At 40.7% G+C, this 239,128-nt stretch overlaps 4 protein-coding genes and 1 long non-coding RNA gene across 13 annotated transcripts; 3 read left to right on the plus strand and 2 right to left on the minus strand.

Moving 5' to 3' along the window:
- The first annotated feature begins 26,687 nt into the window (after positions 1-26,687).
- LOC140627800 (uncharacterized) lies at positions 26,688-32,841 on the plus strand. Of its 2 annotated transcripts, XR_012026388.1 has the most exons (6): positions 26,688-26,812; positions 28,007-28,180; positions 28,480-28,558; positions 30,266-30,546; positions 31,472-31,535; positions 32,619-32,841. It is a non-coding gene; the product is annotated as an uncharacterized lncRNA (long non-coding RNA). The 2 variants fall into 2 exon arrangements; XR_012026387.1 differs by lacking the exon at positions 30,266-30,546.
- Positions 32,842-44,960: 12,119 nt separating this feature from the next.
- MORC4 (MORC family CW-type zinc finger 4) lies at positions 44,961-98,114 on the plus strand. Of its 3 annotated transcripts, none has more exons than XM_072817866.1 (17): positions 44,961-45,342; positions 45,461-45,533; positions 51,667-51,799; positions 57,188-57,405; positions 58,046-58,193; positions 60,638-60,770; positions 61,075-61,203; positions 65,279-65,398; positions 67,017-67,117; positions 78,458-78,556; positions 81,762-81,890; positions 83,397-83,465; positions 83,907-83,958; positions 85,329-85,504; positions 95,586-96,273; positions 96,578-96,823; positions 97,179-98,114. In XM_072817866.1, exons 1-17 carry the CDS (start codon positions 45,241-45,243, stop codon positions 97,257-97,259), a joined length of 2,697 nt encoding a protein of 898 aa, XP_072673967.1. In that variant the 5' UTR covers positions 44,961-45,240; the 3' UTR covers positions 97,260-98,114. The 3 variants fall into 3 exon arrangements, with proteins under 3 accessions (XP_072673967.1, XP_072673968.1, XP_072673966.1); XM_072817865.1 differs by having other exon boundaries at positions 44,962-45,342; positions 96,578-96,861; XM_072817867.1 differs by lacking the exons at positions 57,188-57,405; positions 58,046-58,193 and having other exon boundaries at positions 96,578-96,861.
- Positions 98,115-109,095: 10,981 nt separating this feature from the next.
- On the minus strand, positions 109,096-138,652 carry CLDN2 (claudin 2). Of its 2 annotated transcripts, none has more exons than XM_072818297.1 (2): positions 138,634-138,652; positions 109,096-111,805 (listed from the first exon to the last, which is right to left on the minus strand). In XM_072818297.1, exon 2 carries the CDS (start codon positions 111,620-111,622, stop codon positions 110,930-110,932), a length of 693 nt encoding a protein of 230 aa, XP_072674398.1. In that variant the 5' UTR covers positions 111,623-111,805; positions 138,634-138,652; the 3' UTR covers positions 109,096-110,929. The 2 variants fall into 2 exon arrangements, with proteins under 2 accessions (XP_072674398.1, XP_072674397.1); XM_072818296.1 differs by lacking the exon at positions 138,634-138,652 and adding an exon at positions 118,886-119,036.
- Positions 130,236-138,061, plus strand: RIPPLY1 (ripply transcriptional repressor 1). Of its 3 annotated transcripts, none has more exons than XM_072818299.1 (4): positions 130,236-130,426; positions 135,873-135,951; positions 136,586-136,650; positions 137,219-138,061. In XM_072818299.1, exons 1-4 carry the CDS (start codon positions 130,251-130,253, stop codon positions 137,484-137,486), a joined length of 588 nt encoding a protein of 195 aa, XP_072674400.1. In that variant the 5' UTR covers positions 130,236-130,250; the 3' UTR covers positions 137,487-138,061. The 3 variants fall into 3 exon arrangements, with proteins under 3 accessions (XP_072674400.1, XP_072674399.1, XP_072674401.1); XM_072818298.1 differs by lacking the exon at positions 130,236-130,426 and adding an exon at positions 134,074-134,959 and having other exon boundaries at positions 135,875-135,951; positions 136,528-136,650; XM_072818300.1 differs by lacking the exon at positions 130,236-130,426 and adding an exon at positions 134,222-134,976.
- Positions 138,653-167,850: 29,198 nt separating the features above from the next.
- On the minus strand, positions 167,851-234,606 carry TBC1D8B (TBC1 domain family member 8B). Of its 3 annotated transcripts, none has more exons than XM_072818055.1 (21): positions 234,299-234,606; positions 213,756-213,866; positions 211,775-211,893; positions 211,043-211,268; positions 210,131-210,371; positions 206,837-207,044; positions 205,838-206,005; positions 199,739-199,888; positions 199,011-199,161; positions 198,328-198,542; positions 182,659-182,776; positions 181,427-181,712; positions 180,371-180,500; positions 178,977-179,075; positions 176,035-176,103; positions 175,618-175,858; positions 174,595-174,660; positions 173,024-173,107; positions 171,737-171,793; positions 170,287-170,384; positions 167,851-168,384 (listed from the first exon to the last, which is right to left on the minus strand). In XM_072818055.1, the coding sequence occupies exons 1-21, from the start codon at positions 234,426-234,428 to the stop codon at positions 167,989-167,991; spliced, it is 3,363 nt and encodes a 1,120-aa protein (XP_072674156.1). In that variant the 5' UTR covers positions 234,429-234,606; the 3' UTR covers positions 167,851-167,988. The 3 variants fall into 3 exon arrangements, with proteins under 3 accessions (XP_072674156.1, XP_072674155.1, XP_072674154.1); XM_072818054.1 differs by having other exon boundaries at positions 199,844-199,888; positions 234,299-234,562; XM_072818053.1 differs by lacking the exon at positions 173,024-173,107 and having other exon boundaries at positions 234,299-234,579.
- Positions 234,607-239,128: the final 4,522 nt, after the last annotated feature.

Below are 239,128 nucleotides of genomic sequence, written 5' to 3' on the forward strand. Positions count from 1 at the left end.
ATTTTATGAAGGGATCAATTAAATCAAGAGACTACAAAGATTTTACTATTGTGAAATACTAATGGGAAATTTATGTTGTCTGCAGATAGTGTAATGAGGTCCCTGTTCACTCTCCACCTTCTACATACCAGTATCCATTTGCTTCTAGTCATAAACTAGGAGAGGTTTTTGTTTTTATTCCGAAGAGAGGGACTTAAAAAGATGAAAATAGAGAATAAAGATGATGATACAGGATGTGTCCCCAGGCCCGTGGACTGAGTAATCTTTTGTGGTTAGAGAAAGGTGAGAGATAGGGCATTCAAGAAAGCCTCTGGAATTCTGGGCACAAGCAAGTTGGCTTTAGAACCGAGGCAAAACAGTATAACAAAGAGAGGCCCTTTCCTTTGCCTTCTCATGGGACCCAGTACAGGTATGAGATCCCAAGGATGGGCATTTTAGAATAATCTAAAGACAGTTTACTTGGGGCTATACCTGGCATCAGTGGTGATGCTTTTCTGAGTAGCTTTATGGTAGTAGGTATAGACAAATGGGATCCAGAGAAGTAGAAAAGAGCAGAATAGTTGCTGAGTGGAAACCACAGCTGATAAATTAGTTTGTAGTCACACATGAGGCAATTTTTTTTGCTACACTCTCCCAGCAGACATTTGTATTACATACACACACACATACATATTCTTAAAAACTGTATCGATTGCATGAATGTGTATGTAGAAACACAAAATAATCTACAGACAAATGCTATAATTAATAGTATTAATTTTAGTATTTTGAAAATTCTCTGGGTAAAAAGTCAATATGGAAATATCGATTTTATTTCAATATACTATCAACAAGCAATTGTAAATGAAGTTTTAAAAGATACATTTACAACAACACGAAATACCTAGGAATTAATCCAACAAGACCTCTACTCAGGAAACTGCAAAATATTACTGAAAAAAGTTGAAGCAGATGTAAACAAATGGAGGAATTTGTTAAGTTCATGGACAGGAATGCTCAATGTTGTAAAGATGTCAGTTCTCTGTGCACTGAATTATAGATGTAATTCAACCAATCCAAATCTCTGCATATTCTTTTTTTAGTGAAAATTGACAGGCTGACTCTAAAATTTATAAAGCAGAACAAAAAGCCAAGAACAGCCAAGACAATTCTAAAGAACAAAGTTGAAGAATTCACAATATCAGATAGCAAGACTCATAAAACTACATTAATAAAGATAGTTTGGTCTTTTCAAAAGGGTAGACAAATAGAGCAATATAACAGAGTAGAGTCTGAAAACAAACCCATAATCCCACATATGAATGGGCATTTGATTTATGACAAAGGTGACACTGCAGGACATTGAGAAAAGGAATTCTCTTATGTTAATCATCTGAGTCAATGGAATAGCCATAAAGGAAGAAGGGAATCTAGACCTCAACCACACACTTATATTAAAATAATTTCAAGGTGGATCTAAATGTGAAAGTTAAAAGAATAAAGCATTTGGAACATAATATAGCAAAATATATTCACGACTTTGAAATATCAAAGGTTTCTTAAATGGAACACAAAAATTACACTAACCATTAAGTCAAAAGATTGATAAATTGGAATATGTTAAAATTTAGAACATCTGACTATCAAATTATACCATGAATAGAGTGAAAAAGCAAGTCAAAGAATAAGAGATGTTTGCACAATATAAGACTGACAAAGGACTCATATACAAAATACATAAAGAACTACTAAAAATTAGTAAGAAAGAGAGAAAAACCCTATAGAAAAATGCACAAAAGACTTAAATAGGCACTTAATAAAAGAAGATAAATGATTAATACATGTATTTAAAAGTATGCAACATTATTAGTCATCAGAAGTTTAAATAAAATCCACAATGCTATATGATTACACACCCACCAGAATGTCAGATATTAAAGAGTGACAACAGCAAATAATATGGATATGGGGCAACAGACCTCTCATATATTGCTGGTAAAAATGTAAATTGGTACAACTTTTGAAAAACATTTGGCATTCTGTACTAAATCTGAACATGGGAATATTGCAAGTGTATATAAAAGGACTAGCACTACAGTAACATTTCAATAAAATGAATTATAAGGTAAATGGGAGTAGTTTTTCCTGGATAAAGTACTTTGAATTAGAGAAAGATTCTTATGGGGCATGGCTTCTAAGTGTATATTGTTGCTTTTTGACTGACTGCCAGGCTTTTTTTTTAGCTAACTGGGGTGCCAATATGAAGATAAGAGTTGGGTATCTATGGAAAATTGGTGTAGTTTTGAGAAATAATTTATGTGAAGGAAAAGGAAGGATTGGTAACAGATGACAAAATTCTTCACTGAAAGAGTGTTCCACAACTATCTTTATGAAGCTTTATAAAGCTGCATGATATAAACTATTCCCCTGGTTTCCCCCAATATCCTTGGTAAAGAATCTATTGCCCCTTTTTATGAAACAACATTTGGGAAGGTGCAAGGAAGGCCATTACTAGAAATCAGATTTTACTGCTAGCTGATCACTCATGCTTAGAGTGGGATGAAATCAATCTTGCTTTGTTTTTCCCTATCAAATCATTAGCCAATCCAAAATTTTCCTCTAATGGGCATTTGGGAATCCCACCTTTTCCCTCCATCTCCTCTACTTCCAAGAGATCTCATTAAGTCTTGCTTTTACCGCCTACCTTCCCTCTCTTGTGTTTTTCAATTGTGATGAATTTATGCAGGTACTTTAGATCCTTAGAGGTCTGTGAAGTAAACAGACCTTCAGTTGCTATTACTGATAGTTTGCTGATATGTTTACATGCTACCTGTCCCATGCTCCCAAGAAGAGGAAGAAGAAGAGAGAGAAGGAAAACTCTTTCCTACCAGAAATACAATTTTATTAATGCTGTATGGACTTGCATTTATTTAGGATTTACATTGGTAGACCATGAGGAGAGCAAGGGCTGCCCATGGGGATCCTGTCACACACTGCTGGTTTTGTTATTATTTCCACCATGTTTAACAAGTATTATAACCCTGTTATTATTGAAAAAAGTGAACCTACAGCTTGGAAGTGGCCCTTTCCCCTTGAAGGCCCTAGTCTTGAAGTTTTCCTGGAAGATATCATAGTATCTCTCCTTCTAACTCCCAGCTGGTAGAGCTGAAAACCATTTTTGAGGATCAAAAAAATTCAGGAATGATATAAGACTCATAGATCAGGAGAATCATTTTCAAAGGATCAGAAAGAATGTGCTGCTCAGGGAAGTACAGAGGTTATAAATTCAATTAAGGAGGATTTTAATTACAAGATTAATGATACAAACCAACTGACATTAAACACATAGCAGAGAAGGTAGAAAAAAGAAACCAAGACCATTTTATGATAGTGTTTCACTGTGTGCTTGGAAAGTAACCAAGAGGAATTCAAGGGGAATCAATTCTTGGTCCAAAGTTGTTTTAAAGTGGTACTATTACATAGTGCAACGTAGAAATATTAGGGGAATTTTACAGAGTAATATAGTGAAGTAGAGAAAAGGAGAGTACAAAGTCAGAAAACAGCAATGTCCATTGGGGAAAGAAATAGATACTTTATAAATAGCATGTATTATTGGGCTCCATTCTCCTCTCTATAGGAAAAAGCAAAAACAGCTCTCTGAAAATTGCTGATAAAGTACACGCTAACAACTATGACTGATTGTGTGTGAAATTATATGCCCTCTAAAGTGTGGTATAGAAGAAATGTAAGTGCTGACTTATTCCCAAGGAGAATAAGGCTCGTTAAAGCAAACAACTTTTCAAGACACAAATATATCTGTGTCAATTATCTATTTGGCTGTGCTTTCCATTTTAAATAATCATTGTGCATGGATGACAAGGTAAATGCTGAATTAATACTATAAGTTGCATTTCTTATAATTCAGAAAAGAGAATATTTCATTTTCATGTTCTAGAATTCTCTGGTGGTTAGAAAAATGACTTTAGGGGAGGGGCAAGATGGCGGAAAAGTAGGGTCCCCAAGTCACCTGCCCCCACCAAATTACCTAGATAACCATCAAATCATCCTGAAAATCTACGAATTCGGCCTGAGATTTAAAGAGAGAACAGCTGGAATGCTACAGTGAGAAGAGTTCGGGCTTCTATCAAGGTAGGAAGACGGGGGAAAAAAGAAATAAAGAAACAAAAGGCCTCCAAGGGGGAGGGGCCCCGCGAGGAGCCGGGCTAAGGCCGGGGCGAGTGTCCCCAGGACAGGAGAGCCCCGTCCCGGAGAAGCAGGAGCTGCACCAACCTTCCCGGGCGGAAAGGGGCTCCCAGGGAGTTAGAGCAGGAGCCCAGGAGGGCGGGGATGCCCTCAGGCTCCCTGGGACACTAATAGACACCTGCACGCCCAGGAGAGTACCCCATATTCCGCGGGCGAGCTCCCTAAAAGACTGCAGCGCGCACCGCTGGACCCAGAGCAGCTCGGAGGGGCTCGGGCGGCGGCTCCGCGGAGGGGGCTGCGCGGCCGGGAGCGCGATTCCAACAGCGCAGGCGCCGGAGCACAGGGCGCCGGGACACAGCCCAGGATCTGGCCTCCCCCCGGGACAGGCAGAGGCCGGGAGGGCCCAGGACAGCAAGGACGCTCCTGCCGCGAGCTGAGCAGATCAGTGGCCCCGCCCCCGGAGCATCCAGGCCCTGCAGACGGAGAGCTCTGTAGATACTGTGGGAGCTGAATCCAGGGCTCCAGAGCTGGCCGCCGCCACTGTGGTTGTTCCTCCTGGGGCCTCACGGGGTAAACAACCCCACTGAGCCCTGCACCAGGCAGGGGGCAGAGCAGCTCCTCCAAGTGCTAACACCTGAAAATCAGCACAACAGGCCCGTCCCCCAGAAGACCAACTAGACGGACAAGTTCCAGGGGAAGTCAAGGGACTTAAAGTATACAGAATCAGAAGATACTCCCCCGTGTTTTTTTGTTGTTGTTGTTGGGTTTTTTGTTTTGTTTTGTTTTGTTTTGTTTTTTTGCTTTTTGATTTGTTTGCTTCCCCCACCCCTTTTTTCCTTTCTCTTTTTCTTCCCTTTTTTCTTCCTTTTTTTCTTTTTTCTTTTTCTCTTTTCTTTCCTTCTTTCTCTCCTCTCTTTTTCTCCTTTTACCAATACTTGTTTTTGACCACTCTGCACTGAGCAAAATGACTAGAAGGAAAACCTCACCTCAAAAGAAAGAATCAGAAACAGTCCTCTCCCCCACAGAGTTACAAAATTTGGATTACAATTCAATGTCAGAAAGCCAATTCAGAAGCACTATTATACAGCTACTGGTGGCTCTAGAAAAAAGCATAAAGGACTCAAGAGACTTCATGACTGCAGAATTTAGAGCTAATCAGGTAGAAATTAAAAATCAATTGAATGAGGGCAGCCCCAGTGGCACAGCGGTTTAGCGCCGCCTGCAGCCCAGGGCGTGATCCTGGAGACCCTGGATCGAGTCCCACCTCGGGCTCTCTGCATGGAGCATGCTTCTCCCTCTGCCTGTGTCTCTGCCTCTCTCTCTCTCTCTCTCTCTCTCTCTCTGTATCTCAATGAATAAATAAATAAAATCTTAAAAAATCAATTGAATGAGATGCAATCCACACTAGAAGTCCTAAGAACAAGGGTTAATGAGGTGGAAGAAAAAGTGAGCGACATAGAAGACAAGTTGATGGCAAAGAGGGAAACTGACGAAAAAAGAGACAAACAAAAGACCATGAGGATAGATTAAGGGAAATAAACGACAGCCTGAGGAAGAAAAACGTATGTTTAATTGGGGTTCCTGAGGGCGCCAAAAGGGCCAGAGGGCCAGAATATGTATTTGAACAAATCATAGTTGAAAACTTCCCTAATCTGGGAAGGGAAACAGGCATTCACATCCAGGAAATAGAGAGATTCCCCCCTAAAATCAATAAAAACCGTTCAACACCTCAACATTTAATAGTTAAGCTTGCAAATTCCAAAGATAAAAAGGAAGACCCTTAAAGCAGCAAGAGACAAGAAATCCCTGACTTTTATGGGAAAGAGTATTAGGGTAACAGCAGACCTCTCCACAGAGACCTGGCAGGCCAGAAAGGGCTGGCAGAATATATTCAGGGTCCTAAATGAGAAAAACATGCAACCAAGAAGACTTTATCCAGCAAGGCTCTCATTCAGATTGGAAGGAGAGATAAAGAGCTTCCAAGACAGGCAGGAACTGAAAGAATATGTGACCTCCAAACCAGCTCTGCAAAAAATTTTAAGGGGGACTCTTAAAATTCCACTTTAAGAAGAAGTCCAGTGGAACAATCCACAAAAACAAGGACTGAATAGATATCATGATGACACTAAACTCATATCTTTCAATAGTAACTCTGAACGTGAACGGGCTTAATGACCCCATCAAAAGGCGCAGGGTTTCAGACTGGATAAAAAAGCAGGACCCATCTAATTGCTGTCTACAAGAGACTCATTTTAGCCAGAAGGAACCAACAGCCTGAAAATAAAAGGTTGGAGAACCATTTACCATTCGAATGGTCCTCAAAAGAAAGCAGGGGTAGCCATCCTTGTATCAGATAAACTAACATTTACTCCAAAGACAGTAGTGAGAGATGAAGTGGGACACTATATCATACTTAAAGGCTCTATCCAACAAGAGGACTTAACAATCTTCAATATATATGCCCCGAATGTGGGAACTGCCAAATATATCAATCAATTAATAACCAAAGTTAAGACATACTTAGATAATAACACACTTATACTTGGTGACTTTAATCTAGTGCTTTCTACATTCGATAGGTCTTCTAAACACATCTCCAAAGAAACGAGAGCTTTAAATGATACACTGGACCAGATGGATTTCACAGATATCTACAAAACTTTACATCCAAACTCAACTGCATACACATTCTTCTCAAGTGCACATGGAACTTTCTCCAGAATAGACCACATATTGGGTCACAAATCGGGTCTGAACCCATACCAAAAGATTAGGATTGTCCCCTGCATATTCTCAGACCATAATGCCTTGAAGTTAGAACAAAATCACAACAAAAAGGTTGGAAGGACTTCAAACATGTGGAGGTTAAGGACCATCCTGCTGAAAGATGAAAGGGTCAACCAGGAAATTAAGGAAGAATTAAAAAGATTCATGGAAACTAATGAGAATGAAGATACAACCGTTCAAAATCTTTGGGATGCAGCAAAAGCAGTCCTGAGGGGGAAATACATCACAATACAAGCATCCATTCAAAAACTGGAAAGAACTCAAATACAAAAGCTAACCTTACACATAAAGGAGCTAGAGAAAAAACAGCAAATAGATCCTACACCCAGCAGAAGAAGAGAGTTAATAAAGATTTGAGCAGAATTCAACGAAATCGAGACCAGAAGAACTGTGGAACAGATCAACAAAACCAGGAGTTGGTTCTTTGAAAGAATTAATAAGATAGATAAACCATTAGCCAGCCTTATTGAAAAGAAGAGAGAGAAGACTCAAATTAATAAAATCATGAATGAGAAAGGAGAGATCACTACCAACACCAAGGAAATACAAACGATTTTAAAACCATATTATGAGCAGCTATATGCCAATAAATTAGGCAATCTAGAAGAAATGGACGCATTCCTGGAAAGCCACAAACTACCAAAACTGGAACAGGAAGAAATAGAAAACCTGAACAGGCCAATAACCAGGGAGGAAATTGAAGCAGTCATCAAAAACCTTCCAAGACACAAAAGTCCAGGGCCAGATGGTTTCCCAGGGGAATTCTATCAAACGTTTAAAGAAGAAACCATGCCTATTCTACTAAAGCTGTTTGGAAAGATAGAAAGAGATGGAGTACTTCCAAATTCGTTCTATGAGGCCAGCATCACCTTAATTCCAAAACCAGACAAAGACCCCACCAAAAACGAGAATTATAGACCAATATCCCTGATGAACATGGATGCAAAAATTCTCAACAAGATACTAGCCAATAGGATCCAACAATACATTAAGAAAATTATTCACCATGACCAAGTAGGATTTATTCCCGGGACACAAGGCTGGTTCAACACTCGTAAAACAATCAATGTGATTCATCACATCAGCAAGAGAAAAACCAGGAACCATATGATCCTCTCAATAGATGCAGAGAAAGCATTTGACAAAATACAGCATCCATTCCTGATCAAAACTCTTCAGAGTATAGGGATAGACGGAACATTCCTCAACATCTTAAAAGCCATCTACCAAAAGCCCACAGCAAATATCATTCTCAATGGGGAAACACTGGGAGCCTTTCCCCTAAGATCAGGAATAAGAGAGGGATGTCCACTCTCACCATTGCTATTCAACATAGTACTGGAAGTCCTAGCCTCAGCAAACAGACAACAAAAAGACATTAAAGGCAGTGAAATTGGCAAAGAAGAAGTCAAACACTCCCTCTTCGCCAATGACATGATACTCTACATAGAAAACCCAAAAGCCTCCACCCCAAGATTGCTAGAACTCATACAGCAATTTAGCAGCATGGCAGGATACAAAATCAATGTCCAGAAGTCAGTGGCATTTCTATACACTAACAATGAGACTGAAGAAAGAGAAATTACGGAGTCAATCCCATTTACAATTGCACCCAAAAGCATAAGATATGTAGGAATAAACCTAACCAAAGAGGTAAAGGATCTATACCCTAAAAACTATAGAACACTTCTGAAAGAAATTGAGGACGACACAAAGAGATGGAAAAAATATTCCATGCTCATGGATTGGCAGAATTAATATTGTGAAAATGTCAATGTTACCCTGGCAATTTACACGTTTAATGCAATCCCTATCAAAATACCATGGACTTTCTTCAGAGAGTTAACAAACTATTTTAAAATTTGTGTGGAATCAGAAAAGACCCCGAATAGCCAGGGGAATTAAAAAAAAATACACGATAGCTGGGGGCATTACAATGCCAGATTTCAGGTTGTATTACAAAGCTGTGGTCATCAAGACAGTGTGGTACTGGCACAAAAACAGGCACATAGATCAATGGAACAGAATAGAGAATCCAGAAGTGGACCCTCAACTTTATGGTCAACTAATATTCGACAAAGCAGGAAAGACTATCCACTGGAAAAAGGACAGTCTCTTCAATAAATGGTGCTGGGAAAATTGGACATCCACATGCAGAAGAATGAAACTAGACCACTCTCTTTCACCATACACAAAGATAAACTCAAAATGGATGAAAGATCTAAATGTGAGACAAGATCCCATCAAAATCCTAGAGGAGAACACAGGCAACACCCTTTTTGAACTCGGCCACAGTAACTTCTTGCAAGATACATCCACGAAGGCAAAAGAAACAAAAGCAAAAATGAACTATTGGGACTTCATCAAAATAAGAAGCTTTTGCACAGTAAAGGACACAGTCAACAAAACTAAAAGACAGCCTACAGAATGGGAGAAGATATTTGCAAATGACATATCAGATAAAGGGCTAGTTTCCAAGATCTATAAAGAACTTATTAGCTCTGCCATCAGGGAAATACAAATCAAAACCGCAATGAGATACCACCTCACACCAGTGAGAATGGGGAAAATTAACAAGGCAGGAAACCACAAATGTTGGAGAGGATGCAGAGAAAAGGGAACCCTCTTACACTGTTGGTGGGAATGTGAACTGGTGCAGCCACTCTGGAAAACTGTGTGGATGTTCCTCAAAGAGTTAAAAATAGACCTGCCCTAGACCCAGCAATTGCACTGTTGGGGATTTACCCCAAAGATACAGATGCAATGAAACGCCAAGACACCTGCACCCTGATGTTTCCAGCAGCAATGTCCACAATAGCCAACCTGTGGAAGGAGCCTCGGTGTCCATCAAAAGATGAATGGATAAAGAAGATGTGGTTTATGTATACAATGGAATATTACTTAGCCATTAGAAATGACAAATACCCACCATTTGCTTCAACGTGGATGGAACTGGAGGGTATTATGCTGAGTGAAGTAAGTCAATCGGAGAAGGACAAACTTTATGTTCTCATTCATTTGGGGAATATAAATAATAGTGAAAGGGGATAGAAGGGAAGGGAGAAGAAATGTATGGGAAATATCAGAAAGGGAGACAGAACATAAAGACTCCTAACTCTGGGAAACGAACTAGGGGTGGTGGAAGGGGAAGAGGGCGGGGGCTGGGGGTGAATGAGTGACGGGCACTGAGGGGGGCACTTGATGGGATGAACACTGGGTGTTATTCTGTATATTGGCAAATGAACACAAATAAAAAATAAATTTATTATTAAAAAAAGAAAAATGACTTTATTGACGTTCTAATTATTAAAAAAATATATACACGTACCTATTCCAGGCCAGATACCCTAGTTTCTCTGGCTACTTATAGGTAAATCATGGAAGGAAAGCCCCCCAAATTTGTGTACAGCTAATGTAAAGAAAAAGAATGGTTCGTTACCTTTGCTCAATGGTAAAACTGAGAAATCCGTGGTCTGTCTGCAGAATGTTTGGCCTTTTCCAACCAGGGTTTAGTTTGAAAGAGATGAATGTAAGCTAACATTTGGACTGAAAGAGAATAGTCCCTATGGTACTTAAGTATTATGTATCTACCTGAAGAATATTTTTCACAAAGACATAGATCAAGTATGACTAACACCTAACACTTGCATTATGTAACTTACTTCTGGTCACTTCCTCTTACAAATACCTGAGAGTAAGAGATAGATTCCTGGCTCATATAATATTCTGTAACTCCAATTCTATGATAGATGTACATATATGTGTCAAGCCAGATACCCCCTCATGTGCTAGTCATGATTTATTTTGATATTTTCTGCATGTGTCTCTAGAGGATATATTTAGAGTGTTTAAGGAATCATAGACCAAGAAGTACTTTGACATGTCACTATCTGATTAGAATAATCTATTAATAGGATATTCATTATTTGGCAATTTGATCCTATCCACATATTTGCAAATGAGTTGCACATATGTTACCCAAATAACATATTTACCAAGTATTAGTTAATTATGGTAGGTGATAAGACACACATTGTAGAAATTAGCCCGTTTGTAGTGGGAAGACTGACTAGCAAAGGTAAAACCTCTTCAAGTGAACAGTTTTATCAGAGATTTAAAAGCAATGACATTCATTTCACTGAGTTTTAAGTTCAGAATCAATGGAGTTCATGAAGAAATAATTGTTTTTTAAAAAATCAATTGAATTTTTCATTACTTTTAAATTAGTATTTCTCCACACTACACAAAAATTGAATATATGTCTAATTAATTTTTCTCAAGAGAGAACAAAACCAATCTTGTCCTTTTTAATCCCTAAATTTCAATAAAGTAGGGTAAGTCCCCACTAGCCAATTTGCAAATGGGGCATTTCTTTTAGGTGAGCCTAAATATTCACAAACTTACTTTTTCTGTTGAGCAATTTCATAATACTCTTCACTGCAGTTGGTTAAACTCCAAGTATTACTATTGATCTATGCTTCTTTCTTTACCATAAGTAGCCCTTGAATTATCTGTTAGCTCCCTGGGGGACTCAGGTCAGGAGAAAACTATATGAGAGTCAAAGCAATGCACAGATGAAAGGACTCCTTTCCTACATTATTTAAGGAGGGGATGCCATTCTGTTTTACCTAGAAAGAAGGGGAAAATAGATTTGGCTGAAGCTTTCATGGTGATAAGGGTCAGGCCATTCAGAATCCTGTTCTGTACTAAAATAAATAGTTCCTCTGTTGCTATGGCTTTATAATTTCCCCAACAAACATCTAGAAAGACGGTAGCATGTTCCAAAAAAAGTTTAGAGATGTTAAAAAATGTCTTAAACTTATTCATAAGGGAGAATCTATTGCATTATATGGGGCAATGTCTTATATTATCTTTATGTCTTCAGAGACTATGCTTGAAGTTAGAAAGACTTCAGCTCTAATATAAGTGTTTTCCCCTGCTCTGTGACTATGACTGAAGCAAGTGGAGAATGATGGATGCATGCATGTGTATGCACACACACAAAGTAGGGAGTCAAGGGAGCATCATTCTCCATCTTAATAATACCAAGAAGTTCTGCCAACTTTGAGATTTTCTCATGTGGCTCTTAAAGTTTTCCAATCACCAGGATATTCTTTTAAAGGCTCAGATAGTAACATACATGTAAATAGAAGGGGCCTATTAAACAAAGTAGTTGGACAACTCTTTTCAAACCTAATTTCAGAGGACATGTCATTTATTCATTGGTTCATTCAAATGAACCAAAATTTATAAAACCTGACTCAGTTCTGGAGACATAATGGTCAACAAAACAAGGTCCCTGACCTCAAAAGTCACTCAGACTAGTTGGAAGGACAAAGTAAATACCCACTTTTAATATATTATGATAACAACTGAAAATAATGGTGAGATGAATGACACTAGAAATCCTCTTAGGATAGCCTGGTGATGGGCTACATGGGATCCCTTTCCTGTTCATGATAAGAGCTGCATGTGACTTCAACTTCCCTCAATGCCTTCAGATACTAAGTGGTATAACCCAGCAACTCCCAGGAAAATTGACACCTAAGCTCAGATCATTTGTTGTCAAAACTCAAGCCCTTCTTGCTCTTCTAGCAAAGCTGCTCTCTCAATTGCTTATATAAAGGGAGAGTCACAAGGGCCTGGTTCCCTCTCCTGTAGCACAGACTCATTGTGTCCAACTGCATCTGGCCCTTGCACAGCTTTCCCCAGGATTTCAGCATGACAGGGAACTGTGCACCTACTTCTGGTGTCCACCCAAGCATGACATTTGAGGATTCTACAGGAGCATGTAGGAGAGGTTCCCATCCTGTCTGGATCATGGATGTTCCTCAGTCTACAATAAAGCCATCAGGCTGAGTAGTTAATTAGATGATGATGAGGAAAAGCAAGATAAGAATACTCCAGGTAAAAAAAAAAAAAAAGAATACTCCAGATAGAAAGAACACCAGACTTGCAAACTTGAAGATGAGCAACACTTTGTATGCTAGGGAAAGTCAACAGTACTTCTGCATGCTGAACTATGCTGGGAGGAGAAAAATGAGAAAGGTGAGGCTGAAGAAATTAGCAAAGGATAAACATGAATGAAGCCATAGTGAAGACTTGTTTATTATACCATAAAAACAATTGGGAAGTGCTTGTAAGACTTTTTTTTTACAACATGTGTATATATTATTTCTACATATATATTCATAGCTAAGGAAATGGCCACCACTCTATAACTCCAGATGCACAACCTAGAGTTATTATTTTTCTTTTTTATTTCTTCTGGTGTCTATAACTCTTAATTCTTTATTATATTTATTTATCAATTTTATATATTTTATATACTGATATTATAATTATAATATTATTATGACCTTATGAAGATAATTATTTAATTCACTAATCCTATTCTGAATGTTGATGTTTTATTATTTTTGTTCTTTGTAAAGTAAATAATATACTTGACCTTCCTTATTTCATTTTTTTAATCTTTTTTTATGCTGTTTTTTAGATTAGATTTTTATTTATTTACTCATGAGAGAGAGAGAGAGAAAGAGAGAGCGGCAGAGACACAGGCAGGGGGAGAAGCAGGCTCCTTGCAGGGAGCCTGATGTGGGACTCAATCCTGGGTCTCCAGGATCAGGCCCTGGACCAAAGGCGGCGCTAAACCGCTGAGCCACCCGGGCTGCCCTATTTCATTTTTTCTTAACAGTATTTATTAACTCCCACTCTGTGAAATGAAGATATTGGCATCCAGGCTCTTTTTTTTTTTTTTTTTTATGATAGTCACAGAGAGAGAGAGAGAGAGAGGCAGAGAGAGAGGCAGAGACACAGGCAGAGGGAGAAGCAGGCTCCATGCACCGGGAGCCCGACGTGGGATTCGATTCCGGGTCTCCAGGATCGCGCTCTGGGCCAAAGGCAGGCGCTAAACCGCTGCGCCACCCAGGGATCCCGGCATCCAGGCTCTTACCTTGTGCTCACCTCTCTGCTACTACTCCTTCCCAGCCCCCTTCCCACTGTCTTGGCAGAATGGATAACATTATATTCTGTTTTATAAACAGATTAAGTCATACATGCTTTGTCTATGAGTTGATTCTGAAGTTTAAAAAACAAAACCAACATTACATTATGATGACTACCTAAATGCTGAGCAGTGATAGGTCAAGTGGTTTGCTGGATTATATTCTTGTCTCTGCAGATCCAATGTCAACCCCATGTCTAGTGCTTCAGTTGCCCAAAATTATGTAATATATTTGGACAGCTTTCTGGTTTTTCCTATAGTTTTTAGTTGTTTCATTCACTTTCAAAGAACCTGCAGAAGAGCCAAGAACTTTAGGACCCTAATCCTTAAATTTGGCTCAGTATATTCCACAGAAATCCCCTCTACATTTTTAGTTTTATAAATTCTCAGTCAAATGCCCGTTCCAGATAAATTCTGTGGAGACTATTGATATGAGTAGGGGTACAAAATGTAACCCTCATCATCCCCACAGATCTAATGTGTGGCTTTGCATGTCTGACTTGATGACATGTCCTCACTTATTTGCTTGAAATTCACTTATTAATGGAGCCAACTTTATGACTCAGCAGTTTCCTAAGAGGCTCAAAGTCAGCCAGGTTGCAGCAGAGTCTGTGCCCTGAAGAAAGTTGCTGGCCCTCCTTCTTCCTGCTCAAAGTTGAGCTTTGGGGCTTCTTAGCTGGTCATATTTGTTATCCCTTCCCTATTGCTTTATGCCAGCTGGATAAAGGCTGTTCTTTGTAGGCTTATTGAATTTCCAGGATGAGATGAAGCTGAACTTACTGCTGAACCCAACAGTAAAAAGAACTATGATACCTGGGGCATTTGCATCTTGCACTTATTCAAGAAAAACAGCTGATTTTCAGTAACAACAGCAAGTTTTGTGGTGTTTTAACTTACTCTATTCCTATCCCTCATCCTCCAGGTCAGGGTAGCCTTGAAAATATCAGGCCACATTCCCAATATCAGAGCAAAATGGACTGTATTCGCAAAGAATTAAACACTATTATTCATAGCTAAAAAAGTGGAAATAACCCAAATGCCCATCAGCTGATGAATGGATAAGCAAAATGTGTTTTATTTGTACAATGAAATATTATTCAGCCATAAAATGAAGTACTGATGCATACTACAATGTGGATTAACCTTAAAAATACTATGCTAAATGAAAGAACCCAGATGCAAAAGGCAACATGTTATATAATTCCATTTATATAAAATTTCCAGAATAGGCAAATCTATAAAGACAGAAAGTAAATTAGTGGTTTCATGGGAATGAGGGTAGGAGGAACTAAGAGTGCCTGCTAATAGGTAAGAAGTTTCTTTTTGGAGTGATGAAAATGTTCTGGAATTAGTGGTGATGATTGCACAACTTCATAAACATACTAAAAGCTTTGTACACATTAAAATGATAAATTTTGTGTTATTTGAATGAGATTCGCACACACACAAACAAAATCTTGAGGAGTTCCACAACTACCTTATGTCCCTACTAAGCTTTATGATTTGATCAGCTTAAGAATTTGTAGTAAAATTGTAATTAGGGGCATTGTCTATAAAAGTAAGACATTGGCATGTGGAAGAGGGAGCCCCACTGATAGGAAAGCTGATTTGGGTCACATACAAGCTGCCATCACAGGCTGTTTTCATTGGACTCAAGGTCAACTTAAGGAGTAATAAAGACTGTGGACAGTCTTTCAAGAGGTATGGGAAAACCTGTCAGCTTCACACTGTTGAGGAACAGCTGAGAGCCTCAATTCCAAAAACCACAAAACCAAGACAAACAATAATGATGAGAAATGATCTATAATTAGATACATGTGTATGACTGAATTCTGGGCAGATTTTAGCTACTGGATTTGAAGTGGGAAGGATGTTGAGGAACTTGGCAATCTTGATCTGAAAGATGTCCTTTTTTGTTTTGTGTCCATTGTTGTGCATGAGTATAAGGGATACCCCATAGTTCTGTATAATTTTTATGTGCCAGACACTGGGAACTGTGCTTTGCCTATTTGTACATATAGAAAGCATAACTATTATTCATATTATACTTCTAAATTGAATCTAAAAGAGACAAAGAAGACCACAATTAGAACACAAATCCCACGTTCCCAACTTTTCCAAAAACATTTCTGTGGATGCCTGTCTGCTAACCAACTCCATTAGCTTCTCACGGATGTCTTAGACTGAATTGCCAGCTTTCGTTGGCATTTGGACACTGAATAGAGACAGTTCGTCTGAGAACCTGGCTGTGTTCCATTCAGAGATGTGGCACAGCTTCTCTGGCCTTTGGAGCAGAGCCAATTCCTATATCAAGGTCAGTTCCTTTTGTGAATAGAGGTAAGCCAAGACAGATGTTCACAAAGGTGCAGTGGGGTCGGATGGAAGACAGACTCTTAAGAAAGAGACATGTTCAGACACAGTAGATGCTGGACTGAAGAGTAGTTTTGAATCTGAGAGAGTTATAGGGAACTTAAGAGCAGAATGTCTAGGCTTTGTACTCCAGACCTCACCTGAAAAAGATGATATTTGATCCCTGAGTCTACAGTATCCTTATAGCCAGCCAATTTCTTCCCACAGCTAGCTTGATTGGGCCTTGGTTCCTTGATTCTAATCAAATGATCCTTACAGTGACAACATGCTCCACATTGTAAGTGTTGAGGGTTCTTCTACTGATACACTTAAGGAGTTCATTTACCCCTTAGAAACCCTTTCTCCAAAGGCACTCATACTCTGGCAAATAACAAGCTAGTATACAGGATTTGAAATTCCATCCACCCAGCATGGGCCTCACCATTTCCTGTGGTCTCTCTCCCCAACACATTCATTAAAATCAAACCTAAGTAAAGGTACAAGTTTAATATGAAAAAATAAATAAATAAAATGTCATCCACTTAGATTACCAGCTTCAGAAATGGATTCTTCAAACTTATTTCATTTTTTCCTGAATCCACAGCCACAGCTGCATCATTGCTCACCTCATCCTCCTTGGCCTCCCACATCAAACACTCAGAAATCTTCTCTGCAATTTCCAAGTCCAATGAGATGGAGTCCTGCATAAATATGTTTTTTAACCAAATAAAGAATTGACTACAAATTTCAATAATGCAGCACCTATAGGTACTCAACTCAGTGAGTTTGGGCATCAGTGACATACAGCAAAGCAAACACAACTAAAATTAATTAACACATCCTGTCTATTGGTTCATGTGTTTTTAAATGGAAAACTGAAGGAGAAATCAGAATGAAAGACTTACAAAACAATCAAGCAGTCCATGTTGGTATGATAGGAATGAGACAAGTGCTAGAAATGTCACAGCTGGCATCTGGATATCACAGGTCATGTCAGTTTGGTATAAAAGCTAATATACCATTAGGTTTTGAGATGATTTGGTGAGGACCTGTGTCTCCCAATTGATCAACAGGATCTAGCTACACTATATGGCCAGGGAGGGTTTCCCTTTCTTTATCAGGAGCTCTTTGTGTGCCTCCCAAGGCTATATATTTTGTTGGAAACTATACTTTCTTAAAATAAAAAGAACCATTCTATTCTAGAGAATCCCATATAGACTTCTGGAACTGAGACCCAAATAAATTTACTACCATGCCTGCCATGTTTGTGATACTCCCTGAATATATAATTATCCAATGGAATAGATTTCTGTCATACAAAGCAGAGATTATTGTATCATTAAATCTCGTACTCTTCAGTATGGGAACCCTTTGAGCACACCAAGAGAACAATGAATTTAGTCATAATAAAGTAGAATGAAAATACCTTATTTTAACAGATTTAGTCAAGAAGAAATTGGCACATTCACACTTGGGTAATTTTAGAGAAAAATGTAAGACTGTAACAGGATTATTTTAAATAGAGAAGACCTTCAAAGTATGGAAGATAATATGCATGCTAGTTAAAGATGTAGGATACCTGGAATTAGAAAACTTGAGTGGAATCCTTTCCTCCAACTCTTCCCATCTATGCGACCTTAAGTGTAACTTAACCTAAATCTCAATGCTCTCATCTGTAAAATGTATGTTTTTCCTCTTGGATACTCTAATGGCATCTTGTACTGCCTTCATTTTCATATTAATCATGCAATGTTGTAACTGCTTGGCAACTATTCTGTATTCCTCACTTTTTCACAGTGGCATCCCCTGTCTATAATCTAGAAATTATGTTCACACATCTACAGGTGTAAAATACTGAGACTTTAGGAGTGTTTACTCCTAGAAGTGTAATTGCTGAGCTTTAGGGAATGCTTATCAGGTATTTCTTAATGGCTCTCCAAAGTGGTTAAATCAATTTACATTCCCACATGGAGTGTGTGAGTTCCTACTTCCACTGGCCACCACACTTGATGTTATCACTCATTTTTTACTTTTTTTTTTAGTGTTTATTTTTTTTTATTTATGATAGTAACACACACAGAGAGAGAGAGAGAGGCAGAGACACAGGCAGAAGGAGAAGCAGGCTCCATGCACCGGGAGCCCGACGTGGGATTAGATCCTGGGTCTCCAGGATCGCCCCGGGCCAAAGGCAGGCGCCAAACCGCTGCGCCACCCAGGGATCCCTCACTCATTTTTTTCAATGATGGCTATAAAATGAATGATCATTTTAATATGAATTTACCCAATTAGGAGCAAGGTTGAGTACTTTTTACATGCTTCTTGTCCAGTTGGGCATCTTCTATGAAGTACCAAATTTCAACATTGGTGCAATTGCCTATTGGGCTGTTTGTCCTGTTAATTTGTTGTCCCTCTTTGTATATTCTTTGTAAAAATCTAATCTATTTTTTAAAAATTATTCAGTCTGTGTTTTGTCTTTTCACTTTTTATAGTGTCTCTTCAATCTTTTGCATCAATTGATACTTATAAATCAGTATTCTGTTTATTTGAACATTGCCTCACAAGCATTTGCAACAAATAAATCATAAAGGTTTAAATGTAGGTTTCAAGGAATCAATTGAAGTTTAGCAGCACTAGGAGAATTCTTAGCTTTTTCTTCTCGAGTGTTGTGAGACTGAGAATAACCTCAAAGCAAAAATGCAATCTTCTTGAGAAGCTTCTTTGGCCTCCAAAATTTAGCTAGCAAATGCTTTCCTAAAAAAACCAAGAGGGATGCCTGGGTGGCTCAGCAGTTGAGGGCCTCCCTTCAGCCCAGGGCATGATCCTGGAGTCCCGATATCGAGTCCCACATCGGGCTTCCTGCATGGAGCCTGCTTCTGTCTCTGCCTATGTCTGCCTCTTACTGTGTCTCTCATGAATAAATAAATAAAATCTTTAAAAAAATTTAAAAGATGACACCAAATGCTGGTAAGGATATAGAAGAAAAAGAACTCTTAATTATACCTGGTGGAAATACTATATGGTACAGCCAATGTGGAAGATATTTTGGCAGTTTCTTATAAAACTAAACATATTCTTACCATGTGATAAAGCAGTCATGCTCCTTGATATTTACCCAAATGAACTGAAAACTTATAACCACATAAAAACCTGCACCCAGATGTTTATGGCAGCTTTATTTATAATTGCCAAAACTTGAGAGCTAGCAAGATGTCTTTCAGTAGGTGAATGGATGAACAAACTGTGGCACATCTAGATGATGATGGAATATTACTCAGCACTAAAAAAGAAAAGCTTTCTAGCCATGAGAAGACATGGAGGAAATGTGAATGCACATTGCTAAATGAAGGAAGTCAATCTGAAAAGTCTGCCTAATGAATTATTCCAACTATATACCATTCTGAAAAAGGCAGATCAAGGAAAATAGTAAAAAGTTCAGTGGTTGCCAGAAGTTGTGGGAAGGAAGTGTTGAAGAGGTGGAGCACAAAGGATTTTTAAGGCAGTGACAATACTCTGAATGAGAATATAATAATGGATACATTACAGATTTGTCAAACTTCATAGGATGTACAACACCAAGAATGAACCACAATGTAAAATATGGACCTCAGGTTATGATGTATCAGTACAGGTTATAATAATGCCCCCATCAGGGTAATATATTTGTTATATTTAGAGAACCTATAATGACAAAGGCAGAGGCTATGCATTCATGGATGCAGGCAGAATATGGGAAATCGCTGTGCCTTCTTCTTACTTTTGCTGTGAACATAAAACTGCTCTAAAGAAATGAAGTTTTTTGGGGTGCCTGCCTGGCTCAGATGGTTAAGTGTCCAAATCCTGATTTTGGCTCTGGTCATAATCTCAGGGTCATGACATCAAGCCCTGCATCAGGCTCTGTACTCAGTGGGGAGTCTGCCTAAGATTCTCTCTGTCTCCTAAAATAAGTAAATAAATCTTAAAAAAAGAAATGAAGTCTTTTAAAAATAATACATAATAAAAAGATGCCTTCCATTTCACTTTTAAAGTTTAAATTCATGGTGTTAACATAGTAGAGTATTGGTTTCAGGAGTAAAATTTAGTCATTCATCACTTATATATAACACCCAGTGCTCATCCCAACAAGTTTCCTGTGTGATGCCCATCACTCACTTAGTGAATCCACCCACCCTCCTTCCATCCGACAACCCTCCATTTGTTCTTATAGTTACATGCAAAAGAATGAAACTGGACCACTTTCTTACACCATACACAAAAAATTAATCCAAAATGGATACACAAAATGCTCCTAAATGTGAGACAGAAAACCATCAAAATCCTAGAGGGGAATATAAGCAGCAACCTCTTTGACCTTGCCTGGAGCAACTTTTTACTAGATATATCTCTGGGGGCAAGGGAAACAAAAGCAAAAATGAACTTTTTTTCAAAATGAACCTCATCAAGATAAGAAGCTTCTGCACAGCCAAGGAAACAATCAACAAAAACAAAGACAACTGACAGAATGAGAGAAGATATTTGCAAATGGCATATCAGATAAAGGGCTAGTATCCAGAATGTATAAAGAACTCATCCAAATCAACATCCAAAAAATAAATGTTCCAGTTAAGAAATGGGCAGAAGACAGGAACAGATATTTCTCCAAAGAAGACCTACAAATGGCTAATGGACACATGAAAAAATGCTCAATGTTACTCATCATCAGGGAAATACAAATCAAAACCACAATGAGATACCACCTCATACCTGTCAGAATGGCTAAAGTTGACAGCTCAGGAAACAAAAGATGTTGGTGAGGATGCAGAGAAAGGGGAACCTTTCTGCACTGTTGGTGGGAATGCAAACTGGTATGCCCACTCTGGAAAACAGTTTGGAGGTTCCTCCAATAGTTAAAAATAGAACTACCCTACAACCAAGAAATTGCACTACTAGGAATTTATCCAAAGGATACAAAAGGATACAAAAGTGCTGATTAGAAGGGGCACATGCACCCTGATGTTTATAGCAGCATTATCAATAAAAGTCAAATTATGGAGTCCAACTGTCCATCGGTTGATGGATGGATGAAGAAGATGTGATATATATATAGCATATATATATAGCATATATATATATATAGCATATATAGCATTTCTTTTATGAGTTAGGTTGAAAACATTTAAAAATGTTTAAGTGGCATTTTAACATCTCTTTTTATGAAAGTCTTTTGAAACAATTTTTATGGCAGTTTTGGTCTTTTAATCCTCTGTTAAACATTTTTTTTCATGTTTTTGGAATATTGCCCTTTTACTATGATATAAATTTTGTAAATCATTTCTCCCTGATTCTCTTTTTAAAAGTTGTACTATCAAAAAATAAAAAAATAAAAGTTGTATTATCTTTTGTTTTTATGGAAGCAGGACATTTGCATCATAGCAAAATGAGAAAACATAAAAGGGCAAAAATAAGAAAATTAAATTACATATTCTCTCCAACCAGAGTTTATCATAGTTAACAGAAGTAGATTAATTTGTGTTGATTATCTCAAATTCATTGTGTAAATCTTTCCGTGTCATGATATAATGGTTTTCAATACATTGCTGGATTGATCTCATTCATATTCTTATTGGCAAATTTGTTATATTGCCATGGTTCTTTCTTTTCAGTTGCAGGATTGAATTTATTATTGTATTTGGTTTTATAGTATTGAGAAAATACTGGATTCACACAGATAAATATTTATAAAATTGTGGTGATGTAAAAAGATATGTGCAGTTTACTTCACATTTTTGCCATTGACAGGGTCTATATTCCCTGTCCTTGAATCTATGCTTAGTAAATCACTCATTTAAAACAGCTTACCCTGGGTGTACTTAGGTTGCTCAGTCAGTAGAACATGTAACTCTTGATCTCAGGGTTGTGGGTTTGAGCCCCATATTGAGTATAGAGATTACTTAAAAATGTAATCTTTAAACAAATAAACAGCTTACCCCAAAATAGCCCTATACTCTTCATTTAAGCTGATAGGAAAAGAAGATTCATTCAAAGGGCTTTCTAAAAATGAGCTAACCTCGCAGCAGAATTTAACAAAAATCTTTTGGCATATGACATTATAAGTGTCTCCATGACTTTTACCAACCTTTTAAAATAAACTTTTTAAAAAGTTGAGTCAAATAAACTGATGCCCCTTCACTATAGCTGTAATGGTCAGCTCAGGCTGCCATAACAAAAAAAAAAAAACTGTAGACTATGAGGCTTAAACAACAGAAATTTCTTTTATCACAGTTCTGGAGGCTTAGAAGTCCAAGATCAAGGTCTTGTCAGGGTTGGTTTCTGGTGAGAACTCCCTTCCTAAACTTGTAGATGGCCGTGTTCTCACTGTGTCTTCAAATGGCCTTTCCTCTGTGTGCAGAGAGCAAGAGAGAGAGAGCAAACAAAGAGAGAATGATCTTTGACATCTTTTCCTCTTCTTATATGAACACCAGTTTTTGGAACTAAGGCCTAACCTTTATTACTTCATTCAACCTTTATTAGACTTTTACAGGCCCTATCTCCAAATGCAGTCACATTGGGGGTAGGACTTCAACATATGGATTTTATTGACATCATTCAGTTTGAAACAATGCCCTAACATTCCCTGAAACATGTTGGAGAAGAAAAACTATTATAATTCCTTCAGCCTGCTTCTTTTACCTATGAAGAAGTAGGTCCAGAAAAATACTATGGTATTCATGAGTTAACATGGCTGGACTGTAATTCAGGTCTCCCAACTATCTAGGCTTCGTCTGTTACAACAAATGAGATGCTTTTCTTCCCTTTGTTCTTATCCATTTTTGTCTAAAAGCTTCCTCTCATTTCCCATAGGGCTCCTTGCCTAAGGGCCATTTTTAACTGAACTGTTTGAAAACATCTATTTTTCCCAAGAAGCTGGCGGACAACCAAGATCCAAATCCTAGCTTAGCCTGGACTCAACTGAACCCTGGCACTCTCCACTCCACAGCACACAGCTAGCTCTGGCAAGTTATTGTCTCCTGGGCCTCCTCCACCCTGGTAAAGTTAGGCTGACTATGCTTTACCAGACAAATGTCTGGGCTGGTCCAGCAAAGCCAAAAGACCCTACAGTTCCAGATTTCACAGAGAACTGGCTCCAATTCTGTGTCCGGGGTTACTTGCCCCCTTCCTTAGTGGGACTCTATACCTTATTCTTTCATTATAGTGAATAGCATAAATACATTTCAAAAAGTATCAGCCTTGCCCTCAGCCAGAATCTCTTTCCATTGCTGGCATGGTGAAGGTGGTATTAGTGGAATTGGCATTATCCTGGCACAGTCACTTGCAAGAAGGCTGTGGTCTCTGAGGCCCTGACTTCACTTATGGCATTCCAGGAAATCCAACTCTAGTGAGGGTTCTGCCTGTATAATTCTTATTAGATTTTTTGAGATATAATTAATAAACCATCACCACAATTTTATTTTTAAAAATTTATTTATTTATTTATTTATTTATTTATTTATTTATTTATTTATTCATGAGAGACATGGAGAGAGGCAGAGACATAGGCAGAGGGAGAAGTAGGCTCCCTGTGGAGAGCCCGATGTGGGATTCGATCCCAGGACCCCCGGATCACAACCCGAGCTGAAGGTAGACACTCAACCACTGAGCCACCCAATCACAACAATTTTAGGACATTTTCTTTATCCCCTAAAGAAACCCCATACCAATTAGCATTCCCTTCCTCATTCCCTTCTCTACATCCCCATCTCTAACCAACTACTAATTTGTTTTCTGTCTCCATAGATTATCTATTCTGGACATCTCATATAGATGGAATCATATAATTTGTGGTCTTGTGCTTTTGCCTTCTTTCACTTAGCATGTTATTTTCAAGGTTTGTTATTGCATATATCAGAAATTCATCCCTTTTTAATAGCTGAAAAATATGACACCATATGAATATAACATATTTTGATTATTCATTCATTAATAGATGCATATTTGGAGTGTTTCCATTTTGCCTATTATGAATACTGCTGCTATGAACATTTATGTGCAAGTTTTTGTATGGACAAATATTTGTATTTCTCTTGAGTGTGTATACCTAGAATTGGAATTGCTGGGTCATATGGCAAATCTATATTTAACCTTTTGAGAAACTGCAAAACCATTTTTACACAGCAGCTACACCCTTTTACATTCTGACCAGCTGTATATGAGCATTCCAATTTCTCCATATCTTTACCAACATTTGTTATTGTCTTTGTCATTATATCCATCCTGGTGGGTATAAAGTAGTATCTCATTGTGATTTTGATTTGCATGCCCTCAGTAATAATTAGAGATGAAAAATAATCATAAAATATGAGCATCTTTTCATGCATTTGTATATCTCTGCAGAAATGTATATTCATTTCCTTTGGTCATTTTAAAATTGGGTTATTTATCATGTTTCTGTTGAGTTGCATATTCATATATTCTGGATATAAAGTCTGCAAAAATTTTTCCTATTCTGTGTGTTGTCTCTTCATTTTCTGCATAGCGTCCTTTGCCTTGGGAATTAAAATTTTACATCTTAATTTATAAAAATCTTGTTTGGACTAATACCAATATAATTTTAATAGTTTACAAAATCTTTGCTTCTGTATAACTCCATTCTCTCTCCCTCTTCTTTGTACTATCATTATCATATAAATTATACCTTTATATATTGTATTCTCATCAATGTAGATTTATAATTGTAGTTTATGCAGATATCTTTAAATTAAACAGGAGAAATGGTTACAAGAAAAATTTATACTATCTTTTATATTTACCTATGTAGTTACCATTAACTATGCTTTTTATCTCCTCATGTTGCTTCAAGTTACTGTCTATGGCCTTCAGCCTGAAGTAATTATTCATTTCATTTCAGCTTCTAGTATTTTTGGTTGGGCAGATCTGCTAGCACATAATTCTCAATTTTGTTTATCTTGCAATGTCTTAATTTTTTCATTTTTGAAGGATAGGTTTGCTGGATATAGAATTCTTCACTGCCTATCTTTTTTTATTATTGTTTTGAATATGTCATCCCACTGCCTTTTGCCTCCAAGATTTTTGATGTGAAATCAGCAGTAAATCTTATTGAAGTTCCCTTGCATGTGTGAGTCACTTTTTTCTTGCCTGCTTTCAAGATGCTCCCTTTGACTTTAGCATTTGACAGTTTGGTTATGATGTATCTTTTTGAGTTCATCATACTTGGGAGTTTGTTGAGCATTTTGGATGTATAAATTAAGATATTGTTGTTTTTTTTTTAAATCACATTCAGAAATTTTTTGACATTTTCTTATATATATATATATATTATGCCCCTTTTCTCTTCTCCTTCTGGAATTCCACTATTTATGTATTGGTATGCTTAATGGTTTCCCACATTTCTCTGAGGCTCTGTTTACTCTTATTTATTGTTTTTTCTTGCTGATTCTCACATAGGATAATTGTAACTGATCTATTTTAAGTTGACTGATTCTTCTGCATGCTCAAATCTACTTTGAGCCTTCTGAATTTTTTATTTCACTTCTTATAATTTTCAACTCTATTCGACACTTCTTTTATAATTTCTATCTCTTTATTGATATTCCCTAGTTGATGAAAAATCATTCTCATATATTAGTTAAGACATAGTTCAGTTACTTGAATACATTTAAAATAGTTTAAAGTCTTCATCTATTAAATCCAATGTCCAGGCCTCCTTCCAGAACAGCTCCTGATTACTGCTTTTTACTCTATGTATAGACTGTACTCTTTTTTTGTATTCCTCATATTTTTGTTGAATGGTAGGCGTTTAAAATAATATAGTGTGACAGCTTTTGAAAGTGGATCCTTCCATCCACAGTATTTGTTGTTTTGTTTGTTTGTTTAGTTACTTTTCTGAACAAAATCTGTGAGGTCTGTATTCTTTGTTATGCATGGCACTAAAGTCTCTGCTTAATTATTAATGGTCAGGTACTGATTAGAGAATGATTTCTTAAATGATTGGGACAAATAAGCTTCCCAATCTTTGCTATGGGGCTCTTTGTGCATGTTGGGGCACACTTTTGATAGTCAGGACAACGATGTCTTAGGCTTCACTTCCTACTTATACAAAGCCTCAAGGTCAGCCAGAGGTGAGAACTTATAGCCTTCTCAGGTCCCTTCCCTGGTCTTGCACACAGTCCTAAACATGTGCATGGCTTTTTAATTCCCAGGAATGTGTTGATACTCTTCAAAGCTCCCTTGTACATCTCATTCTCCATCTCTTTCTTTTAAGTTTTTGGACAGTTTGTTGTTTGCCCCAACTATTGTCACTGCCTCAGGCAACTGCTATGTTGAACAATTGCCACTGATTGTTTTTGACAGGGGAAAAGGCTTTTCACATTGAGTGAGCTCAGACTCAACTCAAATAAAGGGAAGCCTTGTGAGTGTGTACAGGTAATAGGGAATTTTCCATCTGGCATCTGGGATAGGAGAAAGAAGTGAGAACAACAGTGGAGAGGAGTCAAGGTGAGGCTACTATGACCCTTTCTTTCCATCTATACTGACACCTTTCATCATAGCATAGTCTTGATACCTTAAGAAGGAAGATCAGACACCTTCTTAATGAATGGGAAGTATATATGCTGGTTAAGAGTATGAAATATATGGAATTAGAAAACTTGAATGTGATTCTCTCCTTCAACTTTTTCCGGCTGTGTGTGTGTGACATTGAGCACAACTTAGTTAACCTAACTCTCTATTTTCTTATTTATAAAATGGGAATAACATTAATTATTTAAAGTGAGTTGTTGGGGGTTAGATAAGTTGGGACTTGTAATATGCCCAGCATTACCATTGGTCCTGTTAATGTGCTATTTTCACCTCTAAATTGAATTAAACAGAATACAATGAACTCACCAAAAAGTATTTTTGAAATCTTTAACTTTTAAGAACTTGTCTTTGATTACTTTGAAGAGCAGAGATTGAAAGAAAAATAATTCTGTTTAGCTGATGTCAGAACAAATAGGACTAATGAGTCCTCCCTTTGTAAGGGCTCATCTGGCTAGCTGTGGTAAAAGGTATGGACTTACACACATAAGCCATATCTTGGAAGAATCAGACTAATGTTCAATTGGTTGAATATGGATTCTTTGCACTATTATTTCTCTTATAAATTGCTATATAACAAACAACCCCAAAATAGCAACAAAATAACCATTTATTTGCTCACTATGTTAAAGCTCAGAAGTTCAGGCAGGGCTCAGGAAACTGTCTTTGTTACCCATGGTATCAGCTGAGGCAGCTCAACTGAGGCTGGAGGTCCCAAGATGGCTCCATTCACATGTCTGGGATCTTGGTTCTGATTATTAGGTGACATGTCTTTCTTCTCCTCCATTGCCAGTAGGGTAACTCTCCAAAGGGCAAAAACAGAAGCTGCTGAGGCCTCTTCAGGCCTAATCTCAGATATTAAACAACATCTCTTCTGCAACATTCTATTTGTCAAAGCCAGTCACTGGGCCAGCCTAGATTAAAGGGCAATGAAAATAGACTTTTTCTTGATGGGAGGAGTAGCAGCATCACACGGCAAATAGGCTTGCAGGATTGGAGGGATTGTCATAGTCATCTCTGAAAACAATGTGCCATAGGTAGATTGTGAGCTTTTGGGCTCAGAACCTGATTATCCTTGTTAGAGTGGTATGTAACTATATTTCCATTTGCTAGTCCCAAGTGATGAGGAAGCAGAACATTATCAAGTATGTTCCGGGCAGGAATGTGTGGGAAAGATGAAAGAACCAACAAAAGAAACTGAGAAGATGCCTCCCAGGAGAGAGGAAGAAAACCACAGGAGCTTGGGAGCCTGGAAGCTAAGTGAATACATGTTTTGAGGGGGAGGAAGTAAGCAACTATAAAACAAATGGTGCTAATAAATTGAGTAAAATTTTTTTTTCTGGGAAGAACTATAAGAAATTGATAAAAAGTAGTTATTTTCAAGAAGAGGTTCTGGTGGAGGGGAAAGAGAAGGCTGCCACTTATCATAATTTACCTTCTTCTGTCCGAACTTTCTAGCCTTGCATATAAATTATTCTGTTTTCCAATATGAATGATCTGGGAGGTGAGATTACAGACAATGTTTTGGTATTTTTTTTATTGGAGTTCGATTTGCCAGACATTTTTTCCAAAATCTGTTTTAAAAGGGCCTCTTACCACCAACAACTTTCATCACATTCCAACTGAAATTGCACAAGAAGAAAATGCAAATGGAAGATTGCTCAGGTAACTTATTGTTCCTCAAGTTCTTTTCCACTTTTTCTCTTGGGTGTCATATATAATCTAGAATAAGGCATAAAGTGAAATTATCCATATATGAATTTAGGGGAAAGGCCAGTTTAGCTGCTCAAATGTGGAGTTCTCAAGGCTACAATTTTCCTTAGGCTGAATTTATTTTCCAGAGAATGTGACTTTGCACCTCTTCACAGCATCTCACTCAAGTGGAATATGGTTTGAGCCTTCAGAGTGTCAAATCTAGTTTCATTAGCATTAGGTCCCAGTTTTCAGGGTGCTATTCTATGAGGGAGCTCTGTGGAAATTGGGAATTACTGCAGATATGACTCTTAACCCCTTCTGCACCATTGGCACTCTGCTGCTTCTCCCCTTCTACCCATGTTCATGAGTAGAAGGCCCTGAGGCAGGACCTACTCCTGCATGTGAGACCCTCACCAGCCTGTAATTTTGTCTTCTATCATAGCTCCTGATCTTCAAATGTCCTGTTCCTTGTCCTTTACCTCACACTCATCACACCTCACTCCCAAAGGTAGACCCACCTGCCATGCTGAGAATCTTCACATAGCTTTCATATCAATACCTTACCACCTCCCTCACAGCCCTACTCACAAAGATGCAGGCTAGTCCAGCTTGGGACCTGGCAGGGCCTGCAGCTTCCACTCACCCTTCTACTCATGTCAGCCAAGGTGACCAACACTAATCAAGATACACATATGTACACATATATACACATTGACATATACAAATACACAGCATACATGCAAATACTAACACACATGTATATACACACATGCCATGCATGTACATACAGACATAACAAATATGAAAACATATAGAGATGCATGCCCTTTATTTGGGGGCAATCCTTAGGCCCAGTACACATACATTCCTACAAACATACATAGATACACATAGACACACAGATAAACATATACATACACATGCGGAGGAGCTGTTCTCAGGCCCAGTGAGAGCACCAGCCAGCCACAGAGACTGTGTATGAGTCTGTTGCTATTTAAACATGATGAGGATTCCAAATTGCTCTCCGTCACATCAGAAAGGTCAAATGGTCATTTTAAAGGATATCTGGCCCATTTTGTCAGCTCCCATATAGTCCCACCACCCTCAGTTGCATGAACCTTTTCACATATGAGAGAATAATCTTCCCTGTTTCCATTTCTGGAAAAGCTATTTGTCCTAGGTATCTTGCCAAGTGCTTTACATACATCACCTCATTTTATTCTCACAGTAACCCAATGATAGGAGCCATAAACACCATGCTATTTGGTCTCCCTCCTTAACACAACACAGGTGGCCTTCCCACCTTTTGCTTTCCAAAATTCTTTCATATGTACTCCTTTTCATCTAAGTTAGTTTGATCTAAGGTTGATCTAAGGTTTGATCAACCTCCTTAGTTGATCTAAGTCTTGCAATAACACTGTGAAGTAAGAAGGGTTGGCATTGTCATTCCCATTTTGTAGTTGAGACTCACAAAGGTTAAGGAACTTTAAGACTGTAAAAACTCATAAAAATAAGCCAGATCTTAACCCTCTGTCCACATGCTCTGGTTCCAGTAATTTTGCATACCTACTCTTTTGTTCATATATCATACATTGATGCTCCCTATCCATTTCAAGAGATTATACCAGGCACTATGAAAACAAACACTGAATGAGACACATCTTGACTTTGAAATAGCTGGAATTCTAGAGAGGAAGAAAGACCAGTAGAGAGATACATCATAATATCACATGCCGGATCCTGGACTTGAGACTTGGACAACCTGGGTGGAATAACTGGTTCTGCTGAAGGAGCCAGCATTAAAAGGAGGCCACATGTGACAGACAACTCAAAGGCCATGCTTTGTCCATGCTGCTGGAACATCTACCTGCTTTGTGTGTGCAGCAAATGGTAGTGAGGCCGGCTACCCTCTGAAAAATTGAAGTCAGTCACATTCATCTAAATTTTCCTTCTGCAAGGTATGAAAGACAGTCATAATTAACCAAAGTACATTTTCTGAGCAATGCAATATCAGATCATCAATGATATAGGGACCAATAGGATTGCTATTTGTCACAAATAGCTAAATTATTATAGGCGAGAAACTACATAATCAAATGTGCCCCTTAAAACTGTTTATTAAGTTTCCTAGCTATTTTAGAAAGTGAATTACAGGTGAGAATATTCTAGCCTAAATAAGATCAAATATTACCTTTTGCATGGGCATCTTATGGTATTTTGTTTTACTTTTGACTATTGGATGCTTTTTAGTGTTTCTCTCTCTCTCTCTCTCTCTCTCTCTCTCTCTCTCTCAGAAAATTTTAAACATACCCAAGAATAGAGAGAATAATATAATCCATACCCATCATCTAGTTTCAACAATTATAAACACTTTATGAATCCTGTTTCATCTATTTTTCACAGAACCAGATTTTTTTTCTGGAGCATTTTAAAGCAACTACAGTCTTATTTTTGAGAAAGGTTTGGAGGGGTGTGAAATTAGAATGAGAAAATATATATCCTTCCAAACCTCCTAGGTCTTTAGCCCTAATTAAATTGCCAGCATGATTTTTTAGAAACTAATCCAGCTTTAGTAGAATCTCTTATATGGCATTTGCTCAGCTAACAATGCACAGCTCAACTGGACAAGGTGTCTTTTGGCCCTTTTCCCTTTAAAAGTGTTCTGCCAGAAAAAACAAAATGGAAAAGTTTTTTGACTGAACACTTCAGATAAGAACAAAGCACAACTAAGACACAGATACATAGGAGTTTTGGCTGAATATAAAAGATACCACTGTTGTTGCTGTTTGGGAATTTCAGTACCTTTGTGTTTTAAGGTAACATATATGTCCTTTCTGTCATTGGAACTATGATTTCATTTATTTCCTTGTCTCCTATTTTCAGGAGAGCCACTTCTTACTGGGAAGAGATCCTGCAATTCACTGTGATGATTACAAGGTGAAAAGTTGTAAGTATCCTAATGGAGTATAATTGTTAGTCTATGCAATCATCAGCATTACAAATGAACAATGATTTAAAATTCAAATAGTTTTTATTCCTGAAGATACAAACTTCAATGTACTTAAAACAGTAAAACAATAGAAACAATTGTTGATGGGCATTAAAGAGGGCACATAATGTGATGAGCACTGGGTGCTATATGCAACTGATAAACTATCGAACACTACATCTGGAACTAATGATGTACTATATGTTGGCTAATTGAGTTCAAATTTTAAAAAAAGAAACAACTGTTGAATAAAGGGAATAGTGAATTAGAGTGCAACAAATAAATGGAATCATAAACGCACAGTTTATGATTGTGCGAAATTGTGGGAAATTGTTTATCGCATTACATGATAAAAGTAGTGTATAAAAGTATATGCCCAGGATGAGCTCACCTATGTAAAAAGTACATGGAAACAAAATTGGAAGGAAATATGCCAGAAGGTTAGCAGTGGTTGCCTCTGAGTGGTAGGGTTATGAATGAATTTTCTTGTTTCTTTTTGGGCTTTACTGTCTTTTTCAAATTTTCTACAGTGAGCATGTAATCACTTGTATAATCAGAAAAACATTTTTTTCTAAATAAAAGGGACAAGCAAGTCTCAAAAACTCAGTGCCTAGAAGCAGATCAGCAATCTGTTTTGAATGTTTCCAAGGCAGTGAAACAGGCAAAAGTAAGAAGGATGATTTCAGAGTCCCCAGGGGAGACTTGTGTAGTTAGTTCCTAGGAAACCAGAAGTTTTAGCCACTCAAAACACATGTAAGTGTTTTCGGTGTGAATCAAAACCTTCCATTAGACATAATTGCAACAGCAGCTGTTACACAACCTGTATAAACTATTTTTGGTGTGAATCAAAATTTTAACATAGAAACTATTAACTATTTCATGGTCACATAGGTATAAACCTCATCCACCACTGGCCAGGTTTAGCTACCCTAACAGAGGGGAAATTCCTGATCTTTGGTGGAGCTTGCAGGGAAGCTTAGCCAAGAACTAAGACACTCTTCTGAATGTGTCTTTTTCTTCTTTATCTTATTCTCTTAAAAGGACAAAAGGCAATTTGAAGATCGCTTTAACAATTTACTGGATTTTGGGCAGCCCGGTGGCTCAGAGGTTTAGCGCTGCCTTCAGCCCGGGGCCTGATCCTGGAGACCCGGGATGGAGTCCCATGTCGGGCTCCCTGCATGGAGCCTGCTTCTCCCTCTGCCTGTGTCTCTGCCTCTCTCTCTGTGTCTCTCATGAATAAATAAATAAATAAATCTTTAAAAAATATTTACTGGATTTCTTAAAATGTCATGAGTAATTCATTACCATTGTAATAAGAATAACATAAGCATATAAAGACATAATCTCTTCATTTTTTCTGGTTCCATCCACTTGGAAAAACCAATATTAATCTGATGTGTACCCTTATACACTTCTCTCTATATAGTATGTATACACACACACACACACAGCCAACAGATAGTTCCTCTTCCCTTTATTTTCTTTACAAAACTGAAGTATTACTTTATATACAAAGGAATCAGATCATAGAATTGCCTCGAGTGTTTTAAAAATACAGATTCCTGGGCCCCACCTTAGGCTAATTAGTTTAGTGAGTTCTATAATTGGAATAGTTTGATAAATGCTGCTCTCTATATTATTCTACAACTTGCTTTTATCTCTGAACAATATAACAATACAGTACAACATGGTTATCCTTTTGGGTTAATGCCTGTACATCAAAGTCACTATCTTTCCTTACATCTACTGATGTCCTTTTGTCTACTGATGTAAGGAAAGATAAACAGATTTGATTACAAAAAGAATTCAAATTATTTGTTTTGCAAAAGACAGTGTAGGCAAATTTAAATGATAAAAGACAGATTATGAAAAAAGATCTGCAGTACCTATAGCTAAGGGTTGATACATTCCTGATATACAAAGAGGTCTTACGAATCAAGAATTTTTTAAAAAAAGGGCACTACTGTGGTAGGAAGCAGACTCTGAGATGATGTGAGTAAGCAGGATGTTAATTAAGAAGTAATCTTTGGATCAACAGGTATGGAAGGGAGAGGAAGGAAGCAAGAGTGGGCAGGGGAGAAGTAGAATTGTGATGCAGGCCCAAAGACAGTCTCAGCCCTGCAGTTATCCCTCATCACTTTCATTCAAGGCCATCGTGAGTCAGGCTGTAGTGTGGTTAGCACTCACTTTCAGCTGATACCTATGGACCGTGGCAATCCATCCATGCACTGAGCTCAGGCTTTTTCCTCCAATGTCATCTGATCATAAGGGACGGTGCCATATATCATAGTATGAGCACAGGAAGAGAGAGCCGTGAGATAGTGGTGGATAGCATGGAGGTCTTGCCCCCCCCCCCCCCCCATAGCTACTCCAGTCCTTCGGGCCTACTTGTGCTGGATTTATCACTTCCTTACGAGGCCTGTTAGGCCTGATTGATCCTAGGATGTGGTGGGTTTAACAGAACCCAGCTCATGATAAGCAGTTGTGGCCACATGCTCACTTGGTGTCCCATGACCAGCTTATTCCAATTCTACCAGTACCCAGTAGCCTGCTGGCAGTTGTTTGCCAAAGGCATATAATTATCTAAAGATGTCACAGTGCTGTTCTGAAATTCCAGGGATCTGCATTATGTTTACCCCATGGGATTTGCCATGAACTCCACCTAGCATCTTTCCCCATCATCATTACCTTTAATACTATAGGGTACTCTGGTCATATGGCCCAAGAAGCAGAGTTGCTTGCACTATAGTTAGAGACCTGTTGCAGAGCTCTTCCCACATTGAATTCCACTCAAAGCTGTCAGTCTTCACATTATCTAATATATGAGTCAGAGCAGTATTCCCAAGTGCACTGTCTCTATAACCAGAAGACGCCTACCAGATGTTGTGCTGTCCTTCCTTGTGGTGAGAGGTTCAAGGTGCAATCATTGTCCTTTACTTCGGATAGGATTACTTATTATGCCCATAATCAATGGACATCTAAGAAATTTATTGATATGCCAAGCCCCTCAAACTTTATAGGGTTTATCTCCTATGTTGTGAGTGATTGTCTATCACCAAGGCTGCCAATATGCAAGATACTTTTTGCTCATCCAGGCTGATTAGCATAATTTCTTTTATATAATCAATGTGATGTTTTATAGGTATTCAGATCTCTTTAGACTGTATTAAGACAGAGGGCAAGTGAGTTAACATGGACCTATAACAAAATTACAAATGTAATATCGTTGTTTGTTCCATATGAATTTGAACTTTTTCAGATCCTCTTTTCTGAATAGTATAGAAAAGAAGACATTCACCAAATTAATGGCAATATACCATTTACATGAGGCTGTGTTTACATGCTCTAGCAAATATATCACATTTAGAATGGCAGAAGTTATGATGCTACTTGGTTGAGTTTAGAATAGTCTGTCATCTTCTGAGATCTGTCCATTTTTTCCCAGGGGTTAGATTACTGAGTTAAATATAGATATGACAGAGCCTAACAACCCCATGTGCTTAGACTTTACAAATGATACTAATTTCTGGGGTGCCTAGGTGGCTCAGTTGATTAAGCATCTGCCTTTGGCTTGGGTCATGATCTCAGGATTCTGGGACTGAGCCGCACATCGGGCTCTTTGCTAAGCAAGGAGACTGCTTAAGGATACTCTCTCTCCCCCTCCCTCTGCCTCACTCCCCCTGCTTGTTCATGTATGCTCTCTCTCTGTCTCAAATAAATAAATAAAATGTTAAAAAGAGCAAATGAGGGATCCCTGGGTGGCGCAGCAGTTTAGCGCCTGCCTTTGGCCCAGGGCGCGATCCTGGAGACCCGGGATCGAATCCCACGTCGGGCTTCCAGTGCATGGAGCCTACTTCTCCCTCTGCCTGTGTCTCTGCCTCTCTCTCTCTCTCTGTGACTATCATAAATAAATAAAATAAATAAATAAATAAATAAATAAATAAGTCCAACAGAAAATTAAAAAAAAAAGAGCAAATGATACTAATTTCCATAATTATATATATTCCAAGGGAGTATTATTTTTCCCAATTTTTCATTATGGAAGAATTTTAAACTCACAAAAAATTGGAAGTACTATACAGTTAATACTCATGTAGACATCAACCAGATTCTACATTTTACAGTTTATTATATTTTATTCATCTCCTATTCATCTATTCTTTTCATCCATCTGCCAAGCCATCTAATTTTTTATATGCATTTCAAAGTAAGTTGTGGACATCAGAACACTTTCCTGGAAAAAAAGTTAGCGTGTATCTCAATGTTTGCTTATAGTTCTTATTTTAAGTAGAATTTTCATATAAAGAAATGCAGAAATCCTAAGTGCACCATTTGATGACTTTTGGCAAATGCACATAACCCATGTATCATACCATTTAAGTATCTACCACCCCCAAAACATACATACATTTGGGACCAGCCCCAGCTGGGGGAGCTGGCAAGCTGCTCGGCGAGTTCTGTGCCCATAAGTTAGATGTTCTTCCCTCTGAACCCAGCATACCAGGGGAGTGCATCTCCTTGACTCACAGCTGAAGATTGGCACTGTGGCCAGCTAGCATCAAGAGCACCCCTGGGGGGAGTCAGCTTTGGGTGAGCTAACAGCACACTCCTGCCTCATCTGGGGTGCATCCCCAGCCCCACCAGAGGTGCCCCCATCCCATCCCCCCAGGTGGCTACAGCTTCCCTCTCCTTCCCCCTGAAATGCTTTGGGATGCTTGCCAGGTAGGAGCCAAGAGGCGGCTGACCCACATCCATCAGGTTGGGAAAACAGAAATCACCCAGCACACGTGCTCTCTGCTGACCAAGATGCCAGCCCTAGGGGGGGTCCAGTCCACTCAGGCTCCTGGTAAGACCCCAGGAAGAGAAAGAAGGAGAGAGCCAACAAAGCCCAAAAGGGAGAGTGGCTTTCTGTAGGGAGGCCTTATGCCTGGCATGGGCTGGAGGGAAGCAGTCTTGTCCCACTAGCTGGGGAAAGGGACCAAGCTGCATGAAGCCCGGTGGGGTCCAGGGGAGGCCTGAGGGCAATGGGAGGGAGGCAGGGGTTCATTTCAAACTCTGTTCCTGTCACCTCTCTCACACTGGCAGGTACGTAGGGAGAGTGCTGACTCCTCTCTCTGTGAGCCTTTTATGGAACCATCACTCTGGCTGGCAAGGGAAGTCCTTTGGTAATCATCTCTGGCCCTTAGACCTGAGCCCCTGGCCCTGACCGGGCCTCTGGGATTCTCCCGCAGAGCTCCCTCTGGTCCCTGGTCTCTCCTGTCTGGGCCCTCAGCCAGCCCTGCTGTGGCCCAGCCCCCTCCTTCCCTGGTGAGGGCTCCACAGCTTAATTATGCTCCAGTGCTGCATTTTCCTTCTCCCCTTGCTATAAAACTGCCTGACTAATTCAGCTCTCTAGCCTTGATCTGCCACTTGGGGAGTATCTCTCCCACTCTCTGCCCTTTATTTATTTATTTTCTGAAATCTGTTTGCCTTCCCTGAGTCTTCACAACTGGAACTGGAATCAGAGCTGTAAAACACACCATGCCAGTGACTGTAATGAAATTAAATCTCCGTTCAAAATGCTTGTTCATATTGTATTCCAAAAGTTCTGTTTTGTGTACCGAAGCTTTTACCAGTAGCAGCAAGCCATTGGAGAAATAAGTACTAAATGTAAATCAAGTTAGACCAGCCACAGGTCCCATTCGAAATGATTGGTCAGAAAAGAGAAATCCAAAGAGTAAAGTGGAAAGGGAATCCCTTCTAACTAAGAAACAGGGCTTCATATATTCTCCCCACCAATATGGTTTTGCCTTCCTTTTTATCTTCTGTGTAGTAAGGAAGAAGTAGCCAGAGAATGGGAAGGTTGGGAAAGCAGTTTAAGTTAAACTAGTTTGCAAAGTCTAGGCCAATGAATCTCAAACTTTAATGAAAATCACCTGTAATAGGCTGGGGTGGGCCTGAGAATTTGCATCTCAAACATGTTCCCTGGTGGTATGGCTACTGTTAGTCTGGGGACCACACTTTGAGAACTACTGCTTTAGGGGCTATGCTGAGTAGGCTTGAAGGTCAGAAGTCTCTGGTTCTGAGAGGATTTGTACAGAGGCAGGGAATGTGCCATATGACCTGGAAGAGTTTCTAAGTCAATGCACCAGGCCTTGGGCAGAGCTCAGCACAAGCTATTCCTGGAACACCTACCAGGAAGATGTGGCTGAAGAGCATAAGTTATACCTGGGACATCCTGCCTAAGGCTCTGTCTCTTCTGAAGTCATCTAACTCCTGCTGTCATGCCTTTCTCTTTCCGGGTGGTATAGGAAACTGAGGCACCAATGGACCCCAGAACATTTGGCCTGTTTTGAGCCCTGTGCTAGAGAGCAGAGGTGGCTCTCAAACTGAGCAGGGGTCTGGGTAATCTGGGGCAGGGGATGCTTGGTAAAATCCAGATTGCTGGCCAAGATCCCCAGAGCTTCTGATCAGTAGGTCTGGCAGGGCGGTGGCTGAGAATGTGTGTTTCCAACAAGTTCCCAGGTGACATTAACTACCACCTCTTTGCCAAGGGAATAAAGAGGATTCTATGTTCTTGTGACTGAGGCAGAGATGCCTTGGCCACTGAGAGAGACACAGATGAAGGGGCATCCCAAACAGATTGGAGATTGATTCTACACCAGGTTAAAAATTCTGAGTGACTTGGTTTTTCTTAAGAATTCGAGAGAAAAGTACCACATTATGTACAACATTTCTTTATTCTAAACATATTTGAAACGAATTACTGGATAATATTGTTCAGGTTCAGCTATTTCAACAAAGGGAAGAGGGAAGAGAACTAACATTTATGAGTTATGTTAGGCTTTGCACTAAGCCCTTTATCTATGTCACCTCACTTGCTTCTTGCGACAACCATACAAAAAGACATCGATAAAAAGAAGACATTCCCATTTTTTTCAGATGAGGCAACTGAGCCTCATCTGAAGACCTTGAGTGACCTGCCCAAGGTCACATAGCTAAAAGAGTTGGGCCCAGGTCGCAGCTCTGACTGCATAACCCTTTCAGTGGCTCTGCTCATGAAAGCATAAACAACACATCCTTACTGAAGGAGCAGAAGAAATGAGGGAAGAGTGTTTTCTGGGAAAACACAGTAGAAACAAAAATTTCCCCATGGAGAGTAAATAACGGGGAAGGAGACTGAGGGGATAGGTTGGGGTTAGATCGTGGAGGATCAGGAAAGTTACCAAGGAATTTGTACTTTGCCACAGTCAATGACGAGTCCTTGTAAAAATTTAACAAGGGGTGGGATGTTAAACTGGGTGTAGCTTAAGGGAACGGGAGGTGGTGGTAAGAGTTGAGGGGGTGGGTTGGTGGAATCAGAGAGCCCTGGAGCTGGAAGGGACCCTCAGCACCAATCTGACAGAAGGGAAGACTGAGACCCAGAAAGGGGAGGTGACACACCGAAGGGATGCTGTAGGGCACTGCCCAGCTCCACTTCTACCCTTTAGTGCTGAAGCCCCCATTTCCCCCGCTGGAGGGAGTATTGGTGGTTTTCCGTGCACAGCTGAGCCCCTCGCCAGCGGTGGCCCTTGGCTAAAGAGACCAACCATGCCCAAAGTCACGCACCCACCCCAGGTGACTGGTCAGTGTAGGAGTATGAAGCACCAGCCCCTTTACCACAATTTAGGACAACTCTGAGGGGCCATGCTGGATCCAGAGCTCCTGTGGGGTGGGCTGAGGCATTTGTTATGGCTGCATTGCAGTTCAGCTTCCTCCTCTGTTCAGTCCTGCTTTCTTCATTCCCTGTAGGTGTTGACCATGAGAGGGTTCCCCAAGAGACCTCCTGCCCACAAGGCTCTGTCTCATGTTCTACCTCCCTAGGAATGTGGCCTGTGATGCACATCCGAGGTCATAGGCCAATTCAGTGGAGTCAGGATGGGAACCTGTGCTTTCTGACTCTCGACCCTTTTACCCCATCCTGCAGCCCTCCCACACTGAATCCTCTTGGGCTCCCTCTCTAGCACATCCATCCAGGGACGTGGGACAAGTGACCTAGAGACTGAGTCAAAAGATGCTAGGAAGAGCCCCTCCACCCCTCAGGAGCACCCTGCATGGTAACAAGTACATGTTGTGTCATACAATTCGAGCCACCTGTTCTAGGTGAATCAGCCAGGAGGAAATGCAACGTGCTTTTCTGGTTCTTCCAGGGCTCCTTCATTTGCCTGAACCAATGGCCAGGGGAACTCAGCCTGGACTGGGCAGAAATAGAAAAGATCAAAGTAGATGGCTCAGGGCTTTAGACCCAAGGCACTGGATCAGGGTGAGGCTGGCCTTGAGGTCTAAAGCTCCATCCCAAGAGACAGCCAAGGACAGGCTGGGGGTTGTCAAAGGGCCCCACCACACCCTGCTCAAGCATTTCTCTGCTCTTCATCTTGAAGCAAGACCCGGGGTTTTACAACCACCACCCATGCTCTGCCCACAGACAGGATCTGTTCAATGGAGTGCTCCCTTAAAATGTGCCAGCTGCTGCTGCAGCCCTGTTCGGGGGTGAAGTATGCGGAACCTTGTGCTACAGCCTTTTTACTACCCTGTGGAGCCACGGCGATGGTATTTGTATAGATTCATTTGCTGCTTTTGTTTATTGCTGTGCAGTAGCAGCCAGGCCTGGAGGAGGCCAAATCCTAAATTTCCAGCAGCTCCATTGGCCCCTCAGGATCGTCCCTCTGTCTTGGGGAGCGGAGGAGGGGCTGAGGGGCAGCCTCTGGCCCCAGCTGCCAATCGAGAGGCTACAATCTTGGGAGGACACAAAGGTTTTGTTTAAACACCAAATCCAAGTAGTAAACACACTAGTACTTAGTACAACCCAAAGCAAACAAGAGACACATGGACCGCACACCTTAGAAGAAAGCGGTAAATGGGTAATTTTAGAAGCTCCAAGCCTTGAGTCAAATAAAAGTGAGGGCCACATGGGGCTTTTTAAATGTTTCTGCTGTGCTGAGAGGAAGAAATGGCAGTGGGTCACTCTGGAAGGAAAATTATGAATGCCCGCTCCAAATACATGAGAGTTCTGATTAGAACATCGCCCAAGTGGACACTATCCTTGCCCATGCATTCTTCCCCCAGGGATGCTATCTTCTATTTCCATAACTGCACTTGAGACTCTCTGCTTCTCTGCTGACCTCTGCCACTCAGTATGGCAATTGCACCCACCTGACATGTGATGGCCACATTCAGCCAAGGCTCTCCGTTGTGTCAGAGCTCTACAGTCTGCTACGGTGAGCTAGATCCGCAGCAGACACTCCCACTGTCAGGCCTGACTTGCTGCAGAGTCACCACTGACTTCCTTAGGGATGCTGGTACCCCTCTCACCAACTCATTCCTTGTCTTTGGTAAACGGTGTATCCTGTGGCTTTCTGGTTAGTTTTCTAGTCTTGCTTAGTAGATCCATGCTAGTATGCCCAGCTCTGAATCTTCTGGTCCCTTCTTCCACTATTGCCACAGCACTGATGGCATGTCAACCTCACTGGCATGGATCATCACTTTTTCTGTACTTCTAAGGAGCTACCTCAGTAGTGAGTTTGTATCATTTCTTGGGGTCCTTGCCAGGGTGTATTCCAGAAGACTGTTGATGAACTCACTTTTATCCAACATTATAGTCTAGCTCCCTTGACCAAAGCACTCACAGGATCCAATTCCATGTGAACTCTGCCAGCTCCTGTTCCTCCAGGCTGGCTAGATTTTGCAGCTTCCTGGGGACAGAGTCACTTTTCTCCCTTAGCAGGCCTCGCATGTTCAGGCTCTGCCTTAACCCTTGTTATAGGCCCAGTGGCCAGGAGGGAAAGTGAATGCACACATTGTCTTGTGGAGGAGTCATTCTGCATCATCTCCAAGTGAGAGGGGGAAGAAATGATCAGTAGGGAAGTCAAATCAGGTCTGTAGAGGAATCTGGGGATTCGAGATTTTGGTGGCATCAATCTAGATAACTGCAAGCCATGTGTCAGGGTCCTATTCTTTCCCAGGAAGCATTCTGATTTGGGCATTAGCAAACCTGTCTCGGTTGGGAGTTAAATCATCTTTGGAGCTCAATAACCACGGCATTCTATTCACCTTGGAGCTCCTATCTCCCCCCATATTTCTCAAATACCAGATTGTATGTTCCCTTCTACCAATATACCATTCCATTCACCACCTGGTAAAGATCTTAACAATAATAGGACTGCCACCTTGTGGCAGGGGGCTATCTATGGTGTGGTCTCAAATGCCAACTGGGCAGTGAGTGACCTAGCTCCCAAATCCCATCTGAGCACCGATTTCTTGGATAAGTCTCAGGTTCAAGTGTCATAATTTGGGTTCCCCAGGAAACAGACTCCAAAACAGAATGTGGCATACAGGATACTTACTAAGAGGGGTCTTTTGGAAAAAAGAAAGAAAGAAAAAGAGGTGTCTTTTGGACTAGCATCTGTGAAAGGAAGCTGGTGATGGCATAGGGGAAGTGGAGCTGCATTGCAGGCCCAACAGCAGCCCCAGCCAGCCCCACAAAGATATCTGGATTTAGAATGACCCCTCAGAATTGTCCCAAGTCAGGCTGAGATGGTAAAGTCTTTTTTTTTTTTTTTATGATACTCATACAGAGAGAGAGAGAGGCAGAAACATAGGCAGAGGGAGAAGCAGGCCCCATGCACCGGGAGCCCGATGTGGGATTCGATCCCGGGTCTCCAGGATCGTGCCCTGGGCCAAAGGCAGGCGCTAAACCGCTGCGCCACCCAGGGATCCCGGTAAAGCCTTTTATACTACTTCTTTGATCAGACAATGTGGGTTGCCTCAGAAGACTTTGTGACCTTTGAGTGAGGCAACTTTCTGTACCTGGGCAATCCCTGAAGGGGCTAGTCATCTTGCCAATAGTGCTCTCAGCAGCTCAGCCAAAAAGGCCTTTATTGAAATGGGAGACAGGCTGGTACATCCCAGATTCTACTGCAGGCACCAGCACTTCACCATGAAATTGTCACTGAAAAGTAAAGAATTGAGCATTTATCCTGTCCTATCTATACAAATTATATTTCAGAGTAACCAAACAGCTGTGGTCGATGAGGGGAAGTTCTACATAGAAGGCTCCAGTTCATACATTTAAAAAAATTATGGGATGAGAATGTTTTGCAACTCCAATAAAATTTTTTTTTCAGCCAACAAATATCGATTGATGAGACCATAAAGTAAAAGGCTGATGGAGAATTCTAGGGTGGAATATACAGGCTGCCTCCACCTGAACCCACTGATCAATCTGAATATCATTAAGTGTTGGATCCCATGTACTTCCTGATGCGATGCAGCTGAAGTCTATAGCACCATCTATGAGCATTCCTGCTTTCAAAATACCTTTGTACCAGACTCTAATGAAGGCTTCAGAGCCAACTGATGATTTATAGTTAAGTTACACTTATTCCTCTAACAAGAGGAGCAAGCTAAGTGACAATATGAAGAAGCAAACAGACAAATGAGAATGTAAGGGCATTCAACAGTACAAGTAACTTCATTTCTTCAGCAACTTAAGAGCATGAAGTAAAAGCGTGGAGATTGTTTTAAATTAAAGTAGGTTCAGGGCAAATACCAAGTGCAATGTGTGCATCTTGTTTGGATCTAGGTTTAAACAAAGCAAGTGTAAAAGAAAGGCAAATTTTTGAGATAATTGAGGAAATCGGAATATGAAGTGGTACTAGAGGACATTAAGAGTTGTTATGAATTATGGTTAGGGTGAAAGTGGCATTGTGGTTAAGTTTTTAAGAAAAGGGTCCATGTTTTCAGAGGACACTGACGTATATAGGGTAAAATGATATGATGTTTGAGACTTGCTCTAAATTGCTTACAGAAATTAAAAACAAAAGAAAAAAGAATATATAAACAGGTATGGCAAAGTCTTGATAATTTTTGAATCTGAGTAATAACTATATGGGGATTCGTTATATCATTCTCCGTACTTTTGTGTATTTAAAAAAATATTTTTTTAGGATACCAGGAAAAGGACAAATGCAAAGAACTCAATGGAAGGAAAAATGATGCTCAAAGGATATAAACAGGCACTTATAGAGAAGTAGATTCAAATGACAACAAACATTTCAGCTTCACTGGTAGATGGGGAAATGCAAATTAAAACAATAAGGAGATACTATCTTTTATTCAAAAGATGGGCAAGAAGTCCAAGGAGCAGGACCAGATATCTAGCACTATGAGCATGGCAGAATAGCTGACTTGCTGGGAGGGCAAATTGCTCCCATCTTACAATAGTTATTAAGAGTAAACCATGTACATGCTATTAGACAGCAACATTCTGTATAAATTATAGTACCAGGAATTAATGATCTATACACGAGAATGTCTGAGGCAGCACTTTTTGTGTTGTGAAAAAAAAAAAGTCGTAAACAACTTGAGTTATCCTAGAAGGATGGTCAAATAAATTATGGTTTATCCATACCACGGAATGTTATTTTTTTAATTAAAAATCTTTTTTTCTGGGGCACCTGGGCAGCTCAGTCGGTGAGCCTTTGGCTCAGGTCATGATCCCAGGATCTTGGGATCAGTCCCCATGCTGAGCAGGGTGCCTGCTTCTCTTTCTCTCTCTGTCAAATAAATAAAATCTTCTTTAAAAAGCGTTTTTTTCTATAATCAGTGTATATGTGATAGTACAAAAATTAGAAAATGCAAATAAAAAAATAAACACATTTATAGTTCCAGACCTGGAGATATCTTGGAATACGTCATTTCAAGTGTTTTTCATTGTGTGTGTATATGCATGCATATGTATTACGTATGTGTGAATATGTGTGTATATATATGCTTATTTTCCAATAAAAAAAAAGATATAACGTTACAGACCATGTTGGGTCTTCTGGTTTCTTTAATACCTTCGTGAATATTTTCCACATCAATAAATATTCATCTACAACTATGGCCTTCAAGATCTGCATAGCATTCCATTCCATGGGTCCTCTGTAACTCAACCAATCTTGTATTTGGGGCATGTACGTGCATTCCAAAGTTTTCTTTTATAATCAGCCTCCCTGCGCGCTTGCAATGCTTCCCCCACGCTTGCAAAGCTTTGAAGATGAGTTGCCAGTTGCCTTCCAGAAAGTTCTGGGTGCTCCTGGAGGCACTGGAGCCAGCATAGTCAGAATGCTTTCCCATCATGCGAGCCTGCTATCTTCCCAGATAGCAAAACTGTAGTCTTTCGAACTTGTAAGACTTGTCTTATCCTGCCCGTTAGTCATGCAGCCTAACTGGGACTCCGTTCCAGAAATCCCTACAACCTCTTCCTCCTCTTGCCTCATTCCCCCCCCCCCCCGCGCTTTCCCGCTCAGCGGCCTGGCCTATGGCAAACGCCAAGAATTAATTAGGGGCGGGGATCAAGGAGCGGCTGTCAGGAGGTCGCCATATTTCTGTACGGCCCTGAGGCCGCCCGGGCAGGCAGTCCGCGGGTCGGGAGAGGTGCTGACAGGGCGGGGCCGCCGCTCGGCACTGCCGGCCTCACCCCTCCCGCCCGGGACAGGTGGCTGGAGCGTGCCCCGCCCCCGCCAGCTGCGGGGGGAGCAAGGAGGGCCAGCCAGCCCCGGACGGCTGCCGCCAGCTGCGAGGGAGAGTGAGCGAGGGCCAGTCCGGGACGGCCGGGCGAGGAGTCCGGCGGCAGCAAACGAGTATCGTGGCGGCCAAAAAAATGCTCCTGTACCGAGGGGCCCCCGCAGGCCCTGGCGCGCCGGGCAGCGGGCTGGCCCGGCCGAGCGGCGGCCCACAGGCCTTCGGGATCCGCCTGAGCACGGTAGGTCGGGGGCCCGAGGGGGCGGACGCGCGCGCGGGCCCCGGGGCTGCGGGGGGCGAGCGGGGAGGGCCCGGCGGGCCGAGGCCTCACGCGGGACGGGACCTTCTCTCGCCCCCAGATGAGCCCCCGCTACCTACAGAGCAACTCCAGCAGCCACACGCGACCCTTCAGTGCCATCGCGGAGCTGCTAGGTGAGTGGCGAGGGCGGGCTTGGCCGCGATCGCCCGAGGCAGTGGTGCCAACGTGGTGCCGCAGACGCGAGAGGAAAGCGCGGAGCGGTGCGGGGCGGAGCGGGGCGGGGCGGGGCTGGGGTGGGTGGCGTTGGGACCGTCCTGGCCCCGCAGGCGGAGGAGGGGGCGGCTCTCTGGCCCCGGGGGAACGAGGTCTCGCGGATAAAGCGGAGGAAACAAGGTGTGTCCGGAGAGTTAGGACGCCCGTGCGCTTTTTCTCTCTGGATCGTGATGTTCCGGGCACTTTAGGATAGCTTAGTTAATAATCAAAAGGAGATGCATAAAAATATCGGGCCCCGGGGCAGCTGGGCTCCGCAGGGACTGGCGACCGACGGAGGGCGCCAAGCTAGCAGAGGGGCATTGTGGAGGAGCCGGTAGGGTCCTAGAGAAAAGTCTGGAAGACGGAGTCCTTTAACTTTTGGGACCAGAAATTCTGGGAATGATGAGACATCTTTTAAGAGATGACACGAGTGCATTTGGCTCCCTGCGACTGTGGAGGGCTGGGTCCGTGGTCCACGAGCGCCCCCACACCGCTGGAATGAACACTGAGCACTTAACCTCTCGCTCCACCGGGGTTTGCTTTTAAAGCGTTTTCAGTTGATCCCTTGAAGCCAAGTACACCAGCTTTTGCAGTAGTGTGCTAAATACTGTGTGGAAAGCAAAGAAGAAAGGCATTCCTGGACAAAATGCCTCAAACAGCGCATTTGTAAATGTTTTGGAAATGGAGGGAAGGGAGAGCCGGTATTGGGACAAGGTAGCACAGAATAAAATCTTGAAAGTGGTTTCCAGGCTCGCCAGAGGAGCCCCACCCCTACTGAAGCAATTGCTGTGGCCCCACAGGGCCGAGCTGTTTTGAGCTAGAAGTCAGCAGGCAGCAGGAGGGTTAAGAGAGCTCTTTGGGAAAAAAAAAAAAAAAAGAGCTCTTTGGAAGGATTATTAGTTGGACCATAACAAGAATGCTTACATTATGTATGACTGTTCTTTTGAAGGTGCAAGGGGAAAAAGAAAAACACTGACATTGATGCATTTTGAATCCTAGAGAACAAGAACTGGATCTTTAAGGGTTTGCACCATGCTTGGAGAGAAATTCTGCTCTGTGGAATGAGATCTCAGTGCCTGTAGCTTATAAGAAAGGAAAAAGAGGGAAAAGTAACAATTTACTTAGGGGGGAAATGGGAGACAGAGGTGTGTTCTTCCCGGACAGCTTCACTATGTAAAACTGGGTGTACCTACCCCGAACTGTGTACTGAACTTTACAGGTGATCCAAAGAGTGTGTGTTCTGTATGCAATTTAGAATATGCTAGATTATTTTTGGCCCAAGCATTAAACAAAAAGAACCTAAGCCTGGCCTAAGATGTCTCCTCTGAGAGCATGTGTGTATTAGATACACAGACACGTGTCCCTGTGCACATGCATGTGGAATGCAGTTTTTGACACCAAATCACAGCTATTTGTGGTAACATTAACAATCAGAGAGAAAAAGGAGAGCAAAGTGTTACTGGTAATCCAAAGCTTTCATTTTAGGTTTGTTCTCAATATTTTTCTCCTCCATTCATGCATTAATTTTCTAGTGACTCCTTCATTCAGTGAATATTTATGGAGCATTCGCCATGGGCAAGGCCACTATGGCAGGAAAAAAATGAATACAAGATAGTCTCACTTTTTTAGTAGGGGGAGAAGGTATATAAGGTTTATGCTTTGAGTAACAGTTAAATAGAAAGTGACATATCAGCAAAGATCTACATTTCGAGTGCTGTGGGAATTCAGAGGAAGGAGGGATGACTTCCAGCTTACCAGGAAGAGGAGGGTTAGGAAAGGCTTTGTAGAGGAGCTGACATTTGAGCTGAGATTTGAAGGATTGGGACATGTGGATTTGGGTGTGGGGAGGGGAGGGCATTCCAGGCAAAAGAAGCAACTGCATGAACAAAGGCACAAAGAATACGGAGTCATTGAGTTTCTTTAGAGCGTGGAGTTTACAAATTGTCACAACTGTAGATCCTTAGAGAGTTTCTAAAGGGCTGTCACAAGTACATTTTTAACTGTACCCCTTGAGATATTATTATATGGCATGATTATCATTAATATTATTATTGTCATTATCATCATTATTATTCTCATGCTGCAGATCAAGATACAGAGGGTCAAAGAAGTGAACTGACTTGTCCAAAGTTGCATGTCTAGTAAGTGGCAGGTCAAGAACTCAAGTGCAGGTCTTTTTACTCCAAGTACCAAGTAGGTAATGAGGTCAGAAAGGCGGCCTGGGACCAGGGTGGGACCAGGAGACCCAGGTATTTGGCTTTTTAGCCTGAAGTTTTCTGAACAGGGGAAAGTCCTGATCAGAACTGTGCTTCAGGAAAGTTAATCTTGCAGCAGTGTGTAAAAGATGGATTGGAGGAGAGCCATGGCTTCGAAAGACTGACTAGGAGGTTACGGTGATAATCCAGATGAGATGGAATAAACTGTAAACTAAGAAAGTGACAATGGGACTAGAAAAAGCTAGATGTGAGAGAGTTTAGGGATACATAGGGTAAGAGAGAGTGAGAGATAAAAAATAATTTTTGAATCAAACTTGTGGTCATTTGAATGCTGGCTCTGTGTGTCTATGTGTGTGTGTATATTTGTATATGTATCTGTATATTTATATATATGGAACAGAGGATGAATAGGCTTGTGTTGGAAGGATGGTGACCTTAATTTTAAACAAGAATGCTTTTAGATACATGTAGGATGTCTGTATGGCAGCAGTTTGGCCCTGGCAGCCTTGCAGGAATCCACATAGGGCCCTCCTGGAATAGAAGAGGATGGGAGGCTTGCAAAGGGCTACCTCAGAGAGGCCATCACAGGACAGTTTCTCACTGCCTCCCAGATTCTGATGAGCTATGAGGCTTCATTCAGTTGGAATGCTTTTATTTATTTATTTATTTATTTATTTATTTATTTATTTATTGACCAGAAGTCGGGTGGACCAGGTTAACAGGAGAAGATAGATTCCCTAGGATCATGTTTCTCATGTTCTTGCCTAAGGGGGGCAAGGGGAGGCAGAGATAGGGTCCTCCTGCTCCGGGGAGCATGGGCCAAGTTAGGAGAGAGAGGACTTCTTGGGATCCGGGAGCACATGAGGTTGTATGGGCCAGGTTAGGGGGATAAAGACATCCCAGGCTCTGGTAGTGTAGCTCTTGCCTAAGTAGGGGGCAGTGGCAGGGAGCAGGGGTTCTCTCTTGCTGTCCTGCCTGTTTATAGGCAGTGCCGGCTGGGATAGCATGTGCTACAGGTTGGTAAATTTTTGGAAGGTTCAGCAGCAAGAGATCGGATTGAAACCAGCCACCAGATTGGTGCCTTATTATTATAAGTTCATTTGTTGAGGCCAAGGGAAAAGCTACTTCAGATGGAAGATAAGTGTAAAGCTGGGCTTACTGCCGCCTGCTGCTGTCTTGTCCTAAGCTGCTAGGGCCACCCCTGGCTGCTGCTGGGCCCCTCCACCCTGGACCCCAGCAGCCTCTAACCAAGGAGATAAAATGTCTAGCTTCCCTGGGAAGCTACGTTGTAACCCCTGAAGTGCCTGTGTTAAAATGCTCTGGTATGTTTCCATATTAAAAAAAAAAGCATCTAATAACGTTTGGGCAGAATCTGCAGTAAACAGGAAAGGAAGAAAAGTGATTTTGTGAGAAGTACACGCAGACCCATTGAATGTGTGGTCACATAAACTTGGAATTGGAATTGATAGGTGTTACGTGTTTGATTTGTGAATGTTCATGAAGTGTTAGAAAAACTTTCTCCTGTGTCCAAAGCCTTCAAAATAGAAACGATGCCCTGTCGGTTGACAAGGTAAAGGTATCCTTCTCAATGGCCCTGGCTTTCTGCCAGCAAGAGTGACTGATAAGTCCTAAAACAATTCTGGGTCTGCTTGCCAAGTGGTTTCTTGAAACAGTGTAGGTAGCTTCCCAGTGCTGGATCCTTCTGTCAATTCAAAAAAAAAAAAAAAAAAAAAAAAAACCTGCTGCCTCTCACACAAAGTAAAACACTGTATTTCTGATAAAACCTCTATTGCATGTCAAACCTACAATTCCTGATGAAAGTTGGCCCACTTGTTTTACCACATGACCCAAGGCTTTGGCCCCACCTAGCCCTTAAAGATAGACTATTATCAGACCTCTTACCTCCCTTCTGGGACTATTGGTGATGGTTTACTGCTGTCATGACTTTTTTGGGGTGACAGTTTGTGAGGGGTTTAGCAGTGAACACAGGCAGCATCTTTATGGCCCTTGAAATCACTCTGTGTCTTGTTTTATTTGGTGAACGTTATGCACATCTAGGTGGTGGTAACTGAACTTAATTATAAAAATTGATATTCTGAATATGAGTAATATTTCTCTTGCTTGTAAGGGATGTTCCCAGTGGAGAAATGGCACAATTTCAACAGTGGTAGTGGGACAAGTATACAGCCAGGAGCCCACCTGGCTCTCTCAGCCCAGCCATGTGGCGATGCCAGGGAAAAGGGAAGGCGGGTGGGGGAAGCCTAGGTGGCTCAGCAGTTTAGCGCCTGCCTTCAGCCCAAGCATGATCCTGGGATCCCGGGATCAAGTCCCATGTCGGGCTCCCTGCATGGAGCCTGCTTCTCCCTCTGCCTGTGTCTCTGCCTCACTCTGTGTGTCTCTCATGAATGAATAAATAAAATCTTTTTTTTAAAAAAAAAAAAGGGAAAGGGGGTGAAAGGGAAGGTCTCAGTCTTGGTGAAAGAGCTAGTAGGGACAGGAGTGCTTGGGGAACCCATTTGATAGATCATATAAACTGCCCTCCCACTCAGGCCAGTGAGTCTTTTTTTTTAAATTTTATTTATTTATTTGAGATAGAGTGAGAGTGAGAGAGCAGGAGCAGGGGAGCAGAGGGAGAGGGAGAAGCAGCGGCCTCACTGAGCAGGGAGCCCTATGCGGGGCTCAACCCCAGAACCCTGGGATCATGACCTGAGCCAAAGGCAGATGCTCAACCCACTGAGCCACTCAGGTGCCTCGGGGCCAGCGAGTCCTAATGAAACTTTTATAGTCCATGTGTCAATGAGTGACAGTTGAACTGTAGTTTCTGGCATAAAAGATGTGGCTTCTAGACATTGGCACCCCTTAGGGTTGTAGACTTTGCACATATGTTAGAATGTGGTTATATTGGTGCCTTTGGAATCGTAAATGATGAGCCCATTTTGAAGACCTAACTCAGGAGGAATCTAAAGCTTGACCTACAATTTTTTTTCTGCTTTAATTCTGTGTTCTCTATTTGATGAGAGTGGGACAGCTTCACCTTTAATACTTTTACAAAGTACTGAAGCAGAATCCCTCCTTCTCTCTAAGCATTCTTGTTAGCATTCACTGGAATCTGGGCGGGCATTAAATGTTTCCATTTGAACTTCTACCTCTTTCAGGGCCTCTTAGGCCATAAACAGGGACAGTGATAATATCTGTGTTCTTTAACAGAGGAGGTGATGTAAAAAAGTAGAAAACAAAATGTTCACAGATGCACTGTAACATGTATAGTATGCATCAATTTGTACTGAAATTGCAAATTCAGCTGTTCCCCATAGCCACCCTTTAACTGTATGTGCTCCTGAGCAGTGAAGCACCTGAAAGGTAAGAAAGAGGAATAAGATAAAAATGGAGCAGGGCTCCCTGGGTGGCACAGAGGTTTAGCGCCTGCCTTTGGCCCAGGGCGCGATCCTGGAGACCCGGGATCGAATCCCACGTCGGGCTCCCGGTGCATGGAGCCTGCTTCTGCCTATCATAAATAAATTAAAAAAAAAAAAAAGATAAAAATGGAGCAAAATGCTTTGTGTACAGGAGTTATTTTTCCTACAGATCCCGAAATGTGAAGGGCGAAAGGCACATTGCAGTTCAGTCATTATATGAAATCTAGAAAGCAGCTTCACAATCCCACCTGTCATCATATCTATTGTTCCCATAACCTAGTAAGTGCACACCCTGCCCACCTTTGGGGACATCCACCTAGGGGGAATAAAGGCGAGTTTCTTTGTCTTGGGGCACTGAACTAGAGATTTTACTGAAATACTAGAAAAAGGGATCTAATATTACAGATTTCTACCTTTTGCAGATAATGCTGTAGATCCAGATGTATCTGCCAGGACAGTCTTTATAGATGTTGAAGAGATCAAGAATAAATCTTGTTTGACCTTTACTGATGATGGATGTGGGATGACACCTCATAAACTACACCGAATGCTCAGGTAAAAATGCCTTCATTCTTTCTTGTTTCGAGTTCATGAACTCTATTTAAGGCTTCATAATTTTCTTTAATATTTCGCTTTCCCTTTATTCACTCAGCAAATAATTTATTGAGCATGTATTATGTGCCAGGGCACTGGTTATGAAGTAGACACTATTCTTGCCCTCATAGAACTTACAGTTTAGCTGGCAATTCAGACAATGAGGCAGTAATCATAATTTAAAAATGACAAGTATGCTAGAAAAGGATAGGATGCAATGGGGTAGGCCAGGAGGAGAACCATATCTGATCCAGGAAGTCAACAGAGCCTCTTAGATGAGGTGATATTTAAACTGAGATCTGGGGGCACCTGGCTCAGTGGTTGAGCATCTGCTTTTAGCTCTCATGATCCTGGGGTTCTGGGATTGAGTCCCACATCAGGCTCCCCACAGGAAGCCTGCTTCTCCCTCTGCCTGTGTCTTTGCCTCTCTCTCTGTATGTATCTCTCATAAATAAATAAGCAAAATCTTTATAAATAAATAAAGCAATCTGAGAGTGAGTAGTAGAATTTAACAGGGTAAAGGATCAGGGAGCAAGGAATAAGAGTTCAGGCAGAGAATAGCAAGCTTAAGGACCTGAAGGCCTTGACTGGTCTGAGACCTCCTCCAAATGATATTAGCCTTAACTCATTCTTAGATCAGAAGTATTGCAGTTGGGATGATCTTTGGATTAAATGCATGAATGTGCTTGGGTATAACCAAGCCCCAGGAAAGATGAATAGAAGACATTCATACACATCATCTTGGAAAGTGTTGCAGTAGAATTGCAAAATTAGGGCGTTCTCTCTTCTACCTGCTGAAGTTGGTGGCTGAGATTTCTGTCACCACTCTCAGTTCATTTAATCACTTGAAAATGTTTGTAGTTGAGAATATAAGTTTCTACTTGATTATCTTCGTTTATTACTCAGTAAAAGACAAGTGTTTCCTCAACTCCTTCCTTCTATCCTCCCTTTTTAAGCATGGGTCGTAGTTCTCTTGGAAGGCATTCTAATTCTGTAACCCCGTTTATAGGGTAATCCCTTTGATCCAGCAAAGCAAAGAAATGAAATTTGGGCATTAACCAAGTAAAATGTCAGGTTTTACCACTCAGCAGCCTGTGTACTTGGTGTCTCAGACCCGCATAATCAGAAGAATATTCGAGGAAAGCTTCTAGAAGTAAGATAAAGATGTGGCCAGTATGTTGGTAAAGGCATAGAGTTGGCCCTATCTTTTAATTTATAGCATTACATTTAGCTCCTCAAGCTAATATTAAAAAAATACAATTTTAGATGGAATGGAACCAAAGCATTGATACCTCTAATTACATATGTATTCATTTTTTCCTATTTTTTAATAGTTCCTTTCCACCACACTTTATCCCAGCAACATGGGTGCCAGATAGTGGGCCCAGTAAATCTGAGTGCCTTCCGTTTTGTGGGCAGAACTACCTCTATGAAAGCTGGAGCTTATAGTTATAAGGCAAGAGAAAAGAGGAGGGTGGTTTCAAAGTAATCAAAATTTTTGTTCCAGATTCATTCAACAAATTTTTACTGAGCCCCTATGTGAAAGTCACTGGAGATAAAGTGGTGAACCAGATAGACAGGATCCTCACCCTCAAGGGGCTGATGGTTTAGTGAGAAGTATAGCAAAGAATTGACCAGTAATACAACTAAATAGGTTATCTCACCTAGTGGTAAGTGCTATGAAGGAAGACTACAGTTTCAACGAGAATATATAATGGAAGGCTCTAACCTAACCTAGTCTAGAGAATCAAAACAGGCTACCCTGAAGATGTGGCATTTGAGCTGAAGGATAAAGGGGTAAGTATCATGCATTCATAATTTTGTTCCCTCCCCAAGGAACAAAATAGCAAAACAGGCAGAAACTTACTTGTCATACCATTTTTTGGCGTTACCATACCAAGTATTTTTCCCACTAATTTGAGCTGGGCCATTGTTCTTCATACTGAAAAATTAATTTTAGACCATTTTTTACTGAGTCCTGGATTAATGTATATGTACCAGATACTATTTGTGATCATATCTTAAAACTAACTTTAATGAGCTAGGAGGTCCCATTTATTTAAAAGTTCATTTAGTCTAATCCTAACTCCTAGCCATGGATTCCACTTACCACAATTTCGTTATAAATAATTGGACTTTAGAGGTAGCTTTGAAAATTAAGTATGTTCATTTGGTTTTGGTTAGGGACATATTACTTTTATATAATAGTAAAGTAATTACCTCTAATGGTGCAGAATGGTTAAGCCCACTGATACTCTTATTTCACCGATAACATTTGTAATAATCCTACCCATAGTTTCCAACTCTTCATGGTACTCTTCCTTTTTCTGAGCTAATAAAATAGTTCTATAGCTGCAGCAAGTTTCTCCCATAAATACAGAATCCCAATGAAAATAAAATTAAGAAGGAAAAGCCTATTATTAAATTCCTTTCAAGTCCACAGTGAATTCTCTTTAGCTTCTGGGGATAGTGGTGAGCCAGCTAGTCTATATGTTCAGTTACCTTTCTCCACAAGGTAGGAAAGCTCTTTCAAAGGTAAGGGATTAAAAAGAGGCACAGATCTGTGGATTAAAATATTTGCCACCTCTGCTCAGAAGTGCATTTCCTAGTAGGTCTGTTCTTCTAAATCAACAGCCAGAGAATAACTGTGTTTAGCAGTGTTCCATTGCTTTATATTCTGTATCATTTATCTAGGAAACAGCACTGCCTGCCCTCATATGGCCACAGATTTGCTGAGGTTTGTTTCATTGATCAGAGTCCCAATTTAAGCTGATCTCTTTAGATTCTAGAATCTTGACATTCTAAGGAACTCGGGAGCAAGCTGCTGACTCCCTGGATTCCACTCAAAAAGCTGACATCCAAGCCCTTCCCCCCTGCCGGCATGTAAACACTACCATTGGTGTCTCTTACACGAAAGGATAGAACAGGACTTAGGGAAGCCACCGTCTAAGCCAAGAGATATTCGGAAAATTAGGGAGCTATACCAACTACATAAACACATAAACTACATAAAATGCATCCCCACAATTCTCTTCTTGGTTGTGAGGGCTTCTACACTCGGTAGTTATTTGATCAGTATGTGGCATCCATTCCACAATTTTCAGTTAAGCAGAATACCTAACATGGGAACATAAATGGCATAAAAGAAACATAAATGGGTTAAGTGGAACATAACAACAACAACAACAAAATCCAGAGCTTCTGGCTCCTCTCTTCTAACTTCTCTTATCCTTTTCACTTCTGATTTCTGGCCCCGTGCTATTACTTAATCTCCTCAAGCTCATATAGTCATTTGGTCTCTTCCAAACTAAGTAACACAATGAGGGTTTATACTTACAAAGGAAAAAAGGAATGTTAAGTGGCAGAAGAGGCAGGAAAAGCTGGGAAATTGAGGGGATTTAATATATTCTCCCTGTATTCACCACTTTCCCTTAAACTACTTCAGTGAAGCTTTCATGGCACTAGAGATAATTTAAGTCGAAATAAGCACATAAATCTATTCCATGTGACAGGTAAGATGACTATCTCTGAAGAGCCCTGAGTTTTTGGTAATAACATTCAATCTGAAGTAGAGGTACAGGATAGTGCAGGACAGTTCTCAGAATGACTTCTAGAGTTAGTTCAAAATTAAGCTCTGAATACTACTTTATAGTTTAAAAGAGTATTGTATAGACAGTATATAATTTTAAAAAATATTTTATTTATTTATTCATGAGAAACAGAGAGAAGCAGAGACATAGGCAGAGGGAGAAGCAGACTCCCTGCAGGGAACCCGATGTGGGGCTCGGTCTCAGGACCCTGGGATCATGACTTGAGCCAAAGGCAGAAGCTCAACCACTGAGCCACCCAGGTGCCCCTAGACAGTATATAATGTAATCCTCCTAACAACTCCTAGAATCTTTTCTAGGCACTTGTTACACAAGAGGATTAGGAATGCCTGGATTTTACCAGCTTCTAGAAGTTCATTTCCTGGATTACTGAGGCCCATAGACAGCAGAAACTCAGTGATCTTTTGGTATTTTCAAAGGAACTTCTGCCCTAGAAACTACCTTTTACTGTGAGTGGAATTATCCATAGGATAATCAAAGCTCCTAGGAAGGATCTAGAAGGACACGATGGCATTATTGTGTAACATGTTTTGAAATAGAAAAGTAAAAGGTGGTCCCTCTTTCATAGGGCGTAAGCACAAGCCACAGCCTTCAGGAAGTAGAAACTAGGCACCTCAATCCTGCTCAGAAGAGTAAGAACCAAGGCCAAACCACTCAGCCATGGCAGATAGAGTGTCTACTTAATTGGTATTGGAGAAGCATCTAATCTGTAATAGATGAAATCCCTCCTTAGACTGTAAACCATGAAAGAAAGAATCAAGTCTTCTTTTTTTTTTTTTTTTACTAACCATCATGTCTCCAGTGCTTTAGCACAATGCATAGTACATAATAGGGACTCAGTCAATATTTATTGAATGAATGTTACCGTACAACATTATGCACTTTGTCTGGAGAGAAGCAGTCCTTAAAATTTTATTTGTGGCAAGAGAAGACCTATGAAGGAGCCAATCATCATTCTGGATTTTGTATCTTCCACTTTTCTGCTTCTGTTATTCTGTTGTGTGTTGGAATGGGGAGCCTAGGAAAAGGGAAAGTATCTGGCTGCAGAGATTGTCGAGGTGACCCAATGAAAGCCCCCTGATCAAACAAGAGAGACCTCAGACCGCAGCTGCTTGCTGGTATTCAGTGGCAGAATTAATTACCTATTTTTATTCTCTGACCACATTCCAACAAACTGTCTCAGCAGATGGAGCAGAGGTTAAGAATTGAAAGGGTTATCCTTTGGGTGGAGAGTTGAAATTGTTAAGATACGCAACCTCTGACTTCTCAGATTTCGAGAAGGTGATATAGGGGGGATGCCTCATCTGGTATTTCTGACCAGCACTGCTGTGGGTTGATTTTGTGACCCACACCCATGTGCTCTGTGAGATAACCACCCTTTTCACCCTACCCTTACTTTACTATTAGTAATCACAACCATTCTATCCAGACAAGAAAGGCAGCTGCTCGTGGCCTCCTCCAGTTCTCCCTGTTAGGCAGCAAGAAGAGGCCATCTTCACGTTCATCAAGTCTGACTACTGTGATGGAGGCATCTGTACACACACCAGCCACACGGGAGAACCAGGGCCGCTACCTCATAGTAATGTCATATGGCTTTCACTTGATAGTTTTGCCCAGAGGTACCAAAAGGAAGAAAGAAGGAGTGACTTTTTATAAGTGTTTTTCATCTGAAAGCCATTCTGCCTGTCAACCTGTCTTAGGATGCTTTTTACCTTTCTGATTTTTTTTTGTGTAATTACAGCTTTGGCTTTACAGATAAAGTAATAAAGAAGAGCCAGTGTCCCATCGGCATCTTTGGTAATGGTTTCAAGTCAGGTTCCATGCGGCTAGGAAAGGACGCTCTTGTCTTCACCAAGAATGGGGGTACGCTCACTGTTGGACTCCTATCACAGACCTATCTGGAATGTGTCCAGGCCCAGGCAGTTATTGTACCAATTGTTCCATTCAACCAGCAAAACAATATCCTTTCTGAAAATGGAGAATGTCCGTTCAGAATGAGTCTGATCTGCCTATTACAATAGAAATCTCTTGTCTTCAGCTCAAATCCAGCTATCAAAAGTTTTCATATTTAAAGAGATATTCAAGTGTCCTAAATTTAACTGGAATTTCACCCTATGAAATACTTTTGGAAGTAAAAGTACTGTTGATAGAAGCTTAGAAATGTTTTTTATTGTATTGAAACTTCCATTGTTTTTGAGATACATAGTATTTGTCAGCTTATCTGAGAGCAGAATGGCTCATTTCCCTATACACCTAAGACAAGCTGTTATTTCTATTAGAATGACAGGTTGTCTAGACCCAAGCAACACTGCAGTAAAGTTTGAACTCATTGCTTCCTGAGTCTAAAGATTCAGCCTTTGATCTGTTTCTTAAACAGCTTTGGTTCACAGTGTATTTTCAAAGCGGTAGTCTGCAAGGGTGACTAATTTGAGTGTCTCTGTGACCTTTCTCCATTTTCCCCCTTCCCTTTTTTCTGTAGCAATAATGCTCATGCTTCCAACTGTATGACTATATTTTGTCCCAACATGCAACCCAGATGTCCCAAATTGATCGTATCCTTTTAAGATACTCATTTTTCTTTGACTGTATTTGGTCTTACAAAAAATGATCATCACTGAGGACTCCTTGCCCAGCCTAGAAGCCATCTTGAACTATTCCATTTTCAACAGTGAAAATGACTTGCTGTCCCAGTTTGACGCCATCCCAGGCAAAAAAGGCACTCGGGTTCTCATCTGGAACATCCGCAGGTATTGTATCTTAGGGGTGATAGACTCAAGTAAGCAAAGGTAGTAGGATGAAGGACACTTGACAAACCCCTCTCTAGAGAAGCAGAGTAGATAAATTTGGATGCATATTTGGATCTCATTGCACATCTTTCCTTCACTTTCATTGAACCACAGTTCCTGTTTGAGAAAGTGGTTCTTAACTGGTGAGATGTGGAGCTTGATAAAGTGGAGATCCACATATTCTGAGGCTATTGCCAGAAATAACCAAGACAGTTCAACATTATTATAAGATCTTCAGAATACATTATGAATTTCTTAGATTCATGGACATTGTTTTGAGATAGAATAATGATAGTTATTTTATGCATTTGACAATGAAAATGAAGTATGAGAAAGAGAAATAACAAAGCACAACATGATCTTTGAAAATAAGGACCTCTTATTTCTGCCTTCAGAGCAGCTGGCTTAGAAGTATGAAAATCTTTGAAGCAGATAAATTTGAACTATAATAATGATACTGGCTTCACATCATATGTTTAGAGCTAATAAAACCATCTGGAAATACTTTAGGATAAGTCATCATTTGTTTAATTTGTCATGTCTGGTAGAATACATTTAACAGTGTCCACAAAAGTCTACAAACCTTATATATAAGATAGAAGGGATACTGGTATCTTTAACAGAACAGGGTATCAGATGTATTCATTCTTTTTCTCCTTAGGTCAAGTATTTTGCCTCATTTCTTAGCTGGTAAAACTGTATAAAGTATGCTGGTATTTTATAAAGAGTACTTTCAATTAAAAATAAAATAAGGAGATTTTTAAAAATATATATATACATTGGTAATTTAGATCTTCCTGTGTCCTACTGGGAAAAATCTCAAGTAAATTTAATTTATATTATAAAGGATCATTTTCCTGAGGTGTTTCCAATGATTTAAACACATTAAGAAGACTTTTTTCTTTGTACATTGTTTCTCAGTTATATGGTATTAGGTGTTATGTGAATAAAAGATTCCATGGTCAATAACTGGGGGAAAAGCTGTCTGAAACAAAGTTTACCATGTTGCTTTTTTGCAGGATTTCTCAGAGGCTTTCTTATGCTAATGTTATTTCAGTTGGCCTTGAAAATGTGTAAGAGAGCTATATAGTATGTGGTTTTCCCAATTTAAAAAAAAAAAAAAGCAGTTTCTCCAGACCTGTTTTCCTTGAATGGTGAATGGTTGGGTGCAAGGAGGGCAGGGAACCTCCTTAGAGAATGTGTGCAAGTGGAGTGAGGTAGCAAGAATCAGGAACATCCTGGAAAATTCAGAATGTACTATTATAGTGAGGTGGGCGTTTTTTACATTTTCAACACAGCACCTCTGAGCTAATAGAGGCTGAAGTATGAGAGGAGGTATCACTAGAGCTTGAGGTGGCCCTGAGGGCCAAGAATTGTTTCTCAATTTTATTCAGTCATACAACCCTTATTACTTACTTCTCTTTTTAAAAAAGATTTTATTTATTTATTCATGGAAGACACACTGAGAGAGGCAAAGATACAGGCAGAGGAAGAAGGCTCCTCTCTGTGGGGAGCCCAATGCAGGAATCGATCCCAGGACCCCAGTATCAGGCCCTGAGCCGAAGGCAGATGCTCAACCACTGAGCCACCCAGGTGTCCCTACTTATTTCGTATTTAGGGGAACTACTGTTCCACAGAACAAACTTTGGGAACGGCTGTTCTGATATATATGTTTTCTCTGTAGCTCATCTCTTGTTTTGGGTTTTTTTCCAGGAACAAAGATGGGTCTTGCCTTTTCACCCTGGCAGTTGTTAGCAATATAGTCCAGGGTCTCAGAATGGATCAAAGCTAAGTAGCCCAAAAGGATTATGAGAAGAAGAAAGATCCTTGTGAAAGGAATATGAGCACTATTATATTTAAATGATAATTCCATAAATGATATTTCAGAGGACTAGCAGATACATGCTGTTTCTATGGCAACCTTTTTTTCCTTCCTCAAAGAAATAGGATTAGATCTAGGGAATCTTGGTATTTCATTAGTCCTTATACTATTGCTGAAATCAGAAGTAGGTTTTGATTCATTCTTCTATTTATTCAGTTAGAGTGGATGATGTTGAATGACCTACCCAGCAGTACCCAGAAAGTTTGGATCTATTTTAAGATCCCAGTCTGAGAGTAGCTGACATCCATTTGATTTATCAAATCAGACATTTCCACTTTCCCTTTTTTTGTCTTTTGTACTTGGCTCACCACTTCTATGAAACAGTCGATTTGTTTAGACTAGGAATACCTCTAAGTATTGTGTGATCTTCAAACCAAGTAATTTATAGCTCCTTTGTACTGATAGGGAAAGAAATATGTGTCTGAGTTTTGGCTTATATTGTTTCTTCTCTCTTGGGTTCCTGATGCATTTTTGTCCTTTGGAATCAGTATTTGTTAGATTGGTACTTGTCTCTTTTACCCAGAAATAAAGATGGAAAATCTGAGTTGGACTTTGATACAGATCAATATGACATCCTGGTATCAGACTTTGGCACAGAAGAAAAAGAGACTGGTGATGTTACCTGTGAGCTGCCAGAAACAGAGTATTCTTTACGGGTGAGTAAGAGTGGTTTTTCTTCAACAACGAGAGGTAAGATCTCTTGTAACATGAAAATATTTCAGAACAAGATCTCAGTTATATAAAGATGACAAACTTTTAGCCCTGTGCCAGGATTCCTTTTCACTGTCTCCTCTATAGCTAATACTGTCAGTAGCACTTTTGTGCAGTAGTTGAGATAACAAGGTAGAGAAACTAAGCCACATCTTTACCCAGAATAGATCTCAGTCACTAGCAGTGTTTATGAGGATGTTAGTAGAATTGGTGATGTCATATAATAATTTTCCCTTTGCTGTTCCATAGGCATTTTGTGGTATTCTGTATATGAAGCCACGAATGAAAATTTTTCTGCGTCAAAAGAAGGTGACTACTCAGATGATTGCCAAGAGCCTGGCTAATGTAGGATATGATTTATATAAACCTACTTTTACTGTATCCTTACAACTACATGAAATTGGACCTCTTCATTTCAGGATTAGATTTCCACGTTGAAATAAAAAAAACAAAAATGATTTTTTTTCCCAATTGAAAAATGTGTGTTGTAATACAAATCTTATAACAGTATATTCTTTTTTTTTAGAGAGAGAGAGCAAGAACAGGGAGGAGGGGCAGAGGGAGAGGGAGAGAGAGAATCTCAAGCAGGCTCCATGTGGAGCCCAATGTGGGGCTCAATCTTACATCCCCAAGATCATAACCTGAGCTGAAATCAAGAGTTGGATGCTTAACTAACTGAGCCACCTAGGTACCCATACAGTATATTCTTTAAAAAGGTGTTTCTTTTTTTTTTGAAAGTATTTCTTAAATGCCAATAGATATGTTAGTTTTATCAGAAACCATCTGGAAATTATTAAAATCATACAGCATCCTGAGATTTTGGAGATTCTGGGTTAGAAGATTCTGAAATATCTTTTTCTAATAGGAATAATTTATTTTTAAATCTTCAGCTAATTCTACTGAGTAGCCAGGTTTGAGACTCTCTGCCATAAGGAGTGATCCATGCTGTATGGTTTGCACTTGAATTTTGTTATATGTTACATTGAAATAATCAAATATTAACTAGAACATGTTAATCTTTTGGGCATAGTATGATCTTTGTTGTTACAAGTCTAGACTTATATTGATGGAAGTTAGGAGAGTGAAAATTAAAGGTTGATTTCCTAGGGTGAGGTAAATCCTCAACAGGTTTGACATGGATTTCCTGATACTTGTCATAATGGGAGCCACTCAAAGAAGTAATACTGATTTTCACTTCTACCCCCTATTACCCTGGGAATGGATTTCAGATTCTTGAGAAAAATCTTAAGATGAACTATGGAAATTAGGTCCAACTCTGTTGATGGCTTTTGGGGCAAAAATAAAGTCTTTGGAAGGGGAGAACTCCTAAGCAGTCATGAAGAATTGCTCTCATAATTTATTTTCTAGTAACTAAGCACAGCTCTTGGCCCAAGAAACATGTTCCCACCCGATTTGCTTTACCTAGTTTGCTTTGTCTTTCTTATGTGACCAAAAATTAGAAATTGTTATTCCCTTTCTTAAAAGCTGTGTAAGTCCTTACTCATAAGTCAAGTGATTTTCTCCTTTTTTGGGGATCACATACCTTCTCTACTACAAAAGCTTTTGAAAAAGAAAAAAGCCCTGAACAAGGCCATCTTAGCAAACCCAGAACTAGTGTTGTTATATTTTGTAGGTACATTAGCTGTAATTCACTGTATGTAGGCTAGGATCTTAATGTCCTAGGTTTAACAGAGCCAGTTGTAAAGAAGTACTTTCCAACCACTATTTCAGGGGATGCCACATTTCTGTCTCCAGCTTCTTTCTTTTGTGGGTTTCTGTCAGAGCAATTCCTGTGCACTGCTGAAAAATACAATTCTCCTGAAGATCTAATTGGTTTTATTAAGTGATCTGTGAAGAGGGCAGCATCCCATTTAGCAATTAAGAGATGGTCCCAGGAGCTATACAAAGTGGAAGGTATTATAGGATGGAGCAAAAAGTTGTTAGCAAAAGAAAAGAAAGGATTATTTTAGGCCAGGTCAGCTTCTTTTTGTGGGAGAAGGGAAAAGCAGGGTTTTTATCATGTACATAGTGTTGAGCAGGAAATTTCAGATGGACTCTTGAAAGGTCATACTCCTGGGATTGTTTAGAGCCAGAACTAAGTCCTGATTTGTTTACTTGGGGGGCAAATGATTCCAATTTGGGCTTTTTTTCAATGTATTTATATAAGAGAGTGAGCACATGTACATGTGTGGGGGGAGAGGGAGAGAGAGAATCTCAAGCAGACTCCCTGCTGAGCCGGAAGCCCCCCGCCTGGCTTAGTGTCATGACCCATGAGATTGTGACCTGGGCCGAAATCACAAGTTAGAGGCTTAACAGACTGAGCCACCCAGGTGCCCATTTTTTCTTTTTTCTTTTTTTTTAAAGATTTTATTTATTCATGAGAGACACAGACAGAGAGACAGAGACATAAGCAGAGGGAGAAACAGGCTCCCTGGGAGGGGGGAGCCTGATGTGGGACTCGATCCCAGGACCCTGGAATCATGACCTGAGACAAAGCAACCACTCAGCCACCTAGGTGCCACCCCCCACAGTTTTTCTTTTTTTAACAGCAATGCATGTGACATATACTTCAACCTAATTTCCCATTAAACTAGTTATCTTCCCCTGTTAGAATTTGGGCTAAATGAATTCACTATAGGCATGAATGACATGAAACTTCTGATAAAATTTACCCCAACATCAAAGAGAGACAAGATCACTGATGTTGACTTAATTATTCCTCAGTTATCAAAGGCCTCTTTTCTCTTCTTGTCCTTCCTTCTTATACTAGTTTGGGAAACCTCCTACCCCAGTGCACTGCCACCCCGTGATTTAGAATTTTAAAAGCATGCAACAGAAGAATTTGACATATCTCTAAAAAATGTTAAATTTGATAGTATAGAGTTTGAGTTTGTTTTGGGGAGTTTGTCCTGTTTTGCTTTTTCATGGGAATAGTCTTACCTGAGATTTGATTGGAACTTCTCGAGCCCAGAACGTAATTTCTGAGCCAAACTTTACTCTGTCGTGTAGCCCCCTGTATGATGTCTTTGTATCATACCTGACCTATTTGTTAACTGGATTCGATGCAAGTGACTAATATTACATAGAGAGGGCAATGGAGATCGTTTTTGGAATCAGTAACAAATTTCAGCTCATTTGGACCTGAAGATTTCTTAGTATTTGTTTTAATAGAAATTTCAGTTTCTCTGTCTCCCCCTTTGTCTTTCTCACTCTCTTATCTTGGTTTTTGAATCAAATAGAACCTGCTAAAAACATATCATTGTTCATCTTTTACGTATAATATTTAATTCACTTTATTTCATGTCTCCAAGCTTGTTCACTTCTTTCCATGAAACATATTACAACAGGACTATTCATTGTCCTTTACCCTTAAAAAGTGACTTTATTCTTCTTTATTCTCGCTTTTGCTTTCATTGTGTTTTGCATGATTAGCAGGACTTACCTTATTGCTTATACAGTTGACTCTTGAACAATACAAGGGTTAGGGACACCTACTCCCTTGCACAGTCGCAAATCTGAGTATAACTTTGGACTCCCCAGAATCCTAACTACTAATAGCATACTCTTGTTAGGAGGCTTTACTAATAACATGAACAATTAACATATGTTCTGTATGGTAGTATAAACTGCATCCTTACAATAATACCTAACTTTTTCTTTTTTTTGCGGGGGGCACTTCTGGGCTGCACAGTGTATTTGTGAGTCTTCAAAAATTGGCACAAATCTCCAAGAATTTTTCCAGTGTATTTATTGAAAAAAAATCTATGCACAAGTAGATCTGTGCAGTGCAAATCCATACTGTTCAAGCATCACCTGTAATTGTGTGGATTTGTATTGTACTAGCTACCACTCTTATCTTACCTAGCAGCAAATTGAGCAACTAGCACAGGTTAAGAAATGTTTTGTGATTGTTTATGAATTTTTGAACCACTGATGATATTTTGGTGTATTTCCTACACTCTTTTCTATGCATGTATTCCTATATACATATTTTTAGATAATACTTATCATTATATTCTGAACATTTCCTAATGTCCCTAAATATTTTTCAGGGACATAATTTTCAAAGGCATGTAATAGACCATGTAAATATACTAACATTTATTTAGACATCCCCTTATTGTCAGACATTTAAATTATTTGTTTTTCTGTCATTCTAGCTAATTGACCAATCTCTATAACTCATAAGCCTTTATGAACTTTCCTATTTCTCTAGGATAAATTCCTGGAAGGAGAATTACTTGGTCACAGATTAAGAATATTTTTAAAGTTATTGCTACAGATTTTGTAAATGTCCCCTGGAAGGGTTATACCAACTTAAATCCAATGGTATATGATGTTTTTTTGTTTTTTTTTTTTTTTTTTGTTTTTTTTTTTTTTTTTTGCTCTAACAGTGCAAAATATTGTTTGCTAAATCCCATGGTGTTTGATTCCTTAATGATTTTCCTCTCAGAATAAGCAAGTGAAAATAACTTTTGGGTTCTCTTGCAAGAATTATAACCAGTTTGGAGTCATGATGTATCATAACAACCGACTCATAAAGTCTTTTGAGAAGGTGGGATGCCAGGTGAAGGTGAGTGGTTAATGTTTCTTTGTCATAGAAGGCTGAAAAGAGAAAGAAGAGGATTTGAAATTTGCAAAGGGGATAGACTCATTAATTGCTTTTACTCCCACCTTATGATGGTTGTTAAATCTGATCCTGGAACTCTGTGTTATCAGTGAGCTGTCTTTTGTTGGAAAGCTCTTTCTACTTCTCATTCTTCACCGGTGTTAATTAATCCAGGAGCTTTACTGAATGCATTTTCCAGGTAGCTGTTGAGAAGAGAGAGTATTAGAACACCAGTAACTTTGCCATGTGTATTGGTTTATTAGTGTTTAAGATAGCTCTTTCTACTTTCTTGGAGAGACAATAAGGCACAGTAGAAGCAGAATGAAATTTAGTGGTTGATGACCGCTAAATTTGACCCGGATTTGAATTCTGCCTTTTCCACTTAAAATCTGAGGAACTTTAACTAAATTTTTACATTTCTCTAAGGCTCATCTTTCCTTCCCTGTAAAATAAAAGCAACAGAAATGATTTTATCTGCTCTGCCTACCCTACAGCTTACCAGGCTGAGAAGCTTAAATGGGATAAATAATGAATATACTATACAAATTGAACTGTACAAATACTACCATCATCTTCAGTGTTTTAATGGCATGTTCAAGTTGTCAGATCCACAAATATCCTATTCATTCCCATTTTATAGATAAGATTGCTAAAGCATGAAAGATGGTAAACCGCTTTGCGTTACACAGTAGGACAAAGTTATAGAAGATCTAGGATAGCTAATTTACAGCCTATGCTGCTTTTCATTGTTATATCATCTTTATATGTACAACACATATATGAATGCCATCCTAATTACACCTTGACTTTTTAAATCCCAAAGTATTTTATATCAGCTTGTCATTAATAACCACTGCTAGTCTGACTCCCCCCCTTTTTTTTTAAAGATTTTATTTATTCATGAGAGACAGAGAGAGAGAGAAAGAGAGAGAGGCAGAGACACCAGCAGAGGGAGAAGCAGGCTGCATGCAGGGAGCCTGATGTGGGACTCAATCCCAGGACTCCAGGATCATGCCCTGGGCCAAAAGCAGACACTAAACTGTTGAGCCACAGAAGCGTCCCCTGACTCCCTTTTGTAATTGTTTGGTAGCCTAAATATATAAAAATTACTTATTTTTGTAGAGTGTGATGTTTACATATTATCCTTAAAATTGCTTTTCTGATGAAGGTTGGTTTCTATTCCATAGAAAAGTAGTATGTAGCCTTGTTTGTCTTTGTTTTTTTTTTTTTTAGCATTGTCATTCTTTGTTCAAAGGAAATCTTACAGCAATCCAATAATATAAAACAGATGAAGGTGGAAGTAGTGTGCATGAAGTAGAGATGGCTATTAATCCCTGGAAAATCCTAGAGAATCTATGGATCATAGTTTGAAAATCTCTGCCTTAGAATTGGTCAGAGGTTCCAGTCCAGTGGAATACTTGTGGTCTGTTCAAGTTCATCCTGGGTATTTCTCTAGATGTTGCTGTACTTTCCTTGCCTTTGAATGTTATGTAACCTTTCTATTACTGCTTAAAATCAAAAGGAAATGCTTCCAGATGGTCAACAGTAATGTAAGTGTTGAACTTAATATTTTTTTTCAAAGCCAACTCATGGAGAAGGTGTGGGAGTAATTGGAGTCATCGAGTGCAATTTCTTAAAACCTGCATATAACAAACAAGACTTTGAATACACCAAGGAGTACCGGTGAGTCACTCCCAACCTGAGGTGTTTCTGATAGTCTATTCAGATCTGATTCTATCCTCTGCAATTTCTCAAATCATCACTAAAAGCCAGCCAGATGAGCTGAGAATTCCTTTAAACCACTCTTCCAAGATGAGAGATAAAATTACTTGATTTTTCAATGAAAGCTTATTGATACATTATATAGAGAGAGCCCAGTTGAGATAAAATTTACCTTTAAAAAGTATGGAAAGAGCATGGCAGTCACTTCATAAGATACTTCTGGTAAAACAAAGAGTTGGGATTGATCTTAATGAAAAGGGATGAAAGGATCTGCAGGCATCAAATATGTTAGGGGAAAAAAAGCCACAGTTTGAAGTTTGTTCCAAAAGAATTTCTTGAAGCCGGTGAACAGATTGAGAGGAAAGCAGCAGGAGAGATGTGTGTGTTTTCATGGAAGCATCTAGATTTCATAAGTGAGACAAAAAATGAAAAAGGAACTTGACACTGAGGCTGAAACAGCAAGGATATTTTTAGGAGACAAAAAAAGGAGTCAATGAAGCCAAGATAACAACAATTTGTTGTAAAACTTTTAGCGAGGGATGGATTATTCATTCCTTCTTAAGTATATCTCCTATGTGCTAGCTACTAGGGACAGAAGAATGAAAGATAAGAATCCTTGATGCCTGTGAACAAACTAGATGAGATGTATGCAAAGAAGAAACAAATACCCATAAAATAGTTGCTTCAATGGAGGATACATGCAAAATGGGAAGAGCCTTCAAATATGCCTAAAGGGTCAAACAAAGCTTCACAGAGCAGATCCTACTTGAGCTTAATCTTGAAGGAGAAATTGGAGTTTGCTAGGTAGACAGATAGGGAAAAGACATTCTAAGCAGAGGAAAGTCTAGGCAGGAGAGGGTAGGCGGTGCTCTAGTAGTAAGGAGAAAGAAGGTATGAGGACATTTGGTGTCCTTTTCCCTAAAACCTCATAGCAAATTTTAGAGGGGGGGCAGGAAGCCTTCCCCAAATTTATTTTGGTTTGTACCCAAAAAATGTAATAGAATTAGTTAAATCTTACACCGTAATTTATCAGGAGCCATAGGAATTTTCGGTTTACTGCTTGAAAAAGAGACAGCTGTTTGGGTGGCAACCCTAAATTAATTTCAGGGCAATGGGTTCTTGATTCCTCAGGCCACCCAGTGGGTGTGGTAACCACCTGCCCTCAGTTTAAGGAATATGGCCTTTTAAATGAGTCTGGCCCATAATAGAGATCTTCCACTAGGACCTGACTCTTAAGAGTGAAAGTTTAGAAATGACATCAGTTGGACAAGTTTCAGAGCCAAGTCATTCTTTTTCTCTTGAGTGAAAGGAACAGTGAATTTCTGGTGAAAATGAAATAGTTAAGATTTGTGAAGTCCAAATATTAGATATTAAACAGTACTTAACATCTTTCTTATATCATCTTTGTTACCCCCCCCCCACATCTACCTTTTAAATTTTAGAGGGATTAGACCTTGGCTTGTGATGTTTTGTTTTACTATGATGAGTTTGAGGTGATTGCAGGGCATTTAAATAGAGATATTCCATAGACAGTAGTTTTATCTAGTTAAATATCTAGGACTTTTGCTTAAGTAGCTTAATATCTGCTACACATTTTATTGAAAACAGGAAACTAGTATACTATCCTACATACAGAATCTTTTGAGGATAACAAATTTGTATTACTCTTATCCCAATTCTGGCATCATTATCCTTTTTCACTGTATTTTATATAAATGAAAAGGTGTTTAGTTAAAAAAAAAAACAGAAGACTTTGAGAAGGGGATTAGAGAAGGCTGTCTGCTATCAGAAACTCATCCTAAGAGTATGATAGAAATCAAAACTGCAAATGCTAAAAGAGATACCAGCCATCATAGTACTGGAATGTCTACAAATAAATCATCTGTAATATCACTCTTAATAGTTATGGATATCAGATTTCAGCTGCAACTATCAGGACTCAAACTGACAACGTTTTTAGAGTGAATTTCAGCTTAAGAAATACCATGAACACACACCCACTGACCACCTCACTGGTGCAATGGCACCGTGGCTGGGCTTTGTGGAGTCTTCCAGAGAAATTCAAGGTATGGATGCTGCCTTTCAGGAGCTTACAGTCTGTTTGTAATGATGAATTGTCATATATGTGAAACAGTTTAGACAGCAATAAAATGGCTGTGTGATCAGTCAAAACCTAAGTGATATGGTACAGGAAAAATGCCCTGATAGAACAGATAGGGAAGGTTTTAAGTGGAAGTTATGACTTGAGATTTGTCTGAAAGGATACAGGACTTAGAAACAGGAGGGAAAGAAATTCCAGGATGGAACTATAGCATGACAAGTAGTGACAGGAACTCAAAATGGTGAGAATATAGGGTGTGGGAAGAGGACACAACTAGAGTGAAGGGAAATAGAGTTGAATAGACAGAATAGGGCCATCTCCTGAAGCAGGAATTGACACACTTTTCCTGTGAAGGGCCAGGAAGTAAATATTTTAGTTTTTGTGGGCCATGTGGTCTGTCACACTACTCAGTTCTACTGTAGTATAAAAGCAGTATAAAAGCCCTAGAAAATAAGTAAAGGAATGAGCATGTCTGTGTCCAAGACATTTTTCTTTTACAAAAGCAGGCAGTGGCCTGAATTTGGTCCACAGTCTGTAGTTTGCTGACTCCTACCCTAGAGCCACAGTTCCCAGACTGCATGCCAAGCTGCACATAATAAACTCAAACAGAGGGGAGCAATAGGGTATTCTATATTTTTGAGGAAAGTACCGTGACACTCAACTTCTACCTCTAAATAATAGAAATGGTCTTCTCTTCCTGTTCGAGCAAATCACCACAAACTTCGTGGCTTAAGACAATGCTGATTTATTGCCTTAGAGTTCTGTAGGTTAGAAGTCCCAACACAAATAAAATTTGTGCCTAGCCTCACTAGGCTAAAATTAAGGTTAGCAGGGCTACATTCCTCTCTGAGGGCTCCAGGGGGGGAATCCATTTCTAGAAGTTTCCAACTCCTAGAGGCTGCTGGCATTCCTTGTCCTGTGCATGGCCCTCTCTCTCCATCTTCAGAGCCATCAGTGGTGGGTCAAGTCCTTCTCACATCACATCACTCCGATGATCCTACTTCTTTTTTTTTTTTTATTGGTGTTCAATTTGCCAACATATAGAATAACACCCAGTGCTCATCCCATCAAGTGCCCCCCTCAGTGCCCGTCACCCAGACACCCCCACCCTCCACCCACTTCCCCTTCCACCACCCCTACCTAGTTCGTTTCCCAGAGTTAGGAGTCTCTCATGTTCTGTCTCCCTTTCTGATATTTCCCACTCATTTTTTTCTCCTTTCCCCTTTATTCACTTTCACTATTTTTATATTTCCCAAATGAATGAGACCATATAATGTTTGTCCTTCTCTGATTGACTTATTTCATTCAGCATAATACCCTCCAGTTCCATCCACGTCAAAGCAAATGGTGGGTATTTGTTGTTTCTAATGGCTGAGTAATATTCCATTGTATACATAAACCACACCTTCTTTATCCATTCATCTTTCGATGGACACCGAGGCTCCTTCCACAGTTGGGCTATTGTGGACATTGCTGCTATAAACATCGGGGTGCAGGTGTCCCGGCGCTTCATTGCATCTGTATCTTTGGGGTAAATCCCCAGCAATGCAATTGCTGGGTCGTAGGGCAGATCTATTTTTAACTCTTTGAGGAACCTCCTCGCAGTTTTCCAGAGTGGCTGCACCAGTTCACATTCCCACCCACAGTGCGGGAGGGTTCCCCTTTCTCCACATCTTCTCCAACATTTGTGGTTTCTTGCCTTGTTAATTTCCCCCATTCTCACTGGTGTGAGGTGGTATCTCATTGTGGTTTTGATTTGTATTTCCCTGATGGCAAGTGATGCAGAGCATTTTCTCAGGTGCTTGTTGGCCATGTCTATGTCTTCCTCTGTGAGATTTCTGTTCATGTCTTTTGCCCATTTCATGATTGGATTGTTTGTTTCTTTGGTGTTGAGTTTAATAAGTTCTTTATAGATCTTGGATACTAGCCCTTTATCTGATACATCATTTGCAAATATCTTCTCCCATTCTGTAGGTTGTCTTTCAGTTTTGTTGACTGTTTCTTTTGCTTTGCAAAAGCTTCTTATCTTGATGAAGTCCCAATAGTTCATTTTTTATTTTGTTTCTCTTGCCTTCATGGATGTATCTTGCAAGAAGTTACTGTGGCCAAGTTCAAAAAGGGTGTTGCCTGTGTTCTCCTCTAGGATTTTGTGGAATCTTGTCTCACTTTAAGATCTTTCATCCATTTTGAGTTTATCTTTGTGTATGGTGTAAGAGAATGGTCCAGTTTCATTCTTCTGCATGTGGCTGTCCAATTTTCCCAGCACTATTTATTGAAGAGACTGTCCTTTTTCCAGTGGATAGTCTTTCCTGCTTTGTCGAATATTAGTTGACCATAAAGTTGAGGGTCCACTTCTGGATTCTCTATTCTGTTCCATTGATCTATGTGCCTGTTTTTGTGCCAGTACCACACTGTCTTGATGACCACAGCTTTGTAGTACACCCTGAAATCTGGCATTGTGATGACCCCAGCTATGGTTTTTTTTTATATTCCCCTGGCTATTTGGGGGTCTTTTCTGATTCCACACAAATCTTAAGATAATTTGTTCCAACTCTTTGAAGAAAGTCCATGGTATTTTGATAGGGATTGCATGAAACATGTAAATTGCCCTGGGTAACATTGACATTTTCACAATATTAATTCTTCCAATCCATGAGCATGGAATATTTTTCCATCTCTTTGTGTCTTCCTCAATTTCTTTCAGAAGTGTTCTGGAGGTTTTAGGGTATAGATCCTTTACCTCTTTGGTTAGGTTTATTCCTAGGTATCTTATGCTTTTGGATGCGATTGTAAATGGGATTGACCCCTTCATTTCTCTTTCTTCAGTCTCATTGTTAGTGTATAGAAATGCCACTGACTTCAGGGCATTGATTTTGTATCCTGCCACACTGCCAAATTGCTGTATGAGTTCTAGCAATCTTGGGGTGGAGTCTTTTGGGTTTTCTATGTATAGTATCATGTCATCGGCGAAGAGGAAGAGTTTGACTTCTTCTTTGCCAATTTGAATGCCTTTTATTTCTTTTTGTTGCCTAGATTGCTTCTAGTACTATGTTGAATAGCAGTGGTGAGAGTGGACATCCCTGTCTTGTTCCTGATCTTAGGGGAAAGGCTCCCAGTGTTTCCCTATTGAGAATGATATTTGCTGTGGGCTTTTGGTAGATGGCTTTTAAGATGTTGAGGAATGTTCCCTCTATCCCTACACTCTGAAGAGTTTTGACCAGGAATGGATGCTGTCTTTTGTCAAATGCTTTCTCTGCATCTAATGAGAGGATCATATGGTTCTTGTGTTTTCTCTTGCTGATATGATGAATCACATTGATTGTTTTACGAGTGTTGAACCAGGGGATCAAATCCTACTTGGTCATGGTGAATAATCTTCTTAATGTATTGTTGTATCCTATTGGTTAGTATCTTGTTGAGAATTTTTGCATCCATGTTGATCAGGGATATTGGTCTGTAATTCTCCTTTTTGGTGGGGTCTTTGGTTTTGGAATTAAGGTGATGCTGGCCTTATAAAACGAGTTTGGAAGTATTCCATCTCTTCCTATCTTTCTGAACAGCTTTAGTAGAACAATGACCCTACTTCTGTCATCACATCTCCTTCTCTGATTCTGACTCTTCTGCCTTCACTCTTCTTCTTTTAAGGACCCTTGTGATTACACTGGATAATTCAGCATAATCTCCCCCTCTTAAGGTCCGCTGGTAAGTAAGTAACCTTAATTCCATCTGCAACCTTAATTCTCCTTTGCCATGTAACCTGATAGAGTCACAGGCTCGAGGGTTTAGGACATAGAAATCTTTGGAGGACTGGTATTCCACCTGCCACAACCTGCCTCCTGGGCTTCTAGGATCCACTTATATTTCACACACAAAATACATTCACCCCCTCCCAACATCCCCAAATCTCAACTATTACAGCAACTCTAAGTCTTAAGCTCCTGTCTTAATGTCAGAAGTTCAGGATTCCCAAATCTCATTATCTGAACCAGGTGTGGGTCCCATGCAACCTGGGGTCAAATTCCTCTCCATTTCACTCTCAAAATAGAATGGTGGGACAGGCTTACCAGGTCAAGATATTCCAGTTCAAACAGGGAGGAAAATGGAAGGAAAACAGAGTCACAGGCCTCAAGCAATTTCAAAATCCAGCCACAGTAATGCCATTAAGTCTCAAGCCCTGCAACTAATGTTCTGGGGCTTGCAGCCTCCTCTGCTGAACTTGAGGCTCTGCCCTCTGGGCTCATCACTGCACCCTCAGAGTCCTCTTTCCTTTTTCAGCAAAAAGGGGTATGCACGGGGTAAGCACGGGGTATGCATCCGTGGCTCTGGATCTTCATCGGCCTGTGTTCTGACTGTAGAGTTGTGGAGGTCCACCAGCCTCCTTCTCATTTTGTACCCTCTCCATCCTTGTCAGCCTAGGGTAGCAATTTTCGTGCCAGGACACCATTCTCAGGAATCTTATGGATCTTACATGTATGTCACGGATATTCACTCAGACAAGAAGCTCTTGACAGGTCTTTTCCTAGATAATCCTATTTCTATTCTTGGCTTCTGCTGAAATGGCTGTGGAGATCTGAGTCACATGTTTAATCTTTTCAAAGAGCTTTTTTGTGCGACAGAATACTCTGACCTTTTGATCTGACATATTAGCGAAAGGTTCTCTAACCACAGCCCTGGCTTTTTCTCCAGTGTGCTTTTCTGACCATGAATATCTCCATTTTAGTATCTTTTGCTGTCTGGAGAGAAGCTGAGGACTTACAGAATCATTAAGTCCTGGTCCCTTTTTGTCCAAGAGTTCCCTCTCAACGTCTTTGTCTCCTCCCATATTTTATGTAAGCAGCCTGAAGACACTGGGCCACACTGTCAACAGGTTGCCTGGAAGTCTCCTCGGCTAACAGTCCTGTGGCATCATTGCAAGTTTTGCTTTCCAAGGAAATGCAGGACACACTCCTGTTAAGCTCTCTGCCACTATCTAATCGGGATCACCTTCCCTCAAATTTTCCAGTAGCATGTTCCTCATCTTCTCCCAAGCCTTCACCAGCAGCAGCTCCACCATCTGTGGTTCTGCTAACAGTCTGTTCCCAGTAATGTAGGTATTCTCTGAGGAAATCTTTGTTTTCTCCCCCATGGCCCTTTACCTCCTTCTGAGCCCTGACCAGGGGAGGGGGGCCCAACCTCTGTATTTCCACTAACTGTTCAGTCTAGAATCTAGATTACAGTCTCAGCCATTTCTGTCATGGTCCACAGCCCCTGCCCACTGTGCAAATCTAAAGCTACTTCCATATTCATAGGTATTTGTTGTAGCAGCACCACCTTTCCGAGTACCAAGATTTGTTTCATTCCTTTTGACTACATCATACCTTGGCAAACCTGGGTTTTCATTGGTTGCTGTGACAAAAAACTAAGTGATACATGAGAAGCAGGGTTGAATAAGAAATGAGGGGAGCTGTGTCCAATTTCGTTCCAAGGTTTGGGTAGTGGCACCCTGCCCAGCAGGCATACACACACAGCCATCCCATTAGTGATTGTGGCTATTTAAGAATGAAATAAAATCTTTTTTTCAATTGATATGCATTATTTTCTCAAATAGATACTAAATGTTAGCACATAAATACTGATTAAATTGTTTGGACCTAACTTGTCTAGTAACCAGACCTGGTCCATATTGGTTTTGACCTACAGGTAGCATGAAAAACTTGAGACACAAGGGGTGCCATGAACCAAGGAGGTTTAAGAACAACTGTCTTAGAGGAATGTTGGATAGAGTAGCTGATGCCTTAGACAGTGAGAACTTCATTGTGTTTTCTTGACTAGGGGAGTGACTTGAAACAGTTCTATCTTCCGGATATAGTATGTTACAACCATATACTGCTTTATGGTTCTTAAGGTGCTTGGCATGAATTAGGTCAGTTGATAAATCTGGAAATGACGCAGGATGGATTGAAGGAAGGATTAAAGGCTCTTGGAGTAACCTAGGTGTGAGATGAATGTCTGAAACAAGAGCCATGGAAAAGGAAGTAGAGGACAGATGCTGTGAAGAAAAGTTCAAAAGATTTTGGTGGCATGTTAAATAAGGGGTATAAAGGAGAGAAAAGAATCAAAAGATCACTGCAAAGTCTTGAATTTAGTACAGTGGGATATTGGCAGGATCATTGATAAAGTAATGACTCTACTTTGGACAAAGGAACCATTTCATGGGGTGGCGATTGTGGAAACTAGACTGTAGGAGGTTAAGATGGGAGAATGAAGAGGAAGTAGTAGGTGTAGACCACATAGACCAGGATTGGGGAAGCCAAAGGAAGGAGATTAATAGAACAGTGGAGTCAAACCAGGGTTTTTTGAGAAGAAATGGGATTTCAGAATACATGGCAATGGTTATCTTGGTTGAGGTGGTGGTTATGTGACTGTATACATTTGTCAAAACTGATGGAACTACACACTTAAAAAGATGCATTCTACTCTGTAAATTTTACCTGGATACATGAGAACAGAGCTTTATTTTTCTTTTTAGTTAAGATAAAATTCACATACCATGAATGTCACCATAATTAAGTCTTCACTATAGTGGTTCTTAGTATATTCACAAATTGTACAACCATCACCAGTATCGAACTCCAAAACATCTCCACCATCCCAGAAAGCTATTCCTTGTCCATTAGCAGTCATTCCAATCCCTGGCAACCACATAATCTATTTCCCTTTTTTCCCAGTTTCTTTTTTATCATGGTAAAAATACATGTACCATAAAATTTACCATCCTAACCATCTTTAGGTGTATTGTTAAGTGGCATTAAGGACATTCACACCATCATGCAACCATCACTACCACCCATCTCTAGAACTCTTTTCATCTTGCAAAACTGAAACTCTATATCTGTTAAACAATAATTCCCCATTCCCACTTCTACCAGCCCCTGCCAACCTTCATTCTACTGTCTGTTTCTTAAGATTTTGACTACTCTAAGTACCTCATTTAAGTGAAATCATACAGTAATTTGTCTTTTTGTGATTGACTCATTTCACCTAGCATAGTGTCCTCAAGCTTAATGCATGTTTTATCATGTGCCAGAATTTACCTCCTTTTTAAAGGCTGTATAATATTCTACCGTGTGTGTATATATCTATATGTGTACACATACACGTGCATGCACAATACAGTTTGCTTATCCATTCATCCATCAACAGACAATTGGGTTGCTTCCACATTCTAGCCCTTGTGACTTATAGTCTATTTTATCTGATACTAGTATAGCCACCATTTCTCTCTTTTGGTTACTATTTACATGGACTATTCTTTCCATCCTTTCTCTCTCAACCTACTTGTGTCTTTTGTGTCTAAAGTTCATCTCCTCTGGGCAGCATATATTTACATCATGGTTTTTGAGTTTCTCTTACTCATTCCACCAAACTCTTTTTTGATTGGAAAGTTTAAGCCATTTACATTTAAAGCACTTAGAGATAAGGAGGGACTTTTGTCATTTTGCTTTGTTTTCTGTATGACTCATAAGATTTTTTGGCCCTAATTTCCTGTATTACTGTCTTCTTTTGTGTTCAGTTGATTTTTTATAGTGACAATTTATTTCTCATTTCTTTTTGTGTATATTTTATAGCAGTTTTCCTGTTTTAAGAGCTGAAATTTGCTAGTTTATCATTTAAGCCTCCTGAAAGTTGCAAGGCATTAGTAGACTCTAAAATTCCAAATAGCTCAGACAATTCTGCCAGTGCAATGACTGTCTAGGTGAAGGGATATAGTCTTGATGCTTCCTACTCCATCTTTCCAGAATCCCATCTAATCTACTTGTTTTATTTTTTTTAAAGATTGTATTTATTTGAGAGAGTGAGTGTGTGCACACATGAGAGAGAGAGGGAGAGGGAGAGAGAAAGCGCACACAAAGCAGGGGGAGGGGCAGAGGCAGAGGGAAAAGTGGGGAGCCTGACATACGAGTGCTGGATCCCGGGACCCTGGGATCATGACCTGAGCTGAAAGCAGATGCTTAGTAGACTGCGCCACCCAGGTGCCCCTAATCTACTTCTTTTGAAAATAATTTTAAAACAGAATTTTAAGAGAAAATTTGGAATAGTTCTTCATCTGTGACTTGAAGGAAAGATACAAACATAGAAGTGTGACCATCAGTAGGTTGGAGGAGAGAGAGTATAGAAGAGCTCTTCTCTGTGTGGTCAGAATCTAACATAATATTAGGTGGAGGTAAGGAAGAATTCCTCTGAAGGAGATAAGAGGTCTACAAAACCCTTGGGGAATGATCCAAGGAGTCCAGAGATTTTTTAAGAACTCTAAATTTGTAGTATTTCAGGTGTCTACAACTCTGCATTAAGGTGTGATCCTAGGTTGTAGAATTAAATAGGGATTAGTCATTAGAAATTGGGAGTTTTTAAAAGTAAAATCCAAAAACAAAAAAAGTGAAATTCAGATTTTGACTTATACACATTACATTGTTTGACCGTAGGTTTACTGTTGTTCACTGGGGAAGAGAGATAAAGGAGAAAGAGCAAGAGCCAGAGCTAGGGTCCAGCCTCCACTAACAGATACATAGCAGAGGGTTGAAGGGGACTTTATAGTCCATCAGTGCCCTGACTGCCATGATCAACATTTGAATGAAGAACTGTGTAGACAGTTATTGTCCATCGGTGCCCTGACTGCCATGATCAACATTTGAATGAAGAACTGTGTAGACAGAGTAGACAGTTTTTACTGTAGACAGTTTTTAAGTTAGTACTGGATGGATTTGTAATAGGTAGGGTGCAGTATTTGATCCCCTGACTTTCAACTTGGTCCTGAATTGTTTACCTGTAGTCTTCTGACAGCCTAAGCAACACCCCATCAACTTCCCAGTATTTGTCTCTGTCCTGCCTCTGCAGTTGAATCTTCTGTCATTGTCTATGATGTTAATTCTGCCACCTCATGATTCTAGAAGTCCTGAAAATTTGAAGAATACAGTACTTTTTGGGACTAGTGACCATTTTGCCTTTGCAACCAAAGTGACCATTCGACATTATGGCTTCATCATTTTGACATGTCATTTGCAAAGATAGTGAATTCCCATCCTAGTTTCTGAAAGTATAGATGTTCACCATTAGGCTGCTTATTCTGCAGTGTCAACTTCTGTTAAATGGGAACATCTCAAAGATCGTAAAATTGTTCAACAGATCCCCAGCTTTGACATACTTCTTGCTTTTTCTTTCAGGTTGACAATAAATGCCCTTGCCCAGAAGCTCAATGCTTATTGGAAGGAAAAGACATCTCAAGAAAATTTTGAGTCTTCAGCCATAGCCAGGCCAATACCGTGAGTAGTAAATAACAGAATATAAAGGTATTTGGGGTGATATCCATAGAGCAAATGGAAGGAACAAGAGTAAGATGGTGCTTTTCATTTAAGGAGGTTTAATTAACAAAGGGGAAATCACAGGTACTGATTTCATCATTCTCTAGACCTCTTCACTCTGGTTTAACATTTGTGTGGCTTAGAGCATAAATATGAAGAGTTTAGTGCTGTGAGTTTATCCTACAGGCAGTGTGATATAATGGAAGATGATGGCCATTTAAATGAGACACTCCTGGGTTGAAAATCTGGATCTGCTTCTTAATAGTTGGGTGAGCTTGGGTAAGTAAGTTACCTCACCTCCGGGAGAATTTGAAATTAGATAGCATAACATTTTTAGTATAGGACCTGGCATATAGTAGGTGTTCAAAAATATTAGCAAACTTCCCTTCTCTTTGTTTTAGCGAACATTGTTGGACCTGTACCAAGAAATTTGAGGGTAAAAGTAGAGAACTCAGCATATCAGGAATTTATTGAATTTAAGATGGAGAATTCCATACAGAACCATGGATCAGGATGACATGGCTCAGTGAGCCACAAAAGGAGCATAAAACAGAGTATAGAATGTGTGACAATACATGTATAATCACTTACACCACCATCGTGACAAAGATTATAGAGTGTTAAAAGTTCATTTTGGGGGTTGACACCTGTGGGTTTTTTTTTTAATGGAAATGATCAGGCAAATGTATGATACAAGATTTTGTTTCAAATGTAGCATGATCGGCTGTTGTGTGAATATCACTGCCTTACTCTAAAGATCTCTGCTCCTGTCCAGCCTCTGTGTTGTCAAAAAAAAGCCAACTTAGATGAGATGCCTTTTTTTTTGCCTTTTGAAACAGGCAGTGATTAATACAATGAAGCAGATGTTCATATATTGCTAGAGTGTGTGTGCATGTGTTATAAGACCTTTCTGGGGGCACAATTGTAATAATTATTATTGTTTATTGAGTACTTATGTACCTGGCCCTGTAAAAGTCCTTTACATGTGGTTTACATTTATTTGATCATTACAACAACCCTGTGAGGTAGACAGAATCACATTATTACCTCTTTACAAATGTAGATGCTGATACACTGAGCTTAAGTAACTTGCTCAAGGGGAGCCCAGGCGGCTCAGCAGTTTAGCGCTGCCTTCAGCCCAGGGCCTGATCCTGGAGACCCAGGATCGAGACCCACGTCAGGCTCCCTGCATGGAGCCTGCTTCTCCCTCTGCCCATGTCTCTGCCACTCTCTCTCTGTGTGTGTCTCTCATTAATAAATAAATAAAATCTTTAAAAAAAAAGTAACTTGTTCAAGATGAAACAAATAGAAAGTGGTAGATTCGAGGTTCAAATACAGGTGGTCAGCCCCCGAAAGCCCAAGTTCTTAGGCATGACTCTTCTGGAAGGAGGATGCAGTGAGGGGAATATTGTGCAACCCCTCCAACTACCTGTTTATTGCAAGTACGAGCCAAATGCCTCTCCTATCTGCCTGGATGGAAGGATCTCCCATAATCCAGTGTAACCTGAGGCTAAGAGTTGCTAGTCCCCAAGACAGTAATAGTGGCAGGCTTCTGCAAGCAGGTCTTCTGGGTGTCTAACATGTAAAATCAAAGCTAATAGGACCTTTCCTCTCCCCTCCCACTAAGGCTGAAACTGCTTTTGGCTATCTCTGGCTCTAGATAAAACAGTGGCTGAATGGAAATACATGGACACCAGAGGTCAGACCTGAGCTCAGAGTTTAGAGATTACAAAACTGGAGCAGCCTGGAGCTAGGAGATGGGGAGCTATATATCCAAAAACATGTATGAATTCTCTGTTAAAATAGAGTTTCAAACAAGAAGAGGACATTGTGGTTGAGGGGTAGAAATACAAGTACCTTTGGTCTTTTTTTATACCTTTCTGTATTTTCTAGGTTTTCTATAATCTTACATTTTTATAAAATAACCCCATTATTTAAAAAGATAAGGAAGGGGCTCCTGGGTGGCACAGTTGGTGAAACATCTGACTCTTGATTTTGGTTCAGGTCATGATCTCAGAATCGTGGGCTCGAGCCCCACATTGGGCTCCACACTAGGCAAGGGGCCTGCTTAAGAGTCACTCCCTCCCTTTCCTCCTTCCCCTCCCCCACCCCAGCCCCAGCTTGCATTCTCTTTCTCTCTTAAAAAAAAAAAAAGATAAGGAGAATATTGAACTAAGACAAAAAAGAACCATATCACTCTAGTGAAATGGCTAGTATAAGAGCGGCACAAATGTAACACACACATCATACTTCTAGGCTAAATTACATGTTTCTCAAATTGGCCCTTGGTGCCCCTCTGTCCTCTTTCTGCTTCTTTTCTCTAGCCTTCTCCCTCTAGTCTGCTTTTCACACTTTAGATGCTCACTGCTTTGATTATATATATGGACCACCTCTTTTCATTCACAGAGAAATACATTCACTATGAGGTGTAGGTGACCGGGTTAGGCTTCCTGCCAGGGATGGGAGTGGTTTTGTGTCTTAAGCATAGAAGTCTAGAAGTATTTTACCTTTATTTAACCCAGTTGTTGGACTGGAGTGACCATGTTTAACTATGAAATTTAATCACACTTGTAGGACTTTTTAAAAGGTTAATGTTGGGAATATCAACCTAATAAAATTTTGATTGAAGTATAAACAAAGACTTTTGAATGGAAAAAAGAGAGGACTAGGGAGTCTGCAGGGAAATGAGGGAGACTTTATGATGATGATGCTTCCGTGACTCCCACAAATGCATTTCAAATCAGTCACACAGTTGGATAGAAGCAAATAAAATGAATCTTTTGGTTTTATTTCTTGGTAATAGTGTTAACATGTATATTTATATGTATATAAATGTTTTCCTAGTTAATTAATTTTAGAGTTAAAATTATCCTCATTTGCTTAGAACAAGAGATTCTGGATAAACATTATTTACTTCCATAAATAATGGTAGCTTACTATGTTGAATACTTGTTACTATTTTTTCATATCCATATCTGGCGTAGTTCTATTATTATCTTATTTGTGAAGTTCAAGATATGTATTTTAGATACCTGGACTATAACATTAGAGTTCTAACACATTTCATGTACAAAATTTTGTTCTTTCACTTTTAGGGTGTGCCTTTCTAACAGAAGGGCACAGAGCTAGGATATACACAGTCATACCTCTATTTTCCTTCATTCAGGAAGATTCCTGACCAGACATGGGTACAGTGTGATGAGTGTCTTAAGTGGAGGAAGCTTCCTGGCAAGGTTGATCCATCTACATTACCTGCAAGATGGTTTTGTTACTATAACTCCCATCCAAAGTACAGGTAAGATTAGGACTCAGTACTGTGGCAGAGAAAATTGCTGATTTGTCTCTATATTCTAAAAACGCTTTTTAAAAAGATTTTTTCTTTGAGTATAGTACCTTTTATTCCCATGACTCGTTCATTCCATAAGCGGAACCCCTCTCTCTTTCACTCATTTTGTCCACTAAAATACTTTTCATCTCCAGCCCACACTCTTCAGCCTAACACCGGAGCCCCTTGCTAACTGATCCCACCCTACCTATCCAGCCTTATTTTCCACTGTATGCTTTAGCCAGGCCTGTGGCTCCAGTGTTCCCCACATGGGCCATGACTGTTCCCTCCTCTGTGACTTGACAGTGTCATTCTTCTTGTTTACGATGACTTTCTGCATTCCATCTGCCTATCCAAATCATATCCATCTGGGAAGCTGAAGTATTTCTGTGTGATATACTTCTCCTATTGATAATAGTTTACAGTAATTTTATGCTGGCTTCCTGTGGTATTTAATTCTTGACATTTGTTCAATACGGTTTTGTATTTTTTAGACATTTTGCATATGTATGTACTTCAGCTCTTCAAGAGATTGTAAACTATTTGGGAACAAGGGCTCTCCCTGGGCAGCAGTGGGATTGTGGGACTGGAATGTGGGATGGAGTGTTTGGGAGTCTCATTTCTGAAGCCTGAATCTTCAGTCAGTTTACACATAGCCAGGACATGTAGACTTCCAGGACACTGCCTCCTTATAAAATGGGTATACCATAGGGTTTCCAGTTATTACTAACGTTTGTATATTTGTTCCTAGGATTGCTTTTGACCACTGAATACATTTTTGAGTATGCCTTTCGGTGTTTACTCATAAGATTCTCTTCCTTGTGCTTTACATATAGCAGATCTCTTTCCATTTATAGACTCTTCCTTTCTCTCCTCTTTGCTAACCTCCATTGTGTTGTTTTTATGACTTAAGCTCCTAATCCCTTATTGCTTCTCTCTGTCATAGCCTCTGATTTTCTTCTTCAGGCATCATCACCTCATTTAGCTAGTCTCATGCTTCTAGACTGCCCCTTGGGAATACCTTCTCAGTAAATGAGGCAAAAGACTCAGGTTCTGGTCTCTGTAATGATTTCTTTGTATGGAACCTCAGGCAGGTCTCTCCTGTGCTGGAAATCCACTGTAAAAATAGAGCTTATGCCTCTTGCTGTCCACCAATAGTAGGATTTTTGCAGGTGTCAGGTACTTTTTTTTTTTTTTTTTTTTTTGGTTTTTTTTTTTTTAGGTACTTTGAATGTCTTGGGAGAAAGGTAATGTATGCACCAAAAATAATTAGGTGACAGTGTGCCTTGAACTAAGAATTGCTACATGCTAACTTGGCACACAGGTTTTGTAATGTGGGGGGAATCTGAACTCTGTAATGTCAGGGGATTGTTATTAGCCTCCAAGACCTACCTTGTTAAGGCTATAGGGAAACTAAAGGGTAAGACCAAAGGGCACATGTTGTTTCCAAAAGATGATTTCTTCTCTGTATCACAGGAGATGCTCTGTTCCAGAGGAACAAGAACTCATCGATGAAGACCTATACTTGAGCAAAGCTAAGAAACAGTTGAGTATCTTTAAGATTCTAGATCATACAGCCGAGGGGCCTGACTCTTCCTAACAGGACAGGGAAGTTTTGAGAAGAGAGATTTTTCTTTCTTTCTTTCTTTCTTTCTTTCTTTCTTTCTTTCTTTCTTTCTTCTTTCTTTTTCTTTCTTTTGTGTTTTTTTTTTTTTTGGCTTTGAATGAGTTCCCTCTCCCTCCCCTGTTCTCCCAATTCTTTATTCCTTCTAGTCATCTCCTGTGTATCTTAACTAGTGATTGTCTTTTGTCCCTCCCCTCCCCCTCACTCTTTGGGTGGGGGCAGTTGACCTCTCTCCAGCATCATTTACTCAGTGGGGCCCACTAATTTGGCAGGGACATTATGAGCTAAGGCTACAATTGGTAATCCATTTCAGACAGAGAAATGCCATGAGTGAACTAAATAGCCCTCTTATCTTCTCCTAGAGATCAAGCCCTTGAGAGGAAGAAGCTGCTGGTGGACAATGAGAACCACCAGGTGAGAGACAGTCTGCCCTTTTTCTTTTCTCATGCAAAATTTTCCCCCAACAGAGGACATAGGTTGAACGAGGCAGCTGTCTTGAGAGCTGCATAGAAATAACGAACCACTGCTTCTGGTGGTCTTTTTCCCATGGGATCTTTTGACTTTGCTTTGATCCTTTGATCTGCTGTTACTGATGTTCAGATCACCAGAAATAGAAGAGCCAAAGTCATTTACTTCCCAGATTTGGATTTCGCACTGATTCTGGACAGTCACGTTCAGTGTCACAGAATATTCAGGATTGTGCATCCTCGTACAGGCTGCTCTTGTTTTTTCCTCAGTCTCATTTCTTCCAGAATTCAGGGGTGATTCCTTCCTCCTTCCTCTCTGGGAAGAAGGGGTGGTTCTCTGTGCCCCTCCCCTATCCCTGCTTTCAGGCTGGCTGGCTTTATAAAGACTCTGCTGTTTTGAATTTTCAGGAGCACTGTCTCTCGGACATGGTTGCCCAGCTCCGGACGCTGAAGGGTGCAATAAGGTTGGCCGTCCTCTCAGGGACAATCCTTTCCTGACAGCCACCATAGCACCCATGTATCTTCCCCACCCAACCTCGCCTTTCTGCATGATTTTCCTCTTGACCCTCTTTCCCAAAGATATCTGCTCGTAGCATGTTAGATGCACCTTCTCCCCCACTCAATCAGGGTAGGTCAGACTGGTGAGGATAGAGGCAATCTAATACTAATTCTTCTGACATCCAACCGAAAGCCAGGTATATGAACATAACAGGTTTCATACCCTCATGTCTTGGCCTAAGAGTCTGATCTGGAGATCAGGAGATTTCCTGGGACTGCCCTGTCCTCATTCAGTTTACCTCCCCTTTATATTCATCCACCTTCATCATTTATGCTGTCTCCATCAGCTGGCTCTCCCACAAGATCTTAGATGCATGTCTCTGTGTGTGTGCACTGTGATTATGTGTTAGTCTCTTGCATGCATTTCTCCGAAACCAGCCCTGACACTTGCTGCAATGCTTAGCCCCTCCAGCCCTGCCCGCATCACAGATCTCAGAGGAGTGAAAACCCAGCCTTAAACTGGGCCACAGGAGAAAATTAGATGGTGATTAGGGGGCCTGGGTTTATGTTGTGGGTTGGGAAACTCTAGAAGCCAGTAAGTGAGTTAGGGAGGTCTGTAGGTGTCCAGCTGCTAAGGTTATAACCAAACTGGGCTCAGTGTTCGAGTGTACATTACTGTGCGCTGTTTGTTTGCCGTAGGAAACCAGTTTTTTTTTTTTTTTTGGCCAAGCTTTTCTCCTAGCATCTGAAGGATTGACTCATCCTTTGGTGTTTTGTTTGAAATTAGGATTATTTACGAATCATTTCTTTGTTTGCTAGGTATTTGTTAATCCACTGAAGATCCCTGCTATTCAAAATGTGGATGAATTGAACAATAAGACAATCGGATATGAGGGAATCGATACTCCTAGCCGGCCTCCATCTGTTGGAGAAGAGAGCAGGACACCTTCTCTTCAGCTTAAGCCTCTGGACTCCAGTGTTTTTCAGTTTTCCAGGTGGGTCAGAAACATAGTCTCTTCAATAATAAGCCTCTGGGTCCATTTTCCTGTAAAGTCAGCTGGTATGGTTATCATGTTTATGTTTTTCCTAATGTCTAGCAATGGACTTTGGGTAGAGACGCACGATTTTGGGTCAATAGAGTTGTGTGTTGCATGTAATTGCATGTTTTCAGTATTACTGCTGAAACTGCTATGTCAAGTCTATCTGTCTCTCTTTGGAGGTAATCTTCTGACAAGTACTCTTTAATGTGTTATGTAGTCACATTACATTGGGAACCATGTTAAGTGAAACAATGGACTTGAAAAGTCTTTGAAAAGCATAATGTACAATCCAAATGTAAGGTGATGTTACATAGAGAAGTATTATTTCTCTCCCTTAAGTTGATGAATATAGAAGTCCTGTGGGGCCCCCTAGGCCTAGCACATGTTGACCACATATCAAAAATAACTATTAGAAGTTTGCTGTGAGGGATCCCTGGGTGGCGCAGCGGTTTAGCGCCTGCCTTTGACCCAGGGCGCAATCCTGGAGACCCGGGGTCAAATCCCACATCGGGCTCCTGGTGCATGGAGCCTGCTTCTCCCTCAGCCTGTGTCTCTGACTCTCTCTTTCTCTCTCTCACTATGTGCCTATCATAAATAAATTTTAAAAAATTAAAGAAAAAAGAAGTTTGCTGTGAGGCAAGCCTTCTAGTTTGTTGTCTCCTAGAATCAATTATGAATGTGAGTTTCGTTTTGGGTTTTACTTATCCATCTTCTAGCACCTCATTGGTATAATTTTGTTAGTCTTCATAACAGGAAGGAGCATACCTTTTATTTTTCTTAAATAACAGGAATATGTGAAGTGCTGAAAGATATGACTGCCCCTCTACTACCATGAGACTGGAACTCAGGACTCCTAATATGACTTGCCTTCTCCTCTCTACTATGCTTCTCACTTCTGGCAGGGCCAAACCATAAGGCAGGTACAGAGTTGCTCCCTAACAGTAGAAACTAATGTAGTCGTCGATTATGTGACTATTATGTAATGGGTTGTGACTTTTCATTGACCCTTTTCATTTGGGGTATCTTTTAATATATTCTAGGGTAGAAGCAATGGAATACATATCAAGGTGAAAAAGTAACTCCTGGCTTTTTCCCCTAATGATACTGATTCTTTTCCTTGTCTCTTGCTTCATAGGTGAGTCTTTTCAGCTTCTCACCTAGACAAACATCTCTGCATGTGTGCAATCCCCTATTCTGTGATTCTTCACAATTAAGCCCTGTAGATAACTGGAAGGACCCCATGACTCTCCCTGAACATGAACAAAAAGTCTCAAGAGGAAGTAAGCTATTAGGAGTGAAACTAATAAAACTCCAAAGGAGAGCAGCCCGGTGGCTTAGCGGTTTAGTGCTGCCTTCAGCCCAGGGCCTGATCCTGGAGATCCGGGATTGAGTCCCACGTTGGGCTCCCTGCATTGGAGCCTGCTTCTCCCTCTGCCTGTGTCTCTGCGCCTCTCTCTCTCTCTCTCTGTGTGTGTCTCTCATGAATAAATAAATCAAATCTTAAAAAAAAACTCCAAAGGAATTAAATGAGAATCTGTGAGCTCATCTAGAACAGTGCCTTGGAAGATAGTAGGCACTTGGTAACTAATGTTAAATTGGAGCCCTAGGGAAGGAGCTGGTTCTAACATAGAACTGTGCAGCAAGACCTAGTCCAGCCAGTCTCAGGGCCTTGAGTCTAATTCCACTCTGTTCCCATCCATAGTTTTCTACCCCCCACTTTAGGTCCAGAGTGACATCCAGTAAAGTGCTGTGCATTTTTGAAGCACATTGTTGCCTTTCTACTTTGATCTCCTTGAGGTGATCATGCACCTGAATTGCCATTGGCATTTCAAGGTGTTGTTGCTCTCAGAAGGCTATCATTTCCCTGCTGGGACCACTTTCTTTTGCTTTTTCTTCAGTGTCTCTTTTCTTACTCTAGAGTGGTTTCTCGTACACCTGAAGGAGATATCAACTGCTGATACATAAATGTGTGTATTTGATGAGTGCAGTACAGCAGTACGTCCATTGGGTGGCATACTTCATCAATCTGTAATGGGATTTCTGTATGAAATATTTATGGAACTGCTATGTCCAGATTTGGGTTTTGGCTGTAGAGGACAGGTAAAGTGTTTCATTCGTGTATAATTTTAATTTGAGAATAATATCCTTTCAAGGGAAAGACAGAATGTGATAGTTAATGTTGCTAATGTCATGCTTTATGTAAGGTCAGTAAGCTGATTGTGTCATTATAAGCTACATGTATAAGGAGATTCAGATCGATTGCAGAGTCTGCCTTTTTTGTAGGGAGAAATGAAGGTATGCTAGTTTCATAAAACATACAGGGTTTTCTTGGTAAAACAATGTTAATGAAATAATAGGTTTAGTCAGGAGTTACAAAGGTCTCCTTTGTTATTAATCAAAACCTGAAGCTGGTAAGAGTCCTTGGGTCATGTAGTACAGCCTTCCAACTCTAGATTAAATAAAGCCCACACTACACAAGAGAGTTTTTAAAGGTTCTAGCAGGGTAAGTTCTGTGACCCAGCAGGGGCCTCAGAGGGGTCATTGGAAATAGCTTTGTGAGTTTCACAAACTAGCCAAGGGGATGGGAGGACTTGCAGTATAGAATGGATTCAGCCAGTATGTAAGCAAGCATAATCTTCCTGCTTATTTCTGTTCAAGGAAATAGTTCTTTGTGTTCATTCACTCTGCATACATTTGAGTGCTTGCTGTATGAAAGGAAATGTTCTAAGGCAGTGATGGAATCAAGAATGAAGGAGCTTATGGTAGTCTAAGTTAGATACATAAGTATCCCCAGTACATGCTGGGTTTCATATGTGTGGTCGCAAACTTAATATTTAAAGTACCCACTAGTATATGGATAGAGGAGACAATTAGTAGCTGTAATTTATTTAGATATTTAGAGACCCCTTGAATAAACTATACATCAAAGGCTAATTTAAATAGTTCATGTTTTAAAAGGATAACAAAAAAAAAAAGAAATTACACTGTAATAGTTGAAGGAGTTGAAGACAGACTTTCTGATGTGTCTAAAGGCATATTTGAAACCACAGACACAAGGTAGAAACAGAAGAACAATTTTGTTAAGTGAGTAAGATTGATTCAGCAGCCAGTTTTAACAGTTTAATGAGAGAGACTTCCAGAATGGAGAAATGAGGAATGTGACAGACTCTTACCAACAAATAACCGTCTGAGTGGAAAATATTTTTACACAAAACAAAACAAGCATTTGAAGCTCCTGGGGATTGTCCCAGAGGCTTACAGCAAATAAACATCCATTCAAGAAAATCTATGAAATCTCGGAGAGAATGGCAACAATCTTCAGCATTGAGCTTGCTGCCATCCCCCTCCAAGCTATATTTTACCCAAAAGGGAGGAAGGGGGGGCTCAGGGAGCTCTTATCCAGGTGGTTGTGGTCAAGAAGCTAGGGACTCCTCTTTCCCTTGCTCCCAATCTACAGCTATGGTTTCACCACGGTCAGAAAGACCTCCAACATTTCACATGTTCCCCAAGTCTGTCTTGCAAAAGCTCTCTTCTGGACCGACCCAGTAGGACTGGGTCTCTCTTCTCCCACCCAGCCCCCATTTAGGGTGGAAACACTCATTTAGGGGCAACATGCCAGCAATACCAGACTCTTATTGCCCCAGCCACAGCTTGCATGCATATAGGGCAGAAGTTCATACCTGAAGAAGCAAGCCAAGAAAACATCGAAGCATTCTCAGAAATAATGGAAGTCTTGGTGAACCATAACTGAGGGCACTCATAGCTCTATGATACACATTACAACAAGCAAAAGGGCCAAGCAGTCAGAAGTTTGGTAACAGAGCAAAGGAAAAAGTCAAGGAGACCTCTCCTGGGATCACAGTCAGCTCTGGTATTAGCAAGGCTGTGCATAAGCACAAGGCTACGGTTTACTCAGGAGCAATCTGGCTAGGACATGAGGTGGGCTTTAAAGCAGCCCTCCAACCTCACACAGAACAAACAACAAAGGGGACAGGGCCCTCGCTGGCAGTAGGGGCTTAAACATGGCCTCTGAGGAACCACTGGATGAAAAAGAAGCTTTTCTGACCCAGGGGCAACCCCTAGGAAACCATACTTAAAAATAAATCACACATACATATCCTGGTAGATGGGAAGACTGTGTGCATGCTCAAAGTTGTGCCCTTTGAGAGGTGATTAGAGAGGGAAAAGTCAAGCCACTTCTACTGGGCTGGCTGAACATGGGGCAGAAGTAGATTCCTTGAACTGTAATAGCAGCTTCCAAAGCCACACATACATCCAGTGGTAAAGGGTAAAAATCTAACTGGCTAAGAGGACTTAAACATAATCCTTGATCAGTAAGTGGCCTGATGCTGACCCCAGGGTGAATCCCACATTGCCAGGTGAGATAGAAAAACCCAGAAATCTGAGCAGGAGTATTGGAGGCTGCATCCTGTAGCAGAAGTAGATTTCATGGAGACAGTTCAGCCAAGTCACTAGATAACCAACCAGGCAAACAACAACAACATCAACCACTCAGGGAGATGGTAGCAGTATCCAGAGGTGTTATACTGTGTTACCTAAAATATTCATATGTCAGAGCACCTGGCTGCCTTGGTTGGTGGAGTGTGTGACTCATGATCTCAGAGTTGGTAGTTAATGCCCCACGCTGACTGCAGAGATTACTTAAAAATTAAAAAAAAAAAAAACTTATAAACTATCCAGTCGTCAGCCAACAATTATGAAACATACAAAGAAACAGGAAAGTGACCTGTACATAGGAAAAAGCAAGAAGCAGATAATAGAAACTGCTCTTAAAGAGACCCACATGTTGGATTTAGCCCACAAAGACTTCAAGGCAGCCATTATAAGGATGGGATAATTCGGTGATAGGCATTGAGGAGGGCACTTGATATAATGAGCACTGAGTATTATTTGCAATTAATGAATCACTACATGCTACCTCTGAAACTAAAACAAACAAACAAAAACAGTGGAGACCAGAGGGCAGTAGGATCACATATTCAAGGTAGTAAAAGAAGGAGTATCAAGCAAGAAGCTGAAGTCCAGTAAAACTATCTTCAGAAAATGAAGAGAAAAAAAAAGAAAATGAGGGTGAAATAATACATTCCCAGGTAAAGACAAGCAGATGAAATTTGTTTCTAGAAAAACTGCCTTTCAAAAAATACTAAAGGGAGTTCTTTAGGCTGAAAGCACGTGATAGATACCAAAGAGTAATTCAAACTCACATGAAAAAAAACAAGAGTACTGGCAATGGCAATTATAAAAGGCAGTATAATGGCGTTTTTCCCAGTCTCTATTCTTAACTAATTTAAAGAATAATTTCATAAAACTATATGTGTGTGTGTATATATATATATATATATATATGATTTTATATATGCATACAACTTTATTGTTGGGCTCATCCAACAGATGTAAATGTTTGACAATGATAGCATAAAGAAGGAGAGTAGGACCAAAGCAGTACTGGAGTAAGGAAACACCATAGTAAGAAATGTATTTTAAAATATCCAGATATACAGGAAATATGCCTTAGATTCAAATATATAAATAGGTTGAAAATAAGAGTGGAAACAGATATACCATACAAAAGCTGGAATGGTTATGCTACTATCAGACAAAATAGACTTTAAACAAAAAATGTTACCCAGAAATCCAGAGGGACATTTCATAATGACAGGGTTTATCAGGAAGGTGTAACAATTACACTTCTATGTGGACCTAATAACAGACCCCAAAATATATGAAGCAAAAGCAGACAAAATCGAAGGGAGAAACAGATATCAATAATAATTGAAGACTTCAGTGCCCCACCTTCCATAATGGATAGAAGATCAACAAGGAAACAGAAGAATTGAAGAATGCCATTAACCAGCTGGACCTGACATATACATATAGAGCACTTCATATTCTTCTCAAATGTACATGGAATAGTCTCCAGGATAGACCATGTGTTTACAAAACAAGCCTCAATAAATTGAAAGGATTGATAGTATACAAAGGTTTTACTCTAATCACAGTGGAATAGAATCACCAACAGAAGGCGATTTGGGAAATTGACAAACACATGGAAATTTAACAAAACCAAAAGCTTTTGCATAGTGAAGGAAACCATCAACAAAATGACAAAGCAGCCTACTGAGTGGGACAAAATGTTTCCAAATTATATATCCAATAAGAGGTTACCAATACCCAAAATATATAAAGAACTTAACACAGCACCAAATAATTTGGTTAAAAAAATGGGCAAAGGGCCTAAACAGACATTTCTCCAAAGAAGACATACAAATGACCAACAGACACATGAAAAGATGGTCAATCACTCATCATCAGGAAAAGGCAAATCAAAACCACAATGAGATATCACCTCATACCTGCCAGAATGGCTAAAATCAACAACACAAGAAACAATAGGTATTGGGGAGGATGTAAAAAAAGGGGAACCCTCCTGCACTGTTGGGAATGCAAACTGGTACAGCCACTGTGGAAAACAGTATGGAAGTTCCTGAAAAAATTAAAAATAGAATTACCATATGATCCAGTAATTGCACTGCTGGTATTTACCAAAGAAAATAAAAACACTAATTTGAATAGATAATATGCAGCCCTAGGTTTATTGCAGCATTATTTACAATAACTAAGATATGGAAGCAGACCAAATGTTCATTGACAGGTGAATAGATAAAGAAGATGTGGTATGTGCACACACACACAGAGTGAAATATTACTCTGCTGTTAAAAGAATGGGATCTTACCACTGCAGCACTAGAGGGTATAGTCCTAAGTGAAAAGTCATATATAGAAAGACAAATACCATATGATTTCACTCCTATGTGGAATTTACAAAACCAAACAGGTGAACAAATTAAAAAAGAGACAAAGAAAAAAGAGTCAAATAGAAAAACCAGACTCTTTAATATAGAAAACAAATTGGTGGTTGCCAGAGGGGAAGTGTGGGGGGTAAATAGATAAAGGGAGTTAAGAGTAGACTTATCTGGATGAGCATTGAGTACTGTATAGAATTGTTGAATTGTTATATTGTACATATGAAGCTAATAAAACACTACATTAACTATACTTCAAATAAAAGCCACTGAAAAAATTAAGAAAGCAATTAGTAAAATGACTCCATTTATAGTAGCTTCAAGAATACAGTATTCAGGAATAAATTTTAACAGAAGTGCAAGTAAGCCTTGGAAACAAAACCATAAAACATTATTGAATGAGATTAAGGAAGACCTAAATAAATGGAAAGACATTTCATGTTTATGGATCAGAGGGTACAGTGTTGTTATGATGGCAGTAGTCCCCAGATTGAGCTACAGATTCGATGCAGTCCCTGTGAAAATATCAGCTGTAGACAGACAATTTAGGTGTATGATAAAAGAAAAAATGAGAAGAAACCAGCTATGTAGTTGGAAAAGAATTCCTGGTATGTGAACCCAAAATTAATCCTTATTAAATGAGTGAAGACAGGTCTAGAATAAGAATCAATTCCTAAAGGGAAGAACCAGACCGTTACTTATAGAACTAGTTAAGTACTAGAACCACTCCGTAAAATCCACTTCTTTTCCTCTCATTCACACAGTAGTTGCTTTCTGATTTCCTCTTAGGTGCAGACTTTCGTTCATTTCTTCCCACCTCGCAGTTAGTTAAGCTCTATTCTGTAGGGGAGCTTATACTTTAGTCCTTCTGATAGGGAACATACAAGACACACACACACACACAAGGTAAAAAGTGATGTGTATTATAATAGAGAGCTAGGGTGCTATAGGAATTCAGAAGTAGCATTTGAGCTAGTCTTAGACATACAGTGTTGGGTTGGAGAAGGGCATTCCAATCAAAACAAGCAGCATGAGAAATCATGGGGCATTTCTTTTGGCTGGCATCTTTCAAGGAAGCTAGGGCCAAGTGATGTCCCAGCTCTGCCACTGACTACCTCTATGACCTTGAGAAAGTTAACCTCTCTACATCTGAGTTTCCTCTTTAAAAAATTCTGACAAACATACCACCTACCTCAGGGAAAATGGAATGAGACCATACACGTTAAACCCTTATCACACTGTCTGACACAGAGTAAGTGCTCAATAAATATTTTTTGTGATTCGGAATGGAACACCAAGCTAAGACAGACGTTTAAGCTTTTATGTTGTGGGGAACAACAGATAAAGATTTCAAAGAAGGGTGTAACATAATCAGGGTAGTGCCTTAGGAAGATAATTAACTTGGCAGCAGGTGATCGGAGGTAAGAAAAGGGGAGACTGGGGAGAAGCTGTTGCAGTGGTTCAGGAGCAGTTACATGAGCTCAAACCTGGGTGTCGATAGCCCATAGAACTATATAAAATTCCTGAGTTGGCTGGTGTCATCCCACAGATCAGAAACCTAGGAGAGGGGACAGGTTTGAAGTTGAAAATAAAAGGCCACTTTTATACATCCCGAGATACCGGTGGGGACCACCAGGAAGGAATATGGGATGGGCAACTGGAAGTGCACCACTAGAGACCAGGGCTGGGAGGCTATAGCCATGGAGTTGTGTGAGATTACCCAAGGAGAGAAATACAGGGAGAGGTGATTAAGGGCAGAACCCCTAGAAGTGGGAAATGGAAGAGAAGGGAGATCATCTGACTCCAATTGCCTTTCATAGAACTGTGGTGTTGCTATCTGGTATCATCCACCCTTCCTCCCTACATCCAAACTGACTGTTCCTCTGTCTCGCTGCATAGCACAACTACACGGACCCTCTGCAGTGGCCCCTAGCATGCCAGAGAGGAATACATTTGGCCTCACCCTGCCCCTAAATACTGTTGCTTTCCCCCTAAGGTTGACACAGCAATTTCTGTTAAGATGCAGACCAGTTTTCTTTCCAGGAGAACCCTAGTTTCGAGGGACATTCAGGGCCCTGTGAGAAGCCAAGTTTTGAGATGTCTTACAGATGTTCTCAGAACTTGCAGAGACGAGTGGGCGGATGGCCTTGAAATACTGTACTGTGACATGGCTGATACATAATATACTGGACTCTTTCTCATCAAAAATTTGAAAAGTGGTTCTCACCTCGAAATGTCATGGTTTTGTGCAGGGAGGGCCAAAATAGTTCTCAGGGTAAAAAGGATGGGGGAGAAAGAAAGGGGGAGGTCCCATCCTCCTGGCTGTTTTTAAATTGCCTATAGATTTCATTGGCACCAGATTCATTGGTTCCTTCGAGAACAGTTAGTACATATAGCAGCCAGAAATGGAAGGCAATTTGAGATTCCTATCCTGTACTTTTCCTGAAGAAATGAGGGAGTGCCTGTTTGCCCTGGCAGAAGGGAGTTCTTTTGCCGTAAGAGGGAAATGACTTGAATTGGCCGATTTAACTTGTTTGTTTCCAACGACAACGACGAGGGCCCTGTGTTTTAATTAACTTTTACGAGTGAATAATGGGCAGTAGCCACAATCCAGTTGGCTGGCAAAGGAACTGCTTGGTGTTCTGTTGCAATAATAAAAAAAAATGTGCCTAAGTCTTTGAAACTGGAAGGTTTTTGTGACACTTTAAAATTAACGAGCTGGCTCAGTTTTCCTCCGCATACTCTACTAGGCTTTTTATGACCTTTTTTTCCATTCTCGTGTGAGAGGATTTTGCGTGTGTGTGTGTGTGTGTGTGTGTGTGTGTGTGTGTGTGTGTGTGTTTATGCCTTTCTTTGCAGTTTGGAGACTTCTGAGTTGGGCTGGTTTCAGTCCTACTTTCAGAATTCTTACCAAGGTCAGTCAGCCTGGTCTAGCTAGCTCTCATACCTTTTGATTTCACCTCTCCCTTCAGACTGGTTGCTGTCTCAACAAGGTGGATGAGTGCAGAGTTTGATGTTCCAGCAGTAGGGGCAGGGGTAGGTAGAGTTGTATTCCTAACCCAAACTGAGTGTGGTTAACAGCTAGAGTCTGCTCTAATACATGGAGTTTGGAGAGAGACTCCAAAGGAAAAGAATATGCCTAGCTTGTATTTCAACAATTTAATTTAATTTTTAATTTAAAACTAACATTTAATTTTCCCTTCTTCTTGCAGCAAGTACAAATGGATTCTGGGAGAGGAGCCGGTAGAGAAACGCAGAAGGCTCCAGAATGAGATGACAACACCTCCTCTAGATTATTCCATGCCTGGCCCTTACAGGAGGGCTGAGGCAGCTGCCGCCTACCCAGAAGGGGAGAACAGCCACGAGAAATCCAGTTCGGAGAGAAGCACCCCGCCATACCTTTCTCCAGAATACCCAGAAGCAAGCAAGAATAGCAGTCAGAGCCGGGAGGTTACAGTGCTGTATTCAGGGGCCCCAGACCACCACCAGGGGTCCCTGCTCCACGAAGAATTAGAAGACCAGATGCCCAGGTTGGTAGCAGAAGAGTCTAACAGAGGCAGCACAAACAAGGAGGAGGCACACAAGGGACCTTTTGTAGCTGTGGTCGGCGTCGCCAAAGGCGTCCGAGATTCGGGGGCTCCCATCCAGCTGATCCCCTTCAACAGAGAGGAGCTGGCCGAGAGGAGAAAAGCCGTGGAGTCCTGGAACCCAGCACCCTACTCCTCTGGGGCCTCCGGCGCAGCCCCAGCTACGGCCGCTGGGGGACCAGGCAGAGGCTTCGACGAGAGCGGAGGCCACAGCGCGCCCAAGATGAAGAACCACAGGGAGCTAGAAGAACTGAAAAGAACCACAGAAAAACTGGAACGTGTTTTGGCCGAGCGGAATTTGTTCCAGCAAAAGGTCAGGGCCACACCTTACTGCTGGGACTGAGAGAGCGTTTTAACCTGGAGAACCCAGAGCCGAGGCTCAGGTGGATTCCCTGGCCTGGGAGGCCTCAAGGCAAAAGACACCATTGAATCGTTCTGTGCCTTGTCTCATATTGAATGAACGAGAATGGGCTTCCCCTCCCGTATTTGGGGGAATTGGGAGAAGGTCCCTAAGTGGCCCGTGTATGGAGTACCCGTGGAGTGAATGTATTAGGGGACACGCCTTGGCACGCTCGTAGCATGTGGGGGTCATTGCGTTTCTGTTTCTTGGACTGCAGGTGGAGGAGCTGGAACAGGAGAGGAATCACTGGCATTCCGAATTCCAGAAAGTCCAGAGTGAATTGGTAACCTACACCACCCAGGAGACCGAAGGCTTATACTGGAGCAAGAAACACATGGGCTATCGCCAAGCTGAATTCCAGATTCTGAAAGCTGAGCTGGAGAGAACCAAGGAAGAAAAGCAGGAACTGAAAGAGAAACTGAAGGAGACAGAGACACACCTGGAAGTGCTGCAGAAGGCTCAGGTCTCCTACCGGACCCCAGAGGGAGATGACCTAGAAAGGTTAATTCCTAGGGTTTAGTTCTCAGTTTGTGAGTGCTAATGGGAAAGCAGGCCTTAGGACCCGCCCCCCCTGCCCCCTGTCACTGGCCATAGATAAGGGAGGAAGCCTTAATTTAGAGACCACCAAGGATCGAGGAGTTACCTAGAGAGCTGCAGTCGGCCTCCCCGTGCTCAATGGCACCACGCTTTCTTCTTTCTGCCTAGCTAATGGATGCATCATTATTGAGGAATGTAGGCCCGTTTTTAAGGGGCTTCATTTGTTCTGATGGCTAATGACTTCATGTCATCTCTTCTGCCCCCCTCACTCCATCATACAGGGCTTTGGCCAAGCTTACGCGGCTGCGTATCCACGTCAGCTATCTCCTTACTTCTGTCCTCCCTCACTTGGAGCTTCGTGAGATCGGGTTTGACTCAGAACAAGTGGATGGGATCCTGTATACGGTGCTGGAGGCAAATCACATACTGGATTGAGCACCGGACTATATACTCTATATACCCTTCTGTACCCTACCCTGCTCTTTTGTCTTCTCTGGTCTTCTCTTATCTTCACTTCTTCCTCCCCTCCCTCCCCTTCTCCCCCTCTCTCTCCTTGTGTGTGTGGTCTCTTTCTCCTTCTCACCTTTATGCCTTATGTAGAGAATATTTGAGTAAATCCTGGCTCTTACTCAGTCTGCTTCTTATTCAGTTTTCGTGTGGAGAAAGAGGCTAGTTTCATAGGCTTTCAGGAGTTCCAGGAACAGAAAAGCAATAGTCACCAAGCCAGGTGACCTGAAAGCTTTAATTTTCATGACGTAGATACTTGACCTGTTTCATATCCTTTCTGAAATGGTTTGTATGCACTTAGGTTCAATCAGTCAGCAAATACTGTGTCCAATGGAGTAGGTGTTGGGAGATAAATTAAGAAGTATAATTCATGGTTTCAGCCTTCAAGAATCTGAACAACCTAGTTGGAAACACAGGACACATACCACATTAACTAACTGGTACAAGTGAGTGGTACAGACATGGTAGGGAGGTTCTGGGGGAGGAAGGTGAAGGAAGGCTTCACATCAGAAATGGGACCTAAACTTAGATTTGTTTAAAGAACAAGCATGACCATGCTGGCAACAGTGGCAACAATGGTGGTTCTTTAGATGATAGGACTATGGTTGATATTTTTTTCTTCTTGCTATCTTCCTGCCTTTTTCAAATTTTCTATAATAAACCCATTATTCGTCTTACATTGGAAAAAAATAAATTGTTTTTAAAAAGAATGAGGTTTGGATTTAGATCTCAGATGAGAGACTCTTGAACATATAATGTAATTTTATATTTATGATTGATATTATATTTAGCATCACCTCCGGAAGAATAGCATGTCCAAAAGCAGGGGAAAAGCTGGAATGTGAAAAGCATGTTCATTTGGTAGAAACGATGGGTTCATGTAAAGGGAACCAAGGTTGAATAACAGCCCATCTCCCCAGCCGCACACAGTATTTGCACTTTCATAAGTTCTGAAAAAGAAATCAGGGCTCCCAACTCAAAAAATATGTGTCACCAGACTGGGATTTCAGGTGGCGAGGGAGCTATTTTAGAGCAGGGAGATCTATTTACTATCCCTCACTCAGAACAGTGCTGAGGAAGGGGGCTGATCTCCTATTACCCGAAAATAGTAAAACCTATACCCTTGTAAAAGTAGACATTTTGTTTACTCATTGCTTTATTGTGTTTATATAGAACGGACTCTCCAAAAAGTTCAAGGCACTCTTCATCAGACGTTGAACGATGAACACATGAAAATATACCAACAATGAAAAAGAAGTAGGAAGGGAGAAGCAATCAAAGTGGGAGAGGTGGGGGCGGCGGGATCAAGCAATGGCAATAGGATTAGGTAGTGCCAAGGAATGTTTTGGAGATCTTTTCCCATGCAGAGTTACTTTGGAAAACCCTCCCGAGCTTATTTTTCCTCCTTGGAGATGAGGCCTGGTCCAGGTACTGTCCAGTGAGACCGTAAGGAGTGGGAGGAGGCCTGAGCCAGGCTCCACCAGCAGAACCAGTGCTGATAGTTACCCCGGGCCCCACCACCCACCCCCGGGCCCTCACCTCTCCGCAGCTCTAGCCTGCCACCTGATTCATCTTCAAGCCAGACATTTGGGGTATAATATCCAAGGCCCCAGTTGTCTAAATAGAAATATGCACTGAAATTGGGACGGGGGGGGGGGTAGGAAGCACATTCAGCTATCCTCTCAGCGATCCTTACTCTTCAGAGGGGGTGCTGTGCAAAAGTGGGACTTGGCCTGGAGGCAGGCAACACGGATGGAAGATGGTATCAGAAAAACATTCATAGTGTTGAAGGTCCAGCCTGTGGCGGAGGGAGTGAGCATGTGCGGCCATGTGTTGGGTGAGTGAGGGGCAAAGTAGGAAAGAATATGGGAAGTTGGGCTCTTAAGAAGAAAAGGGGGGGTGCTTGGGTGGCTCAGTGTCAAGCAATTGCCTTCAGCTCAGGAATTGATCCTGGGGGTACTGGGATAGAGTCCCGCATGGCAGGCTACCCATGAGGAGCCTGCTTCTGTCTCTGCCTGTGTCTCTGCCTCTCTCTGTGTTTCTCTCACGAATAAATGGATAGAATCTGTAAAGGGGAAAAAAATAGAAAAAAGTTGGAGAAATGTCACCACTCTTTACGAGCACTTACTCCCCGCCCATTTCCGAGGCCCAACCCAGAGGGCTGCTTCCAGCAACAGTTTACGTGTGTGACTCCATTTACTACAATGCCGATTCCAGAGCTTCCCCTTTGTTACCTATTTGCAGTGAAACCACGCCAGTGTGAGGACCTTTTAACCAGTGTTAAATGCCACGATAGATTAAAGAATGCCCCCCAGCCTTACCAGAGTTGGTCCAGCATGGAGGCAAAAGCCACCCAGAAACCAGAAGTGGGCACCTCCTCCTGGCTCTCCTCTTAGGTTAACATAATGATAATTGTCCTTTCTAACATCCCTCCTGTTCACCCTTTAACTTTTCCTTTTCCCAATCAGCCTTCAGGCCCTGATCATCTCATGCCTGTAAAATGGAAATCAGCTCATCACTGGCCTCCCTTTCCTCCTGTTCTCGTGCCTTCCATCCACTCGACTGTCATGAAACTGCTTTGGATGACCTCCTCAGGGCTGTGCCTCTGCTCAAAGACTCGCTGGTGCTTCCAGAGCAAAAGCAATACAGAGTCCCACGTGGCGGGCACTGTGCCCTCTAGACTCCTCTTTTTAGCATTATAAGCACAAACCTCATTCCATCCTAGCTGAGCTTTTTTTTTTTTTCCCAGTTTCTGAACCTGCCCAGAGATGTTCTACTCCACCTTTGCTATTCAGTTCCCTTCACCTAGAATGTTCTCCTTCGTCAACTTTCCTTTGGCTGGAATGTCAACCTCCCCCACCCCACAAATTCCCCTAAGTAACCCAGCCAGGCATAATGTTTTCTTTGAAGATGTAAGTTTTGTGTCAATCACAAGACTTTTATCGCAAACTTCCTTGTCCTGTCTTCCTATTAGAAAGCTCTAGATTCAAATAACTAACTGCCTACTTGACATTTACATTTACATGTCTCACAGGCATTTCAAATAAAATTTGTTAAAAATAAACAGTGATGGGACGCCTGGGTGGCTCAGCAGTTGGGCATCTGCCTTTGGCTCAGGGTGTGATCCCGGATTCCTGGGATCAAGTCCCACATCAGGCTCCTTGCATGGAGCCTGCTTCTCCTCCCTCAGCCTGTGTCTCTGTCTCTCTCTGTCTCTCTGTCTCTCTCTCCTCTCTCTCATAAATAAATAAAATATTTAAAAATAAAAATAAAGGGATCCCTGGGTGGCTCAGGGATTTGGCGCCTGCCTTCGGCACAGGGCATGATCCTGGAGTCCCAGGATCAAGTCCCACATCGGGCTTCCTGCATGGAGCCTGCTTCTGCCTCTGCCTGTGTCTCTCCCTCTTTCTCTCTCTCTGTGTGTTTCATGAATAAATAAATAAAATCTTTAAAAAAATAAATAAAAATAAACAGTGACACACCCCAGGACAGTTCTTTCCCGCAGTTATCCTCATTTTAGAGAATGGCACCTCCACCCACCTGTCACAGAAGCTAGAAACCTGGAAGTCATCCTTAGTTTTCCTCTTTCGTAGTCCCCCACGTCCAATCTGTCAGTTCTGTTGCCAAAATAGATCTTGACTTCACTGGCTTTTACCACAGCCACCTTAGTCCAAACAACCAGCAACTCCCGCAGATAATTGTGGCTCCCAACTGGTGTCCTTGCTTCCACTCTCATTCCCACAATTGTCTTACCACAACAGCCAGATGTAAAAAAACAACAACAAAAACAACAACAACAAAACAAAACACACACACACACACACACATACAAATCCGATGACATAACTCCCTGCTGAAAGCCCTCCAATGACTTCTCATTGCACTTAGAATAAAACCCACCCTCCTGGGGCCCTTAGGTGGCTCAGTGGTTGAGCGTCTGCCTTTGGCTCAGGCCATAATCCCGGGATCCTGGGATTGAGTCCTGCATTGGGCTCCCCACAGGGAGCCTGATTCTCTCTCTGCCTCTCTCATGAATAAATAAAATCTTTTTAAAAATCCACCTTCTCTACTTCGTCTACTTTGTGTCTTGCAACTTTTCATCATTACTCACTTTTCCTCTTCCTCACCATGGTCTTCCCACTGACACAGGTCAGGCTCTTATTTACCTCTGAGCTTTTACCCATACTGTTTGCTCTTCTAGAACACCCACCTCTCCAATTCTTACAATTTTCTGTTACCTATCTGGCTGTTTACTTTCAGTCATTCAACAAATACTGGCTACCTACTATGTCCTGTGTGATACACAGTGGTGAACACAGCACACACGATGTCTGTGTGTCTCTTTGCCTAGTAAGTTCCACGAGGGGAAGGGCCACACTGGTATTTGCCAACTGCTTTATGCCCCAGCTTAGCATAGTACCTGGTTGATAGTAGGTAATCAATAATTCTTAATGAATGAGCTAATGATGGGAACTTGTCGATATTTCCATCTCCCTCGAGAGCCTGTAGCAGCACTTCATTCATAGAAGGGGTTGTGAGCTAGGTAGATAAAAACAGACAAAAAGCATTTCAGAATGCATGAGCTGGAGTGACCTAGCGTTTCTCTTAAGCTGAGTTTTCGTTTGGATAATTGGAAAGGCTGCCAAAGGCAAAAGGGAATATGGCTGTTCTTTCCCACAGACTCCAAATGTTATCAAAAGGAAGCTCCCTAGCATGCAATTTTAAAATACTGAGACTTACAGACTGCAGTCAGGAGGTCTATAGAGACCAGATCGTGAGAGAGAGAACTAAAAGAAGAATAAAAAAAACATTTCTGAAGAGGTCTTCCATTCCCTTTTGCCCAGAGCAGTGATAGCATCTTTCAAGAGAAGACACAGGGGTCCTGGGTGGCACAGTCAGTTGAGTGTTTCTGCTCTGGTGGTGATCTCGGGGGTCTTGAGATCGAGCCTCAAGTCAAGCTCCATGCTTGGCTCAGGGCGTGCTTGAGTTTCTCTCTCTCTCTCAAATAAATACTTTTTAAATAAATAAATAAATAAATATTAAAATATTTAGAAAAACAACAACAGGATAAATAGGAGCTACCCATAAAGAGTAGACAGAGCAAGCCTCTCTTTTTTCTATTTTCTACAAGAAAATAAGTCCCTGGTACATGTCAGGAAGTCAGTACATGCTTGTTGGATGAACAAATGGGCAGCTAGCAGAGGACCAAGTCAGAGACTTGGTGGCCCCCTGGGTGAGGGGCAGAAAGATATGGTTGTCCATGTCCAGTGATTGCGAATAATCTGGGTCAATAATTTAGAAGCAGAGGCTTAATTGGCAGGCTCTCGGTTCCCAAGGGCAGTCCCCAGATAGAGCACATATCAGAGTTCTGTACTATGTATGAATCAAAAGCTGTCTCTGTAGTACCACATTAGGAGTGAAGCAGGGGGTATGCTCAATAAAGCTAGGGATGAGCTCAGGCCGAGTCAAGTGTAATTTCCCCCAGAGAATAACGTGTTCTTCTTAACAAGGACACCCCCTAACTTACTTCTCAGGGAGAGAGGAAATTCAGGGACTGTGCTTTTTTAAAGATTTTATTTATTTATTCATGAGAGACACAGAGACCTAGGCAGAAGCAGGCTCCCTGTGGGGAACCTGATGTGGCACGCAATCCCAGGACCCCGGGATCACGCCCTGAGCCAAAGGCAGAAACTCAACCACTGAGCCACCTAGGTGCCCCCCAGGGACCATACTTTCTGAATCCAAAGTCAGGGCACATGGTTGGATAATGAACTAGATGGTTGGAAAGAACTAACCCAGGTAGTCTTGAAACTTTAGTCATTGAGACACACATAGCATTCATTTTCTGCAGAAGTAATGTGTTTTTGTTACTTGCCTCCATCTGCAAGTCCAAAGTTTTGGTATGAATCATCTGAAACCCCAACCCTTTTTTTTTATTTTTATTTATTTATGATAGTTACACAGAGAGAGAGAGAGAGAGAGAGGCAGAGACACAGGCAGAGGGAGAAGCAGGCTCCATGCACCGGGAGCCCGACGTGGGATTCGATCCCGGGTCTCCAGGATCGCGCCCTGGGCCAAAGGCAGGCGCTAAACCACTGCGCCACCCAGGGATCCCCCAACCCTTTTTAGATGAGATTAGTTCAGATGGTTTGGGTGCCTTCCATGTGCCAAAGATATTTCACACCTCTGACCACTGAGTCCTCAAGGGCAGGCAAGATGACTTCAGGCAGAGGCTCAGGAAGGTGCTCCCAAAAGGTCTGATTTTCCACAAGGCTATGGAAACCAGTGAGGATGCGGAAGGTGGAGGTGTGTGGGGGAGGGTTTTCCAGGTTGTAGGGAAGAGTATGTTAGTAAAGTCCCAAGACTAGGTGGGGGGAGGGGTTATGAATCAAGGAATACCCAAGTGTGTTAGAGGAATGTGAAATTATCTCATTTGAAGCACCAGGAACAGAATGGAGAAGGGCCGGAGAAGGGCCAGGGCATATCAGTAAGGGGATGGGGGTGGGGGCAATGCTAAATCTGTTTACCAATGGCACCCTTGTAGGCTACGAAATAGGAAAGTGGTGGTTGTATCTCCCCAACCGTCCCAGAGTTGGGGGCATTAACTCAGATTGCAGTCCCCTTGGAATAAGATTTTCTCTAGAAGTAGGTCCTGATTGATCATGGTTCTGTTCCGCCTCAGATTTTTTGCAGATCTGGATGAAGGGCAAAGAGCCATCACCCCTCCTTTCTTCTCTACCTTCTCAAATCTGCTCTTCCTCTGGCCTCTGTCAATGGAATCTGATGAGCCGAAATCCACCCAAGGTCTCCAAGGTATTTTGACTTTTGGGAAGAATCTTGAGGAGTTTTGACCCAAGAAAGTATCCCTTGCTGGTGTAGATTCAGATCTGTGGTGGGAAATATACCTTGTCATCTGCCCCTGCTCCCCACAGGCACACATTTTGCTGTGACTTTGACATGACCCTCTGGGTCACCAACATGCTTGGAACACAGTTAATCACTTGTCGAGGACCTGCTCTATGCCATGACCACACTGAGAGGCAGGCATCATGTCCATTTCACATTTGTGGAAACTACAGTGTAAAGAATTGAAGTGACTCTCCCAAGGCCACACAGAGAGCCAAACTGAACCCGGGTTTGTCTGACTCCAAAGCCCAGGCTCTTGGCCCACTACTCCCACTGCTTGTCTTGAAAATAACTAGTCTCCTCTTCCTCCTTTTGATAAGAAAAAGGCTAAAGCCAGCCCACACTAATAGGAATTTCCAAGGAAGAAAGTTCCACAGTCTCACACAATGTTTAACTGCCCTCATGATCAGGAAATTGTTCACTTATGTAACGAATATCCCTCCAAACAATGTGGAAATTCATTTCCTCTTGACTGGGTTTTTCACTCAGAGCTGTCACTTGGCAGCTTTCCTGATATCAAAACAGCCATCAAGATCCTATTCTTACACTCCAGGAGGTCTTGGACTTCTTGGCCTCTGCTGGGAGTGCTCTTACTGGCTCCTTTGTACCGCACCCCCACCGCAGACAGTGCTGAGGTGGGCAAGTTTCTTGGGGAGTGCAAAAGTGACACTTGAGAACACACTAGTTTATGATTACACACAGAAGAGTAAAATTAACCACCTGAGGTGCCTATGGAATTGCCAAGAAAAAATGACACCATCTTTGTCATCTTGTCTCTTTCTTGATTTCTACTTCATCTCCATGGAAGGCTCTTGAATGATTTAGTTGAAGAGTGCATGTGTTACTCAGAGAAGTCCCCTACTCCCCCTGAGATTCCAGTGTCCACTGCCTCTGAATCAGTGTTCTAGTTTTTCTTAAGCCCATTGGACTCCTCTTCTCATTCTGGCTCCTTTTTAAAGAGCACTAAACTGAGAAACTAGAGCCAATGCTGATGGCAGTGGCTAATCTATGACTGAATGGGTTTCTCTTGCTAGAAAAATATACATGGGACTGGGTGACTTTGTGGTTGAGCGTCTACCTTTGGCTCAGGGTGTGATCTCTGGGTCCTGGAATCAAGTCCCACATTGGGCTCCCTGCATGGAGCCTGCTTCTCCCTCTGCCTGTGTCTCTGCCTCTCTCCCTGTGTCTCTCATGAATACACAAATAAAATCTTTTTAAAAAAAAAAAAAGAAAAACATACGTGCTTTCTCCACCACCACCCCCCCCACCCATCAAGGCACTCAGTGCCTTTCAACCAAAGGAGCAGTCTTCACCATATCATCAGACAGTCTTTGTGGGGGATGCTGATGCACCTCCTTGCCTCCCACTGGGTGATTCCAGAAATAAACGCAAATAAAGAGGCTGCTTGTGATTTTGTCATGTTTTTCTCCTGAGCAACCCGCAAGGAACTTTGTCAAATGTCACAGACCTAGAAAGGGCCATTGGAGTAAAAGGGCTGCCACCGAAACTCGGGGTTGCCTGCTCCAGCCACTCATGCTCATTTGGCACCTTATTTCACGCAGCTTTATTTACATATCTGTTTGAGAGCACAAGTGTTTTCTCAATGTTACCCCCACCCACCCACCCACCCAGGGCCATGACTGCAAATAGAAAGCTCTTCGAAGCCCTCTGAGGAAGTGACTTATGAAGTGGCAGGGGTGCCATTCTGGAGAAATAGGAATTTCAGGGGACATCAGGAGAGCCAAACCAAATGATCTGCCCTTGTAGGGTGACCTCCTGCTTTGTGAAGCCCTGAGGCACTGCTGCTCGCTCATTTTGGGAGGAAAGAGGCCCAGGGCAAGGAACTGCGGACAAGAGTTATCTGGGACTTCCTGAGCAGCAGTTCTCAGGGAAGTGGTTTGCTTGTGTGAGGCAGGGTGGTGGTCCCATCACACCTTCTGTATCGCTGTGCCAGATAAAAACCTGTTAATATTTTATCAGTGATCACATCGCGGCATGGATGAGCCACCGCATTTAGGGCCAAAGAGAGAGATAACCTGCTGGACTTCCTGTTTAAGGATCTCTCTCCTGTTGAGATAACAGGATTTCCCATCAAAGCTCTCAGCCGCTTGGCCAGGAAGATCAGGCTGGGCAAAGGCCAGGCTCCAGCCAGCTGAGGAGCACATGCGCTTCCCAGCCTGGGGCCTCTGTGTCCCCGAGTGGGCAGCTATGACAGGCACCAAAGAACCTCCTGCCCGCAGGCCCAGGGCTGAGTGGGAGGGCACAGTTGACCCTGCGAGGCCCTGTGTGCTTTCCCTTAGCACTATACACTTCTCCTTCCTCTCTCCCTTCTCCCACATTTGTGCTTCTCTGGTCCGGGGCCAAAAGGCCTCAGGTTACCTGGATGGGCACTGCCTCTGCTGCCCCCAACAGATGCCAGAGACCTGCCCCAGAGAAGGAGGTAAAGGACGGGAGGCTGAGCCCCAGGGTCACTCTTTCTGCTGGAGCCACTTGGGAGTCCTGTGAGGTAAACTCAAAGGGGTTCTGGGTGGGCGGTGCAGTACCATCCTGTTCCCTCCTGAACACTGCTGTCTGCCTTTCTTCCCTGTTTCCCGTGCCCCGGAGACCGCAGAAAGCACTTTCTTTTGATCATCCTTCCCCTGCCCTCTGCACCCCACCCCCTCCAATAGCTCAAATGGTGCCAGACCCTCCCTTCATACTGATCTGGATCTGAGGGGACTTAGAAACCTTTCCAAAGTAGCCCTTGGCCTTCTGGCACTTCCCTCCTATCTGTCACAGGACAGGCCATATCATGCCTTGTACCACCCTTAGGTGTGCATGTCTTATCTGGTCCTGGATCAGCTGTGAGCTCCCGCAAAGCACAGACTACCTCGTTTGCCCTTGTGGCCCTGAAAGCCTTTCGCACATCGTCTGACACTGAGCGAGGGCACAGGGAGTGAGGGCACGGGTAGTGTGGGCTGGCTGGCTGGAGAGCTGCTTGAGTGGCTGTTCCGGTGGCTGCGAGCAGGTCCTGCAGAACGTTGGAGCTTGCCCTTCCCCCCACCTCAGAAGCCAGTTTCAGCCGATCAATAATCACATAGCAGTGGGTCACTATTGTGGCCCCAAAGGGGACAAAGCATGAGTCACACTATTATCAGAGGAATGAGGGAAGGCAGAAACATCTCTCCTTGTGCAAGGGTCAGAGCCATCAGTTTGGGGCATAAACCCAATGGCCCTCACTCGCCCCTTGGTTGTGGCTAATCTAAATTACTTTATGATGGAAGGCAATGGGGTGAGCTGAAAGCTGTTCAACTTGGACTCAGACACAGGGAGATTTCTAAGAAACTATCTAGAGAGAGGCTTTTCTTGCTGTCCCAGCCAAAGAGAACAGTTGCTCTTTCTCGGCTCTGCCCTGGTTTTTCTAGTTGAGGATGAAATTCTCACATCCTCCATAGAATCTCCACGGATTAAAAGTCCAAAGGAGGGCATCCCAGGGCAGCCTCATCCTAAGACGAAGGGAAGCTCTGTGCCCTCTTGCCCTCCAAGGCCTTTATATGCCAGCTGCAGATAGAGACAGGGGGGCTGCAGGACTCTGAAAAGCAGAAGGCACTCTTACACCATCCCAGGCAACATCCTAGACCCACACCACTATGGGAAGGCTTGCCAAGCTTAGAGTCAGACTCCGACACTCTTTGGCTTTGGGGAATTGACTCACCTCTCTGGGCCTCCATTTTGTTTCCTATAAAAACACCTGCTTCATTTCGGGTATTTGGAGAATGCAAGGAAATGGTGAATCTGTAAAGTGCTTTGGCTGCCAGCCAGTGACTCATCAGAGCCCACTCAGCATAACACGGTCAGCAAGGCAACCCCATCTTCCAGCCCCTAGGGGCCCCCAGTCAAGTGGGCTGGGGGCTCCTGGTGCCAGACCAGAAACATGACCCCTTTTCACCTTCTGCCCAGAGAGCTCCTTCTCTCCACACTTAACTCCTGCCTGTCTCTATTCTCTCTAAATGGGCTTGGGTGCTGGGGTCTTAGCCTCTTCACCAAAGAAGGTCTACTTGGAGGGTGCAAGGTCATGCCTGTCATATCAGGCTCCTGTGTGCCGAGGCCCACTTGGTCCAGGGGCCCTGGGTAAGCTGAATCTTGTGGGGGGCCGGGGGGGCATCATTGTCAGTGTTGTCACAGTTAACATCTTTATGACTTAGGCTTTGTTAATTCCCCATGAGATTCAAACACAGCCTCCCAAACTCTCACTCCTCTGGAGTTAGGGAAATTAGAACTGAGGTGTTGTGTCTCTTTCAAATGGCGTGACTTCACTGGCCATGGGGTGCTATCCTCCGGCAGCCTGCAGACCCCTGGCGGGCTCACTCAATTAGTGGGTCAGCAGAGTCCTATCTGGAGAGGCTAGAGTCTGGGGCCCCAACACCAACAATGTGGCCCTGGGGGAAAATTCTCTTTATTCATGTGGGCTTTGGTTTCCCCATCTGTCGAATGGAGACTATCAGGTCTCCTTCACCTTCCTCAGAGTGCTGGTTCAGAGAATGAAAGGAATAAACACACAGCCATTTAGTAAATAACTTTGATGAAAGAATTGTGAAGAGGGAAGAAAAGGTTAAGGTTCCCTGGGAAAGGTGGAGGGGGTGGTGGTAGTATCCTACTTTCATAATGTCTCCAGTAAAGTCTAGAATGTTTTACCCACCTGGTGGGAAGAAACGCCAATTTCTGCCTTCCCTTCCCCCTGGCCCCATTCTCTCTGTCATGCCTGCCCTGGCTGGGCCCCTTTCAATTAATAAAACAGTAACAGAATGACTCAATCAATAAGTGTTTATTGATTACCTACTATGTGCCCAGCACTCTTATAGCTAGTCTGGGAGATACAAAGAGGTCTCGGGGATGGTCCCTACCCTCAAGAGTTTACAATGTCCTTGTGAAATCAGATACACACAAAAAGATAACTACCCATCAAAAATTGTGAACAATAAGCATCAGAGAAGCAAGAGTTATATACACGGAGGGATAGAGGAAGGAGCGTAGGAGAGAAATGGAGTGGTGAGAGGAGACTCGGTGTAGGAGGTGGTGCTGAGCAAGTTCTCCAGACAGCAGGAGGACTTGACTAAGAGGACAGGCCCTTCCAGCTTGGGAGAAGAGCTCAGTCATAAGTAAGAAGGTGGAGAGGTGGAAGGCATGTCAGAGACCACGAATGACCCTCTTCCGCTGGCACTGAGGTGTGGGAAGGCAGCCCGGAGTTTGTCAGAAGCCAGGCATGCTGAGGCTGCTGAGAGAAGAGGCCTTTGGTCCATCTGTGACCCACACCTCCACTCCCATCCCAGGGGAAATAGAGCTCTTCCACACTTCGGAGCTAGATGCCTTCTAGCAACTCTGAAATGCCTGGCAAAGGATGACGGAGAGCATCTGATGGGTGACGGCGGCAGGTGGAGGGGCTCCCTGGTGCTGTTGTCTTTCAGAGGCTCCGTAGTGCTCTGCGGGGTGGGGGGGAACCCCTGGCAACTGAGCCCAAAGTTCTTATTCTTTCTTGGGTGGCCTCAAGGAGTGGTCTCTTCCTCAGTCCCCCAAGTCTCCTGTGCTGCCCCCCACCCAGCCAAGAGCCATGTCTAAAAGTGCTAGTTTCCCCTTCCTAAGGGAACCACCGTGGGGGACCCATAGCCCTGCTTCAGCAGGGGGCCAGGGCAGAGAGAGGCAGGGGCTTTGGTGAAAGTTGGGGTTGCAGCTTCTGAGGCAATGGAATTCCTCGGTGGAATCAGAGTCTGCTACTGCCCTGAGCTTTCCAACCTATCTTCTTCCTTTGTGCTTTCCTCTAGAGGGAAGAGGGGTGCTAGATCCCCCAAACCCGCAGCGGGAAGGAATTCTGGGAAATGCCCTGGGCAACGGTTTGGGTCTTTTTTTAATTCTCTTTGGTCCTCAACTGCCTTCCTTCCTTCCCTCTCGTCCTGCCTCTGTCTTCCCTCAGTACCATGGGATGGTCCACGCACAAACCGGTCTGAACCCTGTGGAGTCATAACAACAATGGGATGGAGGCTCTGGGCTCCATTACTGACCAGTTTCTTTGGAGAGAAGCTTGGGAAGTTGGTGAGAGCCAGGCCCACAAAAGCCACCACTCCCCGCCCCCAGCCCCAACCCTAGCTCCCCCAGCAATGAGCTAAGAACCAGCCTGAGCCAGAGGGGAGGGTCTTTGATCACAGAGAGGGTTAGTCAGTGGGATGTAATTAGTGGGTTTGGCAGATGGATTCCCAGGTAAACCAAAGGGCGGAGGGAAGCCTCTGTGGCCTGGCCTAGGCTGCAGGGTGGAGTTTGGAGTAGAGGGTTGGGGACTCAGAGCCGGGGGTGGGGGATGGGGGGTGGGGGGTTGGTGGGAGGGCCGTGGGCAAGGTGAAGGGAACAGAAAGGCTGGCTTGGCAAGCAATCTTGACAATCGAACCTGCATGCTGTTGCACCAGTTCTCATTTCTGCCTTCACTTGATCCAGTGGGCAAAGTCAATCTAGCCTCAGCAGCACCTTCTGACATGATACAGTGCCAATGTCCCTCACCTGTGGCCCCAGGGGTGGTGGTTTGGGAGGTGCTGTTCACTGGTTTTCACAGACTCGGCCACCAACCGCCCCCCTAGCTCTGGCCCCTGGTTCTTCACACATACCCTGTCAGGCTGTAGGAGTTAAACTCGCTCTTGGCTTTGGGCGGTTGACCCGGCCTTGGAGAGCCTCTAGTTGCAAGGGGCTGGGCCTGGTAGGAGTCATAGTAGTCGGAGCGATTTCCCTGGAGTGGGCAGGAAAAGCAGAGGATGATGCCAGCTACCAGGGAGAACAAGGAGGAAATAATGCCCAGGTAGAGAGCTTCTCCGATCTCGAACTTCATGCTATCGGGTACCAGCGGGGAGTAGAAGTCCCGCAGGATCCCGTGAAGGTTCCAGGCAACGGGGATGAAGCCCAGGAGGCCTCCAATGATGAAGAAGACTCCACCCACCACCGCCAGTCTGTCTTTGGCTCGGGAGTCCTGGCAGAAGACAGTGCATCTCATGCCCACCACAGAGACAATGCAGGCCAACGAAGAGATCGCACTGGATGTCACCATCATGGCCTGGGCAGCCTGGATGTCAGCAGGCAGGCCTAGGAGGGTGCTGTAGATGTCACACTGGGTTATGCCTGTGCTGTGTGTGGCGCACTCCATCCAGAGGCCCTTGGAGAAGCCGACCGCCGTCACGATGCTGGTACCAACGTAGGAGCTTGTTCGCCAGCTGGGAAGCAGCATGGCCACCAGGGTGCCCAACAGCCCCAGGAGGCCTAGGATGTAGCCTACAAGTTGGAGGCCGAGAGAGGCCATGGCGGACCTCCCAGCAGAAGTGTCTTCAGGGCTTGTTCCTTTGCCTTCCGGGCTGCAGCTCTCGTTCCTTGGATTCTGGCCCCTAATCCCTCATTTCAGAGTGTCTCTGCCAAGCTGATTTCTCTCCTCCTTACAAGTGTCTGTGGGTGGCCACAAGCAGGCTCAAGAAGGCATCTAGAAGACCTAAAAAAAAAAATCCATAAACCAGATTAAATATTGACCAGAAGCTTATGAGAAACCAGAAAATGCTGGATGCCTTTTGACCTTTGTTATCTTTAGAAATAACACATGAGAAAGGAAAAAAAAAAAACTTTGAAAGTAGAGCCAAAATGTCATCGCCTCCTGCGTAGGCACATACCCTTAGGTTGGCAACCAGACAAAGCCAGGGGCCAGACGGGTGGCTCCTTTCCGAGAAGGTAGTGGTGGCAGTGGCGGTCGTGCCGGTCACGTTGGCTCCAGGTCAGGCTCCTAGTTGGCATGGTTCTGTCTCCAGAGGCTGCTGTCTAACACATTGCCCAGCAACAGGGACATGGGGCCCCTCAATTGCAGACTAAGGCCAAACTCCAGGAGCCTGGGCCAGGAGGAATGGGTCCCAGGACATAGCTTTGGACTCCAGGCTATCAGAGGCCTCTCTCAAACCTCCAGGGGCCTAGAGAGCAGTGGTCTAGCCCTAGGTTGTTCTTCCCAAGGTGAAAAATCTACTCCAGGGCAGGTTAAGGTCAGCAGAAAAGACTTCCATCCCCCTCGGAGAGTTCAGGTCCGCCCAGTCCTGCCCAGATTCCCTCCGCAAGCCAGCCTAAGGCCTCCTCCTGCATGTACACCACACTCCAATATTTCCTGTCTGCTCTCTTAGTGGTTGACCCTACCAGTCCCAGCCTCTGAGATAATGGGGAAGGATTGGAGAGCAAAGGATGTGCCAAGGCCCGGGGGCCCCCTGAAATTCCTTAGGCTCTCTCCTAGCAGAGAGTCTAGAATGGAGACAGGAAAGGGAAGCTGTTCTACAATGGAAACCTTTGTAAGAGGAAGGCATCTGAGCAGATCCTTTAGAATCTCAGAGCTGTGTAGGATTTTGCGGTGTTCAAGGAGCACCCCCCCACACACACACACACACACTCTTGCCAAGGCTCACCATCTTTTAAATGTTGAGTATTCCTCAGGAGTCCATTCTTTCCTCAGCCAACATTCTGTCCCTGAGCAAATACGCTGCATGACTTAATCTTAAGTGGACCTAACCCACCCCCATGACTTAATCTCCAACCCATCCACTGACACTTCCAAATCTGAATTTCCATCATAGATCTTCCTCCTGAGCTTCAAGACTGCCAGAGCAATCACCTATGTAAAATATCCACTTTGGGGTGCCCGGTTGGCTCAGTTGGTGAAGTGTCTAACTCTTGACTTCAGCTCAGGTCATGATCTTGGGGTTATGAGATTGAGTCCCATGTCGGGGTCTGGGCTCAATGGGGAGTATGCTTGAGATTTTCTCTCTCCCTCTCCCTGAGGCCCACCCCACCTCAAATAAATAAATAAATCTTTAATTCCAGGTCCATCTGGAAATGCCATAGGCACCTCAAATTTGACACGTTCAAAAGAGAACTCTTCACCTCTCCTAATGCACACTTTCCCAAACAGTTCTTCCCTGAGTCCCCTATGATCACTGAAAGATAACTCTACCCATTCCCTTGCACCAGACCAAAAGCCCGAGAGTGATTCTTGACACCTCTTTCATGCTGATTCCTCACCTTCCATGGTCAATATCTCACCAACTCCACCTCTTGTATACACCTCAAATCCATGGCACCCTTCTCCCCATTCCTACTTCTACTTGCCCGGGTCAGTGCTTCACCATCCCCTCTTCCCCAGACTGTAGCAGTGACTTCCTAACTGGTCTCATTTCCAGTCTAGTCTCTTACAATTCATTCTGCACGTCGTTGTCAAGGTGATCTTTCAACACATTAATCTGATCAAGTGTCTACAGAAAACATTCCAGTGGCTCCTCATTGGCTAAAGGATAAAGTCCAAACTTGTTTGTGCTCTATGACCTCTCAAGCTTCATCTCTTGCCATTGTCCTCCTCATATTCTTGCTGAACTAACTTATTCTCAGTTCCTCAATCATGTCATCTTGTCTTTTGCTTCCAAATCTGAGTGGAGGCTGTTCCTTCTGTGCAGGATGCCCAGCATTCTCCCTCGGTTTACTGCCTTCTCTCTGTTTAGGGTTCAACTCTTATGTCTCTTCCTCTGGCTTGGGTCAAATGCCCGTCCTCCATGTTCTTGCAGCATTCTGTGTTTCCTTAACCCCATCGTGGTAGTACAGTAGTAATAACACTAATAATAATAATAATAATAATAATAATAATAATAATAACAATTATATAGTGCTTCCGATGTGACCATTATAAGTACTCTATACGTGTCAACTAAATTGTCATGATGTTTTGTGGTAGGTGCTGAGGGTAGGTGTTTCCTATTTAAACCCTTATACTTCTGGGGCACCTGGGTGGCTCAGTGGCTGAGTGTCTGCCTTTGACTCATGTGATCCCAGGGTCCTGGGATCGAGTCCCACATCAAACTTCTCACAGGGAGTCTGCTTCTCCCTCTGCCTATGTCTTTGCCTCTCTCTTTGTGTCTCTCATGAATAAATAAATAAATAATCTTTAAAAGAAAAAATAAAGTTGAGAGAAGGAACTGAAGGAAGGAGGGAAATGAAGAGGGAGAGAGACAGAAAGGGAGAAGAGAGAGGGAGAGAAAGCATAGACACAGAGAAAGAGAGCCAGAGAGAGAGAAAGAGAGAAAAAGAGTTTCCTATTTTCTGTATAGGCATTTGCTGAATGTCTTGTCTCTTTCAATTCTAAACCAGTTGAGGGAGGAAATATATTAAACTGATTAATTATTCAATATTTTAAACTTAGATTAAACTTCTGTTGTGCCTCTGCAGAATCAGGCACAGAGCTGCCAGTCAATACTCTTTATTGCTGATGGACACAACAAGGCCAATGTTGATGCAGAGCAGAGCTGAGTAGGAGCCAACACGCGTCTGATGGGATGGGGAGGGAAATCTAGTTTGAAATCTCAGCTCTGGTGCTCACCAGCAGTGACAATGCACAGGTCCTTTCTATGCATTGGTCTTCTTACCACTAAGCTGCTACAATTCTACCCTATCTTGATCATGACTGTGCCTTTCAATGGCACCTTCAGTGCTGCTTGCAAATCCTTCTACTTTTCCCTGGTGAGCATCTCCTGGTGACTTGTTTTTTTTTTTTACCTCCCTACCCGACGTCCTCCCTGTGAGACTACTACCTTATCCTCATCATTTTCTTACAATTGAGGTTCCTGAAAGAGCCATTTTATGTTGATGTCTCTACTTCTTTCCCATCCCACCCACTGCTCAAGCCTCTGCAGTCTGGTTTCTGCCATTAGCCCTTCCCTAACACTAAGGTTGCCCACAGTTTTCTTGTCCCCAGATCTGTCATCTCACTTTGTCCCTCTCCTTCATAAAAGTGTATTCACCTTTGTTTTCTGTGATACCACTCCTGGTTTTCCCTGCCCCTCAAAATGATGCTTCTAAGTCCTCTTTTTTTAAAGATTTTATTTATTCATGAGAGACACACAGAGAGAGAGAGAGAGAGAGAGAGAGAGAGAGAGAGAGGCAGAGACAAAGGCAGGCTCCCGTGGGGAGCCTGATGTGGGACTCGATCCCAGGACCCTAGGATCACGCCCTGAGCCGAAGGCAGACACTCAACCACCAAGCCACTCAGGCATCCCCTAATCTTCTTTATAAGTTTTTCTTCTTGTGCCCTCAGTATAAATCTTAATATTCCCTGCAGAGTCTCATCTGGAGTTTTAGACTTCTCTTCTCATCCCTCACATTCTCTAGGGGTGGTTTCATCAATCTGTCTCTATGCTAAATGATTCCTGAATCCGTATCTCTGGGACAGATCTCTCCCATGAACTCAAGATTTGTATAATTAACAGCATTTGGAATGACCCCATCTGAATATTTTCATGGCATCTCAAACTCAACATTTGCAAAGCTAAAATCATCTGCTGTCTTCCCTATCTTCAAACAATTCTGCACACCATGTTCCCTATCTCACTAGGGCCATCCTTCATCCAGCAACTCAAGCCAAGCATCCTTGATTCCTCCCCTCTTCTTGACATGTAACCAATTATAAAGTCCCATCAGATTTACCTTTAAAATATGTTCTGAATGCATCCACTTCTATCTCCACTATGTAAACTTCAGTTTGAAATTAGAAATCTCATGGGCACCTCAGACTGGTCTAATTCCACTTCTGCAATCAATTATCCATCCAGTAGCCAACGATCTTTCTAAAATAGAAATCTAATCCTACACTCCACACCACCACTTCGCCATGCTTTAAAAACTTCAGGCCCTCTTAATTGCTTTCAAGACAAAGTTGGAACTCTCTAGCATGGGGAAACCAGGAAGGCCCTCCATTGTCTGGCTCCTGGTTTTCTTTCCAGCCTCATTTCCCACCAGTAACCTCCAACCTCATGCTTTATGCTCACCCACACACATGTGCATGGCCACACATACACACACATAATCTAGCCACAAAAGTGTGTACTTCCCTGAATTTGCCTTTCTCTCTGTCTCTAAGACCTTGAGTATGCTATTCTACCATCCAAATTTTGCTTGGATAATTGTTGGTCATTATTCAGGACTATCCTTCCCTTGAAACCTTCCTTGGACTCCCTCTTCTAAACCAAGGTTGTGTTACATACTTTTCCTTTTTATTTCCTATCTATATATATGGGTTTCCAGTGAGTGTCGGTGAGCTACCTTGAGGTTTTTAGAGAGCAGACCCGCTGCCTCCCAGAAGAGTAGCTCCTGCTCCAGGCTTGTTGGGATGCTGACATGAGAGCCCAGCTTGGATTTCCCATGAGAGTTGGTAGTGTCTTCAAGAGGAGACCTTCTCCCCAGAGTCAGTCCTGGTGCATAAGTAGGAAAAGGAGTTTGGGGAGGGCAGAATTTTAAAAATGCCATCACGAAGGCTTGGAGTCTCAGGAGTCTGTCTTGGCATGGCTGGGAAGGAAGTAGAACTAGTTGTTGGAACTTATTCAATTGGGAGAAATGGCCCAAAGGAGGTCATCTTTCAGGCAGGGTCAGGAAAGCAGGGGTAGACAAGATAGGGGGCAGTTAGGTAGTGTGCCAGGCTAGATTCTGTTTTTGTTAGTGTTATGAGCAGTAGATGGCTCAAAGAAAGAGTCCTGACCTGAGAATCAAAAGACTGACTTCTAGTCTCAGGTCTCCCTGGAACCTGTTAAGGAAGTCCCCTAAATTCGCCAGGCTCCAGTTTCTCATCTCCAAGGTTTCAAGTCTCAATTAAGGAAATGGGGACAGGAAGCCACGGTGACAAATATAGAAGACTGAACAGCTGTTATTAGAAGCAGGCAGCTTTAAAGGACACCCCTGTCAATTCAGAGGTCCTCCTAGAAATCAGACCCTGGCTGCTTCGGAGGAACAGAAAACTCTAGGCCTTGACAGCTGAATTTGTCTTCTGGGCATGAGACCAACACACTCCATGGCCCAAGGGCTGGTCGAGAAGGCTTCATTTAGGATCCTTACCTAATCTTCCTTAGGGGAGGGATTGGAACTGCAGGAGAGGATTAGGAGGGTCAAACCTGGCAGCAGCTCCTGAATTAACGCCTTCTTGCCTGGATCCTTGCCCTGCCTTTTCCGAGTTCTCACCCCAAGTCTTGTGCATGGCACCCCTTCTTTGGGGTCTCGTAAAACTGAACAGGGTAAGATAGGTGAGGCTTCTCAGGCTCAAGGAAGGAGCTGATGTGGTGTCCTGGGGAGTGATGGAGGCCACCATAGCCCTCTTCTGCCAATTGGCCTTGTTTCTCCAACCCCCAATCGGACAGCTCCTCACAGGAATCCAAGACACCTGCTCTCCTCTCTGCACCTAATCAGCAGCTGCTTAGGGCTCTAGTAAGTGGCAAAGCCATTCCTCTGAAGCCCTGCTTTCTGGTAAGTGTATCCTCAGAGCAGTTCCCTCAGGGAACAACAACTGGATTGAGGGATGTTCTAATTGCTTTAAAAAGAAGTTCATTTCTGCCCTGATCATCAAAGCAAAACATTCTCACTTTACACTGCTAAAAAACACAGAAAGGCCGACTCTAGAACACAGACATCATCCACCATCTCTCTAGCTCTAAGCACGGCTCATGTTCTGTTTCCAGCTCTGTTTTCAAAGAGGACACTTGAAGAGAATAAAGCCTCAGTCCAAAGAGGAAGTTTCTATTTGTATGGAGATAGAATTGGCACATCACACTGCATTAATTTCAGGTGCACAGCATAATGATTTGACATATAACCGCATTTCAAAGTGACCATGACGGTAAGTTCAGTCCACCTCCACCACCTTACATAGCTACAGATTTGTTTTCCTTTGGTGAGAACTTTTAGGATCTACTGTCTCTGAGCAATCTTCAGATAGCACAGCACTGGTAGCTTCAGTCACCATGCTGCACATGATATACCCAGGATTTCTTAACCTTGTAGCTGGGAGTTGGCACTCTCTGACCCCCCCTTCACCCATTTTACTCCTATCCACACCCCCACCTCTGACAACCACCAGTCTGTTCTCTGTATCTAGGAACTTAGGTTTGTTTCAGATTGCACATATAGCTGAGCTCATACCATATTTGGTTTCTCTCCCTGACTTATCTCACTGAGCACAGGACCCTCCATTTTATGGAAAATGTCAGGATGTCCTTTTATGGAAAGCAGGAAGTTCTGACAGACTCACAGACCAGTGGGGGAAGGGTTATTTTAGAGGTTAAGGGGGAGACTTCCCAACTTCACTCAGAAACCCACCTTCTGTTGATTCCCTGAGGTTTCAGGGTGGAAGAAGACACTGAAGCTGGCTGGGAGAGGGTCCCCCTCCCGGTCCTCCTTTGGCCCCTCCAGTTCACCACATGGGGGGCAGTAAACTGTACCTCGCCCCCCCAACCTTGTATCTCAGTCCTCAAAAGCTCCATTCAGAAATTATCTGCTTTGGAGAGCGCTTCCTCTGGCCCTTGTAGTTTCAAACACTGGAAACTTTGTGGTCGCCTTGAGGAAACAAACACTACCAACCCAGGTGCCACCTGAACATTTCCTCCCATGCCCTTCCCTCAGAAACCCAAGGTGGCCCAGCACGGCTACACCATGGGCTAAACGGGTAACAACTAGGAAACAAGAGCCCACAGGTGAGTTTAAAAAGCAGCAAATAAAGCAGAATTGAGGCACTTACGAAGGAGTCCTTTTGCAGAGTCTTGGAGGAGCTGTATGGCTCTGGAGTGGGAGGGAAGTTTCCCGAGGGAGGGGCGCGTAAGGTTCAAGGGGCTCCAGGCTGAGGTGATAAAGGATTTCTAATTGTTAGCCGCAGCTTTGCAAAATCCATCCACAAATCTCAGCCTTGGGTCAGAGACTTATTACAGATCAGAATTAAACCCCTGGAGTCCGTGGAACATTGAGGTGCTTAAAAAAAGTTTAGTGAGCTTTTTCCTGTCAAAAACTCCAGCTGGGCTTTTGTGTGGTGACCTCTGCAAGACCAGGGGAGGCCTTGTGTGGGGGAGAGGGGTTTGGCCCAAGGAGGAGGAATTTGGAACATTCCAGCTTCAGGGGTAGAGAGAAGAGGGGGCCCATTAGGTGTCCCTGGCTGTGGGCCCTGAGGCCCAGCAGGGAGTAAGCCTCATAAACACGGCCCTGGTGAGCTAGTGCCCAAGCAGTCTTGCACTGCCTGCAGCCCCATGGGCTCTTCCATTCAGCTTCCTTCTCCACCAAGCTCCTGGACCTACCCCACCCCAGAGGTTCACCCCAAAGTGCAAAGGCCAGTATGCGGTACTCTAGTTCAGACTCTGGTGGGTTCCAGAGAGCAGTTCCCGACAAGGTGAGGCCAAAGCAGCTGTGCTTACCATGGGCCTCCCCTTTGTCGCATACACAGCAGTACCACACCCCAGTGCCATTTGGGTCCCTCAAAACTTTTGTGACATGGAGAGCAGTGATGGGGTTGCCTCTCCAGATGGAGCAAGAGAAAGCTTTTCTGTCTGTTTTTTGCTGTTTTCTTTTCATTTTGAGATTTTGTTTATTTATTCATGAGAAACACAGAGGAGAGAGAGAGAGACATAGTCAGAGGGAGAAGCAGGCTCCCTGCAGGGAGTCTAATGTGGGACTCAATCCCGGGACTCCAGGATCACGACCTGAGCCAAAGGCAGATGCTTAACCACTGAGCCACTCAGGCGTCCCTGTTTTCCTGATTAGAAACATACTGGATGTTACTGCCAAAAATTCAGAAAATAAAATATAAAGGAGAAACTAGAGGTCCTCATAATACTACTGGCAAGGGATATCCTGCTAATCATTTTAACATTTTGATGTGCCATAGAAGATGTGAATAGAAATATTTTTACCCAGTTGAGTCGCATTTTACCCTACAGTTCCGTAACCTTCTATCATTTCTAAACAATGCAATGATATGATACGGCCTTATTCCCATGTCAAGTAAAGATTCGCTGCATTATATTCTGTGGTATGGAAATATAATTTATTAAACCATTCACTAGTAGGCCTTTTTGTAATTTCCATGTTTTCCCTGTAACCTAACATCTTTGCACAGAATACGGAATGCTTTAGGCTACTAGATCATATTACAAAGGTAGGGCAGCCATTACTATGTGCAGATGAGAAAGTCTAGGCCCAATGAGATGAAATGAATAGGTCACCCAGCATTCCAAGTTGAGCAGTAATAATTAGACCTGGAATCTAGGTCCCTAGATGTCTGGTTCAGTAAATTTTCCAGTACACTACACTGACTGCCTCCCAAGGATTCCTACGGAAAAATAATGAGGCTTGTGGTCACCGTTCGTTGAACACTTGCTGGGTGTCAGGAACTCTGCTGAGAGTCCTCATATACATTGCCTCACTGAGCTACTGCAGAGCCGAGCCAGGCCTGGGCACCAGATCCCGGCAACCCTGGCCCTCGGCTCTTAATCATTACTCTGTACTCCATTTTTGAAGTCATATCAAAACAAACAGATTTGTGGCCTGATGTGAATTCAGTGAAGCAAATCAGAAATCATCCTCTTTCTCAAGGTGGTCCAGAGCTATAGTGCAAAGTGCAAGTAGGGTACTGCTCCTGAGCAGGGGTCTCTCCAGGGAGCTACCCCTTGGCAGGCTGCAACAGGCTAAAAGGGCATCCATGCCTGAGCTCAGGCCTGGGGAGTTTGGGGAGCATGAAAGCAAGCAAACCCAAAGGGCTGGGAGGGATAGCAGGCTAATCTTCTAACCAGCTGTGTGACCTGGGGCAAGTCTTCACATCTTCTTTCACCATGCTTCGCCCGCTTACTTCCCAAGGCTGGACTAATGAATAGGAAAGCATTCTGGCAAGAGCGACATGTGAGTTGAGTGCAAAATAGAATTTGTAGTAGAGGGGCGCCTTATCAGCTCAGGGTGACTCTGTGCAATTGAGGGTAGGAAAAGGCAGAATCTCAGTGTCAGGTGCCAGGGCGGATGAGGGCATTGTGTTGGCAGGATGTGGTTACCAGCCTGGCAATCATTCAAGGAAGGACTATGTTTTAATGCTGTGTTTCCTACAGGTCAGCACTGTCAGATCCTGGTGGAATCCTGCCAGAGAATATGACTCCTTGGGGTTGAGTCTGTGAGGCTCCTTAGTGACCAGCTAAGACCCCTACTGAGATCCAGCAAGCCTAAGTGGGTGGAAGGAAGGAAAGGGTCCTGAAAAAAAGAGAGTGAAAAGTAGCAGTCTGGGAAAAGCAGTATGTGCTCAAAGAGAGGAGTGAGCTGTGACATAATACATTTGGGAATATAAATAATAGTGAAAGGGAATATAAGAGAAGGGAGAAGAAATGTGTGGGAAATATCAGAAAGGGAGACAGAACATAAATATTCCTAACTCTGGGAAACGAACTAGGGGTGGTAGAAGGGGAGGAGGGCGGGGGGTGGGAGTGAATGGGTGACGGGCACTGGGGGTTATTCTGTATGTTAGTAAATTGAACACCAATAAAAAATAAATAAAAAAAATACAGGGAGGAAAATGAGAGTCTGAGAAGAGGTGGGTCAGGAAAGAGAGTAGAATGAGAGGCAGGAGATGGGTCTTTGAGGAACAAAATCTAAGAGAGGTCTGTATAATGCAAGGTCTTGAGGGAGAGGGAGGAGATGGTGCTACAAGGAGTCGAGTCTAGAAGGAGAAATAAGAGATTCTAGGGGCACAGGGGGCGGGGATGAGAAGATTATGGGAGAAGGAGGTAGGACCTCAGGCAGAGAGAGGATTTGAGACATTCCATCCCTTTCATTCCACCAAACCAGGAAATTCTTATCAAGGTCACAAACGACACCCCTCCACCCCACCCCATGTCACCGAATCCAATGGGCGCTTTTCAATCCCTCACTTCCTTTACCTCTACACAGCATTCAATGCCCCAGATCACTCTGCCTTTGCTTCTCTTGGCCTCTGTGATGCAACCCTCCCCTGATGTTCCTCCTATCTCTCTGGCTTCTTTATCAACTCCTCCTACTCTGGTAGATTCTGAGAAAGCTGTGTTCCTCAGGAGCCTGACCTAGTTCTCCCTCCCTTCTCACTCTGCATTCCCACTCTCAGAGATCCCATTTATCTCTCATGTACTCAGAGGACTTTCAAATCCCTATTTCCTTTGAAATCCAGACCCTGTATACTGACATCTCCGTTAGGATAACTGAAAAGCATCTCAAACTCAACAGCTCCAAAATTGTACCCTTGATTCCCTTTGAGTTAAAAGCAATTCACCCCCAGTCTTCTTCATTTGACAAAGCCAGCTGTTTAAGCCAGGAACCTCAGAGTGATACTTAATTTCACCATTTTTTCTCTGGCCCTCCCTAACCCATCTCAACTGATCTGCAAATCCTTTCAATTCTACCTCCAATATATGACTCTTTTATCCATCTACCCGTTTCCCATGTAAAAATGATGCTTCCATTACATTACCATCATCTCTCAAAATTTGTGGTCTCAGGAGGATTTTACTCCCTTAAAAATTATTAATTAGGAATCAACTCAATGTCCTTCAACTAGTAAATGGATAAACTGTGGCTCATCTGTATAAATGGAATACTATGCAGCACAAAAAGGATTGTGTTATGGATATAGGCAGCTACATGGATGAAGCTCGAATGTACAATGTTGAAAGAAGCCAGATTCAAAAGGTTGTTTATAGTGATTCCATTTATTTATTTATTTATTTATTTATTTATTTATTTATTTATTTATTTATTTTTGTATGATTCCATTTATATGACATTCGTGAAATGACAAAACCAGATTAGTGGTTGCCAGAGGTTAGTGATGGGGGAAGGGGTTGACCACAATGCTGTGGCATAGGGAATTCTTTGGATATTGGAAGCATTACAGAATGGTTGTATGACTTTATGCATTCATCAAAATCCATAGCAGCGCACACCCAAAGGCATACATTTTATGTGTCCTTCCACATTCTGTCACACAGAATATTAAAATGACATGCATGTATATCTAAAAAGAAACAAATAAAAGGTATTAGCTTTAAAAAATCATTGAAAACTCCAAAGAGCTTTCCTTTTTATGGGTTATATATAATGATATTTAACATATTAGAAATTTAAACTGATAAATTTTATTTTTTTAATTTTATTTATTTGAGAGAGAGAGAGAGCACAACTGGGGGAAGGAGCAGAGGGAGAAGGAGAAGTAGGCTCCCCTCAATGAGCAGGGAGCCCAACATGGGGCTGGATCCCAGGACCCCAAGATCATGACCTGAGCCAAAGGCAGACACTTAAATGATGGAGCCACCCAGGTACCCCAAAACTGATAAAATTTAAAACTATTTACTGTAATATAGTTGACCCACAACGTTAGAGGCGTACAACAAAGTGATTCAACTTCTATATACATTATCCTGTGCTCACCACAAGCAGAGCTACCATCTGTCACCACACAACACTATTACAATATCATTGACTATATTCCCTATGTTGTGTGTTTTATTCCCATGACTTATCCATTCCATAACTGGAAGCCTGTACCTCCCACCCCCCTTCACCCACTCTGCCCATCCCTCACCCCCTTCCATTTGGCCATCATTTTGTTCTCTGCATTTATTGGTCTTTTTCTGCTTTTTTGTTTGTTTTGTTTTTTAAAAAAGATTTTATTTTTAAGTAATCTCTACACCTAACATGGGACTTGAACTTACATCTTGAGATCAAGAGTCTTGTGCTCTACTGATAGCCAACCAGGTGCCCCTTTATTTGTTTTATTTTATTTTGTTATATTTCATATACAAGTGAAATTATAGGGTGTTGGTCTTTCTTTGTCTGAATTATTTCATTTAGCATAATACCCTCTGTCACAAATGGCAAGACTTCATCCTTTTTGTGGCTGAATATATATATACATATATATATACATATATATGTATATATATACACACACGCATTACAGCTTATTTATCCATTTATTTATGGATGGACACTTGGGCTGCTTCCATATCTTGGCTATTATAAATAATGCTGCAACAAATAGAGGTATGCATATATCTTTTTGAATTAGTGCTTTTGTTTTCTTTGTGTAAAACTATTTATCTTTAATTTTTTAATTTTTTTAAAGATTTTATTTTTAAGTAGTCTCTACACCTAGAGACTAGAAGTCACAACCCTGAGATCAAGAGTTGTGGTCTCTACTGACTGAGCAAGCCAAGCACCCCAAAACTATTTATTTTTACATTTAAAACAATAAACACATTGCATGTTAAAGTAGGTAACACATATTTATGAAAAATAACTATTTTCCAAATCAAAAAAATCAGCAAGAAAAGTAGCATCGTATTACATTTTTTCAAATCTGTTGTGTATCTGACTCAATAAAAAAGCAGCTGGATTCTCATATATGCTCTTGCATTTAGTCTGTTGCAATGTGTTTTGTGGTTAAAATAGATGAAGAAAATCTAACCTCATGAAGATGTGTCAGTAGAGACGGGCATTGTTTAAATAGATTTTTAGGCAGAATTCTAAGAATAACTCCCATATGACACTCACCTGTGTATAAATTTCCTCTCCTTTGAGAGTAGGTGTTTACAATGTTATCACTTCCATGGTCATGTTAGTGATCTGGCAAAGAGAAATGATCCAGGTGGGCCTAATATAATCATGTGAGTCTTTTCCAAGGAGAGTGCCAGCAAGGAATGGGGACCTCAGACCTACAACCTGAAGGAACTGGATTTTTCTAGCATTCTCAGTGAGCCTGGAAGCAAACCTTTTCCCCAGACCCTCCAGATAAGGGCCAGCTCAGCCGACAAGACAACTTGACCTCAGTCTTGTGAGACCCCAAGCAGAGACCTCAGGTGAGCCCAACCTGGTCTTCTGACCTACAGAACTGTGAAATAATAAGTAGCTGCTATATTAAGTTTGTGGTAATTTTTTATGAGTGCAATAGAAAACTAATACCTTGTGGATGTTCTTCTTTGGTACTACACCTAAACTTCACAGGTTGTAGTTTCCTATTGCTTATTTGTGATGTTAACTCTGAAATTGTATCAATGAACTTTTTGTACTCTGTTACATTAAAATCCACTGGTCTATCTTGCACTTTCAATGGATCTATTATCTATGCATAATTTGGTAACATTATGCATTAGTCATTTGGAAAATAGTGGCCTATCCAGTTATACAGATCTTCCAATTGTTGACTCATTTTATGATTATACAATATAAAAAACTGCATTCATTAATATCACTACTAATCTTATCAGAAATGTTTTTAGGTTATTGAGAAACTCTCAAGCTCACAGCAGCAGATAAAGCTTTCCAAAATTATGGTTTTCACTTGAAAGCTTAAATGTTATCAAGGACAACAAACTATCAGTTGTTTTCCTTGAGACGACAGAATCACTTTATTCATTTTCAGCATAACACTGGCCCAAGTCTGCATAACTGTAGTTTGTCTGTTAATCGTTCTTTCAAGTTAAAAAAAAAAAAGAATGTTCTATGAGAAACTGGCTAGTTTAGCTTGCAATCATGCAAGTGCTTTTCCTCATGACACTCATCATAACTCACTATGCAGTGGAAGTGTTTTATACTCCGTTCCTATTTTGTCACACAGGCTATTTGAAAAGACATGTACTCAAAGCGTTGAAATTTAATAAAGATTAATTATCTTTACTGTTTCACCAAAACATTTTTAAGTGAGGGCACCTGGATGGCTCAGTTGGTTAAGTGTCTGCCTTCAGCTCAGGTCATGATCCCAGGGTCCTGGGATCGAGCCTGGCGTAGGGCTCCCTGCTCAGTGGGGAGTCTGCTTCTACCTCCATTCCTACCCCTGCTTGTGATCTCTCTCAAATAAAAAAAAATTAAGAAAAAGACATTTTTAAGTGAAACTGGCATTTCATCTACCAGAATACACCATGAATATTAGTTTGGCACCATCACCTTGATCTGTGCTAAGGTGCCAGCATTTTTACCCACTATAGCTTTTGCCCCTTCAGGGCAAATGTCAACACCGTGAAATGGCAAATAACATCTTAGTATTATCATGAAAGTAGTTTTGTCTGAATCCCGTGAATGAATCTTGGGGCTTCCAGTGATCTTTGGGTCACACTGTTAGGGCTGCTGGTCTAGGACAGAGCTGGAAGGGGAGGTAAAAGGGAGGGTAGAGAAGAAACGATATTTTTTTAAAAGATTTTATTTATTTATGAGAGAGAGAAGGGGGTGGAGAAGGGGCAGTGGAAGAGGAAGAAGCAGACTTCCCACCTGAGCAAGGAGCCCAACACTGGGATCGATCCCAGGATCACAACATGAGCCGAAGGCAGATGCTCAACCACTGAGCCAGCCAGGAGCTCCTGGAGACTTTAGTCAGGCTTAGAAACATCCTGTCAATAGGGGAGGCAGCTGAGAATAAAATGGAGCAAAGACTTTCTAGAGAACATCTGCTCTGCCCCTTCTACTCCTGACCTGCCATACTCCTGGGCTGTCTCAACCAAGTCAAAAGGTACCCGCTAAAACGCCCCCATCCTGGGATTTTGGAGGCTCTGTATTGAAGGCCAAAATATTAACAGAGAATCTCCTCCTGGCCCCTGTATGCCTGTCGTGGTTATTTGCTACCCGACAGTAGAATCCCAAGGCTCTGCTAGACTGAATTTGTTACTCTCAGACCGGCTCCTCTGGCATCAAATGACATTGTATTCCCATGGAATGAGCACCTGCTGTGGACCAAGTCCTCTAGAAGGGAGGAGGAATGGCAAAGCCCCTTCCCTGATCACTTCAATAGGGAGGCTCCTGTCACATCTGAAAATGGAGCTCAGGTGAAAAGCCTGTGAATATTGGCATATTTTGGAGGCCTCTGGGACCTAGAAAGGAGAGGTCGATTTTGAGTCATGGGGGAGGATCACATGCAGGCCCCGTGTAGCAACCAGGCCCACTGGATGTGAGAGGGAATGCTGGATGGAGGTGGAGGCGAGGCTGAAAATACAGGGAAATCCATGAATAGACATATGCCTGCCATATGCCACCAGTCACGGTTTGCTGGTGCTGGGTAGCAGCAGGATGAAAGCTGTGTTGTATGAAGCCAAATCTGGCCAGGTGTGCAAAGTGGGACAAAAGAATCAGCATCTCTTTACCTACAGCATCTCATTTCATCCTCACCTCCAGCACTACTCTTTCCACCCCCAGGACACTGAGGCTCAGAGAAATTGGTTAATTTACCCAAGGGCACCTTGGACAGTAAACTAGCGAGGAGGGATTCCAACTCCAGCCTATTTCCAAAGCCTAAGCTCTGCCTAACCACGGTGGTGGAGCAGGGGGGTAGGGGGGAGAAAGGAATCATCATAATAGTGCTAACAGGCAACATATGTCAAGGACTAAGTACGCATCCAACTGAAAAACCCATAAATTCTCTCATTCAACCTTCACTGCAACCCTGCGAGGCAGGGACCCTTATGTCATTTCACATATGGGGACCCTGGGAAATGGGAGGTCAAGTTGTTTGCCTTGGGTCACAGCTGAGTGCTGGAGCTGGGACACACCCGAGTGTATCGGTGTCTAGAGCCCAAACTTTACCACATAAAGATCCGCCGCAGATACACAGATGCTAGATGATGGGGACCTGAGCTAGAGTGGTGACCCAAGCCCCCTACAACAGTGGCTGGTGAGGGCTGAGTGAAGAACCTTCAAGAAGGAAGCGCTGAGGGTAGGTCCAGCTGCACCCAGTTTTTGTAGTTGGGAGGTGGAGCCACTGACCAATCCGCCCACCTGCAGATCACCGGTGATGGGGGCGGGGGACTTTTGCTCAGGTTGTGACACCAGTTGCTCACTTCCACTGGCCCCCTTCTGCTATCTGCCCAACTCCACAGCAGCACACGAGGTGGTAGGGGGGTGGTGCAACTGCTACAGGAATGACACCCTCCACACAACTGTGTTCTACAACCTCCTGGAGGGTTGAAAGCAAGCACACCTGCGCTCCCATCTCTGTTCTGCCACTCGTTAGCTATTTGGGAAGTCACTTCATCTGTCTGTGCCTCAGTTTCCTACTCATCTCTAAAGGGGGCCAACAGGGACGCCTGGGTGGCTCAGTGGTTGAGCGTCTGCCTTCGGCTCAGGTCGTGATCCCAGGGTCCTGGGATCAAGTCCCACATCAGGCTCCCCACAAGGAGTCTGCTTCTCCCTCTGCCTATGTCTCTGATTAATTAATTAATTAAAGGGAGCGAACAACAGTGCCTACCTCATAGGATCTTCGTAAGGTATAAATACAGTAATGAGGAAATTCAGTGCTTAGCACAGCGCCCAACACATCGTGAGTGCTCACTAAATGCTACTGATTTCTGTAGTGCTGGTGGCTGTTCTTATTAGCTTGGCAGGACCCACCTCCCAGGAAGATCCTGTCACTAGTTACCCAGGTCTGTCCTCACTGAGGCGCCATCAGCAGGCCTCCGGGGGACCAAAGAGAAAAGAGAAGTGAATGTACTCCTGAGAATTCCCATCTTCCAGGGGCTTCTGGCCAGCCTGGGAAAGAGGCTGTATTAGTGCAGAGGGGAGCAGAGGGGCAGGCAAGGCTGGACAGGAGAGCCAGGGATGGGGCTGGATGGGCTGGAGGGCAGGGTGGACGGCAGGGGCCTGACTGGGAGTGACCTTCCCAGGGGCACTCTCCCTCCCACCCCTCCTAGGAGCTTCCTCTGAGCTTCAGCTCTGTTTTTCTAGGCCCCCCACAGTCCAAATGAGGAGCAAATGGGGAGCTGCGAGGGGGCTCTGCCAAAAGATCCCTGTACCACATGGCCCACCTGGCCTGGCTCCGATGGCAGGCCAAGAGGCAGAAGGGTACAGGAGGAGGGCCGACCAGGCAGCAAGCTGTTCTCCAGAGGGGAACCCCCCAACCCCCGCTGTCCCAGGAACCCAAGGGGCTGGGTCCAGGACTTGGCACATTTGGGACATTTGGACTTGAGGGCAGAGGTCCCAGGCACCATTTGCTCTTTTTGCTTTGGGGACAGGCTGGGGTTGGGGAAGAGAACCTTGCCCTGTTTTCCTCTGTCAGGGCAGACCCTGCTTGCCTCTTGCCTCCACCTGGCCCCCACACTGGTCTTTTAGGCTTCCTGCCCACCCCACCCCACCCCTGACCCCAGGGGCCCTGGCTCAGGAGGCAGAGGCTGGAGGGAAGGAGGAAGATCTTCTTTGCTGAGGTGAGCCCAGAACCTGTTCTGGGCCTTTCCACCTGCCACTGTAGGTCCCCTTTCCAATGGCCTAGCCTCTCGCTGTTTCCTGAACAGCTCCCTCCTCCCACCAGCCCCCAGGGATGGTATACAGTGCTGTGCCCAAGAGGCACAGAGACCACCTGAGTTCAAGTCCCAGCCTTGTCACTATTAGCTCCGTGACCTTGGGCAAGTATGTTAGTCTCATCTATAAAACAAGGCTTGTAATAGTGTGTCTTCCTCCTTCGGGTTGTTTGTGAGGCAAATTAATCCATGCGAAATGCTTAGGACAGTGCCTGGTACATAAATGTTTAACAAATGTTCTCTCCTATTACTCTCCGCTCCTAGGCCAGCATCTCAGTTCCCATTCTCTCTGCCCACTTATGCCCAGCCCCACTTGATGAGCCCCTCCTCTGAGAGGTCTCCCCAGCATCACCTGCTCTCCTGACCTCTGTTTCGCTCTCCGGGGAGACTAGACCCACAACAAGGACTGTGACATGAGCAGCACTAAGTGAATCACAGAACAACATGCCAGCCCCCTTGGTGCCAATCTCCTGACCGGTGACCCACAGCAAGAAATATATTTTGTGGCACAGCATAGTCTGTGCATTTGTGCACATTCAACCTCCATCTCCATCTAGGTATGACCAGAGCAGAAATCTCACAGAATGACATCCATCCTCGCTGGGTGTGATCCACTCTTCCGTTTGCCCGTTTGTTCCTTTGGCTAAAGGCCAGTCTGACACAGGGTGGGATTAAGACCTCCAGAGGCCCTCAACCCTGAAAGGATTAGGGGTGAAAGGCCACAGCTTGTTTATGGAGAGGAGGTGAGGTCAAGGGGAGCTGCAGGGGAGGGTGCATGAAAGCCACTGGAGGCTGGAGCTGGGAGGAGCAGGCCAGGCCTAGGCAGTCACGGGAATGGGGCTGGACATTTCCTCTAGGCAACTGGGGATAACTGGAGATTTTCCAGTGCAGGAGGGCTGTACTCAGATCCGTGTTCTAGAAAGATCCCTGGGATGGCTGTGGGGAGGGTGGGTTGGAAGGGCCAAGTCAAGGATGGGGCAACCTCCCTGGAAGCTGTTCCTGGTGTCCAGGTGAGAGAGAATGAATGAGGCCACATCAAAGGGACAATGGGGTGAGTGAGGAGTGTGGAAGAGATAGGTGCGAGAAGTGGCTGATGCTTTAGCTTGACTGACTTGGGTCCCATATGATGCTGCTTCCTGAGGTAGGTACAGAGGAGGTTCAGTTTGTAATGGGGGTGGGGACAGGGGGGAGAGGAAGTAAGCATTCTCAAATTTGGATTCATCCAACAAACATTAACAGGACTGACACAGAGAAACTAACATTTGAGTTTGGAAAGGTAAACTCACAGAGCATTAAAAGGGAAAAAATAGGGGATCCCTGGGTGGCTCAGTGGTTTGGCGGCTGCCTTTGGCCCAGGGTGCGATCCTGGAGTCCCGGGATCGAGTCCCGAGTTGGGCTCCCAGCGTGGAGCCTGCTTCTCCCTCTGCCTGTGTCTCTGCCTCTCTCTCTCTGTCTATCATAAAAAATTAAATAAATAAATCTTTTTTTCAAAAAAAAAGGGAAAAAATAAAAGCCTAGCACCCACCATTGCAATCATTTCAAAAAAGAAAGAATATCTTGCTCCACCCAAATAGGAAGGGCATAACCTCATAATAAAGGACAGTCCTTTCTATGAGTGAATACATTTAGACTATGGAAAACCTCTACTTTGGGATGTTCTCCCCATTTTGCTGTGCCCCGTTGAAAACATGGCTGTGTATCAGCCTAATTTGGGGACTGTGAGAGCCACAGGTGAGGGGGGAATGGGCAGAGGAAGAGAGGTGGGCGACAGAACACAGGGAGGGGTTCCAGAAGTAGGAGGAAAATGAGAGAATAATCATGGGGGCCAAGAGATGAAGGAGGGCTTAAGGAAAGAGGGCTTGGCCAATGGTATCTTTGGCCACCCAAGAGTTCAAAGGGATTTGGCAGTTAGGTTATTGGTGACCTTTGGTGGTGCTCATTCACTAGGAGGATGGGGTGGGGGCCAACCTGCAGGAGGGCTGAGGTACTTGAGGGTGATGGAAAGATAAGAGAGTGGGAGGGAGGAAGAGAGGGAGGGGAGAGAGAGAGAGAGAGAGAGAGAGAGAGAGAGAGCGAGCATGTTAGGGGAATGAGAGAACACATCTGAGGAGAGAAAAGCTGTATTTCTTGGCATCAAGGAGACCGCCATTTTACATTGGGAAGGGAGAGAGCTAGAATAAAGAAACTGGCCTTTCCTGAAGAGAAGGGGCATGATGATGTCTGGAGGAAGGGCCCAGAGAGGAGAAGGAGGGTGGATGAGGCCAAGGCCCAGATAAAGGGATTAGCCTTTAACGAGAGGGGCACCTTGTCCCCTGAGAAGGGAGGGCTGGGGGAGGAAGGAAGTTGGAGCTGCAGGCCAATTTTTTGGGGGTGGGGCAGGGCACTGAGGTAATTCATGCTTGAAGGCCTCTGTTTTCTCAGGGAAGTAGGAGGGAGGGGTGGAGCAGGAACATGGTAGGGAGCTGAAGGAAGTTTGGAATGTGGCCCAGGGAAATGTGGAGGCCAGACTTAGAGCATGACCAGGGAACACGCTCAGGGGTCTTGGGGCCCAGCTGAGGCTGTTGGAGTCATCTTGCCCTGCGCAGGTTTTGTCTGCCTCCCTAGGCTGTAAGCACCCTAAGGCAGTGTCCTCAGCACTTTCCTCTTTCTAGTCCATTCCCATGCCAGGCAATGCCCAGCCCAGTGGTGTGTAGCACAAAGGAGGGGCCCAGTCCTCTCAGGAGGGCCTGGCAGAGCCACCAAGGGCAAAACCCAGATACTATGGGGCTGTCAGGGGAAACAGAGGCAGGGCCGTAATCACCCCGAAGAGAAGCCATTCGTTTGGCTGTTCCACACCTTTCCTTGCTACACTGCTGGCCATCTTACTCCTGTTCTGTGCCAAATGGAAGGGCACACAGCCAGGCTCCCACTTTTGTCCAGCGACACTTGCAGGCCTTAAATCCTTCAGCAAGAGGGGCCGGGGCATTGTCTCCCATTGACTGCTTGAGGCGGGTGGCAATTCTCAGGAGGTAGCAGGGCAGAGAGCAGTTGTGTGGGGAGACCAAACAGCCATGCAGATGGGCCTAAAGGGCAGCTGGGCTCCAGAAGAGCATGCTAGAAGCTGGCCTGAGGGGAACCCTGAAGCCCGCTTAGGAGAGCAAAGGGGCCAGACAGCCCCAGTGGTGAAGGATTGTGACCCAATGAACACAGGTTCAAGGCCAGAGGTGGCATGACGGGTGGCCTGGCCAAGTCCGGTTGGGCTTGAACTCCTGAGATCAGGAGTTAATGTCTCCCTCTTCCCCCTTTCCCTCTTCCCTCCTGCCTGTTTTCAGAGGCCCTGGCCACCTGGAGGTCAAAAAGATCCCAGGGAATGCTAATAGGTTTGCTTCTTTCTCCTCGCAGGCCCCAGGCCTGCCAGCTCTTGTTTCCACCTGGTGCCTCCCCTCAGCCTCATTCCTCTTCTGGGCCAGTGAAGCAGTTCCAGCAAACCCTCAACTTCTGGAAGTGAATTTAGCCAGGACCCTGCCAGACTGAGAGAGATTCGGGCTCCCCAGCAGCCCTCCTTCTCCCCTCTCTGGGGACCCGGGATCCAGAGAGCTTGCCTCGGAGCAGTCTGGGGCAGCGCATGCCACTGCCCTCATTTCAACACATATAATAAACCTCTGTTTATTGAGGGCTGGTATGGTGCCAGGCCCTTGGGTTAGGTGGCGGCTGGGCTGCTAGAAAGTTTTCCTTTGATGGAGCCAAGATGTGTCTCCCTGTAGCTCCCACGGAGCAAGTGTCATCCCCCATCGGCAACCCCCAACCCCGACAGAGTCCTCTCTCTCTGCAACTAAGCATTTCTTTCTTTCCTTTTACCTTCCACGTGTCCTTATTTTCTATCGCCCAAAGAATATCGGGTCTCGTAGCATTTTCAAGGACGGTCAGAAAAGCACGAAGAAGGAAATAAAAAATCTCCCAGTCTTGGCTCTCTCCCGCTTGTTTTCTTTCCCCACTCTTCCACCAAGCCAGTTGGAATATGAAATTGTCTCACCGTCCCAGCCCAAGTGAGGCATGTGTTTTACCTGGTTTCTGATTTTTCCTTTGCTATCAAGCACATGGTGGGGCTGGAATTTGAAGTGGGGTGGGAGCCGGGGGTCAGGGGAACAGAGGAAAGAGGAGCCCCTTGCATCGAGTTGTTCATACAATTTTGGGATCTGATTTTCTTTCCCACTTTCGGTGTTGATGCTGAGGCTTCCAGAGCATGATCGTCAGTGCCTGCTTAGTATTCAAGGGCAGAGACTCACCTTGCTGAATGTAGCTGGTTTCCCATTATTGGACATTGGATTTGTTTCAGATTTTGGACAATCACAAACCCTGATGGGGATGAATGCTGAGCCCCCAGAGGAATATTTTTGGGACTTCTAAAGCACAAGGAGGCTGCTGGCAGTTGTAACTGGAAGCTTTTTGGCAAAGGTCCAGAAGACTGGCTAAGGCCAAGGACTGTGCTGGAGCGGCTGGGCTGCCCACCCCCACCCCCAGCCCTGGGGTCAGTACCCATGTACCCAGTACCTGTCACAGAGTGTTCAGGCTGGCAGGCCCCTTGAGGCCACTGGCCCTGCACCCTGCACCCTCCTCTTACACGTGAGGGAACAGAGGCCTTGGGGCCAGGGATGGTTCTTCAGCAGTTTAGCAGCCAGGCAGAGACCTGCTTCCCCGCCACCACCCCCCTCCCCACCCCAGCTCCTGGACTGGGGAGTAGGAGGGGGTGCTGAGCTCTGCAGTTTGGAATCTGACCTGGGAGCCCTGAAATGCTGCCCATGCTTCTTTACCAGACCACTTACTGCTGAGGCCGGAGAGGAGACTCAGGCACTTGAGGGTCACCCCACAGGCAGCTGGACCTGCTACACCCAGAACCTCCTTTTTTCCTGACCCAGGTGGTACTTAATGGCAGTGCCACCTAATATCAGGGCCACCTGGCAAATCTCTTGGGGGTTTGAGCCCAAATAACGTGTGGGTCCCTCACTCGCCTTAGCTGGGTCAGCTATCCCTTTTCTACTGGGAACTGGCTTTGCCAAAGGCCTGTCTTTCCAGCGCTCTATGCCGGACAGCTTTCCGTGGTTTGCGGTACTAATGAGCTTCCTTCTTTTACCCCCTGCCCCAGCCAGCCTTGCTACTGCCTGGGGAATTTGCACAAATGGTGTATGATTTGCCCCTTCTGTGTTTTCCTTTCTGACTTGGAGGTAAAGAAAACCCTTCACCCCCCACTGACTCTCTGTTTATTCAACTGGGAGAGCTTTCACACCCAGAGACCCAGGCTTCCCCTCCCAGAGCTCCCTGTTCTAAATCCTCACCCCTCCTCCCAGGTCCCCTCCAGCCCCAAGCTGCCCTGAATAATTTATGAGGCCAGGCAAGCCTTATAAAAGGGTCTCCCAGGAAAGGCCAAAAGAATGCAGGAGGTTCTGAGAAATAAGAGCCCCTATGACCTGCCTGGCCTCGACCCCCTAAGGATGGACCCTTCCATTCCCTCGGCTGCTGCCCCTGGCCTATTAAGTCCACCACTGCTTGTCTCCTCTGGACAACAAGTAGGTGGCAGTGACAGGTAAGCAGACCTTGGCCCTTGGCGACAAGGACTCAGGTTTGGTGGTGTCCTGGGAGAGGAAGGAAAATGAAATGTCCAGGGTGCCCCTGCTCTCTGTGGAGGGGTAGGACAAGGCCTCACAGCCCTCAGAGCCCCTTCTGCATCTCAGGCTGGAGTGTCTCAACTGGCTTCACACCTCATTCATCCCTCTGGGTGGCAGGAGGAGACTCGGGGACAGTGGGCATTGGCAAAGCTGAAAGCCGAGCAGCCAGGGCCTCATGGGCCAAGTTGCTCACTGAGTCCACTGAGGAGCACGGGAGAGGCTGCCATGGAGCCTGGCTTTAATATGACCTATGCTGAAGAGGGAGTAAAAGAGGGCCAAAGTCCTAAGAAGCCTCTGACCAGGGGCCCTTCTCTTTCCTGACCACACCATAAAATCTCCATATTTTTTTCCTGGACCTCTGGAAGTCTAGTGGGGAAGCAGTGGGCCCAGAAATATTTCAGGCCCCTTTCCCCAGCCCCGGAAGATGGCAGGACTCTAAGCTCTCCTTCTTGGCGTAGTCAGGGGCAAGATATTTTCCATCCAACCCCCATTTCTTCCTCCAGATGTGTAACATTCAGCAAACCTTTAGCAAGATGCCTACTGTGTGCCAGGCACTGCACTGGGGTGTTGGGGATTCAGATATGGTCAAACCTAAACTGGTCCCTAAGAAGCTCAAAGGCAAGCAGATAATTACAAAACAGCATGACAAGAGCAACAATCACATTGTTCAGGTGGGGACGAGAGGGCAGGGGCCTCATGACAAGCTTCCTGGACTAGACAGCCTCCGAGCCAAGTGTTCCGGAGGCCTCTTTTGTTATCTCAAGGAGTCCAGGTTCCAGTCTCCTTCTTCCATAGATTGATCTCTTTGTCCTAGAGGAGCGTGTCTTTGGAGGCCCTGGCTGTCCTCTGCAAGGGACCTACCACAGTGGTGGGGGAAGAAAGGCATCGAGGCGGTGAGTCTGAGCCCCCGATACATGCGGTCACGTGCATAGGTGGCCACAGGCATTCACGTTGACCCAGAAGGTCCGTTTCCAGAGAGCCCCAGCCCTTGGTCCAGGGCTGCAGACATGGCAAAGTATCTCTAATGCCTTGCTCACATTTGATTCTTCAACAGCTCTGAGAGGAGGGCAACCCTGAGATTTCTGTGGCAATCCTTAAGATGGAGAGACGGGTGCCCAGAGTAGTGAAGGATTTGGGCTGGCCCTGCCACTGGCCTGTGAGAGAGCTGGTGCTAGAATCCTGGTCTCCTGGCACCTAGCCCCAGTGCTCTTCCAGGCCGCCCTTACCTCCCCCCCTCCCACCCCCGCCAATGAATCTTGGCTGCTTGGTGGAACTCTGTCTCTTGGACAGTCTCCAAACAGGTGTTAGAACAGGGGCAGCAAAGCGAACAACCCCCAGGACTCCATGCACTTGCTTTACAGCCAGAACCAGGACAGAGCCCCTTGCTGAGGGGGCGGGTAGGGGCTGCCCCCGGGATGCCTAAAGTTTCTTCTAGATCATCTTACGTAGGTTTATGACCCCTGATACAGAGGAGGCAGTTGTCTGGCCATGTACTTTGAACCACATGCTAGCTTTTGCTTTGGACAGGCCACTGGTGGGGCGACAGGTGCCAAAGTCATAAAGGCTGCCTCCGAGTTCCATCACCCTGTCAGGTAAGTCTGGCGCGCCGAGCTCAGAACTTGCTGTAGACCCACTCGCGCTTCAAATCGGTACAACAGCCTTGTGAAGCAGGAGGAGGAGAGAGGCAGTGCCAGGATCCCTTTTTCATACATTAGGAAACTGAAGCCCAGGGTGGTTAAGGGAACTGGCCAAGGTTGCCTTACCTGAAGTCAATGCCGATGACCCCTAAGAATGAGCCCCTTTGGGCGAGGTCAGTGAAGGAAGCCTTAGTGGGACACCGAGGACGCAGGGATAGATCATTCTTGGCTAGAAGACTTCTGAAGTGGGGGGGTGGGATCAGTGTCAGAGCTGACAGATGCCGGGGCAGGGCCTCCCCACAGCCATCAGCCCACCAGACATTACCTTCCAGCCTGCATCCCTTTTTTAACAATCTAGAGAGTTCTGTTACAATGTGTATGCACTTCCTCCTTTTCCCTTTCACCTCATTCTGTAGGCAGGAGAAGAAGTTTAGGGGTTGACTTCTTTCTTGGTCTTACTTGCCTCTCTGCAACAGATGGGACCCCGTCTAAGTTAGGGGCTATATTTCTTGTCTGTCCACAGGCTCTTCTGGCCTAAATCCCGCTCCTTTGACTACCTGTACAGTGATGGGGAGATTTTACTGCAGAACTTCCCTATCCAGGCAACGATCAACCTATATGAGGACTCAGATGACGAAGAGGAGGAAGAAGAAGAAGAAAAGGAGAGAGAAGAAGAGAAGAAATTGGAGACAGATGAAAGGGGGCTGGGAGAGCATGTGAGGGGACCAGGGTCAGCACCACCCAGGGCCATAGCTCATCCTCTTTCCCCACTCGTGACAGGCCCAAACTGAACCGGTCAGAGTCTGATTGGGGTTCAGTATGACTGGCAAGGCTCTAGAGCAGCAATTAGCCAGGAATCTCCAGATATAGCCCTCTAGACTGTAAGTTGGGTCCTTGAGTCACCAGCATACCCTGGCCATATTCAGTTGGCCTGTGGGCCCAGGCCTCTGGCATCTCATTGTCTGTGTTTCTGTCATGTTGACAGTGTAAGGGTCCAAGAAGCTCTAGGGGAAGACCTGCTTTCTGAAGTTCCCAGGGAGCAGACCAAGACAGTGCATCCCCATGCAGAGAGGAACACCTACTCTTCAGGGGTCTTTGACTTCCTGGCATTCCAGCTGGCCCTATAGTCTGTCTCCCCATAGAAAGCCTGACTTCTGGCTTCTCCTCCAGGGATTCCAACCTCAGATCCAAGCAAAGTTAGGACACCTCATTGATGGGCCTTGCAGGAGAGGAAGGGGGCATCTAGAAAATCTGCTTGCTTTGGGGACCTCCCTCCATTTTGCCTGCTATCCACTGGGGTCTGTATATTGGTATGAATTGAATCAGGAGAAAAATAAACTAGACAATGTGTGCCCTTTTCCTGGAACTGTGCTGATTTCTTAACTGAACTCTGCCCATGTTGTGAAGCCACAGGCAGAGGGTCAGAGACCAGCTCAAGGCCAATTTGTTGCCCTACCCGAGGTCAGTTGACAGATTCTACTCCATGGGGCTATAGGGCCAGAGACTGACCCAGCATGCGGGACAGACTTTCTCTGTCAACTTGTGAAATCAGTCAGGCTTGATTAAACTTGATTAAAGACAGCTTAGGAAGGGAGCAAAATGGCCCCCCAAAAGCAGCTTGAAAATTGGGAATATGGCGGGGGGGATTTAGTGAGAAATACAGCCTCAATTGAGCTTTGGAGATGAGTATATGCAGGTGGGGAGGAGGCTAGGAGGGCTCACTAAGTCCTGTCAACTTTATCTACTTGATTCCCTTCGTATCTATCACTGCTCAGGTCCTCATGCCTTTCCTGCCCCAAATACCCCAACTAATGTTCTTGCCTCCAGCAAGCCCCTTTGCAATTTTGCCTCCCCACTGGCCATCAGATAAGACCACATCGTGCCCCTGCTGAAAACCCTCCTCTGGCTCTTCACTGCCTCACCAACAATCGGACTTACCTCTTTTTTTCTTTTGGCTCGCAGACCCTCTTGAGACTCAATGGCTTCTGCCTTCATAGGTTCACAAATTAAGTTCTTTGTGTGATATTCTAGGCTGTTCAATCGCCTGGTTCTTCCTGTCTCTTCAAACTCATCTCTCTTGGCAGTTGAAGCCCATGCCGTCTGGCCTTGAATGTGTCGAGGCTTGATGGATTTTTAAGCCTCTGTCTGGAATGCCTTACCACCTTTGGATGTCTGGGCAGCTCCCATTCATCCAATAGGACTCGCTCAGACACCATTCCTGAGAGAAGCCTCTGCAGACCTTCAGGTCCAGGTTGGGTACCCCCATCTATTCAGTACCTCCTCTACCATAGCACCTGCCTCTCTCCCTAGGCAGCAAGATAGCTAGGTAGGATATCCCCATGTGACTTTATTACAGAGCACGCTGCCTGATACCAAGCACGTGCCCAGCAAGTGTTGAAGAGAAAAGATCCTCAGGTCTTCTTAACTGCCTCTGCTCCTCCACTTGCTGGCTTCCTGTATCTTTGCGTAGCTACCAACAGGACAGGGGGGCGTCATCTGATTGAGGAATAAAATGCTGGCCATTTCTTTCTCTTCCTTCAACTTGAGCTGGGTTTTTTCAGTGCTGATTGAGATAGGCTGCTTCAGTGATGAGCTCTCCCTGGGCAGCAGCTGCATTTGACCAACTGAAGCAGACCACCAAACTCACACACACTGGTGCCATCTATTGGTCAGAATTTAACTTCGGTCCTTAATTCAGGCCACCCAACAGCTGACCTTTGACCACTGTAATTCCTGTAGTCCATTCTGTTTCTGCTTGTAAGTAAAGCGGACTCAACCTTGTGCTGGCTGTATGACCTTGGGCAAGTTAGTTATCCACTCAGAGCCCAGTCTCCTCATCAGTCAAATGGAGAAAATAATACTTCTTCTCAGGGTGGTTGTGAGGAATTCCATGAGATAACTTATGTAAAGTGCTTAGCAAAGTCCCTGGCACATCCTAAAAGCGCTCGGTAAACGGTAGTAGTCATCGCAATTGTAGTTTTAGTAGTGGTTATTATTAATTTTATAACAGACATGAGCTTATCTGTAGAGTCAGCTAATGACTGGTTTACTCGACTAATGACTGATTTATCTGGATCCACCCAATCTCCCTGGCACCATTTGGTTTGGCAGTTGAAGAATCTTTGTCGTGTCTGTCTCCCATTAAAAGAAAAAAAAAAGCCAACAGAGGTCACATATGGCTTCCCAGGCCACTCTCCACGGGTTTCTTTTTCCTAAGACAGAGGCTTCAAAACTTACTTTTTGTGCTTCTGTGAAAACACGTTTTTTTGAATGGAATACAGAAGCCCGATATCCAAACCAAAAGAAGATGGAGCTGCCCTGGCGGAAGCCACAATGTCTGATGCAGAATTCCTACCCTGCTGTCCTCTCTCCAATCAATAACTAACTCTCTCCACTTCTCTGTGAGGTGCCCTCAGGGATCCCTAGATTGTTGGGAAGATGGTTTGGAAACCACTGTCCCGAGGGCTAAAACAAGATTGATTTGAAGTCGAATTGGGGGGGGGGGACAGCCCGGGTGGCTCAGCGGTTTGGCGCCGCCTTCAGCCCAGGGCCCGATCTTGGAGACCGGGATCAAGTCCCATGTCAGGCTCCCTGCATGGAGCCTGCTTCTCCTTCTGCCTGTGTCTCTGCCTCTCTCTGTGTCTCTATGAATAAATAAATAAAATCTTTTTAAAAAATTAAGTCAAAGGGGGATTAGTATTTTAACAGATCCAGTGTTCCATTTAAAATCCTTGTCTGGGTCCTAAGCTCAGCATTTCATAGCTCAAAAATTGCTCGAGTCGTTGTACCATAGGTTGTAGGCATTTAAAATCCTTGGAATCCCAATATCCTTGGTTTTAGGGTATTATATAGCATAGAATTACAAATCCCTAAATCCCCAGGGGCTTAAAGACCCTAAAACCCTTGGAGCAGTAGTTCTTAACTCAGAATGAGCTTCTCTTACTTTCCCTGCCCACCTCCTCCTTACTGCGCAGGCGCTATTGGTCAGCGGCAGACATCTTGTCTCACTCCCCTCCTAGTCCCCTGCCCTGAAATGGCTTCTGATCCTCCTCCCCACACATGGTTGCTAAGTGATTGGAATTCACTGTTATGAGTAACCAGAGCCCAGTGTGAGTTACTTTGTCACGGGTGTATCCAGTCCTTGTAACAACTTGAAATCCAGTGCACAGACACAAGAGAAAACTGCACAAAACTGGAGAGTCTTTCCTCCCCATCCACGACAGCTGGCCCATCCTAGGGCTCCGGCCTGCCTCGCCCCAGCACTGATGCCCCTGGCTCCCCCACCCAAAAGCAACAGAGAGAGGGCACATTAGTTGAATGGGAGGCTGCATCTGAGCTGGGCTTTGAAGGATGGGCCCAGGGAAAGATGGAGGAGGAACACTTTCCAGAAAGAGGCAATGGTATAAACTCCTTCATGACACAAATACTTATTGAGCACCTACTCTGTGCCAGGCGTTAATATTGTAATGGTTAAGGGCGTGGGTTTTGGAGGCAGATGCACCTGTGATCCCATCGGGTCTCTGCCATGTGCTGGCTCTATCCATAGGCCCACTCCACTCAGGTGTCAACGAGTTGTCAGCTCTCTGCTCATTCCCCTGTGTCTCTAGGCAAGGAACTCCCTCTTCCCTACCCCACTGAGTATCGCCAACCCCCACCTCTCCCCTCTCCCTCTAACTGAACCTGTGTGTTTATCTAGTGGGCAGTTTGTCTCCTTTCCACTTCAAGCCCCTGTTGTAAAATGGTTGCCCATCCTGTTCCCAAACAAGGTTGTCGTCAGGTGGCCTGAGTTCACTATTTGGATCTGTTGGGAGCCTGGTGTGGGGTACTGTACTTTTGGTTTACTCACAGGTGGGAAGGCTTGCAGCAACCTCCATGCAGGCACAGAAACCCAAGTACAAAAACCTGGCAAAGAGTGAGTACCTAGTAAGTGGTAGCCACAACACTCTTTACTAGGTACTTGCCATTCCCGTAACACCCATGATCACCTGTGGCACTATAATCACAATAATCCTAGGAGACAGGCACAATAATATTATGCCCATTTATGAATGAGAAGACTAAGAGTTAGCAAGGTCTTTGTAGCCTGGATTTGTGTGCTTGCATGAAGGTTGAGCTTTGCTCACTGGAGGTAAACTGAAAAACGCAGTGGGCAACACCAGATCCCTGACAGGTCAGAACAGGGAACTCAGCCACCCTTTTACACCAGGAGCCTAGGGAAGAAAGGAGACAAACTTCCCATTAGATAGCCCTGCATGCGGAGTTGAGAGAATGTGGGTAGGAGATCGTCACAGCAAGGCAGAAGAGGGAGTTTTCCCTATGTAGAGGGGACAAGGCAACAGGATGGCTAGGAGGGCAAGAGTTACAACAGCTGATAATCATTGAATTCTTAGTATGGACTGAGTGCACAGCTAGAGACCTGACAAGGATGAACTCTTTTAATATGCCAATCCTGCAGGATGGGTACAGATAGGAAAACTGAGGCTTAGAGTGCTTTTTAAGACTATTTATTTATCTGAGAGAGAGAGAGAGAGCCAGGGTAGAGGTAGAGGGAGAAGCAGGCTCCCCGCTGAGTAGGGAGACCTATGCAGGGCTCGATCCCAGGATCATGACCTAAGCTGAAAGCAGACACTTAACCAACTGAGCCACCCGGACGCCCCTACAGTGTTTAAAAAGAAAAAAAAGCCTTGCCCCAAATCACACAGCTGGTAATCCACGGCCCGTTCCAAGTGCCAGGCCCTTTACATGTATTATGTCACTTCGTCCCTTCAGCAATCCTGAATCTTAAGTACTAGTTCAGGTGAGCACAGTGAGGTTCAGAAAGATTAAGGAATCTGCTCAAGGTCACACAATTAATACGGCAGAGTTGGTCTTTGAGCGAGGACAGCACGTGCCTCAGGTGACCCCGACACTAAGCCACAGGAGCAGGCTTCAGGTCTGTCTACTGCCAGAGCACCACACTTTCAGGAGATGAAATATACATGCTGGGGGAAGGATTACATCTGTGGGAGGGGAGGAAGAAAAAAAAAAGTTTCCTTTCTGGCTGGGAGGGAAGTGAGTCAGAGGTTAGGAATAATTCCGGGCCAGGAAAAACTGAGGGATGCTGAAAGGCACAGAGCGGCCAAGCTTGGCACGTTTGCAGGGCCTCCAGCTGGGCAGCAGCGCGGTTCCCATAGAACCTGGGCTGCTTCCTGGGCTGCAGGGTGGGGGCGGGTGGCCAGGGGCTGCTGAGGGACTGCTCCTGGTCCTACCCCTGAGCGCTGTGTGGCCTCTGAGCGCAGTGGGCCCCTGCTGGGTGTCTGCTTAAGAGCCTGGAGGGAGGAACTACATACCCATTCCCAAGGTGGTGGGCCAGGCACTGAGCTTGGCACTGTGCACGCTTTATCCCAGAGCAGGGCTCGCCAAATTCCAGCAGGATGGGTGGCGCCAAGCTCATATCTGTAGATAAGAAAGAGCTCTGAGAGGTTAAGTGACAGTCAGAAGGTATGGACGTTCTCCATGGGGAGAACCCGGACAGTGAAGCTACAGAGTCCTGGTTCCTGACTATTAGGCTCATCCTACTCTCTACTGATTCCCCCAGAGAAGTCCTGAAAGGCCCTTAGGGGCGCGCAGCTCGCCGGCTCTTGTGTGCACTACCTGGAGGAGAAGCATGTAAACGGCCATGCCGTTTCTGTCCCCATCATTGGAGCCACCTGGGGCCTAGAGCCAAATGTTGATAAAATGGGGGTTGAGGCGGAAACCCAAGAACAAGCTGGAGTCAGGCTGTGGGTTCTTCCCAAGGCCTTCCACCCGGGGAGAGAACAGCCAACTCCCAGAAGAGCCCGCCCCCCCGCCCCACAAGTGAACTGCTATCTTGTAACAGCGGGAGATGCACTGCCCCCTAGTGGCCGAGCTCTAGACTGAGCCTGGATCCTTAGCACTAGGCAAGGGGTCAGGAGGCCCATCACCCAGAGGATTCTATGACCAGCCATTTAGCACCTGCTGGTTATGCGGAACAGGCTCTGGAGTCACACGAGAACTGGGTTCAGGTCTTGGTTCTCCTCCTTGCTGGCTAAGTGATCATGGGCCAAATAGCACATTAATCTTTAAGCCTTAGTTTCTTCACCCATAAGATAAAGACAGTAATACTAATTTCACAGGGTCAGTGTAAGAATTAAATGAGATAATACATGCAAAGGACTTAGAGAACCTGGCACATTATGAATGTGAGATACAATGATGTATATAGCGCTGTTCTTTTTTTTTAAAAAAAAAGATTTATGTATTTAGAGAGAGGAAAAGAGAAGGTGGAGGGAGGGGCAGAGGGAGGAGAATCTCGAGCAGACTCCTTGCTGACCATGCAGCCCAACATGGGGCTTGATCTCACAACCCTGAGATCACGACCTGAGCCAAAATCAAGAGTCAGATGCTAGGCAGCCCCGGTGGCGCAGTGGTTTAGCGCCGCCTACAGCTCAGGGTGTAATCCTGGCAACCTGGGATCGAGTCCCATGTTGGGCTTCCTGCATGGAGCCTGCTTCTCCCACTGCCTGTGCCTCTGCCTCTCTCTCTCTCTCTGTGTCTCTCATGAATAAATAAATAAATAAGTCTTTAAAAAAGAAGAGTCAGATGCTTAACTGACTGTGCCACCCAGCACTGTTCTTTTTTGGCACATCTTAGCAGTTTCATCTCTGACTCTTCTTGACTTCCCCTAACTTGCTCTATTAGGTCCTGGATGCCCCCACGTGTGCTGTCTTGCCCCAAGGCAGGAACTGTCAACACACTCATCTAAGGCTTGTGGGCAAGACCTGAGCTAAGCCATGTACTTTCCTCCATGTATACTTTTAAGAAGTTCTGACTGTACATCTTTGTACATCCTGTGAATGTTCATAAACATGCTTTACACAGGCTTTTTCTGTGTTTCTGAGCAGCTTTACATCCACAATTTCACCCGAATCTCGTAATACTCCCCATGATATATTTACATTTTTCTTTTAAATTCAATGAATTAACAAATAGTGTATTATTAGTTTCAGATGCAGAGTTTAGTGATTCCTCAGTTGCAAACAACACCCAGTGCTCATTCCATCACGTGCTCTCCTTAATGCCCATCACTCAGTCACCTCATCCCCTCACCCACCTCCCCTCCAGCAATCCTCAGCTTGTTTCGAGAGTTAAGAGTCTCCTTCTGAGCCTCGGTGTCCAATGAAAGATGAATGGATAAAGAAGATGTGGTTTATGTATACAATGGAATATTACTCAGCCATTAGAAATGACAAATACCCACCATTTGCTTCAACGTGGATGGAACTGGAGGGTATTATGCTGAGTGAAGTAAGTCAGTCGGAGAAGGACAAACATTATATGTTCTCATTCATTTGGGGAATATAAATAATAGTGAAAGGGAATATAAGGGAAGGGAGAAGAAATGTGTGGGAAATATCAGAAAGGGAGACAGAACGTAAAGACTGCTAACTCTGGGAAACGAACTAGGGGTGGTAGAAGGGGGGGAGGGCGGGGGGTGGGAGTGAATGGGTGACGGGCACTGGGGGTTATTTTGTATGTTAGTAAATTGAACACCAATAAAAAATAAATTAAAAAAAAAGTCTCCTTCTTACATTGCTGGTGGGAATGCAAACTGGTGCGGCCACTCTGGAAAACAGTATGGAGCTTCCTCAGGAAGTTAAAAATAGAGCTACTCTATGACCCAGCAACTGTACTACTAGGCATTTACTCGAAGGATACAAACATAGTGATCTGAAGGGGCACCTGCACCCCAATGTTTAGAGCAGCAGTGTCCACAATAGCCAGACTATGGAGAGATCCTCGGTGTCCATCGACACATGAATGGATAAAGAAGATGTGAGATATCTATCTATCTATCTATCTATCTATCTATCTATCTATCTATAATGGAATATTACTCAGCCATCAAGAAAACAATATCTTAGCATTTGTGATGACGTGGATAGAACTAGAGGGTATAATGCTGAGAGAAGTAAGTCAATCAGAGAAAGACAATTATCATATGATTTCAGTCATATGTGGAATTTAATAAACAAAACAGAGGATCATAGGAGAAGGGAGGGAAAAATAAGACAAAACCAGAGAGGGAGATATATATATAATCCCATTTTTTTCAGTGAAGAGATTGAAGATAGGAAGAGAAGTGACTTGTTCAACATTGCACAAGTCAGCACAGGATTTAAGATTGGACGCCCCCCCCCCCCCCGCCAAAAAAAAAGATTGGAACCCAGAATCTTCTCTTGAGTCTAGCGCTTTACCACCAACCCTTGCAACCAACCACCAAGGTTCCTGAGCTCTGACTAACCGTGAAGCATCAATAACCCAGGATATGGCTTATTGTTTGGAGACCACATCATTACACTTGACAACAAGTTTCTTGCTTCTACTGAGGCTAGGTTGTATCCCCAGTAACCTGTCAAACTATGACTCTTCTCCTAAAAGAAAGGGCAGCAAATTACCAGGACAGGTGGCCCAAGACTGACACATCTCCAACACATGCCAAGAATACAATTAAATGTTAGAGTACGGGTTTGAGGAGAGGTGAGCATCGTCCCCTCAGCCAAGCTGCATGCACTGCTGAGAAATTAACTTTGCCCTGTCCTCACAGCCAGCTTGATTTAGCCACTCATCTCCTGTTGGACATCATTGGGGCTCAATAGGGCAACTCTGTCCTTAGTACAAAGACTGGGAAGTGTTGATGTGTGCCGTGAGCATGGGTGCTGATGGCAGTACCTTTTTGCAAGCACTGAGGGAAGCAGTATGTTAATAGCTTTCTCCTGGTGTCGCTTGACATGATTCTGGGGGTAGAGGATGCAGGCTTGACTGTCAGTACCAGAGGCTGGCCTGCTCTCATTCTGACACATCGGCAACAGGAGCACAGCTGAGATAACAAATCATCGAGTGCAAGACCCCCTCCTTATCCTCTGTGTGACCCTGAAGCCCTGGGAAGCATGGTTCTGCTGAGAGGAGAATCTTGTTACTTACCCCTGGAGCACTGGATCTCTGCAATTACTTGCTCTTCGCTCTCTCATCACCATGGCAACCCAAGAGAGGGAGCCAGCATGAAATCCATTCCCCAATAGACTGATGTGCAACAGCAAGCGTTCTCTCTCTCTCTTGCTCTCTCATGTTAGAGAAGGGGAGCATTTTTAACCCTCTTTATGCTTCAGCCTTGGTCCATGGTGGAGAGCAAATACTCTCACCTACAATTTGAGGTGCTTGATATACCTCTTTCTTAGAAGTTCCTGCATAGGAGCTACTACTCTGATTGGTCTGAGATGAGTCATTAGGGCTCCATGTCACCAGTGAGCAAGGTCATCACCATGAAAAGTGATATATATCTATGTCTATATAGTCAGTTACCCCTGCTCCGGATTTTTAGGTCAGGCCAATTTGTTCTGAAGACCTTAGCTTCTCAGATTCAGAAAGGAGGGAGTAGCGTAAGCTGCATTTTCCAACCCATTTTTTTTTAAACCAGAGAACCCTGCAACAGAAGGAAAGAGAAGAGGAGTTGCCAGGCATATGCTGAATCCTCAAATCAAGCCTTTATTAATGAATGACCTTTTCCTGCTGTACTGCTAATTGTTCCTTGTGCTACATAGCATTCTTGAGATGAAAGCTTTCAGGAGAATGGTGAGTGGTAGGATTCAGGCATGAAAACTCCTCCTTGAACCCACAACACCTAGGAAGGCGTCCCAGGCCTACGTCTACACTGGGCAGAGAGGGTACACTTGTTAAATTTCCTAACCTTTCACTGATCTCTGATTACCTGGGGAGCAAATTCGATTGAAAATCAAATTTTGGGGGCACCTGGGTGGTTCCGTGGTTGAGCATCTGCCTTTTGACTTGGGTTGTGATCCCAGAGTCCTAATATCAAGTCTGGCATCAGGCTCCTCACAAGGAGCATACTTCTCCCTCTGCCTATGTCTCTGTGTCTCTCATGAATAAATAAAATCTTTTAAAAAAATAAATAAATAATTCAAATTTCATATTGAGCTTCTGGTTGTGTGGGGCTCTTCCGTGGGCACTCAGAAGTGACCTGATATGTAGCAAAAATTGTTAGTCTGGGAGCAGGGGCTTTGCCTTCAGCTAAGAGTGAAAATATGCTCTGCTCAAAACAGATCCATGCGAATGTACTTAATTATCATAACACTTCTGGAAAACTGCAGGGCAATTTCCACAGGTAAAAATGTTTAAAATAAAAATCCATTCTTTGTAAACTTATGAGATTTTATTCGTGGCTATGTAATATTTTCTGAGGTGGGGGCAGTTTTGTAGGAAGGAACGAGCACCAGAATCAGCAGACTTTACTCAGGTCCTGTCATTTATTATCTGAAATATCTTGGACAATTGACTTAGTTTCCTTATCTCTAAAATGGGGACAGTCATTAGCCTATCAACATCACAGCTTTGTTGGTTATGAGGTTTGAGTAGAGTTTACTTGATGAAATCACTCCGAAAGTTGTAAAATGCTATATACAGGTGTATCTTAATAAGCACCGTGAAAGGAACTTCAGTGTAATAGTCTGCCCTTCAAAATGCAGACATAAGCCCCAAAAATTTCTGGGAGAAAAACCCTTGGAGATCTGGCATAAAAGACATTCAGGAAAATTACTAGAGAAGCTAAAGCTCGTGGCTTCACTCGTAGATGTAGCTGAAATATTTCTGTTTTGCTTTCTGCTCAGCCTCTCACGGATATTCTGTTTCCTACTCAACCTGAGGAAGCTGTCAAAGAGGCTCCGTATTGTACAAAAAGGTGAACACGGAAGCTTTGCTTGAATTGCTGGGAGCGGCGACATTTGATAGTTACCATCAGTAATGGCTTACAGAATCTTTAGTTTATGCTATTTCTCCAAAGGTAGGCTGCCTGCACACTTGAGTAAAACGAACATAGGCCCCCTGAATGTACTTAGCATATCAGGAAAATGGATTTTTTTCCCTAGAAGCCACTTTATGGATTCATACTATTTCAATCCCACCCCTGCAAAAATACTGGAAATTAAAACAAGATTCTCTAAAGAGGTGGAAAACCCTACACGTGAGCCATAAAAGAATTACCGCAGGCACAAGAACAACACCAAAATGGTAGGAGAAATTCCAACTGACCAAAACCTTTGCTGAAACTAAAAGTAAAATGAAGGCAGAGTCACGGGAATACAAAGGAAATTACTGAAAGTGAGAAAGTTTCTTCTTTTAAAAAAGGGAAGGGTGGAGATACTAGTCTTTATGTACTGCATTACATAATATAGAATATATTATAATTATTAATATATACATACTACATATTAATATATGTAATATAATGTATTACATATATATATAATGTATTATTTCTTCTGTGTACCTTTCCCCTCTTAGACATACACACACACACACACACACACACACCCATAAACTGTTCCATGCAGTTAGTTGAAAGGAAAATCTCTTACCTACTGAATAGAAGGTAAGAATTATAAATGCAGGTCTTCCTTGCTATCTATTTTTGTGACTGCAAGAATATTACATTGCAGCTGGGGACACCACAACTGAAAACATACAGAACGGGGTATGATTTAAAAGAAATAGGCAAAGGATTAAGGAATTGGCCATATTAAAAAATGTTTACAGGAACTAGTATCCAAAAGTGCAGGGGTGCCTGGGTAGCTCAGTCGGTTAAGCATCTGCCTTTGGCTCAGGTCATGATCCTGAGGTCCTAGGAGTGAGCCCCTCATCAAGCTCCCTGCTCAGTGGGGAGCCTGCTTCTCTGTCTCCTCCCTGCTCCGTTCTCTCTCTCTCTCTCTCCTTCACTATCTCTGTATCTCTCTCTCTAACAAATAAATAAATAAAATCTTTTTTTTAAAGTGCAAATCTGGGACACCTGGGTGGCTCAATGGTTGAGCATCTGCCTTTGGCTCAGGGCGTGATTCTGGAGTCCCAGGATTGAGTCCCACATCAGGCTCCCTGCGAGGAGCCTGCTTCTCCCTCTGTCTCTGCCTCTCTGTGTCTCTCATGAATGAATAAATAAAATCTTAAAAAAAAATAAATAAAGTGCAAATCTAGGGTTGTGTGAGGGGGGTAACTTCAGATGTGATTTTACTTCATGCTCTCTTCTTTCCAGATGCTCCTTTAAAAGCTTACACTGTTTTTAGACTGTTAAGTTAAGGGTTAAGGCAGTCATAACAAAGAAAAGAAAGATTAACTTCAAAAGAGCAACAATGAAACTGACAGCTTAATTGAAACCATAGAAGCCAACAGACAATGTGATGATATTGTTGAACAGCTGGAAAATTTTTTAAAATGAAAAAGCAATATAAAACTTGATATCCAGCAAAAATATCTTGCAAAGGTAAAAGTGAACACACCCACACAAATATATCCAACTGATTCTTTACAAAATTGCTACAGCAATTTGATGAAGAAAGAGCCTTTTCAAAAAATGGTGCCAGAATAATTGAACATATAGAGGCAAAAAATGAACCTCATCCTGAATCCCCACCTTATACACAAATTAACTCAAAATGGATAACAAACAAATGTAAAACACAAAATTAGCAAACTTCTAGAGAAAACCGTAGAAGTAAGTTTGGAGGATCTACAAGTAGTCAAATAACGCTTAAACCTGACACCAGAATCACCATAGTATAAAGAAAAAAACCGATAAATTGGATCTCATCAAAATCCTATGAAATACATAAAAAACAAGCTACATACTGGGAGAAAACATTTGTAAACCACATGGCTAACCAAAAACTTGTGTCTAGAATATAAAAAGAACTCTAAAAACTTGACAGTAAAAAAACCCAAACAATCCAATTAGAACATGGGCAAAAGACGTGAAGAGACATTTCAGTGGAGAGGATACACACATGGTAAAATAAGCATATGAAAAGATGTTCAACATCAGTACCTATATTAGCTGGCTAGAGCTTCCATAACAAAATACTACAAATTGACTTCAACAACAGAAATATATTTTCTTACAGTTCTGAAGACTAGAAGTCCAAGATCAAAATGTTGGCATGGTTGGTTTCTTTTGAGGCCTCTCTCTTTGGCTTGCTGATGGCTGCAGCCTCTTTGCATAGATGTCTCTCTATGTACACATGCCCCTGCAGTCTCCTTGTCTTCTTATAAAGATACCAGCCATATTGGATTAGGTTCCCACCCTAATAGCTTCATTTTAATTGATTCATTTCTTTAAGGACCTTATCTCCAAATACAGTTACGTTCTGAGGTATTAGGGGTTAGGCCTTCAACATACAATTTCGGGGGTGCCTGGGTGGCTCAGTGGTTGAGTGTCTGCCTTTGGCTCAGGTCATGATCTTGGGGTCCTGGGATCCAGTCCCTCATCAGGCTTCCCTCTGGGAGCCTACTTCTCCCTCTGCCTGTGTCTCTGCCTCTCTCTCTCTCTGTGTCTCTCATGAATAAATAAATAAAATCTTTAAATAAAATAAAAATAAAATAAAAACATACAAATTCGGTGGAGGCGGCTCGATTCAGGCCATAACATTAACCATCATGGAAATGCAAATTAAAACCACATTGAGATACCACTTCATGACTATCAGGCTGGCTAAAATAAAAAAGTTGTGACAACACAAATGCTAGAGAGGATGTTCCAGAGCTAGATCACTGATATGATGCCGACGAGAATGTAACATGGTACAGCCACTCTGAGAAATGAGAATGGCCATTTTTCACAAAACTAAGCATGTACATGCCATATGACCTAGTAACTGTGCTCTTGGTATTTATCCCAGATAAATGAAAATTTATGTTCACACACAAACTTGTACATGAATGTCCATAGCAGCTTTATTCATAATATTCCCAAACTGGAAACAGTCCACATGTACCTCAGTGGGTGAATGGTTAAACACTGGAGCACATCCATACCATGGACTACTATTCATGAATAAAAGGGAACCAACCGTTGATATACATAGCAGCCTGGAGGAATCTCCAGGGAATTGTGATGACCAAAAAAAGCCAATCCCCAGAGGTCACATACTGTATGGTTCCATTTATATAATGTTTGAAAGGATAAAATTTTAGAAAAGAAGACTGGATTAGTGGTTTCTAGGAGCTGGGATGGCAGCAGGGAAATGGATGTGGCTGTAAAAGGGTAGCACCAGAGTGCCTTGTGATATAAAACTGCTCTGTATTTGGGTGTTGTAGTGGTCCCAAGAATCTTGACAAGTGATTAATATTGCACAGAATAAAACACACACACACACACACACACACACACACACACACACACAAATACAATTAAATGAGGAATCTCAATAAGGTCACTGTATTGAATCAATGTCAATTTCCTGATTGTGCTATTGTACTGTATCTATGCAAGGTGTATGTACTAATGTACGCAAGTTGTTATCATTGGGGGAACTGGGTAACAGGCATATGGGATCTTTCTATATTATTTCTTACAACTGCAGGTGAATCTGAATGATCTCATAATAAAAAATTCAGAAAAAGAAAGTGAACTAAAGATATTTTCAGACAAAAACTGACAAAATCTGTCCCCAGCAGATTCATACTAAAATAAATATCAAATACAAGTAATCAAGACAGCAGCTTAGAGATGCAAGAAGTGATGAAGAACAATAAAAATAGTAAATCTGTTGGTAAATCTTAAGTAAACATTGTATACATCAACCATAATAATAATGTCATGTAAGGTCAACAATATATGGAGCTTTATTTATTTATTTATTTATTTTTGAGCAAACATTTGGTCCAATTCTTTTTTTTTTAATTTATTTTTTATTGGTGTTTTCAATTTACTAACATACAGAATAACACCCAGTGCCCGTCACCCATTCACTCCCACCCCCCGCCCTCCTCCCCTTCTACCACCCCTAGTTCGTTTCCCAGAGTTAGCAGTCTTTACGTTCTGTCTCCCTTTCTGATATTTCCCACACATTTCTCCTCCCTTCTCTTATATTCCCTTTCACTATTATTTATATTCCCCAAATGAATGAGAACATATATTGTTTGTCCTTCTCCGACTGACTTACTTCACTCAGCATAATACCCTCCAGTTCCATCCACGTTGAAGCAAATGGTGGGTATTTGTCATTTCTAATAGCTGAGTAATATTCCATTGTATACATAAACCACATCTTCTTTATCCATTCATCTTTCGTTGGACACCGAGGCTCCTTCCACAGTTTGGCTATAGTGGCCATTGCTGCTAGAAACATCGGGGTGCAGGTGTCCCGGCGTTTCATTGCATTTGTATCTTTGGGGTAAATCCCCAACAGTGCAATTGCTGGGTCGTCGTAGGGCAGGTATATTTTTAACTGTTTGAAGAACCTCCACACAGTTTTCCAGAGTGGCTGCACCAGTTCACATTCCCACCAACAGTGTAAGAGGGTTCCCTTTTCTCCGCATCCTCTCCAACATTTGTTGTTTCCTGCCTTGTTAATTTTCCCCATTCTCACTGGTGTGAGGTGGTATCTCATTGTAGTTTTGATTTGTATTTCCCTGATGGCAAGTGATGCAGAGCATTTTCTCATATGCATGTTGGCCATGTCTATGTCTTCCTCTGTGAGATTTCTGTTCATGTCTTTTGCCCATTTCATGATTGGATTGTTTGTTTCTTTGGTGTTGAGTTTAATAAGTTCTTTATAGATCTTGGAAACTAGCCCTTTATCTGATATGTCATTTGCAAATATCTTCTCCCATTCTGTAGGCTGTCTTTTAGTTTTGTTGACTGTATCCTTTGCTGTGCAAAAGCTTCTTATCTTGATGAAGTCCCAATAGTTCATTTTTGCTTTTGTTTCCCTTGCATTCATAGATGTATCTTGCAAGAAGTTACTATGGCCGAGTTCAAAAAGGGTGTTGCCTGTGTTCTTCTCTAGGATTTTGATGGAATCTTGTCTCACATTTAGATCTTTCATCCATTTTGAGTTTATCTTTGTGTATGGTGCAAGAGAGTGGTCTAGTTTCATTCTTCTGCATGTGGATGTCCAATTTTCCCAGCACCATTTATTGAAGAGACTGTTTTTCTTCCAATGGATAGTCTTTCCTCCTTTATCGAATATTAGTTGCCCATAAAGTTCAGGGTCCACTTCTGGATTCTCTATTCTGTTCCACTGATCTATGTGTCTGTTTTTGTGCCAGCACCACACTGTCTTGATGACCACAGCTTTGTAGTACAACCTGAAATCTGGCATTGTGATGCCCCCAGATATGGTTTTCTTTTTTAAAATTCCCCTGGCTATTCGGGGTCTTTTCTGATTCCACACAAATCTTAAAATAATTTGTTCTAACTCTCTGAAGAAAGTCCATGGTATTTTGATAGGGATTGCATTAAACGTGTATATTGCCCTGGGTAACATTGACATTTTCACAATATTAATTCTGCCAATCCATGAGCATGGAATATTTTTCCATCTCTTTGTGTCTTCCTCAATTTCTTTCAGAAGTGTTCTATAGTTTTGAGGGTATAGATCCTTTACATCTTTGGTTAGGTTTATTCCTAGGTATCTTATGCTTTTGGGTGCAATTGTCAATGGGATTGACTCCTTAATTTCTCTTTCTTCAGTCTCATTGTTAGTGTATAGAAATGCCACTGACTTCTGGGCATTGATTTTGTAGCCTGCCACGCTACCGAATTGCTGTATGAGTTCTAGCAATCTTGGGGTGGAGACTTTTGGGTTTTCTATGTAGAGTATCATGTCATCGGCGAAGAGGGAGAGTTTGACTTCTTCTTTGCCAATTTGAATGCCTTTAATGTCTTTTTGTTGTCTGATTGCTGAGGCTAGGACTTCCAGTACTATGTTGAACAGCAGTGGTGAGAGTGGACATCCCTGTCTTGTTCCTGATCTTAGGGGAAAGGCTCCCAGTGCTTCCCCATTGAGAATGATATTTGCTGTGGGCTTTTCATAGATGGCTTTTAAGATGTCGAGGAATGTTCCCTCTATCCCTACACTCTGAAGAGTTTTGATCAGGAATGGATGCTGTATTTTGTCAAATGCTTTCTCTGCATCCAATGAGAGGATCATATGGTTCTTGGTTTTTCTCTTGCTGATATGATGAATCACATTGATTGTTTTACGGGTGTTGAACCAGCCTTGTGTCCCAGGGATAAATCCTACTTGGTCATGGTGAATAATTTTCTTAATGTACTGTTGTATCCTATTGGCCAGTATCTTGTTGAGAATTTTTGCATCCATGTTCATCAGGGATATTGGTCTGTAATTCTCCTTTTTGGTGGGGTCTTTGTCTGGCTTTGGAATTAAGGTGATGCTGGCTTCATAGAACGAATTTGGAAGTACTCCATCTCTTTCTATCTTTCCAAACAGCTTTAGGAGAATAGGTATGGTTTGTTCTTTAAACGTTTGATAAAATTCCCCTGGGAAGCCATCTGGCCCTGGACTCTTGTGTCTTGGGAGGTTTTTGATGACTGCTTCAATTTCCTCCCTGGTTATTGGCCTGTTCAGGTTTTCTATTTCTTCCTGTTCCAGTTTTGGTAGTTTGTGGCTTTCCAGGAATGCGTCCATTTCTTCTAGATTGCCTAATTTATTGGCGTATAGCTGTTCATAATATGTTTTTAAAATCGTTTGTATTTCCTTGGTGTTGGTAGTGATCTCTCCTTTCTCATTCATGATTTTATTAATTTGAGTCTTCTCTCTCTTCTTTTTAATAAGGCTGGCTAATGGTTTATCTATCTTATTAATTCTTTCAAAGAACCAACTCCTGGTTCTGTTGATCTGTTCCACAGTTCTTCTGGTCTCGATTTCGTTGAGTTCTGCTCGAATCTTTATTAACTCCCTTCTTCTCTTGGGTGTAGGATCTATTTGCTGTTTTTTCTCTAGCTCCTTTATGTGTAAGGTTAGCTTTTGTATTTGAGTTCTTTCCAGTTTTTGGATGGATGCTTGTATTGCAATGTATTTCCCCCTTAGGACTGCTTTCGCTGCATCCCAAAGATTTTGAACGGTTGTATCTTCATTCTCATTAGTTTCCATGAATCTTTTTAATTCTTCCTTAATTTCCTGGTTGACCCTTTTATCTTTTAGCAGGATGGTCCTTAACCTCCACGTGTTTGAGGTCCTTCCAAACTTCTTGTTGTGATTCAGCTCTAATTTCAAGGCATTATGGTCCGAGAATATGCAGGGGACAATCCCAATCTTTTGGTATCGGTTCAGACCCGATTTGTGACCCAATATGTGGTCTATATGGAGCTTTAGATTATGCAGCAGCCATAGCAAATAAGTCATGAAGAGGATAAATGAGGTTAAGGGGTTCATACAGGAAGCATGAACTAGAAATAACAAGGTTCATTTCACAATGACAACAGATTCAATTCAGTTGAAAAAGATAAAATTCTTAAATTTGGCTGTACACAATACCCTAGAGTCAACATTTTTTTTTTTTTTGAGTCAACATTTTTTAAACAAAACTTGATAGAAATAGTAGTTGGTACATCTGTAGTCATAGGACGATTCTATCATACTTCTTTCTGTAAATGACAGAATAAGCAGACAAAATATATTGGTAAAGCTATAGAACTGCACTGTTCCATACAGTAGCCACTGGTCGCATGTGACAATTGAGTACTTGAAATGTGGCTAGTTCAAGTTCAGATGTTCTGTAAGTGTGAGATACACACTGGATTCCAAAGATACAGTATGAAAGAAAAGGAATGGGCAGTGAGAAGTGGAGACATGTGAACTGGGGTAGGGGGTGAGGGGCAGGCATTAACCCCAGAGTCCTCTCCATGGCTGCCACTGGCTGGGCTCAGACCCGCAAAGTGGACCACAGGCCCCCTGCCCCAAAATCCATGATCTGATGGCAGCGGTGGTAGCCTCTCCAAGCTGGACTAGCCAGCACCAGGGTCTCCAGGCTCAACTCTACGTGTCCTCAGAGAAGCCTTCAGCAAGCTGCCAAGGATGCTGTTCAGTGTGGCAGGGTTCTAGGTGGATGCCAGCTCAGCCATTTCTTCAGGCTGTGAGCTCTATACCTGAGATGACTGCTTTGTCTCGACTGGACAAGGACTCATCTCATGAATTTTGGAGGATGGGCACAATTCAGCCCATAACAGCTAGTAAGAACATAAAAAGATGCTCAACATCATTAGGCATTAGGAAAATACCGATTAAAACTGCAATGTGATACCACTTCACACCCACTAGAGTGGCCACAATAAAAAAGATAAACAAGTGCTGGCAAGCATATGGAGAATTTGGATACCTCATACATTGCGGATAGAAGTATAAAATGGAGCAGCCACTTTGGAAAATAATTTGTCAGTTCATCAAAATACATATAGTGTTAGCACTATGACCCAACAATTTAACTTCTAGGTACATACTCAAGAGAATAGAAAGTGTATGACTGCACAGAACTTGTACCATGAATGTTCATAGCAACATTACTGGTAATAGCCAAAGGGTGGAAATGATCCAAACCTACATTGACTGTTGAATAGATATACATATTGTCATATATCCATACAGCGGAACACTATGCAACAATGAAGAGGCATCAACTGCTGATAGTTGGCTAACACAGAATGAATCTCAAAAGCATTGCACGTGAAAGTAGCCAGATACTAAAGGGCAAGTATTACATGATTCTATTTATATGAAATGGCCAGAAAAGTCAAATTGATAGAGATAGTAGATTACTTCTTACCTGGGCTGACAGTGGGAATGAAGAGCAAGAAACCCTTTTTTTTGGTGGTGATGAAAATATTCTAAAACTGGATTGTGATGATGCACATACAACTCTAAGATTACTAAAACTCATCAGATTGTGCATTTGAAATGAGTGAATTTCACAGTATGGAAGTTGTATTTCAATAAAGCGGTTTTTGAAAGTATATGAAAATGAATAAAATCTTACAAAATAAGAAAGGCTACATCTGTATGATTCCATTTATATGAAATTCTAGAAAAAGCAAAACTAAAACTATAGTGATAGAAAGCAGATCAGTATTGCCAAGGGCCAGGGGTCAAGAGGGGATTGTTCAAAAGGCCTCGGGGAGTCTTTTTGAGCTGATGGAAATGTTCTATATTTGGATTGGAGTGGTGATTATAACGAGTATAGAGTTTCTTTAAAACTCCACAGACTGTTTAAAATCAGTAAATTTTATTGTATGTGATTTGCACCTCAATAAAGCTGATTTTAAAAATGCTTTAAAATCAGTGAAAGATTATAACAGGCTCTTCACAAAAGATGCAAGAATGGCCCATAAGTACATTAAATGAGGCTGAACTCGATCAGTCATCAGTGAAATGCAAATTAAAACTACAATATGAAACACTACTACACACCCTCGAGAATGGGCAAAATTAAAAAAGAAAATTTAAGAATGCCAAGTGCTGACAAGAATGTGAAGCAATTGGAGCTCTCATATATTGCTGATGGGAATGCAAAATGATACAACTAATCTGGAAAACAGTTTGGAAGTTCCTTATGAAGTTAAAAAATATATATATCCTGTCATTCCCATTCCTGGGTATTTAACCTAGAAAATGAAAACATGATTCCAAAAAGACTCATACCCAATGTTCCTAGCAACATTATTCATAAGAGCTAAAAGCTGGATGCAACTCAAATGACAATGAACAGGTGAATGGATATTTGAATTGTGGAATATAAACAAAAAAATTGTGGAATAGTCATAACTAATGGAATACTAAAAAGAATTAACTTCTAATAGGCAACAGCATAGATGAATCTTATAAACATTATGCTGAGCAAGAAATGGCAGACATAAAAGAGATCTTACAGTGTGATTCAATTTCCATGAAACTCTAGTAAAGGTAAGTTTAATATATGGCAGAAAGCAGATCAAGGCTTTCTTGGTTGTGAGGGTAGGGGAGGTTGTTAGGAACCTGGTTGGGGAACAAGGAGACTTTTTAGGGTGGCAAAAATGTTCTATACCTTGAGTGTGGTGTGGGTGTATAAATTTGTCAAGCTCATCAAAATACACACTTTGAGTGAGTGCATTAATGTGTATGTAAATTATACCTCAATAGAACTTATTTTAAGAAATGATCAGGGAAATGCCAATTTATTTTTTAATTTTTAAAAATTTTTAAAAGATTATTTATTCATGAGAGACACACAGAGAGAGGCAGAGTCATAAGCAGAGGGAGAAGCAGGATCCCTGCAGGGAGCCCAATGAGGGACTCAATCCCAGGACCCCGGGATCACAACTGGCCCAAAGGCAGACGCTCACCCACTGAGTCACCCAGGTGCCCGGGAAATGCCAATTTAAACCACAATGAATTTGAAGTCATGCATTATGGACTTACCAGAATGGCTAAGATGAAAAAAGGAGACCATCTAAGCATTGATGAGGATACACAACTACCAGAATTCTTTTGTTACTGATTGGAGTGTTAATTGGCACAGCCACTTGAAACACCACTTGGCATCTATCAAAGCTGAACATGTATGTGCCCTATTGACCCAGTAATTCCACTCCTAGATATGTAAAAGATACATCCCAAAGAAATATATCAATAAGGGTATCAGAAGACAAATGAAACCACATTGAGAGGGTGACAGAACATGAGAGACTCCTAACTCTGGGAAATGAACAAGGGGTGGTGGAAGGGGAGGTGGGCAGGGGGAATGGGGTGACTGGGTGGCGGGCACTGAGGGGGGGAACTTGACGGGATGAGCACTGGGTGTTATATTATATATTGACAAATCGAACTCCAATAAAAAATATACAAAAATAAAATAAATAAAACCCTTTCTTTTCTACAGCTCAAAGGAGCTCCTTTCTATTTGCTAAATGGGATACTGCCCAATTCATGACTTGTTCAATAAAACCAATTTGATCTTCAGAAAAAGAAAAAGAAACCACATTATTCATAATATTCCAAAGTTGGAAACAACCCAGACGTCTATGAATGGTAAAATGCATAAAAAATTTATAATATTTCTATAGTGAAATATCACACCACAATAAAAGGAAATGAACTGTCTATATACTATATGAATGAATTTCACAAATGTAATGTTGAGTGAAAGAAGCCAATGATATGATTCCATTTATATAAATTTTTATAGGAGAAACTAATCTGCGGTCTTAGAAGTCAGGATCATGTTTTTTTCTCTGGGGAGGAGAGAAAGAGATAATGAATGGGAGGAGGCAGGAGGGAGGCTCCTGGGGTGCTGGCAATATTCCATATTATGCCCTGAGTGGTGGTTGTATGGGTGTGTTCACTTGGTGATAATTCATTTAAATGCATACTTATGTTATATTTTAATAAAATAATGTATTCAAAAATTCAAAACACAAGGTAAACAAGGAAAAAGGATATTTCTCCAAGCTGTTTTCCATCTACCTGGTTGCCTTCCTCAGAGAAAATCACCAAAAGGTGCATCTTAATGTGCCTTTTTAGATACATCCTGTGCAATACAAAAAATAAAAATAAAAAGCTTTTTTCTTTTGAAAATTTGTAATTTAAATTATCATACTGTGAAATGACTTTTTCATTTGGTGTACAGTTCTCTGAGTTTTAACACAGGTATAGAGTCATGTACCCACTTTTTAAATCAGAATACAGAATAGTTTCATCAATCCCCCCAAATTCCCTTTATAATCACGCCCTCCCTTGCCACTAGCCCCTGGCAGCCACTATCTACTCCCCATCAATATAGTTTTGTCTTTTCAAGAATATTTGTTTTGTTTTTATTGTTTAGAAATTGAATAAGTTTGAAGAAAAAGAAAAATATGTTTCAGACCCATATTACATCTTTGTTTCTTTACAAATTGGTAATCAGACAAAAGCCAGTATTTAGAATTCATCCATTTTCATATTGTTGATTCAGGTCTTGGCTTAGGAGAGGAACAATTAGTCTGGGCATCTGAAAATTACTAAACAGGAAGAAGAGAGCCACAGCTAATAGCAATTTTCAATTTTAATGATGTGAGGAGATTCCTCCAGGAGTGGTAAGCAAGGAAGTGAATAAGTCTCACTAGTTAAAGAGAGATGCTTAGGATACCATTAATCAGTCACCAGGGAATAGGTAGCAACTCTTAATAAATTACTGAAAGAATGACACAAAAAAGCAAAGTCCCTGAGGTGGGGATGAATGAAATATTTCTCATGTCTTATATAAAATATGACTGGTCCTTGGCTCTTTCTCCTTTTATTACCTCTTTCGAAAATGTGAGGACATAAGCTACTCTTCCTAAAATACAAGATTAACAAATTAGAACAATAACAATTAATGAAATAAATAACAAATAATGAAATGGAAAAAAAATTACCTTATTCATTGGAATTTCAGGGGAGCCTGAAGAAAGTGTACATAGGACTGGTGGGCTTCACCATACATACAAGAGAAATAGCCCAGAGCAGAGCGAATGTCCTATGTTTCTCAAAGTGCTTTAGATGGCAGGGAGAGTCCTATGTGGAGAGTGTGGACTTGTGGAAGGTTATGAACTTGAGGGATCAGCTTGAAGTGAAAGTGAGGAAAAAAATGGAGGACCAGTGAGATGGCAGATGGCTATGTGCTCCTTGATATAGCCTTTCTCTCCTATAACCTCACAAGTCTTGGGGGGGAATGCATAAATCATATGTGCTTAAGTATAATGTGATTTCTTTTAGAAGATGGTGAGAGGGTTGCAGTCTTGGGCCAGGTTCTGATTAGAGGCCTCAGGAAGCCTGTGTGTAGTTAGAAGCAAAAAATGATTCAGGGAAACGTAAGAAAATAGAGACAAAATCACAGAAAGAACTGTTTCCTGTGGTCCTGGTATTAGGGTTCCAGCCAAATATACTAAATCTTTGATGAAGGCTACAGTAGATATGGTGACTTGGTACTCAGTTCCATTCCACCCTCATCCTAGAGTGTCATCCTGTAATGCAGATGATGGAAGGCACACATACCAACACACTTCCCAGACCTCCTTGCAGCTGAAGCTCTGAATATGATTTAGGTTCAGCTAATCAGATGCATAGGCATGCAATTTACAAGGGTAATATGGCTTGTACTTCATTTCTGCTGCCTGTCCTGAGAAGCACAGTGGTTGAGTTGTGTATTCAGGAGGTTAGCAGAGGTCCCACGGTCTAGGTATTGACTATATCGGAGTCCAGAGGTAGTGATAGGATATCCGTTTTGCTGGTGCAGGTTGTACTATATGTGGCATGTTTCTGGAACTGATAGCAATAGTAATGGCTTCCCGTCTATGGCAGTAGTAACACGGTTCTAGAGCTGGAAATTTCCTGACCGTATGGAGAGACAGCAGCACTCTGATGGCTTGGCTTTGTGGTGTGCCTTTGAGAATCATTCTTAAACGCTTGGCATCTGTTTCTACAGCTCTCCTAAATTATTCTCTAAGCCATTTTACACCCTGTAATAAATTTCTCCCTCCTTAGACCAGCTAGAGTGTCTTGTGTTCTCTGAAATTGAATTCTGACCAATAAAGAATGTAGTAGCAGGAGTGCTTAAAGGTAATAGCATTTCAGAAAGTGGGAAACTCAGATCGATTAGATAGCATGATTGGATTTGAAAGCAGTGATGATACTATTAGTATTAGAAGATGGGATGTTGATAGTCTATGACACATAATGGCAAACTGATCAAATTATCACAAGTGGGCATCTACAGTGAAGTGTCTATTGATGGAGCAGATAACTGCTACTACAGATTATTTTGGCGCTAATGATACCCAAAAACCATGGAGTGGAATAACTTCTAATTGTGCTCTAGAGGCTTAAGAAAGACAATGGCAATCTTAGGATTTAAATTCTAAACTCAAAGAACAGAAGACTATGAGTTTTTATTCTCTTATTTCCTGTTGACACAGAGCTGGCATAGCTAAAAATTAGAGTCCAATCCCATGGGTTGCTAAATTACAATGTATGCCAAACTCACAGCCTTGTCAGGTCACTTTTATGAAAGTAAGGGCATTTATTTGATTAGAGTGAGACCTGGTAGAATAGAAATGGGGATATTTGAGTGAATTCAGAAGACTCTAAGTATTTCACCAATGAGCCTTACTTGCCAGTGGAAGCATGCTATTTGATGAGGCTGGTTCTGCCTTGCTTGAACCAGCTAGGGAATATTGCTTGAAGGGAATGTTCCCTTACTTAAGCTACTTGCAAGGGAATGTCAGTTTTCCTCAGGTACCATTCCTATCTCCACTCATTGCTTCCGGACCTAAAACTAGAGTTAAGTCACAGAATGCTCCAAGGGTACAAGTAAAAGTCTGAACTGGGAGGAGATAATTATGAAATTTTGCTAATTTATCATGGAAGAAATCTGCAGAATATGCATAGGAATGTGTTTTGAGGATACTATACCACGGAGAAAGGAATGTAATTTTAGATTAGGCCAAATATATCAACACCTTAATACTTATCAGAGATTCTGGATTCAATAACTAGTTTGCCCAGCTGAAAGTGGTTCTTTTTGGCTCAGTTGACTGAAGTCAAGTCTGAAAATTAGCCCATATTAAATGAAGTTGATATGCCAGATATTCCTTAGTATAATGTACAGGAGATACTCCAAAGGCTTAAGGAAATAGAAACAATGGAGTACATTTATGATATATGACCCACTAACCTACATCCTAACCATGTCCCCAAGAGGATCGAGGGGATGTTCTCTTTCCCAAGACATTGAAAAATATATCAATGAGAGGAGCCTTATTATTCTTGAAATATGCAATACTGGTAGTCTTCAGTAGCCCAGGGATAAAGGTAAGAGATGCTGCCACTGAAAGGAACTTTCTTATTTCAATGAGAATAATGGGATCCTAGAATGGCAAAGACCAAGTGGCAGCACTTAATGACAAGAGATAGGGTGAGCATGGTTAACATGATAGAAGCATGGCCAGAGATATAATATGAATATTTGGCCTTGCAGAGAAGTTTGATAGGGGCTAATTGTCCTTCAGTTTCCTTAGATGGAAATAAATAAGCAGCCTACTAAGTTTTAATTGATCTGTGTAGCCAAAAATCTGTGTCTGGTGAACAAAGATCTAATTTAAGTCATTGTTATTGAGATTCATGGCCTCTCACCTAGTTTGCAGGCCAGAATCTGTTCACATACCCAGAGGCCCTTGAAGAGAAAGCCAGGTACACTTGAGGAAGAATTCCACAATACCATAAGTATGTAGTAAATTTTCTTTCTGGCTTTTTTTCTTTCTAGCCAGAGGGGGCCTGTGGCCACTTACCAGGGTAACCATGACTGGGCAACTAGAAATACTCATACTTTTCAGAGATTGGACACTGACGCTGAACTCACAGTTATCCACAGCCACTTAGAATACAATGGTCACCCACTGATGAGAGTCAGGGCTTATGGAGTCAAGAGACAGAATTTTATCCTGAATCCATCTACAATGGGTCCAGTGGATCTGCAAATAATCATATGGTTATTTCTCAGTTTACGGATGTATATTTAAAATAGTCACACACAGCAACTGACAGATCTACTACATTTGCTCCCTGACCAGTGTAGAAAGGACTATTTATGGTAGAAAGGGCCACGTAGGGTTTGCTGTATCTGTCAATACCATATCCCTGGGGAAATCACAAAGATGAGTACCACGAAAGATATGAAGGATGTGTTTGGTTATATGGGAGGTGGAAGAGAGATTTCTATACTATCCTCATTTAACTTGCCTATTTGGCTTGTGCAGAATTATATATGGGTTTTGGAGAATGACAGTTGATTATCAAACTTTAATCATTAATCCCAAACAGGATTTTTTTAGAAAGCTACATAAATCATAAGAAACTGCAGAACATTGGAAAGACCAAGATCTTAAAAGTGGCACAAAGGAGACATTACCTGCAGAGGAAAACAAATAGAATTAGAAGCTAGGAAATCTATCACCTTGCTTCTGGGATAGGGGAAAGATGTTCTGATAACAGAAATGGAAGTTGGAGTATGATGTGAGATGAAGGATAAAACACCCTTTTACTGGTTTTAAGCCTAGGAATGTAGCTACCAGGGTAATTTGTGTGCGTTGCTTTGAGGGATCTAGTGGTATAGGGCTCCCAGTGTCACATATATCAATCTTACTTTAAATAGCCAAAGAAATGGATTCTGGCTGGTAACAGTGGAAAAAGACTTTATTGAACTGTTGAGCTCATGGATCCACTAAGAAGTTCCCTGCAAAAGGGGCAATAAAGTCTGGACATCCAAAAGCACTTTAAGTCCTATCTCAGAACCAGAGTGTTAATGTGAAGATGCCACCACTGCCACCAGAATATATTCCCCAACTTTCCATCCTGCTCTGCTATGTATTAAAAAATTTCAAGGAGAAGCATCTGATTAACCAATCCTTGGTCACGTGGATAAGCCTCTAGCTGACTACCAGCTTCTTAGCTGGGGCCTCCAGACCTACAACCAAAAGGAAATAAATTTTGCCAAAAACCAAAGTAAGCAAGGTCGATTCATCCCCAGTTGAGGTTCTCTACATGAGAACCAGTCTGGCAGATTCCTTGGTTGCAGCCTTGGTGAGAGCCTAAACATAGCACCCAGCTAAGCTGAGCCCAGATTCTAACCCATTGAAATGGTGAGATAATAAATGTGTTGGGGTAACTTGTTACACAGCAATAAAAAACTGTCATTCTAGCCTCTTAATGTACCTCTCTGTACTGCAGAGGCTAAAAAGCTAAAAGGATATTTTCTAGATTCCCTTGCAATTAGGATTCTGGTTATATTATAGGCCAATCAGATGCATACTCATGAGCCTTGAATGGCAGAAGGGAGGTGAAGGCTATGCTTCTGCCATTTCTGCTGGTAAACATGGTTGCGAACATGTTTGCTTATTCTGTGGCAATTTAGTCACTAGCTTGTGGGTGGTGAGAAGTGGGATGCTTGGCCTTTTTTTTGCTGGCATAAATCATAGCAGGTGGAGCATGGATCTGTAAGTAGCAGCTGTGGTGTTGATTTTTCATCATGGTAGCAGGAAGTAGCAGTTTCCTAATCATAGAAGAATTAGCAACTCCCTTGGTGGCCTGGTTCTGTGGTGTAGTTTTGGAAGTTGTTCTTGAAAGTTCAGTTTAGAGTCAGTCCTCTTGATAGTTCTGTAAGCCACTTAATGTCTAGTAATAAATCTTTTCTGGCCTTAACTAATTAGAGTGAATTCTGTTCTCTGCAACCTTACCTTAACTAATAAAGGAGAGAAGTCCTCAAGTGATAACTAAGTGTAAATAAAAATGCATTGTAATTAATAATACTAATATCTTTTAGTAAACAATTTTTCGTGTTCACTATAATAGATTTGTAATATTTATTTTTATAAAGACAAGTAAAGCCACCTTATAATACATTTAATTTAATGTATAAGGTATAATGCAGTGGTTCAGTTTAACACAATTACATAAGATTTTTAATATTAAGAACAACTCATTTGCTTAACAAGGTAGCAACTATAAAACTATGTGGTCATTTTATTTCTCCTGCAGACTCAGAAAATAAATGTTTGCCTTTTTAACTTGCATTTATAATCATCTTCCAATTCAAAAATCTAAGAATTCAATTTTAATTAAGATAAGCTAAACTTTGATATTCAGACTTTAAAAGCATATCAATTATTAGTAACAATGCTCCTAAGTATCTCTTTTTGTAAATGTAACTGACAAAATATTCAACAGTATGTGCAATAGTGCCTTTGTATATAAGCATAGAACCTTGTATCTTTCTAGAGCTACTATAATTTAACAAACATTGCAAAATAGCAAATGTATGATAGTGTACATATAAACTATTCACTAAGCTCTAAAATTTGGACACATTTCAGCAAATCATTTCTGAGAAAAGGCACATTAGCTTATTTACCAACTCTATGTTTAAGTGATAATTTCTTTGAAAAGAAAAAGTTGAGCAAATCATTTTAAAGACAACACTAGTGTTTGGCCAAGTCCAACTTATGAAGTTTAAATGATCAACTTAAAATTCTTGAATCGCTTTGAAAATAACATAGTCTATGATGATGAAACCCTCTGTCTTTGTGTTAGGCCTTGTTCACAGTGGCCTCTTGTCAAAGGCTGACTAAACCAATTCCTTTCCAGAAAGGGAGACGTCTTCGGTTATTCTAAAGAATTTTTGCCCTTTTATTGTTTCATATCTGAAAAGTCAAAGGGCTTAAAACCAAAGCCTTTTGTCAAATAAGAAGCTCCAGTGGATTATCTCTCCCCTCTCCTACGTCAATTGATTAATAAATTGCTCTTGTCAAAAACAGCACAGAAGATTGAATAGGTTTGATTGCTTTTTTTTCCCTTTAAAGTGCTAACAAAGCCCACTATCTCTAAATGGACTTTCATTATAATGACTGAAATATAAGCAGCATAAAATATGGAAATCACACATCTAAATCAGATAGATGGGTCAAAACTTTTTAGATAGACACCAGCAATTACTTTAACTATCATTACACACAAGTATACTTTATGAACTTGCCAAATTAATACAGTAATTCAGTCTATCTAATGTAGCTTAAAACATGACTGGTGAAAATTCAAAATCTAAAGCTAGAACCAAAGCAGTCACAGGATACTCTGAGACAAATGCCACAAACAGCAGTGCTCAGAATTTCAAGTAATTGCTCAGTCTAATGAGAGACCTATATAGTTAACTGTATTGTTTCTTAACCCTTCTATGAGACTGGCTTTATCCAACTTAAAATTAAATCCAATATTGTTTCTCCTTATATTAGCCCAGAATCTTTTGAGTTCTTGACTTGTTTTTATCAGTAACAGAAGTGTGTCAGCAGCTTCTGTACCACTCAGGTAGGAAGAATGTAGAACTTACTAAAAAACGATTTATTATTAGAAAACTAAACTAGATTAACTTTAAAAAGTTAGTCTTATTTCAGTTAGATAACTTGAAAATGAGGTCCCCATATGGTAATCACTTAGATAATAAAGGCTATAGATCTAAGAGCCCAGAATTCTAAAGCATTCTAATAGAACTGAGGCAATTTGGAAAGTAGGGTTTATCAATGACAAGTCATCATCAATAATACTCAAACATAACATTACATTTTCAAAATTGTTAGTAATTCATATGTAAATAGCACAAATTAGGAATTTTCTTACTAAAAGTGATATGGTAGTGCCCCCTGGTGGGAACATTTAGAGTATTTCCCTGATATCGCATAACACGTGAACTATAAAAAAGTTCATTTGTAATGAAGAATATCAAAATTAGAGATTACCACAAAGCAATGAATCACTGTGCTTTCACATATCTTCCTTTTAATCTTCAAACACATTGGTAACAAGATAAATCCCTGATCCTATTCCCAAGAATCAGGCTAACAGCTACAGCAATCTTGGTAAACTTGTCTATAATAGGCAATTCCTGTTAAGAAACTTATATCTTGGTTCTACAACTTAACTGAGAGGTCTTTGCATTTTCTAGTTTCACTTTTACATCTACGGGTTTTTCAAAAAACCTCACCAATGCTGGTTCATTCAACAAAGACGCAAGAATCTGTTCAAATGCAAATGACCACTGAGGTTCTTCCCTCAGAGAGGAGGGATCTTTCTTCAAGTGGCTCTCTGTTTTCCCCTCACTGGGTCCTCCAGAAGCACAGACTGTACCAGAGAATTCTTTGGCTGATGCTGTAGGGCTATGTAGTTTCCTTCCAACTTCTTCCATCCTGAGCAAAAGGCTGGTTACAAAAGCAATGGCTTGATATAACGACTCTTCTTCAGGGTCCCCATGAAATAGATTATATAGGGTCTTTGAAAATTGAATGAATTGTGACTGAAAGACACAAGTTAGAAATAACATATTTTTAATAAAAAATAGTGAAAGAGAATAAAGGGGAAAGGAGAAAAATGAGTGGGAAATATCAGGGAGGGAGACAGAACATGAGAGACTCCTAACTCTGGGAAACAAACTAGGGGTGGTGGAAGGGGAGGTGGGCAGGGGGTGGGGGTGACTGGGTGATGGGCACTGAGGGGGGCACTTGATGGGATGAGCACTGGGTGTTATTCTATATGTTGGCAAATTGAACACCAATACAAAAAATTTTTTAAATAAATTTATACAAAAAAGAAATACCATATTTGATGTTAGATTTAGCAAAAAGAAAGAAAACTTAGAAGTAAACAGTCTCCTATTTAGAATTTGTACCATTTAACCCTTGCCATAGAAGTTAAAGAAACTAATGATTAATTCCCAAATAAATCTTGGCTCTAGAAAGATGGGTATGAACCATGGAAGAAAATTCCTTTTAAATTAAATTCCTTCTCATACATTGCCTAATAGCAATACATTATATACATATATTATATATACAATAATTCTCGGGCAGCTTACCTGACCGCATTCCCTCAATGTTAGGTGGTACTTTTTTTTTTTTTAAAGATTTTTATTTATTTACTTGAGAGAAGGGGAGGGGGAGAGGGAGGGAGAGAGGGGAAGCAGACTCCCTCCTGAGCGCAGAGCTTGATCTCACAACCCTGAGATCAAGACCTGAGCCACCCAGGCGCCCCAGTGGTACTTTTAATTAGGCAAATTCCCCTATTTCCTTACACATGGATTGTTCATTCATTAACCAATCTTAATGAAAGGCTTAATAATGAGTTCCCCTTGATCTTTCCAAAGGGCTAGAGTGGGCAGCTCAACTAGGACAACTTAAATTTATGGAAGAACATTTTGGGAACTATCTAGTAGTACAAGGTAGCTCTACAGGACCCATTTAGACGTGTTTCTCTTTAAAGGCTGCGGTGGGACCCAAGTGGAGGAAAAATCTGGTTTGTTTGCTAATTGCCCCTAGATAATCCAAAGACATTTCTAAAAGATATTTGTCAATTAAAAAAAATACAATTCTAACACAATAGTCCTATAAGTCAATCATCCTTAACAGAAAAGTTTATCTGTAAGTAAAAAGCAAATGCAAAGGATATACTTAATCAAAATAAATAGTACCAAACTTTTAAGTTTTATTTCTCTCTCTACCTTAGTGTGTATACTGCTTATTTAGAAAAAATTTTAGAATAAACATCATATTGATTCACTTAAAAAAGTACTTATTCAGCTACCAAATTACCCAGTCCACGAGGAATACTGTTATTTGATAGTTCTCATTTTGGTAATGTTCTGGAAATCCTCAGTATCTACACCAACAGATTTTAAATTTAAAAAACATATGAACATAAACTGACTGAAGGGTGCTTAAGAAAGAGATGGATTTAGAATTGTATCAAGTAGTAGTCATTAGTATTGTTCCAGCAGGTTCAAATACAAGATGATTAGAAACCAGCATGTGACCTATTTTAGTGACTTCTTATTCCAAGTACCTAGCATTGGGTCTGTCATCTAGTAGGCACTAAAAAAAATGTTTACTGAATAAATGAAAACTTCTAATAAAGCTGGAAATAAGAAACACTGAAATGTATGTTTATACATACATCTTTTCTAGAGTCACAAATGTTGTCATAGCAGAGCAACTATTCTGAAACACTAAATGCATTTAAGTGTTTAAAGTAGAAAGCCATTAAAAAATTTGTTCCTACTCTTCTGTGCTCGTCTGAAACTTACAGAGATGATATATAGATTTAACTATTTTTGTAATAGAAGATTAGCTATTTTAGAGTTGGATACACCCACATTCATAAAAACAAACAAGAACCTAGAATTTTTTCTTTGAAAATACTCTACCTGATTCATTCTTGGTAAATCCTTAATGTTTTCTTCTTTTTTGGAAAGCTCATCTTCCCATTGACTTAGATATGCTTGAATATCAACTTTTCCTTTGCCTGTATAAGTGGAATAAAACCATTTCATAATGAACAGTTTTATGAACATAATATTTCCCCAAATCTCAGAAGGAATAATTACAATTGGAAATTATTTCATTAAGATATAAGATTCCACCTTTTAATAACCCAGGAAATAATCTGATTTTACCTTTTATTTCACCCACTGGCTTTCAGAATGTGTTTTCCATTTCCATTAAACTAAAACTTTTACTTTGGGGAGGCTGGGGACTAGGGAAGATGTGAAGTGAGGGAGAAGGATGCATTTTAGATTAAACAGTATACCCTGGCTTGACAATGTAAATTTCATTTAGCTGTCCTCATGCATACTATTAAGTTTAAAATAGCTTCTATGTGATGTTATTAATATGCAGATTCTGAAGTTGTCCATGGTGGCTCTTAAAAAAATTTAAAAACCTACTATCCATTCATTCCTTTGAAGAGTTTAATGAAGATATTTAATGATTATAAATAATTACTTAAGGCCATTGGAAAACTAGGTAGATATACTGAACAACCTAGGGAAGGTGCCATATTTAAACAGATCTTTAGCAATTTATTATTTTCTAACTAAATGTTACTCAGAAACATGAGAAGAATGATGGACTTCTGGAGAGCAATTTGATAGCCTCAATCAAAATATTAATGTGCATATTCTTTGGCACAGCATTCTCATACCTCTATGATTTTATCCTATCCTAATGAAATATGTATGAAAGTATCCTATAATGTAAGTATAAAGTGTTTGCTGCAACATAGTTTGCAATATAAACAACTGGAAACAACCTAAATGTCCATCAATATTGGTCTAGTTATGGAATTATGGTACAACTAATCAATGGAATACTCTATGCCCATTAAAAAGAATAAGACAGATCCAAATTGTACTGACATGAAAACACATCAATGATATATCACAAAATTGAAAAAGCAACTTGTAGAACAGTATTTATGGAATGTTTCTTTTTTTTATAAAAAAGAGATGTCTATATGTGTATATACATAGGAATGGGTCTGGAAAGGATATAGAACAAAATGTTTTCATATTTACTTCAGGATGGAGTTCAGTGGGAGTATGAAGACTTCTGTTTAAATTTCTTTTATTATTACTCTTGTAATTAATAAGTATTTTTAAAATAGCAAAATTAAATGAATATGGGTCATTTACTATAATTTCTGAGACTTAAGTATCAAGACAAAAAAGACTAAAATGTTAAACTAAACACAAAAAAAGTGAAAAAGCTCTTAGAACAAATCAATGTCCTTTAAAAAGAATCCACTATTTGCCTTTGTGGCTAATTCTATTCACAAAAACAGTAACTTTAACTAAATGATATTCCTAATCATAATACCTTTTTCAGGGCTGTTTTTTAATGATGCCACTTTTTTCACATTTGGAGGCTTGGAAACTAGAGGAAAAGAAAACAATTGCATTTTGTAAAATATTTAACAAATAAGTACCTTTTGAAAGTAAAATATTTTATAAAAAGACTTGGGTACATGTTATCTTCTTCAATTCAGGAAACCATTTTTATTTATTTTAAAAAGAGTTTTATTTATTTGTTTGAGAGAGAGAGAGAGAGAGAGAGAGAGAGCAGGAGTAAGGGGAGGGAGAAGCAGACTCGTCACCAAGCAGCAAGCCCAACGTGGGGCTCGATCCCAGGACCCCAGGATCATGACCTGAGCCGAAGGCAGATGCTTAACTGACTGAGCCACCCAGGCACCCCACAAGAAACAAATTTAAGCTGACATGACCTCCTCTCATCAGAAGACAAAGTATTCAAGAACGTTTATAGTAGAAAGAACGCTGGGAAAAATCTGTATGAAAAAAAATCCTAGAAGTATACCAAATATTATTTATTTTTGGGTGGGGTTTTCTTCCTTATGATCTTCTTCAAACTAAACTGTGTTACTTTCATTATTAAGAAAAAAAGCAGGCGGGAGGTCAGAAGACTGAGCTACTCATCCTGATTGTGGCAACACCTCATTGTAAATTCTTGCACAAGTCACTTCTCCTTTCTGGGTCTCTGTGCCCTTATCTATATATATTAGTCTCTTCAAACTTATTGTTCAAACAGTAACATATAGTAACTACAAACATACATTAAAAAGGACTTAGACCTTTATAAGACATTCATGTTTATGAAAAAAGAGGTAAAGGACACAAAAATAAGTTTATAACACTTCTAAATTATGTCCTGGAGACAGACTCATCCCTGTCTCCTATACCTACAGTGATTTATAAGTATTCACTGTTTGAATAATAGCTATGACCTTCAATCATCAAAGATTCTATTGTTTCCACTGTATTTTAAGAAGGCACGAAAATCATTGGATACATTTTAGAAATTCTGCAACATAAGTAGAAACAAAATGCATGTTTTTTCTAATCCTCCAGTAGACAAAAAATTCCATAAATCAAAACCCAAAACACACTTCAGTTAATTAGTCAAATATTTATGGGGTACTTACCATGCATTTAGCACTGTGCTAAGTGTTATGGTAGCACAAAAGAAATATGAAGTATTATTAACTCAAATTTTATTAATGATAGCTGGGTAAAAAATTATTTAAGCCAAGAAGATCTCTATGAGTGACTAATCATCAAAAAAAAAGATACATTTTAAACTGGTATTTACCATGGAGCTGACTGAAATAAAGTAATTCTTCCTTGGAAAGTTCATCTCCTTTTGAAGGATCCTTACATTTCACTTCAGTATAAGCTGAAAACAGATAACCCGAATCAATTTACTAATAATAAGGGACAGAAATGGGCCCTATAATAAGTGATCAAGCATATCTGGGGGCAGAGAGTTAAAAGGTCACTGTAAGAAAGACATGTGAAGAAACGTACAAGTGGTACTACTCTATAGCAAATAACAGGAAGTAGTTGATCACTTTGAGTTCTAGTAGTTCTCTTACTTGCTTTTCAATGGTTTTCTGAGAGCCATTACAAGTCGAAATAAAAAAATCTGGCATTTTGAAATCTCTGAAAATGTAACCTCAGTCATTTAAGAACATCTTCAATAATGAGGCAAACATGAATTTGAGGGCTTTAACAGATACACAGTGGTTTCTTTTTTTTTTCTTCCATTTTTGAGACTTCTACTTAAAGTCAATTCATTCCATGGCAAATCAGATATTCTGACAGTAATCTAACTTGACAATGTAAAGTCCTTCATAATTAAATTATTAGCTGGTTTATCTTTGGTTTTAAATGCTCTATTTGTGATCTGTGTGTGTGAAGAGTCAAAGATGGCTTTTAGATATTTGGTCTGGTAAAAAGTGGTTCCTGGCTATCCTAGGAAGACTCTAAAAGGAATCCCAGATGTACTTTTGACAAATTATGAGGTGCCACTTGCTTGTGTGAATTAGCCTATCTAAACTAAATGGTACTTTTGCAACATTCATTTAGCTTAAAGCCTAAGGCTGTTTTCCCAAAATATGGATCAGGCCTGGGAAAGGCAGCCTCTGAAGGTCAGTGGAAAACACCAAAGTAAACTGGCATGGTATGGTAATATTAGGGTATATGGTAGAATAGAAAAAAACCTAAGCTTTGGAGTCAGACCTAGGTTTGTATCCCAGCTACGCAATTTATTAGCTATGTGATCTTTGCCCAATAATTTAATCTTTCTAAGCCTTACTTTCCTTATCATCAAACTTGGAAGGATAATACCACTTCTCAGGGATATTATGAGAATTAAGTAAAAGAATACATGTAAAAGTAAACACCTCAACAGAGCAAGTGCTCAATATATGGGAGTGTTTTTTTGTTTTTTGCTTCCTTTTCCAAACGTTTAATATTCCTGCTGCCTAAATCTCATTTTTTCTGAATAATCTGTAGTATTCCATGAGTTTGGCAGCTTGTCGAAAGTTAAATTCTACTCCTCAATGACAATAACAACATCACATCTCAATATTATACCAATGTTCAAAATGTTAGATAGTTCTTATACATGAACTATCATTAAATTAACCTACTAACTGGAAGGAAACTTGTGAACCCATCTGTTATACAGAATCTCTTCCATAAATTTCACTATAACCTTGTATCAGCAAAAGTACTGGACATATGATCTATGGTCCCAATGAAGCAATGACCTTATATCATATTGAAAATTATGCTACTTATTAAAATCGAATATCTGCAATTATACTTGTTAAAATGGAATCAACTCCTGTACATCATTAAAGACTGTTAAACTCTTACCTGGAGGAATATGCAGCTTAAAAAGCAGCTTAAGCTTGTCAATGAAACTTCCATTGTACATTGTATCTGTTCAATAAAATTCAATTACAAATATTCAGGTTTTCAAAGATCATTCAATCCATTCCAGCAACACAGATTAAGATACAGATGTTAGCCAATAATTAGGATTCATAAACTTTCCATTACTTAAGCTAATAGTTAAACCACCACCCAGTCAGCCAGATTCTCTTCTTCAAGTGTAGAAGCAAAATACCCTTCATCAGAGGGAAAAACGCTCTCCTGCTAATTTCCCTTCCCCAAACTAAATTTTCTTTTTTTCTTTTGAATGAGGCCTTATGACTCATTTGAGGAGAGAACTCCTCTTCAAGGGTAATTCCTAATAAGAAAGTATGCCAGGGTGTGGAAAAGCAAAGGAACAATGTAACTGATGAACTATCTATAGGTACAGCATGTTTGTTAGGATTATTTCTCTATCACTTTTCTAGGTTATGTGGTTGATTTTTACTGAGGGGGGGAAGCTTCTCTTGAAGTATCCATGTGTCTGAATTGGGTGAGATATAGACATTTTCTTCCTTCATGTTAACCTTGAAAACATCCATATCTAAACAGCTTGCTTTTCTGAGAGTGTTGGGTCAAAACGAGACCAATATATTTAAGATTTAGTTACAAACACAGAAAAAGATCCACTTACTGCAAAAGCTGGGGATAATGTAACTCAGGCTGATAAAATCTGACTAAATTGACAAGAGCAGGCAGTACTAAGTATTTCTAGGCGTATCTTATTTTTTGCTTTTAAAAAAGAAAATTAGGGCAGCCCTGGTGGCTCAGCGGTTTAGCGCCACCTTCAGCCCAGGGCCTGATCCTGGAGACCCAGGATCGAGTCCCGAATCGGGCTCCCTGCATGGAGCCTGCTTCTCCCTTTGGCTGTGTCTCTGCCTCTCTATCTGTGTCTCTCATGAATAATTAATAAAATCTTTAAAAAATAAAAAAAAGAAAAAAGAAAATTATTGGACTTCACCCTACCAATTGCTGAGGAGAAGTCTTTGAAGTTTATAAGGCAGTCACAGTTTTCATCCAACAATCTGAATGTCCATAAGGCTAGCGAGTCTTTGTTTGCAGCATGAGCCCAGGGGCTCAACAACTGATATAACATTCTGAACTGCTGGCAGTCAATCTGGTATTGTTCCAAATATGGCAGACTGGGGTCATGGTACTTCAATACTGGACAACTCAAACACCAATAATAGGAAAAAAACAGCTCTTTCTATTAAGACAAATAAAAAGAGGAAAGTCAATAAGTCATACAAAGAATTTATAAATTTATAAGATTATTTTCTGTTAAGCATGTCTACTAAAATAATTATAAAATATTTAAGAGTGGTAGGTGGTAAAAATTTTGCTTAAAAGTATTATTTTTCACTTGAAGAAAAACAACTGTACCTTAAAGAGGACATAAAGTTCATTCAATTCATGAAGGCTCAAATTCACATCTTGTGATACAACACGCACCTTTAAAAAGATTAAAAGCAATTTAAAATTGAACACTTCAGTATTTACACATGAACCCATTTAGAAATTTCCCTCTGGTAGAATAAAATGATTTTCTTTGAACTTTTTAAATAACAAAGATAAATACACCATTATGCCCTTTAAAAAGGCATTATGCCCTTTAAAAAGGTTGTACATAGACTACAGTTCAATTCTACTCTGATATGTACTTTCACCTTTATCCCTTCATACCCAGTAATTGCCAAAAGGACATCAATTTAATGTCTATAAATATAAGCAATGGTATTCTAAGTCTCATTCCATATATTTCTCTCTTGCCACGTAAACAGTCTGTCAAGTCATCAAGTGGGACTGTCATGAAATACTTCAAAGACATTGGGAGAGATGTGCATTCCCTCTCTGTGCCAAGAAACATAATCCAAGAAGTAATGAGCTTAGAAAATATGTAATTTTATCTTAACTTGACAAATAAGTATCAATGGTATAATGATTTTGGTATTTAAGAAACGTAAAAGCAAAAGTAAAAATAAAAATTAATAAAATAGTGGAAATTAAAAACCTAGTATACTCAATAAATAAAACAAAGAATTGGTTAATTTAAAAAAAGTAAAATAGACAAATACCTGGCAAGTGTGATAAAAGAAAACACAAATAAACATTGAGAAGTAAAATGATAATATAAACACAGGTATGGAGGTCATTAAAAGTATCCAGCACAGAGGAGGTAGCATTAACTATCTGTTGAATGAATTCTGTAAGCTTTATGTCATTATATCTAAAAGTCTAGATGAAATGGATAATTTTTTTAGGAAAATAATAAACTACCAAAATTAACCCAGGAAGAGCAAATTCTGAACAGACGAAATTGAAAAGGTAATAAAAAAATCTGCCTTCTACCAAAAGGCAGCTGATCCAGATGGTTTTATAGGCTCAATCACTCAAACTTTCAGGTAATGTATAATTCCTATTGATCTAAACTATACTCAAGCATAGAAAAATGTAATTTATTCCAAAATTCATTCTGACATGAGTGCAACTCTGATATGAAAACTAAAGTTAGCATATACACAGAAAGAAAATGTAAGCTAATGTCACTTCAGCATAGACGTAAAGAACATAGCTATTTAGTAAAATCATCAAAGCAAAATATTAAAAAAAATACGACATGACCAAATAGGATTTTAAGAATCCAACATAAGTCTAACATTAGGAATTCCTTAATATAATTTACTACATTAACAAAGCTGGAAAAATATATAATATCAAGATATGGAAAAGTCTTTTGATCAAAACTAACATTCAATATTCATTTTTTAAAAATGTCTGAACCTGAATGAATCAGTAACGCTCCTGGTCAATAGTAGGCTATTAGTATGGTTCACCCTTGAATAATGTGAGGTTTAAGGGTACTGAACCCTTTGCACAAAAATCAGCATATAACTTTTGACTCCCCCAAAACTTAACTACTAATAGCCTATTATTGACCAGAAGCCTTACCGATAATATAAATAGTGGATTAACATATTTTGTATGTTATATATATTATATATTGTATTCTCACAATAAGTAAACTTAGAGGAGAAAAAATATTAAGAAAAGCATAAGGAAGAGAAAATAAATTCACAGTACTGTATTTATCAAAGAAGATCCATGTATAAGTGAACCCACACAGTTCAAAACTATGCTGTTCAAGAGTACGTAAGTTTTTGGGAAGTCAAAAGTTATATGTGGATTTTCCAGTACACAGGGAACCAGGGCCCCTAACCTCTGTGTTTTTCAAGGGTCACCTGTACAGCATGTGCCTACTATGGTATACTATTTGGTACGTTAGGAAAAGTGAGGGAGGCCTATATGTACTGATATGCAATGACTAATATATTTCTGAGTGAAAAAAAGTAAGCCACAGAACAAAGTAACTGATATAATCTCATTTTAAAAACTATTATCACCCCATCACACATACACACACACACACACACACACACACACACATTTACATCTATAGATACATAGAAAAATATCTGGAAGGATATATGCCAAATAATTTTAATATTAGTTACTTCTGGGATAGGGAACTTTTATTTTTTTATATTTCTGTCATGTTTAAATTATTTACAGTGAACATGTATTGCTTATTTTTTAATGTTAATATATAAGAATAATAGCTCTATGCTAACTACATCACAGTAACGTCACTGAATTATTTAATTGAAAGCTAAACCTAGAATCTTCAGAAATGTTTATTTTCTCAGATTGGTGTCTCTGAGGATGTGGCCTTTAAGCAAACAGGTTAATAAAAACAATACATGCTTATGATAAAAGCTGAAATGGTACAGAAGGATGTATATACAGCAAAGTAAAACTCTCCCTCTCTCACCCAGGCTCTATTAATCCCATTCACCAGAGGCAACCAATATTAACAGCTTCATATGTAGCCACCCAAATATTAAAAAGGAGAGTATTTAAAAAAATAAAATAAAAAGGAGAGTATTTAAAACATACTGTTTTGTATCTTTTTAACCTTATCTTAGGTTTCCAAAGATAACAATATGTATTAGCAGCACTGACTACTATGTAGGTCAGCTGTTCTTATTGATGAAGCATGTCACAAATATGTTATGCTTAAATGCCTATATCAAGCATTCAATATTAAAGGTCAAAGAACAAAACATTTTGGAGAAATCAACATAATTCGACTAGAAGAAAATAATTTACTACCTCTCAAAAAAATTTATAGTAAGCTAAGCTCTGACAAGAATCTAGCTCAAAAGTTTAGTTATATTCATTTTCTTCACATGGAAAATCAACTTTTTAAAAGAACTTGGGAAAAAATGTTACTCCAATTAGTTTCCCCCCATAGGGTAGATACTCACCACATTCTGCTTTGTCGTTTCCTCTAGGGTCTGTATGACATATAATCTACTTCGACAGCGCATGCTGTGTATTTCTTCATAGCGAATATTACCATATTTCTGTAAAAAATATGAATTCAGTAGATACTCATTCATAATAAATATCCACTTTTCTTATAAATGAATTTCACCAGACTCAATTCTCAGAGGCCTTGGCTCTATTCCTACCTATTTTCCTAACTTGTTCAGTGGTTATGCAAATTTTCACCTCCCACATTTCAGTTTTTCTATATATTTCCTATATATTTCCTATATATTTACTAGAGAATTTCATCTACTATGTGTCTAGACTAAGTGCAAGAACATTGGAAAAATTCTTAAGTCTTTAAGAAGAGAATAATTTTCACCTTTTTAAAAAAGATTTTATTTATTTATTTGAGAGACAGCATGGAAGAGAGAGATCACAAGCAGAGGGGAGGGGTAGAGGGAGAAGCAGACTCCCTGCTGTGCAGGGAGCCCAGTGAGGGACTTGATCCCAGGACTCCGGGTCATGACCTGAGCAGAAGGCAGATGCTTAACTGACTGAGCCACCCAGGTGCCCTAATTTTCACCTTTTTATATGGTTATAGATGTTTAAAAGTGGTCATTATCTGTGAAAGCAAGTGAGTATTGTTTTATTATACATAATATTATATATATTATATATTATTATATTATATATATAATACATTATATTACAGTTTGTAATAGCAAACTGAAGGAATAACCTAGAACAGTTCACAGAATTCTTTTTTATACAATGCAATACTACTCAGCCACAGAAAAAATGAAATCTTGCCATTTGTAACAACATGGATGGACCTGAGGATATTATGCTAAGTGAAATAAGTCAGACAGGAAAAGACAAATACCACATGCTTTCACTTATAGGTGGAATCTAAAAAATAAAACCAAACAAAACCCAGGCTCATAGATAGAACAAAGCAGTAGTTGCCGGAAGGGAAGGGAGTTGGGGAGATGCAAAATGGATGAAGGGGATTAAGAGGTACAAAGTTCCAGTTGTAAAATTAAATAAGCCCATGGAGATATAAAGTACAGCATGGGGAATATAGTCAATAATATTGTATTAACTTTGTATGGTGACAGATGGTAACTGTACTTATTGTGGTGATCAGTTCACAATGTATACAATACAAATGTTGAATCACTAAGTTGTACATATGAAATTAATATAATATTGCATGTCAATTATATGTCAATAAAAATACACCAATAAATAAATAAAGTAAAACTGGATTTTAAATTGTCTTTACATATATTATTCTTATTCTTAATATACCACTAGAGATACAACTATCATTTAATCATTTAAACTATGCTATGTAATTATATTTGTGGTATAAAAAAAAACTTACCTCATTTGACTCTCTAATCAAATCTGTAATATCCACTCTAATATAATTGCCTTTTTCACCACTCACGTTTGAACTCTGCCTAACACTTGAAGGCAATGGGCTATCCTTATTAGTGACGCTGTCAAAGAACCTATCCAAAAGTGACAGTAATACAAGAATCAGTGGAAGTAAAATGCAGAGAAAATGACAGCTAATTTCTTCCTAGTTAATTAGAGGTTAATGTCAACCGAGAGGACAGAGGATGGTCTTATGAAGAAGTGGAACCTGAAGATAGTTAAGAATTAGGAGGACAAAGGAGGGGACTGGGATGGTGAAGAAAGTTTTTCAGAGGTAGAGAGGAGAGCATTGAGGAAAGCAAATAGAGTCCTCAGCAAATACCACATAGCCTAGTAAGAATGGAATATAGGGTATGTACAGGCATATAAGGAGAAATAAGAAAGGTACATTGAGGCCTTAACAGAGTACTCTGAATGCCAGAGTGTTTATATTTTATTCTGTACAAAGTGGCATTTGATGCACCATTCTAACAGTTACCTTAATCAAATATTCATTTAGCGTATACATATATCATGTACACACACACACACACACACACACACACACAACACCCAAGTGCTCCAATATAAAATAACATTCACAGAAAAAACACTGGATAAATAAAACTCAGCCTACCTGATTAAAATTACTTGAAAACCAGAACAATTTCCCCCACTGGATATTTAACAATTATCAACTCCCCTTCCCCCTTAAAATTACTTTTACACAACAACACTTTATAGCTCAAACTGGGACTATGAAAGTTGTCGCATGCGGAATCCACAATATTAGTATAAATGTATATGTTATCAAGTAGTTTACTTCAAAAGGGATTTACTGTTACAATATTCTATTGGGAAACTGAGAAATGGACTTTAGTCCTAGATTTTTCATTTGACTAGCTTTGTGAAATTGGGCAAAATGTTTAAAGTTTCTAGGGCTCATCTGTAAAATAAGGGAGTTGAATGACATAATCTCCAAAGGGCTCTCCAGAGTGAAACGTTATGGTTCTGACAGTACCTGTTTAAAGCTGTCACAGCTTCAGCATCATCTTTACATGTGAGCAGTCTGTCTAAATTGTAGTCGAGTATTGCCAATCCCAGTTGTAAAATGGCCTTTATTCCATCATAGAAGAAACAGTCCACAACATTCACTGCACTTTCAATAGGAAGCACACTAATAAAAAGTGTGAGGAACCATGAGAGAGAAACTGAGGAAAAGAAGGTCATATCAGTCATGTGTTCTGTCAGCTGGGGAAGGTGATCCCTGATAAGTTCTTCAAAGACTGCCTGATCCACCAAGGCACCTGGTAAACATAAAAGGAAGTTTAAAAATGAACACCTTTCAAAAGGATTTGTTTCTGATACCTTTGCACTTGTTAGGATGCCAATATATCTCATTTCTATTCTTTAAATTATGAATTTCTTAGAGTGTCTTTTCTATATTTCACACATCTCTTTATCTGCTAGTAAAGTATGTCAAGAAGCGCTTGAGAAACTCAGTTCAAATTCATTTGAACAATAATTTACTGAATCTGTATTATGTGCAGAAACCTGTAATAGGTAGTATAAGAGAGACACCAATTAACGAAATAGCCTCATCTTCAAAGAGCTTAATATCTAGTAGAACTTAAGATAAATACACAAATAACTGTAATGAAAGACAATATGATCAATAACCCAGCCATAATACTGAAGGCTTATGAGGGTACAAAGTAGAGACCACCTGTGGCTTTGCAGTAGTATCAAAATCTATAAATATTTGATGACTGAAGAAAATACTATATAATGAACAAACCAAGAACTTGTTCCTTCTTTCAAACCTTGCAGATATCATCAATACCATTCATATAAATGTGGAGATTTTAAGCTATCTATCTCTCATCAGGAAACTATTAAAAATGTTCCAGTAGCTCTGGATACTTCAGACCACCACTGTTTCAGCAATACAGAGAAGGTAAATTTAAATTCCTACTTTAAAAAAAAAAATAAATTCCTACTTTATTTAAAGACCAAGCACTTTATCTTAAAAAAGTAACATAAATAATCTTTCCAATCATATATTCAGTACAAAAATCTCTTCTTGAGCATGTCAATGAATGTGACATTTTGATATTGCTTCTATTTTGTATATTTCAAAACCTAACTGATCAGTTCTTCCATTTGATATATAATTGGATAGACAAGAGACATATAAATTGTTTAGAAAAGAAATATGTGCTTATAGATGGGATGTGTGTCTGTGTGTTTTACCAATGATTCGACGGTTAAAATAATCAGGCAACATTCGTTCACACACAGCAACCAGAAGCCAAAAAGCTTCTTCCTCTTTTGCATACAGAAGCAGCACGGAGGTTAAGATGTTCATTGCCTAAAAGTCACAGAAAGAAAATAAATACATACATACATACATACTATTTGGGTGACAATTACATTTTTAAAACATTTATTTATTTATTCATTTATTCATATATATATATATATATATAGAGAGAGAGAGAGAGAGAGGAGAGAGAGAGGCAAAGACATAGGCAGAGGAAGAAGCAATCTCTCCACAGAAGCCCAATGTGGGACCTGATTCCGGGACCTGAGCCAAAGGCAGCCGCCCAACCACTGAGCCACCCAGGCGTCCTTACATTTCTTCTTCAAACCCTTGTTTTCAGCAATAAAAACTATGAAAAGTAATCATAATGGAAATGTAAGAACTCTGAGCCAGTACAAAGCAAAACAAGGTGAAGTCAGACTAACATTTGCTAATCAGTTACTTAGCAGTAAATTCAAAGAAACTGTAGTAATATGAATATAGAACAAAATAAGTAAAACCTCTATAATTTGAGACTAATTTCAATGAGTAAAATATCTTATTACAAATCTTGGAAAAGACATAATTTTCAAAAACATTAAAACTGGAGAAACAAATTCTATCTGTATTTTCAACTACCTATAGGAGAACATCCCTCTAGATGTCAATCATCCTCAATTGTGTTCAAAACTAAACATCTTTCTTCTATTAAATAGGATTTTCTTTGCTATCCTAATTTTAATCATGCTAGAAACCCTTTATCTGCCACATAAAGATTGTCTTTATAGCCTAGAGTCTCTTATAAAATATCTTTAAATCTGCTTTATCTTCTCTATTCCACCCTTTCTCCTAATTTATCTTGCATACAAATGTCAAATCATTACTTTTATATAACATTTGGCTGCAGCACTTATATAATAAAGGCAATAAACCCTTAATGAATAGAATCTGGAAAGAATGGAAATGAGTGAAGAAAATTAAATCTCCTGTATCCTACCTACCCAGAGATCAGCACTGTTAACAAGTTGATGTATTTGTGTGTGTGTTTTCCTTTCTTTTTCCCCTTCTAAAATTCATACCAAACTGTTTTTTTTTACTTAGCATCCCACTATACATTTCCAATGCCATTAAATAATTCTTCTAAAACAGTGTATTTAATGACTATGAAATAATCTAGTAAGTTGAATATACTATAAATTACTTGACCATTCTATTACTGTTGGACATTTAGTTTGGATCCAATTTTCCACTATTATATATAACACTGCAATGAACAACTTTGTATATAAATCTTCATCCAATTGCTTAACTATTTTCTCAGGAAAGATATACAGCAGTGAAAGTATTCAGTTAAAGAAAACTATTTTTATTTTTTAATTTGAAGACTTTATTCAATTATTTGAGGGAGAGAGAGAGGATGAGCAGGGGGAGGAGCAGAGGGAGAGAAACAAGCCGACTCCCTGATGACCACAGAACCAGAGGCAAGGCTTGATCCCAGGACCCTGAGATCATGACCCAAGTTGAAGGCAGATGCCTAACCCATCTGAGCCATCCAGGCCCCCCAAAAATACTATTTTTAAAGGATATGATATTATTGCCAAATTGTATTCCAAAAAGACTGTACCAATTTATATTTCTGATCAATAGTGTTCAAATGCTTATTTCACTGCTTCTTTGCCTATACTAAATACTGAGAATTGTAATAATTTCAATTGTTTTTTATTTGATAGTGAGAATGGTATTTCATGGTTTTAATTTGAATTTCTTTAAGGCTAAACTTACTTTTTTTTAAATTTTATTTATTTATGATAGTCACACACACAGAGAGAGAGAGAGAGAGGCAGAGACATAGGCAGAGGGAGAAGCAGGCTCCATGCACCAGGAGCCCGACGTGGGATTCGATCCCGGGTCTCTAGGATCGCGCCCTGGGCCAAAGGCAGGCGCTAAACCGCTGCGCCACCCAGGGATCCCTAAACTTACTTTTTTAGGCTTTGTTAATCTATCTGTATTTTTGGTTCTATGACTAATCTTTTCATGTTCATTGCTCATTTTTATATTTAATGCTTTTCTTATAGATGAGGGTGACAAAACACGAGAGACACCTAACTCTGGGAAACGAACAAGAGGTAGTGGAAAGGGAGGTGGGCAGGGGGTTGTGGTGACTGGGTGGCGGGCACTGAGGGGGGCACTTGGTGGGATGAGCACTGGGTGTTATGCTATATGTTGGCAAACTGAACTCCAGTAAAAAAAGATTATTGTACTAAGTATGTAAATTATTTGCCAGATTTGGCACTGTATTTGACTTCAAGTTTAGTGTTTTTCTTAATTTAAATTCAATTTGTCAACATATAGTATATAATTAGTTTCAGATGTAGTTTTCAATGGTTCATCAGTTGCATATATAACCAGTATTCATCACATCACATGCCCTCCTTAATTCCTGTCACCCAATTACCCCATCCTTCCACTCACCTCCCCTTCAGCAACCCTCAGTTTGTTTCCCAGAGTTAGAAGTCTCTCATGGTTTGCCTTCGTCTCTGATTTTTTTTCCCACTCAGTTTCCCTTCCTTCCCTTATAGTCCACATATGAGTGAAACCACATGATAATGTCTTTCTCCAACTGACTTATTTCACTTAACACAATACCCTCCAGTTCCATCCATGTCGGTGTAAATGGTAGGTATTCATTCTTTCTGATGGCTAATATTCCATTGTATATATACACAACATCTTCTTTATCCATTCATCTGATGAAGGACATCTCAGCTCCTTCCACAGTTTGGCTATAGTGAACATTGCTGCTGTGAACATTGGGGTGCAGGTGTCCCATCGTTTCACTACATCTGTATCTCTGGGGTAAATACTCAGTAGTGCAATTGCTGGGTCACAGGGTAGTTCTATTTTTAGCCTCCATACTGTTTTTCAAAGTGGCTATTTAGGTTTTTTTTTTTAATATTAACTTATTTGTTTGAGAGAGAGGGAGAGAATGTGCCCAACCATGGGAGGGGAGGTGGTGGCTGAGCAGAGGGAGAGTGATGGAGACAATATTAAGCAGACTCCTTGCTGAGCATGGAGCCCGATGCGGGGCTGATCTCAGGATCCTAAAATCACAACCTGAGCTGAAACCAAGTCAGACACTCAATCGACTGAACCACCCAGTCACCCCTCAACTTTAGTTTTTACTCCATCAATTTTCCTGCTCAAGAAGCCATAATGGGAGGAGGTGTCAGTGAAAATGGCGGAGTAAGTCCCTCTGAAAATGCTCTCTTCGATACACTCAACAAGAACACTGACAAGTATTGTTGGAACCAATTTTTCAGAACTCTGAAAATTAACCAAAATCTTAAAGCAATTCAGAAAGCATTTATTTAAAATGGCTGAATCTCAGTAAAAACAGCAAGCTCTTTGGGATTTTAAATTGCCAATACCCAGCCCCCCTCCTCAGCTTCAGAGTAGTCTTAAAAACCAACATTCTAGCAATCATGGTTAAAAACTCCTAGCAGCTACCTTAGGGAACCGACTGGGGGCTAGGTTATTTAAGAGCCCCATTTCCACATAATTACGATTTATTTAACCTGTCTGGTGGTTTCCACATAAAGACCCCACTCCCAAGTCTGTGTTTGTTTGATCTAAGACAAGGTTAACCATAGGCAAAGAGCCTTTTCCCCAGAGTTTATGCTGAAAACAATCGGAGGCAGTTACTGAACACATGGCTTGCTAAGGCAGTGGATAACAGTTGGGTCAAACAATAGGCTAATAAAGGGTTAAAATGAAAAGGTGGGGAATGAGATATCCATAGGTGGCTTTTTAAAGCTCTGACATATTCCTGGTAATCTAGAAGGCCATATGAGTGATATGGCTTTATGCATATCCAGAGCTGTGTATATGCTCAAGAAGAAACAGAAAAGGCCCAAAGCTCGCACCTCTGGTTAAACTTGAAGTTCTACACAAGCAGAATGTGATGGAGAATAGAAAAAAATAGGGAAAAATCAACAAACCAAAAGTTGGTTCTTTGAAAAGATGTTTTAAGAAATTAAAAAAAAAAAAAGAAAAAAGAAAAAAACCATGAAACACCTTTAGGTATTCTAACCAAAAGATAAAAGCAGAGAGAAAGGACTCAAATTACTAAAATCAGGAAATAGTGAACATTACTACCAATCTTGACAGAAATAAAAATGATTATAAGGGAATGTGCTAACAAATGAGATAACTTAGATAAAATGGATAAAGTCCTAGAAAAACACAAACTACAGAGACCAATTTAAGAAGAAATAGAAAAATCTGAATAGACTTATAACAAGTAGAGACTAAATTAATAATGAAATAATTTCCTGCACAGAATACTCTAGGAACAGATGGCTTCACTAGCAAATTCTACCAAACATTTAAATAAGAGTTAAAATCAATCCATTATAAATTCTTCAAAAAAACAGGAAAGGAAGAAATACTACCCAGCTCATTCTATGAGGCTATACCAAAACCAAAGGTATCTCAAGAAAAATTTTATTGAAATATTTTATGAATATAAATGTAAAAATTCTAAACAAAATACGAGCAAACTGAATCCAATAACACATAAAAAGGATTATACACCAAGACTCAGTGAGATTCATCTTGGAAATACAAGGTGGGTCAACATATGTGAAAATAAACCAATGTAATACACGATATTAATAAAGGGGAAAAATCACACGATTATCTCAATAGACAAAGAAAAATTGTTTGACAAAATCTAACACCCTTTCATGGTAAAAACACTCAATAAGCTAGGAATATATGGGAACTTCCTCAACCTGATAGAGAATCTACTAAAAACCCACAGCTAACATCATACTTAATGATGAAAGACTAACTGCATCCCCCCATGATAAATAATAAGACAGGAATATACATTCTCACCAGCTCTCTTCAACACTGTACTGAAGGTTCTAGCCATGTCAATTAGTCAAGAAAAAGGAACAAAAGATATCCTGATCAGAATGGAAGAAGTAAAATATCACCATTCAGATTCTATGATTTTATATTTAGAAAATTCTAAGGAATCCACAAAAAAATCTACTAAAACTTAATAAGCTCAGGAAAATTACAGTATACAAGATCAATATACATATGAATCAATTTTATTTCTATATACTGGCAATGAAAATTCCAAAAATTAAATCAAGAAAATAATTCTATTTACTATATCAAAAAGAATAAAGTATTTAGAAATAAAATTAACAAAGGAAGTACAGGGCTTAGGAGGTGGAAACTATAAAATAACTTTGAATAAGATTTAAAAAGAACTAAATAGGGGTGCCTGGGTGGCTCAGTAGGTTAAACATCTGCCTTGGGCTCAGGTCATGATTCCAGGGTCCTGGGATCGAGCCCCACATCAGCTCCCTGATCAGTGGGGAGCCTGTTTCTCCCTCTCCCTCCCCCTCTGCTACTCCACCTGCTTGTATTCTTTCTCTCTCTCTCTCTTTCTCTCTCCCTCTCTCTCACTAGCTCCCTCACTGGCTCTGTCAAACAAACAAACAAGTAAACAAACAAACAAACAAACAAATAAATTTTAAAAGACCTAAATAAATGGAAAAGAAAGATATCCTGTGCTCATGGATTAGAAGACTTAATATTGTTAATATACAGTATTCCCCAAGTTGACCTACAGATTCAATACAATGACTATCAAAATCCCAGCTGGCTTTTTAACCCCCAGAAATTAATAAGCTAATCCTAAAATTCATGTGGAAATGCAAGGGATCCAAAAGAGCCAAAGCAATCTTGGAAAAGAATAAAGTGAAAGGACTCACATTTCCTTATTTCAAGTTATTACCCAGCTGTAGCAAAAAAAAAAAAGTGATACTAGCATAAGAACAGAAATATAAATCAATGAAATAATAAATCAATGATGCAAGTCCAGAAATAAACCCTAATATTTATGGTCAACTGATTTTCAACAAGGGTGCCAGAGTGATTCAGTGAGTGAAAAGAATAGTTTTTTCAACAACTACTACTGGAACAACTGGCTAGCTACAAGTAAAGGAATGAAGCTGAACTCCCTCCATAAACCATACACAAAAATTAACACAAAATAGCTCAGACACCTAAATTTAAGCATCAAAACTGTAACTCTCTTAGAAGAAAATATAGGAGTAAATATTTTGAAGCTTGGATTAGGCAATAGCTTCTTAAATATGACATCAGAAGCACACATGACAAAGAAAAAAAGAGATTGGACTATATCATTAAAACTTTAAAAAACTGGGTAGCCCCAGTGGCACAGCAGGTTAGCGCCGCCTGCAGCCCAGGGTGTGATCCTGGAAACCCGGGATCGAATTCCACATCAGGCTCCCTGCATGGAGCCTGCTTCTCCCTCTGCCTGTATCTCTGTCTCTCATGAATAAAAAAATTGAAAAAATCTTAAAAAAAAAAACTTTTAAAAACTTAAAACTAAAACTTTGTGCTCTAAAGGACACCATTAAGAAAGTTAAAGGACAACATCAGGGTAGGAGAAAATATTTGCAAATATATCTGATAAGGGATTGGTATCCAGAATATGTAAAGAACCATTAACATTTAATAATAACAACATAAATAACGAACTTTACAAATGGGCAAGCAATCTGAATAGCCATTTCTTCAAGGAATATATACAAATAGCCAATAAGCTTATTAGGGAAATGCAAATCAAGACCACAATGAGCTACCACTTCACATTCACTAGGATGGCTATAATCAAGAAGAGAGACAATGGGAGGAGGGGCAACATGGTGGAAGAGTAGGGTCTCCAAATCACCTGTCCCCACCAAATTACCTAGATAACCTTCAAATTATCCTGAAAATCTATGAATTCGGCCTGAGATTGAAAGAGAGAACAGCTGGTATGCTACAGTAAGAAGAGTTCACGCTTCTATCAAGGTAGGAAGACAGGGAAAAAAGAAATAAAGAAACAAAAGGCCTCCAAGGGGGAGGGACCCCGCAAGGAGCCGGGCTGAGGCTGGGGCGAGTGCCCCCAGGACAGGAGAGCTCCTTCCCGGAGAAGCAGGAGCTGCACCAATATTCCCGGGGGAAAGGCACCCGCAGGGATTTGGAGCAGGACCCCAGGAGGGGCGGGGATGTCCTCAGGCTCCCTGGGACAGTAACAGAGGAACTGCGTCCCGGAGAGAGTGCGCCAAGCTCCCTGAAGGGCTGCAGCGCCCACGGATGGACCCGGAGCAGCTCAGAGGGGCTCGGGCAGAGGAAGAGGCTCCGTGTGGAGGGGGCTGCGCGGCTTGGGAGAGCTTGGAGGGGCTAGGCGGCGGCTCCGCAGAGAGGGGGCTGCGCCGCCGGGAGCGCGAATCCACCAGCGCAGGCCCGGGAGCACTGGGCTCCGGGACACAGCCCCGGATCCGGCCTCCCCCCGGGGACAGGCAGAGGCCGGGAGGGCCCAGGACAGCAAGGACGCTCCTGCCTCGAGCTGAGCAGATCAGCGGCCCCACCCCAGAGCCTCCAGGCCCTGCAGAAGGAGAGCTCTCTAGTTACTGCGGGAGCTGAATCCAGGGCTCCAGAGCTGGCCCTGCCACTGTGGTTGTTCCTCCTGGGGCCTCATGGGGTAAACAACTCCCACTGAGCCCTGCACCAGGCAGGGGGCAGAGCAGCTCCCCCAAGTGCTAACACCTGAAAATCAGCACAACAGGCCCCTCCCCCAGAAGACCAGCTAGACGGACAAGTTCCAGGGGAAGTCAGGGACTTAAAGTATATAGAATCAGAAGATACTCCCCCGTGTTTTTTTTTTGTTGTTGTTGTTGTTGTTTTTTGTTTTTTGTTTTTTTTTTGCTTTTTGATTTGTTTCCTTCCCCAACCCTTTTTTTCCTTTCTTTCTTTTTCTTCTCTATTTTTTTCCTTTTTTCTTTTTCTCTTTTCTTTCCTTCTTTCTCTCCTCTCTTTTTGTCCTTTTCCCAATACAACTTGCTTTTGGCCACTCTGCACTGAACAAAATGACTAGAAGGAAAACCTCACCTCAAAAGAAAGAATCAGAAACAGTCCTCTCTCCCACAGAGTTACAAAATCTGGATTACAATTCAATGTCAGAAAGCCATTTCAGAAGCACTATTATACAGATACTGGTGGCTCTAGAAAAAAGCATAAAGGACTCAAGTAACTTCATGACTGCAGAATTTAGATCCAATCAGGCAGAAATTAAAAATCAATTGAATGAGATGCAATCCAAACTAGAAGTCCTAACAACGAGGGTTAACGAGGTGGAAGAACGAGTGAGTGACATAGAAGACAAGTTGATGGCAAAGAGGGAAACTGAGGAGAAAAGAGACAAACAATTAAAAGACCATGAAGATAGATTAAGGGAAATAAAAGCCTGAGGAAGAAAAACCTACGTTTAATTGGGGTTCCCGAGGGTGCCGAAAGGGCCAGAGGGCCAGAATATTTATTTGAACAAATCCTAGCTGAAAACTTTCCTAATCTGGGAAGGGAAACAGGCATTCAGATCCAGGAAATAGAGAGATCCCCCCCTAAAATCAATAAAAACCGTTCAACACCTCGACATTTAATAGTTAAGCTTGCAAATTCCAAAGATAAAGAGAAGATCCTTAAAGCAGCAAGAGACAAGAAATCCCTGACTTTTATGGGGAGGAGTCTTAGGGTAACAACAGACCTCTCCACAGATACCTGGCAGGCCAGAAAGGGCTGGCATGATATATTCAGGGTCCTAAATGAGAAGAACATGCATCCAAGAATACTTTATCCAGCAAGGCTCTCTTTCAAAATGGTAGAAGAGATAAAGAGCTTCCAAGACAGGCAGGAACTGAAAGAATTTGTGACCTCCAAACCAGCTCTGCAAGAAATTTTAAGGGGGACTCTTAAAATTCCCCTTTAAGAAGAAGTTCAGTGGAACAATCCACAAAAACAAGGACTGAATAGATATCATGGTGACACTAAACTCATATCTCTCAATAGTAACTCTGAACATGAATGGGCTTAATGACCCCATCAAAAGGTACAGGGTTTCAGACTGGATAAAAAAGCAGGACCCATCTATTTGCTGTCTACTAGAGACTCATTTTAGACAGAAGGACACCTACAGCCTGAAAATAAAAGGTTGGAGAACCATTTACCATTCGAATGGTCCTCAAAAGAAAGCAGGGATAGCCATCCTCATATCAGATAAACTAACATTTACCCCAAAGACAGTAGTGAGAGATGAAGAGGGACACTATATCATACTTAAAGGATCTATCCAACAAGAGAACTTAACAATCCTTAATATGTATGCCCCAAATGTGGGAGCTGCCAAATATATCAATCAATTAATAACCAAAGTGAAGAAATACTTAGATAATAATACACTTATACTTGGTGACTTCAATCCAGTGCTTTCTATACTCGATAGGTCTTCTAAGCACAACATCTCCAAAGAAACGAGAGCTTTAAATGATACACTGGACCAGATGGATTTCACAGATATCTAGAGAACTTTACATCCAAACTCAACTGAATACACATTCTTCTCAAGTGCACATGGAACTTTCTCCAGAATAGACCACATACTGGGTCACAAATTGGGTCTGAACCGATACCAAAAGATTGGGATCGTCCCCTGCATATTCTCAGACCATAATGCCTTGAAATTAGAACTAAATCAAAACAAGAATTTTGGAAGGACCTCAAACACGTGGAGGTTAAGGACCATCCTGCTAAAAGATGAAAGGGTCAACCAGGAAATTAAGGAAGAATTAAAAAGATTCATGGAAACTAATGGGAATGAAGATACAACCGTTCAAAATCCTTGGGATGCAGCAAAAGCAGTCCTGAGGGGGAAATACATCGCAATACAAGAATCCATCCAAAAACTGGAAAGAACTCAAATACAAAAGCTAACCTTACACATAAAGTAGCTAGAGAAAAAACAGCAGATGGACCCTACGCCCAGCAGAAGAAGAGAGTTAATAAAGATTCGAGCAGAACTCAACGAAATCGAGACCAGAAGAATAGTGGAACAGATCAACAGAACCAGGAGTTGGTTCTTTGAAAGAATTAGTAAGATAGATAAACCATTAGCCAGGCTTATTAAAAAGAAGAGAGAGAAGACTCAAATTAATAAAATCATGAATGAGAAAGGAGAGATCACTACCAACACCAAGGAAATACAAACGATTTTAAAACCATATTATGAGCAGCTATATGCCAAAAAATTAGGCAATCTAGAAGAAATGGACACATTCCTGGAAAGCCACAAACTACCAAAACTGGAACAGGAAGAAATAGAAAACCTGAACAGACCAATAACCAGGGAGGAAATTGAAGCAGTCATCAAAAACCTCCCAAGACACAAAAGTCTAGGGCCAGATGGCTTCCCAGGGGAATTCTATCAAACGTTTAAAGAAGAAACCATACCTATTCTACTAAAGCTGTTTGTAAAGATAGAGATGGAGTACTTCCAAATTCGTTCTATGAGGCCAGCATCACCTTAATTCCAAAACCAGACAAAGACCCCACCAAAAAGGAGAATTACAGACCAATATCCCTGATGAACATGGATGCAAAAATTCTCAACAAGATACTAGCCAATAGGATCCAACAGTACATTAAGAAAATTATTCACCATGACCAAGTAGGATTTATCCCCGGGACACAAGGCTGGTTCAACACCCGTAAAACAATCAATGTGATTCATCATATCAGCAAGAGAAAAACCAAGAAGCATATGATCCTCTCATTAGATGCACACAAAGCATTTGACAAAATACAGCATCCATTCCTGATCAAAACTCTTCAGAGTGTAGGGATAGAGGGAACATTCCTTAACATCTTAAAAGCCATCTACGAAAAGCCCACAGCAAATATCATTCTCAATGGGGAAGCACTGGGAGCCTTTCCCCTAAGATCAGGAACAAGCCAGGGATGTCCACTCTCACCACTGCTATTCAACATAGTACTGGAAGTCCTAGCCTCAGCAATCAGACAACAAAAAGACATTAAAGGCATTCAAATTGGCAAAGAAGAAGTCAAACACTCCCTCTTCGCCGATGACATGATACTCTACATAGAAAACCCAAAAGTCTCCACCCCAAGATTGCTAGAACTTATACAGCAATTTGGTAGCGTGGCAGGATACAAAATCAATGCCCAGAAATCAGTGGCATTTCTATACACTAACAATGAGACTGAAGAAAGAGAAATTAAGGAGTCAATCCCATTTACAATTGCACCCACAAGCATAAGATACCTAGGAATAAACCTAACCAAAGAGGCAAAGGATCTATACCCTAAAAACTATAGAATACCTCTGAAAGAAATTGAGGAAGACACAAAGAGATGGAAAAATATTCCATGCTCATGGATTGGAAGAATTAATATTGTGAAAATGTCAATGTTACCCAGGGCAAGTTACACGTTTAATGCAATCCCTATCAAAATACCATGGACTTTCTTCAGAGTTAGAACACATTATTTTAAGATTTGTGTGGAATCAGAAAAGACCCTGAATAGCCAGGGGAATTTTAAAAAAGAAAACCGTAGCTGGGGGCATCACAATGCCAGATTTCAGGTTGTACTACAAAGCTGTGGTCATCAAGACAGTGTGGTACTGGCACAAAAAGACACATAGATCAATGGAACAGAATAGAGAACCCAAAAGTGGACCCTCAACTTTATGGTCAACTAATATTCGATAAAGGAGGAAAGACTATCCATTGGAAGATAGACAGTCTCTTCAATAAATGGTGCTGGGAATATTGGACATCCACATGCAGAAGAATGAAACTAGACCACTCTCTTTCACCATACACAAAGATAAACTCAAAATGGATGAAAGATCTAAATGTGAGACAAGATTCCATCAAAATCCTAGAGGAGAACACAGGCAACACCCTTTTTGAACTCAGCCACAGTAACTTCTTGCAAGATACATCCACGATGGCAAAAGAAACAAAAGCAAAAATGAACTATTGGGACTTCATCAAGATAAGAAGCTTTTGTACACCAAAGGATACAGTCAACAAAACTAAAAGACAACCTACAGAATGGGAGAAGATATTTGCAAATGATGTATCAGATAAAGGGCTAGTTTCCAAGATCTTTAAAGAACTTATTAAACTCAATACCAAAGAAACAAACAATCCAATCATGAAAAGGGCAAAAGACATGAACAGAAATCTCACAGAGGAAGACATAGACATGTCCAACATGCACATGAGAAAATGCTCACCATCACTTGCCATCAGGGAAATACAAATCAAAACCACAATGAGATACCACCTCACACCAGTGAGAATGGGGAAAATTAACAAGGCAGGAAACCACAAATGTTGGAGAGGATGTGGAGAAAAGGGAACCCTCTTGCACTGTGGGTGGGAATGTGAATTGGTGCAACCACTCTGGAAAACTGTGTGGAGGTTCCTCAAAGTGTTAAAAATAGACCTGCCCTACTATCCAGCAATTGCACTGTTGGGGATTTACCCCAAAGATACAGATGCAATGACACGCCAGGACACCTGCACCCCGATGTTTCTAGCAGCAATGGCCACAATAGCTAAACTGTGGAAGGAGCCTTGGTGTCCATCGAAAGATGAATGGATAAAGAAGATGTGGTTTATGTATACAATGGAATATTACTCAGCCATTAGAAATGACAAATACCCACCATTTGCTTCAACGTGGATGGACCTGGAGGGTATTATGCTGAGTAAAGTAAGTCAATCGGAGAAGCACAAACATTATATGTTCTCATTCATTTGGGGGAATATAAATAATAGTGAAAGGGAATATAAGGGACGGGAGAAGAAATGTGTTGGAAATATCAGAAAGGGAGACAGAACATAAAGACTCCTAACTCTGGGAAATGAACTAGGGGTGGTGGAAGGGGAGGTGGGCGGGGGGTGGGGGTGAATGGGTGATGGGCACTGGGGGGGGCACTTGACAGGATGAGCACTGGGTGTTATTCTGTATGTTGGTAAATTGAACACCAATAAAAAATAAATTTATTAAAAAAAAGAAGATAGACAATGAAGTGTTATCAAGGATGTGGAAAAATTGGAACCCTCAGCACATTGCTGGTGGGAAGGTAAAATGGTGCCATCTCTGAGAGGTAGTTTGGCAGTACAACAAAATGTTAAAAATAGAGTGACCATATAACTCAGCAATTCCACTTCTAGGTATATACCTAAAATAATAAAAAAACAATGTCTACACAAAAAGCTCTACAGGAACATCCATGGCAGCATTATTCATAATAGCCAAAATGTTGAAACAACCCAATAAGTCTATCAACCATTGAATAGATTAACAAATGTGGTATGTCCATACAATGGAGTATTGTATTATTCAGCCTACAAATGTATGCTACAAAATTGATGAATTTAAATGAAAGAAAGCAGACACAAAAGACCACATATTTATCATTCCATTTACATAAAATGTCTATGATAGGCAAATGCATAGAGGCAGAAAAGTCGATTATTGATTGCCTAGAGTTGGGGGTAGGGTGAATGGGAAGTAATTCTTGATGGATATGGGGCTTCTTTCAGGGGTGTTTTGGAATTAGGTTGTGATGGTGGTCGCATGACATTTATGAGTATACTAAAAACAATAAAAGATAAAGTTTGTGGTATGTGAATTGTATCTGTAGAGAGGTTAAAGGAAAGTAAAGGGAAAAGAAAGGGAAGAAAGAAAAGGAAGAAAATAGATCAAATAAATGGAAGGGAGGGAGGGGGGGAAGAATGAAAAATAAAGCAAGCTAGTCAGCACTAATGAGTCAGTACGGCTCCCATGGCTCCTTCATCAAAAGCAATAAACCTGCTTATCAAATTCAGACTTTTCCCAGGGTTGAATGATTCTCCATGATCTTGTCCCACACAAAGTTTAGTTACTTCTTGATTCCAACATGAACCTAGCCAGTCTGATCTCCATGGCAGGCTTAGTCTTACCTGAATGGTATTGCTCATATTGTTACCTTAACTCAGAATAAATTTCCTCTTGCCCTCCATGTTTCTAATTTTACTCTCATCTTTTAGTGAGTTTTATTTATCTATTGAGTGAGTGAGTGAGTGAGTGAGAGATTGTATGTATGTGAGTAGGGCAGAGACAGAGAGAGAATCTCAAGTAGACTCTGTGCTAAGTGTGGAGCCTGACCCCACAACCCTGAGGTCATGACCTGAGCTGAAACCAAGAGTCAGATGCCTACTGGACTGAGCCACCCAGTCGGTCTTTTAGAAGTCAAAAACAAGTGCTACCTACTTTGAAGGTGCCTCTACACTACTACATATAGATAACATCACAGAATCTGTGAGTGTAAATTCTTTGAGGAAAGAAGCACTACGGTTCTTTTTTTTTTTTTTTACCTCTCAGAGATCTTAAAATATGCTAAATACTTGTAATTTAGGTGATTGGTTCACTTAAATTGCTTTTTGAAAAAATTCTCTTGATAAGATTTAATGGGTAAGATTGATACATAATCATTATGAGTGCTCAGTTCATTAAAAGGAATGTGTGGCTGAGACTACTAGCTATCCACCACAATCCTATCTCCCCTTCTTCGATAGTATCTGAACATATATATGCTCGGTCACATTATATTTTGCAGACTTCTTTGTAAATAGGTATGGCCATAAAACCAAGATCCTTACATAATATGGATGAAGTGATATATGCAGGCTTTAGACCTAAAAGCCAATAAATTTTACCACAATTGTTTCTCCATGCTCTCTCCTGCTTCCTGTGAGGGGTAATGGCAATGAAAGAGCATGTTGGAAGCCATGTTTGAAGATGACGGAGCCTGCTGTTAGCCTAAATCCCTGAATAATCTCATGAATCTCTGCCTATCGACTTAAATACTCTTGCTCTTCTTTGTTTATATGTTTGAGGAAACTTTGTGTTTAAGTTATTACCTGTTTGAGATTATTTGTGTTAGCAGTCTAACTTCCCTAATTAATATAGTGTGCTCCTAAAGGATTTTTTCCAATGATTCCCCCACTACTTACAAAATAAAATTCAAACTCCTGACCTATCCTGATTTACCTTATTGATTTTTTTCTCTATCTACTTCGTTTCATTCACCCTACATTTCTACTAAACAAAACACGGTTCTAAATATATTCCATGTTTACCTCCCTGTGTTTGGTTACATTGATCCCTTTACCCAGAATATTCTTTCATTCCATCTCCATACATCCAAAATTCAATTAGACCTACAAATGCTAAACTCTTCCACGAGGCCTTCTCTGATTCCTCCAGATGAAAATAACTTATCCCTATTATAAATCCTAATAGAACTTTACATTTCTCTAATGATTTGTCCCACTTGTTTTTTATTTGACAATGAATATATGTTTTCATACTTACTCATCTGTTTACCTTCAAGGGTAGGATCCTTATATGACTCATCTTTCTACAGTCTTAAGCACCTAGCACAGTATCTTTTACAGAGCATGAATTCAACAAATATTTGTTAAAAGAAAAATGAAGTAATGAAATACCAATTCTCTTAAGTATTCCTACTACCATCCTACCTAGATTAAAAATACCCCCTATCAATCTCAGCCCAATCTCTGTCCTATTTATCACAATTTTAAAATTAATGGAGCTTTATTTAATATGGTGCTACCATTTGGAATAGGCACACAGATAGGCTTATAATGAAATCATACCTGGCAGTATCCAATTTTGGGATTCTTATATGCATAAGCAGTGAGCACCCGCCTCAGAGAAGATATGCCAGTGTCATTCTGAAAGGCTGGGTGTTCAGGCAGGGAGCGACACAAATCACGTTCAATTTCCTCAGTAGCCAAGTTGCAGGTCCCTAAGGACTGCTCAACCAATTCAGCATAATAGCCAGGATTAGCAGCCATGTCATTAACAGCACCTGTGCAGATGATTGCATTAAGATACAAAAGAAGAGGAATGTAATAAACCTACCACTTACATATACACATAAAGAATTGGATTAAATTTAGCTTTATACTCAAGTGCTATCCTAGTACAAACAAAAGGAAAGCCTTCACTAGAATCTACAACATCAGCATACCAATTTTATCTAATAGAATTTTCATGAACTGTTTCTTCCCCTTAACTTTTCTTTGACATTAGAGATAGAGACCTTCAATTAGCCATATCTTGCCTAATAAACTATTTTGCTCAGACAATAGATGTGTGGATATACAGGTAAATACATGTAACTACCTTATTCTCTTTGACTAATATGAACTCGTGACAAATAAGACTTTGTTCTAGTCATCTAGCCATATGCACTAAGTAATTATTTTTACTTAGTGCATTAGCTTCTGGAAGGGGCATAGCTAATGTCTGTTAATAAAATGAATAAATGTAATACCTGAAAAAAGCATCCAGAGCTCTCCCCTTAAGGCCTCTGGAATCCCTCTTATAACCAGATCTCGAGTCTTTTTGGTCCGAAACATGCTAACACCGCGCCCACATTCTGCAAATAGGATGTTCCATGACTGTTCCTTCATCTTTTCTTTCAACTGTAACAAAAAATCATAGCAAGTAAACATGGTGAGAAATTAACTTCTTTCAAATAACTTGAAAACTCTCTTCCCTGTGAGACAATACCTGCGGAAATCAAGAACACAGAAAGCCAAAATCAGTACTCACAGAAGGGCCAAACACTAGACCACTCATCACAAATCTTTCAAATCCATGTGAGCATAACAGCTTTAATTTACTATTTTAACTCTTACCTAAAATCATATAAAAATGGGAAGAGACTTACACTTAAGAGGTAAAGCTTTGACCCATCACTCTCCCCCAAACACCCAGATTTTAGGATTATTGGCAATCAATGCAAATAAAACCCAATGTTCAATTTTCATTGTTTATCTTAATTCTTGATAACAGCCCTTTTATTTTTTTATTTGTTTTTTCGATAACAGACCTTTTGTGTAATGGAATGAAACAAGTCACACAGTAGTACCTGCTGGAAAACCTGATTTAGAGCACCAAAAGAAGAGTTTTCAGTTGTGATACCTTCTAGTCTGCTCTAAGATTTTTACTTTTGATCAACTGTTTCAATCGACAGATTTAAATATTTTGTTTTCCTACCATTTTGGAATTAAGAGTCTCCAAACTCTGAGGGTGAAATACTGTCATTAAGGCTTCAGTGTTCACAGTTTCACTGCACTCTCTCTGGCATGTCAAAGATCGTACCTCAGTATTATCAGATGGGTCTGTAGAATCAGAACTAATGGGAACCTGAAAAAGAAAAAATGTAATTGTCCCAAATGTATGCTTAAAAATTTCTGTAAGAAATAGAAATGCTAATGTTTTATCTGTCATTTATAAACCACCATCTATCTACTTAATAAATATAAAAGCAACATCTCAGAAAGACATTGTGTTTCTATCAAATTTAGAGATATAGACAAATCAATGTCTGGAACAGCAAACTCAGAACTTCTGTGAACCCACTGCCCTATAAAAGCAACAAAATACTGGCAAAAGATTTTAAAAAGTACCAGTTCAGAACACTGGAAATTTACCAAAGGCACAGAATGAACTGAAAAGCAAGGATACAACTGAAACTAATGAACCTCAGTAGGAACACCAGATTCTGTTAAGTTTTGACTTGAGGCTATTCCCATCATCCCTCCTCCCAAGCTCAGAGATATGGTAGCCATGAAAGCCTGCATTAAGACAGCCGATGGATGGATCTTTTGGCACTTTATGAAAATCCCCATCCACAGAACACAGTCAATACTTTGACCAAACAATAGCTCCCTAGAAAATCTCCATTCTCAGAGTGTTGTTATCATTTGATTTGATTCAGAGCTCAGGTCTCTGAAAAAAAGCCCCATCCCCAGGGCATTACAGAAAGTCATAGTAATCTGCTGATAACATCACAGCTGCCTAAGGCTATAATTTCAGTTTGGGGCAAACAAGAGCCAGGCTAAAAACCTAAAAGGAAGATCTGGATAACAAGATAAACACGGGGAACTTTGAAAGATTCTGAGAGATTCTTGGGGATCTAGAAGTATATATGCATGTACAGGGGTATGAAACTCCCTGGGAAAGAAATGGGACAGTGGAAGGACCCAGTCACTCAACTCTGGCTGACTTTGGAGGTAAGCAATGAACCCCTAAGGCTGATTTATAAGCTACCTGAAGTTTGAAGTATACCTTCACTAAAGATTTCCTGGTAAAAAGTAGAAAACTTAATAGTTCAAGGTATTTAAGGAACTCTTCTGATCCATCACTGGCTGACCACCAATTTATACTGACTCATGGGGGTAATCCAAGAAAGCCAGTTTAAAAATAAAAACAAGAACTATTTAAAAAGAAAAGGCAACCAATAGAAAATGGCTTTGAGAGGGTCCAGTTCCTGGATTTTGTAAACTAAGAATGTAAAGTAGCTATTGTAAATATATTAAAAAAATGAAAGGAAATTAAATTTAAAAAAATAAAGGACCCAGTTAGAAAGTGGGCAAAAGATCTGAAGAGACCTCATCAAAGATATAAAGACAACAAATAATCATAAAAAAATGCTCAGTATTATATCGTTAAGGAATTGTAAATTAAAAAAAAAAACACTGAGATACTACTGGCTATTAAAATGGCTAAAATCCAAAACACTGATAATAACAAGTACTTGCTGCTGAGGATATAGAACAAGAACTCTGATTTATTGCTGGCAGAAATGCAAAATAGCACAGCCACTTTAGAAGACAGTTTGGCAGTTTCTTACAAAGCAAAACATAGCCTTACTATAGGATTAAGGAATTGTGCTAATTATATACCCAAATAGTTGAAAATGTATGTCTACACAAAAATTTGCATGTGAATGTTTATAGCAGTTTTATTCAGAGTTGCTAAAAACTGAAAGCAAACAAGGTATCATGAGGTGAATGGATAAACACTATGGTATATCCAGATAATAAAATATTTTTCAGCAATAAAAAATGAACGGTCAATAAAACCTAAAGAAATAGAAAATTTGAACTTACTAATAACATGTAAGGACATTTAAAATGTAATCCAAAACCTCCCACCAGAGAAAAACCCTGGGCCAGATGGTTTCATGGGTGAATTCTACCAAACATTTAAAGAAGAATTAATGCCCATCCCTTTCACATTCTTCCAAAAAATTAAAGGGGATGGGAACACTCCCAAACTAATTTTACGAGGCCAGTATGCCCCTGATACTAAAGTCAAATAAGAACATTACAAGACATTACAAGTCCCAATCCCAATGAATACAGATGCAAAAACTCTCAACAACATACTAGCAAATCAAATTCAAAAGCACATTACAAGGCTCATACACCATGATCAAGTGGGACTTATCCCTGAGAGGCAAAGATGGTTCAACATACATAAATCAATAAATGTGATAAACCACATGAATAAAGGATAAAAATCTGATCATACCCATAGATGCAGAAAAACCATTTGACGAAATTCAATGTCCTTTCATGATAAAAACTCTCAACAAAGTGGGTATAGAAGAAACATATCTCAATTTAAGAAAGGCCATATATGACAAGTCCACAGCTAACATCATACTCCATGGTAAAAAGCTGAAAGCTTTTTCTATGAGATCAGGAAAAAGATAAGGCTGCTAACTCTCACCACTCCCATTCAACAAAATACTGTAAGTCCTAGCTAGAGCCATCAGTCCAGAAAAAGAAATAAAATGCATCCAAATAGGAAAGGAAGAAGTAAAATTCTGTTTGCTGGTAAAATGATTTTTTATACAGAAAAACCTGAAGACTACCAAAAAAACTACTAGAACTGATAAATGAATTCCGTAAAGTTGAAGAACACAAAATCAATGTACAGAAATCTGCTTCATTTCTATGTGCTAACAATGAAGCAGCAGAAAGTGAAATTAAGAAAAACAAATCCCAGGACACCTGGGTGGCTCAGTGGTTGAGTGTCTACCTTCGGCTCAGGGTGTGATCCTGGAGTCCCATGATTGAGTCCCACATTGGGCTCCCTGCATGGAGCCTGCTTCTCCCTCTGCCTATGTCTCTGCCTCTCTCTGTGTGTTTCTCATGAATAAATAAATAAAATCTTTTAAAAATCCCATTTATAATAGCAACAAAACCAATAAAGTATCTAGGAATAAACTTAACCAAAGAGATGAAAGACCTGTACTCTGAAAACTATAAAACACTGATGAAAAAAATTCAAGATGACACAAAGGAATGGAGACATTCCATGCTCATGGGTTGGAAGAACAAATATTGTTAAAATGTCTTTATTACTCAAAGCAATTACTCATTTAATGCAATTCCTATAAAAATTCCAACAGCATTTTTCACAGAACTAGAGCAAACAATCCTAAAATCTGTGTGGAATCACAAAAGACTTCAAATAGCCAAAGCAATCTTGAAAAGGAAAAACAAAACTGGAGGTATCATAATTCTAGATTTCAAGTTACATTAAAAAGCAGTAGTAATTAAAACAGCATAATACTAGTATAGACACACAGATTGATGGAATAGGACAGAAAACCCAGAAATAAACCCACAATTACATAGTCAGTTAATCTTCAACAAAGGAGGAATGAATATCCAATGAGAAAAAGTCTCTTCAACAAATGGTGTTGGGAAAACTGGGTGGCCACATGTAAAAGAATGAAACTGGACCACTTTTTTATACCATACACAAAAATAAACTTAAAATTGACTAAAGATCAGATCTAAATGTGAGATCTGAAACCATAAAAAAATTGAACAGAGCACAGGCAGTAGTATCTCTCACATCAGCTGTAGCAACGTTTTTGTAGATATGTCTCCTGAGGCAAGGGAAACAAAAGCAAAAATAAACTATTGGGACTGTATCAAAAGAAAAAGTTTCTGCACAGCGAAAGGAAACAAAACTAAAAGGTAACCTATCGAATGGCAGAAGATATCTGCAAATGACATATCTGACAAAGGGTTATAACCATATCCAAAATATGTAAAGAACTGAAACCCCAATACCTACAAAACAAATAATCCAACTTAAAAATGGCCTCTAGAAGACATGAACAGACATTTCTCCAAAGAAGATACCCAAATAGCCAACAGACACATGAAAAGATGCTCAAAATCACTCATCATCAGGGAAATGCAAATCAAAACTACAATAGGATATCACCACACACATGTCAGAATGGCTAACATCAACAACACAAGTGTTGGAGAGGATGTGCAGGAAAAGGAACCCTCTTGCATTGTTAGTGGGAATGCAAACTGGTGCAGCCATTCTGGAAAACAGTACAGAAGTTCCTCAGAAAGTTAAAAATAGAACTACCCTACCATCCAGTAATCACACTATATGGTATTTACATAAAAAACACAAAAACACTAATTCAAATGGATATATGCACCCCTATGTTTATTGCAGCATTATTTACAATAACCAATACAATACAATAGTGTGTGTGTGTGTGTGCGCATGCACACACACAAGGGAATATTATTGTGGCATACACACATATACACACACATGCAATGGAATATTTTATATAGCCATAAAAAGGAATGAAACCTTGATATTTGCAACAACATGGATAGAGCTAGAGAGTATAATGTTAAGTGAAGTAAGTCAACCAGATAAAGACAAATACCATATGATCTCATTCATAATGTGGAATTTAAGATACAAAACAAATGAGCAAAGGAAAAAAAGAAGAAAGAGACAACCAAAGAAATAGACTCTTAGCAATAGAGAACAAAATGATGGTTATTAGAGGGGAGGTGGGTGGTAGATGGGGCAAATAGGGAATGGGGATAAATGAGTACATTTAAAAAAAAAGCATTTCCTAGCAAACCAGTATACTGACTTGTATTCTGTATATACTCTTACTAAAACCTCTAAAAGTGGATTAGAGAAACTAGAAAACCTTAGAACTCTGAATTACATTTGAAATGATGATAAACTCATTTTGAAACAAAATCCTTTCTTTACAACTGATCATACCCAACTACTAGAGGCACCAGAGAGATTTTGGGGAAAAATTCCGGTTCTTCAGGTTTAAGAGATACAGATAAATTGAAGGAGAAAGAAAGATAAGCAAAGATTAAATCTAACACAGAGAATGAATCTGAAATGGAATAAGCCAGGAAAAAAAGTGATATAAGCAAAAATATAGAAGCACTGGGAGAGAAACTACCAGGACTGATCAGGTTTTACCTGCATCCTCAACATCAAGCTAAGGAATATCCTGGGTGCACACCTGAAGAGAATGAAAGATTATAAAGTTGGGGCATGAAAATTCTTGATGGTTAACATGAAGATGCTGGGTCTGGAACTGAGATATATATACACTGTAATTACATGTTTTCATTGTGTTTTTCTTTTATCAAAGAAAAAGCTAGTCTTATCAATACTGCATTATAATTGACTTAGCATAAAATTTTTAGTCTACTCTGCAGAGGTAAAAGCTGCTATAATCCTATTCAAATAAAATAATATAGCCTGTAAAACCAATGTTGATTTTTTTCTTTGAATTTTTAATTAAAATACAATAATTATAATATGATAAATTTTATCAATCTATTAAAAATGTGAGTTTCCCAGGCATTGAAAGTGAAAATTAGTTTGAATTGAAACTACCTACATTTCGATAAAGGATATACAAAACATCAAAATCAGGCTCTTAACCACCCTTTGCCAAAAATATTTGCCTTTTCTAATATTTTACTAGTAAATAGCTTTGCCACTATTTTCCTTTGGGCTATAATATTTAAGTAAGGCTGAGCTCCTTGATATTAAATAAAAGATACCCAAACTGGTTTAAAATTGCTGTCTCTCTATAGAAGTCAGAGGAGAGTCCTTTTTTAAGGCCTTATTAAATATTAAATATAGTTTGAGTTATTAAAAGCTATGTTACATGAAAGCACAAGATGTGTATTATCTGAGATACTGCAGATACAGTCAAGAAAGATCAAATGGTAATAGTTTTTAAATGTGACAATTGAATTTAAATTGGAAAAAAGTAAAATCAGTAAATATGAGTTCCTAAAAAAGGATAAAGTTCTTAACTCTAACTTCTGCTTTATAATGTGACTTAGAGAATATAATTTCTTTGGTTCTGGTCTTTTAAAAAAAATAAATCTAAGCATGAATAGAAAAAGTACTATGAGCTTTTGAAAGAATGGACCACAGTGAAACACAAACTTTTTTAAAAGAATGATTTGATTGTTATATAATTACCTCTGTGCTAATATCATGACACTGAGTTGAAGCTGCTCCGCACTTGAGTCTGAGTTTTGCCACCAGTTGCTCAAAGTCTTTAACCTCACTGAAGCGAAAAGCTGTTTTTCCTTTGATGCTAATGATGACAGATTTGCTGGAATCATTTGTCTTATCTATAGCTACAACCTGGGGGGTAAAAACATACTATAAATGAATCACATTCTCCCTTGTTACTGACATTTTCAGGCAAAATATGTTTAGCTTAATCTTTTGTGGCTAAAGCTTTGGTTCATGGTATGACTTATTAAGGAACAGATTTTGGATGCTAGTTGCACCACTGACACAAACTCAGTGCAAGTTATTTCACTCCTCAAAAAAAAAAAAAAAGGTTTTATCAACACGTAGCCTTAAAAAATAACAATACAAATGTAAAAATTCAGTGCTACAATGCTGACAATTTGTTTCTAACTTACATAAAAGCTATCAATTCTATTATTTGACTATGCGTTTCAAATATAAAAGTCTAAGTTTTGGTATTCATAAATGAGCAATCATGCTCCATCTTGAGTCATCCTGAACCCTTATCTGGTTTGTAAATTTTTAAGTTTTTTCTATTTTCACTTTTAATAAGAACTATAAGGCTCTTATCCTAGTACTTTTATCCTGAAGAATAATACTGAACTTAAAACATGATTATTGGGGCACCTGGGGGGCTCAGTCGGTTTAAGTGTTCAACTCATGATTTTGGCTCAGGTCATGATCTTGGGGTTGTGAAATCAAGCCCTGCATTGGGTTGCATGCTGAGTGTGGAGCCTGCCTGGGATTCTCTCTCCTCCTCCTTCTTCCCTCTCCCCCACCCACTTGTGTGTGTTCTGTCAAAAAAAAATGATTCTTTAAAAATTACAAAAAGGGTGGTACAAATAAAATTTTTGATAATTTACAGAATTAAATGATATTTTATTCTGTGAGTGATAGCATTTTCAAACTAAAACTGATATGTAACCAAATGTATATTACCTCTCGTAATGGAATGATTACACTACATAGATTGCCATCGTGGCTAGCAAAGCAGACATAGTTTTCTGAGACGCACATTTTTCCATGAGTATTAAAGTGGCTGAATGGTACCCATAAGAAACATTCATGTACTTCTTTCAAGGTTTCTTCTTTGGGGAGCCTAAAAAAAGCACTGAACTGCTCACTGTGGGCTCGATTTTCCAGACCTCTGAAGAAAAGAACAAAGGGGGCTCAAATAATGACTTCTAAAGTGCACACATGCCTGTATTGATTAATCTAAATGTACTGTAAATCAGAAAGATTAAATACTACATGCTATGTTCTTAAACTATGCAATGGAAGATACACACTGATTCATAACAAATTCGTTTTCCTTGTTCCTTTTTCCAATTTTGTTTTATTACTAGATTACAGTGCACAAGTTAGAGATAATGTAGGACTTTAAACCATCTGTTAAGGAGTGATTTACCAGAAGATTATTATTATATTATTATATGTTCATAATATGCAAATATGGCTAAACCAGTGCTGGTAAACAATTTTTATCTGTGGTTATCTGAAAATCAAGAGTCACCCAGTTCAAACAAAATAAAAATGCAACAGAAAAAATGAACAGAAAAAATTAAAATTTACAGGATCAAAATTTAGACAAGAACAGTACATATAAGACAATATTAAAATTAAGTAAGACAAATATTTAAATGTATGTTTAGGGACGCCTGGGTGGCTCAGTGGTTAAACATCTGCTTCTGGCTCAGGGCATGATCCTGGGGTCCTGGGATCGAGTCTCGCTTGAGGCTCCCTGCAGGGAGCCTGCTTCTCCCTCTGCCTATGTCTCTGCCTCTCTGTGTGTCTCTCATGAATAAATAAATAAAATCTTTTACAAAAATAAAAAATAAATGTATGTTTAAAAAAAATCCATACTAGAGGCAAAAAAAAACCCAACACTGCTTGCACAGTACTGGGCACAGGATAGATGTCAACAAATAAAGATGACTTGTTAACATACGAATAAAAAACAACTGCTTAAAATAGTACAATTTTTCTAGAGGCAGTAAACACTTGTGTTAAGCAGCAATGCCATCTGGGGTAGTAAGTAAATTATGCAAGTTCTAACACAAAGCCAACAAAGTTAAAACCAAATTCATCCTTCCAGTATATACTGTTTGAATATATGGCATTTCATCATGTCTCTCAAACTAATTCTGAACAGAAAACCACATTAATTTTACCTCACTTAAATTATAATTTGCTGGGTTATTTTATTATTTTAAAAGATGAGTTTTAGGGATCCCTGGGTGGCTCAACGGTTTAGAGCCTGCCTTTGGCCCAGGGCGTGATCCTGGAGGCCCAGGATTGAGTCCCACGTTGGGCTCCCTGCGTGGAGCCTGCTTCTCCCTCTGCCTGTCTCTGCCTGTCTCTGCCTCTCTCTCTCTCTCTCTCTCTGTGTCTCTTTTATGAATAAATAAAATCTTTAAAAAAATAAAATGCAGATTTTTAAAAAAGATGAGTTTTATTTATATAAATGAAAAGATGTCCATGGTATATTATTTTAAGGCAGAAAAAAGCAGACTGCGGAATAATATGTGATGTTTAGTCCCAATCATGTCTTTTGCAAATACTTTTTAATTAATGCATTAAAAAGCCTGGAAGGATATACACTGAACTGAACTATTGTTAATGTGCTTCTCTACTCTTTAAATTATAGAAGTGATACATATTGGTAAAAACAATAAGCTGAAGCAAAAAAGATTCAGTTTTAGAAAAAAGTCATTTGGAGACTGAGTCTAAATAAGCTATTGTTCTTTTCAACTTACTAGAAAAAAAAAGATTTAGATGTATATGGTTTTCGGGATGCCTGGTGGCTCAGCAGTTAAGCATCTGCCTTTGGCTCAGGGTGTGATTCCAGAGTCCTGGGATGGAGTCCCACATCGGGCTTCCTGCATGGAGCCTGCTTCTCCTTCTCCCTCTGCCTATGTCTCTGCCTCTCTCTCTCTCTCTCTGTGTCTCTCATGAATAAATAAATAAAATAAAATCATATATATATGATTCAATAGGCTCTCTTAAAAATGCACAGAGACAAAAATGGATTTCCTGTATCATTTAAATACAGACTTGGTAATGAATAACTCACTGATAGATGGCCTTTCAGAGGATATTCTAAGAGAAATAAAATGGCTAAAACATTTATGTTTATGGTGGCCAACCAAGGAAAAACTTACCAAAACAAATGCTCAACTATATATAATGTAAATAAATGAGTACCTAATCTTTATAGAGTTCTATCTGTAAATCATGCACCCCTAGACCTCTAAAAAATTCACCTTGCTGATCTATTTTCCTGAAAAGCAGGCCAACTCACTCAAAAAGAAATCTTTATGTATAAATTTTAGAAATAGAAATAGGCAAGTAGAACAACCATACCCAGTTAGGGCTATGTAGTAATCACACAACCCTCTAGGTCACTTGTTCTGGTCTACCCATAGGACTGCAATCTCAGTTTCCCATACAGTCTATACCCTCATGCTCCTTGCCAGAAGACACATGCACTAGCTGTTTCTAGATCCTCTCTTCTCTCCCTCTCTTTTGGCATGCTCATTTCAGTCAATTGTTCTGAGTGTTGAGCAGTATGAAAGGGCTCTGGTCAGTTTCAGCAAAACAAATATAGTGGCAAACAGCTATCAGAGATACTTCTCATGGTGCCTGGGTGGCTCAGTCAATTAAGTGGCTGACGCCTGATTTTAGCTCAGGTCATAATCACAGGGTTGTAAATTCAAGCCCTGAGTCGGGCTCCATGCTCAGTATGGAGCCTGCTTGTCCCTCTCCCTGCCCCTCTACATCCCCACTTAAATACATAAATAAAATCTTTTAAAAAATTATGTTGTCTATAAATGTTTAAAAATAAACAATAATTTTATGCTATCATACCTGAAATTATCTAGACTACTCACAGAGAAATTTAGACTAACCATGCATATAAAAATCTCTAAATTTCTAAAAGCACTCCAGGGCAAATCCTACTGAGATCTCAATAAATAATTTTCAAACCTAACTTCTATTACTTCTTAGGATTAAAATTAATGGAAGGGATACCTTTGTGAAATGCATACAAATAAACAAAAATACCCCACACATCAATGATTAATTCCAAAGAAAAATTATCATACAACATAGAACAGTTAATTTTTAATGATAATCAATGTTATCATTCTTTGGTAAAACAATACTTTAAAAAGTATTAAGCTCTGAAAAAAAAAAAAAAAAAAAAAAAAAAAAGTATTAAGCTCTGAATACCTCTTGGTGATTTGTAGAGGATCATCAAGGATTGGGTCATTAGCAAATGTTTCCTTATCAAAAAGTCTCTTTATGGCATAGTTTGCCAGCTGTTCCATAAGAAGATATGTTTCATTAATATGCAAAAACATTGAAAAGTAGTGATTCTCCCCTTGGGAACACACATGAATACTTTCTGTTAGTAAAACATTTGAAGTCTTTTCAAGTTTTGAGACTGCATCCCAGGAGATAATGAGTTTTACTGCAAATAAGAATTACAAGCAGATATGATTAAATTTCTCAATACTGATTAATATTTATCAATCAGGTCTTTTGAAATAATAGCTAACCACTCCAAAATGGTATGAACTAAAACATTTTAGACTTCAAGATCAGTTAAAGTTTTGAAGCGTGACCATGAACATACAATAGGTGATTCTAAGAACAGATATAATTTTAAAGAATTTTTAAAAAATATTCAGATTTTATATTTAAATATGCTACTTTACAGAGTTGCATAATCAATGATATAAAAGCTGTATGCGTGTTATGAACATTACTGTTTGATTCTTCTTTATAACTTTGGGCCATTAGGTATTAGGGCTACTATGTTTATATTGTATCTCTAAAACAAAGATTAAAACATGAATTGTAGAAAGTCAATAGTTTAGAACAACACAAAAAAAGGAGTTATATGCCAGGTCACCATCATTTAATATTCATTCACTTTCCACAATATGCAAGGCATTCTGTATATACTTTCAATGGCTCCTATGTTAAGGATTCTTTTTCTAGATGAAGTGAACTTTTTAATGTATAGTTTAATTACTCTTAATATCAATCCTATTGCTTTATATACAACCTAACAACACCACAGAGTTGATAGGTCAGTCGGCATGTTCAAAATCATGGTAAGCAACAAAAGCCACTTACTTTCTGATCCCAACAAAAAAGAATAGAAGCTCAGAAAATTGGTGCTAAGATAGAGCCAACCCTGACAAGGAACCCGTCCTTTCCAGTAACTGCATGAGTAATAGGTCACTAACTTCTCCTGCTCTGGTAAACCAAAACATTTTCCAAATTTCAAAAGTGCTTCCCGAAATTTCTCAGGATCATCTTCTTTTGCAAAAGAATGTCTTCCCTCTTCAGCAATCAAACCCTAAAGGAGACAAAATATTTTTTAAAAACTAATTACTTCCTACCAATAAAAATACATTTTATATATTTAAACAGTTCACTGAATACAATCGTATATATCTACACAGGTACATATACCTATATATGCGTGTACATTAGTGCTTCTCTTAGGACAGAGGTGAGCAAATTTTCTTTAATTTTGTAATTAGGCTTTTTCTAATGCCTCACAAGGAGCTAACACAAATACAGGTGCTAAATATTTTTTTGGTTGAGCAAAGGATTCATCCAAATTCTAAGCTTAAGAAATACTAAAATGAAAATATCCCTAAGAGCACTTATAAGGGGACCAGAAACTAATCATTGACTTTATAGTTTTCTTTAGCACTGATTCTGACATTTATATGTGTACTTATGCCAATATTGAAAGGTGTCAGGAAAACAATGACCTTCCCACATGGCTTGTGATCCTAAAATAAGATGGTCAAAGATTTTAATATCCCAGCTACAAAATACATCCCCATCACTTACTCTTATTTTTCCTTGTACAAAATGAGTAATATCTTCATTTGAATCAAACACAGATAAGGTCTTCATGATATTTTGTTCCAACCAATCCCAATGTTTGGTAATTTCTTCTCTGTTGGCTCCTAATTGAAAATGAAAAAGAATAAAAGATTCAAGGGAAAGTCCACAACAAAACTGCTCTTGATATTTACAAGCTTAGTTCAAAAAGAAATAAAATTATATTTGCTCATTTTCAGAAATGATCATAAAGGAATAAAGATATTAATTACATTTATTCTCTATTTCAATCTCTATATATGGAGACAAATACTATTTTTCACCTCAAATGAGAGACTAAAATATTTAATGAAAGGAGAAAAAATAAATACAACTCATGAGAAAAGATACAAAATTCTGAAAACAAGACGCCAGTAACTGGTGCCTACAGCAACCAATATTTTTAAAGAGAATATACAGAGTGCCAGGACATAAATATAGAATTTAATCCATGGTCTTCAAATAATACAGTCAATACTATCCCTGTAATCTATGTCACTGCAAACAACATGCACATGACAATACTATGTCAACGTCAACATGTTACTGAAGTCACAATACCAAGTATAATAACTTTAATTAATCACAAATAAAAGCCATGGGAAAATTTTAAGCCTTTATTTTGGTCCTTTAGGTATAAGGAAGTTTTATTAGTAGGTAATTATTATAGCTCTACATCATGTTAATTTGGGGGAATAAGTAACACAATAATCCTCCCTCTTTAAAGTGGAATGGACATTTTTCCCTACCTAACTTCTACCAACCAGATTTAGAGTTGAGGTTACAAATGTCTCAAAATGTCAGCAGGTGTAATGTCTTCCTTATTTAGTTTAAATGACATTCAATTTAAGAGAGCCAACAGAAAACACCAGCAACACTAAAGAAAATATATAGGGAAATGCAAAAGACAAGCCACATATCTTTAAAAGTTCATGGTATGCTGTATGTTCACACATATAAACTATCCAGGAATTTACATGGGTTTTTTTTTAAGTGTATCTACTTGGGAAGAGAGGGGGAGATGAAAGAACGAGAAAAAGGAAGTCTTTCAACATTAAAAAGGTCAGAAATTTGGGATTTTAATTTAGACCAACATTATAATGGCATCATAAAAGAAGTAAACTGTCATTTTTTTTAAATTTTGAGTTGTTTTATTAGAAAGGATATCCTAATTCATTTTCTATGTACAAGGTATATTTATGTGAAAGCATCTCAACTATCTCAGCATGAATGAATACATAGCATTACCAGTAAAACATCTCTTCTTAGGATATAATGCCTTTTGTGAGAAAGTAGGTGTGTAACTAAAAATGTTTCAAATTTTTAGGCTTCTACTTTCTTGGGGGACAATCTTTAGTTTTGGGCTTAATTCTCCTGAGTTATTACAGATGAAATGAAGTATCTCATGAGGAGGTTCTCATCTTCTCAGCAGTTGGGTAAGCTGAAGAAAGGAATCATATAGCAGTAGTGCTGACCAAAATTTGCTCAAAATTTGCTGGAACACATGCTTTACATCCCTCACACTAATGGATTTTTTTTTAAAAACTGTAATAATCTGTAATCCTTCTTATCTAAACAATTAGATTATCTTGTCTCTCAATGTAGAGTTACATGTTTAACTCTTTTCTAAATCAAAACTGAGGAGAATAAATGTAAATATTCAATTTCTTGGGCAGCCCCCGTGGCCCAGTGGTTTAGCGCCACCTTCAGCCCAGGGTGTGATCCTGGAGACCTGGGATTGAGTCCCATGTCAGGCTCCCTGCATGGAGCCAGCTTCTCCCTCTGCCTGTGTTTCTGCCTCTCTCTCTCTCTCTGTGTATGTCATGAATAAATAAATAAAATCTTTAAAAAAATTCAATTTCTTAGTATCTTTATTTGTTTGATTATACGTTTTATTTTTTATTTTTGATTATTATTTTTTATTTTTATGATTAAAAATCATACTCACCACATGCAATTGACAGGTAAACTTGAGAATCTGGTGTCTGGTGTAGGATGCGAAATGGAGCAACTTTAGCAGTAGAGTCTAAGACTGAATCAAGAGTCCCAACCAGAAGCCCTATTGTAATAAAGAGACCGGTGAAATAAAGATTTTACAAAACATAAAACCAGTATCATTTCATCTGAAAAAAAAAAAAAACAATGGATTAATCTTTTTTAAAATTTCCAGCCCAAAGTTTCCTTATAAAGATTTTCTTAAGCAAAAAATCTATTCAGGATGAAAGGATTACTGTGATCCATTGTGAGTAGTGCTTGAGAATATTATCTTTCAATAAAAAAAATAAGTCAGGTTCAATCGTCTGAATCTCACTATATATTTACAGCACTTATATATATCCTTTACTAAGGTTGTACATATAGCACTAAGAATGTAGATTCTGGTACCAGAGATTTCCTGAGTTTGAATACTGATTCTGTCACTTGTGCCAAACTGAACCAGTTGTATTTACCTTTTTTTTTTTCATCCTCATTTGTACAATAAGGTTAAAATAGAACCTACCACAAAGGGTTGTTGTAAAGACAAAATGAGCTATGCTTACACACAAATATTAGAACAATGCTTAGCACGTAGTGTAACACTCAATGTTAACGAATGCTATTATTATATAAGAAAATCTTGGATATTTAAATAAGATAAAACCCTGATTAACAAAAATGTATAGGAAGGGGATTTTCTTTTTAACAATTCTTAATGCCTCAATTTAGAATTCAAGGCTTTCGATCAATTAGTTCCAATGTAATTATCTGATTATATTTCCTACTCCTTCCTAGAACAAAGTTTGCTGCTTTACAATCAATTACTTTCTCGGGGGCACCTGGGTGGCTCAGTGGTTGAGCACCTGCCTTTGGCTCAGGTCATGATCCCAGGGCCTTGGGATAGAGGTCCACCATCAGACTCCCCACAGGGAGTCTGCTTCTCTCTTTGCCTATGTCTCTGCCTCTCTCTCTGTGTGTCTCTCATGAATAAATGAATAAAATCTTTAAAAAAAACCCCACAATTATTCTCTGTTAGAGTCTTTGCTAAGCAATTCCTTTTTTTTACCTGTATATGCTAATGCAAGGCTCCCAGCTCAGTCCAGCTAATCTAAATTCTACATTTTCTTTAAGACCCACTTCCCATATAGAACCTTTACCGGCAACGTCAAGCAATAGTGCCTTCTCTTTTCCCTGATTACTTGAAACACTTACAGTCTATGCAATACAACCTAGCATTTTGATTATTAGGCTAGTTATCCATTTTATTATTTTTTTATTTTTTTAGGCTAGTTATAGCTACTTTCTAAATGCTTCATGTATATGAATCTAGTCTCCTTACCTAAATTATTGGTTCTCTGAGAACAATTCATGTTCTCTACTCCTGGGTTTGTATCACCCCTAACTTTCAACATATTGCTGGGTACAACAGGAGCAAAATTTCAATGGGATGACTGAAATATATAAAACTACCTTCCTTTTCTGGAAGCTTTGATAGGTTGAGTGTTGGTGTTGTTTTATGAGGCATTTCTCTTTAGCATACAGATTTCTGAGAAAATATTTAAATCGATTACAAAATAGGCTTCTTTCCCTACTTAAAAGGAGTTAAGATTACAAGCAAGCTTTGAAAGAGAATATAGGTAGATTAGCAAATTTGTGGTAGGTAGTTATGAGCATCAAGGGAGGTAAATTAGAAAGTAAGGGGGTAGAATAAAGATATAAAGAGAAATTTTGTTTGGCTGAGAGGGTAAGAGAGTCAATGTAAGAATCAATAAAAAGTAAAAATAGGGGTCACAAATGCACATTAACATTAATTAACAATCTGACAGAGGGTTTCCATAGTTGGGATAAAGTATCAAGAAAGATTTTGGAAATGGCAACAGGTACAGATTACAGAGAAAAAAGTCATCTGATATGAAAAAAGTTCTGGTAAGAATGGAAGAATTTAAGAAATAGAAATAAGAAAATCTAGACAAATATTATGAAAGAGGAGGCGTTGGGGAAGAGAATGGGAATGAGGAGAGACAGATGAAGTGATAATATTTCAACTAATAATGACAAAATTCCTGAAGGATCTGGAGATAAAGAAAAAAATAATTCTATCACTTTTAGCATGAAAAAAAAAAGACTGTGAGAAATTAGATTTGGCTAAGAGTTCAAGGATAAAGAAAGAAAAGTAGGAGCTAAACAATGCAGATAGCCTCTTCAATGCAATGTGGTTGAAATTATTCAGGAAATGGAAACAAGGATAATGTTCTCAGTTTGAAGACCAGGAAGTGAAACTATTCAGAAGAAAGATAAAAGAGTAGAAGTAAAAGAACCAAAAGAGGTAACTCTCTTCAGGTTGAAAAACAAAAAATCATGTGTATGAATGTCTGTGTATATAAATATCATATGACATCTAGACAAAATTGTCAAAATAAAGGAATTATAACTTTAAATAAAAACATTTATGAAACAGTTCTAACTGCTAGATTTGCCTTCCAAGAATTTAAATTCTAAAATTTTCAAACAATTATTTTCAAATCTGTAGGGAAAATCATTTATTTTACCTTTATTACATTTTAAATAAAACTAGCTCAAATTTTACTTCCTTATTTACATATACTAGAAAAAGTAGTATTAGAACAGGAGAAAGAACAAAATGAAAAAAAAAAAAGAAAAAAGTCTTGCTCAGCTGAAAAATCATGGTGGGAATGTGGATGTGTGAGGAGGCAGAAAAGAAAGGGGAGACCACAGGTAATCATTCCTGAGTAACATAATAATCATTAGTCCCTTGATAGAAAGTTGTGAGACTGGGGACAAAGCAGTCAAAGTCACTGGTAAGAAAGGTCATTTTTTTTTTTTTGGTAGCAGCAACAGCAGCAGTAGAAATGTCCACAAGATTATAAGTGTCTTATACTACGTACAAAGGAAATAGCTCAGTTTTCGTAAGTACATTAAATCAGTCAGTTAGTATAAAACTACAACAAATAATCTGGAAGCTAGCACTAGAATACATTTCCAGTCACTTGGGGAACTCTTGAAGCTCTTTAAGCTATAATCATCATTGAGTCCTTGCAAGTCAATCAGGAATTAATATGCCAACATCTGGGTTGTAAAAGTACAAGAAAACAAGTAGATAACTTTGGGTTGCTTTTCTATGTATACACAGAGGTTTATTATCTGATAGCCTGAACATCCAAGGTCATCAAACATTCTTACACATGGGAATTTCTAGAGCTACAGTAAATTGGGAAGAGAGCAGACACTGTCAGCTATATGACAGAACACACGATTTAAAAACTGAAGTTCAGGGTAGCCTGGGTGGCTCAACGGTTTATCACCGCCTTCAGCCCAGGGCATGATCCTGGAGACCAGGGATCGAGTCCCACATCGGGCTTCCTGCATGGAGCCTGCTTTTCCCTCTGCTTATGTCTCTGCCTCTTTCTCTCTGTGTCTCTCATGAATAAATAAAATATTTTTAAAAAAATTTTAAAAATCAACAAATGTGATCATCTCTTGTTTTAAAACTTCACTTCTGGGATGCCCGAGGGACTCAGTGGTTTAGCGCCTGCCTTCCGCCTAGGGCGTGATCCTGGAGTCCCAGTGAGTCCACATCGGCCTCCCTACATGGACCCTGCTTCTCCCTCTGCCTCTGCCTCTCTCTCTCTGTGTGTCTCTCATGAATAAATAAATAAAATGTTAAAAAAAATAAAATAGGGAAGCCCGGGTGGCTCAGTGGTTTAGAGCCGCCTTCAGCCCAGGGCGTGATCCTGGAGACCTGGGATCAAGATCAAGTCCCATTTCCGGCTCCCTGCATGAAGCCTGCTTCTCCCTCTGCCTGTGTCTCTGCCTCTCTCTCTCTCTCTCTCTCTCTGTCTCTCATGAATAAATAAAATATTTTTTAAAAAAATAAAATAAAATAAAACTTCACTTCTTTATATTGGATTAAGGCAGGAAAAAAAAACCAAGACCATCTAGACTGTAGTTAAAAGAACAGTGGAGGGATCCCTGGGTGGCGCAGCGGTTTGGCGCCTGCCTTTGGCCCAGGGCGCGATCCTGGAGACCCGGGATCGAATCCCACATCGGGCTCCCGGTGCATGGAGCCTGCTTCTCCCTCTGCCTGTGTCTCTGCCTCTCTCTCTCTCTCTCTCTCTCTCTCTGTGACTATCATAAATAAATAAAAAATTAAAAAAAATAACAGTGGAGACAGAAAACAACAAAGGTTTAACTCTCAAGTCTCTTTAATTCTCTATCTCAGGTTTTTCTATTCTACAGATTAGGGCATTCCTTTTTAACAACCTTTTCTAGTTGCTAAGGGTATTATACCTTGAGTCTCATATTTTCTAACCACAAATAAATGAATCTGTAACACTTGCTGTGTCCCCAATGACTGCCATCTTTTGCTTTTGCTCTATCACATTATTTGTCCTGCTTAGAATGTCCTCCTCATTTATCTCTACCAAATCACATCCCAGATATTATTAGTTCTCATATTTGGCTGATTTAATTAAAGAAAATAAAACTGCTTTTTGACAAGATGCTTCTCAGATGTCACGCTGGAATTCTGCCACCAGAATACCACCTCTTGTTATTAATCACTGCTTTTAAGAATCTTTGTATCATTTAACAGGACATCTGATAAGCATACTTTACACCAGAGCTGGCCTTGGAAAATTGTTTTGGGGGCTTCAAATACTCCTCATTCATGACTGTAAGTTACTCAAATCAGGCTGATATTATTATTACTGACTACCCCAGTAATTATATAATTGCTTGCTTACTTGTTTATTATCTGTCTGTCCCACTAGATTATGAACTCTGGGGGGGGGTAGGATCTATTCCTGTTTTATTCACTACTGTATACCCAACACCCAGGACAGTAACTAATTACCACCCCATTTCTCTGTTTCTCTTCATAACAAAATTCCTAGAAAGAATTATAAATATTCACTCTGCCTCCAAATACCTGCTTAGCTTCATATCCTCTAGTCCGTCTGGTCTCTGCTCATAGGTAACCTTAAAGTAGCCTTCCCAGACCAAATTTATCTAAAACACCAACCTCTTCCCCTCTCTATAATTACATCTTACTTTATTTTCCTTCATATAGCCATGTATTACGTATTTATTTGCCTCTCTCAACTAAAATGTTAGCCCCATGAGAATAAGGATTTTGTTTTGCTCACTTGCTATTATCTCCAGTACCTAAAAGAGTGGTTTTTAAAAAGCACTTGGTTAAGTATGTGTTAAATGAATGTTATCCTCTTCAACCACATACAGGATTTACTCTTATCTTTGTACTTATATAACAGGAGCAAAAGGTGGAAGACTGTGCAGATTTTCTAACGTAAAGGTAATATAAAATCCAAGTCATAGCTGTACTCCAACAGGGTAAGGTAACCATTATGGTGTCATTTCTTTTATTAATTTTTTCCTTACCTTACATCCATAGTCCTTCCACAACTGCAACTATCCAGGAGAAGCAAGAGTTTTCATCAGCTGAATCATTTCTACATCAAGTATCATGTTTTGAAAAATATAAATAATGTGACTCAAGTTATATATATTCTTCAATACCATTCAGTAAGACAAGTGATGCTTTTATCTGTAGAAGTGCATTTGGAGAACTTCCAGGTTTTGGGCACTCAGATCAAAATGAAATACTGCTGTGATATTATATTCTAATACTTATATATCATTTTGGTTATAAATCTTTTTTTTAAGATTTTATTTACTTATGATAGAGAGAGAGAGAGAGAGAGGCAGAGTCACAGGCAGAGGGAGAGGCAGGCTCCATGCCGGAGCCCAACGCGGGACTCGATCCTGGGGACTACAGGATGGCGCCCTGGGCCAAAGGCAGGCGCTAAACCGCTGAGCCACCCAGGGATCCCCCGGTTATAAATCTTAAATGCATAATCACTATCATACCAAAGTCATTGAATAACTATCAGTTTTACTTTTGTAGGGGAATCACTGCAGATTGGACATATTCAATATTACTATTTCAAATAACTTTCTATATATAACATGGGAAATGCAATTACTAGGGAAAATGGTATGAATATTCATGTTCCTTTGGCTCTATAGAAAATGGTACTCTGAAAAAAATAGAAAATGGTACTCTGTTAATAGATAAATGAGTATCAGATGTTTATAAAGTTGCTCAAAACTCATTTGAATCTCAGAACAATGCCATGAGGCAAGGAAGATAGGTTTTGTTCCCATTTTACAGACGAGGAAACAAAACCTTTATAAAACAATTACAGCTGAATAGAAACATAAAAATATTAAAGAATCACAGAAGACAAAGGTAGTACGGTTAATGAGTGGAATCAATGAATTCAATGGTGTACTTATATATTTGTGGATGTTCGCTTGCAGTTGACTTATTAAAAAAAGAATTCCATAGAGGAACCCCTGGGGAGGGCAAATTATACTGTGCTCTGTTCCCTCCCTAAAACATTTTGATCCATACAAAATCAAGTAAAAAGTTACTTTTAAAGATTTCTTTGAATGAGAAAGGTCAGCCTTGCAGGAGGTTCTGAAAAATAAAAGTTGGTCAATGTCATCACTTTTTAGACTTTTTTTTTCATGAAAATGAAATCAACTCAATAGCAAATATTAGTTTCCTACTTACATTATAAATTTCCAATATCTTAGCCAAAAAAAAACTCTCTTTGTATACAATACATATCATTACTATTACTTTAACTTAACTCTTGAGGATTGAAGATTCATGATCCTAAGGTAAAGCTGAGTAGTGCTTTCTTGTCTAGGTCTAAGGAAAGAAACACCCTAGCAACAAGCAAGGGAGGGGAAAGGAAGAGAGCAGTGTTAGCAACAGGTATCTAAAAAACCTCCTGAGTCTTATAGGTAAGCAGTCAATAATCCTTCCACTACTACCAAGAAAAAGTGGTGACAGTGATCATCTTTCACGTCTTAAAACCACCAATGAAGCTGTCCTTTATCACTCAAAACAACACAGACAGACTTAGAGGGTAAGACGTTAAGTGAAATAACTCAGTCAGATAAAGACAAATACCATATAATTTCACTCATGTGGAATGTAAGAAACAAATGAATAAATCAACACAGAGATAAACAAACAAAAAACGAACTCTTTAAATATACAGAATTAGTGAATCCCAGAGGGGAGGTAGGTTGGTGGATGTCTGAAACAAATAAAGGGGATTAAGAGTACACTTATTGTGATGAGAAATGACTAATCTACAGAATTGTTGAATCACTATACTATATACCTAAAACTAATATAACACTGTGTAATTATACTGGAATTAAATACATTTTTATTTTTTCATTTGTTTTCTTGAACTTCGATTTTCCAACATATATCCCATCAACTTCCCTTCTCAGTGCCCATCACCCATTTACCACAAAGCCCCTGCCCACCTCTCAGAGTTAGGAGTCTCTCATGGTTTGTCTCCTTCTCTAATTTTTCCCACTCAGTTCCCCTCCTTTCCCTTATAATCTCCTTCACAATTTCTTATACTCCCCATATGAGTAAAACCATGTGATGATTGTCCTTCTCCAACTGACTTACTTCACTCAGCATAATACCCTCCAGTTTCATCCACATCAAGGCAAATGGTGGGTATTTGTCCTTTCTGATGGCTGAGTAATATTCCATTATATATATATATATATATATATATATATATATATATATATATATAATGTGATATATATATATCACATCTTCTTTATCCATTCATCTGTCAAAGAACATCATTCCACAGATTGGCTACTGTGGATATTGTTGCTATGAACATTGGGGTGCAGGAGTCCCGGCATTTCACTGCATCTGTATCTTTGGGGTAAAACCCAGCAGTGCAATTGCAGAGTCACAGGGTAGCTCTATTTTTATCTCTTTGAGGAACCTCTACACAATTTTTCAGAGTGGCTGCACCAGTCTGCATTCCCACCAACAGTGCCAGATGGTTCCCCCTTCTCCACATCCTCTCCAACATTTGTTGTTTCCTGTCTTGTTAATTTTTGCCATTCTCACTGCTGTAAGGTGGTATCTCATTGTGGTTTTGATTTGTAGTTCCCTGATGGCAAGTGATGCAGAGCATTTTCTCATGTGCTTGTTAGCCATGTGTTATGTCTTCTTTACTGAAATTTCTGTACATTTCTTCTGCCCATTTCATGACTGGATTTCTTGTTTCTTGGGTGCTAAGTTTAACAAGTTCTTTATAGATCTTAAATACTAGCCCTTCATCTGATATGTCATTTGGAAATATCTTCTCCCATTCTATAGGTTGTATTTTAGTTTTGTTCACTGTTTCTTTTGCTGTGCAGAAGCTTTTTATCCTGATTAAGCCCCAATAGTTCATTTTTGCTTTTGTTTCCTTTGCCTTCATACATGTATCTTGCAAGAAGTTACAGTGGCCAAGTTCAAAATGGGTGTTGCCTGTGTTCTCCTCTAGGATTTTGATGGATTCTTGTCTCACATTTAGATCTTCCCACCATTTTGAGTTTATCTTTGTGTATGGTGTAAGAGAATGGTCTAGTTGCATTTTTCTGCACGTGGCTGTCCAATTTTCTCAACACCATTTATTGAGGAAACTTTTTTCCAGTGGATAGTCTTTCCTGCTTTGTCGAATATTAGTTGACCATAGAGTTGAGGGCCCATTTCTGGGTTCTGTATTCTGTTCCATTGATCTAGGTGTCTGTTTTTGTGCCATACTATCTTGATGATAACAGGTTTTTTTAAAAGTACATTTCTACTGGTTTTATTTTTTTAATTTTATATATATTATATATATATTTTAAATTTTTATTATATATATTTTTTAATTATATAAATATAATTTAATTAAGAGAGAGAGGCAGAGACACAGACAGAGGGAGAAGCAGGCTCCATGCAGGGAGCCTGACGTGGGACTCAATCCTGGGTCTCCAGGATAATGCCCTGGACTGAAGGCGGTGCTAAACCGCTGAGCCACCCGGGCTGCCTGATGATCACAGTTTTGTAATACGGCTTGAAATCTGGTATTGTGATGCCCTGGCATTGGTTTTCTTTTTCAATATTCCTCTGGCTATTCAGGGTCTTTTCTGATTCCATACAAATCTTAAGATTATTCGTTCTAACTCTGTGGAGAAAGTCCATGGTATTCTGGTAGGGATTGCATTGAATGTGTAGCAAATTGCCCTGGGTAGCATAGACATTATCACAATATTAATTCTTCCAATCCATAAGCATGGAATATTTTTCCATCTCTTTGTGTCTTCCTCAATTTCTTTCAGAAGTGTTCTATAGTTTTTAGGGTATAGATCCTTTACCTCTTTGGTTAGGTTTATTCCTAAGTATCTTATGCTTTTGGGTGCAATTGTAAATGGGATTGACTCCTTAATTTCTCTATCTTCAGTCTCATTGTTAGTGTATAGAAATGCCACTGATTTCTGGGCATTGATTTTGTATCCTGCCACACTGCTGAGTTACTGTATCAGTTGTAGCAATGTTGGGGTGAAGTCTTTTGGGTTTTCTATATACAGCATCATGTTATCTGTGAAGAGGGAGAGTTTGACTTCTTCTTTGCCAATTTGAATGCCTTTTATTTCTTTTTGTTGTCTGATTGCTGAGGCAAAGAGTTCTAGTACTATGTTGAATAGCAGTGGTGAGAGTAGATATCCCTGTTGTGTTCCTGATCTTAGGAGAGACTGTCTTTCCCCTTTCTCTATTGAGAAGGATATTCACTGTGGGCTTTTCATAAATGGCTTTTAAGATATTGAGGAATTTTCCCCCTATCCCTACACTCTGAAGAGTTTTGATCAGGAATGGATGATGTATTTTGTCAAATGCTTTCTCTGCATCTATTGAGAGGATCATAGAGTTCTTGTTTCTCCTCTTGTTGATGTGCTCTATCACGTTGAATGTTTTATGAATGTTAAACCAGCCTTGCATCCTGGGGATAGATCCCACTTGGTCATGGTGAATAATCTTCTTAATGTACTGTTGGATCCTATTGGCTAGTATCTTGTTGAGAATGTTTGCATCTGTGTTCATCAGGGATATTGGTATATACTTCTCCTTTTGGTGGGGTATTTGTCTGCTTTCTTCAAATGCTTTTTAAAACCATTTCTTCTTTAAATCCTTAAATATAATTCCCTTGGGAAGCCATTTGACCCTAGACTTTTGTGTCTTGGGAGGTTTTTCATGACTGCTTCAATTTCCTCACTGGTTATTGGCCGCTTCAGATTTTCTATTTCTTCCTGTTTCAGTTTTGGTAATTTGTGGTTTTCCAGAAATGCAACCATTTCTTCTAGACTGCCTAATTTGTTGGCAATTAGCTGCTCATAATATGTCTTTAAAATTGTTTGTATTTCCTTGGTATTGGTTGTGATCTTGCTCTTTTTAAAAAAAAGATTTTATTTATTTATGAGAGAGGGAGAGAGAGGGGGAGAGAGAGAGAGAGAGAGAGAGAGAGAGAGAGAGAGAGAGAGGCAGAGACAAAGGCAGAGGAAGAAGCAGGCTCCATGCAGGAAGCCCAATCAAGCCCTGGGACTTGATCCCAGGACTCCAGGATCATGCCCTGGGCCAAAGGCAGGCACTAAACTGCTGAGCCACCCAGGGATCCCCAATCTTGCTCTTGCATTTGTGATTTTATTCATTTGAGTCTTTTCTCTTTTCTTTTTAATAAGGCTGTCTAGGGGCTTCTCTATCTTACTAAATTCTTTCAAAGAACCAGCTCCTGGTTATGTTGATCTGTTCTATAGTTCTTCTGGTCTCTATTTCATTGAGTTCTGCTCAAATCTTTTTCTCTCTCTTCTTCTGCTTGGTGTAGGTTTTTTAAAAATTTTTTTTTATTGGAGTTCAATTTGCCAACATATAGCGTAACACTCAGTGCTCATCCCACCAAGTGCCCCCCTCAGTGCCCATCACCCAGTTACCCCAACCCCCCACCTACTTCCCCTTCCACTACCCCTTGTTCATTTCCCAGAATTACATGTCTCTCATGTTTTATCACCCTCACTGTTATTTTCACTCATTTTTATCTCCTTTCCCTTTATTCCCTTTCACAAATTTTTATATTGCCCAAATGAATGAGACCATATAATGTTTGTCCTTTTCCGATTGACTTATTTCATCCAGCATAATACCCTCCAGGTCCCTCCACGTTGGTGTAGGTTTTAGTTGTGGTTCTTTCTCTTTCTCTTCCTTTAGGTGCGAGGTTAACTTGTGTATTTGAGTTTTTTCCAATTTTTTGAGGGAGGCTTGTATTGCAATGTATTTCCCTCTTAGGACCGCTTTTGCTGCATCCCAAAGGTTTTGAAGGGTTGTATATTCATTTTCATTAGTTTCCATGAATCTTTTTAATTCTCTAATTTCCTGGTTGACCCATTCATCTTTTAGTAAGATGCTCTTTAACCTCCATGTGTTTGAGCTTCTTCCAAATTTCTTCTTGTGATTGGGTTCTAGTTTCAAGGCACTGTGGTCTGAAAATATGAAGGGGACAATCCCAATCATTTGGTATCGGTTCAGACCTGATTTGTGACCCAGTATGTAGTCTATTCTGGAGAAAGTTCCATGTCCACTTGAGAAGAATGTGTATTCAGTTGCGTTTGGATGCACAGTTCTGTGTATATCTGTGAAATCTATTTGGTCCACTGTATCATTCAAGGCCCTTGTTTCTTTGGTGATGCTCTGCTTAGAAGGTCTGTTATTTGCAGAAAATGCCATGCTAAAGTCTCCTACTGTTAGTGTATTATTATCTAAGTATGTCTTTACTTTTGTTATTAATTGACTGATATACTTGGCAGCTGCCACCTTAGGGGCATAAATATTCATGACTGTTAGGTCTTCTTGTTCAATAGACCCTTTAAGTATGATATAGTATCCCTCTTCATCTCTTACTACAGTCTTTGGGATAAACTTTAATTTATCTGATATGAGGATGGCTACCCAGCTTTCTTTTGAGGACCATTTGAATGGTAAATGGTTCTCCACTTCTTCATTTTCAGGCTGAAGGTGTTCTAGGGTCTAAAATGAGTCTCTTGTAGACAGCATACAGATGGGTCTTGCTTTTCTTCCAGTCTGATACCCTGCGTCTTTTGAGGGATCATTTAGCCCATTCACGTTCAGAGTAACTATTGAAAGATATGAATTTAGTGCCATCGTATTACCTATTGATCCCCTGTTTTGTAGATTGTTTCTTTGGGCTTCCTCTTTCTTTTACAGGGTCTCCCTTAATATTTATTGCAGAGTGGTTTGTTGGTCATATATTCTTTCAGTTTCTGCCTATCCTGGAAGCTCTTTATCTCTCCTATTCTGAATAAGAGCCTTGCTGGATAAAGTATTTTTGGCTGCATGTTCTGCTCATTTAGTGCTCTGTATAGGGACTCCTGGGTGGCTCAATGGTTAGGCATCTGCCTTCGGCCCAGGGCGTGATCCTGGAGTTCCAGGATCGAGTCCCACATCGGGCTCCCTGCATGGAGCCTGCTTCTCCCTCTGCTGTGTCTCTGCCTCTCTTTCTGTGTGTCTCTCATGAATAAATATTTTTTTTTAAAAAAGTACTCTGTATATATCATGCCAGCCCTTTCTGGCCTGCTAGGTCTATGTGGAGAGGACTGCTGTTAATCTGGAATTTCTCCCCATAATTTAAGATCTCTTGTTTCGCACTACTTTAAGAATTTTCTCTTTATCATTGAAATTTGCAAGTTTCACTATTAAATGCCGAGATACTGAACGGTTTTTACTGATCTCGGGCGGGGGGGTCCTATCTCTTGGATCTGAATGCCTGTTTCCTTCCCCAGGTTAGGGAAGTTCTCAGCTATGATTTATTCAAATATACTTTGTGGTCCTCTCTCTCCCTCAGCCACTTCTGGAATCCCATTTATAGGTATATTCTTCCTTCTCAAGCTATCATTTACTTCCCTATGATTTTCTTCATGGGCTCTTGTTTATCTCTTTTTTCCTCAGCTTCCTTCCTTACCATCAACTTGTCTTCTATGTCACTCACTCTCTCTTCCACCTCCTTAACCCTAGCAGTTAGGACATTCAGTTTGGATTGCATCTCATTTAATCTTTTTTTTTATTTAATCTATTTTTAATTTCGCCCTGATTAGATCTCAGTTCTGCAGTAACAAAGTCTCTAGAGTCCTTTATGCTTTTTTTCCAGAGCCACCAGTAGCTTTATAATTGTACTTCTGAATTGATTTTCTGACATCGTATTGAAATCCAAATTCTGTAACTCTGTGGCAGAAAGTAGTTTAAGGTTCTTTCTTTTATGGTGAATTATTCCATCTAGTCATTTTGTCTAGTGCAGAGTGGCTGTTTGAGTGGGCTGAGTCAAAAATATCAACCATGACCTAAGTAAAATACACCCTAGATAATTTTGAAAAGGTCAGAGACCAGAAAATAAAAGAAAAAGAGAACAGAATAAAATAAAACAAAAGGACCATTAAAGTGAAAAATAAATTTTAAAACAAAGTAGTAAAAATAAAAAGCCAAAAACAAAGAAGAAAAAAGAAAAAGAAAAAAAAAGTAAAGAAAAGAGGAAAAAGAAAAATTAAGGGCGGGGGAATGGTGGTGATGAAGAAGTGGTAGTGTAGGGAGAATGTAGTCTACCTGAGGGGTCCTAGATGTTGATTCTCTTGGTTCTGAGTGTGTACTGTTCTGTATGTTAGAAGATGCTCAATCCCAAATTTATATAAGCCAACAATACTTATTGAAAGCCCCAACATTGACCACCAAAACATAAACAAGATAAGAGGGTGCAGAATGGCAAGGAAGAGAGAATATAATCCTACAGAATGAACCTACAGGGTGTTCCCCTTGTCTCTGGGTGTCTGTTGGTCTGTTTTAGAAGGTGCTAACTTCCACCATTGTAAAACAAAACGAGGCAGAAAAAACAAAAAACAAAAACCCTTATCTCATGTATCTATCAAAATTAAACTGAATATGTTGAAGGGAATCCAGAAGTGAAAAACATATCTAAGACATGTAATTGTAGAAATATGAAAATCAAAAAGGAAAATATTTAAAAATGAAGAGCTGGTAAAATATTGTAGTTAAAGTGGGAAAAAAATATTGGAAATTTTTAGTCTGATATAAAAACGAGCTCCAGCTTGGTCCTGGAGCTTTCCCATACTACTTGTTCAGTAAACCTGCTCGTCCCTTTTTCTTCCAGCTGGTCTTCTGAGGGAGGTCCTGTTGTGCTGATTCTCAGGTATGTGCACCTGGGGGAGATGCCCGCCTCCTGCCAGGCTCAGTGGGAGGGTGCCAGGCTCAGTGGGAGTTGTTTATCCTGTGAGGCCTTTGTTCACTAGTGTCCCTGCCTCTCCCAGGCACAAGGTGAAACAAAGAGGAAAAACAATGGTGGTGGCCAGATTCCCAGGTGTGGAGTGGAGCTCCCTTTGAGTAACTAATTATAGTCTCCCAGTTGGCACTGGCCTAGATGCTCCTGGGGTCCGGCAGGGGTGTGCTGATCTGCACCACTTGGGGGCGCCCCATGGCAGGAGAGTCCTCGCTGTCCTGTGCCCTCCCTGCCTCCACCTGTGGGGGGCAGGGAAACGCAGGATGACTGGCTTTGTCCACTTGGGCGCCCTGGGATCCGGGGCCCTGTGCCGCTGGACCCGCGCTCCCAGGGACTGCCTCTCCTGAAGGGAACAGGGCACAGCCACCTCCATCTGGAGCCAGCCTGCCTAACCAACTGGCTTCTCCCAAATGCCCCAGAGGGCTGCAGCACTCTAGCCCTTTACTGATATCAGACTGCAGTTTGCGGTGAGCTTTCTGCCGGGCGCCCCTCCTCTTACAGTGATTCAGGAAACCTCGAGGCTTCACTGCCCCTCGTGCGATTCTGCCTGATTTCCCTGCTAAACACTTTTCTGTCAGGGAAAACTGGCGCGGATTTTTAAAGTTCCTACTTCTCCAGGGCTGGGCTTTCCTACCCCAGAGTCTTTCACCGCTCCACTTTAGCCTAGCTACTTGGGCTTCTCCTCCCCCACTTTATTGGTTTTTTTTTTTTTTTCTTCCTACTCCTTAGAAGTGAAAACTTTTCTCTCTGTAGCATTCCAGGTGTTCTCTCTTTAAATCTCAGGTCAAATTTGTAGGTGTTCAGGATGTTTTGAAAGTTATCTAGGTAAGTTAGTGGGCCCAGGTAAGTTATGGACCCCTACTTTTCCACCCTCTTGCCCCTCCCTCTTAAATACATTTTTAAGAAAGAGATCTTTATTTTTATTTTATTTTTTATTTTTTGTAGTTTCAAGTTTTTATTTAAATTTCAGTTAGTTAACATACAGTGTAATATTAGTTCCATGTTGTAGAATTCAGTGATTCATTACATACAACACTCAGTGCTTATCAGAAGTGCCCTTCGTAATACCCATCACCTATTTAGTCCACCCCGCAGCCCACCTCCTCTCCAGCAATCTTTAGTTTGTTCTCTATGATTAAGAGTCTGTGTCTTGGTTTGCCTCTCTTCTTTTTCCCTATGTTCATCTGTTTTGTTTCCTAAATTTCACATATAATTGAAATCATATGGGGGGGCAGCCAAGGTGGCTCAGCAGTTTAGGACTGCCTTCAGCACAGGGCTCAAGACCCAGGATTGAGTCCCACGTTGGGCTCCCTGCATGGAGCCTGCTTCTCCATCTGCCTGTGTCTCTGCCTCTCTCTCTCTCTCTCTCTCTGTCTCTCATGAATAAATAAATAAAATCTTTTTTTAAAAAAGAAATTATGGTATTTGTCTTTCTCATACTTTACTTATTTTGCCTATCATAATATTCTCTAGCTCATCCACATCACTGCAGTGGTAAGATTTCATTCTTTTTTATGGCTGAGTAATATTGCATCAGGGTACAAAAATACTGATTCAAAGGGGCACATGCTCTCTGATTTTAATAGTAGCATTATCAACAAGAGCCAAATTATAAAAAGAGCTTAAATGATCATCAACTGATGAATGGATAAAGAAGTTGTTGTATGTGTGTATGTATGTGTATAGAAACATGCACACACACTCATATATATGTAAAATACAATATTACTTTTGTAGCTATTAGTGCAATGGATGGATCATAGCTCAGTTCTATTTTTTAACTTTTTTAGGAACCTCCATACTGTTTTCCACAGTAGCTCCCCCAGTTTGCATTCCCACCAATAGCACAAAAGGGCCGCCCTTTCTCCACATCCTCATCAACATCTATTGCTTTCTACATTGTTAACTTTAGCCATCTTTAAAGTACACTTGACCCTTGAATAACGTGGGTTTGAACTGTGCAGGCCACTTATATGTGGATTTTGCCCCATATAGTTCATTACTATAAATGTATTTATTCCTATGATTTCTTTAACACTCTCTTTTCTCTAGCCTAACTTTGGTGTAAGAATACCATATATAACACATACACAAAATATATGCTAATCGACTGTTTATGTTATTGGTAAAGCTTCCTGTCAATGGGAGGGTGTAAGTACTTAAATTTGGGGGGAGTCAAAATTTATGCGTGGATTTGTGACTGCACATGGAAGGGTGGGAGGTCTGGCATGCCTAACTTCCATGTTGTTCAAGAGTCAACTGTAATTTTTTACTTGATTTCACATGGATCAAAATGTTCCAGGGAGTAAAGGAGGGAAGTACAGACTATGATTTGTCCTCCTTAGGGTTGCCCTATGGGATTTTCTCATTAATAAGTCAAAATGATATTTATTATTTTACAGTGTGGGTGTGGGTGGGGATTTGATATTTCCTTACCTAAAATGTAATGTCATGGCCACCATCCAGGCACTTCGGTCCCAATAATAAGGTACTTGGGAGGCCAAAAATTTTATCAGTTTGTTCCTTTGTGAACATGAAGTACAGGCATATTTTGCTAAGAAAAAAATTAGAACATTTTCAGAGTTGGGCTCCTTGAATTGGGAGTGGGGAAAAAAGAAAGAAAGCCCTATATTTTTGAGGGATGGTCATTAAGAAATTCTTTAAAAGGCTACCTTACTGTTTATCATATGTGTAATTATGTTGAGTTGTTTACATGGTGATTTGTTAAGTTCATATAAATATCATAAAACATTTTGAAATGGAAAGCTCATTTAAACTGTTAATATAGAAAAGTTAATATGTTCTAGTTTTTACATATAATTTAATTTCAAAGTAATGGTGCCAAAATGAAAAAGGAGATAAGAAAACAGAATGCCTAAAACTTCTCTATTTTAACAAACTTTACCTTTTAGTCTTGTTCTAAAATCCCAAAACATGATCTATTGAGGGAGATTATCAGTCTAACACACATGAACCTGCTTACACTTTTCAGATACGGAATATTCAAGCATAAAATAGTTTCAACAAATTATCTAAATTAAAGCTTCCTTACTGCCAGGTCTTCCTACATCCCATACACTAGAATGTAGCTCCATAATTTCACTCATGTAGTAGCTCCAATCTATCAAGGAGAACAAACTGTTGATTTGTGCTTAATTAAGCCAAATATGCATAAATTATTTTCAATTACATAAAGCCAGGTGCTAAATTTAGAGCCACAGAAAAGTCATTACCGTTATCAGCCAGGAGGATCAAGGGATAATGTAAGGTAACTGCAAAAACCCAGAAGAGTGAATTACTTCTTTACATGAAAGGAAATTACTTTATCTATGAAATAACATTTATGTATAACAAAAATTTTCACAAGATATCCTACTCTGCTCTGAACCAGGACAATTAAGTAAAATAATTAGGCAAATGATAAGTAAACTACCAGATATCCACTAGATGTGTTTCAGAAATTTAGAAAAGGACCTCAGAATTCTAACTTACAAATTAGTCTCCTGTTACAACCACCCAATGGTTCTCTGTTGCCCCAATTCCATTATTAGGAAGAAAAAAGTGTCAACTACCTTCAAGTCCACTGCTCAAGTCATTACATTGCTGGTGGTTATTGCCAATTATTACATGGCAAAGAAATAAAATCTTAAAGAAATTACAACTATTTACATTTCTAAGATGGTTATTATCTCTTCTTCATTAAACAAAATGCATAAAAGAATCTTTTAAAGGGGTAGCACATAATACTGGATTTCAGCGAACAAAATGGACAAAGGCAAGCTTATGCTGGCACCCAGTCAAACTCTTGTTAGAGCTAATCCAAATGTGGATTTGTGGTAAAGCATAGCAAAGCTGTTGGCTTCACAATTTTAAGTAATAATACAGTAATTGAGCAGTTAAGAAAATCAGCACACACTTTCCCTCTGGACCAAATAGAACCAAACAAACCTTAAAAAACACCTCTGCTCCTCTCTGATCATTTTGCTTAATTTACATGTAATACAGTGGCAGCATTCATGTGGAAATTTCAAGCATTTTAAAAATACCACAGGTAAAACAACCATGCAGACATACACAATCAACCACAATATGGGGCTATGGCTATTCTCAACATACATGTGTGGTAGAAATCTTGGTGTATTTCTGCAGACCAACCTCCTATTGTAGAGAAATGGGTTTGAAGAGTACATGGGAGTGGATGGAATAGAGAAACTGGTGCAATGTGGTCCATGTTTTAAGAAAACATGTCAAATGAGAAACTAAAAACAGAAAACAAGGAATGATTAAAAGAAATTCGCAACAAGTAAAAAAACTATTTCATACTACATTATACTGATTTGATTCTCAATCTGATTTACCTATTATTTTTCAGGAACACAGTTGTACAAAGTGATATATAATTCTTTGGTAATGAGGACAAGAGCACCATAAAAATTCTGGCCAAGTAAAATGTAGAACCAGATTACTAGCTCTAACACAGGACTATAAGATCTATTTTAAATACTCTAACCTGTTCTTGATGGACTAAAGAGGGCAAATTATGTCACTGGGTATTTATGAACATTGCTTCTCAAATTTTGTCTGGAAAATATACGCATCTGTTAAATAGAAAGTCTCCTCTGCAAATAACACTTGTAATTTTTAAAGATCAGAAAATGATATATTGTGAAGTCTAATGAGGCAATTTTTTTGCCATATTTTCAAGAGGGCCTTTTTCCAAACTGGATGAGATGAACAGGTCTTGCAAAATTAAAAAACAAAAAAGTCCTGTAGAACCTCAGATTTCTCTCCACCCTGGGGGTGGCTTGAAAAAAAGGAAAGAACAGCACACATTTATCACCATCTTAACAACACACACTGATTTGGCACCTATTATCTTTCATTTTACCCTCTCAAATCTGTGAGGTAGACACCATTTCACAGAGGATGAAAAGCCATGCCCTCTCCTCCATGAATCCTTACACAACCTTTCAGTTATTCGGTTCTAATTATAATTTGCTTGATTTACTAGTTACTGGTTATAAATATAATTTGCCTGGTTTACTGGTTACTTCCCCTAATCTGAACGTCTTCCCCTTATCCAGATTATGAGCCATTAATTCAAAGGAGGGGAAGTGAATCTTAACTGTCTTTGTACACTAGCATTCCATGTGGCACACAGCAGGCGTTTATGGTTGAATAAATTAAAGACTTGTCGAATGCCATTCAACAGAGCTGGGAAGGGGACTAAAACGCAGATTTTCGTACTCTTCCCTCCTCCCGCTACATCACGCTGCCTAAATGAAGTCTGGCCCACCACTTCGAGGCCACCATACCAAATTGCAAATTGTCACGAAAAAGATCTCAGCGTTCCCCAGTGTCCAAAAGTTTGAATGCCCCCGCCCAGATGGGAGGTCTCAAAACCAAATTCTCTGGAGGCTTTACACACTGGACCAAGGGACGGTTCTGGATTTACAAATCAAATCACTGAAGGCAGGATGGATTAGGCGGCAAGAGTTAAACTTGCAATTGTTTCACAGGCGTGCTTACAAGCATGGCTTTGAAAGAAAAAGGGCAGCGTCAAACACTCGAGAGGGAAACGAATTACGACGGTTAGTCTGAAATAAGATCCCAAGGGCGGATAACGGGGTGACAAAGTAAAAGATGCTAAAATGGGAGAGGTCAGCAATGCTCTCGCCCTGACACGCGCCCGTCCCCCCTTCGCCCCCCACCGCCGCCTGCTAATCTCTCATTTGAAGCCCATCCCTCAGGAGGTGGCTGGGGCTCTTCTCTTTCTCCTCACCATCCTCCCCGTCCACACACACACGCACCCGCACTCGCACTCCCCAGGATGGTGATTATAGATAGGGGATTTTGCGAAAAAAGTTAAGTCCACAACTGTGAACTGACCCCAGTCACCAGCCTCCATGCTACCTGTCGATGACTAATAGTCGTCATCAGCCCCCGTCCCCGAGGGAAGCGACGGGACAGGTACTTTGCCTCCGAGAGAAGCCCTCCTCTGCCTCATTGTTCCTCCGCCTCAGAAAAGACCCCTCCACCCTTTATCCCCCTCCTACCCAAAGAGCAGCTGCTCTTCCGGCGAGGGGTTCTCAGAACTCAGGGAGGGCGACGGAAAGGTGGTGGCGGGAGAAGAACTCCAGCCCCTCCAGCCGGGGTTTAGAATCCGGCGGTCGGTGGCGACGAGTTAACTGTTTTCCTCACCGCCTTTTAAGAACCACAAGCCCAGCCCCGAGGTGGGTGGGGGATGGCCGCAGCTTACCTGTGAGACCCCCTCCACCTTCCTCAACGTAGCCCCGACGCCGTTGCAACACGAAGTAATCGTTGGACCTTTCCATCAGCCACAGCTTCAGCGCATTTTTCAGAAGCACTTCCTCAGGCTTCAGCCACATCTCGAACTTTGTGCCGCCAGGCAGCAGCGATCCAGATGCCCTGCTCACCTCACCCTCCACTCCTCTCTTTCCCTCTAATTCTCCTCCCACCAAATTTTCCTCAGGCAACGGCGGCTTGGGTTCAGGTTTTCCACACTTCCCCCAACCCTCCCTTCTCTCCCACGTAGGCAGAGAGATTGCCAATTCCCTCCTACAGCTCTACCGCCCAAATGGGAAATAGTCCTGCTTCCTTGCCTCCTGGGAATTGTAGTTTCCTACTCGCTTTTTCTGTACTTAAACAGCGGGATCCGAGGACTACAATTCCCACAATCCACAGGGATGAGAACGGGCGGGGGTGCTTTCAAAGCGCGTCCCGCCACCACTTAAGTGTATTTTGTCTATTTAAAGTTTAAAGCGGTTTTTGGTTCAAATAAGTGAGCCTCAGGTATAAATGTGTCGTCTCTTCTCATCCATTTACAGACAAGGATGTTAAACTGTAGGAAACGATGTTTCTGGAATTTTGAATAACGAACGGCCCAAACTGGGAGGCCGACTTTGCAGCACTGATTCTTCATGAGTTCTTACTTTGTACTAAAGCGATTTCATAGATTATCTCACGTAATTGTGACAAGTCTTGCGAAGTGGATATTATTTCCCGCTTTGCACATATATAAACAAAAGCGCAGACGGGTGAGGTGACTTAACCAAGGTCACGCGGTAAGTGGAGTCTGATACACTTCCTTGTCTGCTTCAAAATCTTCCTTAGATTAGGTTCTTTTTGCTTATACAGGAAGAACATAAAATCTCCAAAGCCCCATGATTTTCTTCACGCCATGGGCTCCTTCCTCCCCACTCTGCCACCTCAATCTGTTTGTAATCTGTTTATTGTAATCAGCCACAGAAAATGTCTTTGCCAACTTTCCTTTTCAGGATCTAAACAATTTATGAACATTTCTCCCCTTTATTAAACTCTTTAAGGACATAAAAATCTCTTTCAGGATGACCTTCACCTCTTTGTACCTTGGCATCTGCTTAAACACAAAGGTGAATGAGGCCAATGATTTGTATGTCATCGCAGTGAGGAATTATTTGAGGGATGTTTTTATTTGTTTCGAAAACTGGGCCCACCAGAACTAAAGAGTACACTAAGCACAAGACAGTTTTGTAAGAAAGACGGAGTTGGGGGGCAATGTACAAATAAACAAGGGGCTCTTGGTGTGCTATTTTGAGAATAAAGCCACAAGGCCATTTCACTTAAAAAAAAATTGGGGTGAGACACACCCAGATGCCAAGTCCTGGAGCCAAAGAACTGTGCCTTGGAGGAGTGTTTCTGGCTTAACCCTCCCAAGATGTGGGCCAGCTCAAGGGAGACAGGCATATGCAACAAGCAGGGATTTTTTCCTTAGGGGTGAGAAAAGGGTCCGTTTGGGATTCTCTTCTGCTAAACGGCAGTAAATAGTTCCAAGACAGCTTTCTGGAGAAGATCGGAAGAGGCAATCTTCCCAGAGCCCAAACTGCAATTTATCTGTAGGGAAAGCCATCCCAATTTGGATGTGTACTAAGGAAGATAATTTCTTTTCCTGGTAAAAGATGGGTAAATGTGGTAGAGATATGAGGTGCCCCTTTTACCTTTCCTTCTCCTTTTTCTTCCTCATCAAACCACATTCTTTTTTTTTTTAAACCACATTCTTTATCCTTACAACTATGAAAAGGGCTGTCCAGAACTGGATGGTTCCTCTGTATAATATTGATTGATGATTTTAATTTAAAAATTAATACTAATTAATACAATTTAATCCTTATTAATAAAACAAGGATTTTTACATCCTTACTTTATAGATGAACAGGATCTCAGAGAAGTTAAATAACTTGCCTAAATTCACATAGCTGAATAAGTAGCAGAGTTGGGGTTTGAACCTAGATTTGTCTGACTACAAAACATGACACTACACTACCTATGCATATGGTTTAAAGATACCTTAAATATATATCCAAAGCCAAACTTATTTCTACAATATTTCCTCTGCCATTTATCCTTCTAGGCTCTCATAGTTCAAAGCACCACTGTTTACCAGGATGCTCAAGCTAAGAACCTTGGAATAATCTTGAACTTCTTACTCTCACCACCTTCATTGTCTCTCTCTCTCTCACACACACACACACACACTCACCTCTACTTCCTTTTCAAAAGTCCATCCCATCCTACTACTACTTCAGATTAGCCTCACATCATTTTCCTTCTACTCTATAATAGCATCTCACCTCATCTGTCTGCTTCCATTCATGTTTTCTGATTTATTCAAGCCACATAATTATGGACATAACGTTATACCATGCAAAGATAATACCTCATTTATCTAGCTGATTCAACCTTCTAAATCATAGCCTGAAACACCTTTATGAAAAGGTACTAGAAAACCCCAAATAGCAGTTCCAAACCCTGTGCCATGGAAAAGCTAAGGCTGTCAAAGATTGTACTGGATTCTTCTTTGAAATGAATTTCACTAGCTTAGTTTATGCTTTTTAGCCTGTAGCGGGTTTAGAAGCAGTAAGATTCAAAACAGGTGGGTCACCGCTAGAGGAGAACCACTGAAAAGTTTGCTGCTCAAAATGCAGATCCCGGACCAGCAACATCTTCATCACCCAAGAGCTTGCTAGAAACTCAGAATCTCAGACCCCCATCCCAGACCTGCTGAATCAGAATGTGCATTTTAACAAGATTCCCAGCGTAATGTGTGGGCACATTAAATTTTTTTGTGCATTGATTTAAGCAAAGTAGATATTTGAAAATCAAACTCTATAACAACTTGAGGGTGGTTAATCATGTTTCCATTAAGACCTACATAGGCATCTTTTAAAAATAAGCCCTGTTAGAGAAGTTTAGATACCTGAATTGCTTTTTTAAAAAGTTTATATTAGGACAAAACCATTAAAATTTCTTATGTGGTATGTAAATATAAACCTTATATTTTTTAATGTTTAAAAATAGTTTTAAAATTCACTCCAAACAGAAGAGGCAATAAGTAAAAACCTCAATATTGGTTACAGCCTAGGGTGATAAAATTTCTCTAGATGTTATGGAGCTTAATTAAAATACTTAGTAAATGAACACAAACTAGATGGAGGTGGGGGCGGGGAGGAATGTTCCGAGCATTCCAACTGCCTTTAAATGCCTGGGAACCATTATTATTATTAGTAAGATAATACAAATTAACTTAGGCTAACCCTATAAATGAACTCTTCAAAAATCCCTCTTAAATTGGAGACTTGGGATCCCTGGGTGGCGCAGCGGTTTGGCGCCTGCCTTTGGCCCAGGGCGCGATCCTGGAGACCTGGGATCGAATCCCACGTCGGGCTCCCGGTGCATGGAGCCTGCTTCTCCCTCTGCCTATGTCTCTGCCTCTCTCTCTCTCTCTCTCTCTCTGTGTGACTATGATAAACAAATAAAAATTTTAAAAAAAGTTGGAGACGCGCCAACGGGGGCTGCCCAAATCGGTTTATATTTTGATTATTATGTGAGAGTAAAATAAAGTCTGTTGCTCAAACTAGCTTTTTGGTTATCGAAATAGGAAGAGGGGATCCCTGGGTGGCTCAGCGGTTTGGCGCCTGCCTTTGGCCCAGGGTGCGATCCTGGTGTCCCGGGATCAAGTCCCGTGTCTGGCTCCAGGCATGGAGCCTGCTTCTCCCTTTGCCTGTGTCTCTGCCTCTCTCTATGTCTATCATGAATAAATAAATAAATCTTTAAAAAAATAGGAAGAAAATTCAGAAATGACATGGAATTCTCCTTTGTAAATGCTGAAGAGAATAAAAAACATACGTATACACAGACTTGTACATATTCATAGCAGCATTATCCATAATGGACAAAAAATAGGAACAATCCAAGTGTTCATTAAATGATGGATAACCAAACGTGGAATATATATCCAATGGAATATCATTCATTCATCAATAAAAAGGAATGAAGTGCTGATGCATGCTTCAAACATGAATGAGCCTTGAAAATATGATGCTATGTGGAAGAAGCCAGTCACAAAAAACCATATAGCAAGTGTATTCCGTTTATATGAAATGTCCAGAAGAAGCAAATCTATATAGAGAAGGTAGACTGGTGGTTGCCTGAGGCTGGGAATGGGAGCAGAAATTGACTGCAAAGGGGTATGAGGGAACTTTTGGGGATGATAGAATGTTCTAAAACTGGATTGTGGTGACAGCTGCACAACTCTATACATTTGCTAAACATTGTGTAACTGTGCATTTATAATGGGCAATTTTTGGTATGTTAATTATACTTCAATACAGATGTTGAAAATTTTTAAAATTATAAATTCTGTCCCAAAAGAACTCCCTACAAAACAAGAAATGAGAATATAGGTCAAGTTTACTGTGAGCATCACACAGGTACACCTGCATATTGCCTCATAAGACATGTGTACCCAAGACATATGTGTACCCTGGTTTGATAATCATGGCTCTGAGGTATCCCAAGCCTGTTTATTCTTAACATGTTTGACAAAAGAGATGCACTTAACTCATTAACAGCATCCCAACAAACATACTGCCAAAGAGAAGACTGAAGGAAAAGTATTAAAGTAATAAAATGATTTTATGTCTTGGGTAGTATGAAGATGGACTGGCATCAATGTGTTTTTCTAAAATTATCAGTGGTCAGCCTTATTATTTACCTTACTGACTTGAAAAATAAATAAGTAATAAATAGT

Source organism: Canis lupus, chromosome X, assembly GCF_048164855.1.
Source record: "Canis lupus baileyi chromosome X, mCanLup2.hap1, whole genome shotgun sequence".
NCBI lineage: Eukaryota > Metazoa > Chordata > Mammalia > Carnivora > Canidae > Canis > Canis lupus.

Coding starts and splice junctions, on each gene's coding strand:
- MORC4 (XM_072817865.1), top strand. CDS start 45,241: ATGCTCCTGTACCGAGGGGCCCCCGCAGGCCCTGGCGCGCCGGGCAGC. Junction 61,204..65,278: donor TATATAAACCTACTTTTACT/GTATCCTTACAA, acceptor TTTTCCTCTCAG/AATAAGCAAGTGAAAATAAC. Junction 81,891..83,396: donor AACTCCCATCCAAAGTACAG/GTAAGATTAGGA, acceptor TCTGTATCACAG/GAGATGCTCTGTTCCAGAGG.
- CLDN2 (XM_072818297.1), bottom strand. CDS start 111,622: ATGGCCTCTCTCGGCCTCCAACTTGTAGGCTACATCCTAGGCCTCCTG.
- RIPPLY1 (XM_072818298.1), top strand. CDS start 134,825: ATGCAGGAGGTTCTGAGAAATAAGAGCCCCTATGACCTGCCTGGCCTC. Junction 134,960..135,874: donor TTGTCTCCTCTGGACAACAA/GTAGGTGGCAGT, acceptor TTTGTCCTAGAG/GAGCGTGTCTTTGGAGGCCC. Junction 135,952..136,527: donor GGAAGAAAGGCATCGAGGCG/GTGAGTCTGAGC, acceptor CCCCTGATACAG/AGGAGGCAGTTGTCTGGCCA.
- TBC1D8B (XM_072818055.1), bottom strand. CDS start 234,428: ATGTGGCTGAAGCCTGAGGAAGTGCTTCTGAAAAATGCGCTGAAGCTG. Junction 182,777..198,327: donor CCAAAATTGGATACTGCCAG/GTATGATTTCAT, acceptor TGTGACTTTTAG/GCAATGAACATCTTAACCTC. Junction 168,385..170,286: donor ATTTACCAAGAATGAATCAG/GTAGAGTATTTT, acceptor TGTGTCTTTCAG/TCACAATTCATTCAATTTTC.